At 42.2% G+C, this 288358-nt stretch overlaps 1 protein-coding gene across 6 annotated transcripts; it reads right to left on the bottom strand.

The window, feature by feature from the left end:
- Positions 1 to 51420: 51420 nt before the first annotated feature.
- Positions 51421 to 218591, bottom strand: LRRK2 (leucine rich repeat kinase 2). 6 transcript variants are annotated; one of them, XM_073652174.1, is made up of 53 exons: positions 218442 to 218591; positions 211021 to 211254; positions 210842 to 210927; positions 207822 to 207931; positions 200909 to 200997; positions 199593 to 199727; positions 197131 to 197265; positions 195679 to 195810; positions 195139 to 195258; positions 184631 to 184758; positions 177099 to 177178; positions 176917 to 177023; positions 174563 to 174692; positions 173353 to 173477; positions 173131 to 173264; positions 171422 to 171566; positions 169778 to 169917; positions 169550 to 169678; positions 168565 to 168735; positions 168007 to 168286; positions 162653 to 162823; positions 161617 to 161732; positions 156500 to 156563; positions 156168 to 156385; positions 155374 to 155624; positions 147447 to 147595; positions 145556 to 145649; positions 142965 to 143160; positions 142699 to 142880; positions 138170 to 138399; positions 130293 to 130420; positions 128883 to 129101; positions 127141 to 127342; positions 126013 to 126101; positions 125562 to 125749; positions 125210 to 125364; positions 117969 to 118115; positions 117134 to 117325; positions 115029 to 115175; positions 111129 to 111229; positions 109178 to 109368; positions 104673 to 104833; positions 102758 to 102928; positions 102259 to 102359; positions 94823 to 95017; positions 85552 to 85745; positions 85287 to 85359; positions 75756 to 75940; positions 68412 to 68564; positions 65575 to 65780; positions 65016 to 65075; positions 54435 to 54583; positions 51421 to 51737 (listed from the first exon to the last, which is right to left on the bottom strand). In XM_073652174.1, exons 2-52 carry the CDS (start codon positions 211154 to 211156, stop codon positions 54462 to 54464), a joined length of 7563 nt encoding a protein of 2520 aa, XP_073508275.1. In that variant the 5' UTR covers positions 211157 to 211254; positions 218442 to 218591; the 3' UTR covers positions 51421 to 51737; positions 54435 to 54461. The 6 variants fall into 6 exon arrangements, with proteins under 6 accessions (XP_073508275.1, XP_073508276.1, XP_073508273.1 ...); XM_073652175.1 differs by having other exon boundaries at positions 218375 to 218581; XM_073652172.1 differs by having other exon boundaries at positions 218397 to 218581.
- Between the last annotated feature and the right edge of the window lie 69767 nt (positions 218592 to 288358).

Here is a 288358-nt window from a genome sequence, read left to right as displayed (position 1 = left end):
ATCCTCCGCTGGTTTGGATGGAGGTAAGGGTTCTACTGCCTTTATTGCATTGTTACTGACAGTGAACAGCTTAGCAAGGGTAGCATACCGGGGTAAATGGACCTCTTTCTCCCCACAATTCAGGATGCATATCGGTACTTTCCCCTTGCGGACATCGACTACCCCCCTGGCTGTCAAGATGGTGGGCCTACTATCAGAGTACACAGATTCTACCAGGGCCTGAAAATCTTGACCCCTGAGACCTATTGCTGCCCGACACCATATTAACATTTCACTCCTAGGGGGCATTGAAATGGGGAATGGATCACTCATCCTGACACTGCCAACTTTTCCACCAGACAGCTCTACCTGTTGTCTCTTCATCAGGGCTCTGATCTCCTTCTGCATAACTCGCTGCTGACTGGAACTGGCAGTCTCTGCGAGCTGGTGCAACAAAAGAATAATTTCCCCAAGACAATACTCTATCACATTGGTGCCTATAGTTATCATAGGATGACTTTCTCGACGATCAATATCAACAATAATCATTGCTTGTGATTGCAGTTCTACTCGGCCAACTTTTATGGTCACCTCTTTATACCCTGCCTGAGGCAAGGGATGACCATTGCTGGCATAGATACTAAGATGTCCTCCCACGTACTTGTCTCGCCAGCTTTGTGGGCCTGGTCGTCTTACTCCTGGGGGTTGGCCCTCTGCCCCAGGGGTTGCTCGTTTAAATACAGAATCTTGCGTAGTGCCCTGCCTTTTGACAGTGGCGGCAGATGGGTTGTCTGTGCTGGTCATAGTGATCGCTGTTCCTACCTCTGGTCTGTGGAATTCTTCTCTGTCGTCGCCACAGGACGTCATCTGGACTGGAAGCCAGCTGGATCTTTTCCTTTGGAGACACTTGCATGGCCTGCTTGGTTTTAGTTAGTGTAGCCACACTTTTGGTCAGCTCCTGGACCTGAAGGCGTAGGTCTGCAGATGGGTCATTGTCTAGAGTCTGCGCGTCAGCCTCCACAGGTGCTGGGGGAAAGGACGCCACCTCCTCGTGGTATGTGATAGCTGGACGCCGGAGGAATGCAGTGCTGCCTGGGGTTGGGTCTCGCAGCACCCGGATGGCTCGATCTTTAAATTGCGCAAAGTCCAGATCAGAGTTTTGCAGAGCCATAATGCGCAGCTGTGTCCGGTGAGCGTTAGACAGGAACCCCTCAATAAACTGCTCAGTTAGCAATCTGTCCTTGTTTCGCACACTGTCGGGGTCCACCTGTTTAATGGCCCGCAGCAGGTTTAGAGCATAGTACCGTGCACTGTCCTGCACCCTTTGTTTGCACCCGTAGAACTTCATTTTAATTTCTGCTGCGGTGCGGGTGTCAAACGTATCCTTCAACCGGGCCAGTATTTCCTTGACAGTGCCTTTGTCCCTGCCCGACCAGGATTTCACCTCTCTCTGGGCTGCACCGATTAGCTGGCCTATGAGGATGCTGACTTTTTGCTCCTCAGACAGGGGGTACACTTTAAACAAACTGCGCAGTCTCTCCTCAAAGTCATTCAGGGTGTGCGACTCCCCTGAGTACTGGGGCAACCACGCCGCCCCTGGTATATACGGCATCGATAATGGCATTACAGTGGCGGCGGCCACGGCAGCAGCTGAATCCTCTCCTCGGTTGGGCATCCTCCTCCCCCCTAGCGAAACTCAGCCAGGTCCTGGGCGTCTGCTGACGTACCAGTATGCTGCTCTGCAGGCGGAAGGATCTCTTACCCGGCGGTTCCGGATCGGGGCCTCCTGCGTCCCCTCGGCTGACGGCAAATGACATGATAACACAGTTCAGTACAGTCTATGGCACACAGGACCCGGTTATACCAAAACCAGGGGAGGAGTCCTGAGGAGATAATTTGCATATTCCCACTGCATTTTGGGGTAAGTGAAGAGTCTCCGCGAACTCAAAGAACACTGGATTTTGGCTGTTGGAGCTGAAAAGAGGACATCGGTAAACCGCGCTTTTTTTTTAAGCTTTTTTCACTGTTTTCAGAACATTAACAATAAGAACATGGAAGAGTCCAGGAGCCATTTGGTGAGCTGCATATCCTGCTACATGTTCACAGACTTGCCAGTGGAAAAGCCAAACTTCACATGCCAGAAATGCAAGCTTGTGTCCCTGTTGGAGGAAAAGTTGCGAAATCTAGAAGAGAGGTTAACTACCTTGAAAATCATTAAGGAAGGTGAAGAGTTCTTAGACAGAGCAGAATTATCTCTTCATGATTCAGAAAGAGAAGAAATTCGAACTGCACCTGACGAAACAGAGGAATGGAAGCATGTGACCCACAGAAGCAGGAGGATCGAGAGGCAGTCAGCACCCATACTGCTCAGGAACCAGTACCAGGCTCTCAGGCCGGAGAACCATGAAGACATACAGCAAAATAAGACTTTGCCAGCAATGAATAACCTTGTAAGCCCTCAGAATCCTCCTGGATGGAGAAAGAAGAATGTTGTGAAGAAAAAACGGAAAGTGGTGGTCATGGGGGATTCCCTGTTAAGAGGAACAGAGGCCGCTATCTGCAGACCAGACATAACCTCAAGAGAAATGTGCTGTCTTCCAGGAGCAAAAATTAAAGATGTGTCTGACAGGATATCAAGACTCTTCAGACCTACAGATCACTACTAGAGATGAGCGTTGTTCTACTCGAACTGTTCGCCAATCTCAAATTCGAGCTGTTTTGGGCGGTGTTCGAGCCGTTCGGCGAACACGAACGATTTGAGAAAAATTCGGCTGTTCGAGGTTATGTTCGATAACTGTTCGTGCACCAAAATCATAACTGGATTTTTTCTCAGTAATGATGAAAATTAATGTTAATACGCAGTTTGAGTGTACAGCGGGGTGGGGGGAGGGGCAGGGGATGGATCTCTGCAGGAATAATGAAGATCTCCATTTTTTTTTCTCTTTCCCGCATTTGCAGTGGGGAGGTGCAGTCTGTCAGCCTATCAGCAGCGCACACACGGAGCGAACTGCTGTTTTTCACACAAGCAAGGGCATGTGTCATTGGCAGTGTATGTCACATGTCCTTGCCCTATAAGACCAAGCCATTTTCCCCGTCGCCACCATTTTCTCACTGCTGCAGCTGCGTGTTAGACGGCACCGCTGTTGCTGTGTGCGCTATACCTTGTTAATTTCAAGCCAATTTTCGCACAAATCTACAGATAGCTTGGGAGTAGGGAATAGTTGTGATTGCAGTCCTTTTAAGGACTAGGTTACAGCATTTCCTACGACTTTTATCAGGCAGGTCTGTGCTCTTAAATAGATAGATTGTGGGAGTAAAGACTAATTGTAATTGCAGTCCTTTTCAGGACTAGGTTACATCAGTTCCTATCAGTTTTTGCCAGGCAGGTCTGTGCCAGTGCTGTGCAAGTTTTTTTCACAGCATTTGGCTGAATCTAGCAAAGCTAATCCTTTTTGGCCTATTGCAGAGTGTGTTAGCCAGTGGAGTAGCCTATCTGTGTTGCAAGATATACCACCTGTGTATATAATACCAATTTTTTTACTGCACCTAGTGAAGTAAAATCTTTTGGGCATAGCATCATTCTATTAGTCCATCTATACTGACCTCCATCAGGTTGCAAATTGAATATAATTTTTTTCTGCATCTAGCTCTGAAAAAATATTTGGGCTTCTAGCAGTGTGTGGGACTGGTTCTATTAGTCCATCTATACTGACCTCCATCAGGTTGCAAACTGAATATAATTTTTTTCTGCATCTAGCTCTGAAAAAATATTTGGCCTTCTAGCAGTGTGTGGGACTTTCTCTATTAGTCCATCTATACTGACCTCCATCAGGTTGCAAATTAAAAATAATTTTTATCTGCATCTAGATCTGAAAAAATATTTGGCCTTCTAGCAGTGTGTGGGACTTTCTCTATTAGTCCATCTATACTGACCTCCATCAGGTTGCAAATTAAAAATAATTTTTATCTGCATCTACCTCTGAAAACATATTTGGGCTTCTAGCTGTGTGTGGGACTTGTTCTATTAGTCCATCTATACTGACCTCCATCAGGTTGCAAACTGAATATAATTTTTTTCTGCATCTAGCTCTGAAAAATATTTGGCCTTCTAGCAGTGTGTGGGACTTTCTCTATTAGCCCATCTATACTGACCTCCATCAGGTTGCAAACTGAATATATTTTTTTTCTGCATCTACCTCTGAAAAAATATTGGGCTTCTAGCTGTGTGTGGGACTTGTTGTATTAGTCCATCTATACTGACCTCCATCAGGTTGCAAACTGAATATATTCTTTTCTGCATCTACCTCTGAAAAAATATTGGGCTTCTAGCTGTGTGTGGGACTTGTTCTATTAATCCATCTATACAGACCTCCATCAGGTTGCAAACTGAATATAATTATTTTCTGCATCTAGCTCTGAAAAAATATTTGGCCTTCTAGCAGTGTGTGGGACTTTCTCTATTAGTCCATCTATACTGACCTCCATCAGGTTGCAAATTAAAAATAATTTTTATCTGCATCTAGATCTGAAAAAATATTTGGCCTTCTAGCAGTGTGTGGGACTTTCTCTATTAGTCCATCTATACTGACCTCCATCAGGTTGCAAATTAAAAATAATTTTTATTTGCATCTACCTCTGAAAAAATATTTGGGCTTCTAGCTGTGTGTGGGACTTGTTCTATTAGTCCATCTATACTGACCTCCATCAGGTTGCAAACTGAATATAATTTTTTTCTGCATCTAGCTCTGAAAAAATATTTGGCCTTCTAGCAGTGTGTGGGACTTTCTCTATTAGTCCATCTATACTGACCTCCATCAGGTTGCAAACTGAATATATTTTTTTTCTGCATCTACCTCTGAAAAAATATTGGGCTTCTAGCTGTGTGTGGGACTTGTTCTATTAATCCATCTATACAGACCTCCATCAGGTTGCAAACTGAATATATTTTTTTTCTGCATCTACCTCTGAAAAAATATTGGGCTTCTAGCTGTGTGTGGGACTTGTTCTATTAATCCATCTATATAGACCTCCATCAGGTTGCAAACTGAATATAATTTTTTTCTGCATCTAGCTCTGAAAAAATATTTGGCCTTCTAGCAGTGTGTGGGACTTTCTCTATTAGTCCATCTATACTGACCTCCATCAGGTTGCAAATTAAAAATAATTTTTATCTGCATCTAGCTCTGAAAAAATATTTGGCCTTCTAGCAGTGTGTGGGACTTTCTCTATTAGTCCATCTATACTGACCTCCATCAGGTTGCAAATTAAAAATAATTTTTATCTGCATCTACCTCAGAAAAAATATTTGGGCTTCTAGCTGTGTGTGGGACTTGTTCTATTAGTCCATCTATACTGACCTCCATCAGGTTGCAAACTGAATATAATTTTTTTCTGCATCTAGCTCTGAAAAAATATTTGGCCTTCTAGTAGTGTGTGGGACTTTCTCTATTAGTCCATCTATACTGACCTCCATCAGGTTGCAAATTAAAAATAATTTTTATCTGCATCTACCTCTGAAAAAATATTTGGGCTTCTAGCTGTGTGTGGGACTTGTTCTATTAGTCCATCTATACTGACCTCCATCAGGTTGCAAACTGAATATAATTTTTTTCTGCATCTAGCTCTGAAAAAATATTTGGCCTTCTAGCAGTGTGTGGGACTTTCTCTATTAGTCCATCTATATTGACCTCCATCAGGTTGCAAATTAAAAATAATTTTTATCTGCATCTAGCTCTGAAAAAATATCTGGCCTTCTAGCAGTGTGTGGGACTTTCTCTATTAGTCCATCTATACTGACCTCCATCAGGTTGCAAATTAAAAATAATTTTTATCTGCATCTAGCTCTGAAAAAATATTTGGCCTTCTAGCAGTGTGTGGGACTTTCTCTATTAGTCCATCTATACTGACCTCCATCAGGTTGCAAATTAAAAATAATTTTTATCTGCATCTACCTCTGAAAAAATATTTGGGCTTCTAGCTGTGTGTGGGACTTGTTCTATTAGTCCATCTATACTGACCTCCATCAGGTTGCAAACTGAATATAATTTTTTTCTGCATCTAGCTCTGAAAAAATATTTGGCCTTCTATCAGTGTGTGGGACTTTCTCTATTAGTCCATCTATACTGACCTCCATCAGGTTGCAAATTAAAAATAATTTTTTTTCTGCATCTACCTCTGAAAAAATATTGGGCTTCTAGCTGTGTGTGGGACTTGTTCTATTAATCCATCTATACAGACCTCCATCAGGTTGCAAACTGAATATAATTTTTTTCTGCATCTACCTCTGAAAAAATATTTGGGCTTCTAGCTGTGTGTGGGACTTGTTCTATTAGTCCATCTATACTGACCTCCATCAGGTTGCAAACTGAATATAATTCTTTTCTGCATCTACCTCTGAAAAAATATTTGGGCTTCTAGCTGTGTGTGGGACTTGTTCTATTAGTCCATCTATACTGACCTCCATCAGGTTGCAAACTGAATATAATTTTTTTCTGCATCTAGCTCTGAAAAAATATTTGGCCTTCTAGCAGTGTGTGGGACTTTCTCTATTAGTCCATCTATACTGACCTCCATCAGGTTGCAAATTAAAAATAATTTTTATCTGCATCTACCTCTGAAAAAATATTTGGGCTTCTAGCTGTGTGTGGGACTTGTTCTATTAGTCCATCTATACTGACCTCCATCAGGTTGCAAACTGAATATAATTTTTTTCTGCATCTAGCTCTGAAAAAATATTTGGCCTTCTAGTAGTGTGTGGGACTTTCTCTATTAGTCCATCTATACTGACCTCCATCAGGTTGCAAATTAAAAATAATTTTTATCTGCATCTAGCTCTGAAAAAATATTTGGCCTTCTAGCAGTGTGTGGGACTTTCTCTATTAGTCCATCTATACTGACCTCCATCAGGTTGCAAATTAAAAATAATTTTTATCTGCATCTACCTCTGAAAAAATATTTGGGCTTCTAGCTGTGTGTGAGACTTGTTCTATTAGTCCATCTATACTGACCTCCATCAGGTTGCAAACTGAATATAATTTTTTTCTGCATCTAGCTCTGAAAAAATATTTGGCCTTCTAGCAGTGTGTGGGACTTTCTCTATTAGTCCATCTATACTGACCTCCATCAGGTTGCAAATTAAAAATTTTTTTTTTTCTGCATCTACCTCTGAAAAAATATTGGGCTTCTAGCTGTGTGTGGGACTTGTTCTATTAATCCATCTATACAGACCTCCATCAGGTTGCAAACTGAATATAATTTTTTTCTGCATCTACCTCTGAAAAAATATTTGGGCTTCTAGCTGTGTGTGGGACTTGTTCTATTAGTCCATCTATACTGACCTCCATCAGGTTGCAAACTGAATATAATTCTTTTCTGCATCTACCTCTGAAAAAATATTTGGGCTTCTAGCTGTGTGTGGGACTTGTTCTATTAGTCCATCTATACTGACCTCCATCAGGTTGCAAACTGAATATAATTTTTTTCTGCATCTAGCTCTGAAAAAATATTTGGCCTTCTAGCAGTGTGTGGGACTTTCTCTATTAGTCCATCTATACTGACCTCCATCAGGTTGCAAATTAAAAATAATTTTTAACTGCATCTACCTCTGAAAAAATATTTGGGCTTCTAGCTGTGTGTGGGACTTGTTCTATTAGTCCATCTATACTGACCTCCATCAGGTTGCAAACTGAATATAATTTTTTTCTGCATCTAGCTCTGAAAAAATATTTGGCCTTCTAGTAGTGTGTGGGACTTTCTCTATTAGTCCATCTATACTGACCTCCATCAGGTTGCAAATTAAAAATAATTTTTATCTGCATCTAGCTCTGAAAAAATATTTGGCCTTCTAGCAGTGTGTGGGACTTTCTCTATTAGTCCATCTATACAGACCTCCATCAGGTTGCAAATTAAAAATAATTTTTATCTGCATCTACCTCTGAAAAAATATTTGGGCTTCTAGCTGTGTGTGGGACTTGTTCTATTAGTCCATCTATACTGACCTCCATCAGGTTGCAAACTGAATATAATTTTTTTCTGCATCTAGCTCTGAAAAAATATTTGGCCTTCTAGCAGTGTGTGGGACTTTCTCTATTAGTCCATCTATACTGACCTCCATCAGGTTGCAAATTAAAAATAATTTTTATCTGCATCTACCTCTGAAAAAATATTTGGGCTTCTTGCTGTGTGTGGGACTTGTTCTATTAGTCCATCTATACTGACCTCCATCAGGTTGCAAACTGAATATAATTTTTTTCTGCATCTAGCTCTGAAAAAATATTTGGCCTTCTAGCAGTGTGTGGGACTTTCTCTATTAGTCCATCTATACTGACCTCCATCAGGTTTCAAATTAAAAATAATTTTTATCTGCATCTACCTCTGAAAAAATATTTGGCCTTCTAGCAGTGTGTGGGACTTTCTCTATTAGTCCATCTATACTGACCTCCATCAGGTTGCAAATTAAAAATAATTTTTTTTCTGCATCTAGCTCTGAAAAAATATTGGGCTTCTAGCTGTGTGTGGGACTTTCTCTATTAGTCCATCTATACTGACCTCCATCAGGTTTCAAATTAAAAATAATTTTTTTCTGCATCTAGCTCTGAAAAAATATTTGGCCTTCTAGCAGTGTGTGGGACTTTCTCTATTAGTCCATCTATACTGACCTCCATCAGGTTGCAAATTAAAAATAATTTTTAACTGCATCTACCTCTGAAAAAATATTTGGGCTTCTAGCTGTGTGTGGGACTTGTTCTATTAGTCCATCTATACTGACCTCCATCAGGTTGCAAACTGAATATAATTTTTTTCTGCATCTAGCTCTGAAAAAATATTTGGCCTTCTAGTAGTGTGTGGGACTTTCTCTATTAGTCCATCTATACTGACCTCCATCAGGTTGCAAATTAAAAATAATTTTTATCTGCATCTAGCTCTGAAAAAATATTTGGCCTTCTAGCAGTGTGTGGGACTTTCTCTATTAGTCCATCTATACAGACCTCCATCAGGTTGCAAATTAAAAATAATTTTTATCTGCATCTACCTCTGAAAAAATATTTGGGCTTCTAGCTGTGTGTGGGACTTGTTCTATTAGTCCATCTATACTGACCTCCATCAGGTTGCAAACTGAATATAATTTTTTTCTGCATCTAGCTCTGAAAAAATATTTGGCCTTCTAGCAGTGTGTGGGACTTTCTCTATTAGTCCATCTATACTGACCTCCATCAGGTTGCAAATTAAAAATAATTTTTATCTGCATCTACCTCTGAAAAAATATTTGGGCTTCTTGCTGTGTGTGGGACTTGTTCTATTAGTCCATCTATACTGACCTCCATCAGGTTGCAAACTGAATATAATTTTTTTCTGCATCTAGCTCTGAAAAAATATTTGGCCTTCTAGCAGTGTGTGGGACTTTCTCTATTAGTCCATCTATACTGACCTCCATCAGGTTTCAAATTAAAAATAATTTTTATCTGCATCTACCTCTGAAAAAATATTTGGCCTTCTAGCAGTGTGTGGGACTTTCTCTATTAGTCCATCTATACTGACCTCCATCAGGTTGCAAATTAAAAATAATTTTTTTTCTGCATCTAGCTCTGAAAAAATATTGGGCTTCTAGCTGTGTGTGGGACTTGTTCTATTAATCCATCTATACAGACCTCCATCAGGTTGCAAACTGAATATAATTTTTTTCTGCATCTACCTCTGAAAAAATATTTGGGCTTCTAGCTGTGTGTGGGACTTGTTCTATTAGTCCATCTATACTGACCTCCATCAGGTTGCAAACTGAATATAATTTTTTTCTGCATCTACCTCTGAAAAAATATTTGGGCTTCTAGCTGTGTGTGGGACTTGTTCTATTAGTCCATGTATACTGACCTCCATCAGGTTGCAAATTCAAAATAATTTTTTGTCTGCATCTAGCTCTGAAAAAATATTTGGCCTTCTAGCAGTGTGTGGGACTTTCTCTATTAGTCCATCTATACTGACCTCCATCAGGTTGCAAACTGAATATATTTTTTTTCTGCATCTACCTCTGAAAAAATATTTTGGCTTCTAGCTGTGTGTGGGACTGGTTCTATTAGTCCATCTATACTGACCTCCATCAGGTTGCAAATCGAATATAATTTTTTTCTCCATCTAACCCAGCCAATAGTTTTGGCCTAATACCACAGTTTGGCCACTCAGCTCTGCTCGGTTCCCATCCATTGTTTTTTTGTGCAAACAACTCCAGAGTTGTGAATTAGTTAACCACCAAAATGAGTGGAAAAAGGCCTGCTGCTGGTGGAAAGGGGAATAGGCGTGTTGGGAAGGGGAAAAAAGGTTGTGTCCGTGGGGTAGGTGTTAAAGCAACAGTAACATCTGCAGAAGAAAGACCATCTTCCAGCCAAACTAAAATGTCTACTTCTTTTAGCGGACAATGTGATAAGATCCCTTTCTTACGGCCACGCCAATCGCTACAAATTCCAGATGAGGCACAAAAACAGCAGGTGCTTCAACGGATATCAAGTGCTCCTTTAAGTGGGCTCTCCTCCACATCAACTTCAACATCACAAATACTCCAGTCCTCAAAGGTGTCACCCCAATCGCACTTGCTTCCTCACAGCTCCCAAATCTCCAGCTGCCCGTCTGAGTATGAGGTAGAACAGATGGTTGAGTCTGCAGAGCTGTTTACTCATACTATAGCCTGGGAATCAGAGGTCGACTCCAGCGCTTCTGTGAATCCAGACGAGGAAATGATCTGCACTGATGCCCAGAATCTTTATGAGTCGGATCCAGGACCAGACGCAGAAGGTTCTGACCATAATGTAGACCCTCATTCCCAAACTGTAACTCCTGTTGGTGGAGACAATGAGGAAGACGATGATAAGACTCAAATACCTGATTGGAGCGACAACTTTAGTTTTTTGTCAGGGCAGGAACAGGTTGGCTCTGAGGACGACGGGTGTGATAACGCACAGGGTGATGATGATGAGGCTGGAGATCCCACTTACTGTCAACCCACAGTCAGCCAAGAGATGAGGTCAGCAGAGGAGGTGGAGGAAGATGCTAGTGACGACGAGGTCAGGTTGCGCCTTCCTGGACAGAGACGTAGTACTGGAAGCACGTCAACAACTGCATCCTCAAACACAACTCTGCCTCTCACCACAAGTCGTGGTGGCTCTTCAGGTCGCATGGGTGCTAAGACTTGCATAGCCTGGGCATTTTTTCAGATCGATAAAGATGACCCAACTCGTGTTATCTGTAACATTTGTCAGCAAAAGCTAAGTAGAGGCCAAAAAATACATAGTTTGAGTACTTCATGCATGAACCGGCACATGGACATGAAGCATAAGTTGCAGTGGGAAGCTCAGTGTGCTACAATGCGGCCTAGCCGGCCGGGCCAACCACCGTCTGCCATATCTTGTGCATCCGCGGCCTCTTCATCCTCTGTGACTGGGGGGACAGCAGTCACACCTGTTTTGGGGCGCAGACCTGCCACCTCTTTACCCGCAACAGCCAGCGTGATTGGCAGGTCATCATTTTCTTTGGAGGTGGTAACACCAGCTGGTGTTGAGCGCTGTCCGACATCGATAGCACCACCTTTGGATCAAGGCAACCTAACATGTCCGCCTGCATCTTCCTCACAGACCGGCAGTTTGCCGGGGACACCCTTATCAACCCCGTCTAAGCACAATAGCCAGCCCTCGGTCCCTCAGATGTGGACAAGTAAAAGACCATTTCCTCCTAGCCATGAGAAAGCTAAGAGGTTGAATTTCACCATCTGCAAGCTCTTGGCTACAGAAATGCTGCCTTTCCGCCTGGTGGACACAGAGGATTTTCGAGACCTTATGTCCATCGCAGTGCCCCAGTACCAGATGCCCAGTCGGCACTACTTCTCAAAGAAAGGTGTGCCTGCGCTCCACCAGCATGTCGCACACAACATCACCGCTTCTTTGAGAAACTCTGTGTGTGACAGGGTGCATTTCACCACAGACACTTGGACGAGTAGGCATGGACAGGGGCGTTACATGTCGCTGACTGGGCACTGGGTAACTATGGTGACAGCAGGACAAGGGGCTGCTGTCCAAGTCTTGCCGTCCCCACGAGTTGTGCGTAAATCCTCTTTATGTCAAAGTTCCTCCACTGCTTCTGCCTCCTCAACCTCCTCTCGGTCTTCCACCTGCACCCAAAGCCTGTCTGGTCATGCCACAAGCTTTCTAACTGCGCAGAAGGGATCCTGCACACCTCCTTACTATGCTGGCAGTAGGGCTCAACGTCATCAGGCGGTTTTTACTTTGAAATGTCTGGGAAATGTGAGTCACACAGCTGAGGAGTTGTGGTCAGCTCTGGAGAACCAATTTCATGAATGGTTGTCTCCACTGGACCTGAAACCAGGGAAGGCCGTGTGCGACAATGCTGCAAACCTGGGTGCGGCCCTTCGCCGGGGCAATGTCACACACGTGCCTTGTATGGCTCACGTGTTGAACCTGGTTGTCCAGCAATTTTTAGCCCACTATCCCAGACTAGATGGCCTTCTGCAGAGGGCACGGTCGCTGTGTGCTCACTTCCGCCGTTCGCATCCCGCAGCTCAGCGACTTACATCTCTACAGAAGTCATTGGGCCTGCCACTTCACCGGCTAAAATGCGATGTGCCTACCCGGTGGAATTCAACTCTGCACATGTTGCAGCGACTGTGGCAGCACCGACAAGCCCGTTCTGACGTATAGCCTGGGCCAACGAGATCCAGAGGTGGGGCAAATCACGCTGGAGGAGTGGTCTCAGATCAGGGACCTATGCACCCTTCTGCACAGTTTTGAAATGGCGACGAAGATGTTTAGTGCTGACGATGCCATTATCAGCATGACTATTCCGGTGATTTACATGCTGGAGCACATGTTAAACAGAATTCGGAGTCAGGTGGTGGCACAAGAGGAGGTGGAGGAAATAGAGGAGGAGGAGTTGTATGCGGAAGGGCTAACATCTGCAAGGTCCAGACGGTCGGCAGCACCAAGGCGGCAGGCATGTGAGGGTGGGGGAGATGGTTTTACCAGGGCGCATGGTAGCAGCCAAACTAGTGAGGAAGGTGCAGGAGCCCAGGAAGAAGTGGAGGACGAACTGATGGAAGACTCATCAGATGAGGGAGACCTTGATCACATTTCTGTTGTGCGAGGTTGGGGGGAGAGGACAGAGGAAGGAAGCATGATTGTTACCTCGCCACCAACACAACAGGGACTTGGTGCTCCTGGATGCGCAACACACATGAGTGCCTTCTTGCTGCACTACCTGCAACATGACCCTCGAATTGTGAGAATTAGAAATAATCCTGACTACTGGGTTGCCACACTGTTAGATCCCCGGTACAAAAGTAAATTTGCCGAAATTATTCCTGCCATAGAAAGGGATGCACGCATGCAGGAGTATCAGCAGAGACTGTTGCAGAATCTTACATGTGCTTTTCCACAAAACACCAGTGGTGCACGTAGTGAATCTCACAGTTCCAACTTGCCAACCGTGGGACCGTCAAGTGTTCAGCACTCAAACCGTAACAGAACCACAGTATCTGCTGGTAACATCAATTTTGCGGAATCATTTCACCACTTTTTTAGCCCATCCTTTGCAAGGCCACAGGAGACAAGAAGTCTGACACATAGTCAACGCCTAGAGACGATGGTACAGGAGTATCTCCAAGTAAACATTGAAGCCATGACTGTGTCACTGGACCCTTGCTCTTTTTGGGCTTCCAATCTGGATAAATGGCCGGAGCTAGCCACTTACGCCTTGGAGATCTTGTCATGCCCCGCAGCCAGCGTTCTGTCTGAACGTGTGTTCAGCGCTGCTGGTGGTGTGCTGACAGATAAGCGCACGCGGCTCTCCACTGATAATGTAGACAGACTCACGTTCATAAAGATGAACAAATCATGGATCCGAAACGACTTTTCTACCCCTGTGTCATCCTGGGGAGAGTAAAAGCTTGATGATTGGTTAAAATCACCCTACCAACCGTTTTAAGCTTTCAAATTACTAATCATGTTTATCTGTATCTTGGCTGGAAAATAATTTGGGCTTTGTAGCAGTGTGCAGCACTGATTCTATTAGGCCATCTATAATAAGCTCCACCAGATTTAAAATTACTAATCATGTTTATCTGTATCTTGGCTGGAAAATAATTTGGGCTTTGTAGCAGTGTGCAGCACTGATCCTATTAGGCCATCTATACTAAGCTCCACCAGATTTAAAATTAATAATAATTTTTAGCTGCATCTAGCCCGGAAAATAATTTTGGGGCTCCGAGATGCGCAAGACACATAAGTGCCTTCTTGCTGCACTACTTGCAACATGACCCTCATATTGTCAGAATTCGAAGTAATCATGACTACTGGGTTGCCACACTCTTAGATCCCCCAAACTTTTCGATCAACCTTTTCATTTAAATAAAGACCAAAAAAATGGTAATTTTTGAAATTATAAGCATTAGCAGGTTATTAGAAACTGAAATCAAACAGTTTTCAACTCAAAACTTTATTCTAGGTGATGTTACATTTTCACATAGGACCCCTTGTTCGAAAGGAGCTTCTGAACTCTCTCATCCATTGAATTTGTCAGGTTTTGGATGGTTTCTGCTTCAATTGTTTTGCATGAGGACAGAATACCCTCCCAGAGGTGTTGCTTAGATGTGAACTGCCTCCCGCCATCATAGACACTCCTTTTGATGATGCTCCAGATGTTCTGAATGGGGTAGAGGTCAGGGGAGCATGGGGGTCACACCATAAGTTTGTCCCCTTTTATGCCTATATCAGCCAGAGATGCAGATGTTTTATGTGCAGCATGAGATGGTGCATTATCATGCAAAAAAATGATCTTGCTGTGAAATACACGGTTCTTCTTCTTGAACCATGGCAGGAAGTGCTGTTTGAGAAAATCCACATACATTATGGAGTTCATCTTTAGCGCCTTCAGGGATCCTAAAGGGGTCGACAATCTCTCTCCCCATGATTCCAGCCCAAAACATTACTCCACCTCCTCCTTGTTGGCGCTGTAGCCGTGTTTGCGTGGGGTGTCCATCAACCAGCCATCCTCCACTCCATCCATCTGGACCATCGAGCGCTGCACGGCACTCATCCGTGAACAAAACAGTTTTGAAATCAGTCTTCATGTAATGTTTAGCCCACTGGAGTCGTTTCTGCTTGTGTGAAGTGGATAGAGGAGGTCGACAGGATGGCGTATGCACAGCTGCAAACCTCTGAAGGACCCTGCATCTTGTTGTTCGGGGGACGTTGGAGGCACCAGCAGCTTCAAAAACTTGTCTGCTGCTATGACAAGGCTTTTTTGCCGCTGCTCTTTTAACCTGACGTAATTGCCTGTAGGAAAGAGTCCTCAATTTGCCCTTATCAGCACGCACACGTGTGTACTGTGAATCAGCTACATACTTCTTGATTGCCAAGACACTTCATCCTGATCATCGCACAATGTTGATTGTAGTCATGCCTTGACCTAAACACTCCACAATTTGTTGCTTCTCAGCAGCCGACACATCCTTTTTCTTTCCCATTTTGGCAGAAAATGTAGGCTGCTTAATAATGTGAGACAGCCTTCTTAAGTAGTCTTGCCTTTCATTGGACACACCTGCCAAACTAATTAGCACAGGTGTCTGCAATTGCTTACAGTGATATAAAGAGCCCTGACACACATCACCATCAATGAGTTTAACTGACAAACAAACAAATTCTTCCCTTATCACTCCTAAACACTTTTTGCATAATAATTTGGAACACAGTGTACATGTGCTTATCCACAAAACACCAGTGGTTCACGTAGTGAATCTTACAGTTCTAACTTGCCAACCGTGGTCTGTATGGAGTTGTTCAATAAAGGGCCCAAAATTAAGATACCATAGATGGGAGAGGTCTCTATGAATAGGAATTCCTAAGTATTTGATACCCTGTGAGGGCCAGGCAAAGGGAAAGTTGGACTGGATGGAATCCTATATGGATTTGGGGAGGGAGACATCGAGGGCCTCAGACTTCGCTGCATTGATTTTAAAATTTGACCATGTAACAAAGTGATCTATTTCAGCCATAACAGCATGGATGGATATATGTGATTGAGTGATATATACTAGGACATCATCAGCAAATAGAGAGCACTTGTACTCGGTGCCTCCCACCTCAATCCACCTAATATTGGGGTTATTGCAAATTGATGAGAGCAGGTGCTCCGTCACTAGGATGTATAAGAGAGGGGACAGAGGACATCCCTGCCTTGTCCCATTGGTGATTGTGAAAGGTGATGAAAATGTTCTGATGCACCCCCTGGGCTTTGGGACACCCGGAGCCGGACCCTTTTTGGTGGATGCTGGTGGTTGTAGTCTTCGTGGCGGCGACCCGGTTCCGTGGCTCAGGGTGGTCAAACCAGTGGCGGAACTATTTATGTGGTTTTGATGTTTAAATGTCCGACTACGCCACCCGTGGATTGCGGTCAGAGTGAACCGCCGCTGCAGGGCAGACCGCTGAGGCTGGTGTTGTGGGTGCAGCAGAGCGTAGCATAACTCCCCACGGGAGGAGTATAGCCTCAGGGCAGTGTATGCGGAGGATGGGGGTGATGGTGCAGGGCAGCAGCAGTAACGACACAGAGTCAGTGATGCAGTCCAGGGCCTTTACTCACAGTTATTATCCAGACCACGTCTGCAGGTAACGGCTGCCCACGTCGTACTGTGCTCACCAGGTGAGGGGCTCAGACAACTCCCAGATAACTTTGGAGCGCTTCACAGGACCCCCTTTGTGTGTCCTTTGTCTGGCCTTTCTTACCAACCCTTCTGTCCGGCTGCCTCGGGCCTCCTCTTGGTAAACTTGGCGCCAGTTTCCCTGACCCTATGTGGTGCCTTCCTAGCGGGTGTAGCGAGGGGCTGCGCCACATAAAATGTCAGAGCCTCCGGTTTCTAGCTGAGGGTCGTTTCCTGCCTCCACTAGTTTCGGGGACCGGTCTCCCCCTTTGGCCTGACCCCTCCACGCAGGTAGATTCGGGCGTGCGGTGGCAACTCGCCCGTCCGCACCCCTGGGATCCCTTCATTCCTCGTTCCTGGAGCCTTCTCCGCTCCTCTTCCTTCCTTCTCCCTCTTCCAGGCCTGGGCCTCTGTTACTAGGCCCGCCTCCGGAGCAGAGCTCATGCAGAGCCCCTGCTCCCTGCCACTTCTGCTCAGACTTCTCTGCACTGAACTAAGATGGTGCCCACCTTTTATACTCCCTTCTCAATGCACCCAGGAACTGCTTCCTCCCTGCTCCTGCACTACAGGGTTCCCCTTCCTCAGTGTTCCCTCCCCCCACTCCAGCCAGGGACAGGGACTGTCGTGCCCATCTCAGAGGCATATTGGTCGCCCTGCCCCACGGCAATGTGGTGTAATGCATGCAGGTGTCGGGTCCTGATCCATACTCCATCCTTACCTGAGAGTGAGGTGCAATACCTCTGTAGCAACCGAGCCCTCAGGGTGCTACAGTTCCATTTATCTTCAGCCTAGGTGACGTATTGTGATACAGGGCCGTGATTTTGGCTATAAAAGGGTCCCCTAGACCCCTACCCCAAGCTTTTTAAGAGAATCATATATGGCGTGCCAGGAGACTCTATGGAATGCTTTCTCAGCATCCAACGAGAGTATCTAATTACACATTTTTAACTGCATCTAGCCCAGGAAATACTTTGTGCCTAGTAGCAGTGTCTGCTAGTCAGCGGATTATCCCGGCTGTTAAGCAAGCTACACCACCTGTAGTTTGGACACTTAATTTTTTCAAAGGAAATGCTTCGGGACCACGGGATACTCAGTGAAGAGCATCAGGAGGCACCCCAAGGCATAGGGGCTGGGACTGGCAGTAGGATGCCTTGCGGTGGACAGCCGAGCTCGATCCTTATAAAAGCTTTTTAACTGCAGCAGCTTTAGTGGACGCTACTGGAGCTGGAATTACGCGGCTGCTGGCATGAGACTTGCCCTCCAATAGATCCTTGTAAATGGATTTAAAGTGTATTCATTCAAATTAGAGAGACAATTTAAATTAAAAAGCTTAGAGCTGCCTCCACCACAGGGGGGCTCGCTCGACCCACCAGCGGACAGGCACCAGTATTGGGAGAGGGGGGCTGGCCGTCAGGGTTCACCGCGGCTCTGGCACAAACCCGGCGACACGGAGGTGGCACGGGCAGGAGCGGACTGAACGTGTTGGCTTCTCACTTTTTGGATTTTAGAAGGGCATGACATGCCTATATTTGTGTCTCCCCCTCCTTTTACTCCTCCACCTCTTTTCTTTTCGCATGACTATATGTACTTGTCACTTTTCCATGTGTTATTTGTGTCTTCTGAGCAGTTTGTCAGCTTTTGGACACCTTTGAAGGTGTTTTCTATGTGTTTCTATGTGTTTTTGTTTGCCTGCCATTGGTTTTAACGGTGTTCGAAGGTGTTCGACGAACAGTTCGACGAACAGTTCGGCGAACACACGGGTGTTCGACGAACCGAACCGAACTTGAACACTACGGGTGTGGCTCAACACTAATCACTACCCATTCCTGCTAATACATGTGGGGACAAATGACACCGCAGGAAAGGACCTGGAAACCATCTGCAGTGACTTTGAAGACTTAGGCAAGAACGTGAAAGAATTGGGAGCGCAGGTGGTCTTCTCATCCATCCTCCCACTGGATGGCCATGGAACAATGAGGTGGAATAAGATTCTACAGGTGAACAACTGGCTACGTCGATGGTGCCGTCAACAAGGATTTGGATTTCTGGATCACGGAATGAATTACCTATACGATGGACTACTTGCTAGAGATGGGGTGCACCTTACGAAGACTGGAAAACATGTATTTGGAAGTCGCCTTGCTACACTCATCAGAAGAGCTTTAAACTAGAACAATGTGGGAAGGAAAGCAAAAGGCCAGAAAAAGCCATACAGCTGACAAATACTATTGAGATCTCTGCTACTGGAAGTGGAAAAGAAGAACAAAGACAAAAAAATCTAAATAATAAAAATATGGGAGGAAGAGAAACCAATCACAAACTAAAATGTTTTTATACGAATGCACAAAGCATGGGCAACAAACAAGGAGAATTGGAACTACTAATGCAGGAAAAGGAATATGATGTCATTGGAATCACTGAAACTTGGTGGGACGATACACATGATTGGAATAAAAGGCTAAAAGGATGCAACTTATTTGCAAGAAACAGACTTGATAAACGAGGAGGAGGTGTTGCATTGTATGTTAGAAAAGCGTATATCTGCACAGAGATTGAAGCTTCAGAGACTGGGTGTTCTGTGGAAACTGTTTGGGTAAGAATACAAGGAGAGAACAACGGAAAGGACACCATTGTAGGCATTTACTACAGGCCACCTGGGCAAGCTGAAGATATGGATGAACTCTTTATGTATCAAATGACCAAGTTCTCCAAAAAATATGACGTAGTGGTCATGGGAGATTTCAACTATCCAGACATTTGTTGGGAATCTCTCTCAAGTAAAACTAACAGGTCAAGCAAATTCTTATCCTCTCTTGCTGACAACTTTATCTTCCAAAAGGTAGGGGAGAAAACAAGGGGATCTGCTACTTTGGATCTAATCCTTATAAACAGGGAGGAAATGGTTGAGGAGGTAAAGGTGGCTGGGACCCTAGGAGGCAGCGATCATGCTATTATAGAATTTTGGATAACTAGAGGAGGAAGACATGTGAAGACTCAAACTTCAAGGTTAGATTTTAGAAAGGCAGATTTTAAGAGACTCAGAAAGAGAATAGGAGGGATCCAATGGCTGGATGTCCTTAAGGACAAAAATGTCCAGGAAGGATGGGAAATTTTTAAAAATGAGATTCTCAAAGCACAATCGTTAACAATCCCGAAAAGTAGGAAGAATGGGAAGCATTTAAGGAAACCAGGATGGATGAACACAGAACTTAAAGACATGCTAAAAAGAAAGAAAGAAATGTTTATTAAATGGAAAGAGGGAGGCATATCTAAAAAAGATTATAATGCAGTCTGCAGATCCTGCAGGGCACGTATCAGGTTAGCTAAAGCTGACAATGAATTAAGGCTTGCAAGAGATGTCAAAAGCAATAAAAAAGGATTTTGGGGGTATGTCAAAAGTAAAAGAAAAGTCAAACATGCTATAGGATTTTTACAGGATGAAAATGGAGAAATGGTAAGAGAGGATGTTGAGAAGGCCGAACTTTTTAATTCCTATTTTGCATCTGTTTTCTCTCAGAAAGAAAATGTAACATCAACTGATCTTCACTGTCCTTTTAAAGGAATAGAGGAATCCAAGTTATCTGTAAACAGAAAGATTGTGAGGGAATATTTAGCTAACATAAATGAGTTCAAGTCTCCAGGTCCAGATGAATTACACCCCAGAGTACTGAAGGAGATTGTAGAAGAAATTTTAGAACCACTCTCCATAATCTTTGAAAATTCTTGGAGAACAGGAGAAGTCCCAGAAGACTGGAGAAGAGCAAATGTTGTTCCTATCTTCAAAAAGGGGAAGAAGGTGGACCCAGGGAACTATAGGCCGGTGAGTCTGACTTCTATACCAGGAAAGATCTTTGAACAAATGTATGTAAGTACATGGATAAGAATGAAGTGATTAACCAGAGTCAGCATGGGTTTGTAACTAACAAGTCATGTCAGACTAACTTAATTTCCTTCTATGACAGAATCACTGACTGGGTGGATCAGGGAAATGCTGTAGATATAGTATATCTTGACTTCAGCAAAGCATTTGACAAAGTATCTCACACCATCCTTATTGAAAAAATGACCAAGTATGCAATGGACCAGGCAACTGTTAGGTGGATTCATAACTGGCTTAGTGATCGGACTCAAAGGGTGGTTGTAAATGGCTTCACATCCAGCTGGATGAATGTCTCAAGTGGGGTACCACAGGGCTCCGTCCTGGGACCTGTATTGTTCAACATCTTTATCAATGATTTAGATGAAGGAATTGAGGGTAAACTGATTAAATTTGCTGATGACACAAAGCTAGGAGGGATAGCTAATACTAGAGAAGAGAGAGAGAGGATTCAAAAAGACCTAAATAAACTGGAGCAGTGGGCAGCAACCAACAGAATGGTTTTTAACAGGGAAAAATGCAAAGTACTACATCTGGGCAATAAAAATGAAAAAAGCATATACAGAATGGGAGGAATAGAGCTAAGCAACAGTACATGTGAAAAAGACTTAGGTATACTAATAGATCATAGACTGAACATGAGTCAACAGTGTGATGCAGCAGCAAAAAAGGCAAATACAATTCTGGGATGTATTAACAGAAGCATACAGTCTAGATCACGTGAAGTCATTATCGGTCTTTACTCCTCTTTGGTCAGACCTCATCTGGAATACTGTGTACAGTTTTGGGCACCACATTTTAAAAAAGACATAGACAAACTGGAGCAAGTTCAGAGAAGAGCGACCAGAATGGTGACTGGTCTGCAAACCATGTCCTATGAGGAACGGTTGCAGGATTTGGGAATGTTTAGCTTGCAAAAAAGAAGACTGAGAGGAGATTTAATAGCTGTCTACAAATATGTCAAGGGCTGTCACATTGTAGAAGGACCATCTTTATTCTCATTTGCACAAGGAAAGACTAGAAGCAATGGGATGAAACTAAATGGGAGGAGACACAGATTAGATATTAGAAAAAACTTTTTGACAGGGTGATTAATGAGTGGAACAGGCTGCCACGAGAGGTGGTGAGTTCCCCTTCAATGGACGTCTTCAAACAGAGGCTGGACAGACATGTGTCTGAGATGATCTAGTGAATCCTGCTTTGAGCAGGGGGTTGGACCAGATGACCCAGGAGGTCCCTTCCAACTCTACCATTCTATGATTCTATGATTCATTCTATACCAGGCTTCGGGAATCCTGTTCGTGACACCAAGTTGACGCGCTCCCTGGGCCGTGGGGTACTCGGTGCCGGGCCGGTCGTTGCTAGGGGAGATGTCACAGTGGCGGTGACCCGGTCCGTGACCCAGGGCGGTCAATAAAAGGGGATATTTACAGGGGATTTATAGTTTTTATATACAGTTCGTGACGCCACCTGTGGTATGCGGCTATATGGAGCCGCCGCTGCGGTGCAGAACCTCTGGAGCCGATGTTAATGCAGCTGGTTCAGCTCTCCACAGGCAGAGCTCAGCTCCGGGACAGGAAGTAGTGATTTTATAGATGTTGCTGTGCGGTGTAGTGCAGAGGATGGCGCAGTTAATAATCAGACCACAACTTAATGGCGGTTTCCTTTTATCTTTACTTGCGGTGGTTAGGCAGACCGGGGCACGGGTACTAGCTGGTAGTAGAGGTCCGGGCGGCTTGGAAGCAAGTTGGGAGAGCCACCTAGCCAGGTGGAGTTGTAGGCCTTCCCTTTGCGCCTTCCCTAACTGCTTATAGCTATGCTGCGGCCCTCGTCCCTGAGTAAGACGTCTTTGTGCTCACCCGTATGGCAGGCAGCTCGGACCTTCCTGGAGTGTCACTCCCACATGGCGGTACTGTGCCCTATTGTGCTGCTGAGCCTCCGGGCGTCTGATGGGGCCAGGAGACCTGCAGTCTCCTGCCCTCCGGTTTCTGCTGCTGGGCTTTTGGTGCCCCACAACCTCGGACTCCGGTGTCTGGTTCTTCTTAGCTTTCCTCTGGAGTGAACTGCCGTGCAGCTCCACTCCCTAGGTCCTTCCTTGTCGACGTCCTGACTTCAACTCCTCTCTTCTCTCCTCACACTAACTAACTAACCCCGCCTCCAGATCCCAGTTGTAAGGGGAGGAGCTCCCCTTGCTGGTCTGGAGCCAGGAAAGTGTTGGATGCTAGCAAAACCTGATTAGGGGACCCCTTCTTTCTTCCAGGCATGGCATCACCACCTTGTGAGGGAGGCAATGCCACTGTGGCAGCCGGACTCCTGGGGTGCCACACTACACATGCACTACCTTTCAGCAAACAAGGACAACGACCAAACAGAAGTTGAAGAGAGCTTTCAACAATGCTGGGTTCCATGGACCCATATGGATCAATATTAAGTACATAACAATTCAAATAGAGATGCCCTAATCATAGATCTAGCAGACGTTCATAAAACATATATCTATTAAGGGTACTCAGGATGTATAAAAATTGGTCTGTACTGTATAGACGAATAGCTGCATACAGGTAAGTATTAAATTATGAGGCCAATAAGATCAGCCCCTATATTGGGGTATACATATGTCCAATAAATGATGACAGCCATCATCAAATATACGTATGGCACATGAAAATCGAAATTCCAAAAACAAAAATACCAAAAGAGCAAAACATGTAGGATTGAGATCCAGGTCAAGGTCAAGTCCAGCAAGTCAAGTGAAACAGTCCATGCCTGTACGCCCTCTTCCAGGTTCCGGACAAAAAGAATATATACAGTCAAGAACAGGGAGGTGTAGACACCTATGTGTCAGTGCAAACCTTAGAATAGGCCAACCTCCAGATAATAATTCGCAAAAATAGAGGTGGCCCCTACACAGATTGCTAAGACATATACAGACACATTTGACCCAATTTTCAGGTACACTACGAGCAATTGCTCGGGGCATACCCTAGAGTCCCCCCTTGCTTCACATAGAGAGGTTGGGCAAATAAGGCCAAAACTCATATTTAAAGTGCCTGTGACTCAATTGCACACCAGGTAAGTTTATGGTCTATCAGGATATTTTCATTTAACACAACTCCCAAAGGTAAGTATGGTGATTCTGTTTTATTGTTATTTTGCCCAAGGACAAAAAATAAATAAAAGATTTGTAGATGTCTTCGATCTATGCAGTATTGGGAAAGGAAGAGCTCCTCCTGGTGCACTGAATGTGAACTCACACTCTTACTCATCAATAATGGAAAAGTTTTATATTATTTCTATCAAGCGAATAATACAATAATAATAGAGATCACTCCATATGTACGTATATATGGCAACTCCACCCATCCTACATGAAATGAGCCCATGGTATTGGTCATCAGAAACAGAACCAACTCTGACGTCACATCCTAAGAAGAGAGCCATTCAAGGATGGCAGTCCAGATAATACCCCAGTGACAGATCCTCCACCATGCTTCACTGTTGGTAATGTGTGCTTTTCCTTATAAGCTTCATTGCGCCGTCTGTAAACAAACTGTTACTTTGCATTGTCAAAAAGCTCTATTTTTGTTTCATTTATCCACAGAACATTTTCCCAGGAGGATTGTGGTTAGTCAAGGTACTCTTTGACAAAGATCAGTCGTTCCTTTTTATGTCTTTTCTTCAACAATGGTTTCTTCCCTGGCCTTCGCCCATAAAGCTCTGCTTGGTTTAGTGTATGACGTATGAAACCATGACCCCAGACTGTTCCAGGTTGGCCTTCAGCTCTCTGGATGTTTGACATGGTTTTTTATCCACCATTTGCACCAACCTTCGAAGACATCTCTTGTCAATTTTCCTCTTTCCCCCACGTCCAGGGAGGTTCTTGACAGTTCCATACTTGGCAAACTTCTTAATAACATTGCACACTGTTGAAACTGGGATACCAAGGTCTTTGGAGATGGCCTTATACCCTTTGGAAGCCTTGTGTTTGCTAATAATAGCAGCTCTGATGTCCTCAGACATACCATTGTGACAAAGGAACATGGCCTACCATGTGGCTTTTTAACACACTGAAGTCATCATTCCTCGGCTAATTCATGTCACATGGTCACCAACAATCACAGGTGAATCTCTTTTGTGATTTACCACAGGCGAGTCAAAATGTGTTTCCACACTAAATTCATGTAAAGCGTGCCAATACCAGTGACACAGCAAGCTTTAGATTTTTCTAATTTTCTCTCCCCCCATTGTTTTTGTTTTAAATTATTGCTTATCATTTGCTCTTTTGTATTTAATACGAGGGCTCCATACAAAAAACTGTTTCACTTGGTTCATTTTTTTCAGGAGATATTTCACATTATGTACTTAAACTTCATAGGTGCCAATAATGATGAGCAGGACTATATATTATTTCTTTTGGGACAGATGCCATACTTCTGCCCCTTTGCTAAATGAAGAAGTGGTAGCTTTTCACAAGCCATCACAAAATTATCCCTTTATTTAGGGAACAACAGTTGTGGCTGTTCAGTGGCAGAAGCCACACAGGAGAAAAATAGGTTGGGTCAAAGAAGGAGATGTTTGGCAGGTATATGGCCAGCAACGGCAGACCCCATAAAAGTACAGTATAGACCTATAAAACACAGTGGGCAGCCAAAAGATGTGTGAGTAGCAAGGATGTGTGTGGCGCCCCTGAGGGTTCAGTTACCACAGAGGTACTGCATCTCATCCAGAGGTGTGGGATCTCACTCTCAGGTAAGGAAGGAGTACTGCCCGGGACCCTAACACCTGCATCCAACACTACACTACTCCAGACCAGCAGGAGGGGCAAGATGCATCGCTTCCTGCTGAGCCCTGTCCCTGGTTGGAGTGGGGGGAACCAAAGTAGGGGGAAGCATGTAGTGGGTGTGGGTGGAGGAAGCAGCTCAGGGGAGTACTTGTTAGGGATAGTATATTGAGAGAATCCATCTTGAAAGGACAGATCAGTCTGAGAGGAGAAGTGGTGGGAGCAGGAGCTCTGTAGGAGCTCTGCTCAGGAGGAGGAGGGCATTGCCAGAGAGGCTCAAGACTGGAGAGAGAGGAGCAGGATAAAGGCTCTAGGAATGTGGAAGGGACCCCAGGGGTACAGGTAGTGCTGGAGGCCACCCATACGCCTGAATCTACCAGGAGATAGAGAGGGGTCAGGTCGCACAGAGGGAACCGGTCCCTAAACTAGCAGAGTTCTTTAAGCCTCAACTAGGAAACCGGAGGCTGCAGTATTTCAGGTATTGCAGCGACAAGCCACATCTAATCACCAGAAAGGTGGCCATAGAGGACCCAGGGGACAGAGAAGACGTCACCCGGCAAGGTCTGTGGCCACTGGCCTGAGACACTGGGTGTGAGGTGCAGGGAGACGGCCAGAAGGAACACACAGAAGGGGGTCCCGTTACGTACTCCGGAGAGACCAGGGAGTTTGCTGAACCCATCCCTGAGTAAGCACAGAACGCCGTGGGAAGTTACTCTAGTACTGGTATCTGATGTTATGATCTGCTACAGGGACTAAGGAAAGACAGGAGATCTGTCCCTACAATAGAACTAAACTAGATCCCTACGATGTAACGGGGAACCTGATCCTGCGATCAGACCCGCTAAAGTCCTCGGCTAGTCTGTACGAAGACCTATAGATGTGAGGGAGGGATCCCTACAAGAACTAGGGACTGGGATAAGTTGGACACCTCCTAGCACAAATAGTAGCAGTCAAATCCAAACACACAACAAAAAGCATAGAGGTCAGAAGACCTAGCAAAACTAACAGAGAACGGCAACAGAGCACCAAGCTAGCTCAAGAGTAGTAAATACAATGAAGTCCAGCAAGGCCAGGAGGGCGGAGCCGGATTAAATAGGCAAAAATGGTCATGTGACCAGCAAACTAAAAAAAACCTAACAGGAGAGTTCTAACAGTACCCCCTCTTCTAAGAGGATCCTCCGGATCCCCTAGGCCCAGGCTTACCAGGAAACCTCCTGTGAAACGCTCTGACAAGTCTGGAAGCAGAAACATCATCCGCCCTCACCCATGAGTTATCCTCAGGTCCGAAACCCTTCCAAGCGACGAGATACTGCAAACTCCCTCTATACCATCTAGAATTTAGGATGTGGGAAATTTCATATTCCCCGTCCTCCACCACCGGAGGAACAGAGGCAGAGGCGTCACCATCCGACACATCAGCTTTTTTCAACAGAGAAACATGAAACAACGGGTTAATCTTCCAGGACGTAGGAACCTCCAACCTAACAGCAGATTGGTTAACTATCTGAAGCACCTTAAAGGGCCCTACAAACTTGGGACCCAATTTTTTAGAAGGAATCCTCAATCGCAGATTCTTAGAGGACAACCAAACCATGTCACCAACAGCAAACAAAACCTCTTGCCGTTTCCTATCAAAGTACCTCTTAGATTTTTTGTTAGCCTCCTGAAGATTACCATGCACATCCGTCCAAACTCTCTCCAAATCACCGGAAAAACTCTCCTCCTCAGGCACAGCCGAAACCAATTTGGAGAATGACCCAAAAGACAGATGTCTCCCAGAACAACAAAAAAAAGGCGAACACCCAGCAGAAGAGGATGTATGGTTGTTAAGAGCATATTCAGCAAGTGGCAGAAACTAAGACCACCCCTCTTGATTGTCTGCCACAAAACAACGCAAGAACTGCTCAACATCCTGGTTCTTCCTTTCTGTCTGGCCATTAGACTCAGGATGATATCCGGATGAAAACGACAAATGAACTCCCAACCTGTCACAAAAGGCACGCCAAAAACAAGCCACGAACTGAGGTCCCCTATCAGAAACAATGTCAGTAGGAACACCATGTAGTCTGACAATTTCCTTGACAAAGGCCTTAGCGAGTGTCTTAGCGCAAGGCAGTTTGATGAAGGGAACCAAGTGACACATCTTGCTAAAACGGTCCACGACCACCCAGATGACCGTGAAACCTTCAGAGGGGGGAAGGTCAGTAATAAAGTCCATAGCCAGATGTGTCCAAGGTGCACTAGGAACCTCCAGAGGGCAAAGCAACCCCGCAGCAGGAGCATGCGAAGACTTGGATCTAGCACACACAGTACATTGGCGCACCCACTTAATGACTTCCTTCTGCCATCCAGGCCACCAAAAACTGCGACCCACAAGTCTCTTGGTCTCAGAAATTCCTGGATGACCTGCCAACCGAGACTCATGACACTCAACAAACAAATCTCTCCTAAAGGTCCTAGGCACAAACAACCTCCCATGGGGAGTGTTAGATGGGGCATTCTCCTGAGCTTTAAGAATCTCATCCTCCAAAACGGAGTCCAAAGCAGCAATCACAACACCTTCTTGTAAAATGCTCTCCTCTAACTCCTCAACACCGACCATGGGAGAAAAGCTGCGAGACAAAGCATCCGCTTTAACATTCTTGGTACCCGGGATGTAAGTAACGGAAAAATTAAACCGCGAGAAAAAAAGTGCCCACCTAGCCTGACGGGCATGCAAGCGCTTGGCAGCATCAAGATAGATCAGATTTTTATGATCAGTGAAAACCTGAATGGGAAATTCAGCACCTTCCAAGAGGTGACGCCAGTGTTCAAATGCGAGTTTAATCGCCAGCAATTCCCGATTACCAATATCGTAATTAAGTTCAGTCTCAGAAAAATTTTTTGAAAAAAAGGCACAGGGATGTACTCCATCCTTGTTTTCCTGAGACAACACCGCACCAACCCCCACCGAAGAAGCATCAACCTCAACCAAAAACGGCTTAGTCACATCAGGCTGCATAAGGATGGGAGCAGAGGTGAACCTCTCCTGAGGCCATTGAAGCTTTTGTGTTTCTAAAGAAGTCCACTGAACCGCATTAGCACCTTTCCTGGTGAGTTCGGTCAGCGGTTTGACAATAATAGAAAAAATTTTTATGAATTTTCTGTAATAATTGGCGAAACCCAAAAACCTCTGTATCGATTTCAAACCAATAGGCCTAGGCCATTCCTGCACAGCTTGAACTTTAACCGGGTCCATCTCAAAACCTTCACTGGAGATAATGTAGCCCAAAAAACTAATTCTCTGTACAGCGAACTCACATTTCTCCAGCTTAGCAAAAAGCGAATTGTCCATTAATAACTGTAATACCTCACGTACGCTCCGCCAATGAGACTCCAGATCAGGCGAATAAATCAGAATGTCATCCAAATACACAACCACATTTTTGCCGATTAAAGGTCTAAGGATGTCATTAATAAGATTCTGAAAAAACGCTGGTGCATTGGTAAGACCAAAAGGCATCACCAGATTCTGAAAATGACCCACAGGAGTGTTAAAAGAAGTCTTCCATTCATCACCCTCCTTCATGCGCAACAAATTGTATGCCCCCCGGAGATCAATTTTAGAGAACCACTTGGCCCCCACTAACTGGTTAAATAAATCAGGAATCAATGGCAGTGGGTAAGGATTGCGTACAGTAATTTTATTAATCTCACGAAAGTCCAGACAAGGACGTAAACTGCCATCTTTTTTTTTTACAAAAAAATATCCAACAGCCACAGGAGACTTGGAAGGCCTAATGTGACCGGCGGCCAAGCTTGTCTGTATGTATTCCTCCAAAGCCTTTCTCTCAGGAATAGTAAGATTAAATAAACGACTTTTAGGAAGAGTCGCTCCAGGGACAAATTCAATGGTACAATCATAGTCTCTATGGGGGGGCAAAATTTGTGACTCCTCCTCAGAAAAAACTCTCCAAAAATCCTGAATAGGTACAGGTAATTCCCCTTTTTCCATCACAGCAATACGTCCGTTACAACACTTGTCATAACACTTAGGGCTCCAGGACTTAATTTCATTGGTAGACCAATCCAGTACAGGATTGTGCAATTTTAACCAGGGTAACCCCAATATTACTGGAGAAGGCAAATTATCCAATACCACCAAATCCAAATTCTCTTGATGAATACCATTAATAGTGAGGGGAAATTCACAGACCTTATGAGTAACACTCTTCAAGGGAGAGCCATCAACAGAAACCACAGCAATAGGGGATGACAAAGTTTTAGGTTCTAATCTAAGTTTTTCCAAGAATCCCCCATCAATCACATTCAGAGCAGAACCACAATCCACAAATACCCAAAATTCAATTAATTCATCCTGAGCAGCGGTAGTAGCAGATAGGAATACTCCCTTAGAATTTAAACAGGCAATACGTGCATGACTGACCAATTTTTTTTCTTTCTTCATACGAAGCACACAGTTCTTAATAAAATGACCAGAATTTCCGCAATAGAAGCACAAGCCTTCAGAAAGCCTGCGGTCTTTTTCCTGAGAGCGGGGTGCCATCGCCCCAATCTCCATCGGCTCTCCATTGTCAGCACAGACCCTCTCAGGACTCGGAGCTGACATAGCAGAGGATTTGCTCTCATTAACCCTTGCACGCAGTCTCCTGTCCACCCATATAGCTAATTGCATGGCCTCCTGCAAGTTTCCAGGTGTGGGATAAGCAATCAGTAAATCCTTAACCCTTTCACCTAGCCCTGCAAGAAACAAGCTTTTCAAAGCTGAATCGTTCCACCCCACCTGGGCAGACCACCGACGGAAGTGAGAACAATATTTTTCCACATTACCTGATCCCTGCCTCAAACGTCTCAATTCAGACTCAGCAGATGAGACACGATCAGGATCATCGTACAACAAACCCAAAGCAGAAAAAAAACTATCCACTGATCTAAAGCACGGATCACTAGGGTGGAGAGAGAAGGCCCATCCCTGAGGATCTTTGCGCAAAAGTGACATTATGAACCCTATGCGCTGTGATTCATCACCAGAGGATCCGGGTCTCAAACGAAAATACAATAAACAAGCATTTTTAAAAGAAAAAAAATCTTGTTGTTCGCCAAAAAAATAAATCAGGCAGACGTACCTTTGGTTCCACAAAATGTGCTCCAGAACAGCTACTCACGTGTTGTTGGAGCTTGGCCACCTCCAGAGAGAGTCCCTGCAAGCGTTGAGCCAAATCTTGAACCGAGACCATGATGGAAAACTGGAGGTCTTTCCTTAGAGAAAATTTTTTTTTTTTTTCTTTTAGGGCTGTACTTACTGTTATGATCTGCTACAGGGACTAAGGAAAGACAGGAGATCTGTCCCTACAATAGAACTAAACTAGATCCCTACGATGTAACGGGGAACCTGATCCTGCGATCAGACCCGCTAAAGTCATCGGCTAGTCTGTACGAAGACCTATAGATGTGAGGGAGGGATCCCTACAAGAACTAGGGACTGGGATAAGTTGGACACCTCCTAGCACAAATAGTAGCAGTCAAAGACAAACACACAACAAAAAGCATAGAGGTCAGAAGACCTAGCAAAACTAACAGAGAACGGCAACAGAGCACCAAGCTAGCTTAAGAGTAGTAAATACAATGAAGTCCAGCAAGGCCAGGAGGGCGGAGCCGGATTAAATAGGCAAAAATGGTCATGTGACCAGCAAACTAAAAAAATCCTAACAGGAGAGTTCTAACATCTGGAAGTCTAAGAAACCGTGAGTAAACCCTGAGGACTGCACCTTATTGTCTCTGTGATCATTATCTGCGCCATCCTCTGTACTACACCATAGCAGCAACATCTACACTGCCCTGGAGCTAAGCTCTACCTGTGGAGAGCTAAACCAACTCTGCTGCATTCACACCAGCTCCAGAGGACCTGCTGCGCAGCGGCGGCTCCCTTTAGCTGCATACCACAGGTGGCGTCACGAACTGTATATAAAAACTATAAGTCCCTTATAAATAATATTCCCCTTTTGATTGACCGCCCTGGGTCATGGACCGGGTTACTTGGAATGCAAGCTCACTTGCAGCCAGCCACTTACCCACAGGCTGCAATACTAAACTGCCAGATTTCTGGGCAGCTGCTTGCACTTGAAATGTGGCCTTTTAGGCTCGTGGAGGCTTAAGCTTTTCACAACCTCATGCCTCATGCCTAGTGTCCATACTCGGTCCCCACCGGTGACTATTTCTCCCGGTGTTGTCTCCGCCTTCTACAAGCGCGGGTCCCTGAACATTACTGCTGGTACATTTCTGTGGGAATTTGCTTGCCTCCTACCAGCCTGGAATATTTCCAGTAAACTATGGTACGACGCCATGGTATTAGCACTGCCCCCAGTAACAGTAGCAAAGCCATCCCCAATTTCCTTCTTAGGAATTTTGTTTGGTAGACTGAGTGGCTGCCAAATACATTAGTTTCTCACAAAGGAGCTGACGATAGAGTGGCAGTAGGTGCAAGTTTCTGCAGACTGTTAGATATTAGAGGGTGAAAGGCAGCACATTGGATCAGTGGTTAGCACTGAAGCCTAGCAGCACTGGGATCCTGGGTTCAAATCCCAGCAAGGACAACATCTGCAAGGACTTTGTATGTTCTCCCCATGTTTGTGTGGGTTTCCACCTCAGTAAAAAAGCAGCCATAGAGTGTCCGGGAACCTTCCCACACACTTTTCTTAGCCAGGACTGCTTCTCGGCAGGGTTGGACGGTCCCACCAGAGAATCCTCTGGTGTGCCCTGGCTTCTACATCAGGAGAGTTCATGATAGCGCTAACTTTGCAGCTGCTATGGGGTTTGAGCAGGGGAGAAAGGTGAGCCCTCAGAATCAAATCCGCTGGTGGGCCCAATGTTTTTCAATCTGAAACAGCTTCTCAGTGGGAGTTGTATTTCACCACAGCCATATTCTTTAGCTCGGTGAAAGGACTGGCATAGAGGGAAACCGTATCTACTCCAGCTGTCATTTCTCCGTCACCAGGTTCCGCCCATTGTCACACACAACCATGCCTGGCTATATGTTCAGCGGTGAGAGCCACAGATCAAGCTGGTGTGTTACAGCTTTCAAGAACTCTGCAGCGCTGGGCGGTTTGTCACCCAAGCATTAAGCATGTTATCTTCAGAACAGCCTGTTGCCGCTTGGCCAAGGCAGTGCTGCAGTGCTTTCAGCTTGTGACTGATATGGTCATTTCGGAGATGGAGGAGGAGGTGCAGGAGCTGAACAATGTGATTACATTGAGGTTACATTGGCTTTTTTTTTTTTACATTATTTTTTAAGGCAAATGCTTTCACCGGGAAATGTCATTTTAACATTTCACAACCTTATCTGGCAATGTGGTGTGTGACACATCATCAGACACATCCTGTTTCATTGATGATGGAGGGACTCTGAAAGACACATAGAGCAGGGCCACAGTAACGAGTACGACATGTTCCCATTAGAAAGGAGAGAGTCTGCTATACAGTTATAGGGTATGCAGTGAGTCCAACGGTTGACCAAATTTAGGAAAAACCCCACTAAGAATTTAAAGACACATAGAGCAGGGCCACAATAACAAGAATAACTTGTTCCCATTAGAAAGGAGAGGGTCTGCTATACAGTTATAAGGTATGTAGTGAGTCCAACGGCTGACCAAATTTAGGAAAAACCCCACTAAGAATTTAAAGACACATAGAGGAGGGCCACAGTAACGACAAATTCCCATTAGAAAGGAGAGAGTCTGCTATACAGTTATAGGGTATGCAGTGAGTCCAACAGCTGACCAAATTTAGGAAAAACCCCACTAAGAAATTAAAGACACATAGAGCAGGGCCACAGTAATGACAAATTCCCATTAGAAAAGAGAGGGTCTGCTATTCAGTTATAGGGCTTGCAGTGAGTCCAGCGGCTGACCAAATTTAGGAAAAACCACACTAAGAATTTAAAGACACATAGAGCAGGGCCACAGTAACGACAAATTCCCATTAGAAAGGAGAGAGTCTGCTATACAGTTATAGGGTATGCAGTGAGTCCAAAGGCTGACCAATTTTAGGAAAAACCCCACTAAGAATTTCAAGACACATAGAGCAGGGCCACAGTAACAAGTACGACATGTTCCCATTAGAAAGGAGAGGGTCTGCTATACAGTTATAGGGTATGCAGTGAGTCCAACGGCTGACCAAATTTAGGAAAAACCCCACTAAGAATTTAAAGACACATAGAGCAGGGCCACAATAACAAGAATAACTTGTTCCCATTAGAAAGGAGAGGGTCTGCTATACAGTTATAAGGTATGTAGTGAGTCCAACGGCTGACCAAATTTAGGAAAAACCCCACTAAGAATTTAAAGACACATAGAGGAGGGCCACAGTAACGACAAATTCCCATTAGAAAGGAGAGAGACTGCTATACAGTTATAGGGTATGCAGTGAGTCCAACAGCTGACCAAATTTAGGAAAAACCCCACTAAGAAATTAAAGACACATAGAGCAGGGCCACAGTAATGACAAATTCCCATTAGAAAAGAGAGGGTCTGCTATTCAGTTATAGGGTTTGCAGTGAGTCCAGCGGCTGACCAAATTTAGGAAAAACCACACTAAGAATTTAAAGACACATAGAGCAGGGCCACAGTAACGACAAATTCCCATTAGAAAGGAGAGAGTCTGCTATACAGTTATAGGGTATGCAGTGAGTCCAAAGGCTGACCAATTTTAGGAAAAACCCCACTAAGAATTTCAAGACACATAGAGCAGGGCCACAGTAACAAGTACGACATGTTCCCATTAGAAAGGAGAGGGTCTGCTATACAGTTATAGGGTATGCAGTGAGTCCAACGGCTGACCAAATTTAGGAAAAACCCCACTAAGAATTTAAAGACACATAGAGCAGGGCCACAATAACAAGAATAACTTGTTCCCATTAGAAAGGAGAGGGTCTGCTATACAGTTATAGGGTATGCAGTGAGTCCAACGGCTGACCAAATTTAGGAAAAACCCCACTAAGAATTTAAAGACACATAGAGGAGGGCCACAGTAACGACAAATTCCCATTAGAAAGGAGAGAGTCTGCTATACAGTTATAGGGTATGCAGTGAGTCCAACAGCTGACCAAATTTAGGAAAAACCCCACTAAGAAATTAAAGACACATAGAGCAGGGCCACAGTAATGACAAATTCCCATTAGAAAAGAGAGGGTCTGCTATTCAGTTATAGGGTATGCAGTGAGTCCAGCGGCTGACCAAATTTAGGAAAAACCACACTAAGAATTTAAAGACACATAGAGCAGGGCCACAGTAACGACAAATTCCCATTAGAAAGGAGAGAGTCTGCTATACAGTTATAGGGTATGCAGTGAGTCCAAAGGCTGACCAATTTTAGGAAAAACCCCACTAAGAATTTCAAGACACATAGAGCAGGGCCACAGTAACAAGTACGACATGTTCCCATTAGAAAGGAGAGGGTCTGCTATACAGTTATAGGGTATGCAGTGAGTCCAACGGCTGACCAAATTTAGGAAAAACCCCACTAAGAAATTAAAGACACATAGAGCAGGGCCACAGTAACAAGTACGACATGTTCCCATTAGAAAGGAGAGGGTCTGCTATACAGTTATAGGGTATGCAGTGAGTCCAACGGCTGACCAAATTTAGGAAAAACCCCACTAAGAAATTAAAGACACATAGAGCAGGGCCACAGTAATGACAAATTCCCATTAGAAAGGAGAAAGTCTTCTATACAGTTATAGGGTATGCAGTGAGTCTAACGGCTGACCAAATTTAGGAAAAACCCCACTAAGAAATTAAAGACACAAAGAGCAGGGCCACAGTAACAAGTACGACATGTTCCCATTAGAAAGGAGAGGGTCTGCTATACAGTTTTGGGTATGCAGTGAGTCCAACGGCTGACCAAATTTAGGAAAAACCCCACTAAGAAATTAAAGACACATAGAGCAGGGCCACAGTAATGACAAATTCCCATTAGAAAGGAGAGAGTCTTCTATACAGTTATAGGGTATGCAGTGAGTCTAACGGCTGACCAAATTTAGGAAAAACCCCACTAAGAAATTAAAGACACATAGAGCAGGGTCACAGTATCGACAAATTCCCATTAGAAAGGAGAGAGTCTGCTATACAGTTATAGGGTATGCAGTGAGTCCAACGGCTGACCAAATTTAGGAAAAACCCCACTAACAATTTAAAGAGACAAAGAGCAGGGCCACAGTAACAAAAAATTCCCATTAGAAAGGAGAGAGTCTCCCATAGTGTTGGCCTATGCAGTGATTGCAAGGGCTGCCAAAAATTTGGAGGCACTTCAGTGCCCCTTGGAAGCGACATGAAAGCCAGAGGGCCTCCTCAAAACAATGTTCCCATTATTAGGAAGTGGGTCTCCCATAGTGTTGGCCTATGCAGTGAATGCAAGGGTTCCCAAAAATTTGGAGGCACTCCAATGCCCCTTGGAAGAGATGTGGAGGAGGTCCTCATAAAAAAATATTCCCATTAGAAAGGAGCGGGCCTCCTATACTTGTAATGCCCATGCACTAAGTGTATGGGCTGAACAACATTTATCCCTGGGGTGGTATACATGAACATACTGTATAAAACATTTTTTTACAGGCATCATAAACCCCCTTTTAAAAAAATTATGTGGGTGTTGCATCACGGACCACGGTCACCCTGGTGATATGGTGGTGGAGGATGAGGAGATGGAGGCGGACAAGAGCAAATAGCCCAAATGAGGAAGCGTATACCCATGTCTGGGAATACACCTCCCAAGAAAAGACACTGGATTTGAGTTTATGTTATGCTGCTATCATTCGGTGGTGTTGAGAAGTCTGGCCCAATCCAGCCCTTGTTCATTTTTATAAGAGTCAGCCTGTCAGCATTTTCAGTTGACAAGCGGGTGCGCTTATCATTTATAATTCCACCAGCGGCAGTAAAAACACGCTCTGATAAAATGCTGGCAGCAGGGCAGGCCAGGACCTCCAAGGCATAGAGAGCCAGTTTATTCCACGTATCCAGCTTGGATACCCAATAATTATAAGGCACAGAGGAATAACGGAGGATGTTGCTACGGTCGGAAAGGTACTCCCTCAGCATCTTCCCAAACTTTGCACTCCTTGTGATAGTACCCCGTGCCTCAGGGCCTGTGCGATGGGAGGGGCTGAGAAAACTCTCCCAGAACTTTGACAGTGTTCCCCTGCCTCTGCTGGATTGAAGTTGTGTCTCTCTCGCCTGTACTCCTTGGTTGTCCAACAAAGTGTGCCCTCTGCCGCCAGCGTTTTCAAATGGGAATTTTTTTAATAGTTCCGCTGTGGCACCCTGCTACTACAGGTACCACAGGACCCAAAAGGGTGCATGGATGGATTTATCCACAAGAGGCCCTCACTACAAACAGACACCTCCACCCTTCCACCTCAGACCACCAGAGGGAGCTCTGTTAGGGATATATAAACTGGAGGGTGGAGTCAGTTAGGGAGTCGTCAGCTAGTCAGTCAGTGTGGCCGAGGCAAGGAGAGAGAAGAGAGGAGTTAAGGGGGCAGAGGAGCATCTGAAGCTCACCCCAAGACACAAGCCAGACACCGGATCCACGCCTACAGGGTCCTCTACACCCAGTAGGGACAACTTGCATACCAGATGGCTTCCAGTCCCCTGGTCATCCTAGAGTTACCATCAATTACAGGACTAGAAACCACAAAGGTCCCGGCGTCCAGGGATAGTGGTTGCTAGAGAAAGGTCCTACTACCAAGTAGTCAGGTGAGAGAGCAAAACAATATAGAAGCTAGGCCAAGTTCCAGGCTGGCCAGAAGCTTAGAGAGAGGAAGACACGGACCAGGAGGCCTACAACCCGCTCAATGGGGAGAGTTCTGAAGTGCACCCTTCCTATTAAGTACCCTGGACCCTACCTGCCGTTCCACCAGTAAAGGTACTGAAGTGAATCCCCTGTGTGCGTGTCCGTCATTCCCCCGGACCCGACCGGGCCACCTCTCACCTGCATCCCTTCCATCAACCCTGCCCCGGGGGCCAGCTCCACCTCTGGGGAGCAGAAACATCCCAGCTGCCATCCCATCACCCCCGGAGATCTGCAGCAGCGCCGGTATTCATTACCGGGAACCACAGGTGGAGTCACGAGACAAACTGTTAACAAAAACCCCCTTTTAAAGAGTGACCCCAGAGGACGGGCCCGGGAGCCGACTGCCGTGACATCATACAAAGAAGGTAAAGGCCCAGGTGCCGAGTCTCCCCCTATATCCCCCCTGGGCGAGTCAGCTCAACAAGGGCCTTCTGGTACAGCCCCATTTTTGTAGACCTGTCAGCCTCAGGAATAAGAGATATAAAGTTCTCCATGTAGCGTGGGTCTAGAAGTGTCACCAACAAGTAATGTCTGTCACGCAAAATTTTGAGAACGCGAGGGTCATGGGAAAGGCAGCGTAATATACACTCAGCCATGCGTGCCAGACTACCAACAGGCAAGACTTCCATGTCCTCACCAAGAGGATGAATGACCATGCTCTCCTCCTCCTGCTCTTAGTCCTCCAGCCATCCACGCTGAGCAGACTGTATGACAGCTGTGCAGGTAGTACCGTGTATAGTGCATGAACCTAGCTCCTGTCCTTTCTCCTCCTCCTCCTCTTCCTTATTGTCACCCAATCCACGTTGGGATGAGATGAGGCTGGGCAGTATGTAATCACCCTGTATGGTTCCTTGCTTCATCTCATCGTGCTCCGCCTGCAATGCATCCTCTTTGATTGTGAGCAGAGAGCATTTCAGAAGACAGAGAAGCGGGATGGTGATGCTAATTATGGCGTCATCGCCGCTCACCATCTTGGTGGAGTCCTCAAAGTTTTGGAGGAAGGTACATATGTCTGACATCCATGTCCACTCCTGAGGTCTTATGTGTGGAGTCTGAATTGAATATCGACGGCCTTGCTGATGCTGGTACTCAACAACTGCCCTCTTCTGCTCACAAATCCTTCCCAACATCTGCAGTGTAGAGTTCCAATGAGTGGGGGCATCACACACCAGTCTGTGAGCCGGAAGCTGCAAACGCTGCTGAAACATGGCAAGGGCGGTGGAAGCTGTAGCTGACTTTCTCAAATGGGCACACAGGCGGCATACTTTAACAAGCAGATCCGGCAGCTCCGGGTAGGATTTTAGAAACCGCTGAACCACGAGGTTAAGCACATGGGCCAGGCATGGTACGTGTGTGAGCTCGCCTCGCCTCAGAGCCACCACCAGGTTCCGGCCATTGTGACACACGACCATGCCTGGCTGTAGGTTCAGCGGTGTGAGCCACAGATCTGCCTGCTCTTTCAGAGCTGTCAACAACTCTTCAGCATTGTGCAGTTTGTCACCTAGGCATATTAGCTTCAGCACAGCCTGTTGCCGCTTGGCCGAGGCAGTGCTGCAGTGCTTCCACCTTGTGACTGATGTAGTCATTTCGGAGATAGAGGCTGAAGAGGAGGAGGAGGAGCCTGAGGAGGATGAAGTGCAGGAGCTGTAGACCGTGGGGGCAACCCTGATTGACATAGGGCCCGCAATCCTTGGAGTCGGGAGGACGTGTTCCATCCCAAGGTCCGACTGGGTCCCGGCTTCCACTATGTTAACCCAGTGTGCTGTCATCGAGATGTACCGTCCCTGCCCACAAGCACTTGTCCACGTGTCCGTGGTTAGGTGGACTTTCCCGGTAACTGCATTGTTGAGGGCACGGCTAATGTTTTGGGACACATGCTTGTGTAATGCGGGGATGGCACACCAGGAGAAATAGTGGCGGCTGGGTACCGAGTACCGAGCGACGGCCGCCGCCATCAGGTTGCGGAATGCTTCCGTCTCCATGAGCCTAAAAGGCAACATTTTGAACAATTTAGTAGCGTGGCCTGTGGGGCGTTGGCTGCATATTTGCGCTTGCATTCCAAGGACTGGGGTATGGACAACTGAACGGTGCGCTGGGACAAGGACATGGACGTGCTTCCTGATGCTGCTACTTGAGAGTGCGCAATGACAGGTGCAGGGTCGGAGGCATCTTCGCATGCACCATGGACAGGGGATTGGCTTGCATGCACAACAGCGGAAGAAGTAATGGTGCCACCTGCAGACACTGTTCCTGGACCCTGGGGTTCAGCCCACAAAGTCGGGTGCTTTGCTGCCATGTGCCTGATCATGCTGGTGGTGGTCAGGCTGGTCGTTTTGCCACCCCTGCTGATGCTGGCCTGGCAGGTGGTGCAAATGGCCTTTTTGGGGTTATCGGCAGAGTCTTTAAAAAACAACCAGACTCGGGAAGACCTAACAGTTGTACTGGCAACTTCCTTTGTGTTGGTGTTTCGGGGAACGGTTGCCTGCCTTCTGTCTGCATCCACCCCACTGCTTCTTCCTGCCTGTTGGGGTGCTCTGCCTCCCTCCCCCTGTGTGCTGCTGTCCTCCCTCTACATGTCCTCCTGCCAGGTTGGGTCAGTTACTATATCATCCACCACCTCGTCTTCCACTTCCGCACCCTGGTCCTCCTCCTGAATTTCTGGCAATTGTGTCTCATCATCGTCCACCTCTTGTGACACTTTCCCACCGTCGCCTTAGTGTGACCGTGGCTGCTCAAATATTTGGGCATCGCTACACTCAATCTCCTCTTGCCCCTCTTCAAGTGAACCGGGCGAGAAGCCCGAATCTATAAATGGATTATGTAAATGACCACCATTGTAGGTCATTAGGTTCATATGCTGGGTGTCTATAACGCTGCAAATGGCCCTAGAGTAGCATGTGGAACGCATGCCCAGTGTATGGACTGCACTTCCGCTTGTGTGGACTGCAGTAGCGTCACTTCCGGTGACGCAACATCCGGTAATTTCGAATCCGGCCGCACATGCCGGCCGGAGACCAATGGTGAAATGCAAGCCAGCCTAATAGAACGAAGGTGCATCACAGCCAGTGAGGTCACATCCGGTGATGTCACTGCATACGCCGTCCGGACTGGTTCCTAAGGTTGCGTAGTTGCAATTACCAGGGGACTCACAATGCACGTGTTTAGTCAGTCAAACGCCTGTCAAACAGAGGAAAAAACACTGGGTGACACACATGCATTGAGACAAAACCAAATATAGGTATATATCAAGCTCGATTAAATATTTGCGTGAGTGGACACTGTATAAGTGGTGAAAATATCAAGAATATAAGGATTACCTCTGGCAGGGACTATTGCAGAATTAGGATAAAAGCAACCACTAGAGCTTTGTATTAGGCAATGTGTAATGATAGAGAAAGGTCAGAGTACCAACAGCGATGTGTGTGTAAACACACATGTATAAAAATAATTAAGGGACCATAGATGGAGATCAAGCGAGTTACAGGGGACTATATAAAACAATTATATGTACACTGCTCATTCATGCCCAGAGGAGACACTGTATCCAGATAAAAAATCCACCTTGTCTCCGCCTGCAGAATCAGCCTGTCCCAATTCCCTCCTCTCTGTAGTTTCCGTATGTGATCAATCCCCATGAATTTGATGAGTTTGGTATCGCCATTGTGGCACAAGTTCAGGTGCCTCGCCAGGGGGGTGTCCCTTTGATGTTCCACATCGCCAATGTGCTCGCCTATCCTGCGCCTAAAGTCACGGATGGTTCGAGGCCACAGGTGCACGTGGCTTTGTATATCACCCCTCTAGTACAACAGTTAATAAACTGTCGTATTTCATAGCTTTTACCAGTGACATTGCTTCTGAAACTTGTGCCAGTTTGGATTTATTGGCAAGCGACACAATTATGATATTTGTAACATCCTTTATGATTGTCCAGCTAAGTAGGAGTTCTGGGTGTTCTATAGTGACTATGGACCAGCCCGTCATTAATAGATCTACCCCTCCTATAATTAATTTGTGGGTGGTCAGTAAAAAGGTTTCCGATGTCAGAGTCCATGCGCAAAATGGCCCAGTGCTTATTGAGGATTTCCCTCACTTGTTTGGCCCCATTATCAAAAGTTGTCACAAACCTAATCGATTCAGGTGTGGGGGATTTCTTCTTAGGTACCAAAAGACAAGAGCGATTAATATTTTTTGCCGCATGGTAGGCCTTCTTTAGGATATAGTCAGGATAACCCCTATTCCTGAATCTATCTCTCAAGTCTCTGGCCCGTACCTCAAAAACGGCCGTGTTAGTGCAATTCCTCCTTAGCCTTAGGTATTGCCCCTTGGGTATACCCATTTTTAGATGTCTGGGGTGGCTGCTATCCCATTGTAGAAGTGAATTCGTTGCTGTTGGTTTTCTGTATGTTTGAGTTGCCAATTCACCAGTCTCGTTTTTGGTGATAACCACATCAAGGAAGGGAAGTGTGGACATGTGCTATAGTTCAAGTCCCCTGATGACTCCGGTTGGAAGAAACGTGTCGGGACTATAGGGAAAGCACAGGGCTTTAGAGTGCAGTGGCTAGATGTGGACTGTCCTTGTAAGGGCAGGAGCAAGGGTGTCAGGTGTAGCATAGATGTTTTAGGGAGTTAATAGGGGCAAATATATACGCCTCATCCCTGGAAGCGGACCTGCCTTCCCTTCTTGGAGAACTCCTCTTGGTACCATAGATGTTCTGCAACTCATAGGTGAGGACGTTCCTTTCTCATGGTTTTCTAGCATTGCATATATTTGTATAAATCTGTGGGTATTCTGGCTTTGTGTGTCCACTGACAACATTGAGAGTCTATATTTGATACTGGTTTACTCTTCTTGAATGCTATTTCCTCTTGTCCATCCAATCTTGGCTGGACACTGTAACAGGCATTGTTTTGGTCGGGATAAATCACTCCCCCGACCGACCACGGCCTGTCTTAGGAGATCTAGGTGCCTGACCTGACATGGTCTTTTTCTGTTTGGGTCTATACTGTGGTTATCTTCTTTTTAATAATAATTGTTTAATTAAGTCTATTAAAGGATAAGTATTAATTGTCTAGTTTGCCCTTGCTGTAACGGACTAAATGTTTTACCAAAGACTGTTGCAGGATTGAAATATGTTTGCACTTGAATCTGAGAAAAATATGTAGTGGTAGTTAGGGAGAGCCGGTTGAAGACGGGTGAAAGAAACGACTGTTGGTGTAAAGTGTGATAAATGCTTTTTCCTTGCAGGAAGACGACTGAAAGATAGTTAGAGAAAATGTATTGTTTATGGAAAGTGCTAAAAATGAGGGTCCACAGTGTCCAACTACCACCTCACCTTTAATTAAAGGGGCAGTACTAGAGGAACACTATCTGAGGATAGTTAGGGGAGAACTACTAAAACTCTAAGGGGCTGGATATGGTAGCCAGGTAGAAAGCAGATGTCGAGGACGACATTTAAAAAGGAGGTAAGAGTATGACGGGTAGATACCACACGTAGTGTTATGCTTGAGAAGCATCCAGCAACAAGGGGTGTTAATAAGGTGCAGCTCAGGGGAGTGGCCAGGCCTGCCTCAGAGAGACTGAGTAGAGTCAGTTCTGAGTTGGGGAGCAAGTTGGAAAGATGCAGACCTCTTCACCAGGCTGACTAGGGTCCTGGAACACTGTTCACTGCAACTGCCACCAGGCTGTTTCTGGTACCTACAGAAGAAAGTAGTAGAGCAAGGAGTTGTCTGCTGCAGAGCAGGAGCAGGGATCAAACACCATGTCTGAGGACTGGGCTTATCCTGCCGTTCAACCCCCCCACCCGTACCTCACTGCACTAAGGTAAAAGCCAGGGATGCTGTGGATTGGGGGCTGCTGGTAGGAGCACTGTGCTAATGGATCGACTGTGTGCTGTACCGTACTACTGAAAAGACTTGTGTGCTACTTTACTGCTAAGGAAACTGTATTGTGGTTACTGGAGCCTGTTGCTCAAAGGACATTTAAGTTGCACTGGCCGTGCCTCATTAAACTTTACTGTTAAATCGTTCAGAAGGATTCTTGTCAGATGTCTGTGCAAGCAAATGAAGCCATCGTGTGCCTGAGAAGCTGCAGCACAGGGTCTATGGTCGCTCTGAGTAACAGTTCCCCCCAGGATTCCAAAGAATTCATGAAACCTGTCTCGCCCCTATCTGAACTTAGGCGGCGTGCGTGTAACAGAAATATCTTGCAGTGTAGTGCCAAGAAAGGCAACTCCAGCAGCATTACTGTATAGTACTATAAAACACAGTGGATGGCCAGAAAATGTGTGGCTGGCGTGGCTGTGCAGTGGCAACAGCAAAAGCCACACAGTAGAGAATTATGATGGAGCAGACAAGGAGGTGTTTCGCAGTATAATTAAGCCCTCACTCAGCTTAATTAACAGAAAAATAAAATTATTATGGGTTTCATAAAATGGACACTTTTTTTTTTTTTTTTACAAAATTCTAAATTTTTTTCGTCACTTAAATGGAAATCAAAAATTGATGCAAGTTTGGAAATGCTGTACTCGCACTGACAATTATGTTTCCAGGTCATTTTTGCGTCACAAAGGACGCAGTAAAAACAAGTTCCACCCAAAAATTGGCAGAATTGCATTTTTTCATCATTTCATCCTACTTTGAATCATTTTTCCTATTTTTCAGTATATATGGCAAAATGAACGATGTCATTAGAAACAGCAGCTGGTCTCACAAAAGACAAATCCTCATATGTCGAAGTCTATGGAAAAATAAAAAAGTTATGGCTCTTGAAAAAGGTTAGGAAAAAACTAAACAAAAATGAAAAATTCTCTGATCCTTAAAGGGTTAATTATGTCACACATTACTACAAATCTCCCAAGAAATTGCATCAATGCAAAAATTCATTTTAGATTTTTAAAAAGTGTCTTTTATGTCCCTTTTTTTTTTTACTGTTGTGCCCCATAGAGTTTACAGTTTGCCCTATTTGTGATATCTGCTAGAGTATTTTCACTCAGGAGCAAAGTTGATCAAGGAAGCGCTAGAGATTCTTTCCATGCTGAGATATTCCCATGGAAAAGCATTCATTTCATAGTTGTTACTATTTTCTGACATCTACTACACTCAGTACAGTAAAGTAGATTACAAAATCCTCTTCAAAAGGAATCTGTTCACAAGGTTTTTCCTATTCCATCTGAGATCAGCATGATGTAGGGAAAGACCCAGATTCCAGCATTGTGTCACTTAATGGTCTGCCTGCTGAAATTTTGCTAAAATCACTGGTTTATCTTCTGCAGATCTACCAGTTATCTGAATGCTGAGCTCCGTATAACCCAGTCCACACCAATGATTGGCAACTTTCTGTCTACACTGTGCATAGGCAGAAAGTTGCCAATCAATGGTGGTAGCGAGATATACAGAGCTGAATATTGAGGACTACACTGCAGTAGGTTTACGTTTCCTCTAGTGATAATCTCTTGTTGAGGAAACAGTGATTTTATCAAAACTATAGCAAACAGTCCAGTAAGTGATACATCGCTGGAATCAGGTTCTCTATTCCCACATTATGCTGCTCTCATATTAGTTGGCAAAACCTTGTTGACAGGCTACCTTAGAGTTGTAGATTAGCTAATCAATTTACAAAAGTAAAAAAAGTATTATTAAAAAAGGCTCACTCAGGTATGTTATATATCGTTTACTCCCAAACATTTATTTTTGTTTGGGAAAAAGCATAAAATAAAAATGTAAAATGTGTATAATTTTATGTTGCCACAAAATGCAGTGGTGGCTACCTTCTATAGTGTACCTAAGATACATTAGGGCTTAGACGTGCTTAGGGCTATGTGCACACGATGCAGAAATGCTCAGGATTTTTTCCTGAGCGTTTCTGCATCTCCCTGGCAGAAAAAACCCATGTGGATTGTACATGTGGATTGTACATGCGGATTGTACATGCGTTTTTCCTGCCAGGGACAAGCGGAAGTGAAGCGTTCTTCACTTGCATTTCCGCATGTGAGTTGACAAGCGCTTTCCAAGAGATTTTAGCATCACTTGGAAAGTGCTTGACAACTTGGTCACACTATATAAATCCATGCAACCGGCATGGATTTATATAGTGTGACCCCAAAGAATGTCAAAAAATAAAAAAATAAATCTATACTTACCTTCTAATGGCCCCCGGTGTCTTGCTTCGCTCCGTCCTGGCTTGCCGTCAGCTCGCAGTACACTGAAGGACCTGCCGTCACATGACTAAATGACGTCAGCGCAGGTCCTTCAGTCCACCGCGAGCTGCCTGCAAGCGAAGACAAGGAGATCGGGGGCCATCAGAAGGTAAGTATAATATTTATTTTATTCTTTTTTTTACAGGTTCTATGGTACCCGGGTCCAGAGGAGAGTCTCCTCTTCTCCAAGACCCGGGTATCATCCGCACATTGAAACGCATGTAATCCGCATGTACAGATCCAGTGATGCGGATTACATGCGTTCCAATGCAAGTCAATGGCGGCGAAAACGCAGCGCTTCCGCAAAATAATTGGTAGTGCTGCGTTTTTTTCCGCAATGATAATCCGCAGCGGAAATTTCCGCAGCATGTGCACAGCACATGCGAATTATCATTGGGGACCATGGCAGGCCTTCTACCATGCATTTTTTAAGCGTTTTTGCCGCTGCGGAAACGCTTAAAAAATGCATCGTGGGCACACAGCCATAAGGTAGACTCATTGTCTCAGGGGTCGATAGCCTCTGTCAAAATCATATATGTGGACCAGGTACTTACACCATTTGAGCAAGCCCTACAGTCATGTACTAGGGATACTACAGTCTTTCTACTGAAATTTGAGCACATCACAGTCAATATAGAGGCTATATTGGCAAGCACTGACATGGAAGCTTTATACTCTGATTCCCCACGATAAAGGCATAAAAGCGGTGAAATCTTTATTAGAGAATATATTAGAGAATCTCACTGTCAGGCTCATAATGAGTTCATTTTTAGGGGACTTGAATATTGCCTCACAAGGAATTCTTTTGTGCTTGATCATAAATACTACCACCAGCTCAGGGGCACCGCGATGGGAAGCCCTTGTGCTCCTATACAGGCAAATCTGCTCCTGGGCTGGTGGAAGAAAACTATGGTTTTAGAGATGATATAGACTTGGACGTAGAGAAAATTGACATGTGGGCACATTGTATTGATAAAATATTTGTAATTTCCTTTCCAAATGGCTGATTAGTTTGTTTCGTTTGTCAACAAACTTAATAACAATCCTATAGGCCTGCATTTTACTTTCGATTTTAGCCCCAAACGTCTGTCTTTCCTGGATGTCCTGATTAAAAAAACAGAGGGAGGTTAATCTTGAAACTTGCACCTAGGGAAAACTGATCGCTACTAATTCTCTGTTAAGATGGAACAGTAACCAACCAGTGCCCTTAAAGAGAGGGAAAGAGAGCAGGTACGCAGGAATTGTTCAGATGAGGTGAATTTTAAGAACCAAGCTGATGATTTTAGGGGCAGATTTCAACAAAGAGTATATTGAAAATGTGTCCTTAAAATGGCCTTTAAAGAGAGTAAACTTGAGCATGAAAGAGGAGCTCCTTTGGCCAGACATATTAATAATACACATGGAGGTGAAAAGACATCATTAAAGTTTATGGGTACCGATAAAATTGACAAACCATCAAGGGGAGGTGACTGGGAACGGATGATCCTACAGAGGGAGACCAGATGGATTTTCCACCTCAATACTTTGTCACCTAATGGCCTAAATGAGCAGTTGGATTTTAGCTTCTTTTTATAGGTAATCAACTGACGCCTACTTGCACTCCGATTGTAAATGTGAGAAACCATTTACCATTGAGGCTCCTACACCCATATATATACAGTGATGTGAAAAAGTGTTTGCCCCCTTCCTGATTTCTTCTTCTTTTTCATGTTTGTCACACTTAAATGTTTCAGATCACAAAACAGATTTAAATATTAGATAAAGATAACACAAGGAAGCATAAAATGCAGTTTTTAAATGAAGGTCTTTATTATTATTAAGGGAAAAGGGAATCCAAACCTACAGGGTCCTGTGTGAAAAAGTGATCGCTTCCCCCCTTAAAACATAAATTAACTGTGGTTTATCACATCTTTGGGAAGCTGAGTTCAATTTCCCTACCTGTACACAGGCCTGATAACTGCCACAACGGTTCTCAATAAAGAAATCACTTAAATAGGACCGGCCTGACAAAGTGAAGTAGACCCAAATATCCCCAAAAGCTAGACATCATGCTGCGATCCAAAGAAATTCAGGAACAAATGAGAAACAAAGTAATTGAGATCTATCAGTCTGGAAAAGGTTATAAAGCCATTTCTAAAGATTTAGTACTCCAGCGAACCACATTGAGAGCTATTTTCCACAAATGGCAAAAACATGGAACAGTGGTGAACCTTCCCAGGAGTGGCCGGCTGACCAAAATTACCCTAAGAGCGCAGCAACAACTCATCCAAGAGGTCATAAAAGACCCCACAACAACATCCAAAGAACTGCAGGCCTCACTTGCCTCAGTTAAGGGCAGTGTTAATGACTCCACCATAAGAAAGAGACTGGGTAAAAATGGCATGCATGGCAGAGTTCCAAGATGAAAACCACTGCTGAGCAAAAAGAACATAAAGGCTCGTTCCAGTTTTGCCAGAAAACATCTTGATGATTGCCAAGACTTTTGGGAGAATACTCTGTGGACTGACGAGACCAGTTTAAATTTTTGGAAGGTTACCTCTGGCGTAGAAGTAACACAGCATTTAAAAAAAGGAACATCATACCAACAGTAAAATATGGTGTTGGTAGTGTGATGGTCTGGGGCTGTTTTGCTGCTTCAGGACCTGGAAGACTTGCTGTGGTAAATGAAACCATGAATTCTCCTAACAAAAAATCCTGAAGGAGACTGTCCAGCCATCTGTTTATGACCACAAGCTGAAGTGCACTTGGGTTATGCAGGTTCATGCTCAGAAACCCTCCAGTGTGGCTGAATTACAACAATTTTCAAAGATGAGAGAGACAAAAATCCTCCAGAGCGTTATAAAAGACTCATTGCCAGTAGTTATGAGCAAACGTGCTCGGATAAGGTGCTATCCGAGTATGCTCGAATGATATTCGAGTATGTTCGGTGTGCTCTGCTAATTTTTGTCTCCCTGTGGCTGAATGTTTACCCACATGTGTTGTGGCTGTCTACCACCGCAAAACATGCAGCTGCAGGGACGCAAACATATTAGCAGAGCACGCCAAAGATACTCGGATAAGTCCGAGCACGTTCGCTCATCACTAATTACCAGTTATCGCAAAAAAATATATTTATTATTTTCATATTTTAAAAATTACAAAAAGGAAAATAGGTTGATGAAAAAGTTTGGGCACCCTGCACTTTTGAAAGTATCACAGCTTGTCAATGCTTTTTGTAACCAGCCAAAAGTCTTTCAATTCTTGTTTGAGGGATTTTCATACATTCTTCCTTGGAAAATTCTGTGAGATTCCTGGGTCATCTTGCATGCATTGCTATTTTGAGGTCTTGCCACAGATTTTCAATGATGTTCAGATCAGGGGACAGTGAGGGCCATTGTAAAACCTTCAGCTTGCGCCTTTTGAGGTAGTCTATTGTGGATTTCAATGTGTGTGTAGGATCATTATCCATTTGTAGAAGGCATCCTCTTTTCAACTTCAGCTTTTTTACAGAGGGTGTTATGTTTGCATCAAGAATTTGCTAAAATTTCATTCACACTATTCTTCCCTCTACCCCCATGCTGAATGGTTGGCGAGATGTTCTTTTCCTGAAATTCTGTGATCTTTTTTTCTTCACACATACCTTTGATCATTGTGGCCAAAGAGTTCTATTTTAACCTCATCGGTCCACAGGTCTTGTTTCAAAAATGCATCATGCTTGTTTAGATATTCTTTTGCATACTCCTGATGCTGAATTTTATGGTGAGGAAGCAGGAGAGGTTTTCTTCTGATGACTCTTCCATGAAGGCCATATCTGTGTCAGCTAAATCTTTCGTAAGGTCTTTTGCAGTGAAGCGGGAGTTCTGATTTGTCTATTGAGCAGCTCTCACTGAAATTTTGCTTGGTTTTCCAGACCTTATCTTGACCTCCACTGTTCCTGTTAACTCCCATTTCTTAACTACATTTCGAACTGCGGAAAGAGCAACTTGAAAATACTTTGCTATCTACTGATGGCCTTAACATGCTTTGTGGGCTTCCACCATTTTCAGAGTGCTAGGCAGCTGCTTAGAAGAACCCATGGCTGCTGTATTTTGGAACAAGTTTAGAGGAGGCTTGGTTGTTCTAAAGTTGGCATATTTGCATCATCTGGCCTTTCTTAAGGATGATAATAATAATAATTTTTATTTATATAGCGCCAACATATTCCACAGCACTTTACAATTAAGTGAACAAGCCATAACCCTAACAGGCTAATTAAGGTATGAAACCTTGGCCAAAATTATCCGGCCACACAAATCTCCAAGGGTGCCTAAACTTTTGCATCGGCCCATTTTCCTTTGAGTAATTTTTAAAATGTAAAAAAAATGACAAAAATGTATTTTGTTTTTTGCCTAAAATACAAAGGAAATGTGTAATCTTTAACTTTAGGCTTTTTAGAGATCATTACATCTTCAAGTTGCCTAACTGTTCACAATAACAGTAATTTTGACCAGGGGTGCCCAAACTTTTACATGCCACTGTATAGGGTTATTAAAGGACCACTGCTGACTGGGAACAGGAGCCATTGAGACATGGACTGATATGCAATGGCTCCTTTGGACCTAGAGATCGGTGAGATTGTATCTCACTTCAATGAAAAATACGTATATGAATCTAATTTTGTAGGATGACATGTGTTGATCTACCCTTCTATTATTCAGAATGGATCTTATGTGTTATGGATCACCTAATAAAACTGACCACTGTCAGAATTGTTTATGGTCCAACTACACCACTGCAGACATCTTTGCTTGTTTTAATAAAAACCTATCCAGTATATATCGGTTTTTGTGTTTATGCCTTTTTGGGTATGTGCACACGATGCAGAAATGCTCAGGATTTTTTCCTGAGCGTTTCTGCATCTCTCTGGCAAGAAAAAACGCATGCGGATTGTACATGCGGTTTCCTGCCAGGGACATGCGGAAATGAAGCGGTCTTCACTTTCATTTCCGCATGCGGGTTGACAAGCGCTTCCCAAGCGATTTTAGCATCACTTGGAAAGTGCTTGTCAACTTCACACTATATAAATCCATGCAACCGGCATGGATTTATATAGTGTGTGAATGTCAAAAAATAAAAAATAAATCTATACGTTACCATCTGATGGCCCCCGGTGTCCTGCTTCATCGGTCCCGGCTGCCGGCAGTGAAGACTGTAGGAGCTTCCGACGTCAGCGTCACGTGACCCGTCACATGACTCTGACGTCAGCGAAGGTCCTTCTTCATTCAACCGCGAAGTGCCCGGGAAGCCGGCAGGACGCAGCGCGGGCCGTCAGAAGGTGAGAATATATATATTTTTTATTTTCTTTTTTTTTTAATGGTACCTGGGTCTGGATGAGAGTCCTCTCATCCACACCCGGGTACCATCCGCACATTAGACCGCATGAAAAGCGCATCAACATATACAGTGATGCGGATTCCATGCGGTCTAATGCAAGTCAATGGCGGCAAAAGAGCAGCGTTTCCGCAAAATTAATTGACATGCTGCGGATTTTTGACCGCAGCGTTTACGCTGCGGAAAAATCCGCATCATGGGCACAGCACATGCGGATTTCCATTGGGGAACATTGCTGCCCTTCTACCATGCGTTTTTCATGCGTTTCCGCGGCGTTTACGCAACTGCAAAAACGCCGCGGAAACGCATGAAAAACGCATCGTGTGAACTCAGCCTTTAAGACAGTTGGTTTTATAGAAGGATGTTCTTTGGACAGATTGCAGCTGTAACTATTTTCATGTAATATTAAAAGTTATGTTTTATTACTCACGTTTTGCTAATATACTGTTTATATATAGTTTGTAGGCTGGATTCTCGACATGACTTGGGGCCTGTTTTTCGCCTTTCCCTATATTCTGAGCTTTATACGATGCTCTAAGATTAGGTGGAAAAACTTTGGTGACAGATTCCATTCAAGTTGTACATTAGAAAATCAATTTACAAAAGCAAATAAAATATAAAAAAATAAATCATAAAACAGGGACACAAAAGTTCATTCACTTCTATTATATATAGTTTATTCCCAGACAAAAATAAATGTTTCACAAAATAAAATATATTTTTTATTCTCATTCAGAAAATGTACTAAAACTGCAGACTTAAATATATAAAAAATCTAAAGAATATATCAGAAGTATATACTGATATTTACATACATATTGTACATGCACAAAATAAGACAAATCAAAAATAAATGTGTATCTAAATCAATATGAAGATGGATTCATTAGGAATAGACACTGAAGTATAATATACATGATTTTTTTCTGTGTCCTCATACAATAGCTCTCCAGGAGCAGTAAGGGGTAGGATGCAGTCATGTCAAGGCTTTCATCAAAGGCAAAATGTTGATGGATGATTCTACTGCTAAAAGAGAAAACATTTAGCTATAACTGATGATCATACAACTATAAATGAAGATGTTATTTTGGTCATAAATAACTTTTTTACTAGAAATCGAACAAGTGCGTAATCCTTCAGTAGTGCCAATTCCATTGGATGGTATAAGCTAAACGGGTTGTTTGGTGAAAACAAGTTATTACCCATCTAGGACTCACACCGATTGGCAGAACATAGAATTGTTTCCCCCCCTCCCCGACAGGGAACTTTTATCCCCATTAAATTGGAGCGGCAGTGCGCATGCCCGACCACAGCTCCATTCGCTCTTTATGGTGCTGCCGTAAAAAAATCAAACACTGCTATCGGCAATCCCATAGGGAACACAAGTAGCTGCAGTCGAGCATGTGATCTCCTGTTCTATCCATTCTAACTAGCTAAAAGTTCCCCATTCTGTCAGTGTCCCCCCCACAATCAATAAGTTCTGTAGATGGGTTGTCTGGTGGGAACAAATTATCACCTATGTAACCCATTCCCAACGATTACGATTTTGCATTTTAATTTTTTTCATTCCAGTAGCTATAACTTTTTAATTTTTTTCATCCACGTAGCTGTATGAGGGCTAGTTTTTACCGGACAAGATGTAGTTTAAAATGACACCATTCATTGTATAATTTATTGCACAGGAAAAATGAGGAAAAAAATCCAACTGTGGTGAAATTGCACAAAAATTACAACTGCGCAACATTTTTTTGTTTCTACTGAATTTATGGATTACAGTGACACAAAAAAAAAAAAAAAAAACAATACAAGTTTAAAGTGTTGAAAAAAAATTCTGAAATTCATAAAAAAACAAAACCAAGCAAACTGCAAGACCCCCTAACATTTCACATTAGCATTAATGGAGGCTTCCTTTTTGCTTATGTTTATCATCATAGGGTAGCACACTGGCTCAGTGGTTAGCACTGCAGTCTTGCAGTGCTGGGGTCCTGGGTTCAAATCCCACCAAGGACAACATCTGCAAGGAGTTTGTATGTTCTCCCCGTGTTTGCGTGGATTTCCTTCGGGTTCTCTGGTTTCCTCCCACACTCCAAAGACATACTGATAAGGAATCTAGATGGTGAGCCCCAATGGGGACAGCGCCAATAATGTCTGTAAAGCGCTGTGAAATTAATGGCGCTATATAAGTGAGTAAAATAAATAGCATTTTGAGGTAGTTACTATGTTTTGATCACTTCTTATTGCATTTATTGCGGTGTTGCCGAGACCAAAAATACACACAAATTTAAAGTTTTGATAAATCAGATGGATGCAGCAATACCAAATATGTTTAAAAATAAAGAAATATATATTATTTTACAATGAGGGAAAAGGGGATGACTAGAGCTTTTTATATTCATGTAACTGTTGTAGGTACATAGAGATTAAAATAGTGACTGTTCATTTAAGGGGAAAAGGATTTGAGATGATTCAGTTATCTTACACCCTTTACAGACTTTAACCCCTTCAACTCCCATCTTGTTTTCACCTTCCTTACCAAGCCAAATTTTACAATTCTGACCAGTGTCACTTTATGTAGAAACAACTTTGGAACACTTCAACATATCGAACGTGTTTTTTTATGCTGTTCTGCGTGTGGTAAAATTGATAAGGCAGCTTTATTTTTTGGGTCAGTACGATTACAGTGATACCACATTTATACATTTTTTTTAAGATTTTGGCGCTTTTACACAATAAAAACTATTTTTTAGAAATAAGAATTGCTTTTGCATCGCTATATTCGAAGAGCTATAACTTTTTTATTTCTAAGCTTGATAGAGCCATATGGCAGCTTGTTTTTTGTGGGAGAAGATGATGTTTCAGTGATACCATTTGTATTTTCAGTCTACTTTTTGTGGAATAAACTCTTTTTTGCTTTTTTTATTTTATTTTATATTTTTTACGGTGTTCACTGACGGGGTTGATTAGTGTGACAGTTGTATAGTTCGGGTCGTTAAGCAAGAAGAGATAGCAAATAGGCGTACTTTATTTGTTTTTACATAAATATATGTATTTATTGGTATAATATTTTTTTAATTTTAATTTTGTGATTCTTTAAAAAATATTTTTACAATTTTGTAAAAGTTTTTTTTTTATTATTATACTTTTTTATTTAGTCCCTCTATTTGGAATTTAACTTTCATTACTTTGATCGCTGGTATAATGCATTGCAATGCATTATACCTGTCAGTACTACACCGACAGAAGCCAGGCATGGTCTAACAGGATTGCCGTATCTGGCTGCCCCGGAGGTCGTCATGACGACTTTGCGCTGCCATGGCAGCAATCGGGCCCTCGTGATGACGTCGCGGGTGTGCCGATCGGAAAGGAGAGGAAACCCCTTCCCTCTCCCAGCCTCCTAAATGTTGTGATCGATATTGATTGCAGCATTTTGGGGGTTAAATTGCCCGGGGCGGTGTTGGCACCGCTGCTGGCAGTGACAGCTGGGTCTCAGCTATTTCTTATGCTGAGCTCTCGGCGTCGATTGCGCGGGCACAGCGTCTGGGCCTGCACGATCGCTATGACGCAAGTTTATGTCATAGGCTGTGAACGGGTTAATGTCAGTTCTGCACAACTCTGCTACCAGATTCATAAAATACTGAATCCCAAACCACTGTAAGTAGTCAAAGGTTATATGCATATAAGGAATATGGACTGCTGAGTGACATATACAGCACTATGACTTACCACTGTTTTCTATGACTTGGCAGTGTATCAGTCTAGTGATAATCCTCTTGATTTCTCTGCCAGGTCCTGTCTTATTTCATTATGCTTCTTAAGGTTTTGGACCTCATGAGGAAGGTTCATATCCCACACAGAAAGAAATGACTGTATTTCTGAAATACCAGAAAACATGGTAAAAGTCTAGATGTTAAACAGTAATTAGAGGAATAACAGAAAGCATACACTGCGCACAATTATTGGGCAATTTGTATTTTTCATGATTCATTTTTTTCCGGAACAACTACACTGCTGTCGGTCAATCCATAAGTTTAATTAACCTAAAACCTGAATATTTTAGAAAGCAAAAGTGAGGTTTCATCTTTCTTAGGAAAATATCTATGTGTGCATATTATTGGGTAACTATTAGTGTGCAGAATTATTATGCAACTTAACCCCTTAAGCCCCGAGGGTGGTTTGCACGTTAATGACCAGGCCAATTTTTACAATTCTGACCACTGTCACTTTATGAGGTAATTACTCTGGAACGCTTCAACGTATTCCCCTGATTCTGAGACTGTTTTTTCGTGACATATTGTACTTCATGATTGTGGTAAAATTTCTTCGATATCACTTGCGTTTATTTGTGAAAAAAATGGAAATTTGGCGAAAATTTTGAAAATTTTGCAATTTTCAAAATTTGAATTTTTATGCCCTTAAATCAGAGAGATATGTCACACAAAAGAGTTAATAAATAACATTTCCCACATGTCTACTTTACATCAGCACAATTTTGGAACCAAAATTTTTTTTTTGTTAGGGAGCTATAAGGGTTAAAAGTTGACAAGCGATTTCTCATTTTTCCAACAAAATTTACAAAACCATTTTTTTTAGGGACCACATCACATTTGAAGTCACTTTGAGAGGTCTTTATGACAGAAAATACCCAAAAGTGACACCATTCTAAAAACTGCACCCCTCAAGGTGCTCAAAACCACATTCAAGAACTTTATTAACCCTTCAGGTGCTTCACAGGAATTTTTTGAATGTGTAAGAAAAAAATGAACATTTAACTTTTTTCACAAAAATGTTACTTTAGACCCAATTTTTTTTATTTTCACAGGGGTAACAAGAAAAAATGGACCACAAAATTTGTTGTGCAATTTCCCCTGGGCACGCAGATACCCAATATTTGGGGAAAAAACACTGTTTGGGCGCACGGCAGGGCTCGGAAGGGAAGGAGCGCCATTTGACTTTTTGATTGTAAAATTTGCTTGAATAATTAGCGGACGCCATGTTGCATTTGGAGAGCCCCTGTGTGCCCAAACATTGGAGCTCCCCCACAAGTGACCCCATTTTGGAAACTAGACCCCCCAAGGCACCTATCTAGATGCATAGTGAGCACTTGGAACCCCCAGGTGCTTCACAAATTGATTCGTAAAAATGAAAAGTGAAAAAAACAAACACTTTTTAATTTTTATAAATCAATTTGTGAAGCACCTGGGGGTTCCAAGTGCTCACTATGCATCTAGATAGGTGCCTTGGGGGGTCTAGTTTCCAAAATGGGGTCACTTGTGGGGGAGCTCCAATGTTTGGGCACACAGGGACTCTCCAAATGCAACATGGTATCCGCTAACAAATTGAATGGAAAATCGGCTCAAATTGTTAGCGGACACCATGCTGCGTTTGGAGAGCCCCTGTGTGCCCAAACATTGGAGCTCCCCCACAAGTGACCCCATTTTGGAAACTAGAGCCCCCAAGGCACCTATCTAGATGCATAGTGAGCACTTGGAACCCCCAGGTGCTTCACAAATTGATTCGTAAAAATGAAAAGTGAAAAAAACAAACACTTTTTAATTTTTAGAAATCAATTTGTGAAGCACCTGGGGGTTCCAAGTGCTCACTATGCATCTAGATAAGTGCCTTGGGGGGTCTAGTTTCCAAAATGGGGTCACTTGTGGGGGAGCTCCAATGTTTGGGCACACAGGGACTCTCCAAATGCAACATGATATCCGCTAACAAATTGTTGGCTCACATTGTTAAAATGTGAGCGTCAAAATATAAAAAGTTACATACAGCTCTGATTGTTCAGTTTTGATGGAGATCGTATCTTCCCGTATGTACACAAGCCTCAGCACTACCATTTTGAAGTGTGTGAGGAGCTTTGCAGAGAGGGGCGAGACCGTGACAGAGCGCAGCTGACAGTCATCATAAGTTACAACACACAAGTTGCATAAATTATGACAAACTTACATCAGTGACTTCGAACAATTCTGTTGTAATTTACGTCACTTTTGTGTTGTAAATTCTGAGGACTGTTGGCTGCGCTCTGTCACGCTCCTCCCCTAAAAGCTCCGCCCACTTTTCAAAATGCCGGTGGTGCTGAGACTTGTGTACAGACGGGAAAACTGAAACAATCAGCACTTATATGTGATTTTTTTTTATATTACAAAAAGTGCTAAGAAAAATGCAAGTTTTGTGAATCAGAAAAAAACAGAATTTTGCAGAACTGTTGGTCCTACAGAAATACATAAAAAACTTATGTAAAAAAAATGAATGCATAATTTTTTTATGTTTTCTCCATTAACAATTTGAACAACACTCCCTCAAAAAACATTAAAAAGACACAAAATCATTACATTTATAAAGCAGGTTCAATATATGACTTAATTTTTATTCCAGAAAAAAACCTCCTGGGATCTCATTACTTCCTGCGCCCGACTCCTCACTGCAGTGACTCCATTCTAGCCAGTCCTGTAATGAGGTGACTAGAATGGAGTCTGGTCTGGTCAGTGCTGAGCCGTCTACATTGGAGCGGCTCCTGTGAGGACATCGCTCCAGCACCTCCGGTCACTTCAGCACTGACATGTCTGGAGTGGAAGCTTTGGTGAGATCCTCACTACAGCCGCTCTATTCTCATCACCTCACTGGTGAGACTTCTAGGGTGGAGCTGCTGGAAGGGGCTTCACAGGAGCCTCCCATCTAGACACAACCGTGACAGAAGGTGCCGGGATGCAGAGGTCCGGAATGAAGTGACTATTAGCTGAGGAAACAGTGTTTGAAGCCTCACATTAGTAGAACACCACCAGACTGTTGATCACTGCTCGCCACCACCGTGTTCAGAGCACAGCAGGGTAATCATCACACTGCTGTGCTCTGATCACTGACTCAGCTCTGCTATATCAGTGTAAATCTCTGCAGGAGCCTTATACTGAGATAACAGACCATGTATCTAATGCCCATCACATTACACCACTGCTCCCATAAAAGTGTACAGAGCGAGGTCACATATTACACCACTGCTCCCATAGAAATGGACAGAGCGAGGTCACATATTACACCACTGCTCCTATAGAAGTGGACAGAGCAGAGCGGAGTCGCACATTACACCACTGCTTCCATAGAAATGGACAGAGCAGGGTCACACATTACACCACTGCTCCCATAGAAATGGACAGAGCAGGGTCACACATTACACCACTGCTACCATAGAAATGGACAGAGCAGGGTCACACATTACACCACTGCTCCCATAGAAATGGACAGAGCAGGGTCACACATTACACCACTGCTCCCATAGAAATGGACAGAGCAGTGTCACACATTACACCACTGCTCCCATAGAAATGGACAGAGCAGGGTCACACATTACACCACTGCTCCCATAGAAATGGACAGAGCAGGGTCACACATTACACCACTGCTCCCATAGAAATGGACAGAGCAGGGTCACACATTACACCACTGCTCCCATAGAAATGGACAGAACAGGGTCACACATTACACCACTGCTCCCATAGAAATGGACAGAACAGGGTCACACATTACACCACTGCTCCCATAGAAATGGACAGAGCAGTGTCACACATTACACCACTGCTCCCATAGAAATGGACAGAGAAGGGTCACACATTACACCACTGCTACCATAGAAATGGACAGAGCAGGGTCACACATTACACCACTGCTCCCATAGAAATGGACAGAGCAGGGTCACACATTACACCACTGCTCCCATAGAAATGGACAGAACAGGGTCACACATTACACCACTGCTCCCATAGAAATGGACAGAGCAGGGTCACACATTACACCACTGCTCCCATAGAAATGGACAGAGCGAGGTCACATATTACACCACTGCTCCCATAGAAATGGACAGAGCAGAGTCACACATTACACCACTGCTCCCATAGAAGTGGACGGAGCGGGGTTATATCTTACATACATTAGATACTGCGTATCTAATTCAATCCTGTGTGATTACTCCGCTGAGCTTAATATTTAATCCCATCATGTGATAAACTACACTTAGTCCTGTGTCTAATCTCAGCGTGTGTTACTCTACACAAATCTAATTGCGCACGTGATACACTCCACGTATATAACCCCAGCTTATGATACAGCGAGCTGCCGAAAGGCCTCGGTGACACTGTCTACTTATCAGTATCACTGGCAGTCACAAACAAAAGGGCTCCGCGCTGTGATCCTAAACTTCATCCTTTCTTATCCTGTTGCAAACATCCAGAAGGGGAGGAGAGAGGTGATATCAGACATGTGAGCAGATCCAGTCCACATTTACTGCAGTACTAATGTGAGCTAGTTGTACACTAGGTTTTCATGGCAAATTTCAGCAACTGCTCCCCCTAATGTTTAAAAGAGGAAATATCAAACTTTTTTAAACTATTTTTTAATATTTTACCTCATTAAAAACAAATAATATAGATTTTTTTTAAATTAAAACATTAATACTTTACATTTTTTCAATTGTTGGAAAAATGTTTTTTTTTTCATGGCCCCTTCCCTTTAAACTGGCGTGAAAATGACGAAAGTTGCAACATTCTTTGCAAACTTATGTTGCACGAAAATTGCATGACTTTTCAAAGAGTTTCATAACATTTTATCAGCATAAAAACTTTGATGAATCGGCTTCTCTGTCTATGTGCAGAAACACATCACACCACCACAATGTACTATATGTGTCTGGAAAATGTTTTAGGAAAAGTTCTTGGAAATAGTCTCTTCAGAGAGGAAGAGGACTAGAACTCTAGTGCTACCTATAGGAAGTAGCAATCCTAAAAGTCAACATTGACCCTTTAACGAGCCTTGTCACATGACTTAGGATAATAGCCAAAACCAAAATCTCAATTTGCAGACACTGTTTTGGGGTACTGCCCCTCGTCAGTGCAAAGTGTGAGATCTGGTTTGGCTGGGTGAGAGGCGATTGACTGGTATCCAAGGAGTAACAATTCTCCTTGCGGAGACTGACATGTTAAGCACGTCAAAGTGAGGAGACTTTTAAGCTGCAATGCTCTTCTGGGAAATATGCAAATTGTCTCTTCAGAGAGGAAGAGAACTAGAACTCTAGTGCCACCTATAGGAAGTAGCAAAGAATCATTTCAGAACTTTTTCCACCTCTAAGCTATGCTCACATCGCATTTTACAATCACATCAGTGCCGCCGTCAGGGCTTATGTCTGAAGCCCTGGAAAATGAGATTCAAGTATATACGTTGACGGGGTCATTGACTGTAATGATGCAGATGGGGTCACTGTATGCTCTTATTTGAGGTGGGCTCAAAGATTTGGTTGACTTCTGGCCCATTAATGCAAAATTATTTAAAGGAGCCTACGCGTATAAAGTGTTGAGCGGGATTTTGACAAAGTTAATTTTCTTTGTTAAAAAAAAAAACCCATTAATAAACTTTAAAATACTGTAAGGAAGTGATGGTTCCTCAAATGCATAGATCCATTTACATTGTAAAGTCTGCTTTTTACCCCATGTATAGGAATAGGTCTGATCTACAACAACTGCCAGACACGAACCATGGACAAGAGTGGCGTGGTTTATAAAGAAAAAAAGGAAAAAAAAAACTGACCCCTCTGTCAGATTCAGAACCACCTTTAGGAGGTGTTGTTGATTATAATGTCTATAACAAAGTATTATCATGAACCAAAAGGCTTTTTAAAGGTAAAACCAATAAAACGCATCTTAAATGTATTTTTGATTCTAAACAATAAAAGGGAGTACCGTATTTTTTGGACTATAGGACACACCTAGGTTTTAGAGAAGGAAAATAGAAAAAAAAATTTAAGCAAAAAATGTGTTCACAATGCATTTTTAACCCGTTTACAACCCAAGGTGGTTTGCACGTTAATGACCAAGCCAATTTTTACAATTCTGACCACTGTCACTTTATGAGGTAATTACTCTGGAACGCTTCAACGGATCCCCCTGATTCTGAGACTGTTTTTCGTGACATATTGTACTTCATGATAATGGTAAAATTTCTTCGATATCACTTGCGTTTATTTGTGAAAAAAACGGAAATTTGGCCAAAATTTTGAAAATTTTGCAATTTTCAAAATTTGAATTTTTATGCCCTTAAATCAGAGATATGTCACACAAAATAGTTAATAAATAACATTTCCCACATGTCTACTTTACATCAGAACAATTTTGGAACCCAAATTTTTTTTATTGGGGAGCTATAAGGGTTAAAAGTTGACCAGCGATTTCTCATTTTTCCAACAAAATTTACAAAACCATTTTTTTAGGGACCACATCACATTTGAAGTCACTTTGAGGGGTCTTTATGACAGAAAATACCCAAAAGTGACACCATTCTAAAAACTGCACCCCTCAAGGTGCTCAATACCACATTCAAGAACTTTATTAACTCTTCAGGTGCTTCACAGGAATTTTTGGAATGTGGAAGAAAAAAAATTAACATTTAACTTTTTTCACAAAAATGTTACTTTAGACCCAATTTTTTTTATTTTTGCAGGGGTTAAAGGAAAAAATGGACCCCAAAATTTGTTGTGCAATTTCTCCTGAGTAAGCAGATACCCCATGTGTGGGGGAAAACCACTGTTTGGGTGCACGGCAGGGTTTGGAAGGGAAGGAGTGCCATTTGACTTTTTGATTATAAAATTTGCTTGAATAATTAGCGGATGTGCCCCTGATGTGCCTAAACAGTGGAAACCCCCCACAAGTGACACCATTTTGGAAACTAGACCCCGCAGGGAACTTATCTAGAAATGTGGTGAGCACCTTGAACCCCCCAAGTCCTTTACAGAAGTTTATAACATGGAGCCGTGAAAATAAAAAAAATAAAAAAACTTTTTCCACAAAAATGATGTTTTAGCCCCAATTTTTTATTTTCACAAGGGTAAGAGGAGAAAATGGACCCCAAAAACTTTTGTGCAATTTCTCCTGAGTACGCCAATACCCCATATGTGGGGAAAATACAGTGTTTGGGCGCACGGCAGAGTTCAGAAGGGAAGGAGCACTGTGTGACTTTTGGAACGCAAAATCGTCTGGAATCGAGAGCGGATGCCATGTCGTGTTTGGAGAGCCCCTGATGTGCCTAAATAGTTGAAACCCCCCACAAGTGACCCCATTTTGGAAACTACACCCCTCAAGGATTTAATCAAGGGGTATAGTGAACATTTTTAACCCAGAGGTACGACACCGAATTTGATGACATTAGGTCATCATATTGAATAAGTTGTCATTAGTCTTGAGCGCAAGTGCTCACTACTTGAGTTTGCATCGGGTACTCAGGTATGCACCATGTATCACGGGTGCTCAAGTGAAATGCTCGAGTCCCCGCCCGCATGTTTCACGGTTATTAGACACCCCCAAAAAACCATGCGGGGATCGCTCGTGCATGGCAGGCAATCCCCGCAAGGTTTTTTTGGCCGCGAAGCATATGGGGCGGAGACTCGAGCACCCGCGATGCTCAATGCATACCCGAGCACCCGATGCAAACTCAAGTAGCGAGCACTTGCGTTCAGCACTAGTTGCCATATCGTCATTTTTTTTTTTTTTTTTTTTTTTACTTTTGAAAAAAAAACAACAACTCTAACCCCAACCCTAACATTAGCACAACCCTAACCCCAGCCCTAGCGTTTATTTTTTACGCCATTCCTAGTGCGGTATAAGTGATTAGACGACCTTATTCTTTGGGTCAGTGAAACTACAGAGATACCAGAATCATATCGGGTTTTTATGATTGACAGCTGTCACACACTAAAAGACACATATTTTGTAAAATCTAGTTTTTGCATCACCATATTTTGAGAGCTATAATTTTTCCATATTTTGGCCAAAAGAGTCATGTGACGGCTTGTTTTTTGCGGGATGAGTTGACGTTTTTATAGGTGCCATTTTCAGGCACGTGACATTTATTGATCACTTTCTATTACAGCTTTTGGGAGGCAGAATAAACAAAAAACAACAATTCAGGATTTTTTTTTTTTTTATTCTACTCCGCGTGTGGTAAAATTGATAAGGTAGCTTTATTCTTCGGGTCAGTACGTCTACAGCGGTACCACATTTATATAGTTTTTCTATGTTTTGGCGCTTTTACACAATAAAAGCTATTTTATAGAAAAAATTTTTTTTTTGCATCGCTTTATTCTGAGAGCTATAACTGTTTGATTTTTCGGATGATACAGCTGTATGGCGGCTTGTTTTTTGCAGGACAAGATGACGTTTTCAGCGGTACCATTTTTATTTATATTCGTCTTTTTGATAGCGTGTTATTCCATTTTTTGTTTGGCGGTATGATGATAAAGCATTGTTTTTTGCTTCGTTTTTTATTTTTATTTTTTACCGTGTTCACTGAAGGGGTTAACTAGTGGGACAGTTTTATAGGTCAGGTTATTACGGACTCGGCGATACCAAATATGTGTACTTTTATTGTTTGTTTGTTTTTTTCATAATAATATTTATTGATGGGTACATTATATTTTTATTTTTGGTGGATTATTTTTATTATTATTATTATTTATTTGTTTAAATATTTTTACAATATTTTTTTAATTTTTTTTTTCACTTTCTGAGAGTTTTTTTACTTTTTTACTTTGTCCCACTCTGGAACTTTCACTTTTTTTTATTCTGATCGCCTGCATAGCATAGGGATGGAGCACCATCCCTGTGCCATGCAGGCAGTCAGCGCTGCACAGTGAGAAGATTGTTTGGTCATGCACTGCGCATGACCAAACAATCTTCCTGCTGTCTGGTGACCCGGATGTTGTCATGATGACATCGGGTAGTCACGGCAACACCCGGGAAGCCGCGGCAGACAGCGCTGGAGGCCGGAAGAGGAGGCGAGTATTGCGATCACCTCCCCTTAGCCACAGCAATGCTGCGATCGCAGCATTGCGGGGGGTTAATGTGCCGGGAGCGGAGCGGGACGGCTCCCTGCACATAGTACCGGGTGTCAGCTGTGACAATCAGCTGATCCCCGGCGGCGATCGCACCCGCACATCCTGTGTGCGCGCACAGACGCGTATTAGTACGTCATGGGCTTTAAAGGGGTTAAGGGGGAGGGGGTCTTCTACTGACACTGGTATAGGGGTAATGTCCCCCAATTCTGACAATATCCCCCATCCTGGTATATGTCCCCCCCCCTTCCTTTTATTTGTGGCCCCCATCCCCATCCTGGAATGCCTGGCATCCCTCCATCCTGGTATGCATGACACCCCTCATCCCTATCCAGGTATGCATGACACCCCTCATCCTTATCCTGGTATGCATGACACCCCTCATCCTTATCCTGGTATGCATGGTACCCCTCATCCCTATCCTGGTATGCATGGCACCCCTCATCCCTATCCTGGTATGCATGGCACCCCTCATCCCTATCCTGGTATGCATGGCACCCCTCATCCCTATCCTGGTATGCATGGCACCCCTCATCCCTATCCTGGTATGCATGGCACCCCTCATCCCCAATCCTGGTATGCATGGCACCCCTCATCCTTATCCTGGTATGCATGGTACCCCTCATCCCTATCCTGGTATGTATGGCACCCCTCATCCCTATCCTGGTATGCATGGCACCCCTCATCCCTATCCTGGTATGCATGGCACCCCTCATCCCCATCATGCTGCACATAAAAAAAAATAAACACTCCTACTCGCCTTTCTTCTCTCCTCCAGCACTGCGTCCTGTGTGCCTGCACTGATCTCTCCATGTGAGTCGCGCATGACGTCACTACTATGCACGGCTCACAAGGCGAGATCAGCTGCCGGAAGTCACTGCTCCCCACGCTGGGACTGTGTGCGCAGGGAGCAGTGACTTCATGCTCCTTCATAGCCGGCACACAGTGTATCAGCAGCGCGGCTCCTGCTGCTGCCGGGCGATCGCGTGTGCCCGCTATTAAATGGCATGAATATTCACCCCTCCCCACACCCATGGGCGTGGAGAGAGGTTGAATATTCATGCCCTTTAACAGCGGGCACAGGCGATTCCAGCAGCAGCAGGAGCCGCGCTGCGGCTACACTGTGTGCCGCTATTAAGGAGCATGAATATTCAGTGCTCCCCCTGAGCAGTGAATATTCATTTTCTTTAGCAGCGGGGACAGTGTAGGTTGCAGCAGGCGGCTGCTGCCTCCTGTGCCCCGCTCCTCCCACACAGCATATATTATATATATATATACATACACACACACATACATATATACACACATACACATACACACCCCCTCCCTCCCAACATTAGGACTCTAAGACGCACCCCCCATTTTCATCCAAAATTTTGGACGAAAAAAGTGCGTCTTATAGTCTGAAAAATACGGTAAATGTTTCAGACACTTACCATTATGTCGTGAGCCACGGCATCCTAATACAAGAACAACATTCTTTACATTTCCCTTGTCTAGGAATAAAAACAAATAAAAAATGTAAAAGATAGACATATGATAGCACGTTCCATTCCATACTAACAATATCTATGAAAAGCTAAAAGATTAAAAATCAGATCTGTAGTATTTCCAGTAAATTTGCAATGTTCACACAGCAGCTTGAAAAATTCTATGTTCCAACAATTATTAGTTTTGGGGAAGAGGTCAGATGCTGTAAACCAGTGTTCCCCAACTCCGGTCCTCAAGAGCCACCAACAGATTATGTTTTCAGGATATTTTTAGTACGGCCCAGGTGATAATTGCATTACATGGACAGGCAGTAATTCCATCACCTGGGCCGTACTAAGGTAATCCTGAAAACATAATCTGTTGGTGGCTCTTGAGGACCGAAGTTGGGGAACACTGGTTTACAGCATCTGACCTCTTCCCCAAAACTGATAATTGCTGGAAACAATGGTGTAAACTATAAAAAAGGCAACTAAACTGAAGCATTCTTCTCTCATATACATCTACCTAGTTGAGACGGAACCATGCAGCGAATAGAGTCACAGAAACTAGAGATGATTCTTATTGGTCGTCGAGTCGATATGTCAATAAGCAGGATATGTCCTCCACCTGTTCCAACCCAAAGAGCGGTATTTTTCTGTAAAAACATTGCTTTGACTCGAGCGGTATAAGCATCTTCTTTATTTAATTTTCTCTGCTTTGCAATTTCTTCTCTAAAACGTAGACAAAAAAATGTTGTCAAAAGTGCATTCTTGTATACAAGGAGGACCTCTCCCATCTCCTGTTTCCATAAGAAATATACATGAAATTCCCACAAAACAACAATTCTAGAAAATATTTCCTTACAACTCTATATTGTGCAGCTATTCACGTAAAGTAATTATTCCCCTCTACTCCTCTTTGGTCAGACGTCATCTGGAATACTGTGTCCAGTTCTGGGCACCACATCTTAAAAAAAGACATTAAGAAACTGGAGAAAGTTCAGAGAAGAGCAACCAGAATGGTGACCGGTCTACAAACAATGTCCTATGAGGAACGGATAGAGGATTTGGGAATGTTTAGATTGCAAAAGAGAAGACTAAGAGGAGACTTAGGCTATGTGCCCACGATGCAGAAATGAAGCAGAAAATTTCTGCAGCATTTCTGCATCTCCCTGGCAGAAAAAACGCATGCAGATTGTGCATGCGTTTTTCCTGCAGAATACATGCGGATCCACATGCAGATTGACAAGCGCTTTCCAGGCGATAGCAACCGGCATGGATTTATACAGTGTGAACCGTAAAAATTAAAACAAATAAAGCTATACTCACCCCCGAGGCCCTGGTGTGTGCAGCAACGCTCGTTCCCGGCTGCCGGCATATCGCGAGACAGAGCGGTGAAGGGCCTGCGGTCACAAGACTGTGACGTCACCGCAGGTCCTCAAGCGATGCCGGCATTCAGAGAAAAGCCGCCGGACAGGTGAGCATAAACTTTATTTGTTATTTTATTCTTTTTTTACAGGTACAATGGTACCCAGGTCTGGATGAGAGTCTCCTCTCCTCCAGAACTGGGTACCATCCGCACATAGAGACGCATAGAAGCCGCTTGTACAAATGTACAGTCGCGGTTTCTATGCGTCTCAATGCAAGTCAATGGCGGGAGTTCCGCTGCGCTTCCGCAAAATTAAATGACATGCTGCGGATTTTTGTACGCAGCATAAACGCTGCATAAACGCTGCGGAAAAATCCGCAGCATGTGCATAGAACATGCGGAATCCCGCAGCATAAACGCTTGAAAAACGCTACGTGGGCACCCAGCCTTAATAGCTGGCTACAACTATTTCGAGGGCTGTCACACTGCAGATTGATCAGCTTTATTCTCATTTGCACAAAGAAAGACTAGAAGCAACGGGATGAAACTGAATGGGAGAAGATACAGATTAGATATTAGAAAAAACTTTTTGACAGTGAGGGTGATCAATGAATGAAACAGGCGGCCACGAGAGGGGGCGAGTTCTCCTTCAATGGACGTCTTCAAACAAAGCTGGACAGACATATGTCAGATGGTTTAGTGAATCTTGAATTGAGAAGGGGGTTGGACCAGATGACCCTGGAGGTCCCTTCCAACTCTACCATTCTATGACTCTATGATTCATTCCTACTAGATATTTATGAATTGACAACACAATCTGATAGTCAGCACTGATTGGAACAGTATATAATATATGGACATATAATATATATGGACACACCATCAACCGGTAACATCCAGTTGTCAGTTTATTCCCACATTTTCAGGAGGAATAAGTGAGGAATATTACAACACTAATTTATAAGAATAAATGCTCCAAAACAATAAAAACAAAAATGTATCAAGGCAGACATGTCAGAAATGATGATAGGTCCACTTTAATACAAATTAGTTTCCACATACTTTATGGTTACAATAATATAACTAACCTACACTATCAGCTGTTTAAATATTGTATTTACCATCATATAAGTGAGAAAAATAATGATACAGACAATTCTCATTGTTTATAAACGTCAGTTATTGTACCATAACAGAATGCACTGTAGCTAAGTGAATAGATGTACCAGGCTAGTGGCCCTTAGAACAGAATCCCTTGTGTTGCAATTGACAGTATCTGACAATACCAGTAAACATGCAATCAAACTGATAAGACTCTTCACATTTATCTTTTCCTTTTGTCTGTTCTTTTTAGAATGAAAAGAACCGGTAAATAGAATTGGCATCCTGAGCATTCCTTTGTCATATAGAAGCAGAGGGACCCCAGTGCTTGTATGGGATCCATCTGCTTTACGTTTTTGTGAATTTTTAAAATGGAAGAGAAAGTTCTGCCTGTGGGCCTTTTTAAAATACAAAAGCGGATAGACCTAGTATCAGTCCCCACTGCTTCTGTTTGGACAGCCCAGGATGCTAAGAGCTTGTTCACGTGCTGCAATTTTACCACTTTTTATTTCCACACGTTTTTGCCAAGGAAAAGAAACACAGCGTTTTACAGTACCAACAAAGTGAATGAGATTTCTGAAATCCAATGTACACGCTGCTTAGTTTTTCCTTGCAGATTTGAACCATTAAAGCATTTTTTTCAAATCTGCAGCCTGTCTATTCTTTCAGCATTTTTTCAGCCATCAAATGAATGTGCGTGTAAAAAAAAAAAATTAGTGAAAAATGCATGTATTTTACGCAGTGTTTTTTCTACAAAACAGAAAACTGCTGCAAATACTCAGCACGTGCACAAAACCTAATTCCACAATCACTTTCTTGTGTCGTTTCTAAAGGGGAAGCATAAAAGGAGATGTGAACAGATCCTTGCATAGAGAAAGTAAGCAGGTATTTACTTTAGTAACTGGGCACAGTCAAGCACTTCACATAGTTTTTCTGTCTTTTTATCCCAAATCTCCACATAAGGGCTGTATTTTTTTGCCACATAGATGTATTTGTCAACCGCAATAGAAGTGATATTTGAATCACTCACTGATCCATGTGAAAACCTAGAAATAAAACACAACACACTTCAAGCCGTGAACTCTTAGCAAAACATGATGGTTAGGACAAAAAATGTAAATAAAAACAAAGCGTTAACTTAAATACAAATATACGCCCGTGACTGAACAGAAAATGAAGCACACCCCTGTGACTAACTGAGCAGGTACGATCTAACTGAATAATGTGTTTTTCTACATCATTACAGTGCCGTTTTTAATGAATATAACGTGTTAGTGATGCACATTGCATCTCTAACAACGCACTGGGGACAGTTTAGATCAGGGGTCTCAAACACGCGGCCCGCGGGCCGCATGCGGCCCCTGAGGCTGCTTTATGCGGCCCGCAGGCACAGACCCCTTGACGATCCCGACCTGGTCCAGGAGGAGCCGCAGACAGCAGCGCTGCATTGCCGCACAGAGACTGTCTCCCAGCACTGCATTTCCAATGCCAGCCGCCGGCCAATCAGAGGCCAGCAGCTGATATCTGCGTGTCGGCGCAGCGAGTATGACGTCATTGCCATATGCAGATGTCAGCTGCTGGCCTCTGATTGGCCGGCGGCTGACATTGAAAATGCTGTGCTGGGAGACAGTCTCTGTGCGGCAATGCAGCGCTGCTGTCGGCGGCTCCTCCTGGACCAGGTCGGGATCGTCAAGGGGTCGAACTCTGTGGTGCCTGCGGGCCACATCTGCAGGAAGGACGCCGAGGGAACGGAGGACAGGTGAGAATCATCTTTTTTTTTTTCTATTTTATGTGTGTGAAGAACAGCACAGGGGGCACAGAGCCACAACATGGGGACCGGGATGGGGCACAGAGCCACAAGAGGGGACCTGGATGGGGCACATAGCCACAGGATGGGGACCTGGATGGGGCACATAGCCACAGGATGGGGACCTGGATGGGGCACATAGCCTCAAGATGTGGACCTGGATGGGGCACATAGCCACAGGATGGGGACCTGGATGGGGCACAGAGCCACAAGAGGGGACCTGGATGGGGCACAGAGCCACAAGAGGGGACCTGGATGGGGCACAGAGCCACAAGATGGGGACCAGAGCCACAAGATGGGGACCTGGATGGGGAACATTGCCACAGGATGGGGACCTGGATGGGGCACATAGCCCCAAGATGGCGACCTGGATGAGGCACATTAGTACAAGATGGGCGCCAGGATGGGGAACGTTGCCACAGGATGGGGACCTGGATGGGGCACATAGCCACAGGATGGGGACCTGGATGGGGCACATTAGTACAAGATGGGGACCATTACTACAAGATGTTTTCCATTATTACTATATGATGCTAATTGTAAGACAATATTACTGTATGTGGCCAATTGGGGGAAATAAAATTGTAAAAAAAATAAAAAATAAAATAAAGCATGAAAAAATATTGGGCACTAAAAATGCTGTTTTATATGTAAACTAAAGTAAACACAAAAAAGTGCACGTTTATTATCGCCACATCCATAACGACCCAAGCCATAAAAAAATAAACACGGCAAAAATGTTCAAAAGGTGTATACAAAAAAAAATGGTATCACTAAAAATGTCACATTGAACAAAGAATGCGGCCCCCCAAATTCAAATTTTTTCCATGTGCTACCCATATACCCAGCCGAGTTTGAGACCCCTGGTTTAGATGCTTGGAATGATGTAACAGGTTCCCTTTAAGTTACAGCTCCAGCATTTTTTTTATTTTACCGCTTGAGTGGTGCTTCTAATCTAAGTTCCCTGTCCCTACTATTATACTCACCTGCCGACATATTCATGTCTTTTCGGTGCCGCTATGGTCGGCCTCCAGCAGGTTGTGAGCTGCCGGATCGCTTTAGTGTTTGCTGTGTGATCCAAAAATCACAACTCAATGCAAGTCTGGAGCAGCATCAGAAAGAGCTGAAGACAGCGGCTGGTAAGTACCGTATAAGCCTATGGTTAGGGAACTTAGATTAGTGGCACCACTCCAATGCTGAAATAATAAAAAAAAACCTGGAGTGGTGCTTTACATATGTAATGTGTACAACCCTTCTCCACAACTACTTAATTTGGAGGCTTAAAGGGTTTTTTCACCATCATCTAAAATTGGAAAAATTGGAAAGCACTTGTAAAAACAAAAACTTTGTAATTTACTTGTGAAAATCCTTTATTTTTAATTTTTTTACTGCTTGATACCTAGGTTACAAAAAAACAAGAGAAAAAAAAGACCAAAAAGCTCAATAAAAATTATCAACTTTTATTTCAATAAATTAAAAACAGGTAATGAGGTTCAAAATTTAGTCACTTGTAAAAAAAAGTGGTGACAGGGGCTGAACAATATTCTCTCTCTATACAATATTTACAGTCTTATATGTGGGTTATTAACTATAATTGAGGTGATTTACCATACATTATTTCATATACAGGTGCTTCTCACAAAATTAGAATATCATCAAAAAGTAAATTTATTTCAATTCTTCAATACAAAAAATGAAACTCATTATATAGAGTCATTACAAACAGAGTGATCTATTTCAAGTGTTTATTTCTGTTAATGTTGATGATTATGGCTTACAGCCAATGAAAACACAAAAGTCATTATCTCAGTAAATTAGAATACTTTATAACAACAGCTTGAAAAATGTTTTTGAAATCCGAAATGTTGACCTACTGAAATGTATGTTCACTAAATGCACTCAATACTTGGTCGGGCTCCTTTTGCATCAATTACTGCATCAATGCGGCATGGCATGGAGGCGATCAGCCTGTGGCACTGCTGAGGTGTTATGGAAGCCCAGGTTGCTTTGATTGCAGCCTTCAGCTCATCTGCATTGTTGGATCTGGAGTCTCATCTTCCTCATGACAATACCCCATAGATTCTCTATGGGGTTAAGGTCAGGCGAGTTAGCTGGCCAATCAAGCACAGTGATACTGTTGTTTTTAAACCAGGTATTGGTACTATTGGCAGTGTGGACAGGAGCCAAGTCCTGCTGGAGAATGAAATTTCCATCTCCAAAAAAGCTTTTCGGCAGAGGGAAGCATGAAGTGCTCTAAAATTTCCTGGTAGACATCTGCGCTGACTTTGGTCTTGATAAAACACAGTGGACCTACACCAGCAGATGACATGGCTCCCCAAACCATCACCGATTGTGGAAACTTCACACTAGACCTCAAGCAGCTTGGATTGTGGCCTCTCCACTCTTCCTCCAGACTCTGGGACCTTGATTTCAAAATGAAATGAAAAATTTACTTGCATCTGAAAAAAACATCTAGGACGACCGAGCAACAGTCCAGGTCTTTTTCTCCTTGGCCCAGGTAAGACGCTTCTGGCGTTGTCTATTGGTCATGAGTGGCTTGACACAAGGAATGCAACACTTGTAGCCCATGTCTTGGATACGTCTCTGTGTGGTGGCTCTTGAAGCAATAACTCCAGAAGCAGCCCACTCCTTGTGAATCTCCCCCAAATTTGTGAATGGCCTTTTCTTAACAATCTTTCAATGCTGCGGTTATCCCGGTTGCTTGTGCACCTTTTTCTACCACACTTTTTCCTTCCACTCAACTTTCCATTAATATGCTTGGATACAGCACTCTTTGAACAGCCAGCTACTTTAGAAATGACCTTTTGTGGCTTACCCTCCTTGTGGAGTGTGTCAATGACTGCCTTCTGGACATCTATCAAGTCAGCAGTCTTCCCCATGATTGTGGAGCCTACTGAAACAGACTAATGGACCTTTTTAAACGCATAGGAAGCCTTTGCAGGTGTTAATTATTCTAATTTACTGAGATAAAGTCTTTTGTGTTTTCATTGGCTGTAAGCAATAATCATCAACATTAACAGAAATAAACACTTGAAATAGATCACTCTGTTTGTAATGACTATATAATATATGAGTTTAACTTTTTGTATTGAAGAACTTAAATAAATTAACTTTTTGATGATATTCTAATTTTGTGAGAAGCACCTGTAGACATATTTTACATATGGTAAGTTCTTTCAGCTATATAGGGACAGAGTGATTTGTACCAATCCTTATTGGTACAATAAGCTTATTTAATAACATCCTTTCACTGTATATAAGTATACTGCCCCATATTTCATATAGATATTCTAAGAACAGCACTCAAATAGTTCATATAAAATTTTGTAATTTTTCTTGCACTTTTTTGGACTTCTTTTTCTCCTGTTTTTGTAATTATTAGTGTTGAGCGAGTATGTTCTATTAACCCTTTCGCCGAGTATGCTCGGGCCGAGCTCCGAGTATTTATAGCTGCTCGGTGATGAGGTTAAATCGCTCCTGTGTGCATGATTTGCAACTGATTGACAGCTTTATTACATGGGAGGAATGTGTAAGAAATAGACATTCCTCACATGTAATAAAGCTGTCAAACAGTCGCAAATCATGCACACGGGAGCGATTCAACCATATCACCGAGCAGCTGTAAATACTCGGTGCTCGGCCCGAGCATACTCGGACAGAACATACTCGCTCAACCCTAGTAATTATATAATGGAGTGGCCTAGCGACCTAGTTTTCAGCATGCAAATCTGGTACTATTTAGAAATTAATGCCTAGGTTACAGGCCACTGCACACAGTCTATCATCAGCAGCCGGTTTCCTAGGCAAAGAGTGCAGCCCTTAAAGTTCTTTGTACAAGTACAACTCATCCTTAAGAAACAAATCTCTGTACAGCAACAGCGATAAAAATACATACAAACCCGGAATACATCAATGAAATGACAAAAAAAAAAAAAGTTTGGTCATTGAAGCCAAGAAGTCAGGTCCTAAGAAGTTAAGGCCCAAGTAGTGTCTCCTGTGTTACTGTCCTCTACAAGGGAATTTAATTTTTTTAATCAGTATTTGTATGGAAGCAGCTATTTAATGCTGTTAAGGCTCATGGAGAAAGCTGGCTTTTCCCACCAACATAGAATAGTAGTGTTTAGAAGAAGGACACATGAGCAGCACCCCATCTAGTACACAGCAATGCTTTTCATATTGATTACTCGCAACCGCACAATCCTGACAGTTAATAGCAGTTTTATCTACAAATAATTGGAAGGCCATTAACACTGATTGTTCATAGTCACATCGTTTTACAGATTAAAAAGTTGCATTTTTAGAAAATTGTGCAGCCATTAGTAGCCAATTTGAAAACTTGGTCTTCGATGTTGCTGCGCCATGTTGTCCTTCCACTTAGGCTTGGGGTACACGGCCACATGTGCCATCATAACTTCCTATGGTGTTGCAGGGTGACCTGCGACACAGTGCTGCAAATGTTTCCAAATGAGTTGGATTTTCTGTCACTAGTCACAAGTCGCACGTGACACATTTGCCACAGATTTCAATACAAGTCACATTTGTCTCATTTAGAACTTGTCTCGCTTGCAACTTTATTGTTTCATTTACATAGAAGTCAGAGCTCTAAAATCATCGTGTGACAGCAGGTCTCAGACAAGTTGCACAAATGTTTTTGTCATGCAAATTTTCATACTAGGTCTTATCCATAAATAAGTATGGCTTTTAAAGTACAGTGGAAAATCCTTTCTACAGCATTTTGAGGTCTAATGGGGAGCCCATAGAGTCATATGCTAAAGCTGCATTTACACTGCACAATTATTGCAAAAGAGTGTTCTTAGAAATGTTCGTTTTGTGATAATCTTGCAGTTTAAACAGGCAGCCAATCACCAGGTGAATGAGCAAAATTTGAGTTCATCAGGTGAAATGATCTCTTGGTTTGTTCAAAAGATCATCGTTCTTGGCAGTGCACTGTACTATGTAAACAGGACCTGCGCTGCCAAGATCAATGGCAGCCTAGGCGCACCGAAATCATTCAGTGCCCGTATGAAGCAGGGATGGCCTGTGTAAACAGGGTGTTAACGACTGCCGATCAAACAAGCAGCAGATTGGTGTCGTTTAGTGTCACATGTTGGCAGGTGTAAATGGACCCTTACAGTCTGTGAGCTCTCTAAGTTTACAGTTCTGCTCTAATCAAAAACCATATGAACTTTGACTTTAGCTTTATTTGTCTATAGAGAAGAAACTATTGTAACTGAAAAGCAAAAATAGTTCAGCAAAGAAAAGTATTTGCAGTTAAACTGTAAAATGTAAAGCTGATTGGAGGGCATCTGGGCAAGTTTTAATGTAGAATATACTTTTTTTTGTCTCCAAATCAACTTTTTTTTTGGTTCTCAAGTTAACATGCATAGAAAATATAATTAGGAGACAAAGGGAATCAAACACATAGTTCTAAAGGAGAATTATAACAAAAACGGGTAAGAACAAGGGGATGGAATAAAAAGAGAAGAAAAGCATCAGCATGGTAGAGGAAACGGTGCTTAAACCAATCAAGGTTGTTTACCGATGCAAGAAAAAGCAGAGCAACACAATGTGGGGCTGCTAAATATAATATACTTTTATCATTGCTATATACTTTTAGAGTTTCCATTATCTGAAGCTCCTGATTTGCAGATTTTATAGTTCACTGATAGTACTAAGGCTAAGGCCTAGACCCGCTTATATGGATTCTAGTATGAGGAGAATCATTGGGGATCCAGGAGCTGCAGCTTTAATATGTTAAACTACAGCTTTAAATTTGGAAGTCTACAGAAGGAAGAGATAACAAATAATAAAAGGGTTCTCCACTGGGACAGAGTCACATCTGGTGGCATCTGATAACACAGCAGCCACTGCAGACCACCAGAGCAAGAAGCGCTTGAGCCGCATGGCTTACAGACTTTAATTATTTTTAATATTCTTTTTTTTCATTATGAACACTCTTTCCATTCAATAAATAATGACTTCATGTTTTTCCTGGTCAGAAATTGACAGGCTTATTAAATTAGCTGGAAACTAACTTGTCTTTTACAGTGACCTTGTGCTGGTACGTTCTGCAGAAAAAGCTAGGACTGATCCTCAGTAAACAAGGTGTGATTTTATTTATTACGTATCTAACACTAAATAAATGTGTATTATCACGACAGCCAAAGTGAGCCAAGAAATTAATTTAAAAAAAATGATTTATTGTATAGGGCACTGCCAACAAGAAACCTGTTCCTCCTCAACAAGCTTCTAAAATGAGAAATGAAAATGTGAATGAGTGGCCAGTAGGGTAGAAATCAGAAAATGTGGGTTTCTCCATTATAAAGAAGTATAGTGCCTCAATTAATGGAAAGGAATACAAGTTAATTTGCAGCACGACAAAAATTGAAGTTGAGTTTTATATACTCACGGCATGGCGTTTTTTGTTTCAATGGTCTTTTGAACTGAAAAATCATTAGAAAGGAATAAGATTTTTGTTCCACAAATTCCCCATACAGCAGTCTTCTCAGAGGAATATGTGGATTCACACAAGCACATGACTGGTGTGCTGATATCTCCCACATTAAGCATCTTCATAGGAGTAACATTACTGCTCTAGAATTCAAAAAAAATAAAAATGAATAATTAGAAACCTGGCAAACAGCTCTTCATCAACACAATGCTTATAACATACATTATTTAAACACAGGACCAAAAGAGGAGCAGGTCAGATTATGGAACTAAATTAGTAATCTGATAAAATAGTAGAACTGATAAAAGTTTAAACTTGTAACATTTATCAATCCTGCTAAGTCTCCACTTTTTATTTATGTATATAAATGATAAATTCCTCTTTAAGGGAAGCAGGAGGTGGCTGCACTGGGTGAGGAATAGAGCTGGAGTGACCAAGCTTCCGGTCTACCATAGCTATTGGTATATCAATACAAACACTGATTTCTCAGTAACAGAGGAACGGAATGGCCATGTGAAGGTATGAAGATGTGAAGATGAGACCCAGGGTATTATCGTCTGTATGGATGGTTGTAAAAAACCATTGTATGAGACCAAAGCATGAAGCAAGTACAATTGTTTGGAGACTGCTGACTGGTGGGTGTCAATGGGGATTTTGAAATCACTCATGACGAAGGTGGGAATATCAGCAGAGATGGAATAGAAGCCAGATGGAGAAGTGGTCAATGAAGGCGGTGGCAGAGCCCAGGGTGAGTATATGGCGATCACTTGGAGGGAGGGTGGATACAGACAGAGTTCAATTTAAAAAAAGGAATGGTAAGGGAGGGTAGAGGTGGGATTGGGTTTAAGTTGCATTTTCAGAAAACATATCTGTCAGCAGCACACAGCAAACACTGCTCTGCATTGCCAAGTAATTACAAGCTCTGTTGCAGAGTAGGGCAGAACAGTTGAGCTCTGCTATAACCAGCTAACAATGTAAGAACCACACAGGCAGATATACTTATGTAGACGACACAAGAAAAAATCAGCCAGACAGGGTCCTGCACAGGAGTAGAGAGTGCACAGAATAAAGTGTTTTTTACATCTAGATTAGCTTGATGATAACTCAGGTGGGGCAAGTCAGGAGCACACAGAAAAAGCAGAACTTGTTCTGCAGCACTGAGGAAATGCAAGTGCTGCTGTCAAATATAGTTTTAGCAGATAAAATAAGACTGACATTTTTTCTATATGAAGCTGGATGCATGGAGGTGCAGAAGGAGATAAAAAAGACACAAACATACAATAAAGAAATGTTATTTTGTGCATAGTCTGTATATTAACAATAAATATGCATTTACCGTGCTTTTTAAATAAAGACCAATGCGATTCTGAGAATAACCCTTTAAGTGTAATATAAATAATATCATAAGCTCAGAAAGCTTACTAGTCTTTTTCCCACTACATTATCTATTTTCATGTGGTCTTTTAAAATAACTTGCATATGTTCAATAAAGTTTTTGGATGTTTTTGTATCCACACGACAATGCCAAACCGCATGTTGCTTATATTACTGTGAGCAGCCTGCATGGCTTAAACGTGCCACCATTGCCTGCAGTGTCTCTGGACTTGTCTCCCATCGAGCACATCTGGGAAGTCATTGGTCAGCAATTGCAAAGGCAGCTGTCACCAGTGGATCTTGATGATTTCTGCGGCCAAGTGAATTCAGCACACAGAACTTTCCATTAATAAACTCACTGATAGCATGCCAAGGCGTGTATTTCTTCACGTGACACTCACACTCGACACAGATTAAGTCAAGATGTTTTGAAAATTTTGTTTCCATTTTTTTCATCATTTGCATATTAGTAACAGGTCTACCAATCCTATGATTTCCACAATTCCATGATTTTTCCTTCTTGGTATTGCAATTATAAAGTGTAGGAGTATATTTAAAGAAGATCTGTCACTAAAATTAACCATACAAATTGCTTACTGTATTTTTCGGACCATAAGACGCACCTTTTTCCCCCAAAACTTGGAAGGAAAATGGGGGGTGCGTCTTATGGTCCGAACGTTACTTTACCGGTGGTGGTGGAGCGGGGATTGCAGGGTCCTCCGGCAGCGGCAGAGGTGAGATGCGGCTGGAGCAGGGGCCTGTACCTGTGCTGGTGTCGGGTGGTGAAGCAGAGGAGCCGGGGCCTCTGCCGGGCTGTGAGTGGTGTCCGGCGGTGCGGCAGAGCAGCGTGTGCGGCTTCCGGTGGCCGCGGCCAACTTCCCGAGCCCGTGATCCACGGGAAAATGTCCGCCAGAGCCGGCGCAGGCGCCGACCCGCAGCTCCGGCGGCCATTTTCCTGTAGATAACAGCCTCAGGAAGATGGCCGCGGCCACCGGAAGCCGCACACGCTGCTCTGCCGCACCGCCGGACACCGCTCACAGCCCGGCAGAGGCCCCGGCTCCTCTGCCTCACTGCCGGACGCCACTCACAGGTCCAGGCCCCAGGCAAGTCCACATGCCCCAGCCAGACACCGGCATCTCACCTTTTCTGCTGACGCCGGGTTCCTGAGGAAGGAGAACGGAGGGACCTGCGATCCTGCTCCACCATCACTGCAACTCACAGCTGCTGGAGCACCGGCTTCATGTATCCAGGGTCCACAGCATTCCTCCACTTCCGCCAGGCCGGTTTCCTGAAGGACCCAGCCTCCTGCTCCACCACCCCCCATGTAAGATACCTAATCAGACTATAAGACAGACCCCATCTTATGGTCCGGTGCGTCTTATAGTCCGAAAAATACAGTATATTAAATAGATCTTAGACCTGATGAGGCTGGTGTATGTATTTTGAAAGGCTGTGTTAGGGCTCACTCACATGAGCGTGTAAATTGGACTAGTGCAATCCGATAAAAAAATAGAATTAGACTTACCGGTAATTCGGTTTCTAATAACCCTCCACGACAGCACCAAAGGAGGATGTCACCCCACCCTAATAGGGACAGGAAACACAAAGAGGTCAAATAGCCCCTCCCTCATCCTCCCTCCAGTGTTTTATAAAGGACCACACAAGTATAGATGCTTCAAATTATATTTATTCTTATTCAAATTAGATGATTTTCTGGCTAACCAAGCCTGGGAGGGAATTACCAGTGCTGTCGTGGAGGGTTATTAGAAACCGAATTACCGGTAAGTCTAATTCTATTTTCTCCAATAACCCCCAACGACAGCACCAAAGGAGGAGTACCAAAGACTCACTCATGTTTAGGGAGGGACAATGGCCTGAAGCACTTTCCGCCAAAAGGCCAAGTCTTTAATGGACATTAAATTAAGTTTGTAATGCTTGGTGAAGGTATGGACCGAGGACCATGTAGCTGCTCTACATATCTGCTCGAGGGAAGCGCTAGCCTTTTCTGCCCAGGAGACGGACATGGCTCTAGTAGAGTGTGCTTTCAGTTTTTCTGGTGGTGAGAGATTTTGGATCTGATATGATTCCACAATTGTTTTCTTGATCTAAGTAGCGATGGTAACCTTTGAGACTTTCTTCCCTCTGTTCTGACCAGATGGCTGAATAAAGAGGTTCTGATCCTTTCTCCAGGCCTCTGTCTTTTGGAGGTAGTGAAGAATAACCCGCCTCACGTCCAAAGTATGGAATTCTTCTTCCCTTTAATTTTTTGGGTCCTGACAGAAGGAAGGCAGAATTATCTCCTGTGACCTATGAAAGTCTGAGACCTTTGGCAAGAAAGATGGGTCCAGTTGTAGAATAATCCTATCATCCAGGATTGTCAGATATGGGTCATTCACTGAGAAGGCCAGGATTTCTCCCACTCTCCTGGCAGTGGTAATCGCTACTAGAAAAGTTGTTTTCCAGGCTAATTTATCCAGCTCTATTGAGGCCAAAGGTTCAAACGGTGGTAGTGTCAGACCTTTAAGGACGATATTAAGATCCCAAGAGGGAACGTGGTTGATTATTCTGGGACGCAGACGAGTAGCTGCTGTCATGAACCTTTTTACCCATCGGTGTTCGGCTAGGCTCTGGTCGAAATAGGCACTCAGCGCCGCGATCTGAACCTTGAGGGTGCTGGGTCTAAGGCCCTTCTCCAGCCCCTCTTGTAGAAAATCCAAGATCTGGGTCATGTCAGGATGCCGAAGATCTGGTATATTTGGTTTATACCATGTTAGGAAGGTCTTCCATATCTTGCTGTATATGGAGTTTGTGATTTGTTTCCTACTTTTTTGTAGGGTATGAATTATTCGGTCTGAGAGTCCCTTGGCCTTCAGGATTGTGAACTCAGAAGCCAGGCCGCTAGATGGAGGTTCTCTGGATCTGGATGGAGTAGGTTTTTGATTGCTGGCAGAATGAGGGGTCCTTCTATGATTAGACTGTTTAGTGCACAGAACCAGCATCTTTTGGGCCAAAGTGGGGCTATCAAGATTATCTTTACCTCCTCGGTCCTTACTTTCTGTAAGGTCTTGGGTAGCAATGGAAATGGGGGAAAAGTGTAAGCCAGATGGAAACGCCACGGGTGAGCAAATGCATCTATCCCCAGGCATACATCGTTTGGATCTAGGGAGAAGTATTTTTCGGCCTTGGTGTTCTGGCGTCTTGCAAAGAGGTCCACCTCCGGACGACCCCATTGTCTGGTCAGCATGTGGAAAATGTCTAAGTCCAGCTCCCATTCCCCCGGATGGATATTCCTTCTGCTCAGAAAATCGACCTGGATGTTGTCTGAGCCTTTTATGTGCAGACCTGATAAGGAACGAAGATGTCCTTCTGCCCAGAAGAATATTCTAGCTGAGATACTTTTTAGATTCTCGTACCTTGTACTCCCTTGATGGGACAGGTGAGCTACGGTAGTCATGTTGTCTGAATAGACTTTTACGTGTTTGCCCGTAATGATTGGAGCCGATATTTTGAGTGCCTCCTCCACTGCATTTAACTTGCGGAAGTTGGAGGATCTCCTGCTGGTCTCTTCTGTCCAGACCCCTTGGAAGGGGGTTTGAGCGATGACGGCTCCCCATCCCGTCTTCCCCGTTATCAGAGGGAACTGAGGCCATGGAACCCCTGTTCTTAGGTTTCTTGGGCTGAGCCACCATGACAGGGATGTCTTCACATAATGAGGGATCATGATCTTCCTGTTTAGGGAGTCTGGGGATCCGTCCCACTGTGCAAGAATATGGGTTTGCAATACCCTGGTGTGAGCCTGAGCCCAGGCTACGGATTGAATGCAGGCTGTCATGGAGCTGAGGGCTGACATGGCAAATCTTAGGGACACCATGTTCAGGGTCTTCAGATTCAAAATCTTGGATCTCAAAAGTATCTGTTTGTCCTTTGGTAGGAAGAAGGTTTGTCTGGCGGAGTCTAGTAGAACACCCAGGAACGTTTTTTCTGTGGCAGGGACCAGGTCTGACTTTTGATGATTTATCAACCACCCCTAGGGTGGTCAGGATTTGGATTGCTCTTTGCAGATCTTTCTGGAGTGATTCCACCGAGGGACCTACTAGTAAGAAGTCATCGAGGTAGGGAATGATGCATATTTTCTCTTTTCTGATAGAAGCCACTACCTCTGACATTATCTTGGTAAATATTCTTGGTGCTGAGGATATCCCGAACGGCAATACGTTGAATTGAAAATGTAACGTTTGATCCTCTTGAACCACCGCAAACCTTAGAAATTTTCGGTATGTTGGATGTATAGGGACGTGATAGTATGCATCCTGTAAGTCGATGGTTGCCATCACATATCCTTGTCCTATCAAGGGAACTGCTGATCTGATGGACTCCATTTTGAATCTTCGGTAGATGATGTATTGGTTTAAGGGTTTCAGATTTATTATTATTCTGTAAGTGCCGTTTGGTCTACAGGTGTGAATAGTGGCCTGTGTGTCTTTCTGTTTTTGGGACCGGTGAAATAGCCCCCAAGGATAGTAGGTCTTTTAGGCCGGACATCAGTGCAGTTTTTAAGCTTGAGCAGGTTAGACGAGTTATCCTCACTTTTCTTGGAGAATATGAGGAGAATTCGATCTTCACCCCTTCTTGAATTACCTTCAAGACCCATTGACTGGAGCAGATCTTTTGCCATTAGGGATGGTATTTCATGATTCGTCCCCCCACTGCTCTGGCGTCACCGCTTCTGTTGTTGCTGTCCTTTTTGGAAAAAAATATTCCTATCTTTCCCTCCTTTGGGGTAGCTCCACCGACCAGACTTCCCTTTCCCCTTGTACTGGGGATTCTGCTCCCGAGGGGGGCAAAAGGGGGTCTTCTTGTAGTGTCTGGGTTCTGGCAAGGACTTCTTATCAGCCGCCTTCTCCAGGAGGTCGTCAAGGGCCTGGCCAAACATATATTCTCCCCTGAAGGGAATGGAACAGAGTTTTATTTTGGAGGCCACATCACCGTTCGATGATTTCAGCCATAGTGCTCGCCTTGTGGAGTTTGATAGGACTGCTGCCCTGGCGGTTACTGTCACAGATTCCGCTGAGGCATTTGCCAGAAAGTCAGTGGCCTTCTGCAGCAAGGGTAGGGAAGCTTGTATCTCTTCTCTGGATGTGCCCATAGCCAGATGCTCTTCAAGTTGGATGAGCCATCTCGACATGGATCGTGCAACACACGTGGAGACTACATTAGTGTTCAGAAGGGCTGCTGATGTCTCCCAGGATTTCCTGAGAAGGCTGTCCATCTTGCGGTCCAGAGGATTCTTCAGTTGCAACGAATCCTCGAATGGCAATATTGTTTTTTAGCGACTCTTGCCACTTGAATATCGACCTTAGGTATCTCGGTCCAACATTTTGAGGTTTCTTCATCTACCGGAAACCTGTCTTTCAATTCTGCTGGTGTATTCAGTCGTCTTTCAGGATCTTTCCATTCGTCCAGGATTAAATCCTGAATGTTTTTATGTATCGGGAACACTATATTTTTCTTTGAATGGAGACCACCAAACATCTCTTCCTGGACTGATCTAGTGGGCTTCTTTTCTTCCACCTCCATTGTTCTTCTGTGAGGAGGTCTTCCATAAATTCCGTTGAGAAATAATATTTCTTATTTTCCAGACCCTCCTCTGCTGGACTGAGTTCACCTTCCTCTATGATGTCTTCTGGAAGGGATATTTCGTCCTGGGAGTCCGAGTCTCTTCTTTCTTCCAGGGAAATCTTCCTCTTCTTAGCCTTTGGAGGCGAGTCAGAAGTGGATCGGGAAAAGGAGGCCAATGAAGATTAAACTTCCTGACGGACTATCCCCTTGATTTCATCTATGAGGGATGGCTGCTCTTCCCTAATAATCTTCTCCGTACATTTCTGGCATAAATATTTTTTGTTTGAAGAAGATAGTTTTTTTGCGCATATATCACACTTCTGGCTAGACTTATTCCCTGGTGCAGGATCCTTGTCCCCCTAAAAAAGAGGGAGAAGGGTAAATAACATACCAATTCTAACCTGCACCTAGGAAAGGACCCCCAGTGCCAGACTTACTGGGGCTGGAATAGCGCTGGGCTCCGCAGACATGGAGAAGATAGATTTCTGACCATCCAGTGTGTAAATATACAAAACGGATTAGGTCCTACCTTAGATGTCTTCTGTCCAGGGCTCTTAAATAGGCGACTGGACACAGCACTTTCTCTCATTCCTGGGGAGGGGGGTGGGACGGCTCCTCTCCCTTGGTCCAATTGGTGAAGCAGGAACACCTGCGATCACCTGCAGGGTCTTTTTTTTTTTGCTTTTTATTATTTCCATTTTCAGAGGCCCCCACTGTCCTAAACGGACCGGAAGTAACCTAAGGGACCCTGTTTCGGCGTCCCCCGTCACTTTCCGGCCATTTTTAGGTAACGGCGTTCCAGGGTGGAACGCAGACCGGAAGTGACGTTATCAGCGGTCCGCATCACTTCCGGGCTCTGGCGCGCGTCTCTCCCGCTATGGAGAACGCCGGAGGCCATCTGAGAGGGGGGGAGGAGCTGGGCTGGAGAGCTCGAGGAGGCCTTCAGTCCGACACCCACCGGACCTTACCCGCAGGCGCGGACTCGGTGGGGATGGGGGTCCCGAGTCCAGAGGAGACGGGAGCAGCATAAGGGGAGGAGGAGAACACCGCTCGGTCCCAGCTGCTCGGCTTAAAAGGTATGCTGGGTCTCTGCCGCCGGCACAGAGCACCCTGGATGACCTCTTCATCCCAATAGGGGGGCTATTTAACCTCTTTGTGTTTCCTGTCCCTATTAGGGTGGGGTGACATCCTCCTTTGGTGCTGTCGTGGGGGGTTATTGGAGAAAAAGGTATTGCACTCAGACCAATGTTATTCAATGGGGCAGTGCAGAACTGCGGATTTTTTTCTCAGCTGTATTTGACGTGAGGAAAATAAATTCCAGCATGCTGTGATTTCACTCCGAAATCGGATTGGTGCGAGAAAAAAAAAAATCACATGCCATACAGACCATCAGTACGAAATCTGATTTTTATGGATACATTACAATTCTGCAGCATAGAAAACTGGAAATGGTCCTGTAAAAGATTAATAGCTGCTGAGTAAAAAAAAAAAACGGTTTGCATATGGACAGCACATGGATGACAAGTAAGAAAAAATCATCCCACTCTCCTGGATGAGAATAGGAACGATTTTTTTATTCACTTGTGACCCCAGCCTTATCCTGATCCTGATAAAGATGAGCATTTTGTGAGTGCAGCTAGGGTTACAGTCATAAAATGCAGAATGTAATTTCAAGAGGAAAACTGTCAAGGATTATTTAGCCAGTCTAATCAGATCTAAGGGGTAACGTTTCTCCTTGTGAAGAATGACATGTAATGCTCTCCTGAGAATTTGAAGATTGAGATTCTGGTTCTGGCTTTTATCCTAATTCATTTAGCAAGGCTCGTTAAAGGGTCGATAGTGACTTTTAGGATTGCTACTTCCAATAGGTGGCACTAGAGTTCAAGTCCCCTTTCTCTATGAAGAGGCAATTAGTCTAATCAGAGATCTGTTTATTAATGTACTTGGTTTATCTTGTGAAATCTGATGACAAATCTGCTTTATCTCTGGGCTTCCTGCCAGCCCATATATATTTGTTGGCCATTCTTTTCATTTTTTTTTAAAGAAATCTGTGAGTTGATTCATGCTGCCTAAACCATGGGCAGCATGAATCCACAACATGACTGCACCATTGCAGCCAATTAAGTATTATAAAATTAAAAGTCTAGCCTGGTGAAATCAAAGGTTTAGAGTAAGAAGTTAAAAACCCTGAATGGTTGTTAACAACAGTATATAAATTCTTAGAAAAGAACTATGAGCTAGAACAGGTAAAAAAAATCTCTGGGAGGGTCATCTGAATTCACAACAAGAATAGCGATAGCTGTTCTGCCTACACATTAGCAGGCAGTGCAGACAGTTCCAATAATAATTTACACTGAGTAACGGAAAGAAAGTGTAGAAATGTGTGCATTACTGGTCAACAATTATGTTACAATTTGATGTTCACGTGAAGAAGTAGTTTTTTGCTGAAAGACATGCCTCTAAGAAAACAGATTATCTTAAATCCCAATTACTAACCTTTATTGAAGCAGCTTCAAAAACTGCAATATGGCCATTAGCTGTTCCAACCAGGAGAAAATATTTCTTCTGACTAAAATTAAATAAATAAAAAGGTTACAAATACAATACATTTATATCAATTTAATTTATAATCTAGATTAATAAAGCAGTCAAATTGCTCAATTTGCAACTCAAAATTCCTACAGAGTAGTATTCTACAGCACTTTATAATTCGGAGGGTACAAATAAAAGCAATAATAATGATGAATGCTTAAAATCATACCTTTGTCGTATTGGACAAGAAAACAAGAAACATGTAATAGAGTCAGACAGTTTCTGAAGACGATGTTTTCTCTTTAGATCTTCTGCATGTGCAGCCAGAATGTCACCAGACTGTGTCCCCGCCAAGATCCAATGTTCTCTATCATCAGGGACAGTCACAAATGCAAGACAAAGGATTGTACTATCACAAAAATCCTGAAATGAAGGTGGAAAACTTGTAAACACATTAAACATAAATGTTACAAAACCAGAAATCTACAAATAAGCTTATAATCCTTGCCACATGGTTGACCTAGTCTGCCCTTATACAACGCGTCCCTTAAGAAACAAATATGTTATGCAAGACAAGTGTAAATTCGCTTACTTTTGACTCTTCTACCACATCAGCTTGTTTGTTGCAAGCACCTACAATTTCAGTAAAATAATATTGTATTACAACACGTCCGATCTTCTGCACAACTAATTTTGGACTAGTCTCCCTTGTTAAGTTTCAAATGAAAAACACTCTACACAAATCCCATTATCTATCTATCTACACACACACACATATATATATATACATACATACATATACAGTACACATATATTTACAGTACAGACCAAAAGTTTGGACACACCTTCCCATTTAAAGATTTTTCTGTATTTTCATGACTATGAAAACTGTACATTCACACTGAAAGCATCAAAACTATGAATTAACACATGTGGAATTATATACTGAACAAAAAAGTGTGAAACAACTGAAAATATGTCTTATATTCTAGGTTCTTCAAGGTAGCCACCTTTTGCTTTGATGACTGCTTTGCACACTCTTGGCATTCTCTTGATGAGCTTCAAGAGGTAGTCACCGGAAATGGTTTTCACTTCACAGGCGTGCCCTGTCAGGTTTAATAAGAGGGATTTCTTGCCTTATAAATGGGGTTGGGACCATCAGTTGTGTTGTGCAGAAGTCTGGTGGATACACAGCTGATAGTCCTACTGAATAGACTGTTATAATTTGTATTATGGCAAGAAAAAAAGCAGCTAAGTAAAGAAAAACAAGTGGCCATCATTACTTTAAGAAATGAAGGTCAGTCAGTGCGAAAAATTCGGAAAACTTTGAATGTGTTCCCAAGTGCAGTTGCAAAAACCATCAAGCGCGACAAAGAAACTGGCTCACATGAGGACCGCCCCAGGAAAGGAAGACCAAGAGTCACCTCTGCTTCTGAGGATAAGTTTATCAGAGTCACCAGCCTCAGAAATCGCAGGTTAACAGCAGCTCATATTAGAGACCAGGTCAATGCCACACAGAGTTCTAGCAGCAGACACATATCTACAACAACTGTTAAGAGTAGACTTTGTGTAGCAGGCCTTCATGGTAAAATAGCTGCTAGGAAACCACTGCTAAGGACAGGCAACAAGCAGAAGAGACTTGTTTGGGCTAAAGAACACAAGGAATGGACATTAGACCAGTGGAAATCTGTGCTTTGGTCTGATGAGTCCAAATTTGAGATCTTTGGTTCCAACCACCGTGTCTTTGTGCGACGCAGAAAAGGTGAACGGATGGACTCTACATGCCTGGTTCCCACCGTGAAGCATGGAGGAGGAGGTGTGATGGTGTGGGGGTGCTTTGCTGGTGACACTGTTGGGGATTTATTCAAAATTGAAGGCATACTGAACCAGCATGGCTACCACAGCATCTTGCAGCGGCATGCTATTCCATCCGGTTTGCGTTTAGTTGGACCATCATTTATTTTTCAATAGGACAATGAGCCCGAACACACCTCCAGGCTGTGTAAGGGCTATTTGAGCAAGAGGGAGAGTGATGGGGTGCTACGCCAGATGACCTGGCCTCCACAGTCACCAGACCTGAACCCAATCGAGATGGTTTGGGGTGAGCTGGACCGCAGAGTGAAGGCAAAAGGGCCAACAAGTGCTAAGCATCTCTGGGAACTCCCTCAAGATTGTTGGAAGACCATTTCCGGTGACTACCTCTTGAAGCCCATCAAGAGAATGCCAAGAGAGTGTGCAAAGTAGCCATCAAAGCAAAAGGTGGCTACTTTGAAGAACCTAGAATATAAGACATATTTTCAGTTGTTTCACACTTTTTTGTTAAGTATATAATTCCACATGTGTTAATTCATAGTTTTGATGCCTTCAGTGTGAATGTACAATTTCCATAGTCATGAACATACAGAAAAATCTTTAAATGAGAAAGTGTGTCCAAACTTTTGGTCTGTACTGTACATACATACATATATACATGAACACACAAACACACAGTGCTGCTCACCATTATTGGCACCCCTTCATTTTTTTCATAGACAGTATTTTCAGAAATAAATGGAAATGTACCAAAGTTATATCCTCAGGATTTTTTAATTAATAGTCTGAAGTAAAACAACATTAAAACATTGTTTTTCAACTTCCAAGTTCAACTTCCAAGTTCAAAAATAAAACAGAATAAACATCATGTGCACCAATAAAGGCACCCCTAATTAATACTTGGTTGCACACCCTTTGGCATTGCTGACAGCCTCCAAATGTTTCTTGTAGCCATCTATAAGCTTCTTGCACTTCTCAGTTGGAATTTTCTCCCACTCTTCCTTTGCAGTTTGTTCAAGCTCTTGAATGTTGCAGGGTTCTTTTTCCCAATGGAAGATTTCAGCTCACCCCAAAGATCTTCAATGGGATTGAGGTCAGGACTCGTTGCTGGCCATTTTAAAATGGTCCACTTTTTATTTTTCAACCATTCCTGTGTACTTTTGGATGTGTGCTGTGTGTCATTGTCTTGCTGGAGGACCCATGATCTTCGACTCAAACCAAAGTTTTCTTACACTGGGTAGGACATTTCGCTCTAAAATCTCTTGATAATGCTCTTGATTTCATGATTACTGTGATTACTGTTGGTAAGGTGTTCTTTTCCTTATGAGCTTCATTGCGCCATCTGTAAACAAACTGTTGCTTTGCATTGCCAAAAAGCTCTATTTTTGTTTCATCTATCCACAGAACATTTTCCCAGAAGGATTGTGGTCTGTCAAGATACTCTTTGGCAAAGATCAGTCGCTCCTTTCTGTCTTTTCTTCAGCAATAGTTTCTTACTTGGCCTTCACCCATAAAGCTCTGCTTGGTTTAATGTGCGCCGTATGGTACTTGTTGAAACCATGACCCCAGACTGTTCCAGGCTGGCATTCAGGGCTTTGGATGTTTGACATGGTGTTTTTTTCCACCATTCGCACAAACCTTTGAAGACATCTCTTGTCAATTTTCCGCTTTCCCCCAAGTCCAGGGAGGTTCTTGACAGTTACATGCTTGGCAAACTTCTTAATAGCATTGCACTGTTGAAACTGAACTGGGATACCAAGGTCTTTGGAGATGGCCTTATACCCTTTGGAAGTCTGGTGTTTGCTAATAACAGCAGTTATGATGTCCTCAGACAGCTCCTTTGTCTTCAGCATTGTGAAAAAGGGAGAGGGCCTATCATGTGGCTTTTTAAAACACTGAAGTCATCATTTATGGGCTAATTCATGTCACATGGGCACAGACAATTAATCCCAGGTGACGCTCTTTTGTGATTTACCACAGGCGAGTCAAAATGTGTTTCCATACTAAATTAATGTAAAGGGTGCCAATACCAGTGTCACAGCAAGCTTTAGGTTTTTCTATTTTTTTTCTAGGTGTATTTTATACAGGTAACGAGTTTAAACAGGTGCAATTAATACAGGTAATGAGTGCAGAATAGGAGGACTTCTTAAAGAAAAACTTACAGATCTGTGAGAGACAGAATTCTTGCTGGTTGGTAGGTGATCAAATACCTATTTCATGCAATAAAATGCAATTTAATTATGTAAAAATCATACAACGTGATTTTCTGGATTTTTTTTTAAGATTCTGTTTCTCACAGGTGAAGTGTACCTACAAAAAAATGACAGATCTCTCCATTCTTTTTAAGTGGGAAAACTTGCAAAATAGTCAGTGTAACAAATACTTAATTTGCCCACTGTATGTTATCACCTATCCATTGTGGAGCTGGATTTTTCCTCCTTTCTTATCATAGAATCATAGAATGGTAGAGTTGGAGGGGACCTCCTGGGTCATCTGGTCCAACCCCCTGCTCAAAGCAGGATTCACTAAATCATCTCAGACAGATGTCTGTCCAGCCTCTGTTTGAAGACGTCCATTGAAGGGGAACTCACCACCTCTCGTGGCAGCCTGTTCCACTCATTAATCACCCTGTCAAAAAGTTTTTTCTAATATCTAATCTGTCTCTCCTCCCATTTAGTTTCATACCATTGCTTCTAGTCTTTCCTTGTGCAAATGAGAATAAAGATGATCCTTCTACAATGTGACAGCCCTTGACATATTTGTAGACAGCTATTAAGTCTCCTCTCAGTCTTCTTTTTTGCAAGCTAAACATTCCCAAATCCTGCAACCGTTCCTCATAGGACAGGGTTTGCAGACCAGTCACCATTCTGGTCGCTCTTCTCTGAACTTGCTCCAGTTTGTCTATGTCTTTTTTAAAATGTGGTGCCCAAAACTTGGTTTACAAGAGCTATATTGAACTCCTACCGATCACCGTTTCACTTGCCACTGAAGAAGCAGAGAGAACAGGCAACACAAGTACCCTGTTCTAGCAATCGGTGAGTGGTAAACAATTATGTATTGTCAGGTCGATGCTTTTTTTGCAGGATATCATCATGGCGAAGTTCAAGTTTTTTAGCCAAGAAAGGAGAAACAATCAGGCACTACATACATTCCATTAGACATACGCAGGGTACACAGCTTCAGTGGCTACGTGTTTTGGTAGAACACCTTTGTCAAAGCCTAGTAATCAGTGGTGATCCAAGCGTTTAAACCCACAGGTCTAACAGTTATCACATATTCCATTTTAAAAAGGGTATTTCAACCTTAATTCGCTCCCAATACGTTTTATTCGTGAAACATTCTGCTATTTTTTTAGCCTCTCTTTGGACCCATTCTACTTTATCTATGTAGGGAACTCAGCCATACCACTAAGCTGAAGGTTTACCGCGTGGTGGTCCTTACCACACTTTATGCCAGCGAGACCTGGACGGTCTACAGCCGGCATGCTAAACAGCTCAATCACTTTCACCTGAGCTGTCTCTGCAGACTTCTCCACATCAGGTGCTAGACAGCAGATTGCCTAAACAACTGCTGTACGGAGAACGGTGTCAGGGAAAGCGAGCCGCCGGGAGGCAGAAGAAACGACTGCCTTAAAACGTCTCTCAAAAACCTTGGAGTTAACAACAAATGGGAGAAGCTTGCCCTGGACCGCTCAGCCTGGAGAGACAGGATCACGTGCAGCAGAAGATAGGAGAACCTCTCAGGAAAAAAGAAAGCGAGCTGTGCGCAAGGCACAAGCGGCATCTACTGTCCCGATCACATCTAGTTACTTATGTCACGTATGGGGACGACCATTCAGGGCCAGGATTGGCCTCATCTGTCACCTCCGGACCCAAAGCCACTGATACTCCTCTAAACCCTGAAGTAATGGTCATCTTCGACTATGAAGGACAAACAGCATGTGTTATGTAGGAGAGGTCTCCAGAACTGTACATAGTATTCCACATATGATATCTCTATAAAGTGGGATCATAAGTTATCTTTTTCTACTGGTTAACATGATTTGCTAAATGCCTTGACCCACTTTTGATTCATTTTCTAAATCAGTTTCCCTAACACAGAACTGCCAATACAATACTCAAACAGAGATTCTTCACAAGTCTTTAATTTTACCCCTGGAAATACTGAATTGCAGATGCCATCATTATGATCATTTCTGGAAACGCTAAATCATTTTCCATGATACAGGCGCATACAGAAATATCAACCTTAATGAATACTTTTCTTTCATAATCAAACAGGCAAATTTTACCTACCAAGCCTTATCCGATGCAACTTGCAAAAATATTAAGAACATGATCCAGAAGAGAAACGTGAGGCACATTTCCTGTAATGCTGCATTCATATTGCGTTTTTGCCACACGTCCGTGCCTCAGCCAGTGCTTCCACCTGAAGCCGTGAAAAATGGAAATCAAGCAGAAACCTTAATGGGGCCAATTCACTTTAATGAGGCAGACTGAGTCACTTTGTGCTCGGTAGTCAACCCCACTTTTGTGCTTCAAAAAGGTGGACAACGCCAAAACAGAGGCCAGATAGAGCACAAAGTGACTTTATTATCTCATTAAAGTCAATGGCCGCGTTGGGGGTTCAGTCCGAATCCCGATTTTCATGGCTTCAGATGGAGCCACTCACATGTGCCAAATACACAATATGAGCATAGCCTAAAAAGTCTCTCGTCAGAACATTATTAACAACAACACTCTGATATCAGTCCTTTAGTCACCTGTGAATGCACTGAACTATCCAGGGATAAAGTTCAATTTTCCATAACTTATCTATAATATCTTTATGTGGAGCTGTATCAACTTCTTTACTGAAATGAGATATCGATGGCACCACATTCATACATCACTTTTGTGACATTGTCAAAGAAACCATTAAGATAAGTTGGGCATGATTTGTCCTCAGTAAGCCATTTTATTTTGTATCCAACAAGTTTCTTTAGCTGGTCAATTAACCCACTTTTCATGGAGAGTTTTTCATATTTTTTCTTCTAAAAATGTTAAAGGGAACTTGTCATACCCCACCACTATTATCCTACAGACATATTGTTAATCTGCAGGTTAATAGCATTGTAATGCTATCTGACCGCCTTACTGAAAGAGCTGCTATCAGGAGAAAGTGAGCTTTATTTCTCCCAAGAGCCGGCAGCTTTCAGTAGAGGCTTGCCCGGAGCAGTTACACTCCTTGCTTAATACACAATTAGCAGCGCCTATAACTGTAGAGTGAGCTGTCATTCAAAGTGTCAGGGTGTGCTTACAGCTGCCACGCAACGTTGTGAGCAGTGACGGTAGCCACTCCGGGCACACCTCGATCACTGAAAACTAGGAGCTCCTGGGAGGAATAAAATTCATTTTCTCTCGATAGCTGCGCTTTCAGTGAGGTGGCTGGACAGCATTAGAACGTTATGAACCTGCGATTAACCCCATATCTGCAAGTTAATAGAATTTGGGGATATGACAAGTTCCCTTTTAAGTTACGGTAACTGGCCTTTCAATCCTTGAACCACGGTTCTGAATTTGGTTATAGTATCAATTTATCCCTAAGGCCACAGCCCCTCTATCAGTATTCGGTCAGTATTCGGTCAGTATTTTTTCTCAGGAGTTGGAGCCAAAACCAGGTGAGGAACAATCAGAGAAAAGGTATAATAGAAACAAGTCACAAATTCTGCATTTATCACCCACTCCTGGTTTTGTCTCCCACTCCTGAGCAAAAATACTGACCGAATACTGACCAAATACTGATAGTGGGGCCGTGGCCTTACTATGATAGTCACAAGCAGTCGCAAGCTCATATTTGAAAAATAAACTACAATTTAACTGAGAATACAAGTCACCAGCTTCTCTCCACCTGGCTCTTCTGGATTCATAGGTCACATATATACACACACACAAGTGGGGACCTTTCTTTAAAGCAGAGTCAGCAGGGTAAAAGACAGAGGGGATCCACCCTGGTTACTAGTCTTCTCAATCATCTGGTTACCGCTCCCCAATTAATGTAGGTTTCCTCTGAAACACCTCAGAGTTTCAGAAATAAACATAGTAATCTACAATAAAAGATCCAATCTTGATTCTTCTGGTTCGGGCAGCATGAATCCATTGACAAGTTATGAACACACTGCAACATTCTAAACTTGCTGGGGACAGAAATTATCCGTATGAATTGAATTTCTTCCCCTTTCAACTATTTGACATATCTGTGCAGAAACACAGAAGACGAACCACTTTGACGTATTTTATTCCTAACAATATCATCTCATATTCTAAAAAAAATATAACAAAGGGTCCGTCCTAATCACAGTATTACCAACGCAAGCAAGAACACTAGGTTCTAGAGCAAACTAATTTTACCAACAACCCAGCTTAATTAAACTACTGAGTCATGAAGCGATCCATCAAAGTAAAATCATTAAATTTTTTATTATTAATTAATTAAAAGATAAACAAATTAAAAAAGCAAAATGCCGTAACAGGGGACGTGGAACACAATAAATATTCGGATAAATATATGAAGGTACAAAACACTATAGGTGAAAGGATCTTTATACAATATACTATCCAAATAATCGCACAAATTTCTAGCAAAACTATGCTCTTGTCAGCAGATGCAAAAGGCAAGATATTATATACAATGCATGTGAAGGGAGATAATTATTGCCACCACTTTCTATAAATATAAGCCCTCAATAGGGGTATCAATAGGGGGCATATATACATAAACAATCCTCTGTTCACTATAACATTGTACAAGAATGTCATAATATTCACCACAGCTCTGATAGCTGTATCTAACTGGATGTAATAAGTGTCATCAATAAGCCCAAGTGGTACCTGAAAGTGAAGATTTTCTATGTGACAAAGTAGGGAGCTTCAATCCAGATCCTCTCACCCCGACGCGCGTTTTGCCGCCTGCTTGTTCCGGGGGCATATCAATTTTTTTAATGTGTTTATCTTTTAATTAATAATAAAAAATGTCATGATTTTACTTTGATGGATCGCTTCATGACTCAGTAGTTTAACTAAGCTGGGCTGTTGGGAAAATTTATATGAATTAAAGTGCCTCTAAATATTTTTGGGACATTTTGTGTTAATACCTAGAGCAAAAGAATAGGAACAAAGTTCTGTTAGGAAAAGAGTCCCTCTAACTCAAAATACTTTTACATACAGTGAAGGCAATAATTATTTGATCTCTAACTGTTTTTGTAAGTTTACCCACTGACAAAGACATGAGCAGTTAATTTTAAGGGTAGGTTATTTTTAACATTGAGAGATAGAATATCCAAAAAATAAATTTATCTAATTTATACAATGTGATATTCTTGAATTTTTTGGGGGGATATTCTATCTCTCAATGTTAAAATTAACCTACCCTTAAAATTATAGACTGTTCATGTCTTTGTCAGTGGACAAGCTTACAAAAACAGCAAGGGATCAAATAATTATTTCCTTCACTTTAAGCCTCCCAGAGAACACCCCTTATTTCTCCATGTATAGTTATAATGGTGTGTAAGGGCAGAACATGTTTTGCAGGAGCTTTATATTATCTTATATCTGAGAACTGATATATGTATAAAACCAAAACTGTAAATGAGGAAACCCTGGCACAAAATGCATACAAATGGTGTTGAAGAAGCTGACAAAATACGTTACCTCACAAGTATGTCCGCCTTTTACTAAGTTCAAACAGGATAGCTGCCCCTTGTCAGTACTGCCACTTGCAACCAAAACAGTGGGCACCTTAAGACGTGGATTAGCAGCCACCATGCACTCAGCTGTTAAAGGGCTTGGAATTACAAGATTCCTCCTTAAACACAGGAGTTCTGCAGAGTTGAGGATCTCATATACCTGTAAGAAATCAGATAAAATGCACCTTTAAAGCAGATCAAACATTAACATTTAATAACGTTATTTTTTTCCTTCACAAAGAGAATTGGTAGCATGTTTAATTGGTCTCTAATGCAAAGGACATTTTCTAAATGTAATGATGGGAACAGTCTCACATTTATAGTCTTTGTAAATATCAGTTTTATACATTTCTGCCCATTCATTTTCTAATAGATAGATGCTATAGATAATAGATGCATGCTAGGGTGGTAGTAGCCACTAACCTAGAAAATAAAAGGGAGAAAAAGTCTTATTTTTTTACATCGGAAGTAAAACTAGTTACATAATCAAGTCAATTGTTCTGATCAACTTTTAATTGTCATTATGTGTGGGCACTTTAAGAAACGGTCATACATGAATAGCATATCAAATAGTTCTTAAGAGTAGACTTGGCCTGACGTACACTTCTATATCAATCATGGTCTGCAATTCTAACCCCTGGCAATTTTATGAACTGGGAATTTTAAGTATTGCAGTAAAGTGCAGTTCTCAAACCCTTTCTGAACTCCTCATCAGCACTAAAAACGTCATCTTTCATTTAAAGCGCAACTGTCATTTTAATTTTTAACTATTATTAATGTAGAGCAAGTGATTTTAATAACCTTTACCTTATAAATAAAAACCGAAAGAAAACCTTTCAAAAACTTTCTAGATGTCTCCCTATGCGGTTTCTGAAGCAAATTCATATTCAGTTCCAAAGATATTGAATACAGCTTTCTAAGGGTGGGGGCGGAGCCTACACAGTGCATGTCAGCTGGTTCCTGTGCGCACAGTGACATCGGCACTTCTCACTCAGTGTGTAGCACAGACACAGGACAATCAGTTGATAGGGCAGAAAGAGCTCAGTAACATCTGAACTTCCCCTCAGTGTTTACCACACAGTTCTTCTGCCCTGTCAGCTGGTTTTTGTGTGCTATGTGATGTTGGCAGTTTTCCTCAGTCTGTATCACAGACACACACGACAATCAGTTGACAGGGCAGAAGGAGCTCAGTAACATCGGCAGTTCCCCTCAGTGTTTGCCAGACAGCTCGTCTGCCCTGTCAGATGGTTCCTATTGGCTCAGTGACATCAGCACTTCTCAATATAAAGCACAGACACACAGGACAATCAGCTGACAGGGCAGAAAGATTTCCTTTGCGCTCAGTGACATCGGCACTTCGGTGTTATTCGGTCAGCTGCTGGCTCCTGAGCTGCCTGTGAGTGATGAAAATTCCAGCAAATGTGACTCAGGACGATCAATAACACTGAGAAGTGCCGATGTCAATGAGTGCACAGGACCAGCTGACAGGGTAGAGGAGCTGTGTAGTAAACACTGAGGAAGAAGAGCAGTGTGCCGATAACCAAGATCAGACAGAGCTGGTGCACTGTGTGACTGAGGTAAACTGCTGCTGCACTGACATACAGTGTATGGGATTCAGCCAGGAGCGTGCACTGTGTAGGCTCCATCTCCACCCTTAGAGGTCGTATTCTGTGTGTGTGTGGCGGAATACGGATTTGCTTCAGAAACAGCATAGGAGACATCTTCTAGAAGGTTTTTGAAAGGTTTTCTGTTGGATTTAATTTATAAAGTAAATTTGAAAGAGTATTAAAATTGCTTGATCTACACTATTATATAATGAAAATTAAAAAGACAGTTATGCTTTAAAATAAGCTCTGGAGGCAGATGCTCAGGTAGATTTGTGTCCTTCTTATGTTGGCATTTTTTAACCTTTTACTTTAACGCAAATTAAAAGAAGATTTGATGCCAATTAAAACCAGCCAAAAATCACCAAAAGCGATAATGAATTTGGCCCTATATATGCACTCTATATGGCCACATGTACAGGTGCATCTCACTAAATTAGAATATCATTAAAAAGTTCATTTATTTCAGTTCTTCAATAGAAAAATTGAAACTGATTATATAGAGTCATTACAAACATAGTGACCTATTTCAAGTGTTGAAAGAGGTTTTCAGCCTGTGTCACTGCTGAGGTGTTATGGAAGCCCAGGTTGCTTTGATAGCAGCCTTCAGCTCGTCTGCATTGTTGGGTCTGGTGTCTCATCTTCCTCTTGACAATAAGGTCAGGCGAGTTTGCTGGCCAATCAAGCACAGTGATACTGTTGTTTTTAAACCAGGTGTTGGTAGTTTTGGCAGTGTGGACAGGTGCTAAGTCCTGCTGGAGAATGAAATTTCCATCTCCAAAAAACTTATCGGCATAGGGAAGCATGAAGTGCTCTAAAATTTCCTGGTACACGACTGTGCTGACTTTGGACTTGATAAAACAGAGTGGACCTACACCAGCAGATGACATGGCTCCCCAAACCATCACTGATTGTGGAAACTTCACACTAGACCTCAAGCAGCTTGGATTGTGTGCCTCTCCACTTTTCCTCCAGACTCTGGGACCTTGATTTCCAAATGAAAATTGGAACTCTGGGACCTTGTGGAGTGTGTCAATGACTACCTTCTGGACATTTGTCAAGTCAGCAGTCTTCCCCATGATTGTGGAGCCTACTGAAACAGACTAAGGGACCTTTTTAAATGCTTTAGTTGCAGGTGTTTTTTGTTAATTATTTTAATTTGCTGAGATGATGACTTTTGTGTTTTCATTGGCTGTAAGCCATAATCATCAACATTAACAGAAATAAACACTTGAAATAGATCACTATGTTTGTAATGACTCTATATAATATATGAGTTTCACTTTTTGTACTGAAGAACTGAAATAAATTAACTTTTTTATGATATTCTAATTTTGTGAGATGCACCTGTATGTAGACCTGATCATGACTACTGTGTGTGTTTGTTGGACAGCCCAAATTTAAAGAGGTTGTCTACTACAATAAATAATGCCCCTGTGACAATACAGCCTATAATCTTAATAAGCCAGAAGATTAGGTTTGTTAATCCAGGAGAAAAACACTGTTGTCTTTGCGTTGACTTGTGGGTGTATGTATATTTCAAGAAGGACAGACCAGTATTTATATAACGCTGATTGTTGTCTCCTCTTGGAATTGTTTGGAAACAATGATGTTTGCTACTATGCCAAATGCACATTATACTAAGTCAGCTGAATGTTGATTTAAAGAGCCCCTGCTATACCAGCTATGTAAATTGATTAGCTCAAACAATGAGACCTGGTGATTCCTGCACCTTTACCTCTGACCTGTGATTGATGACCTTACAGAGATGTAAATATAAACAGGGATGTCTGTAGTGCTGCAAGGAGAATCAAGCAGAATCAATGAGAATCAAGTAGAATCAAGGAGAACCAGAAAGACTTTACAAGGAGAATGAGAGACATACTTCAGGACAGTAGATGGATAGCATGGCGGCTCCATCCAAAGAGACACAGATTTGGATTCTACATGATTCTGGTCTAAGGGTATTGGCCCTGACTGGAAAGATACGGATCTGCTCCATTAACTATCAGAGAGACCATGGATACATTTGGGGAGACGCGGTTGGGACGATTAAGTCACCTGGCACCATTGGATATGCTGTTTAGGGTTTTCAGGAGGGACCCACCGGTCGCCTGGAACTCATGGAGACATTCGGAGAAGCCAGATTAGGACCAGCCGGTCATATGGCCCCATGGAAACTCTTGGAGAGGCCAGGGTGGAACTCTTGAGTCTCCTGTCCTTGTACCTCGATGGACTGCTAGCTTCCCAAGCTTGGCGCTGCCTTCTTTCTGTGGGGCCTGACAGAAGCGGGGGGCCATTGGTTGAGGTAGTTGGTCCGGGAAGTTCCAAATTCGCAGCTGTTCTATCCCAGGCGGACCAACGGAAGGATGAGACTGTGTAATGTTGTACCATCTTGGGTATTTGCAGGACTCTTCTACATGTTTATTGTCTGCTTTGTGGTTCAATAAAGTATTGCCACGCTGTTTTACCCGCACCCTGTGTTGTCTGAGTAATATTACGCCCATGGAAGACCGGGGTCTTCACAGCCCCCATCGAGTTAAACAGTGGAAAGAAGTGTTTTTGTAAATATCTTCCATTGTCATTCTTGCATGTGAGCGGCGCTATCGCTGACCACTCACTGGGCATCACGAGACCTCGGCTGCAGCCTGGTCTGACATCTGCTGATGTCACCTCAAGTTCCAGGAACCCTGAGGCGCGACCTAGTTGCACACACCCCCCTGATTGACTGGGCTGTTTGCGGGGTGTCACCGCACGTCACAGCCCAGTATCCAGTGCGTTCTTCCGACCAATGAATGCAGAAAAGAGGGAAAGTGCGCGCTGGATGCTGGCCTGTGACATGCGGTGATACGCCACCCACAGCCCAGTCAATTAGGGGGGTGCGTGTCACTGGGTCACACCTCTGGGTTCCCGGAACTTGACATGACATCAGCTGATGTCAGACTAGGCTTCAGCCATGGTCAAGTGATGCCCAGTGAGCGGTCAGCGATAGCGCCACTCATAGGCAAAAACGACAATGGAAGGTAATGTACATGTGATGCCTTTTACATTGTTACTTTTTGGTATTCAGTTGAGTGAACGTTAGTGCTTTGTGTGAGCCACCCGAGATTCTCAATCCTAGACTTCAATTTGCACAGGAGGTCAGTTATGCTGAAACAAAAGATGTTTTTATTTTCCAGCTTTTGAAAAAAAGTCAGAGACATACAATTTTCCATAATGACCTTGTGTGCTATTGTTTTAACTTCACCGTTCAGTGGAAATAGGGGTGTAGCTCAAACCCTGAAAAATAGTCCCATACTATAATTCTTCCTCCACCAACTTTTACAGTAGGCACTATGCATTCTGGTAGTGTATGGTGCATCTGCTAAACCCAGATTGGTACTTAACTCTGCCTGAAAGTGCTCTCTATACACCAGTGTTTCCCAAACTCCAGTCCTCACGGTCCCCAACACATCATGTTTTAAGGCTTTCCTTAGTATTGCACAGGTGAGAACCTGTGGCAGTTTCTGATGCCTTAATAATAATTCTATTACTTGTGCAATACTAAATCCTGAAAACATGACATGTTAAAGGGGTTGTCCAATACTCAGACAACCCCTTCTCTTTCAATCATTATGCTTCCCCCCAGCAAAATAATAACACCCCTCCGAAGTCTGCACCGTTCTAGTGGTGTACGCAATGGCTCTCCTGAGGCTTGATTGACATTGTTATGTCATGTGATCCCTGCAGCCAATCTGTGCTGTCTTCACTGACCCCTCCATCAGACGTAATTGACATCCAGATGAAGTCATGAGCTGCGGCTACACTGTAACTTCCTCTGGATGTCAATTGCATCCAAAGGAGGTGTCAGTGAAGCAGCAGTTGATTGTTATATCATGCGATCACTGGCTGCCAATGTGACGCGAGCCCCGAGAAAAGCCAATGCCTACACAGCTAGAACAGCGCTGACGCCAGAGGTAAGTGTAAGTGTTATTATTTTACTGGGGGGGAAACATAGCAATTGAGAAGGGGTTGTCTGAGTAGTGGACAATCCCTTAAAGTATGATCCATATGCTATCGATGTAGTGCAATTTTTGTATAAAAGTCACATGAAAATTACTGATCCAAAATAAAAAATATTTAAAAAAATTACGATCCAACGGCACTGTCACGCCTATGAATTATTTTTAAAAAACAATGTTTTTATTAAAACAATGCGTTTCTAGAGTGAAATGCTCTCTTATGCTCTCTTCATCAGGGAGTACCTATGTTTTTTTCTTTGCATGAAAATTACTTTCATATTATCCAGGCAATTTCTTGTCAGGTAATGTAAAGGTTTTGGTGACTGTTTAGGATAAGTAATATGTGCTTTAATTGACTACACACTTTTTCTATAATCTATTAAATAGATTATAAAAATTAATGCAACTCTGACTACCATTCGCATATTTACTACACATATTAACAATAACATCATAAAACCTTAAGTGACACTTTACATTAATCCTATTTAAACCTAGGTGAGAAGTATGATATAGCACTCATGGCAAATCTTAAAACTGGAAGTAACTGAATGATTAAAATACCAAAAGAAAAGTAAATATTTAAAGATGTAATGAACACTGTTAAATTATGTTGAGACACAATGTGTATATCCTCCACGTCAGTGCAAATACCAGCTACATTAATACAAACATAGTTTTGAAAACCATGTGGGAGGATGTTAAATTAAAATTCAACAACAACCTTGACACTAAGGTAAGCGTTATACATAATGCAACTTTCACTTCATCAGGATCGTGCACCTTCGCATTAAATGGTTATATATTTGAATTATTATCAAAATAATACAATTTCATATACTTTTCATTTTGGGAATTTTTCGAAAGTCATAAAGTTTAAATTGCGTTACAACCTGCTCAAATGTGCCCAATATCAATAGACTAAAGACACAACATGAAAATGCTCAATGGACAGGATGTCAACGATTATACTCTCCCAGGGTGTTCATGTGTACCGAATAGCACCTTTTTACTACTTGGCTAATTATCCCATAATAAAACCACGCACATTTTACAGTGAACTACTGTGGTTTTCTAGTGTCATTTTTGGCCTAGAAGCATAACAACAAGGTAAGAGAACTGTTTTCACTTGTAGACGCCAAGTAGACAAAACCTAGATTTCAAAACTGCAACGAATACCTGTAAAACAAACAAAGCTTTGCAACCATGTAAATGAGTACAAGACGGTGCTTCATTAAAGGGTTTGGCCACTTTATCTTCATTTTATCAAATGGATTGGGACATGATATTGTGATGCTAACTAATATAGAATTATTACAAGTTCTCCTCCTTCACTTGTTAGCCTTGCCTTCATCACACACTGCACTGTTCTCCGGTCCACATAAATGACACTGATGGAGGAGAATGTGACCCGACCTGTCCATCTAACTCACCCAGTTGAAAAACAGATTTCCCAAGTAAGTTGTTGTACAACTGGAGGATTCTGATGGACACAGTAGTGAGTGATAAAGTTAGCTATGAAAATGTCCCTGTAATACGAGACATATGGTGCTTTGTTAACCCTTGCAAGGGATGCCAATAGGTTGCCATAACAGTCAGGGCTTACTAAAGGCCCACAACGGTGCCCTCTTTGCACGCGAATGATGCTCAGCCTATGGGCTTGCTCAAAATAGTTTCTAACAACCCAAAAATATTTAACAAATATAGGTTCTTTAAAAAAATAAAAATAAAATATATATATGAATTCTATGCACATTTCCTGTTCACAAAAAAGTATGCTTCCCAGAATTGCATACCGTTGCAGATGTAGGACGTTCTTGAGGATTTTCTTTTAAGCATTTTTTAATCAATACTTCAACTTCTGGCCATGCAGCACAATTATATTCTTTGACTGGATCTAAAAGATTAAGACATGCAACATGTGATAGCATTAATCGATTATAATTCTATAAATATGTTAAATATGTTACAGTGTACTATAAAGTCAGGTCTGATAAGCTGTTATACAAAGAGCAATAAACTTTGTGCTATTTGAAATATTAGCTGATTAGAAAGAATAGGGCGACCTTCCCACTTGCACAAGTATTGTGCAGAAGGAAGATTAAGGCACACTAGTCTAAACTAACAGAAACACTGACCTTACTGTCCATAGAGATCAGTCATTTTTACTTTTCCGAGCAAATAGCTTATTGGTCAGAGGCAGCTTCTCTTACAGAGTTTTAACAGGGGGGAAAGGGCATTTGACATAATAGCTCTGAAGATCTGGTATTATTGACAGCTACACAGAAAACCTACCAGGCAATTTCCCATTGATAGCCAATTCATCAAATTCATTTGGAAACTTCAACCCTTCAACCATCCTAGCTCCAGCTGTCAGAATATCATAGAGCAACAATCCAAAAGAATAGACATCAGCCTGTTGGTTGTAAATAACATTTCCTCTTGCAACCTCAGGTGCTCTAAATCCTAAAACAATAAAAACAATAGGATGTGGTCAGGATGTGATAAAACAAACCTTTAACTGGACATCTAAAGCTCTCATTAGACTAATGTCGGCCACACACGCTGAGATTGATGGGTTCAGTAACATGAGTGCATTGGCAGACACAGTTAGAAGAGGCCCGTTTGCAAGAACAGTAAATGAACCCCTCTTTGTGTCTATGACAGAAGCGGTTTGCTAACTTGAAGATGAAAGTGGACTCCCTTACCTCTTGGGCCCCTGTGCGGCTGTACACATTGCACCAATGATATGTCTGCTCCTGTATGAGTGTATATGGGGGTGCCGGCGAACTGATTGTCAAAGGAGATGCTGATCAGACAAGTCTGATTTTGGACAGAAGATCGCTTTATTCTCCTGGAGGTAAACCACTGGCAGAGATGTCCTTCAGCATTTTCATAGAGCACACAGGAGTACTCAGCCGAACGAGCGCTTCTGTGTATGGGAGTGATGGCCGAGATGGCAGTTGGCCAAACGATTGGCTGAAGCACTGTTCAGCTGACAACAATCTAATGTTTTTGGGGGCCTTAACAAGGATGTTCTATTTATCCATTATCATGAAACAGAATGAAAAAAGGTGCCATAGGATAACTTTAAGGCCATGGCCCCACTATCCGTATTTGGTCAGTATTTTTTCTCAGGAGTGGAGCCAAAACCAGGAGTGGGTGATAAATGCAGAATTGGTGACTTGTCTCTATTATACCTTTTCTCTGATTGTTCCTCAACTGGTTTTGGCTCCCACTCCTGAGAAAAAATACTGACCGAATACTGACCAAATACTGATAGTGGGGCCGCGGCCTAATGTGTTAGCAAGAATGTAACAAAGCCAATCGAGTACCTATCACAGAGACAGACCTCATAACAGCTATGGAGTTTATGATAAGAATGGTGTCTTGGAGTTTAAGGGGGTTTTCTGGGACTTTAAAACTCATGGCCTATCTTTAGGATAAGCCATCAATATTGGTCAAATGAGGGTCTGACCCCATTGATCATCTGGTTGAAGACCGCTAAGCTCTCCCTTCAATGTTGACGAGGCACAGATCTTTAATTTCATCCAGCTAGAGGCATATTCTAAGCAGCTATCTGACAATCACCAATGGCAAAAGTGTTCTCAGCAATGCTACTATGAAGCTGCTATTACCACTACGGTGGATGGATTTTTAAAGACAAATCTCTATGGAATAAGAAGAAACCTAATATTTCAACTGTTCATGAAAATTAAAGGACCTTTATGGTGATTTTTCTGTTATTTTCCTTACCAGTTGCCATTTTCGGACGTTTAAAATGCTAAGCATGCATCATGTAACGCATTAGTGACATGTCACAAGTTGTGTGAAACGACAGGTCACAAATATGGTCAAGTAATGCTAAGCAGACTAGAGCAGTATTGAAAATAAATGTCAGAAGATGGCAACCGGTAAGTATTTCTATACATTCTCCATACACACAATCATGTTTTTAAACAGGAAGTGGGCAATAAAAATAAATCACTGGTGCAGTCCTTTAAGTATGTGGCTTGTAATTTTGTCATGGAATTGGTTTTGCCAAGATTTGCCCAATATATATCAATAACCAAGTTTGTCTCACTGCATGCGGGAGCAATTTGGGGCTGTGTTTCATGTATTACATGTACAATATTTATTCACACAGAAACCACTGAGAATATTACTTTATGTTTTAGCAAAGCCTATATAAAAGTGGGATCTTTATTACCTGGGGTGCCTTCTGAAGTCTTGATCCCCATTCTGCAACAGTATTGAGCAATGCCATAGTCTGCAATCTTGGCAATAACTTCACAACTTGGATGTAACGTAAACAGCAGAACATTGTGGGGTTTTAAATCTCGATAAATGATCATTGATGAATGAAGATACCTATGACATAACAGAGAACACAACTTTTGGAGAAAACAACAGAGTGCAAATGCATCCAATAACCCAGAGGTTCCCAACCTTGACAGCTACAGTACAGACCAAAAGTTTGGACACACCTTCTCATTTAAAGATTTTTCTGTATTTTCATGACTTTGAAAATTGTACATTCACACTGAAGGCATCAAAACTATGAATTAACACATGGAATTATATACTTAACAAAAAAGTGTGAATCAACTGAAAATATGTCTTATATTCTAGGTTCTTCAAAGTAGCCACCTTTTGCTTTGATGACTGCTTTGCACAATATTGGATTTCTCTTGATGAGCTTCAAGAGGTAGTCACCGGAAATGTTTTTCACGTCACAGGTGTGCCCTGTCAGGTTTAATAAGTGGGATTTCTTGCCTTATAAATGGGGTTGGGACCATCAGTTGTATTGTGCAGAAGTCAGGTGGATACACAGCTGATAGTCCTACTGAATAGACTGTTAGAATTTGTATTATGGCAAGAAAATAGCAGCTAAGTAAAGAAAAACAAGTGGCCATCATTACTTTAAGAAATGAAGGTCAGTCAGTGTGAAAAATTGGGAAAACTTTGAAAGTGTCCCAGGTTCAGTTGCAAAAACCATCAAGCGCTACAAAGAAACTTGCTGACATGAGGACCGCCCCAGGAAAGGAAGACCGAGAGTCACCTCTGCTTCTGAGGTTAAGTTTATCCGAGTCACCAGCCTCAGAAATCGCAGGTTAACAGCAGCTCAGATTAGAGACCAGGTCAATGCCACACAGAGTTCTAGCAGCAGACACATCTCTTCAACAACTGTTAAGAGGAGACTTTGTGCAGCAGGCCTTCATGGTAAAATAGCTGCTAGGAAACCACTGCTAAGGACAGGCAACAAGCAGAAGAGACTTGTTTGGGCTAAAGAACACAAGGAATGGACATTAGACCAGTGGAAATCTGTGCTTTGGTCTGAGGAGTCCAAATTTGAGATCTTTAGTTCCAACCACCGTGTCTTTGTGCAATGCAGAAAAGGTGAACGGATGGACTCTACATGCCTGGTTCCCACCGTGAAGCATGGAGGAGGAGGTGTGATGGTGTGGGGGTGCTTTGCTGGTGACACTGTTGGGGATTTATTCAAAATTGAAGGCATACTGAACCAGCATGGCTACCACAGCATCTTGCAGCGGAATGCTATTCCATCCGGTTTGCGTTTAGTTGGACCATCATTTATTTTTCAATAGGACAATGACCCCAAACACACCTCCAGGCTGTGTAAGGGCTATTTGACCAAGAAGGAGAGTGATGCGGTGCTACGCCAGATGACCTGGCCTCCACAGTCACCAGACCTGAACCCAATCGAGATGGTTTGGGGTGAGCTGGACCGCAGAGTGAAGGCAAAAGGGCCAACAAGTGCTAAGCATCTCTGGGAACTCCTTCAAGTTTGTTGGAAGACCATTTCCGATGACTACCTCTTGAAGCTCATCAAGAGAATGCCAAGAGTGTGCAAAGCAGGCATCAAAGCAAAGGGTGGCTACTTTGAAGAACCTAGAATATAAGACATATTTTCAGTTGTTCCACACTTTTTTGTTAAGTATATAATTCCACATGTGTTAATTCATAGTTTTGATGCCTTCCGTGTGAATGTACAATTTTCAAAGTCATGAAAATACAGAAAAATCTTTAAATGAGAAGGTGTGTCCAAACTTTTGGTCTGTACTGTACATTCAGCTATGAAAGAGGGTCGTGAGCCACACTCAGCTCCTCATCCCCTCACAGTAGTGACACCCAGGGGGACCAGTATAATGACAGCCAAAGTTTTTCCACTGAAATCACACCAAGACAGTATGCCAAGCTTCAGGGTTTGTTATCCTACCCCCATTCAGATCTGCTCTTCTGTGCAGTGCTACACACAAGTCACCATCTAGAGATCTACTCCTAATAGCGGTTTGCGACACCTGGGGCTAATGCACCAAGCTGGCGGACAGCCGCGAGGTACACATCACAGGCTCGCGAGCAACATTTGGCTCTTGAGCAACAGGTTAGGGACCCCTGATATAAGCGACCAAACTGGAGCAATAAATCACTGGATATGTTAATTGTTTAAAAAAGTAATTACATACACAGAATTTCAGAGAATGGTATGCAAAAATCTTCAGTTACAACATACAGCTCTGGCAAAAATTAAGACACTACTGTGTCTGATTTTTCTCTTCATAGGTATATTTTTGAGTAAAATGTACATTGTTGTTTTATTCTACAAACTACTGACATGTCTCCGAAATTCAAAGCTAAAAATGTTGTATTTATTTGCAGCAAATGATAAAGCATCAAAATACTAAAAAAGAAACAGTGCTTTCAGACCTCAAATTCCTCATGTTTTAACTCAGGAACAGTTCAGAAATCATTATTTGGTGGACTAACCATGATTTTTAATCACAGCTTTCATGCGTCTTGGCATGCTTTCTACCATTCTTTCCCTTCTTTCCAATAGGAAACTGTTTAGTGGTCTCTTAATTTTTGCCAGAGCTGTATATTAAAAAAAATATATATATTGCTAAATTTACATTTTTAGTAAACTAAAAAAGAATTTAATATAACTCATAACCCTCACGTCAGAACTAGAACTGGGGGTGGTTACAATCATGATAAGTTAGAAAATAGAGACTGTTAATATAATTGTTTGCCATCTGATTAGAGTGAATGTATATATACTTGGTCAGAGAATGAGGGAAAGGTATTAATATGATGACATGATGTAAACATTTGCAAGAAGAAACTAAAACAGTTGAATCTACTGCATTTTAAATTGTAATAAGCAATACAGCAAGTCGCTAAAAAGTATGATTTACATACTCAAAGTTACGACCTACAAACAAAGTGAAATCATCATTATTTAAAAAATAACAAACATTAAAAAGGGTTGTCCATTACTCAGACAACCCCTTCTGAATCTCTAGGTTTCCCCCCAGTAATATAATAACACTTCTACTCACCTCTGATGCCGACGCCATGTAGGCACTGGCTCTCCTGGGGTTTGCGTGACGTTATGTCACGCGATCCCTGAGGCCTATCAGCGCTGGCTTCACTCTCCACTCCTTTGGATAAATCAAGATATCTGAAGGAAGTGAGAGCTGCTGCTGCCCTCTCACATTCTCTTGACGTCAGTTATATCTGTAGGAGAGGAGAGTGAAGCCAGTGCTGATATGACAGTATGTCACGTGAGCCCCTGGAGTGCCAATGCAAACAACGCTAGAATGGCGCCGGCAACGGAGGGGAGTGTAAGTGTTATTATTTTACTGGGGAGTAACATAGGGATTCAGAACAGATTGTACGAGTAGTGGGCAATCCCTTTAAAAGGGGTTATTCTCAAATTGTCTCTTGGGCAGCTCAGTGCTATGCAGTCTCATTATTTCTTAAGGGGCGGGCACTCATCCTTGAATAATACTTCCGCTCAGGAGCTCCCACCTGCTACTACACATTACTGCTACTACACATTAACAGTCTGTCAGTGTTTGTTCTACAAGTGACAGTTGTGATTAGGAGAACTGCTCTGGAAACTGCACATGCTGGGATCTGGAGATTGTGATGCTACAGGACTGATAAGAGCACCTTGGTTAGGAGCTGAGAGGGAAGTGGGAGGGAGGTGAGCAGCTAACTGATGTATGGTCCAACACATGCAAAAATAAAAGGCAGAAATGCAGGCACTGCTAACACACCCTCCAGGAATGCATTCAGGCAAACACAACTAGCGGATTGCCAGATATAGTGGTGCTCAGCTTTAGATAAAGCAGTACAAAACTGTGAGCAAAAACAGCATGAAAAAATAAAAATGAGAGTGGCACTCACCAATGGTACGTGAAAATGTATCACTTTATTGTGGTCGTCACATGAGGAGAAGAGACATAAAAAGAAGAATCCAAAAGAAGTGTAGCTTACGCAAAACAGCTGTCGCTTACTTACCACTTTATGTATAATTTCCTCATGTTGGACCTCAATATAGTGCTGTATTTCACGTACCAGTGGTGAGCGCCGCTCTCATTCAGTTTTTCATGCTGTTTTTGCTCCCAACTGTTGTATAGAAATCAGTGGGCTAGATTGAGCTGACTGGAAAGTTAGGAGTTAACTCTTCTCCTAAAATGTAACTTCTGTGTACACTAGGCCAGCCTCTTGTTGTTGATTTTCTTGAGGACAAGCTGTACACTATGCAGGATTTGGGCTTTCACAGCAGAAGAATGAAAGTAAATAGCAAATCAAAGTCAAATGCAAACTTGCTTATTTCCAGGCTGTCTAAAGAAATTTAACAACATAAGAACACCCCTTGAAATTGACCATTGTTTTTCCTTTTACCTGAGCCCATCAGCAACATGAAGAGCTATTCTGTGCTGAAGAGTTCGAGTCAGGCTACTGCTGTCCTGCTGAAGCAGATGATCAAGAGAACCTTTTGGAGCAAGTTCCATTACTAGCATTCTAGGTCGAACCCCAGCTGCAAGTAAACACACTAGGCTTGGATGATGGAGATGACTAAGTACTGTCAGTTCCTGGAATAACAATGATATTAAATGAGGGTATGATTTTAGTAAGCCTACCAGTTGTTAATATCAGTTACCATTTCCCATCCAGTTGTAGTGCCAAATACTTTATGAAGGGCCTGCAAGCACTAACCACCATTCAAGTGAGTATCTACATAAAAGACCCAGTACCTGCATATTTTCTCAATTTTGTTAGAATATTTTATAAACTGAACATTTTCATGTTGCATGTTAGTGAGCAAGCAGACATCTAGTATGCAGCATGCGTTCTACAACGGGTTGGATTTTTATCATTACAGATTTGCTGGCATGTTGCCCGACAGCAGAGTCAGTAGAAGAATATCCTGTAATTCCACATGAACGCGGGGTCCTGTATTCTTATGTAAGATCTTTAGAGTAACATACCGACCCATACTATCCAACTCACATTTACAGGGCATGTACTATACATTCATCAGGTACTATGTATTTTTTCTATAGAAAATTGTACTGATCCTTGAGCAGGGGGGAGAGAACTAAGACTGTAGTGTGCACATGCTGCAATGGTTACATATTACATATTATTAAAGGGAACATGTCACTTGAGTAATGCTGCCCAAACTGCAGGCAGAATGAACTAGAGCCTGGTTGCATGATTGAAGCCAGGTATATATTTCAGAGAATCGGTCAGTAGAATCAACCCTCCTAAGCCACCTATATGGGCATGCTGGTTACCTTGATATCGGCGATCTGATGTCTTATTCCAGAGAATTTCACAATTTGTTATATGTAAATGAGCTGTTAAGATTTATGGGGAAGATGTTGCTTGGAAGATAACTCGGCCTCCAGAGCTTATTTTAAACGAATGGGGGAGTTATCAGTGTGAGACAAGTAACTAACACAGAACAGGAAAAATGAAATTTGTCTTCTTGCAAACAAATTTTTGCAGCTCTCTGAGCTTTGCTGTATTGTATTAATATTGCAGTCCCATCTGCCTGTGATATGGAGGCTGAAGATGAGAGGAACCTGCAGATGTCAGGTATAATCACAGACAGCTCTGCAGTGAGATCAGGAGAGGAGACAGCGGCCATCACACTGGTAACCCATTACACATCACACTGGTAACCATTACACATCACACCGGTAACCCATTACACATCACACCGGTAACTCCCCTTGATGTAAAATAAGCTCTAGAGGTAGAGTTATCTTCCAGGCAGCGTCCTCCCCATAGACTGGAAGAGATCATTTACATAAGTGATAAAAGATGATTTCTCAATAACAAGGCATCTGATATGAGACATACCGGTAGGACTTTTTTCAGCTGTCTATAACCTACATCCCCATATTAATAGTTTAGATAGGTCAAATGTGGTGACAGATTCCCTTTAAAAAACACAGCCAGAGAAGAGTCTAGTCCAGCTCTTCAAAGGGTCTGCTAGAGGTGATTGATGTGTCTCTCGCTATCGGAGAGACTTGTCAATCACTTGCTGTGGAGCTAGGATCCTTAAAGTATATTTTCTCTTGCATTTCAGAGGAAAATAAACCTAACTGTAATTGTCCAGTAATGCTCTGAGTCATGCTGTCCACATGAATCATGATGGGCAGCATTAATCAGATGACAGGTTCCCTATCATAAAGCAATGCCACAATGTTACTATATTTTACAAAATAAAGAAAACACTTGCAATCTATATTATCTTGATGCCAGTGATAAAGGATGAATAGACAAGGGGGTTTATAATGATAGATTTATTTTATTTCGGTTTTGTTTTATTTCGGTTTCTTACCTGTCTTAAAAGCCTTGGGGAAGTGTATTTGTTGAAAATTTTCACTGCTACATCTTTACCTCTATACACGGCCCTATAGACTGATCCAAAGCCACCGTCACCTGAAAGACACATTCATATCCTGTAATATGAATACTTGAATCTGTGGCCTCCCAGTCCACGTCTGACTATAGAGTCTAAACTAGCAGTTGATGAGCATTATCATGAAGATTCTGGTGTTGATAGTTGGCAGAATCATTTGGATCAACTACAGTATTAGAAGGGAAGTTACATTGGAGGGAATACAAAATATTGTTAGCGGATTTGTTAATACATGGAAATTACGAATAATCTCAAATGCTAGGAGATGGACTTGGCCTATAAGATCATGACTGGTTTAGATATTCACAACTTATGAATTACAGTCTAATCAGTAACTTCTAAAGGTACATTTAATGTGGTGAATTATGAATGGATTCATTTCTTAACCTCTTCAAGACCAGGTCAATTATCGTTTTTGCACTTTTATTTTTTATACCTGCTTTCCAAGAGGTCTAACTTTTTTCAATTTTCTGTTGCCATAGCTGTGTAAGTGCTTGCTTTTTGTAGAACAATTAGTGATAATGATGAGCTTTAGTAAGCATGATCACCTACAAGTGTTTGCAAAAGTAGAAAAGAAGGTATTGGTGATAATTCAAAAGCTCAATATTATTCTATTCTGATATTCATTTAGCTACGAACACAAATCCTTAGATTTCTGCAATCTCAATATTTTTCGTATACACGTAAAAGTTGCTCAAGATGGAAAGGAGGTAAGATTGAAAGTATCCATAATGCCTTACACATGATGCCAATCTAATGCATGTAGTATGGCGAGGTTCAAATATAATTCGATTTTGGGACAGGATTTTGGTCATACTTAATCATAATGTCAATAGCGCTTTTGAGCTGGATCCTATGATATGTATGGGGAATACTGAAGAGACAAACTTACCACTGAGATATCAAAAGACATACGTTACTTGAAAGCTAATTTTGCAATACTGGATGGTAGATACAGTTGAAACCAGAAGTTTACATACACTATAAAAAAAGACCCATGAAATCAGAATAAACCTTTCCCGTTTTTAGGTCAACTAGGATTACCATAACTTTTTAATATTTGCCAAATGCCAGAATAATGAGGGAGAGAGAATGTTTTAAGACATTTTTATTATTTACTGCAAAGTCAAAAGTTTACATACATTTCATTAGTATTTCGTACCATTGCCCTTAAACTGAACGACTTGGGTCAAACGTTTGGGATATCCTTCCACAAGCTTCTCACAATAGTTGGTCGGAATTTGGGCCCATTCCTCCTGACAAAACTGGTGTAACTGATCCAGGTTTGTAGGTCGCCTTGCTCGGACCTGCCTTTTCAGCTTTGCCGGTAAATTTTCAATATTTCTGAGATCAGGGCTTTGTGATGGCCACTCCAAAACATTGATTTTGTTATCCTTAATCCACTTTGTTACCATTTTGGCAGTATGCTTTGGGTCATTGTCCATTTGGAAGACCCATTTCTGCCCAAGCTTTAACTTCCTGGCTGATGTCTTGAGATGTTGCTTCAGTATTGCCACATAATCTTCTTTTCTCATGATGCCATCTAAATTGTGAAGTGCACCAGTCCCTCCTGCAGTAAAACAATCCCACAACATGATGCTGCCACCCCCGTGTTTCACAGTTGAGATGGTGTTCTTAGGCTTCCAAGATTGTCCCTTTTTACTCCAAACGTAACGATTGTCATTATGCCCAAAAAGTTACATTTTAGTTTCATCAGACAACAGGACATGTCTCCAAAAATTAAGGTCTTTGTTTCTTTGTGCATGTGAAAACATTAATCTTGCTTTTTTATGTTTCTTTTGGAGTAATGGCTTCTTCCTGGAGAGTGGCCTTTCAGCCCATGTTGATACAGTACTTGTTTCACTGTGGTTATTGACATAATCTTACCAGCTTCTGCCATCATCTTCAAAAGGTCTTTTGCTTTTGTCCTTGGGTTGATATGCACATGTCAGACCAAAGCACATTCATCTCTGGGACACAGAACCCGTCTCCTTCCTGGGCGGTATGAAGGCTGGACATTCCCATCTTGTTTGTACTTGCGTATAATTGTTTGTACAGATGAACAAGGTACCTTCATGTATCTTGAAATTGTACCCAAGGATAAGCCAGACTTGTGCAAGTCCACAATTCTCTTCCTGATATCTAGGCTGATTTTTTTTAGACTTTCCCATGATGCTACACAAAGAAACAGTGTGTTTCAGGTGTGAATTAAAATACATCCACAGGTGTGTCTCTAATTAACTCAAATGTTGCCCAAAAACATTCCAAACACATGAGATCATCATATGGGAAGTCCAGAATTGTTTAAAGGCATAGTATGTTTAAAGGCGTAGTAATCTTACTGTATGTAAACTTTTGACTTTGCAGTAAATAAAAATGCCTAAAAACATTCTCTCTCTCTCGTTATTCTGGCATTTGGCAAATATTAAAAATTATAGTAATCCTAATTGACCTAAAAAGGGAAAGGTTTATTCTGATTTCATGTCAGATATTGAGAAAAACATGCATATGTGTCTTTTTATATAGTGTATGTAAACTTCTGGTTTCAACTGTAAATGTCCCACTACAGGGAATTTGTCAATAATAGTACAATATGCAAATTGCCTCTTCAGAGAAAAGAGAACTTGAACTCTATGGCGCCAACTATTGGAAGCAGCAATCCTACAAGTCACAATCAACCCATTAACGATTCTTGCAATATGACTTAGGATAATAGCCAAATCAGAATCTCAATTTGGAGACACAGTGTTTTGGGCTATTGGCACCCGTAAGTGCAAAGTATGAGAGCTGATTTGGCTAGGTGAGAGGCTCTGGACTGAGGTCTAAGGGGTAACGTTTCTCCTTGTCGAGAGTGACATACCGGCTCTTGCATGCCAGAAATAATTAAAATGAAAAAGATAGAAACAAACAATTAAAATAAACCATAACTAAAACTCATGTAGGTACAGCCGCATCAATCCAAAAAAGTCCCCATCAAAGCTGCTGGTTGAATAGGATCAGCACAACAATCCCATTTACTGAACCAAAATATAAGAAATAACGCTGAGCTGCTACGTGGGACAGAATTTGTCCAGTGTACACACTCGCCACAGTAGATCATTCATGGGGAAGCAATATATATACAAAAAAATGAGAACATCTCCCTCTGTGATACATCTACGGACATAGCACTGGACAGAAAGAGTGGGAAGTTCCAGTTTTATCTTTTTTTGTATCTAGTTTGTCCTCATACACCATCTAAGTAGGTTTTTACACTGGATGTATTTACCACTATTGTTGTTGTGGTTGGACACACCAAGAGACACACTACAGAGAACCCTCAACCCCCTCATTTAATCAGTGATACCCTATAACAAAAAAATAAAGAAAAAAAGCATTATAGCAAACTTTCATTTGCATTCAAAGCTTGGAAAAGAGGAAGACATGGAATTTTCCCCATCTAGGGCTAGGTGATGGCAGGTTATAGCTAAAAAGCGTAATGGTTTGGCCATTTAATTTACATAATCAGGGGAGCCATGTGTACACTTAGGATGTTCCTGCCAGACTTGGAAGGTTTCACACTCTAAGTTGCATCTGTGCCCAAGTAATTAAACATATTGGGTTATTGTTTTCCCTGTTCTTTCTTAAAACAGAATTTCAATTATACCAGCTTGTGCTCCGGAGCAGTTCTTCCTACTACATACATAACATTTTTCAGCAATCATATCTTGTACATAAAATGTAAAACATACATAAAAACGAACACAGTTGATGTTATGATTCCTCAAATTAGGACAGAAAGTTGAAGATAATGATAATATTCAGCAGTAAAATACATACCCAGTAAGTACTCAGGAGTCTGATCAAATTCTAGCTCCTCGTTATTTAGCATAATATTTCTCGGCAAATCAGCTAGAACAATATCAGGAGCAATTTGGGAGATAGGAATTGTAAATCTTGGATCTTCTGGATTCACCAATAAGTCACCTGTAGATAAGAGACATTTACTACACTTTTAAAAACACATGTAAAGAAACTTTACTTTAGTAATTATACATGAGCTCCAAAAATCCATAACACTATAGAAAGCAAAGCATTGGAACAATCACTAAAGATTAGTAGGGCAAATTTATCAATACTGTGTGTAAATTACCAAATACTAATTCACTAAAATAAAAAAATAGAAATTTAGAGGGAATATGATACATAAGCAGAAATGAAATAATCTGGTCTTTCAGGAGATCTAGCTGCAATGCACTGGTATCATTCCTACCTATGAATGGATGACATGCAAGACAGATGTGGCCTGAAAGCATCTTCCAAATATTTTCTCTATATGAATAATGTTGTTTTCCTTATAAATCCAAAAGTCGAAGTCCCAAAAAGGTTCTGCCTGAAATGCCCTGGCAGCGTTCAACAGTCACTTCTCGGTTAGCACAACATTTCACTGGCTGTGATGGGTTTCGGAGCTAGCATCTCCTTTATCAGGGATAATTCATTTTGGACTAGAGATAAATAAATATTGTCTAATTCTGTATGCTTTATTATAAGACTGTCTAGACTAAAAATTACACTACCGATTAGTTGGCTTACTTTGTGACAGAAATTTGAGTCCAAAGTTTGGTGCAATTTTTTCGACATGATATTGGCTTTTTACAGCACGACTACGCCTCCTTGTCAGACAAAAGGTCTACAACACATAATAAATATAGTGCAAGACTGATTTTTGTTTTTTGGGGGGATGGGGCACAAACTATACAAGAATTATGACAATTAGCTTGATAAATATGCCCCAATAGGTTCCAGACAAATGGGAACATGTTCAATAGATAAATAAGCTATGAACCCTCTCCATGCAAATTTACGATCTATAAGGAAAATAGAGCAGATACACAAACAACTCTAGACAGGTCAAGAAAAGGAATTTTCTTCATAGTTGATAAGATGACGGCTGTGGAATGCCATTGCAATGGGTGTAAAATTAATATAAAGTTTACATTTGAGGGCCAGGTCTAAAGATTCCCCCATGCATACTTTATTGGGAGAGCGATAGTGGCATGCGGTTAAGAAATATGAATGTTTCAGGCAGGAAAGCAAATTGTAAGAGAAAAATCCCAAGGCTAGTCTTGTCTAGGTTAAAGGATTTCTGCACTACTAAGACAACCCCTCATAAATACTATATTTCCCAGTGTAAAATAAAAATAATAGATACTCACCTTTTGCATCAGTGCTGATCCAGCCATATTAGTGCCAAGTCTCCCAGAGCTCTTGTGCCACATGAACAATGCAGCCAGTTAGCAGTCACTAATGGTAATGGACTGCTTCACTCACACTCCCTTTGGACGAATCTCAGACTCACGTGGCATAACAATGTTACATGAGCTCTGGGAGACAAGGCGCCGATGCAATAGGTGATTATCTGTCATTTTTATTTTACATGGGGGAATATATTATTTAGAAGGTGTTGTCCAAGCAGAGGACAACCCCAGTAAAGGTCAGATAGAAAACAATCACAAGGAAGAAAGATGGCCAATTGAGAATCAGGACCACAAAGTCCGGAAAAGAAACAATTTAGGTGACCTGTATATGGAGGATATTGGAACATAAAAGAAGTGATGAGGTGTCTACTACTATCAGTGAGAATGGAGCCTTGTAGCACACTGATGGAAGAACTGAGAACATGTTGGCCTATTCTCAATTTTAGTCTAAGTGTCCCATGGTTTCCAGATAGGAGAGCAGGAGGAAATAATGTGTCACACTGGAGATGCTCTCTAGGGGTAAGTTATAGAGGAATTAGCACTATGAAGTTACAAAACATGTTGGCATGAATTATTTCTTTTAAATATCAAAAATTGTCTAGCAGGTGAAATATTAGGCCATCAAATACTTATTGCTTTGAAAAAAAAAGGACAAACAGCTATATTAGATTTATGTGTAAAGCTTACCTTCTTCAGCTTTTACCCACAGATCAGATAGTAGAATTTTTTTGTGCTCTTGACCGTCATCAAAACTGTACAGCACCCACTTTTTTAACAATGTTTCTCCTTCACCAGAAATATCAGTTTCCAACAAACCGGGAAACCATTCCTCCATTAGTGAGTCAATATGATCCACAACCTGCCCCAGCAGAATGCATCCTAAATGAAACCTTATAATTAGTAACGGCACTACCAACTAAATTATTAATAATGTAAGGTTTCCTTTATCTTAAATATATAATGTAAATGTATGTGTCCTTTAAGTTTTTACCTTCTTCTATTGAAAAAGTGTTTGAAAGCGATGAAAAAAGTGATATGGCTACCAATTATAACACTAGACATGATGCCCTAATGGTATCTAATGTTCGATGGATCCAAATGTTTATTGGCCAAACTTACTGAATGGGGGTCTATATTGTTCCAGTATTTTTTGACAGCAAGAATAATAGCGGACAAAAATACAGTAATATTGGCTCCAATATATATATGAACAGACTTTCACTAATTCAACATCTGACTGTGAACATTTATTTTTAATGCCCAAAATTCACTCCCCACGGGTGGCTTCCGCTCAAAGGTTACAACACATTACTCTAATTACTGGCTTATACCTCAGGTAATGCCTAATCCAGTAATTAGAGTAAAGCGCTGTAAACTTTGTTGTAAAAATTAGTGATACCCTTTGCATTGTATACATTGCTACAACATTACATTTCTTGGTTAATCATGAAGTCTGCCTGTTCATGCATAAGTGTGGCATCTTGTAAGTAACAAATAACAACAAAAAATATATATAATTTACCTTTCCTACAGGATGGAACGGTAATTTTCAAAAAACTATTTGGGCTGCCGTGTAGGCTTGTTGATTCCACCAAACAGTAAGCTTCAGGAGACCAATTTAGGTAGATACCTTGTCTCCAGTACATCCTGTTAGGACGCTGGACTCTTTCTGATTTTATATGTGAAGAAAATAAAAACAAAAACTTTTAGGCCAATGAGAATTTCACATTTACTTCTCTGTTTCTTTTAGAAATGTTCATATTCACATAATGACTAGGTCTGTTTAGTTTTAAAGACAACCTGTAACTGGAATTTTTCAAATTGAGTACCTCCTCCAATCGTAGCTGTTCCACTAATTTTGGAAACCTTTTTCTTTTTGTTTTGTGCCATTCCAACGTTACGCCCCATGGTAATAATGGTGCAAATTTTCCCATCAACCAACTGAGCATATACCACAGAACTTCTATAAGGGTGTGGCTGTGTTTTATTGGTTGGCGTCAGGGGAGAAAAGAGCAAATGCCAACAGAGAAGTTCTGTGGTATATGCTGCACTAATGCACAGCATAAAGGCTGTCAGTCATTTTAGCAGGGGCATGGTTACAGCCGCCGCTCACTATGTGCTGATTGGTGATTAACGCCGCGCCTTTATGACTGAAAGCCAAAGGCTGCCAGTAGGAATAAAGTTAATTTCCTTCTAGTAGGTGGGCTTTCAGTGCATTGGCCACACTGCTTTAGAACACTATTAACCCCACATCTGCAGGTTGAACACTATTAACCCCACATCTGCAGGTTAATACGGTAGCATTTTAGAAAAATACAGGTTCCCTTTATCATTGTGACGGTCTCACTTTAATCTACTTAGAATATACCATTCATTTCTTTTAACTGATTTGATTACTATTCTTTTACATACTCTATTGAGCTATTTGGAGTTTTTAACCCCTTAAAGTGAATGGAGAGGGCTCAGGAACTGCGTCCATTGCATTCCAAGCAGATGATAACTATGTTATTAAGTCACCATCTGCCTTTAACCGCCACACCCGCAGCTGTTAACCTGTTAAATGTTGCTGTCATTCTCTAACAGCTATATTAACAGTAGGCGTCCAGGGGTGTGCACGGTTCTAACTGCTCATCAACCTCCAAAGGTTTGCCATAACAACCGGGGGTCTGCTGAAGGCTGCCGACTCATGTTCATAGGAGACCGTGATTTGTGTTGTATACTACAATACTGTGGTATAGCTGTATATAATACTAGCGATCAGATGATCACAGGTTTAAGTCCCCTAAGGGGACTAACAAATAAAACAAACTAATATAAAAGGTTTCAAAAGATAAATAAAAAAACACACAAATTCAAATCATCCCTTTTTTCCCATTTAAAAATAAAGATCATAAAAACAACAAAAAAAATATACATATAAAGTATCGCTGAATCCATAAAAGTCCAATGTATCAAAATATAAAATGAATCAATCTTGGTAAATGCTGCAAAGAGGGAAAAAAAAACTTGAACGACAGAATTGCGGGGGGTTTTTTGGCAGATACGGCGCTGCAAAAAATCTAAAATTTTAATTTTTTTCTCATCACTTAAATAAAAAAAACTATTCAAGTTTGGTATCGCCTTAATATCATGCCGACTTGGAGAATCATATTTTCAGGCCATTTATATTGCACAACAAAATAAAACAAAACCTAAAAAATATTTTGCATTTTTTCTTTTGCAGTTTCACTTCACTTGGAATTTTTCCCCACTTTCCCAACTTTCCAGCACATTATATGGTAATAATAGCGTTATTCAAAAGTACAAATTATCTCACAAAAAACAAAGTCCTCAGATAGCAATGTGGGTGGATAAATATATAAAAAAAAGTTTTCGCTGTGCAAAAAAACCCACAGTGTCTTAGAGATCAGGTAAAGTGGATGGCATAGAGATCTCATGCCCACTGGGCTTATTTTTTTTATGCTGCATAACTTGACATGCGGTGCGATTTTGAAATCCACAGCATGTTAATTTCTTTTGTGTGTACGCTGAATTTTATGTACAGATTTTCCCCATAGAATTGAGTTACATGCGGGAAATCTGAAGGTAAAAATTGCATATTTAGAGCTTTCTGCAGCGGAAATGCACAAAAAAATGTATGTAATCCACACATGACTGTATCAACAAGGTTTTATCAAAGTCAAATAGCAAGAAGTATTAAAAACAAAGCAGGTTAATTTAAAACATGATATACCAAAAAGATGCAAAAACCACAGCACCAAAAATATAATAACCTACCGTAATTTAGCTAATCAATGCAGAAATGCTGCAAAAAATCTGCAACATCAAAAACTCAAATACTAATCGCGAGACCGTACTCTAATATTTTCTGAAAATCCATTTAGTCATTAATGGCCTTTCTAGCAGTAGGTGTAAGGTTATGGGGTTTAATTTTTTTCATTTATGCTTGTTATCTATATTAACATATTTAGCAATCTTATTGACCAATATAGGTTTAAATGGAGAATCCCAAAATCACAAATTGGTCTTATAATAAAATTCACATATATTTAAAATTTGTGCCAATATAAATCATTTTATATGCTGCCCTGCTTTGCACATATCACCTGCCAAAGGTGCCCCTCCAGGCTCTATTTGCCCTCCAGTTGCCACTGGAACAGTCCCTGCTGTGGTCTCAGTAATTCTGGTCGATCATACACAGTGCAGTATTTCTAAGCTGACTTCCATCACTGACAGTGTGTATTCTACCTTTTATAACACATTCTATGCTTCTATACACTGTCTGCTCTTATACAGTACCCAGCCGGACCTTTTTTTTCTGTCAAATACATCAGTACAGCAGCCAATGTGTTTTTACATCACTTGTTTCTCCCAGAGCTCAACTCTCCTGAAATTCTCCAGAATGGAGATAGTAATTACTAAGCATTGCAGAGTTGTGTTGTGTTGCCTACTGCTGACAGATCAGTTATGTAAAATTGCAAATGCTGCTCTGTTGATGCATATGGCAGAGGATTATCTTCTTCCATATGCATTAACAGAGCTTCATCTGCTGCATCACATCACTAATATGTCAGTAGCAGGCAACATACACAGTTCAATGCTGCACTGCCTAATAATTACAAGATCTGTTGTGGAACTTTACCGCTTTAACTCCTTCATCCCCGAGCCTGTTTTCACCTTCCTTACCAGGTCAAATTTTACAATTCTGAAAAGTGTCACTTTACGTGATAATAACTTTGGAAAGCTTCAATGTATCCCCGTGATTATGAGACCATTTTTTCATGACACATTTTAGTTCATATATTAGTAGTAAATTTAGGCCGATAATTTTTGCGTTTGTGAAAATATTAGAATTTTGAGGAAAATGTCTCAAGTTTCAAACTTTTAATTTTTATGCCCTTTGACCAGATATTTAATAACTATTTTGTGTGATATAACTAACATTTACCACATGACTAATATCATTAGTGAAACATAATTTATTTTATTTAATTTTTTTAAGAAGTTAGAAGGGTTAAAAGTTGATCAGCAATTTCTCAATTTTCCAACAAAATTTACAAAACCTATTTTTTTTAGGGATCACATCACATTTGAAGTGACTTTGAGGGGCCTATATGACAGAAAATACCCAAAAGTGACACCATTTTAAAAACTGCACCCCTCAAAGTGCTCAAAACCACATTCACTGAGTTTATTAACCATTCAGGTATGTCACAGGCATTAAAGCAATGTGGAAGGAAAAAAATAAAATTTTACTATTTCCCATAAAAATGTAGATTTAGCCCCAATTTTTTTTATTTTCACAAGGGTAACAGGAGAAAATACACAATATAATTTGTTGTGCAATTTCTCATGAGTGCTCCGATAGCCCATATGTGGTGGAAAACTACTGTTTCAGTGCACAGCAGTGCTCGGAAGAGGAAAAGCACCATTGGACTTTTGGAATGCAAAATTGTCTGCAATCGATAGCGGACACCATGTCGCATTTGCAGAGCCCCTGATGTGCCCATTATAAAACCCCCACAAATGGCTGCATTTTGGAAACTACACTCTTCAAGGTACTTATCTAGAGGTGTAGTGAGAACCTTGAACCCCAAGAATTTTATAAATGTTGAGCCGTGAAAATGAAAAAATAAAATTTTTCCCGTAAAAATGTTTGTTTTGCCGCAAATTTTTCATTTTCATAAGGGTAACAGGATATACAATTTGTTGTGCAATTTCTCCTGAACACGCACATACCCGATATATAGTGGAAAACTATCGCTTGGACACACGGCAGGGCTCGGAAGGAAAGGAGCACCAACTGAATTCTGGAACTCAATTTTGGCTGGAATAGATTGCGGATGCCATGTCACATTTGAAGAGCCCCTGACAGGCCAAAACAGCAGAAACCCCTACAAATGACCCCATTTTGGAAACAACACCTCTCGAGTAATTCATCAAGGGGTGTAGTGAGAATTTTTAACCTTTAGGCGATTCACAGAATAGTTTAACATTAGGCTAAGTAAATTGAAAGTTCCAATTTTTTCCACTAAATTGTTGCTTTGGTCCCAAGTTTATAATTTTCAAACGGATTAATGAACTGTACAATTTGTTACGCAATCTCTCCATAGTACGGCAATAACCCATATGTGGTTAAAAACTACTTTTGAGGCACAGTGGAAAGTTCAGAAGGGAAAGAGCGCTATATTATAGTGCGGATTTTGTTGTTATGGTTTGAGGGTGCCATTCCCGACTGGAAGAGGCACTGAGGTAGCAGAACTGCCCCCATAAGTGACTCCATTTTACAAACTACACCTCTCAATGAATTCATCTAAGGGTGCAGTGATCATATTGACACCACAGGTGTGTCACAGAATTTTATACCATTGGGCAGTGAAGAAAAAATAATTACATTTTTACCACAAAAATTTTCTTTTAGTTCCAGATTTTACATTTTCATATGGGGAAATGGGTACAAATGGCACCAAAATGTGTCACACAATTTCTGCTGAGTGTGACAATACCCCATATGTGACTGTACAGTACTCCTTAGCCACATGGTGAGGCTCGGAAGGGATGGAGCGCCATTTGACTCTTCGAGAAAACATTTTCGTAGAATAGTTTGCGGACTCCATATACAGAGCCTTTAAAGTGCCTGAAGAGCAGAATTCTCTCTCTAGTGACCCCATTTTGGAACTTACACCCCTCTAGGAATTTATCTAAAGGTATGGTGATTATTTTGATTCCATGAGTGTTCCATAAACAAGCAGCAGTGTATGTTGCTGAGTGAAAATTGCAAATTTGCCAGTCTAGTGCCCAGTACATTGTAGTGCCAGGTACATTATAGTGCCCAGTACATTATGCCCAGTTTGAGCTTCTAGAGCCATGCACCCATAAATTAAGCCGGCTCTCATGCTACAAAAATGTCAAATGTGGATAATTGCGGTTTAGGCACACTGTGGGGCTCAGAAGGGAGGGGGGAATTAGGATTTGGGAGTACAGAATTTGCTTGATTTCTTTTGGAGGGGTGAGGAGCCATATTGATTTTCCAGAGCTACCAGTAATGTGGAAGCCCCTACATTTCCATTGACAGATGACAGACCTGAGTGGGGACTTGCTTTTTTGTGGACTGAGTTGAAGCTTTTATTGGGAACATTTTACATAACATTTTGGATCACGTTTATCCTGCGCTCCACGCTGAGCACTTACATCAGGGTTTCCATCTAAATCTCTGATGACACGAGTCAGATAAAACCCCCGAAGGATCAAATCACTATAATGAGACAGCAAAGTTACTCTGGACTCCATCTGGTCTCTGTTCAGCAGTGTCCTTCTTTTCAGACATACACAAAACTGTGGTCGACCACTTCTGTGCATGCGTAAAAAGATGGACATCGCCGGATCATAGGCCAGAAAGAGTCCACAGTTTCTACATATGCCACATAGGGAATCTTCCACTGGGGGTTTCACCTGAATCACGTATTTCATAGATTTATATGTAAAACCCCGGAGTAAGCGCCCAGCGTAAAGCGCAGGATGAATGTGCGCCGAGCCTTACTGCGATCTTTGGGAGGCAGAATGAACAAAGCAACAGCAGGTCAAGAGTTTGTTCTATTTATTTCTTGCACCGTTTCTAGTGCGGTATAAGTGATTAGACAACTTTATTCTACATTTTATTCCACTTTTTTTTTAGCAGTATGACGAGAAAAAAAATGTCGTCACTTTTTTTTTTTTAACGGACTTCACTGACAGTGTAAATAACACGACAGTTTTATAGGTCGATCGTTCCTGATGGGTGAGACCACATATGTGCATTTATTTTTCTTTTACATAAATATACTTATTTATTGGTTTAATATTTTTTTTTTTATGATTTTTTTTTCATATTTTTACAATTTTTTTTTTTTTTTTTTACTTTTTACTTTGTCCCTCTGTGGGTGGGATTTTAACTTTAATCACTTTCATAGCTGGTATAATGCACTGCAATGCATTATACCTTTCAGTGCTACATTGACAGGAGCCTGTTAGACCATGCACTGAGCATGGTCTAACTGGCTTGTCGTAGCTGGCTGACCAGGTCATCATGACGATTTCAAGTTGCCATGGCATAGATCGGGCCCTCGCAATGACGTTGCAGGGGTGCTGATCTGAAGGGAGATGGATCTCCCTCCCTCTCCCTGCCTTCTAAATGCTGCGATCTATATAGATTGCGCCATTTAGCGGGTTACATGGCCAAGGGCAGTGCGAGCACCACTCCTGTCAGTGACAGCTGAGGCTCGGTTTTCAAATAAGCCAAGCTCCCAGTAGCGATTGTGCAGGCACTGCTTTTGTGCCCGCATGATCGCCATGATGTAAGTTTATGTCATTTTGCGGGAACCCCTTCCAGACCATGACATAAACTTACATCAAATGTCATGAAGGGGTTACGTTTACCATACATTAATCTACAAAATAAAGGCCCTCTCACATGGGCAACTAGTCAGTGAATTAGAGTTCATATGCTTGAATATGATTATTGGCCCATGTAAATGTGCCACTCAACAAGCAAAATGCTTATTCGTCAGATGGTCAAACCACATCATCTCGTGTAAACAGGGAATGTGCTGCTGACAAGATAATGCTATATGAAAACAGAACAATCATTAACAATCATTCTTCCTCATACAGATTTTTGTCGGCCCGTCTGAATGGGCAGAAAGGAGTACATTCATGGGTTTTAAAGTCTCTTTTAAATGTGCTTTAGAAACATGAATAAACAAGGACACAAAATGGATTGCACACCTCGGCCAGAAAGCATGTATGAAGACACTTCCAAAAGCCTGTTGATGAGCCTGGACCAAAATCCCATGGGAAAATATGACATTTCATACAGTCTTACGATAACCTCTGAATTTTCACAGTGGGGTAGTTCTATCACTGGTCGGTGGTCAGATAAACTACAAAACAAGAAAGAATTTCATGTAATTAAAACCCATTCAAACAAAAAGACTGGCAATGTTTTACAGTAATCATTTATTATCATAAAACCATACTACATACACACTATATTTGCAGTTATATAGACACAGTCAAATAACCTGAAGGTCACGTCAAGAGCATTCTTCCAATGAATGAAGTGTACCAACACCGATACCTGCTTGGGATAAGAAGTTGCTTTTCTCCCAGGGGTAAAGCAATCTGAAACTTTTCCAGAAGCTTAAAATATTGTAAAATATAATTTTTAGGAAATTTCTTTTTCTTGAAAAGAAAATTTTCCACATCTAGACAGTGGATAATCCCTTTTGGATATCTGTGGCATCCTTCAACTTTTACTGTCAAAATCTGAAAAGAACGAAAAAAAATATAAAAATCAACAGTAAAATATACATTTTAATTTATGTTTTAGAATAGGCCATAAAACTACAAAAATGCACACAAATAAAAAGTGTACAGGTTCCCTCAAAGATGTGCCCCAATGAACACATTTTTTAAAAATTAGAAATGTGAGCAAAATTATAATTTTATTTTACTATATAATGTGTACACATTTTTTTTTAATACTGTATGCTATCTGGTAAAAATAAATGCAGTGATAGACCAATAACCTGTGCCATTATTTTACAGAGCCATTCAGGGTCCACAAAATAAAGATCTCGCAGCTGTAGAGCAGGGTCTTCAAAGTGCAGTAATACTCCTGCCAAAATATAAATGAAGAACAAGCTGTAAAGAAAAGAGGATATAATTTAATTGCTCATTTTCAACATTAATAGACTCTGAAACAGATTATTATTTTACTTTTTATTTTTTAAACTATGTGCATCTATCAATTAAATGCAAACCCTCACTTGCTGTAATTCAGAGGTATGGTATGGATAGCTTTCCCCATAAATTGAAATGTGTTCGGGCATTCTAATGTATAATAAAGCAAATCATTTTGCATCTTGTCTTGGCAATTTAACCCCTTTACCATTAGAGCATTTTGCCCCTAAACCATCAGTCAAATATTAGTGATTCTGCACATGTGACAATTTAAAGCCCTAACATTTTTGTACGTTAAGCTAACAAAATAATTTGTGCATCATTTTTTGTAAGACCGTTTTTTTTGTTGTTTTTTTTTACGGAAATATATTTTTCTTTTTTCTATATAAAATGTTAGGATTGTATGATCTCTGGTGACTGGAGCCATAGCAAGCTTTTGGGTTGGTACGGATTGTGTGGCTCACAGACACCGGTATGGCATTAAAGGGCTTTTCATTTTCTGGATGTTGGACCCCCAAACACTGTAAAATACCTAAAACAACAAATAAGACTGTTACACACTTTCCCGAGATCCAACACCAGCTCCCTACCTCTTGCTTGGATCTCTGTGCTTTGGCTGCAGCAGTGACTTCACGTCGACGGCGTGCATCACTGTAGCCAATCACTGAACTCGGTAGATGTGCCATCCATCTTGGCTCAGCCGCGGAGCTGACTGGCTACAGAGGTGATGAGCACTATCGATGTGACGACACCACTGGAGACAAAACAAGATCTGAGTAGCAGCAGAGAGTTGGCACTGGACCTGGGGAGAACGAGTACCTACTCGCTTTAATATTATAGGTATTTTAGAGCATTTTGGGTACACTAAAGTGAAAAACTCCTTTAATGGTACAGGCACAAGACATCGCAAAGTATTTTTCACTATGTAAACAAGCACTATCAAACACTTGCAATATACAGAACAATAAAATTACCAGATTCATTTAGAAAATGAACGGCATGCTGAAGTTCATGCTCATCCAAATCCAGGTGGTTTTCTTGTACAATATCTTGCAGTCTCTTGTGGTTAATTACAGGAAATTCAACAGGAGCATTTTGCTTTTCAATAAGAATTCTCTGCTCAAGTTCCAGATAACTATCAGGAATCAGCTGCCCAAGAACTGCTTGGTCCCGGATCTAAACAAATTCAAGAAAAATACTAAAAGTATAAAAAAAATGTGCTCTAAGGTATAATAAAATACCAAAATAGTCTCTAAGTATTTTGGAAATGACACGTTTTGTCATTTCTTTAAAATTTCTCCCTTTTCTCAGGCTTAAAATTAAGACAGGTGAACATATTATGGTCCATTGTGTCGAATGACAAATTAGAGAAAAGGGGTCTGGCATTAAAAGGGAAAATGTAAGGTCCTCCAGATTGTCCCCAACCACTAGTATAGCGGTATTCATGCAGATTTCTTTCATCTGCCAAGATGTTTGCATCTTTGAAGCATAAAATGTTATCTTTCACATGCTAATGAGGCAGGACTAGTCCAGTGGGTGTCTCTTACCCCAGACTAGTCCTGCCTTGGATCTCCCAATGAAGCATCACCAGGAGTGATTGACAGACTGCGTATATTCATTATAGTAGGATGGTAAGGCCGGATTCACACATTAGTGTCTTGCAGCTTGGGTATACAAAGCAATTCATTAACCGGCCGCTGGTCTCCTGATCCAAACTCGACAGACACATAGGCATATACGGCTATCAAGATCAGGTCAGAAGGCCCGATGCCAATCTGTGCACCACAGTCTGTACTTGGACTGCGAAATACGGACATGTGAATCAAGTCTTATGAAGGCTGTCAATCACTCTCAGGTAGACATGATTTTAAGATCTGAGTGGGACTAGTCCATGGAAAGACACCCCAGCAGACTAGTCTTGGCTCATTAGCATTTGACAACTGCAGGATAAAAAGTACATTCTTCAAAGATTGCAGTTTTAGTAATCCACATCAAACATTATAAGATCAAAGAAATCCTCATAAATACTACCATAGTAGCAGTTGGGGACAGTCTGGGGAACTGACAAGATTCCTTTTAATTTAACATGTTGCATTTGGTAGCTGTTCATTGACGTGTCAATACAAGGATAGGACGCCATAATTAGGCTGCCAAAAAAAAATAAAAAAATCAAATAAGCAGGGCGGTAGAAGAGACTTTAAGTTGCCAAATCTACAATTTGGTATATTCTTAAAAAGAAGGAATATACTGCTGAGCTCAGCAATAATAAAAGTCCTGGAAAAGCCATACAAAAAAAAAACCTAAAAAGTGGATAATCAGAAAATGGTTTCCTTAATCTCCTTGTACCAAGCCTAGAGCACTGGAGAGACAGTAAGTACATTATTGTCTGAGTGTTGAATCAAGAGACACCTTCATGAATATAAATCCAAGGGGTTTATGCCAAGATGCAAACCACTGGTAACACTCAAGCATATACAAAAATATACTTTACTTGAAAAGCTGCTCATTTCTGTTACAAGACTAAAAATGTTTTTTTGTCTTGAGGTTTTTTATTTTCGAGAAATCATATGGCATTGTGATCAGTTGCAGCGGTGTACATCATACACTTGTTGCCAGCATTCGCTCTTCATTAGCATACATGGTTAAACAGTGCTGTAAACAGGTATACAGGATGACATTACAGTATATTTAGCGCAGGGGTCTGGGGTAAGCTCACCTTGAAATTCAAACACTCTTTTATGACTGACTTCCTAAGTTTTGCTAAAGCATCCGACTCCTCTGTAGCATTCACAAAATGATAATCCTGGACACATGGAAGCTCTCGCTGATTAAACAGCTCCATTTTTATTTTATTTATGCAGGCTTTACTCTGTTTTTCATCAGACACATCTAGGTGTGTTCCAACAAGAATAACAGGTGAGGAAGAGGCACGGGCCTAGAGAAAATGGAAACAAATTATATTAAGCCATTAAAGAACTGCCAATTGTTTTCCATTTTTGCATCTCTGCTTTTCAGAGGTCATAACTATATTTTTTTCACTGACATAGCAGCATAAGGCTGTGTGTTGTGCAAGACAAGTTGTATAATTTTTAACACTGATTTGGTGTATAAATAAATTACGGTCTAATTTAGGTAATGTTTTAGCACTGTAAAAATCGAAAAAAGATTTTTGGGTAAGTGTTTATACTTTTCACTGTTCATTTTTTACACCAAATAATAAAGGTTTTTGTTTTTTCTTACAAATATGTAATGACGTGTTTTATTTGAAAAAATTACAAAAAAGTACCCACTGCAAAAATAGTTTTGTATGTTTTATATACTTTATTTTACATAATTTGGTCATTAATACATCATCAAAGCTCTCTGGGGAACATTTTTTTTCCTTTAGTGATCTTTTTTTTGCACATTGATATGAATCCCAGTTACAGTGACACACTGCAATGACATAAGTCACTGGCAGAGCACTGGCATTGGGGCTGCTAGGACTACGCAGCTCTGCTGGCCAACACCAGGTGATCATCATGTTCTACAGAAGGATGGCACTGCTGATGCTTTTATACACTACATAGCACTCAATGAGAGTTATGTAACTGCGAAATAGAAGACAGAAGCAGTAATAAACAACTTCTGTCTGCTCCCCAGGGTCCTTTTATGTGTTTGACACACAGTGACTCAATCTGTTCCAGTTAGATTGCTAGAGCTTTAACCCCTTACTGTAAATTTACAATAGCACAGTATTAAAGCCCGGGACCAAGCACCATAAATTTAAAGCACTTATTTGTTAGCAGATTATAAGTGTCCTGTTTTATTAGCCTTAGCCAATGTTAGCTTACAATACACTGAAATGAATCAATGAATCCACTTAAAATTAGAGCATTCTTACACTTTGGCGTCTATTTTTTTAAATAGCATCAATGCATTCATAAAAAAGTCAACTTAGCAAATAGTTTGGATTAATACATATGATCTTATCTGCCTGTGTATATGTATTATGGAATTCTTATTCTTGTCTAGGAATTGTTCATTTTCTGTTGCTCCCACCACTAAAAGGCGGCTGTATTAGTGGAGTATGAGTTTATATTTTCGTTCTTTTATTAACATTATTTAATACCATACAAAAGATTACCTTTATGTTAAAAAGCCAAGGTTTTATTGCATCAACTTCTGAAGCCCCTTTGCTAAGGTCATAAACAACGAGATACAAAGCACGTGGAGTCATAAAATGTGGGTGAGTGCTATAAAACTCCTCCTGGCCTGAAACCAAATAAGTCACAATCATTAATCAACTATATTCAAGTAGCAAAAATCTAAAAATGATGGTCAAATTAAAAGTCAAAATCCAATCGTATACTCTTCACAAAAATGTATGGTGTAAACCTTAAACAAATATAGCAAACTTTTTCTCTTTGTTGGGATTAATCATTTTTTTATTTTTCCGGCAATATAGCACGATGATGGCTTATTTGTTGCACTACAAACTGTAGTTTTGAATGATTTGAATGATGCAAGTCGTTTTAAAATTCAAAAAAAATTCAAAGTGCGGTGAAATTGTGAAAGAAATCAATTCCGCCATGTTTTTTTTGGGTTGTCTTCATAGCATACATTCTATATTTAAAATTATTCTGAATCATTTTCTGAGACTAATAACAACTTTATTATTCAATAGATTGTGGTGAGTGAAGGCTTGTTTTTGATCTGCATTTATTGCATTGTTTAGGGAGGAGTGGTGCCTGAAAAACTACAATTCTGGCATTCTGATCTTATTTCTTATAACGACGTTTACTGATCGGCTTAATTTTATATTTTATCAAAGTGGTGATAGCAAACATATTACAAATATTTTTATTTTTTAGTCATGGAAAAGAGGAGGTGATTTGAACTTCTGTAGTGTTAATATACATTATATATATATATATATATACATTATATATATACATATATAATATATATATATATATATATATATATATATATATATATATATATATACATTATATATATAATATACAATATATATATATATATATATATATATATATATATATATATATATATATATATATATATATATATATATATATATATATATATATATATATATATATATATAATAAAATATATTTATATATATATATATATATAAAATACAGACCAAAAGTTTGGACACCTTCTCATTTAAAGATTTTTCTGTATTTTCATGACTATGAAAATTGTACATTCACACTGAAGGCATCAAAACTATGAATTAACACATGTGGAATTATATACTTAACAAAAAAGTGTGAAACAACTGAAAATATGTCTTATATTCTAGGTTCTTCAAAGTAGCCACCTTTTGCTTTGATGACTGCTTTGCACACATTTGGCATTCCCTTGATGACCTTCAAGAGGTAGTCACCGGAAATGGTTTTCACTTCACAGGTGTGCCCTGTCAGGTTTAATAAGTGGGATTTCTTCCCTTATAAATGGGGTTGGGATCATCAGTTGTGTTGTGCAGAAGTCTGGTGGATACACAGCTGATAGTCCTACTGAATAGACTGTTAGAATTTGTATTATGGCAAGAAAAAAGCAGCTAAGTAAAGAAAAACAAGTGGCCATCATTACTTTAAGAAATGAAGGTCAGTCAGTCAGAAAAATTGGGAAAACTTTGAAAGTGTCCCCAAGTGCAGTTGCAAAAACCATCAAGCGCTGCAAAGAAACTGGCTCACATGAGGACCGCCCCAGGAAAGGAAGACCAAGAGTCACCTCTGCTTCTGAGGATAAGTTTATCCGAGTCACCAGCCTCAGAAATCACAGGTTAACAGCAGCTCAGATTAGAGACCAGGTCAATGCCACACAGAGTTCTAGCAGCAGACACATCTCTACAACAACTGTTAAGAGGAGACTTTGTGCAGCAGGCCTTCATGGTAAAATAGCTGCTAGGAAACCACTGCTAAGGACAGGCAACAAGCAGAAGAGACTTGTTTGGGCTAAAGAACACAAGGAATGGACATTAGACCAGTGGAAATCTGTGCTTTGGTGTGAGGAGTCCAAATTTGAGATCTTTGGTTCCAACCACCGTGTCTTTGTGCGATGCAGAAAAGGTGAACGGATGGACTACATGCCTGGGTCCCACCGTGTGATGGTGTGGGGGTGGTTTGCTGGTGACACTGTTGGGAATTTATTCAAAATTGAAGGCATGCTGAACCAGCATGGCTACCACAGCATCTTGCAGCGGCATGCTATTCCATCTGGTTTGCGTTTAGTTGGACCATCATTTATTTTTCAACAGGACAATGACCCCAAACACACCTCCAGGCTGTGTAAGGGCTATTTGACCAAGCAGGAGAGTGATGGTTGCTACACCAGATGACCTGGCCTCCACAGTCACCAAACCTGAACCCAATCGAGATGGTTTGGGGTGAGCTGAACCGCAGAGTGAAGGCAAAAGGGCCAACAAGTGCTAAGCATCTCTGGGAACTCCTTCAAGATTGTTAGAAGACCATTTCCGGTGACTACCTCTTGAAGCTCATCATCAAGAGAATGCCAAGAGTGTGCAAAGCAGTTATCAAAGCAAAAGGTGGCTACTTTGAAGAACCTAGAATATTAGACATATTTTCAGTTGTTTCACACTTTTTTGTTAACCGCTTCGCGACGGCCCACTGTAGATAAACGTCGGCGCTTGCCGGGCTCTGTGCAGCGCCGACGTTTAAAAACGGTGGGTGGTCTCGCAGCGCTCAGGACCCCCAGGGTCCTGCAAGCGCTGCGATTTCGGTGCAGAGCGTTAGCTCTGACAGGGAACATCATCGGGACCTGATTGGATCAGGTCCCAGTGATGTTAACCCTTTGCTGTCTTCTATATGCCGCGATCTATAGTGATCGAGGCATATAGAAGACAGCAGGAGGAGAGGGGGTCGTCCACTTACCTCTCCGACGGCCCCCTTATACCTTCCAGGACCTGGCGTTGCTATGGCAGCTGGAGGTCACATGACCGCCTCCAGATCTGCCGTATATGGTGTCCTGCCTGGCTCAGCCTGCAGCTGAAGCCTGGCAGGACACACTGACTGTGAAACAGTCAGCGAAGATCTCATGTAATGTAATACATGTCTATTACATTACATGAGATCAGTGATCAGAAAAATAAAAATTAATGTCCCATACAGGGACTAAGTAAAAAAAAAAGTAAAAAAAATGTTTTTAAAACTGTTAAAAAAAAAACAAAAAACACAAAATAAATAAAAATAAATAAATAAAATATTAAACCAATAAATCCGTATATTTATGCAAAACCAAAAAAAGTACACATATTTGGTATCGCCGCGTCCGAAACAACCCGATCTATAAAACTGTCAAACTAATTAACTCCTTCTCTGCACACCGTAATAAAAATAAATAAAAAACGGAGCAAAAAAATATGCTTTTTCATCATATCGCCAAACAAAAAGTGGAAGAAAATGTGATCAAAAAGCAAAATGGAAATAAAAATGGTACCGCTGAAAACGTCATCTTGTTCCGCAAAAAAAAAAGCCGCCATACAGCTCCATCAGCCGAAAAATAAAAAAGTTATAGCGCTCAGAATAAAGCAATGCAAAAAAAATATTTTTTCTATAAAATTGTTTTATTGTGTAAAAGCGCCAAAACATAAAAAAAATATACAGTAAGTTTAGTATCGCTGTAAACGTACTGACCCGAAGAATAACGCTGCCTGATCACTTTTACCACACGCAGAACGGCATAAAAGAAAACCTCAAAAAACAATTCCTGAATTGTTGGTTTTTGTTAATTTTACCTCCCAAAAAACGGAATAGAAAGCGATCAAAAAATGTCACGTACCCAAAAATGGTACCAATAAAAATTTCAACTCGTCCCGCAAAAAACAAGCCATCATATGACTCTGTCGGCCGAAATATGGGAAAAGTATAGCTCTCAAAATATGGCGATGCAAAAACTAGATTTTGCAAAAAAAAGCGTCTTTTAGTGTGTGACAGCTGTCAGTCATAAAAACCCGATATAAATCTGGTATCTCTGTAATTGCACCGACCCGAAGAATAAAGTAATCTCATCACTTATACCGCACGGGGAACGGCGTAAAAAATAAATAAAACCAATTCTTCACCGGCTACTGATTTGTTTATTATGTCTCCCAAAGATCACAGTAAGGCTCTGCTCACATTTATCCTGCGCTCTGCGCTGAGCACTTACACCAGAGTTTCCGTGTAAATCTCTGAAATATGTGATTCAGACGGAACCCATGACGGAAGATTCCCTGTAATGAGGCAGATATAGGCCACTGTGGATGCCGTCTGGCCTGTGATCCCACGGTGTCATTTGTTTTAGGCGTGCATAAAAGTGCGGTTGGCCACAGTTTTGTGCACTTCAGAAAAAAAGGACACCGCTAAACAGAGGCCAGACGGAGTCCAGAGTAACTCTGCTGCCTCATTACAGTGAATGGATCCCGCAGGGGTTTCATCTGAATTACATCACTTGGAAATTTAGATGGAAACCCCGATGTAAGTGCTCAGCCTAGAGCGCCGGATAAATGTTACATAAAATGTTCCCAATAAAAGCTTCAACTCAGTCCTCAAAAAAAGCTAGTCCCCACTCAGGTCAGTCATCTGTTAAAAATATAAGGGACTTCCAAGTTACTGGTAGCAGAAAGGCTCTTGAAAACCGAAATGGCCCTTGCCCCCCAAAAGAAATTCAGAAATGTTGTGCTCCCAAATCCAAATGCCTATTCTACAATAATTTGTTCTCCAATTGTCAAATAGCGCTCCGTCCCCCCCAGATCTCGCCGTATGGCTGAGCGGTACGATACAGCCACATATGGGGTATTGCCACTTTTAGAAGAAATTGTGAGACACATTTCGGCACCATTTTTACCCATTGCCCTGTGTGAAAATGTAAAATCTGAGGGTAAAACATTTTTTTGTGGTAAAAATATAATTATGCTTTTTTCACTGCCCAATGGTATAAATTTAAAAATTAAAAAATACTCACTACTTCCCTAGATGAATTCCTTGAGAGGTGTAGTTTACAAAATGGGGTCACTTGTGGGGGTTTCTGCTGTTTCGGCATGTCAGCGACACTTCAAATGTGACATGGTGTCTGCAACCTATCCCAGCCAACATAGCGCTCCTTTCTCTTCCGAACCCTGCCGTACACCAAAGCAGTGGTTTTCCCCCACATATGGGGTATCGGCATACTCAGGAGAAATTGCACAACAAATTTCATGGTGCAATTTATAATATTACCCTTATGATAATGCAAAATTAAGGGATGAAAAACGTTTTGTGGGAAAAATGTGAAAATTTTATTTTTACAGCTCAATATTATAAACTTCTGTGAAGCACCTTGGGGTTCAAGGTGCTCACCACACATCTAAATAAGTTCCCTAAGGGGTCTAGTTTCCAAAATGGTGTCACTTGTGGGGGGTTTCCATTGTTTAGGCACATCAGGGGCTCCCCAAATGCAACATAGCGTCCGCTAATTATTCAAACAAATTTTACATTCAAAAAGTAAAATGACGCTCCTTCCCTTTCAAACCCTGACGTGCGCCCAAACAGTGGTTTGCCTCCACATATAGGGTATCGGAGTGTTCAGGAGAAAGTGCACAACAAATTTCATGGTGCAATTTATCCTATTACCCTTATGATAATGCAAAATTAAGGGATGAAAAACGTTTTTGTGGGAAAAATGTGAAAATTTTCTTTTTACAGCTCAATATTATAAACTTCTGTGAAGCACCTTGGGGTTCAAGGTGCTCACCACACATCTAAATAAGTTCCTTAAGGGGTCTAGTTTCCAAAATGGTGTCACTTGTGGGGGGTTTCCACTGTTTAGGCACATCAGGGGCTCTCCAAACGCAACATGGCGTCTGCCAATTATTCAAACAAATTTTACATTCAAAAAGTCTAATGGCGCTCCTTCCCTTCCGAACCCTGCAGTGCGCCCAAACAGTGGTTTTCCCTCACATATGGGGTATCAGCGCGCTCAAGAGAAATTGCACAAAAAATTTTGGGGTCCATTTTTTCCTGTTACCCCTGTGAAAATAAAAAAAATTGGGTCTAAAGTAACATTTTTGTGAAAAAAAGTTAAATGTTAATTTTTTTCTTCCACATTCCAAAAATTCTTGTGAAGCACCTGAAGGGTTAATAAAGTTCTTGAATGTGGTTTTGAGCAGTTTTTAGAATGGTGTCACTTTTGGGTATTTTCTGTCATAAAGACCCCTCAAAGTGACTTCAAATATGATGTGGTCCCTAAAAAAATGTTTTTGTAAATTTTGTTGGAAAAATGAGAAATCACTGGTCAACTTTTAACCCTTATAGCTCCCTAACAAAAAAAAATTTTGGTTCCAAAATTGTGCTGATGTAAAGTAGACATGTGGGAAATGTTGTTTATTAACTATTTTGTGTGACATATCTCTCTGATTTAAGGGCATGAAAATTCAAAGTTTGAAAATTGCAAAATTTTCGCCAAATTTCCGATTTTTTCACAAATAAACGCAAGTGATATCGAAGAAATTTTACCACTATCATGAAGTACAATATGTCACGAAAAAACAGTCACAGAATCAGGGGGATCCGTTGAAGCGTTCCAGAGTAATTACTTCATAAAGTGACAGTGGTCAGAATTGAAAAAATTGGCCCGGTCATGAAGGCAAAAACAGGCTCTGGTGCGAAGTAGTTAAGTATATAATTCCACATGTGTTAATTCATAGTTTAGATGCATTCAGTGTGAATGTACAATTTTCAAAGTCATGAAAGTACAGAAAAAAATTTAAATGAGAAAGTGTGTCCAAACTTTTGGTCTGTACTGTGTAAATTATATATATATATTATATATATATATATATATATATATATATATATATATATATATATATATATATACACACATACATACATACACACACATATACACACCTATACACTTATATATTTTTATTATTATTATTTTAATATTTTTATTTTTTTTCTCTTGCTTTTAAATTTTTTTTAATTTATAATTTATTTTATTTTTCAGTTTTCTTAGGAGACATTAACCTTCAATTGTTCAATGGCTTGTACTATATACTGCATAACAGTATTGCAGTAAATAGTGTAAATCCCAGTCTTTTCTGAACCTCAGCATAATCAGAGCTTCAGAGCACCAAAATGGCAGCAGCTGTCATAGTAAACCATTGGCACCCCACGGCTCTGGATGGCTTCAAAGGGTGCCGATACAAGCAAACACAAGTGTGTGCCCATTTAAATGTTGCGGTCAGAGATTGACAGCAGCGTTTAAATGATTAACATAGCCGTGGCCATAGCTTAGCTACAGCTGTTAAAGACATATGTCAGCTATTTAATATAGCTGGTATATGCGGAGAGTGGATCCTGAGACTTCTCTACATGCGATCACCCCCTCTTTCACATACTTTTATATGTGATCTTGTGCTAATGGGTTAAAAGGGATTGTCCTTTTTTTTTTTTCACTTAACCCTTTAAAGCACAGTCGATTTTTTTTTTTTTTTGCCTTTTCTCCCGTTATTCCAAGATTCATAACCTTTTAATTTTTCGTCGTTTTTTTTTAAATGACACCATCCATTTTATCATTCGATGCACTTGAAAGAGGGGAAAAAATTCCAAGTGCGGCAAAATAGCGAGAGGAAAAAAAAGGGCAATTCTGGAATTTTCTTTTTTTTGTTTTGGTTTAACTATGCCTTCTGACATACTGTCAGCCTACTCCAACTCAGCTTGTAGTCGGTCACCACCCATGCTATCAGCAGAGGCATTGGGTAGTTTCCTAGCAATCTAGCATAGGCGCAGCTTACAGGACCTATAGATCACTGGGTGCGGCATATGCCATGAACGTCTGATAGATGCAAGACCCATGGGAGTGAACAGCTGTGTGCATGGTCTTTGCTCTTTTCCAGGACTCCTATAGGAGGTTAATCGAGAAAGATTCTCCATTATTAGCAGTTGCGGCACTAACTGGAAAATGTAACACAGGCTATCCAAGAATAAATGTATACAGGTTTATTACCGGCAAAGTCCCAGACATTCAGTGTGATTTCCTTCTTCACTTTCCCCCTTATTAGAATGGGCCAGTCTTTCACATCAATGCCGATGGTGGCCTTCTCTGCACCGTGCCCTGGGTGCTTCTCTTTCATTAGCTGATGTACAAGCGTTGTCTTGCCACTCCCTGTGTTTCCCATGATCAATAGCTTCATACGATTATAAGGAACAGCCTTTTTTAATCGCTGCTGAAGAAATCTAAACAAGGTATATTGTGCTATTAGGTCTATGAAATCTGTGTTTTATAGCTCAGTTAATATACCAAAAGAACATAAGTAAAGACATATGTACCAATCCATAGAATATTTTGTACAGAAAAAAAAACATTAAAATAAACATGCCATCAATATCGCATCTATAATTTTCTGATGACATATTTGGATTACGAGAATATTTTGGCAATAATTAAAATGAATGTCTCAGGGTAACTATTTATTGTAGGAAGCACCCTGGACTTGTGATGGTTGCGGAGGAGAAGCAGGGTGTCAGCACCTCGCATCATAGCCTTTGAAGGTTCTAGGCAACCTGCCTCATCTAGTAAGAATGTGACCACTAAGCAGAAAACCTGTATAGAGATATATATAAAATCGGCCACTATCGGCCTGCAGCAGCGGGGCTCACGTGGCATAAAAATGCACAGAACTTAATATAAAAAGGGGTTGTCTAGGTAGTGGACATCCCTTTAACTGCTATAAACTGGTTGGTCAATGAATCAGCCTGAGCAGAATTATCAAACAGATAGTATGCCTGATTTTATTATATATATACATATATTTCATTGACTAAAAATGGAAAATGGGAAAATGCACTCCCAATAAAAAATACTGTACATTATGATATTGATCAGCACAGAATTTTGGGTCTGTTTAAATATATAACATGATACATAATGCAAGTGAGAGTGACATTAACACTGCTCTAAACCTCCGGGAACGCATCAATAACACTTTAAATGGAATTGGTCACACACAAAAAAAAAATATCTAAAAATCACACATATTATATTATATGTGTTTTTATCACTGCATTTTTTTGTCTTTCTTTGGTGTGTCTTGCTTTAAATAAAGCAGCTTTGCTTTTGATACTTCCTGGTATTTGGCTTTGACAAAACTTTATTGATATACTTACGTGCGGATTACATGCACATTTGATCCGAAACGCACAGCGAATTTTACCTGCGGATTTTCCGCATCTAATGCAAGTTTACGAGGAAAATCCACAGAGAAAACTCAACATACCCGCCAGAGAAATGGACATGTTGAGAAATTTGAAACAAGTACCGAAGGTCAGTTTACACTGAATAAAGAAAGAAAAAAAAAAAACAGTGTGCATGAGATTTCTATACCTCCGATCCATTTTCCCGGAACTGCAAAATGCTGCATTTTTTATTCAGCAAAAATATGCAGCATCAAAAATGCACCAAAAGCTCATCATGGGAACGTAGCCTAATGGTGTTGCGGTGCATGCACACTGACTATGAAGGAGCCACATTGTGGGGACATACAGCCAAAAGTGTAGCGATCGGCTTCAAAGACGAGGCGGGGGCAGAGAGGATCTGTTATATGCTCTTCATGGCAGTCTTCACTGCATCCAGGGCCGCCATCAGGGCATTACTGCCATTACTGTTTTATGGGGTCTATTGAGCAAAAGCAAAGAGAAGGGGCCCGGACTCGGTGAGACACGATGTGCAGCCTGTGCTGAGGCAGCACAGCCAAGCCACAATATAAATGGCCTGGCAGACTGCGTGGCATGCTGGAGCCGGGGGTAAGTAAATTAATTTGCTTTATTAAGCCCCGTCTCCACATTGACAGCCGCAGCAGAAGGGGCCGGTCATAATTCTATGCAGAGGAATCATCAGTGCAAGAGACATATACAACATTAAACAGGTCAGGCTCAACTAGAGCCATAGTACAGAGTAGTTGAAGTAGTTGAACCTAAACTCATGAATCGGAGCCATCAGGCAACAAAGGTCCTGTGCTTGTGGCACAAACATTAGAGGAGTCCATACGGTAGCATCGAAGCCATCATCACATGAACTGTATATCCTGCCAGAAAAAATTGGAAGTAAAGTCTGTCCTTCCTGGAGGGCTCCAATTCAAGTATTCCATCAGAATTACTTTAAAAAAAATCAAGGAAAACAGATGTAGTTATCTTTGCCTGATTCTAGCGCTTCATCTTCCATCTCTTAGTCAGCCAAGTCATCAGCCTCAGTAGGAGTGGTAAAGAAATGGGACCGGTCTTCGTCAACCATTCGTAACAGAGTCGGGTATGCCATAGAATATACTATCTGGAGATCTTGCACGCGACATATGATATTGATGAATGTGGCTCTTTGCTTCTGTAATTCGGCGGAAAAGTCTAGGACGATGGAAACTATGGCATTGTCAAACTGGATCTCTCCTTTACATTTAGCCATGCGCAGTGCTGTGTTTCGGTCCCAGCAATTTAGGAGTCTGGCCACGAGGGGGGTTTAGTGGGCACACTATGATCACATTCTGCTATTTCAGGAAGTCTGATAATTAGGAGATTGTTTAGGCAGAGTATATTTTCCAAGCTATCTGCGTTTTGGAGCCAAAGCTCAGACCTCCCAGCCGATCTAGAGCCAATACTCAATCTTCCACCTCAGAAACCCTCGATCTCAGCTTCTGCATATCATGTCTGAGTAGGCCCACATCAATTTTGACTTTTCCCAGTTTCCCAGTAAGGGAGGCAGTACAACATGCAATGGCGGATAGGAGTTTATCGGATATCTGTTTCAGAGTTGGCTTGACCTCCTCCATCTGTTCCTCTGAGGGTGCCTGGTCTTGTTTCTCAAAGTCCGAAGGTGGGTCTGGAGGGCCATGTTGCGTCCCCTTCTCGGGGAGCAAATTCTTTCAGTCTCTCAGGAGCAGAATTTATTGTTGCGTTTAGAAGTAAAAGCAATGGTGCATAAAAATCCAGTCCCCAACAAGATCGCAAATCATGGGAATTTAGGAAGGACGACACACTCAGAAGTTACCAAGACATTGGGTCGTCAGTGACAACGTAGCGACACCTCTTGTAACGGGGATCAGTTTATTCGAAAACTATAAGTACTCCAAATGGGTGAGCTCAAGTTTTACAGTATTGGGTCACACAGTGAAAGGATGGATGTTCAGAGTAAGGAGGGGGGATGATACGCAGTATATGCCCACCTCAACACTGTGCAGTCACTTGCAAGCAGATTACTTGTTCAGAATCAGTAGCCAGCGCTAGAGCATATAAGGATAAATTACAGGGTTAATTAAACTCCCAGGCAGATGCTTGTGCTTTACAGTGAACTGTGAGTGCAGGACTGCAAATATCTAGGCACCCAGAGACTGAGCAGAGAGAAGGAAGGGGCTGTCACTAATTCTCCCTCAGCTAAAGAGTTGTCTGCCCTTTTCTTATCTTCGGGGGCTCCCGGTATGAATGCAGACTTCAGCAGCGCAGTGCTTCAGGGGGCTGGGAGTCCACAGTGTCTGTATGGCTGAGCACTCAGGGACAATATGGTGCTTTCAGAATTAGGCCTTGATGTCATGTGTCCCCTCCATCCAAGCAGGTCTTAAAAGAAGAGGCTTTCTCAGGCTCAGTAAACAGTCCAGAAAGATTGGTTAACAGTCCCTTCGCAGTGGGATGCATTTTTAACAGGATTATAAGGATATAGCTTAAATTCCAGCAGGAGCTCCTGTAACGTGCTTCTTTCTCCCTCAGCTGGCAGGCACCATTTCCCCCCATACAGCTGTTTAATTAGTTTAATTCGCATTTCGGGGGTGATAGACTTTCTTTAAAGGGAATCTGTCAGCAGTTTTTTGCTAGCTCATCTGATAGCAGCATGATGTAGGAAAAGAGGCCCTGAATCCAACAATGTATCACTTAGTTTACTGGGTGCAGTTATTCTGACACAATCAGAGTTTTCAGATATAGCAATGCAGCAGAGCTGAGAAAGCTAACCCCGCCCACACCAGGCTCTGTATGTACATAGTCTATAGACAGTGAACGGCTTACCACAGAAGGGGCGGAGACTACCAGTCGCATGCACATCAGACCTGGCAATGATAATCTCCTAGTGATAAAATCTTCAATGTAAGTAAAAAAACAGCACACAGTTTGGTAAGTGACACATCAATGAATTCTGTGTATTAACATCTACCTCATGCTGTCCTCAGATAGCATAGCAAAAACCCGCTGAAAGATTCCTTTTAAGTGTAGCTGGTGCACAGCATATTGACATTATCTACCCTTATATCTATGAGGACAAAACAAAGCATTTGCATAACCATACCCATGACTTTTCTCCCTGACTTAATACTGCATATGCCCCTAGGATAACCACAATGACAAACACTTTAGTAGTTCTGAGAGTCAAATTGCTCAACGGTAAAGTAGAGTAACTAAGCATAGCTAACGAATATTGCTTTAATATAATAATACACATAGCATATAGGTATGGTTAAATTAATAGTGCAATAAAAAAAGGAGATAAAGAAAACACAGTACCGGATAAGGTCTCTGGCTTTGTACCCTATATGTTTCAGATCAAAATCAAGATGCAGTCCGTCCAGAGGAAGGTCCCACACTTTAGTAAGCTTTCCCATTTCATCTGGAAATGACCTTAAATCTGGATTGTGGCTTATATCAAAACAAGTGACATTCACAAGAAAGCCAATTTCAGGTGGTATCTAAAACACAGCCAATTATTAATATGACGGCAAGTCCTGAATAGTGAGGAGCAGTTATACTATGATCGCAAAGTACAGTGTTACCTCCTTGATCATATTATTGGAAAGATGTAGTTTCTCAAGACGTGACCATCTGTTTGTATCTTTACGGAGGTCCTCAAGATTTAACACGCTAATCTGATTGTGGTTCAGCATGATTTCTCTCAGATTTACTGAAGTCCATTCCAGTGGAGCGGGCAGGTTATTGATCTGATTGTTGCTCAAATCCACTGTCCTTAAACTTAGAGTCAAAAACAGGAATATAAGTCAGCCACTTACTGAGGAGTATTTCATTTTCATGCTTGACTTTTTCTTAAAAGGGAATCTATCAGCAGGTCAGTATCTAATCTGAGAGCAGCATAATAATGGGCAAGAGAGCTTGATTCCAGGGATGTGTCATTTATAGTATTGAAACTACAACACACCGCCTAGTAAGTGATTTATTAGCAGATTATCGTTACCGGACTAGGTCTCAGGTGCACAGCAGTCAGGTTAATCTATGTAACCAAGCCTCCACCACTGACTGGCAGCCTCTTGTGTTAACTGTTAATTGTCCACAAGATGCTAATCACGGGTGTGGGTGGGGTAATACAGAGCTCAACATCATTACTGCTACATCTACAAAAGAGAAAATAAGGATTCTATCAAAACTACACCAAGCACACCAAGCAGTCCAGTAAATGATACATAGTTGAAATTAAGCTCTCTGTCCCTACATTTTTCTTCTCTCACATTACATAGTAAAATATTCTCTTTAAGTAAAAATACATTCTACAGCAGTTACTGTTTAAAAACAATGGTCTCTGCTCCATTCATTGGATATGGGATTGACATGAAAGCCGAGACCTATACTATTAACCCTAACTCCCTACATTTTAAGCTCTGAGTGCCTACGTTGTAATCTGTAAGATGAGTTATCTTAAATTGTACCATTTTGGACTACATATAAATCATTGATGCATTTTAATAAGGTTTTTGGTGGGAGGGGGGAAAAGAGAAAATGTTTTTCACTTGTTGTTTACCATGCTATTTAATATTTATACTTCTAGGAGTCGTTACAATTAGCTCAATAGAAAATATATCAGTCACAATGTACTCCTTTATACAATAAAAGTAGTTTTTTGGGACATATTTTACATCCTCCACCGTGCATCAGTACTGTATCATTTTAACTTTACGAAAATGTATGATTATTAATGGAAAAATATATGTTATATTAAAGTTAAACAGTAACTTAAACCTTTATCATTTTTTTAAAATATTAGAGTGCCCTTTTAATTGCAAGCAGATTAGTGGGGATCTAAGTCCTGAGACCCCCCACCACTCACTCAAACCTCCCCAGAGGTGCACACAGGTCCTGCCTGATCGTGAACACAGGCTACTACGCTTTCTACTGAATCTGTACCCCGCTCTCTGTACACGCTCAGGCGCGCCTGTCAACTGGCCTGCGCACTTTTCTGGAAGGTTTAAAACAATCAGTGCGGGGGGGGGGGTCTCAGGATATGGACTGCTTGCAATTAAAAGGGCACTCAAATATAAAAAAGTGATAAAATGTAGCTTTTTACTTCAAACTTTTTGAATAAGCTATTACTATTTTTACCTTTCAGTCCAACTCACTCATGGCTTTAAAAATACAGTGCAATACTCCAGTATTGCAGTGTAATTTTACCAGATTGAGTTATACTGACAAAGCAGCCTACATGGTCTTTTATGATCACCCCCCAGGACTGAAGTTACAACCAACACACTCTGGTGATGGCTCTGGCACAACTAAGGTGACAAAACAATTGCCATGATGCAATAGTACAGCAATTTACAGAAAACACCCACCACACCCATCATAATAAGGGAAGCATTTAATCTTAGAAAGAAGAGAGGTTACAATGCAAAGCTTTAAGAGGTTACAGTAAAATTCCACATGTAAAACCACTTTTATGTAATCTACTAAAAAAAAAAGTTGAAATGGTCAATGTTATTTCAACAAACTTTGCATAAATAAATATTACAAGTGAATATAAAAAACTTTGTAATATAGCCCATCAGAAATCTGCTTCTTTCTACACTTATGATCCACTTCTCCTTGCCTCTGCCTCTTTGACTCACCATTCAATCTGAAATAAAACCGCTAAAATCCATGTTGGGCAAAGTAAAACAGCCTGCCAGCATAGTGAGGTGACTGTGTACTCTATGGACACAGATGGTGGAGGAGGAGTGAGGAGCACTCAGCATGGTGAATGACTGGCTGACAGTAAGACTGGATTGTAGCTTTGAGTAAATTTATTTCACATCAATGTTGGATTCACAGCCACACAGCTCAGTACTGATGCATCATGTTTTATATGCTGCTGTTGCTGAAATGAAAGGTATACTTTAAACTTCTGCTGGGTCTTTTGCCCTAAAGATTCTGCACATTCTGTTAACTATGTCTGCATAGTTATTATTGACTTTCTGTGTCAGTAAATAACCTGTATACACTGTAGTAAGCATAGCAATATATAATTTTTAGTGGACTTTTTAGGAAAAAGTGCCATTCTGCTTGGGTAATAATAAAGGCAATGCCTTCATTTTTCTTTTTTTTTTTTACTAATCCATTTATTTCAGAACATAATTGTAAAAAAAGAAAGGGGTGTACTTACTATGAAAGTTGAAGAATTTCTTTAGGGAAATTTGTAAATTTGTTATGGGACAGCCTTAAGGTTGTTAATTTTGAAGGAATATCAGGCACCAATGCTGAAAAGAAAAACAAAATGCTTTTACATTATCTACATGACTATTTGGTAAATTGCCAATGGCTTTTCATCTTGGTATACATTATCAATAGATACACCACCAGTTATAAAATACTTCTACTAGTCATTATGCAATTGATAAGAATCAGATCACGTGCCCAGCTGTCAGAGACAGCCTCAATACCCCGAAGGGAAAACTGATGTGATTTATTAGCATTTTTATATTTTAGCTAGTGCTATGTTGTTAAAAGAGGCACGGGCAATGCCTCAATTTATGGTAGTACAGCTTGGTCTTGCAGTACACATCACCTGAGTACTACACAAAATGGAATAAAAAAAGCTTTATCTGTAAAGAAAAAAAAAACATCTTAAAGAGAATCAGTCAGCATGTTTTGCTATGTAATCTGAAGACAGCAAGGAGATAGGGGCTGAAACATAAATTTCTATGATGAGTCACTTTTTTTCTGTATGCCGTTATTTACTTGCAATGAAGGTTTTAACACCAGGACATTATCACTGTGGGACTACAGCAGTTCGTCCGACTCCGCCCCCTTCTCTGATAAGCATCTCACTATCAATACACAATGTACATAGAGAGCCTGGTGTGGGCCAGGTTAGCTTCCTGAGCTTTGCTACATGCTGCATCTAAAAACTCTGATAGTGTACTGGGTGCAGCAGTTGTGACACAAAGTGATACATCATTGGGATCAGGGTCTCTTTTCCTACATTATGCTGCACTCAGATGAGGTAGCAAAAACCTGGTGACAGATTCCCTTTAAGAATCCAAAACGCCAAAATAAAAGCAAAGTGTCTTGTCATATAAAGCCAGAACATGCCGTTAAAATGGTTTCCAAGAATCTGTGTATGATCATTAGTTTCCACCAACTCCATGACAATATGGATTAGCGGAACATGGACCCAACGTAGCAACGTTGATAATGTCAATGTGTGGCTGGGTTTAGTACTGTTTTTCTGTCCATTAAGGTGAACGAGGCCAGGAGGGTTGAACTGCAGTACCAGACATCCACAGGAGGAGGAGCATTGCTGCATTAAGAATTTCAGAAAAGGGACCACTCCCTATCTTTCTGATCCGTGAGGGGCACAATAAACACCCAGTTTTCCAGGACGCCTATGCTACTAAGCCCACGTTCACATGTTCAGTATTTGGTGAGTTTCTTTCATCCGTATTTGTAAGCCAAAATCAGGAGTGGAACAGAGGAAAAGTATAATAGAAATACGTCACCACTTCTGTATTTATCACCCACTCCTGCGTTTGGCTTACAAATACTGATGTAAAATACTGATCTTATACCGAACATGTGAATGTGGCTTTAGAAACATAGTAAAAAGCACTTCCAATAAGCTTAACACAAGTTAATCAAAGCATACTTATATTACGTCAGGGTCTTATTTGGTAGGTAATTGTTCTAAGTGTCCATTGCTACTCTGGGCAGTGAAAATATGATTTTGAGAAGAACACGATATGATTTTGATCAGTAACTTTTCCATGTGAGACATATCAAACAAGAATTAAAATTATTGTACGAAGAGAAGTAAAATAGCACAAGAGTAATGATATATGGAGAGCAGCATAATGAGGCACTTTTTACATGCCATATTAAGGCACATGGGATTAATAATGGTGGTTGCTACAAAACAAATGGTCAGCAGCTTAGGCTCTGGCCCAACAGCTGTTCATGAGTGATCCTAGCAGTAATCCCTAATCCTAGCATTCTATGCTTTTGCTCAGAATTTTGAGAAAAGTACACAACGTATGCATTAAAACTTGTTCACTCACCTAATTGGTTCATCGCGGCACAAAACACCTCTAGCTTAACACAGTTATTCAGGATATTGGGCCCAAGTGAAGAAATGATGTTCTTGTTCAGATTCAATGTCCTCAGTTCAGGCAGGCATAGTGGTATATGAATTTCTGATATACAGTTACTGTGCAAAAAGAAATGTTCTTTAAAGGTTTGTAAAATCAGCAATACATACAGAAAACAGCTTATCTGTACAAATAAAGAATTTAAAATATCATAATTATTAACCCTTTTACAACCCAAGGTGGTTTGCACGTTAATGACCAGGCCAATTTTTACAATCCTGATCACTGTCACTTTATGAGGTAATTACTCTGGAACGCTTCAACGGATCCCCCTGATTCTGCGATTGTTTTTTCATGACATATTGTACTTCATGATAGTGGTAAAATTTCTTCGATATCACTTGTGTTTATTTGTGAAAAAAATAGAAATATGGCGAAAATTTAGCATTTTTAAAATTTTTAATTTTTATGCCCTTAAATCAGAGAGATATGTCACACAAAAGAGTTAATAAATAACATTTCCCACATGTTTACTTTACATCAGCACAATTTTGGAACCAAAATTTTTTTTTGTTAGGGAGCTATAAGGGTTAAAAGTTGACCAGCGATTTCTCATTTTTCCAACAAAATTTACAAAATCATTTTTTTTAGGGACCACATCACATTTGAAGTCACTTTGAGGGGTCTTTATGACAGAAAATACCCAAAAGTGACACCATTCTAAAAAGTGCACCCCTCAAGGTGCTCAAAACTACATTCAAGAAGTTTATTAACCCTTCAGGTGCTTCACAGGAATTTTTGGAATGTGGAAGAAAAAAAATTAACAATTAACTTTTTTCACAAAAATGTTACTTTAGACCCAATTTTTTTTTTATTTTTGCAGGGGTAACAGGAAAAAATGGACCCCAAAATTTGTTGTGCAATTTCCCTTGAGCACGCAGATACCCCATATGTGGGGAAAAAACACTGTTTGGGCGCACGGCAGGACTCCGAAGGGAAGGAGCGTCATTTGACTTTTTGATTGTAAAATTTGCTTGAATAATTAGCGGACGCCATGTTGCGTTTGGAGAGCCCCTGATGTGACTAAACAGTGGAAACCCCCCACAAGTGACACCATTTTGGAAACTAGACCCCTCAGGGAACTTATCTAGATGTGTGTTGAGCACCTTTAACCTCCAGGTGCTTCACAGAAGTTTAGAACATTGAACCATAAAAATAAAATGTTCACATTTTTCCCACAAAAATGTTTTTCAGCCCCCAATTTTGCATTTTCATAAGGGTAACAGGAGAAATTGCACCATGCAGTTTGTTGTGCAATTTCTCCTGAGTAAGAAGATACCTCATATGTGGGGGAAAACCACTGTTTGGGCGCACGGCAGGGTTCGGAAGGGAAGGAGCGCCATTTGACTTTTTGAATGTAAAATTTGCTTGAATAATTAGCGGATGTGCCCCTGATGTGCCTAAACAGTGGAAAAACCCCACAAGTGACACCATTTTGGAAACTAGACCCCTCAGGGAACTTATCTAGATGTGTGGTGAGCACCCTGAACCACCAAGTCCTTTACAGAAGTTTATAACATGGACCCGTGAAAATAAAAAAAAAAAATTCAAACTTTTTCCACAAAAATGTTTTATACCCAATTTTTTTATTTTCACAAGGGTAAGAGGAGAAAATGGAACCCAAAAACGTTTGTGCAATGTCTCCTGAGTACGCCAATACCCCATATGTGAGGAAAATACAGTGTTTGGGCGCACGGCAGGGTTCAGGAGTGAAGGAGCACTGTGAGACTTTTTGAACGCAAAATTGGCTGGAAAAGAGAGCGGACGCCATGTCACGTTTGGAGAGCCCCTGATGTGCCTAAATATTGGAAACCCCCCAGAAGTGACCCCATTTTGGAAACTACACCCCCCAAAGATTTTATCAAGGGGTATAGTGAACATTTTGAAGCCAGAGGTACGACACAGAATTTGATAACATTAGGTCATCATATTGAATAAGTTGTCATTAGTCTTGAGCGCAAGTGCTCGCTACTTGAGTTTGCATCGGGTACTCTGGTATGCACCATGTATCGCGGGTGCTCGAGTGACATGCTCGAGTCCCCACCCACATGTTTCACGGTTATTAGACACCCCAAAAAAAAACATGCGGGGATTGCTCGTGCATGGCAGGAAATCCCCGCGAGGATTTTTTGGCCGCGAAGCATATGGGGCGGAGACTCGAGCACCTGCGATATTCAGTGCATACCCAAGTACCCGATGCAAACTCAAGTAGCGAGCACTTACACTCAACACTAGTTGCCATATCGTCATTTTTTATTTTTATTTTTTTACTTTTGAAAAAAATCCCAACCCTAACCCTAGCACAACCCTAACCCGAGAGTTTATTTTTTACGCTGTTCCTGATGCGGTATAAGTAATTAGATGTCTTTATTCTTAGGGTCGGTGCGATTACAGCGATACCAGAATCATATCGGGTTTTTATGATTGACAGCTGTCACACACTAAAAGACACATATTTTGTAAAATCTAGTTTTTGCATCGCCATATTTTGAGAGTTATAATTTTTCCATATTTTGGCCGTCAGAGTCATGTGATGGCTTGTTTTTTGTGGGATGAGTTGATGTTTTCAGGCACGTGACATTTTTTGATCGCTTTCTATTCCGATTTTTGGGAGGCAGAATAAACAAAAACCAACAATTCAGGAATTGTTTTTTTTTTTATTTTTTTATTCTACTCCGCGTGTGGTTAAATTGATAAGGTAGCTTTATTCTTCGGGTCAGTACGTTTACAGCGGTACCACATTTATATCATTTTTCTGTGTTTTGGCGCTTTTACACAATAAAATCTATTTTATAGAAAAAAATATTTTTTTGCATCGCTTTATTCTGAGAGCTGGAACTTCTTTATTTTTTTCCAGCTGATGGAGCTCTATGGCGGCTTGTTTTTAGCGGGACAACATGACGTTTTCAGCTGTACCATTTTTATTTATATTCGTCTTTTTGATCGCGTGTTATTCCATTTTTTGTTTGGCGGTATGGTGATAAAGCATTGTTTTTTGCTTCGTTTTCACTGAAGGGGTTAACTAGTGGGACAGTTTTATAGGTCAGGTTGTTCCGGACGTGGCGATACCAAATATGTGTACTTTTATTGTTTTGTTTTTTTCATAATATTTATTGATGGGTACATTATATTTTTATTTTTGATGGATTATTTTATTTATTTTTTATATTTTTACAATTTTTTTATTTTTTTTTCACTTTGAGACTTTTTTTTTACTTTTATACTTTGTCCCAATATGAGACTTTCACTTTTTTTATTCTGATCGCCTGCATAGCACAGGAATGGAGCACCATACCTGTGCTCTGCAGGCTGTCAGCGCTGCACAGGGAGAAGATCGTTTGGTCATGCACTGCGCATGACCAAACTATCTTCCTGCAGTCTGGTGACCCGGATGTTGTCATGACGACATTGCGTCGTCATGGCAACATCCGGGAAGCCGCGGCAGACAGCACTGGAGGCCGGAAGAGGAGGTGAGTATTGCGATCGCCTCCCCTTGACACTGCAATGCTGCGATCGATTTCGATCGCAGCATTGCGGGGTTAATGTGCCAGGAGCGGTGCAGGACCGCTCCCTGCACATAGTACCGGGTGTCAGCTGTGACAATCAGCTGACACCCGGCGGCGATAGCGCCCGCACAGCTTGTGTGCGGGCGTGATCGCCATGACGTATTAATACGGGTCAGGCTCTTAAAGCCCAGGGCACAGACGCGTATTAATACGTCATGGGCTTTAAAGGGGTTAAAAAATAAAATATTTGGTTCATAATAAGCTAGGTGGTTTTGGTAATCCCTTAGAAACAAGGCGATTTTTTGTTTTTCCTCCCCTTTAAGCGCTATAACTTTATTTTTCAGTCAACATGGCCATTTAAGGGCTTCATTTATATGAGATGAGTTGTAGTTTTGAACGACACTATACATTTTACCATAAACTGTCCTGAAAAAAATGGAGGAAAGATATCCAAGTGCGGTAAAACTGGAAAAAAAGAAAAACAATTGCGCCATTTTTTTTTATTTTGCTTTTACAGCGTTCATTGTGCAATACAAATGACTTGGCAACATGATTTTCCAGTTCAATCCGAATAGGGTGATACCAAACTACTATAGGTTTTTTCGATTTTAGTGGTTAAAAAGTTATCAGAACTTTGTAAAGAAAAAAAATTGGTTCATGCTGCAATTTTCCTAGACCCGTACAGTTTTAATTATTCAGTCGATGGACCAGTAGGAGGACTTGTATTTTTGAACATCGAGCTGTAGTTTTCATTGATACCATGTACTCACTCTAAGTTTTGATTGCTTTTGCTTGCATTTATTGGTGTAAATGTGGTGCACCATTCACCTTATGGGATAAATACCTTTATACACTGCTCAAAAAAATAAAAGGAACACTTAAACAACAGAATATAACTCCAAGTAAATCAAACTTCTGTGAAATCAAACTGTCCACTTAGGAAGCAACACTGATTGACAATCAATTTCACATGCTGTTGTGCAAATAGAATAGACCATAGATGGAAATTATTGGCAATTATCAAGACACCCTCAATAAAGGAGTGGTTCTGCAGGTGGGGACCACAGACCACATCTCAGTACTAATGCTTTCTGGCTGATGTTTTGGTCACTTTTGAATGTTGGTTGTGCTTTCACACTCATGGTAGCATGAGACAGACTCTACAACCCACAGAAGTTGCTCAGGTAGAGCAGCTCATCCAGGATGGCACATCAATGAGAGCTGTGGCAAGATGGTTTGCTGCGTCTGTCAGTGTAGTGTCCAGAGGCTGGAGGAGCTACCAGGAGACAGACCAGTAACACCAGGAGACGTGGAGAGGGCCATAGGAGGGCAACAACCCAGCAGCAGGACCGCTACCTTCGCCTTTGTGCAAGGAGGAACAGGAGGAGCACTGCCAGAGCCCTGCAAAATGACCTCCAGCAGGCCACAAATGTGCATGTGTCTGCACAAACGGTTAGAAACCGACTCCATGAGGGTGGTATGAGGGCCCGACGTCCACAGATGGGGGTTGTGCTCACAGCCCAACACCGTGCAAGACGCTTGCCATTTGCCACAGAACACCAGGATTGGCAAAGCCGCCACTGGCGCCCTGTGCTCTTCACAGATGACAGCAGGGTCACACTGAGCACATGTGACAGACGTGACAGAGTCTGGAGAAGCCGTGGAGAGTGATCTGCTGCCTGCAACATCCTTCAGCATGACCGGTTTGGCAGTGGGTCAGTGATGGTGTGGGGTGGCATTTCTTTGGAGGGCCGCACAACCCTCCATGTGCTCGCCAGAGGTAGCCTGACGGCCATTAGGTACCGAGAGCAGATCCTCAGACCCCTTGTGAGACCATATGCTGGTGCGGTTGGCCCTGGGTTCCTCCTAATGCAGGACAATGCCAGACCTCATGTGGCTGGAGTATGTCAGCAGTTCCTGCAAGATGAAGGCATTGAAACTATGGACTGGCCCACCCATTCCCCAGACCTGAATCGGATTGAGCACATCTGGGATATCATGTCTCGCTCCATCCACCAATGTCACGTTGCACCACAGACTGTCCAGGAGTTCGCGGATGCTTTAGTCCAGGTGTGGGAGGAGATCCCACAGGAGACCATCCACAACCTCATCAGGAGCATGCCCGGGCGTTGTAGGGAGGTCATACAAGCATGTGGAGGCCACACACAATACTGAGCCTCATTTTGACTTTTTTAAGGACATTACATCAAAGTTGGATCAGCCTGTAGTGTGTTTTTCCTCTTTAATTTTGGGGGTGACTCCAAATCCAGACCTCCATTGGTTAATAAATTTGATTTCCATTGATTATTTTTGTGTGATTTTGTTGTCAGCACATTCAACTTTGTACAGAACAAAGTATTCAATGAGAATATTTCATTCATTCCGATCTAGGATGTGTTATTTGAGTGTTCCCTTTATTTTTTTGAGCAGTGTATTTTATTAGTTCACTACACGCAATTATGCAAACAGTGATAAAAATAAAAAATGAACATATTTGTAACATATTACCATGTACATTTTATGTTGTTTTTATGAAATGCTCTTAGCAGTGTGTAGCTGCTAAAAGGGGAAAACATCACAAGCAGGGGACTTAAAGCAAACCTGTCACCAAGAAAATACATTGCGATCTGCGGGCACCATGTTATAGAGAAGGAGGAGGTGAGCAGAGTGATATGTGATTTTGTGAGAAAAGATTCAGTATAACTTGTGATTTATTCATTTATACCTCTGCTCTTTCTGGGATTTCAGGTCCAGTGGGAGGTGCTATCAGTGATTGACAGTTATTTCAGTATGCACACTTATATAAAGATAGCTGTCAGTTATTATTAGCCCCGCCCACTGAACAAAAAATCCGAGAAAGAGCAGAGGATTAAAATACAGATTATACCTAGTCTTTTCTCACAAGACTATACATAAATCTGCTGAGCTCCTCCTGCTTTATAACATAATGCCTGCATAGCAAAGGGAATCCATCAGCAGGTTGCCTGCAAAGATAATCTGTCAGCAGGTTTTTGCTATGTAAAAATTAGACAGCATGAGATAGAGGCTGAGACACAGAATTCAGGGATGTCTTACTTGTCACAGTGTGTGCTATTTACTAACTGTGAAGGATTTATCTCTAAGAGATTAACATTGCCACACTAGTCTGGCAACTAAGCAGCTCACTGTCTATGGACTTTGGTGTGGGCGGGGTTAGCTTTCTCTGCTTCATTCTAAATCTAAAAGCTCTGATTGTATCAGAATGGCTGCACCCAGTAATCTAAGTTATACATCACTGGATTCAGCTTCTCTTTCCCTACATCATGCTGCTATCAGATGAGTTAGCAAAAACCTGCTAACAGATTCCCTTTAAGACTCTACAGGGTAAGGGGACAGCATTTTTTGATGTCTCTGATCAATTACATTGCTACCATTAGATAGGAGCAAGAGAAATCTGAAGAGGCTCCACAGCAACCCACAATAATAAAACGAATACACACAAGACATATACAAGAGCCTCAAGAAATACGAGGGCTGGTTTTATGCAGGACAATATATATTATCATATAATGAAATGAAAAATAGGAAAAAAAATCCAAAAGGGTCTAAATGAGGTAAAAAAAACCCAAAAAAACGCAATTCTAATATTTTTTGGGTATACTCTTTAGCGCCAATACGCCAGTAAAAATTATCCAGGTCAGTATAATTATGAAGATACCAAATGTTCTTTTTAGATTTTATTGTTTTTAAAAAAATTCAGGACTTTGTCAAAAAAATTTGGGTTCCTGAATTCTTTTTTTCTTAAGACTCACACGAGAACTTGCTATTCTGTAGGGAGCTGTGGTTTTTAATGGTACAGTTTTTGGGATGCATATGACTTTTGAACGCTTTTTATTCCAGTGGGATTACTTGAATCTTGTGCGGCCCTCCATGAAAGAATTTATGATTTGGAGAGGTGGCTGTCTATGCACACATCTCTCTATTATAGTTTATATGAGTTATCGAAGGCTAGTTTATCATCACAACACGATACTCTTTAATTGAGACACCCATATCCATTCGGAGAATCCCCATTCTACAAATATGTTGAGTACTGAAAGTTGACCTTTCACATATTACAGATTTTGAGATCTCTCAGATTTAATGCCCTTAAGTTTTATTACAGCCATTCGGACTGGTTCAACATTGAAGTGTGAACTTGTCATCAGTGACGTTTTCTAAATTTTTTGTTTCACTGTTCATGGGTTAAACCTCAAAAACAGTTGAGCACCCATGGTTAAGAATGATAACACATTGCACAGAACAAAAACAAAGCACAGAATTTCTCCACACTACATAGGAAGACATCTTACCCTTCAAGGATTAATTCTTCTAGTTTTTGTGCGATATTTCCAATACAATCAGGAACTTCTTTCAGCTGGTTGTATGACAGATTAAGATGCTTCAATGTTAGGCATATTGTGTTTGCATGCAAATCTAACAAGGGTCCAATTTCATTTCTTGATATATCAAGGAATGAGATACTACTCATTTCCAGAATAGCAGCAGGGAACGTTTTGAAGTTGTTATTGCGCAAATCAAGGTAAGTCAAAGATTTGAAAACCTGGAAAAAATGATAAAAACATAAAGGCAAAATAGAGAGAAAGAACTTAAAGGAAATCTGTCAGCAAGATTTCACCCTCCTGGAAACTATTTATATCTGCATGTAGCTCTTTCAAAGACGACTTCAGCAATACCTTTACATGGCCAGTTCATTCCTTCGTTATGGAGAAATAAAGATTTGAATTGATATGCAAATGAGCCTGAAGAAGTATTTGTAGATCTGAAGCCTCTGTCACTCCAGCTCTATTTCTTGTAAAGTGCCGCCTCCTCCAGCTTGACGGACAGCCTCTATACTGTGTGACTTAAGATCTACATATAGCAGTTCAGCCTCATTTGCATATCAATTCAAAAAATAAATAATTAAAAAACAAACTGCATAATAAAACTGGATTTTACAATTTACTATTTCTTCTAGAGCTGGTTACACAAATGTTCAAACTCCTCCCCCAAAAATTACAGATACTGAATATTTGACATGGAATTAGGATTCCTGCAGCAATATGCTTCAGCTAATTTTTTAGAATTCAAACAAATCCCAACTTACATCACAGAGCGATTTAGGAATAGCTGTTAAAGTATTCTGTTGGAGCTCCAATTTCTCAAGACGTTCCAAATGAATGGTCAGTTGGGATTTTTTATTAATTAAATCTATGCTTTCCAGATCATTTGCCGACAGGTCTAAGGATCGAATATGTTCTTTTTCAGTTAATGAAGAACTGCTATCGGTTCGCTTCATGTGCAGTGAGAAAAGTGCTTTACCCACTTAAAAAAAAAAATATATATATATATATATTTTAAAGACATAAAAATGAAGTCATTTTAACACAATGATTGCAATAGAGCCGAGATTTTCATACTGAAGTCTCACAAACTTACAAGGATAATCGATTTGAGGAAAATCTTTTCTTCGCCGTAAATTAGGTTCGTCCCCAAATCCGCCCTATTGAAAAACAAACAAAAAATCTAACAATTTAATAAAAAAAAAATTATATATATATATAAATTTATATTTATTAACTTTTCCTTAAAGGAAACCTGTCACCATGAAAATGCAGTATAATCTGCAGGCATAATGTTATAAAGCAGGGGGAGGTCAGCAGATTGATGTATAGTGTTGTGAGTAAAGACTATGTATAACCTGTATTTTCCTCTGCTCTTTCTCAGATTTTGAGTCCAGCGGGCGGGGTTATCAATAACTGACAGCTATCGTTATAGAAGTGTGCATACTGAAATAACTGTCAATCACTGATAGCACCTCCCACTGGACCTGAAATCCCAGAAAGAGCAGAGGTATAAATGAATAAATCACAGGTTATACTGAATCTTTTCTCACAAAATCACATATCATTCTGCTCACCTCCTCCTTCTCTATAACATGGTGCCAGCAGATCACAATGCATTTTCTTGGTGACAGGCTCGCTTTAAGACCGAGTTCACAGCTAGCATATGTTTTCTTCTTCAGCTTGTTCTTTTGCACTGTACACCACATAAATCAAATCTAGATTATTGCACATGAAACAAAGTGACGGATGCATATGATAGGTAAGATAGCTATATCAATTCATGGGATCACCAGGTCCTATAAAAATATATCAGCAGAGTACGTTATTAGAGAATTGATGATAGAAGTTGAACACAGGCAATAACAACCTAGGGTAGGGAAATCAAAGTAAAAGGATGTAGGATACAAACCGCAGCCAGTCCCGCATGCCCGAAGCAGGTTTCGCCTAGCTTTTACGAGGGAACCATGGCATAAGAGTACTTTATAGGTGTTATCCTTGCTGTAATGTTTACTTATAAACAACACATGCTGTGAATAATTTTTTATTATTTCATGCACTAGTCACTTTTGAATTATTTATTTCTAAACAATTTCTTCATATTTGATATAGTATAGTTCTAATTAGATTGACTCTATAACAATACCTATGGCAAATAATGAACCTTTGAATATTGGGATAATATAAAATTTCTGGAAATTGGGTGCAATTCCATAGTCATCTCCAACCTGATTGAGGACAATTTGTTTTGTGTGATATATGTGTACAATTTTAACTTGAACATTAAAAATAATGTAAATTTTCTATATATGGTACATGAACACACCAAGACGGAAACTTGACTGACTACATTACAGTCAATGGAGTCCATCAGGAACAGCTGATGTCTGTAATCATTTATGTTGTTTTGCTCCTATTACAAAACAGAACAATGGAACAGAAGAACGCCGACACGAACAGGCCATGAATCCTCTTCCAAAGTATAAAACGAAGCATTTCCCTTGGTGAATATGCCGCCATCACTTTTGTTATTATGGGGGTGGGGCACTGCCAGGCTTTGCTGCAGTCACTGTAATTATCGGTGGGTTGCAGTGGTTTTCAGTCATTTTTATGCAATGTTTCATGGGTCTGCCACTGTCATTTTTACTATTAAGAGTGGGGGTGGAGAGAGTCCACCGCTGTTACAAAACATGGTGAATGTGTACAAGGCTATGTGGTGAATGTGTGCATTCATGCATATATTGAATGTGTGTATGAGTGCATCCATGCATGTGGGGAGTGTATGGGAGAGCATCCATGTATATTATAAGGATTTATAGGTGTACATTACTGTATGTAGTGAGTATGCTGCATAGGACATCCACAGCTGCAATCAAAATTATTCAACCCCCTTTGCAAACTAGCTAAAAAACCTTTTGCAATGAAACAAGAATAATTTAAATACTTCAGCACAACTAATATATCAAGTAGTTTCTCAAAATTCAACACAAAATGCCACTTTAACGGCAAAATCTCAAGATTATTCACTCCCTCAAGCGTCTTTAGTGTGTTCTTTGGCTGTGACGACTTTTGCAAACATGTGGCATAGACAGACACCAGCTTCTGGCAGAGCCAGGGCAGGTTTCAGACAAGTTGTGGCCCTGGGCAAAATTAAAAGTGGGCCTCAAATGTTAACATATTACACCATTACACAAACATTTCAGGTACATTTTACAGCACAAAACAATACTAAAAGTGATTAAGTGATAGTGGGTCGCGCGCATGCGTTGCTGCGGCACCCGATAATGTGACGTCCCTGATTGCAGGTATACTCAGCTGTTTGGACCCTATTTAAATTATCCACCTCTCCTCCACCTCACTCCCTGACAAAGTGGAAGCGAAACGCGCATTGGAGTAGGTGGAGGGGTTGTAGCGTGCCCCATTAGGTTAGTATGAGTATCAACTCTCATTTTGCTGGTTTATTATAACGATCAGATGACCACTTTTTGGCAGTTTCATATACTTTTTACTTCTACCTCTTTGGTCCTAATAATTCATTATATGTTATTTACTATTAGCCATTGCATCATTATTACTATTTTCGAGATACATATACTTGGTGAACATCCATCCACCCCCTCCCCCCCACTTTTCATTTTTAGCCATTCCCAACACTTTTTTTCCTTTCCTAATTTTTTTATGGTTTCTTGCGTTCTGTGTTTTTAAACTTAAAAATAAAGCAACATAGGCCAAAAAATACAACGTGATATAAACTAATTTCTAATTATACACTGTTCAAAAAAAATAAAGGAAACACTCAAATAACACATCCTAGATCAGAATGAATGAAATATTCTCATTGAATACTTTGTTCTGTACAAAGTTGAATGTGCTGACAACAAAATCTCACAAAATTCATCAATGGAAATCAAAGTTATTAACCAATGGAGGCCTGGATTTGGAGCCACCCCAAAATTAAAGTGGAAAAACACACTACAGGCTGATCCAACTTTGATGTAATGTCCTTAAAAAAGTCAAAATGAGGCTCAGTATTGTGTGTGGCTTCCACGTGCCTGTATGACCTCCCTACAACGCCTGGGCATGCTCCTGATGAGGTTGCGGATGGTCTCCTGTGGGATCTCCTCCCAGACCTGGACTAAAGCATCCGCCAACTCCTGGACAGTCTGTGGTGCAACGTGACGTTGGTGGATGGAGCGAGACATGATGTCCCAGATGTGCTCAATCGGATTCAGGTCTGGGGAATGGGAGGGCCCGTCCATAGCTTCAATGCCTTCATCTTGCAGGAACTGCTGACACACTCCAGCCACATGAGTTCTGGCATTGTCCTGCATTAGGAGGAACCGAGGGCCAACCGCACCAGCATATGGTCTCACAAGGGGTCTGAGGATCTCATTTTGGTACCTAATAGCAGTCAGGTTACCTCTGGCAAGCACATGGAGGGCTGTGCGGCCCTCCAAAGAAATGCCACCCCACACCATTACTGACCCACGGCCAAACCAGTCATGCTGAATGATGTTGCAGGCAGCAGATTGCTCTCAATGGCGTCTCCAGACTCGGTCACGTCTGTCACATGTGCTCAGTGTGAACCTGATTTAATCTGTGAAGAGCACAGGGCACCAGTGGCGACTTTGCCAATCCTGGTGTTCTGTGGCAAATGCCAAGCGTCCTGCACGGTGTTGGGCTGTGAGCACAACCCCCATCTGTAGACGTCGGGCCCTCATACCACCATCATGGAGTTAGTTTCTAACCGTTTGTGCAGACACATGCACATTTGTGGCCTGCTGGAGGCTCTGGCAGTGCTCCTCCTGTTCCTCCTTGCACAAAGGCAGAGGTAGCAGTCCTGCTGCTTTGTTTTTGCCCTCCTTCAGCCCCCTCTACGTCTTCTGGTGTACTGGCCTGTCTCCTGTTAGCGCCTCCAGCTTCTGGACACTACGCTGACAGACACAGCAAACCTTCTTGCCACAGCTCGCATTGATGTGCCATCCTGGATGAGCAGCACCACCTAAGCAACTTCTGTGGGTTGTAGAGTCCACCTCATGCTACCACGAGTGTGAAAGCATGACCAACATTCAAAAGTGACCAAAACATCAGCCAGAAAGCATTGGTACGGAGATTAGTCTGTGGTCCCCACTTGCAGAACCACTCCTTTATTGAGGGTGTCTTGATAATTGCCAATAATTTCCATCTATTGTCTATTCCATTTACACAACAGCATGTGAAATTGATTGTCAATCAGTGTTGCTTCCTAAGTGGACAGTTTGATTTCACAGAAGTTTGATTTACTTGGAGTTATATTCTGCTTAAGTGTTGCCTTTATTTTTTTGAGCAGTGTAGTTTATAGGTTTCTAAAAATGACCAAGATCTTCTCATAATTTATTTTTTCTAAAGACTTTTTGGAAAACAAACATTGTTAGCGCCATTTACCTTTTTCCAAGCCAATACACAAGAGCAGAAATCCTAGAGAATGACTGAGGATAAAGGAGTCGGCCACTTTATCATTAGTTTAACACCTGTGTTTGGGATATGACTTTGCAGCACATAACGACATACAAGTATTTTATTTACTTATTTATTTTACTCACTTATATAGCGCCATTATTTTCCACAGCGCTTTACAGACATTATGTGCACTGTCCCCATTGGGGCTCACAATCTAAATTCCCTATCAGAATGTCTTTGGAGTGGTGAAGGAAATCGGAGGAAACCCACGCAAACACGGGGAAACATACAAACTCCTTGTAGATGTCTTTGGTGGGATTATACATTCTCCTGGTTTGCACAGCTATCCCCACAGACTGCACAGCACAATTTATCCTCAAAATGGCTGTGGGTGTAGGAGCATTTGACCTGACCTGGCCTCAAGTCTCCTCCAATCAAAAAACATGTCCTCCAACTAAAATATAGCTTTCACATGTGAGACTGATGGACAGGTATGGTTACCTACTCCTCCATCAGCAGCCATTGTATTGACAGAAGTGCAGTCTGGGAGGAAGGCTATACTAATATGTGCAGGGAGAGAACCTGTAATACTTATACATTAGTAAGTGCCACATCACTTTCCCAAAACATTTCTAAAAATAAAGAGAAAATGGATAACCCCTTGAAGTGTGACCATATCTTATCGGGAGGTCAGGGAGAAATAGGGATCCAAAGACAAACAATCAGTCTGAAAGTCAACTTTAACATTCCTTATCACCAAGTAATACATCATACCAAGGAGTTAGTCTGCCTCTGATCCGATGTCACTTGATTCAGCTTTGCGTTTTCCTTATGAATATCGAGGCTGACAAATGAGTGCGTTTTTTTCATAGGATGTGTTCCTTCACTGCCTTTAAACATAAAATAACAAGTAATGATGTAAATGATGAGTAACAGGTAATGGTTATCTTAGGCTCCTTTCACACTGCGTTTTTGCCTACGTTCGTTGGTCGTCCCATCAGGGGTTGATACACGTCAGAGGACAAGTTGACTCTGTCGGTAGCATTATAGTCAATGGCCTCGTTGGTGCTTATGCCCGAATCCTGTTTTGCGGGGGTGATACGGAAGAAAACCTCAATGAAACCAACGAACGTGGGCAAAAACAGAGCGTGAAAGGAGTCTTAGACCAACATTGTAGAGCTACACATACTTTCTGACAAACTCTTTATGATCGGAAAAATAGTTCAAGACAGTCTAGCACTACACATATAATATACCAACCTATACAGTAGAGAGTGATACCCTGACATTAAGCTAAAGATGTCCCTGCGCCTTAGAAAGAAGTCAGCCCACCCCATACACAGGCTATGTTAGGCTATGTTCATATAGTCATTGGTGTCCTTCCAGTGCCATTTGTATCCTACATGTAACCGATTCATCCTCTGCACGAGGTCCCCATTTCCCTGCTTCCTTCGGCCCTTTTTTTCAGTAGGGAATTGTCAGCCAATTATAAATACTGTAGTGCCCAATGTAAAAATTCAATTCCTTTTTTGGAAAGACAGTACTTTCCTTAAAGGCCCTCTCAGGTCCCTTGACATTTTCAGTATATGCTTGTACCCATAAATTAAAATAATAAATAAATAATAAATATTATTGGAAAACTCTCTATGGTCAAGAGGAAACGCAATACCTATTTGTCAATTTATTCATACATTTCCAGGAGAAATAAGAGGAACGACAGCACATAGCTCAAGCAAAAGATGCTCTATATCTGTTTCATTTAAATTATTCAAGACACAAAATCAAATTACATTTGTGGAAAGTACATTACCTTCACTATCTAGGTCATCACTGTTAGCAAAGACATCATCAAAACCATCATGTGAGAAGGAATCGTCTTTATCAAGTAGTTCATGCACAGAACTTAAATCTCCTGAAGATCTGCAGCCATAGTGCTTGCTTTGATATCGAAAAACCATTCTTGCCAAAATGGGCCCAGAGTCTGAAAGAAAAGTGAGCGTTACATATAACCAATACAGAACACACTAACAAAGTAATAGAATAGAGGAATACTCTCAGCCCTTGATAAAGTGGTTTGCCTTGCCACGAAATGCGCGTCGGGAGAAGTTCTACTTCCCACCACCCCCGCTCCATCCCTGGCACATAATCTGGTAGGTTATAGGATCTCTTTGTTGGGGCCGTTTCATAGAATCATAGAATGGTAGAGTTGGAGGGGACCTCCTGGGTCATCTGGTCCAACCCCCTGCTCAAAGCAGGATTCACTAAATCATCTCAGACAGATGTCTGTCCAGCCTCTGTTTGAAGACGTCCATTGAAGGGGAACTCACCACCTCTCGTGGCAGCCTGTTCCACTCATTAATCACCCTAACTGTCAAAAAGTTTTTTCTAATATCTAATCTGTGTCTCCTCCCATTTAGTTTCATCCCATTGCTTCTAGTCTTTCCTTGTGCAAATGAGAATAAAGATGATCCTTCTACAATGTGACAGCCCTTGACATATTTGTAGACAGCTATTAAGTCTCCTCTCAGTCTTCTTTTTTGCAAGCTAAACATTCCCAAATCCTGCAACCGTTCCTTTGGGGACATTTTGTCAATATCTGCCACCTTTTAACTTTTTTCCTCTATTCCAAACCTTTACCCTGACCCCATTGCTCCCTGTTAGTGCCCATCTACACACACGTAAAGTATGAGTCACTGTACCTCTCACAGTATACCTATGAGAACGACATATGTGTTTTGGGTCTCTTTGGCTATAGGGCGCAGTGCAATATTTACTTGGATCTAGTGGTTTACCTTTTGTTCGGTGCACATAGACTTTTTTGTCTCCCATCAGCATTCCCAGCAATATACCCAATAACTTCCATCACACCTCTTCAGGGTCATAGGTCCGGATTTATATTCATATTTATATGTGTTTACTATTTGCCTCCTTTTCTGTTGTCTTTATATATACATCTTTTAATTACAAATTATGAATAAAATATATTTTTATACTTTCATCTATATCGCTGTCATGTTCTCTGATATTGCAGTTGTTGCTTTGACAGCTACTGGGCGGGTTTCACTACTCATGGTGGAGTAGTGGTCCTACCCTTTGGGCTCAAAACTGCCATGGCTTTGCAAAGTTGCTTGTCATAGTAAGGGTTAGAGTAAATGCATTAAAATGGAATTTCAAAGATTACTTTGAAAATAGAGGATGTCCAGGTAAATGCCAAAAGGTTTGGGGTCTTTGGGTGGAGAGTCTCCTAACCCTCGACCCCCATGTATCACAGTAATTAAATTTGGTTTCTGTTGTGCTCTTTTCTACTACATGTGTTCTTTTTGTCCTTTTCTGCTTGTAGTGATGGAGACCTAGTACCAGTGTTCCTTTTGCACTTTGTTTGGGTCTCTGAATCAGTCTAGATGTCTTATTTAGCCCATACCAGACTGTAACAATATGACTTCTTTAATTTCTTGTATAGGTGACCACTCGTTTGATTACATATCAGTTTTGTACTGTTGTATTGCTGATTTTTTCAGCATCTTAAATAAAACTAATTTAAAAAAATGAGTTTCAAATATGTTTCTTGCTTTAGATTCTGCATCAGTTGATTGTCTTCTGGCCGAGGGTTATAGGTGATGTTTTGTGCCAGTGGAGAAAATGTGAACAGTGTGCTATGGTAATGATAGCAACCTCAATAATACAGCCTAGCACTAGTGAGAACAGTAAAATATAACTTTTAATACAAAATCAATAAATATTACCAATACCATGTACTGTATGTGTCACGCAGGTTGCTAGCCTGTGTGAACTAAAACCAATAAACTTTCTGCCAGCATGTTATATACTGGGGGTTAACTCTTTTAAAGGGCGTGGTTTTATGGGAATGACAGAGATGGGTACCCTCAGGGTGTGGCTGAACAGGGTTAAATGCTCAGTCAGCTTTGTTTCTCTGGAGTGTGTGGTCTAGAGAGTGAAGTCTCCAGGCTGTGTTTAGTTGAAACCAGAGAGCAACACCGGAGGACTGGTGTTGCAGAAGACTTCACTGTGCTATCCGCAGCAGGCAGAGCCTCGCTTGCTATTGGACTCTGTCATACCTTATCTTTTTGTTTTCCCCATTAACCCCGTGAGGGTCTGTTTATTTTTATGGGACACTGCTGGAGTTTATGCCACAGAATAAACCAGCAGGAAGTTAACCCAAACTGTGTGTCCTGTGTCTGCCTCTGGACAGCCGAGCAAGTCGCTTTACCACAATATATACACTGTTCAAAAAAATAAAGGGAACATTCAAATAACACATGCTAGATCGGAATGAATGAAATATTCTCATTGAATACTTTGTTCTGTACAAAGTTGAATGTGCTGACAACAAAATCACACAAAAATCATCTATGGAAATCAAATTTATTAACAAATGGAGGCCTGGATTTGCAGTCACCCCCAAAATTAAAGTGGAAAAACACACTACAGGCTGATCCAACTTTGATGTAATGTCCTTAAGACAAGTCAAAATGAGGCTCAGTATTGTATGTGGCCTCCACGTGCCTGTATGACCTCCCTACAATGCCTGGGCATGCTCCTGATGAGGTTGCGGATGGTCTCCTGTGGGATCTCCTCCCAGACCAGGACTAAAGCATCCGCCAACTCCTGGACAGTCTGTGGTGCAACGTGACGTGACGTTGGTGGATGGAGCGAGACATGATGTCCCAGATGTGCTCAATCTGATTCAGGTCTGGGGAACGGGTGGGCCAGTCCATAGCTTCAATGCATTCATCTTGCAGGAACTGCTGACACACTCCAGCCACATGAGGTCTGGCGTTGTACTGCATTAGGAGGAACCCAGGGCAAACCGCACCAGCATATGGTCTCACAAGGGGTCTGAGGATCTCATCTCGGTACCTAATGGCAGTCAGGCTACCTCTGGCGAGAACATGGAGGGCTGTGCGACCCTCCAAAGAAACGCAACCCCACAACATTACTGACCCATTGCCAAACCGGTCATACTGAAGGATGTTGCAGGCAGCAGATCGCTCTCCATGTCGTCCCCAGACTCTGTCACGTCTGTCACATGTGCTCAGTGTGAACCTGCTTTCATCTGTGAAGAGCACAGGGCGCCAGTGGAGACTTTGCCAATCCTGGTGTTCTGTGGCAAATGCACGGTGTTGGGCTGTGAGCACAACCCCCATCTGTGGACGTCGGGCCCTCATACCACCCTCATGGAGTCGGTTTCTAACCGTTTGTGTAGACACATGCACATTTGTGGCCGGCTGGAGTTCATTTTGCAGGGCTCTGGCAGCGCTCCTCCTGTTCCTCCTTGCACAAAGGTGGAGGTAGCGGTCCTGCTGCTGGGTTGTTGCCCTCCTATGGCCCCCTCCACGTCTCCTGGTGTACTGGCCTGTCTCCTAGTAGCGCCTCCAGCCTCTAGAGACTACGCTGAAAGACACAGCAAACCTTGCCACAGCTCGCATTGATGTGCCATCCTGGATGAGCTGCACTACCTGAGCAACTTATGTGGGCTGTCGAGTCCGTCTCATGCTACCACGAGTGTGAAAGCACAACCAACATTCAAAAGTGACCAAAACATCAGCCAGAAAGCATTGGTACTGAGATGTGGTCTGTGGTCCCCAACTGCAGAAGCACTCCTTTATTGAGGGTGTCTTGATAATCGCCAATAATTTCCATCTATGGTCTATTCCATTTGCACAACAGCATGTGAATTTGATTGTGAATCAGTGTTGCTTCCTAAGTGGACAGTTTGATTTCACAGAAGTTTGATTTACTTGGAGTTATATTCTGTTGTTTAAGTGTTCCCTTTATTTTTTTGAGCAGTGTATATATATACATACACACACAAAAACACACACAAAAACTAGTGAAGCTGACATGAAAAAATGTATTAGTGTTGATGTTCTATAGATTGTGACAGCGGTCACATGTACATACTGTAATATGCAATTAAGTTAAATTATACATGAAAAGTTGGAGTGATCTCACCCAGATGCCGGTGTCTAAGGAAAGAGGAAGATAATCATCACATAAAACACCCATCTTATGCATACCAGTTCCTCCAGTCAGGTCGAGCCAGCAGGAAGCCCTAATACAGGTTTCCCCAACTCCAGTCCTCAAGGCCCACCAACAGGCCATGTTTTCAGGATTTCCTTAGTATTGCCCAGGTGATAATTCCATCACCTGTTTAATACTAAGGAAATCCTGAAAACATGACCTGTTGTTGGGCCTTGAGGACTGTAGTTGGGGAACCCTGCCCTAATAGACCCTGAGCATACTATTATGGCCCTATTTCCCCATAGCTCCTGCCCTGACAAGGGCAGTCCACATCTGACCCTGTATGTGAATAGCCTTAGAATTACAACGTGCGCCTCCCTACACGTTTCTCCCTATCAGGTTCTTCAGGGGAGATGAATGCACGGTATGGTCATAGGTATAAATCTTGTTCCCAGTATGCTGATGTTGGATCTGGTTAATGACTGGCATAACTAACAATAAATAATGTACGGTCTTAAATATCATTTGTGTGGACCGAGCGACAATCAGTGGGTCCCCTCATGTTCCCCAATTATGTAGCAGCTGTGAGTAACATCCTAGTAGTAGAATTGTATTGAGCCCTGGGAAGATAGGAGCTGAAACGCACGCCATCCATTCCATGCTTCCCCAGTGGAACGCACAAACTTCCCATTTTCAAACTTCCTGTACTAGCCATTCTCAAAGAGAGGATCGGTGGGTGGAACGCAGGTGCTTGTTGTGTGCGTCACTTTCTGCATCCCCTCGATCTTCCTAAACAAGCATCAGGCTGACCACACAGTGCCATGTCATTGTGTGCTTAGGGGCATCGGTGCCATTCAGACACGCCTCTGCTATGCGTCATACCACTATCGATCATGTGACCATCAGATGACACTGGTCACATGATTAATCCTGACTATATGTAAGTTATACATGGCGCATATAAGGGCATGTTCAAAGGTATCCACTTTGACGTATAGTAGGATCAGTCAGGTCCTTTCTGGCGCACCGATCCCGCCGCCCTATTACTGTAAAATGTATATTCATTAATGCCAGAACAGATCACCACTTCACTCCAGACACACATGAGGTTAAATTCTCAACATCACCACCCTCAATAATATATTAAAAAAACACAGTAACTACATGAAAATAAAAACATACCTTGGTTCGCTTCAAGATCTACTGAAGGATTTTTAAGTGCATTTTGTTTTTCTGAGAACAGAGGATTAAGCCATGAAGGCTGTATCTTCCCCATATGAAAACCTCCCAGGCAAATGCTGTTATTAGCTGCATCTAAGCCAAGTTTTTTTAGCAGCAAACTGATGACCTCATTATTGCCATTCTTAATGCTCGCTTCAAGAGCCTTCCGTGAATCCTGTTCATGAACTCCATGATTTAACAAAAGCTCCACCAGCTTAGCATTGGTTCCCTTCTCACAAACCTAAAAATAGAAAAGTAAACTGAAGTGTGAAGCCTTCAAAAGTGAAATGGGCTGCCCGTAACCTCAAACCATTGGCTATATTCATATATGTCATTTATGCATGTTAAGTGTATGAAGCAGGCTGTACTATGATTTTAACAGATTAAACCCTTAGATATCCTGGTCAACAACGACTACAGCATCTAAGCGGTTTGATAAAGGAGGATAAGAAAAGAGAGAAAAAAAAAAAGAAAAGATACAAAATCAACCCCTATTATAGAGACTAAATTGCAGTGTACCTGAAAAATTAACGATGTGTGCTTAGTTATCTTATTGATATCTGCTCCAAGCAATAGTAAAGCTTCCACAATGACCAAATGATTTTCTACACAAGCTTTCACCAGCAATCTGTTCTTTAAATCATCTTCCAAAGTCATTTCAGCAAAACAGCGATAACATAAAACTTGAAACTAAACCATAGATAGACAACCATCGCATGAAGAATGCAGAAAAAAGAAAAAAAAAAACAACTTAGTATATAGCAGCAAATCACAAACAGAATTTTTAAATGTCAACGATAAATAGGATAAGGCTTAAAGGGGTATTCCCATCTCCAAGATCTATCCCAATATGTAGTAGGTGTAATAATAATCATATTAGCAAATACCTACAATTAAAAATGTAGTATATTTCTTCAGATTCGCTACGTCTCTTTCCTCATGTGCAGGCATTGCAGGACCTTAGGTATCTATGGTTATGACCTCTAACAACTAGCTAAATGACAGTCACTGTATCATTGGTCGTAACCATGGATACCTAAGGTCCTGCAATGCCTGCACATGAGGAAAGAGACATAGTGAATAGGGTTGAGCGAGTATGTTCTGTCCGGTGTGCTCGGGCCGAGCTCCGAGTAGTTACAGCTGCTCGGTGATATGGTTGAATCGCTCCCGTCTGCATGATTTGCAACTGTTTGACAGCTTTATTACATGTGAGGAATGTGTAAGAAATAGACATGTACTGCTGCCAGTGACCGCAAAAGAAGAGACAGTATTCACTTGATTCCCCTTCCCTACAAACCTGCCAAAAAAGGGAGCAAGGAGACCACTGGGGGTCAATGGCAAAAATAAGTGAGGGGTTCAGTAAATATGTTTTTTTTTTTTTTTTTTTTTAAGTTTAGCACGATCGTGGGATAGTTTCTAAATTAATAAAATCTAGTGGACATCCCATTAAGATTATTTCCTTTGACAGAAAATTTTAACAAAATAAACAGAAATCTTGGATTACCTTCTGATGCCGTTTGTTGGCCAAGCACATAGACATTTGATAAAAAAGCACAGTGTCAAAATCCTGTAGCTCTAAAAGCTTTGCAAAACTGTACGAAAGCTTTATCAGTGTTAGAGCCGTCCGAAATCCCTGCAAGTGCAAAAAATAAAAATAAATTAAAATTGCAGCTGATGATTTATTAGTATTGTTCATTACTCAGTAAATAAAATAGGTTAGACCATCACGGACCTCTTCTTGTATCCTGGCAGCATCCTTATAACGTTGTAATGTAGAAACCAAATGACTTGATAATAAGTGCATTGTTGCAATGCATAAGTTTTTTCTTGTTATTAGAAAAGACAAGAGAGAGATACCAAAGTATTGGATATCTGAAAAAATGAGAAAAAATATGTTAAGACACAATTTCTGATGCGTCACTCAAGAATAAATGGAGTTCATAAAACAAATTGAAAGGTAAGGAGCAGATAAATGACAGAATATAATATTTATATATATATATATATATATACACAGTATATTTAAAGTACACTTGTGTTCTCCCTTCCTTTTTCTCTTGGCTTGACATATCCAGAGATAAAAAGCACAACACAACCCAGCCTAAAAAAAAACAAAAAAAAAAAAAACAGGATTTCTTTAGAATTTCTCAGTAGATGTTATTGCTCTATGTGGCCATCCAGTGGTCACAATATGAATTTCAATCTCATTAGAACCCTGCAATAATGTATTTAATATTGTCAGAAGAATCCTTAAAGGGGACCTGTCAGCATGTTTTTGCTACTGAGAGCAGCATTATGTAGGCAAAGAGAAGCTGAATCCAACGATGTATCACTTAGTTTACTGGGTGCAGCAGTTCTGATACAATCAGAGTTCTTATACATAGGATGAAGCAGAGTTGAGCATGCTAACCCCACACACACCACAGCTCTCTATGTACATTGTATATCGACAGTGAGCTGCTTAACACAGGAAAGGCGGAGTCGGACTAGCATGCAAGAGCTGCTGTAGTCTAGGCAATGATAATCACCACGTGATAAAACCTTCAGTGTAAGTAAACAACAGCACACAGCCTGACATGTGACACATCGTTAAAATCTGTGTTTTAACCCCTACCTCATGCTGTCCTCAGATTACATAGCAAGAACCTGCCGATAGATTCCCTTTAATTAATTTTTCAGAAAGCAAATCAACTAATTGTGCAAATTAGCTTTCTCGCAAAACAAAAATAAACTATTGCACAAGTACCATCAAAGTACTCTCATGGAGCACTGCTTACAAGACTCCATACTCATCTGGTCTCTTTAAAGCACCACTAAAGAATTTTTTAAGCGCTAGAGTGGTGCATCTAATCTAAGGTCCATGACCATAGTCTTATACTTACCTGTCGGCATCTTTGTTTATTTCTCAGTGCCGCTCTGGTCCCACAGCGCTATCTTGAGACCGCAACTTCTGACTCATTGGAAATCAGAGATGACAGTCACAAGCTCTGAATGTAAGTCTATTAGGGCCAGGACGAGGCTCTCAGTCCTGCATTGAAAAGTGACCTCCGGCTCATTCCAGCAAACACTGGAGCTGCCGACCGGAGATTGAGGGAGCAGCGGCAATAGAAGGTGATGGCGGCTGGTAAGTATGAGAGTAGGGTCAGGGACCTTAAATTTGAAGCACCACTCCAGTGCTGAAATAAATAAAAATGCTGGAGTGGTGCTTTAAAGAGAACCAGTACTTCACCCACATTAAATTACATAATTAAATTGGCATTTAACCAAATAGTGAAACAAAATATGTGATCCAAACTGAGCCAGGAGGCAATTGATATATCTGTCAAGTAGCAGTTATGACCTAATTTCCACAGTAACATTTTATCACATGCTTCACCTTCATTTCCAGGATACATCTGGATACTGTGTAAAATTGTATCGAAAGCTCCCTGCTCTGAAAGCAAGTCCAAAGACCCCGAACATTCGGACAGACAACTCACTACTTTCAGCCCACATTCCTGTATTCCCGGATTAGAAATAAACTACAAAAACAAAAAGAGGGGTATAAAGTTACACTGGGAAAAGACTACTGGCCAATGAGAAACTGACATAGAAAATCAGAAGAAACTGGTAATAAAGTGAAGCAACAAAAATGTGGGAAAAAAAAATTACTTGCTATTATTTGTGACAGTGCGCATTGCATGCGGTCACCATTCAATTGATCTAGAAACCATTTAATTTACAATATAGCCTGAGAAACAAGACCTGCACTTGGATTCCTTATTATAAGCAACTCATCTGCATTTCTTTCCAATGGTGTTATTTCATGTTAACCCCTTCACCACTGGGCCAATTTTCCTTTTTTTGTTTCTTCCTCCCCTTCTTCCAAGAGCCATAACTTTTTTATTTTTCAGTCGTATGACGGCTTGTTTTTTTGCCAGACGAGTGGTACTTTTGAATGACACCATTCATTCTACCATATAGTGTACTGGAAAACTAAAAAAAGAAAAAATTCCAAATGCATTGAATTTGCAAAAAAAAAGTGCAATTTCACAATCGTTTTTTTTTGTTTTTTTATTTGCCATGTTCACTATGTGGTTAAACTCACCTAGCAATATGATTCTCCAGGTTAGCACAGGTACGCAGATACCAAACATAAATAAATAAAAAAAAAAAACTATTCAAGTGGTGGAAAAAAAAATTGGAAATTTGTAAAAAATAAAAAATAAAATGCTTTTATCGCCATTTTCTGAGACTTGTAAAGTTTTTCCTTTTTCGGGATATGGGGCTGTGTGAGGGCTTAGTCTTTGCACCCTGAGCTGACGTTTTTATTGATACCATTTGGGATACATACAATGTTTTGATCGCCTCTTATTGCATTTTATTGCAATGTTGCGGCAGCTAAAAAAAAACGTAATACTGGCATTTTGATTTTTGTTTTTTTTGTTACGCCATTTAACGTTTGGATTAACTTATTTTATATTTTGAGAAATCAGACTTTTACGAATGCAGCGATACCAAATATGTGTATTTATTTAATGGTTTTATTTTTAATGGTGCAAAAGTAAAGTGATTTGAGCTTATGTTTTTTTTTTATATATTTTCATATTTTTTAAAAACTTTTTTTTCACTTTTTACTGTATTTAATAGTCCCCTTAGGGGACTTGAAGCTGAGAACGTCCAATCGCTTCTGCTATACAAAGCTAAATCACGATCTCCTATGAACGCCAGTGAAACGCTGGCTTTCACAGGAGGATCATAATGACAGGCGTGCGTGCCTTTAGCAGACGCTCCAACAGAAGCGTGGAGTGTGCCCCTGTCAGTGCATGTTAAATGGGTATATAAAGGGTTAACAGCCGCATGCAGAGGTCTGCTCCTAGAAGCAAATGATGGCTGACTAAATCAGCAGTCATGTGCGGGGAAAGATGCGGGCTCGGAGTGCTAGCCCGCATCAAAGGCAGGGACACCACATATGATGACAGTTTATGTCATATGTCGTGAAAAGGTTAATGCAGCTGACAAATTGCACTACATACACGTTAATTATATCTAAATGATGTATTTATTTAGGGTTTAGTAAAAGGAATAAAGTTTAACCGCACATACCTTGTTTAGGGCCTGCAAAATGAACTTGTGCGTGCCTTCAAGCAGGCACTGGTTCCTAATCACTTTACGTGGCAGATTTAGGAATGAACTCTCTTCTGTTTTTATAGAATTATTTGTTGCATCATATGTAGTGTCTGTAAAAAAAGAAAAAAAATTATACTTTTAAGAACCCTGCAGGCTAACATGTATACATAGACAAGGCAATGCTATATAAGCACTTACCATCACATATAATCTGCACCATTACCCGCAATGCTTTCAGCTGGACCCCAGGTACCTTTTTGTGCTTTTTCATGGCATTCAACAGACTTGCCATTGTCACAGTCAACACATCCAAATTAAAGGTGCTTGAAAAAAAAGAAAGTCAAATACTTACAGGATAACCCTTGATTTATGATAAAAAAATATAACAATAGTACATTTTAAAATAATATATTTTGTAATATATGACAAAGTCACTTCTTTCTCCTCTTGGTCTGATCTTTCATTCACATAATTCACAGGTAAAAATCTGTCTTCAGTGAAAGCAAACTTTCCCATTACAGAGATAGGAGAGGACAATTGATGAGCTTAAAGGGGTTTTCCCATGAACCCATGAACAAAAGTTCATATTAATCAGTAGATATTGGAATAATAATACGTTCCATAATTGGATGTGTTTATATAAAATGTTCCTGTACTGAGATAATCTTATAAATGTGCTCCTGCTGTGTACTGTGTAATGGCTGTGTCTGACCGTGCAGGAACAAGGTCTGATCATACCACATGCCCGCTACCACAAGGATTGTGCTTTGTGTTATCACTTTGTTTAGTTTTCCTGTTTTGCCCAAAGGGCAGTGTTTATTTTGATGAACTCTATATTGGTTTATGCCGCATTCTAATAAACCATAAAGAAATTTAAAAAGACAGCGTTCCTGTGTTTACCTCCGTGTGCAGCTGAGTGAGCCAATCTATCACAACACCTTACAGAAATTATTTATGATGCGACTTTCAAGGGAATATGTCAGCAGGTTTTTGCTATGTAATTTAACAGCAACTTGAGATAGGGACACAGACCCTGATTCCAGAAATGTATCACTTAGTTTACTGGGTGCAGCAGTCTTGGCTCCTATGTTATTGTGCTGACAGATTAAATAGCAAAAACTCGGTGACAGATTACCTTTAAGAAATACAGCGTCTCTGAACAGTATTTCCAGTTAATACATGTTAAGGTCATGAATGTCATGAACCTCCAGCAGTCTGCAAGCAAAATCTGGAAAACTCATAGCACGGCTCTTTTCTAGTGATAATGCAAACAGTTTGTAATTACTTCATTCTTCATAATCTTATGGACCCAACTTGTCTTTCCACAGCATGTATGCCAAATGTGAAATTAGTGTTTTAACAAAAACTTCCTAGGATGTTCATTCAATAGTATAAAATGTATACATACCTTCCATTAAAAAGCTGGAAAAGGACTCGACAGGCACTTTCTGCTGCTTCGGGAGAATCTAGATGTTCCTTCATGATTTCAAGCACATTGATATGAACGCCTTTCTCCAATAAAATCTTTCTAATAATTGCTGGAAATGAGGTAAAGTTGAGAAATTTGGAGCATATTTACAATGAAGTTTTACTTTTTAATAACATGTCATAGTTTAAATAAACAAATAGGACCTTTCACCAGTTTTAGCAAGTTAAACAGGCCACATCATGGAATAGTGGCTGCAGAGCGGAATAAAACGTAGTTTATATTCTTTCATTTCTCATCTCTGTTGTGGAGATATTAGGTAGTAAAGATAAGATTTCAATTTTCACTAACACCAAGAGGGCATTAGCAGAGATTTGCTTGTAGGGGGGGGGGGGGTGTACTTTTTACTTAGCATGATGTTTACTAATCATAAGCAGAATGTGTCATGCAGGGGGGAAAAAGAACATGCCCCCAAAGAAGGTCAAAACAAGCTTTCTCTGAGTGAGGTGTAATGACACAGCCCTCCTCTGCTCACTGATCTCACTGCTGACAACTACTGTGATTACAAGTATAGAAGGGGAGCAGAGCGGAGCTCATTAAAAAACACTTCTGCAGCTCTCCTCTCACAGTGCTGCGAGAGGTGAGCTGCAGAGGAGTTTGTAATAACATACAGCACACCTCTACTCCTCCTTCCCCCTTTCTAATCACAGTAAATGCTGGCAGAGAGATCAGTGAGAAGAGCAGGGCAGGGCAGTGTGTTATTACTTAGCTCAAACTCAAAAAGCCATTTCTGACCTTCTCTGGAGACATGTTCTCTTTTTTTCCCACTGCATCAACATCATGCAAGGAAGATGTAACCACCACCAGAGAAGAATCTCTGCTAATGCCCCCTTGGTCTTAGGTGAAAATTAGAATCGAAACATTACAAAATAATATCTGCGCATCGGAGAAGAAAAATTAAAAAAAAATAATAATAATCTATGGAGGTGGCCTGTTTAACATACTGAAACAGGTAAAAAGCCTTCTTTAAAACAAACACTAGTCATTTGAGTGGTCTGTGACTTGCTATCGCACAATTATTTTTGAGAAGCAATATGACTGTAAAAGACAAAAAGTCAAATCAAATATAGGTCACATGTGAGTCGATTGGCATTCATCCCATGTGCTGTGCAGTATCAGCATGTACCATATCTACCACACACATCCAGGCATAACGATTACCCCTTCAGAAGAAGCCTACGCGAAACGCGGTCAGGGGAATTCAGAACGCGACTGACCAGTGCTGAACAGGGGTAATCAGCATGCCTGGATGTGTGTGGTAGATATGGCACATGCTGATACTGCACAGCACATGGGATGAACTCCATTGAGAATGTATCTGTTTGCACTTTATAGGTTAATGAGATTCATACACCAGTATTGATTTTCTATGCACCTTATCCCTGTGCTGTAGTATACATTCTACCAAACATTTATTTTTGGAGGTATTTTGCATGTCCATATCCAATATCTCACTTTTTATGTAACCTTATATTAATATTTCAATTTAAGGTCCTAGTGGAGTAAGTTAATAAAAAGGATTCCTTTTGAGCATTAGTCTAGCTTTTATAACAAGCGTCACTAGGTGGCAGTATATTATTGGATTAGGATTTTTTTGGTAGGAATATAACATTGCAATCTTTCTCAGTGATTTTTAAAGAGTGTTGTATTAAACTCATTTGCTGTATCATGTGACAATTCTGTTTCATTTGCTTTTTCATGGCAACATAGCCTAAATTGCACGTTACTCCTTTTATATGCACTTTATTTTCAAATTTACTCTACTATACTATTCTCACTCAAGGTAAATATATTGTGTTTAAACTACCTTGGGATTCTACCCATCTTCTATGTATATTTTGGCAGACATTTTCAGACTCTTATGAGCGGACATGACATTATAGAATTATATGCATAAAAATCATGTTGTATTAATTCCTGTTGTTCTTTACTAACCATGTACGGCCATGCCACGTGATGCATCGCCTCATAGGCCTTTTATGTTTTTATTTGTTGTTTATGTATCAATAAAATTGGTGGGATTTTGTAAAACAGAGGTCTTTGTTTTTGATAGGATTGTTTGGTAATCATGAAGATACTGTATAACAATTGGTTGGCCCATTTACCAGTTATCAGAAAAGCAACGATACACAAGCCAGTGTTTAAAAGTTTTTATCAAAAGCTATGCTTATAGAGCCTGGCATTTTTATCTGAATATTAACTAACTGCATCATTTAGCCAAATTATAGCTGGACTCATTGTTTTACACAATGAAAATTAACTGAAAGCACACTTACCATTGTGTCCAGACAGAGTGGCCAAAGCAGTTGTGGTTGCTTGGAAAACCTCCTTGGAAGAAGAATGCATCAGCATGGACAGCATGACTTCTCTGTGTAAAGGGTACCTGATGGAGGTACGTATGGTTACATCTCAAGGGCCTTACCACATTTCCATATAAGAAATAGCGATTATTACTTACTGATTTTGTTCATCTCCAATTCTATCATGAAGCTCAGGATGGTACATAAGAAGATTATTCAAGGACCAGCAAGCAGCTTCCTGGTAATGAGAATAGTAAAAATGTAAAAAAAAAAAATAATAATATTCTTAAAAGTTTACAAATGATTTTCACTTTGTACTATTTTCCATCAGTACAATATTTATTAATCTATCATGAATACAATTCAGAGAATGCTTATGCAGCTTCTAATTTATTTATCATGCTATGGTTAGGATTAGCCAATCTCTCCATTTAAAGGGAACTCGTCATGCTAAAAAATAGAATTAGACTTACCGGTAATTCGGTTTCTAATAACCCACCAAGACATCACCACAGGAGGATGTCACCCCACCCTAATAGAGACAGGAAACACAAAGAGGTCAAATAGCCCCTCCCTCATCCTCCCTCCAGTGTTTTATAAAGGACCACACAAGTATGGATGCTTCAAATTATATTTATTAATATTTAAATTAAAGAAGTTCTAGGCCCGTAGACCAGGGAGGGAATAACCCGTGCTGTCGTGGTGGGTTATTAGAAACCGAATTACCGGTAAGTCTAATTCTATTTTTTAGCATGACGAGTTCCCTAAATGGAGAGATTGGCTAATCCTAACCATAGCATGATAAATAAATTAGAAGCTGCATAAGCATTCTAATTCTAAGGTAGAACTATTTCTTGGGACCTGTGGAATTCTGATACTACCTTTGGTAGAAAAGAAGGGTCCAGCTGATGAACAATTCTGTCGTCCAGGATTTTTAAGTATGGTTCGTTTATTGAGATGGCTTGGATCTCTCCCACTCTTCTGGCCATAGTGATTGATATCAGAAAGGCTGTTTTCCAAGACAATAGGTCCATACTTATAGAAAACAATAAGAACTGTGGGCGCATGATAGTGATAAACTCACTGATTACATTCTCATGCAGTGGGTACAGGTTTGTGGGCTATAGGGTGCTGTGTTTCCTGACATCATGCACCCCTTTTGTCTATGCTATGATCACACTATTTATTACGTGGTGTTAAATTATTTGATGTAATAAAATTGTTCATTGTTTTCTACCATTTAAGCTCCTTCATTCCTCCTTTTTGACCATGTTCCTGGAGTTTGTATACTTATGCTGATTCTGGCACTGTCCAGTTTGTCAGTAATGTTCCTCTCTTTTTGAGTATGTATAAGGCTGATTTGTGTATACTTGAGTGTACTAGGTCTGAGACCCTTTTCTAGATCTTCCTGCAGAAAGTCTAAGATCCGACCCACATCAGGATGATGGAGGTCAGGGGCATTCGGCTGGCACCATGTCAAAACAGTTTTCCAGATTTTGCAGTATATGGAATTGATCACCTGTTTCCTACTTTTTTGTAGGGTTTGGATGACCTGGTCCGAGAGGCCTTATGCTCTCAGGATCGTAAACTCAGAAGCCAGGCCGCTAGACGTAGACTCCCAGGATCCAGATGGGAGTATTGGACCATGATAGAGAAGGTTTCTGATTGCTGGTAGGACCAGGGGACCTTCTACGCCTAGGTTGCTTAGCGCGCCGAACAAGTTCCTCTTCGGCCACAATGGCTTGATCAGGATAACTTTTACTCTCTCGGTTCTTATCTTCTGCAATGTCTTGGGGAGAACAGGAATGGGAGGAAAGGCATAGGCCAGTTCAAATCTCCAGGGATGGGCGAGCGCATCTACTCCTAGGCCGGCATCGTCTGGATTCAGGTAAAAGTATTGATCCACTTTGCAGTTCTGGTGATTTGCAAAGAAATCTACTTCAGGACAACCCCACCGTCTGGATGTTGAATGAGCCTTTTATATGCAGAGCTGATAAAGAGAGAAGGTGTTCTTCTGCCCAGGATAATGTTCTCGCTGAGATGCCTTTTAAGTTTTCATACCTTGTGCTTCCTTGATGGCAAAGGTGGACAACTGTAGTCAATATTGTCTGAGTAGACTTTTACGTGCATACCTCTGATCATTGATGATGATGCTTTGAGCGCTTCCTCCACTGCTTTTAGTTCTCTGGAGTTGGAGGATTGCTGGCTGATTTCCTTCATCCAGTGCCCCTGAAAGGAAACCTGGGAGACTATAGTTCCCCAACTTCTTTTGGTGGCGTCCACGGTTACCGTCACTAGAGGGTCCTGGATCCAAGGAACTCCCATCCTTAGGCTCTCTGGTCTGAGCCACCAAGCTAAGAACGTCTTTACACAAGCTGGTATCACAATCTTCTCAATTAGGGATTCTGGGGATCCGTCCCAGTGTGCGAGGATATATGTCTGCAGAACTCTGGTGTGTGCCTGGGCCCAAGCTACTGATTGAATGCAGGCTGTCATGGAGCCGAGGACAGACATTGCGAATCTTAGAGATACCTTTCCCCGTGACCGTAGAACAGCTATCCTGGATCTTAACAGAACCTGTTTTTTTTCTGGTAAGAAAGAGGTTTGATTGTAGGAGTCTAGTAGAACGCCTAGGAATTTCTTCCCTGTAGAGGGGATAAGGTCTGATTTTTGGTGATTTATCAACCATCCCAGAGAAGTTAGGATCTGGATCGTTTTCTGTAGGTCTTCGAACAGAGATTATGTTGAGGGACTCACAAGCAGAAAGTCGTCGAGGTATGGGATAATGCATATATTTTCTCCCCTGATGGAGGCTACGACCTCCACCATAATCTTTGAGAAGATTTCCGGTGCTGATGTTATTCCGAATGGTAAGACATTGAACTGATATTGTAGTATCTGTTTTCCCTGGACTACTGCGAATCTTAAGAAGTTTCGGTATCTTGAATGGATAGGGACGTGATAGTACGCGTCTTGTATATCGATGGTACCCATTATGAATCCTCGTCCTATTAAGGGGACTGTTGAACTGATCGGGTTCATTTTGAATTTTCTGTGGATAATGTATTAGTTCAGAGGCTTTAGATTTATCATGATTCTGTAGACGCCACTTGTTTTTTTTTTACAAGGAACAGACGGGAATAATGACCCCTGTTGTTTTCTGATTCTGGAACTGGGGAAATCACTCCCGACGATCGCAGGCCCATCAGACCGGACATCAGAGCGGCTCTTAGTTTTGGAGAGGATAGGTGTGTCATTCTTATTCGTCGTGGAGGATAGGAGGCAAATTCGATCTTTACTCCGTCCTGGTCTGATTTTAAGATGGGTTGGAGCAAATTTCCTGCCACCGAGGAAGGAACTTTGAAATACGGCCTCCTACTATTTTGGCGTTATGGCTTGTGTTGTCGCTGCCCTTGGGAGAAAAAAATATTCCTTCCTTTCCCTCCTTTGGGATAGCTCCACTGACCAGACTTCCCTTTCTCCCTGTACTGAGGGTTTTGTTCCTGAGGAGGACGAAAGGGTCTCTTCCAATAATTTTTGGGTTCTGGTAGACATTTTTTCTTGCCGCTGCTTTTTCCAGAAGATCGTGAAGTGCAGACCTGAAAATATATTCCCCCTGAAAGGGAATAGAGCAGAGTTTTATTTTTGATGTTACATCTCCACTCCAGGATTTTAGCCAAAGTGCACGTCTTGTGGAATTGGACAGGACTGATGACCTGGCTGCGACCCTCACGGATTCTGCTGATTCATCTGCCAGGAAGTCCGTGGCCTTCTGAAGGATAGGTAGAGACGCTAGTATAGCCTTCTCTAGTGGTACCCATACTAACATGTTCCTCAAGCCGGTTAAGCCATCTGGACATAGAACGTGCCACGCACGGTAAACTACATTTGTTTTTATCAGGGTTGCCGACGTCTCCCAAGATTTTTTAAGGAGACTGTCTATTCTATGGTCCAGAGGGTCTTTCTGCAGTGAAGAGTCTTCAAATGGTAGCGTTGTTTTCTTAGCGACCCTGGCTACCTGGATGTCAACCTTCGGTACTTCAGTCCAACACTTGGAGGTCTCTTCATCCACTGGGAATCTGTCTTTAAGTTCCGCTGGAATATTCAGTCATTTCTCCGGGGATTCCCACTCCTCTAGGATCAGGTCCTGGATATTCTTAAGTATGGGAAAGACCATTTTCTTTTTGGACCGAAGACCACCAACCATTTCCTCCTGGACAGTTCTGGAGGTTTTCTCTTCTTCCACCTCCATAGTAAGGAGTTGCTGTAAGGAGTTCCTGCATATATTCTGAGGGAAAGTAATATTTCTTACTTTCTTGGCCCTCCTTCTGCAGGGCTTACTTCACCTTCCTCTAGGGTGTTTTCTAGTAAGGACATTTCGTCCTGAGAATCCGAATCTCTGACCTCTTCTTGGGAAATCTTCCTTTTCTTAGCCCACAGAGATGTACTGGAGGTGGGAAGGGAGAATGAGGTCATGGAGGATTGAACTTCCTGGTGAACTATTCCCTTAATTTCTTCTATTAGGGATGGTTGCTCAGCTCTAAGAATTTTCTCTGTATATTTCTGGCACAGCGGTCTCTTATTTGATGACGACAGTTTTTTCTCACATATAGCGCATTTGCAGTTAATTTTACTCCTTGGTGCAGGATCCTTGTCCCCCTAAAAAAGAGGGAGAAGGAATATGATAGCATATAATTCACCTGCATTCAGGAAAGGACCCCAATGCCAGAGAGACTTACTGGGACTGGAACAGCGCCGGGCTCTGCAGATGAGGAGCGGGAAGAATTTAACCCATCCATGTGTATATCACCAAAGGTTTGGTCCTACCTTAGGATGTCTTCTGTCCAGGGCCTTATATAGGCGACCGGACCGGCGCCCTCCTTTTCTTATAGGAAGCTCCTCCCCCTGTGTTCAGGTGTAAGGCAGGTAATCCTGCGATACTGACGGTCCTATGCCGCCAATTCCTCATTCCCAGCCTTTCTGTGCGCTCCAGCGTGGGACACACGCCGGATAACGTCATTGCCGGTGGCCAGGGAGCTTCCAGCCTTCATTTAGCTATGTGTTCCAGCGTGGAACGCAGGACCGGAAGTGACGTCACGGGAATGAATACCGGCGTCTGACATAACTTCCGGCGCCGAGAGAGAGCACTCCACATGCTGCAGAGACACGGAACTCTCCCAGTAATCAGCATCCCGGAAGCTACATGGGGGGTGGGGGGTGGGGGGGGGTTGGATAGCTGAAGGAGGCCTCCAACCTAGTATCCACCAGACATTACCCGCGGGTGCGGGCTGGATGGGTAGTCCAGAGTCCCGGAGGAGACGGGAGCAGCCACAAGGAGGAGAACATAGAATCGTTCCCAGCTGCCCAGCTTTCAAGTGAGATTTTGTGCCTGCCGCCAGCACAGAGCACCACAGGATGACCTCTTCATCCCAAAAGGGACAGGAAAAAACACTGGAGGGAGGATGATGGAGGGGCTATTTGACCTCTTTGTGTTTCCTGTCTATTTTAGGGTGGGGTGACATCCTCCTGTGGGGGGTCGTGGGGGGTTACTAGAGAAAAACACTATTAACCTGCAGATATGGAGATAATATGCAGATTTAATAGAGTTATAAAGCTGTGCAGCCACAGCACTAAAAGCCCCAATACCAGAAGGAAATTAACTTTATTCCTTCCAGCAGCCTATGGTTGCAGTCATAGAGGTGTGGCTTCAGTCACCACTCAGGACATAGTGAGCAGCCACAGCTCACTATGTACCAAGTATTGACTTGAAGTCTTGCCTCTGACTGAAATAAAGTTAATTTCCAGACTTTCAGTATGGGAGATAGACATCTTTAGAATGCTATTAACCTGCAAATTAACCACACATTTGTAGGTTAATACAGCTTTTTTTACATGACAGATTCCCTTTAATGGTCGCATTTAATGGTTAAAGGTGCAAGAGGTCTTGGAGTTTTACAAACCTTATTTAGATATAAAAATCAATTGCAGAAATTAACAAGATCATCTTAAAAGAATTGATGTGAAATACATTAAACACCAAGTTAACATTAACAGACCAATTAGCTATTAATGGCTTAAACTGCACTTTGAAGAGATCCCATTGATAAAGCAGTTTTTTTCTAAAAAGTTGTCAGAACAGATCTCATATAGAAGAACAAAAACGATTACCCTCCTAAATGTAACAGTAGAGAAAGTTTTTTTGCATCTGGAGTAAAACTATTCTGCATCGAAAATGAAAGAAAAACAATACATTTAGTATTAAAATTAACAATTTAAAGGGATTTTTTTTTTTCACTTGCTAAAAAAAGTAAGGCTCGTAGAAGTCCGGCAACGGAGATCCACAATAATGTCATCGACTGAGTTGTACTCAAGCATTAAATGAACACTAAATCTAATCGATAAAAGTGAAATAGAGATAAACCAGTCCACACTGCTTATCAGTCTGCAGATTTTTGAAACAAATTGTCTTCTACAAATCTTTAAGAGAACACAATTTTCTACTGATCTGTACCAATTGAAAGACAAACCATAATCTACATGTCCTCCTGTAGATGGTTGTCCTAGAGCACATTCAGACGACTGTTAATTTTTGCTGACTTAAAAATGAATCGGTTAAAAATGGATAGTTTTTCAGCGCCATCCATTTTTAACAAAGCCTAACACATTGAATGGCTAATTATGAACTGCAAAAATGTACCAAAATAGGACAAGCATCGAGCTGAACAGAATGGACATAGATCCGTCAAAAATAAATACATAAATAAATTATATCTGAATGGTTCAATTACTTTTTTTTTAAAGTTCCACTGCAAAGCAGAACAAGGACCAGAAATCTTGTTTTGTGAATAAGCCCTTACAGCCAGGCACAAGACAGGGAGGAAGAGAAAGAGGATGGCTGAGCTCCTTGGACACACAGAAATGTATTTATACATTTCTTACTTTGAGCTGCTGTGTAGGACAATCAGGACCAAAGGAAAAATGAATATTAATTGATGAATTGTTGGAATATTTGTATTTTGTAAATGTTTAGTGTATCGTTGAAGGGTTGTCTCATGACAAACATTTATAATAAATTCTGCCATCAATTAGAAATGGTGAGAATTGACTCAACACCGGTTACAGCGGCCAGGTTAGTATTTTGTGCCATTAGATGGGGGGGGGGGGTCTGAGAACTGCCTCTTACCTCGCGGCATCTGTGGCTACTCTTTGCACCAAGCCAGCTAATTAAGAGGAGTCATAGATCCCATCAGGTAAGAGGTGGTTCACAGAGCTCCTGTCTGATGGCCACAGGTTACGGACCTCTAGACCAGGTAATGCAAATCGATTCCTACCATCTCTAACATCAATGTCTAATTAGTGACTGTCTGACGGCTGTGAGCCCAAGTAATTCCTAGAAGTGGCAAAAGTGGTACTAAGCAAGATGGTGGAGCATTCGTTCTCTACAGAAAGCTTAGCAGGGCTTCAGATTTGGCAGCATACTTTCCACTTTTTTTTAACTCATTAACGGGAGTACCAAGACTGGCATACATGATGTCTTATCCAAGTGATATTTATCAACGTCTGAGTGATTTGATAGCTGTGTACATGTGGATTCCCTTTACAAAACTGTATATTTGAAGTTATGCCACATCTGATGGGACAATCTCGCTAATAAATACAATTGCCAGATGTTAAGCATCTATTTGCCAACCTGGACTTCTGTGTTCTTCTTATGAAGTTTTAAAGCTTTAAATGAAGCTTCAAACCAATACAGTTGCCCTCGAATGTTGTCGGCATCTTCTCCATCATCCAAGTCCTTGTTCAAAAATATAGTTTCCGCTTTATATAGAAAATAAAAAAACAATAGAGATTAAAATATGAAAAAAATGTAAAAAAACAACCATATCACAACCAAATAGTGCAAAGTGAGATTACATGTAGCAGGGAAATAGTAACTTTGGGAATACTTTAAAGTAAATCCATTATCTGTAGTAGGCAAGCACTAATAACACTACTACCAACCAAACTGCATGGCAAAGCAGGACATGCCACAGGGCTAAATGACCAAAAGGTATATTTGGCCAATCCTGCTAAACATACAATTTAGTTGGACTTCAAAGCATCTTTCTGAGGGTAAGTTCACACATTGTGTATTTGTTCTTCAGAATTAAACACTACAATAGAGTACAGAACAATGAATAGGGTTATCTGTTTAGTAAATGCCGTGGATTTTTCACCACCAAATTTCAATCATAGCAAAATAAAGTTTAAAATTTACAGCTACATCCACAACATAACAACCCACAGGGTTATAGAGCAGATATTTAACAAGGGTTCAAAAGCCTCATTTTTAAATTCAGGACTAGATTATAAGTTGCAACAATTGTAGACAAGTTGTGCAATTATTATTTTTTCTTCCTGTAGCAATAAAAAAAAAATAGGAGCATTATTTCCTAAAACTTCTAGAAAATGCCATTTCTGGGCTCCGACTCATTCATCCTTATGGACTTCTCCATAAGAACAGTTGCACGGCTAAGGTCATAGGGGTAGATCCATCAAAACATCTGATTTGTGATACACTGAAAATATTCTTATAAAGCCCCTGGACCTCGTTTTCCATAATGTGCATCTGTGTTAGAAGCAGTAGGTGACCTATAAACCTTTAGCGACCAAATAATATAACTTTACAAGATATTGTCGCAGGGTATGTATAAGGCACTATCAGGAATGGAGGCTGAATCATACCCAGAAGGAACTTCAAACACTGCGATTTAAATTTTATAATGATGCTGTCAATGATTAAAAGTAGCATTTAAATGACACAATTGACCACGTAATGTGATGGCGGAGTACCAATGGGTTCCTACCAGTAACATAGCTACCGGGGGGCAGAGGCCCCGGGCCCCACGCTCTGAGGGGGCCTACCCGGAGTTACGCTCCCTCTCTCATCATTCCCCCTCTGTGTTTGACGTCATCAAGAAGGAGGAAGAGAAACCAATCACAAACTAAAATGTTTTTATACAAATGCACCAAGCATGGGCAACAAACAAGGAGAATTGGAACTACTAATGCAGGAAAAGGAATATGATGTCATTGGAATCACTGAAACTTGGTGGGACGATAGACATGATTGGAATAAAAGGCTAAAAGGATACAACTTATTTGTAAGAAACAGACTTGATAAACGAGGAGGAGGTGTCGCATTGTATGTTAGAAAAGCGAATATCTGCACAGAGATTGAAGCTTCAGAGACTGGGAGTTCTGTGGAAACTGTTTGGGTAAGAATACAAGGAGAGAACAACGTAAAGGACACCATTGTAGGCATTTACTACAGGCCACCTGGGCAAGCTGAAGATATGAACTCTTTATGTATCAAATGACCAAGTTCTCCAAAAAATATGATGTAGTGGTCATGGGAGATTTCAACTATCCAGACATTTGTTGGGAATCTCTCTCAAGTAAAACTAACAGGTCAAGCAAATTCTTATCCTCTCTTGCTGACAACTTTATCTTCCAAAAGGTAGGGGAGAAAACAAGGGGATCTGCTACTTTGGATCTAATCCTTATAAACAGGGAGGAAATGGTTGAGGAGGTAAAAGTGGCTGGAACCCCAGGAAGCAGTGATCATGCTATTATAGAATTTTGGATAACTAGAGGAGGAATACATGTGAAGACTCAAAGTTCAAGGTTAGATTTCAGAAAGGCAGATTTTAAGCGACTCAGAAAGAGAATAGGAGGGATCCAATGGCTGGATGTCCTTAAGGACAAAAATGTCCAGGAAGGATGGGAAATTTTTAAAAATGAGATTCTCAAAGCACAATCGTTAACAATCCCGAAAAGTAGGAAGAATAGGAAGCATTTAAGGAAACCAGGATGGATGAACACAGAACTTAAACACATGCTAAAAAGAAAGAAAGAAATGTTTATCAAATGGAAAGAGGGAGGCATATCTAAAGAAGATTATAATGCAGTCTGCAGATCCTGCAGGGCACGTATCAGGTTAGCTAAAGCTGACAATGAATTAAGGCTTTCAAGAGATGTCAAAAGCAATAAAAAAGGATTTTGGGGGTATGTCAAAAGTAAAGGAAAAGTCAAAGATGCTATAGGATTTTTACAGGATGAAAATGGTGAAATGGTAAGAAAGGATGTTGAGAAGGCCGAACTTTTTAATTCCTATTTTGCATCTGTTTTCTCTCAGAAAGAAAATGTAACATCAACTGATCTTCATTGTCCTATTAAAGGAATAGAAGAATCCAAGTTATCTGTAAACAGAGAGATTGTGAGGGAATATTTAGCTAACATAAATGAGTTCAAGTCTCCAGGTCCAGATGAATTACACCCCAGAGTACTGAAGGAGATCGTAGAAAAAATTTCAGAACCACTCTCCATAATCTTTGAAAATTCTTGGAGAACAGAAGTCCAAGAAGACTGGAGAAGAGCAAATGTTGTTCCTATCTTCAACAAGGGGAAGAAGGTGGACCCAGGCAACTATAGGCCGGTGAGTCTGACTTCTATACCAGGGAAGATCTTTGAACAAATTATTAACCAACATGTATGTAAGTACCTGGATAAGAATGAAGTGATTAACCAGAGTCAGCATGGGTTTGTAACTAACAAGTCATGCCAGACTAACTTAATTTCCTTCTATGACAGAATCACTGACAAGTATGGAATGGACAAGGCAACTGTTAGGTGGATTCATAACTGGCTTAGTGAGCGGACTCAAAGAGTGGTCGTAAATGGCTTCACATCCAGTTGGATGAATGTCTCAAGTGGGGTACCACAGGGCTCTGTCCTGGGACCTGTATTGTTCAACATCTTTATCAATGATTTAGATGAAGGAATTGAGGGTAAACTGATTAAATTTGCTGATGACACAAAGCTAGGAGGGATAGCTAATACAAGAGAAGAGAGAGAGAGGATTCAAAAAGACCTAAATAAACTGGAGCAGTGGGCAGTAACTAACAGAATGGTTTTTAACAGGGAAAAATGCAAAGTACTACATCTGGGCAATAAAAATGAAAAAAGCATATACAAAATGGAAGGAATAGAGCTAAGCAACAGTACATGAGAAAAAGACTTGGGTATACGAATAGATCATAGACTGAACATGAGTCAACAGTGTGATGCAGCAGCAAAAAAGGCAAATACAATTCTGGGATGTATTAACAGAAGCATACAGTCTAGATCACGTGAAGTCATTATCGGACTTTACTCCTCTTTGGTCAGACCTCATCTGGAATACTGCGTCCAGTTTTGGGCACCACATTTTAAAAAAGACATCGACAAACTGGAGCAAGTTCAGAGAAGAGCGACCAGAATGGTGACCGGTCTGCAAACCATGTCCTATGAGGAACGGTTACAGGATTTGGGAATGTTTAGCTTGCAAAAAAGAAGACTGAGAGGAGACTTAATAGCGGTCTACAAATATCTCAAGGGCTGTCACACTGTGGGGGGGGGGGGGTCAGCTTTATTCTCATTTGCACAAGGAAAGACTAGAAGCAATGGGATGAAACTAAATGGGAGGAGACACAGATTAGATATTAGAAAAAACTTTTTGACAGTTAGGGTGATCAATGAGTGGAACAGGCTGCCACGAGAGGTGGTGAGTTCCCCTTCAATGGACGTCTTCAAACAGAGGCTGGACAGATATCTGTCTGACATGATTTAGTGAATCCTGCTTTGAGCAGGGGGTTGGACCAGATGACCCAGGAGGTCCCCTCCAACTCTACCAGTCTATGATTCTATGATCACTTGGCGCCTGGCCTGCTGTTCTGTGAAGTGCGGGCACTCGGAGCAGCAGGGGAATGAGGAGGAGAGGTGAGTATTGTGTTTACTTATTTTTTTCCTATGGGGTGCATTATACTACAGACTGCCTATGGGGTGCATTATACTATAGTACACTGTGTGTGGGGGAATTATACTGTGTATAAGAGAGCATCATACTGTGTAGAGAGGAGCTGCACATGAGGGGAGACTCAGGACATTATTAAATGTTAAGTGGGCATTTATCGTTATAGGGGAACTCAGGTTATTGTGACTGTCAAAGGGGAATAGAGAAGGCATTGTTACTTTCTAGGGGGCAAAATGTGGGCACTGTTTTCTAGGGCACTTGAACACGACATTACTATATTCTAGAGGTTTGTTTTACCATCTAGAGGGCACACAGAAGGTTCAGTAATAGGGACACATACAGCAACAGAGGCACGGTATTGGGGTATCAGCAGGATGATGACTTTGTGAAGGTTAGGAATAGATGGGGACAGTGCCTGAAATGTAAGGAGCCAAATGTGTCTGTGTTGTGATCTCTACAGATGAGTCCTGGATGGAGAAGTTGTCGTGTCGGTCTGGGCCAGATGGAAAACACGGGAAAAGTGAACAATTTAATCAGAAAGAACGTCAGTTGTAAGTCACTATATATAACTGTGCTGTGATCTCTTATATGTTCTGCAGGACTGGCATCTATCAATATAGGTCACCATATGACGGGAATATCAGTGCTGGTCTTTGAATAGTGCTGAGGTTTTCCTATATCCACTATCTGGGTGCGCCACCATACTTGTAATCAGGGTTACATGGTTAGGGGCCCACTCAGAAGTTTCACCCCCCTCAACCAAAACCCTAGCTACGCCTCTGGTTAGCCAGGGTCCTGCTGAAAGCCCCTATAGTCCCTGTTGATCCCCCTATGAAGCTCATTCTGATACTGGTCATTTTTGGAGACTCTCAATTTAACTATATACTGCACTACTTGCAGAATTAGTATAAGTGATCAAATGACTTGGTTCAAGTCAGATAAAATAGCTAAAAAAAAATTTTTAAAAAAAAGTTACCATATTTAAAAAATAAATAAGTTAAAATACAAATTTAAGTCCCCCCCTTATACCCAGTAAAGAAATAAGAAACAAAATAAATAAGAACATATTTGATATCGTCATGCCTGTAGAAGTTCGATCTATTAAAATATTTAATTATTTAACCCGTGCATTAAACCATAATGAGAAGAAAAAGCCAGAATTTCCAATTAAAACCATTATATAAAACCATAATAGCTTAACTGTTTGACAGCACAGACTTCTTTTTGGGGGGTGTAGTACAGAAACACTAAATTACTTACTGGTAATGTGATTTTCCTGAGCCCATGACAGCACCACAATGAGAGAGGGGTTCCGCCCTTTCAGGACAGGAAACCCACAGAATAAAAGGGCGGTACCTCTCAACCACCTCAGCTGTTTACAGAGCATGAAAGGACACTACTTAATAGTTAAATATCACATGATTTTTCCTTCTACACACCGCGTGAATCAAACACCACGAAGGAAATGAAGTGAAGTGATCAACTTCTACCAGTGATGGGAGGGAATATAAGGGTGCTGTCAGGGGCTCAGGAAAATCATATTACCGGTAAGTAATTTAGTGTTTTCCTATCACCCATGACAGCACCACAACGAGAGATTTACAGAGAAAAAACTTTAAAGTTAAAGTTAGGGTGGGACCACAGCCTGTAGAACAGTTTTCCTAAAGGAAAGGACAGCAGAAGATCCCAGATCAAGCCTATAGTGACTATAGAAGGTGCAAGGTGAAGACTAAATCGCAACCTTACATAATGCTTGATGGGGACATCCGCTTTCTTATTGTTCTGCCATGGATTCCCCGGATTAGCACAGAAAGTAGGGTGCACAATTTCCTGACTTCTATGGAAATTGGAAGCCATCTTTGGAAGATAGGGTAGCTCCGAAACCGGCCCATCTTCTAGGATCTGGATAAACAAAAGATTAACTGACAAAGCTTGAATGTCACTAACTTACCATGCTGAAGTCAGGGCCATCGGGATAATAGTCTTTAATGTGAAGACCCTGAATCCATGAGTTCAAGCGAAGGCTTGTTAGAGCCATAAGCACTGGATTCAGATCCCAGGGTGCCATCTTTGGACTGAAAATGGGCCTAGATCCAAAACTCACTTTCACATTCCTTGATTATTCAATGCAGGTTAGACACTGTTCCAGTAGTCTACGGCTAAAAAGGTCCACTTGCAATTCTCTTCCTCTTTATAGGAGGTACTGTTAAAGATAAAAGGTGAGACTTCGCCATCTGAACTGATTAGACATAAGTGTCATTAGGGATCTTGGCAGAGTTCCTCCATCATGGTTTACGTAAGATAAAGCTACTCTGTTGTATGACAAGCCCTTCACATGGTGACCATGTATAGATGAATGGAGCTCTCTTATATACTGCCTAAAGCTTCTTTAGGTTAGAGGAACCGGATCTTTAGGGGCAGCCCACGGGTGTGTACCCGTGACCATGCTACTACTGGAATGTAGGAGATTAAAGTTATTAACAGCAATATTGCCTTGTTTAGAGTTGTGGCCAGACTGCTTATTAACTTTGACATATAGCAGGACTCCTTATTCTACCTTGGGAGACCACAACTCTTACTCACTGCCCATTGAGTTCTGCAGCGCTCAATGGATCTGCCCATAATAACGAAATAGTTGAGGTAAACTATTGTCAATGCCTCTTCCTTCGATATGAGAGTTGTCCTAATTACTATAATTCTCCATAAAGCCTAAAGGCTCACTAACATCTAAATGGAAGGACATAAACTGAAAGCCTAAATCCTCATTTTATGCCAAGAACTATTCTCAGGAAATTTGATGTTTCATGTGAATTGGAACCTGATTGTATACCTTCTTAAACACCTATACTACTATATAGCAATCTGGAACTGAAGATTTACTAGGAGGTCTTAGAGTCCATTTCCAATTATCTAACTGTCAGGAATCTGTACAGCCCTTTCGGGTTGTCGCAAACCCAGGTAGGACTGGGTTAAATAATAGCTTTACAGGTCTTGACTAGGGCACCTGGAGAGCTAAGCACCAGAGCAGGCTAGGCATTCACCTTAGTCAGACTGTTGGAAAGCAGAGTAGACGGTATGGGTCTCGGAGCTAATCAGAGACACAGGCCAGACTCCACCTTAGCGGAGTCTGCAAGTATCAGTGGTTGCCCTGGATAAATATTGTTTTGTTTGATCAAGCTGGGTTAGCTGAGCCGTATATGAGTAGTCAGGGTGTGTCCTATTTAGTCAGCGCGTGGACAAGACCAGAAATATTAATGTTTATGACTTCTGTGCAACCTGTAAAAAGCAATAAAACTGCGCTTGATTGAACCAAACCCACAATGGCTGTATGAGCACTATGTGATGCCTCCTACCTTTAAGAGTGAAACCCTACAACGTTTATTATTAACCTGCAAAACTAAGGAAGCGCTCTTACTGGTACCTGCCTCCAACCGGCCTTCCACCGAGCCAGCTGAGCACCAGCCAGGAATACTGCCACCCTCTGTCAAAATAGAGGCTAGAATATTTTTCCCCTTGAATTCGGTAAGCTTGCCATGCACAGTTTACAGTTGCTGAACTTGGTTTTGTCAGACATAAACTTAGTTGTGTAACCAGTACCTTTACAAAGAGGGACAATGAGGCACTGGGGCACCCTGAAGCACCGAGAGACACTATGAGGCCCCATAAGGTACTAACAGGCACTGTGAAGCGCTATGAGGTACTACCAGGCGCTATACTGCACTATGAATGCACCATGAAGGCACCATAAGGCACTATGATATGCTATGAGTTACTATGATATGTTATGCTATGAGGTGCTATGAAGAGCCATAAGGCGATATGAAGTGCTATGAGGCACTATGCCATGAGGCACTATGAAGCACTATGAGACGCTATACGGCACTATGATGTGAAATGAAGTGCTATAAGGCACTGTGATGTGATGTGCCATGAAGTGCTATAAGGCACTGTGATGTGATGTGCCATGAGGCGCTATGAGGCACTATTATGTGCCATGAGGCGCTATGCTATGTGGCACTGTGATGTGCCATGAGGCGCTATGCTATGATGTGCCATGAGGCGCTATGCTATGATGTGCCATGAGGCGCTATGCTATGATGTGCCATGAGGCACTATGCTATGATGTGCCATGAGGCACTATGCTATGATGTGCCATGAGGCACTATGCTATGATGTGCCATGAGGCACTATGCTATGATGTGCCATGAGGCACTATGCTATGATGTGCCATGAGGCACTATGCTATGATGTGCCATGAGGCACTATGCTATGATGTGCCATGAGGCACTATGATGTGCTATGAGGCACTAGGCTATGATATGCCATGAGGCACTATGTTATGATGTGCCATGAGGCACTATGCTATGAAGCGCTATGCTATGAGGTACTAAGATGTGCTATGAGGCACTATGATGTGCTATGAAGCGCTATGCTATGGCGCACTATGATGTGCCATGAGGCACAATGATGTGCCATGAAGCGCTATGCTATGAGGCACTAAGATGTGCCATGAGGCACTATGCTATGAAGCGCTATGCTATGAGGTACTAAGATGTGCTATGAGGCACTATGATGTGCTATGAAGCGCTATGCTATGGCGCACTATGATGTGCCATGAGGCACTATGATGTGCCATGAAGCGCTATGCTATGAGGCACTAAGATGTGCCATGAGGCACTACGATGTGCTATAAAGCACTATGCTATGAGGCACTGTGATGTGCTATAAAGCGCTATGCTATGAAGCACTATGATGTGCTCTTTGTGAAGCGCAACGAGGCTTTATGAGGCACTGCGCTCAGAATTTTATTTAAAAGAGTAATCCGTCTGAATGAAGGATAAACCTTTCCTTTGGGTGGTAAATCTCAATTGTCAGACTTGCCCCACCCAAAGGAGCCACCTGATGAGACGCAGCTGAACAGCAGACCTTCACGGAGACCATGTGCTGTATTAACACCATGTGCCGTCCTATGGATAGAGTAAACAGACTGGACGACAACAGTAAAAACCTCAGTGTTCGTTTAACATTTACTGAGCAGATTGAGGCTCATTTTTGTGGTAAATTCTGAAGCCTAATCATGAGGCTCTGTGCGGCCCAGACATGTGGCTAACTTTAGCCTAGAGGTCTAAGGTCCAGCTTCCGTCCTAAAGCCAAATTTAAAGAACAAGGCCCTTGGCCCAGGTGGGGTCTTACAGAGCGAACACACACACATTTCTGAGTTTAATGCTAACTTCCTTCAGCCTTTCCTAGTATCCATAACAAGGAAAGGGCCCCATAAACAATGTAAACATTCACGAAGATCACTCACCACCAGCTGTACAGATTCGGAGGCTGGACCAAGTCACAGGCCTGTTCCTCTCCATCCGGCCGTGCCAGAGCAATATTGGGGCGGCCAACCCCAGGCAGGTGCGCCTCCAATAGTGCGCCGATTAAAAGCTGGAGCTGCTGACCCCAGGTAGGGGCACAGCTCAACAGGTGCTCCCATTGATGTGCAAAGCTGGAGCTGCTGACCCCAGACAGGGGCGCAGATCCACAGCTGCTCTCTCACTGACGTGCAGAGCTGGAGCTGCTGACCCCAGACAGGGGCGCAGTTCCACAGCAGCTTCTCCACTGATGCACGGAGCTGGAGCTGCCGACCCCAGACAGGGGCGCAGTTCCACAGCTGCTCTCTCACTGACGTGCAGAGCTGGAGCTGCCGACCCCAGACAGGGGCGCCACTCCACAGCAGCTTCTCCACTGATGCACTGAGCTGGAGCAGCCGACCCCAGGCAGGGGCACCGCTCAGTCGTATCCTGATCTTCAACAGGTAAGTCTAAGGTTCTCCCATCAAGGACCCTCCGGTACGCTCGTCATTAGGGCCGCAGCTGGTACAAAACAGTAGCCGGAAACATGTTAGAAGACATGGTTCTCCGCTACTTCTTTTTTCACCAGCGTGCGTCTTAGGGTGCAATTTCCTGGATAGCGTCCTGCGCCACCGGGATGCGCAGCTGCCAGACCACCATAAAGTAATGGTGCGGCTGCTGCTCGCATCCATCCAACGGAACAGGCCCCCTTGGACCCACCATGGCGCTTCCAGGTCCCTGGCGCCGGCCGCAGCAGAGACTGTGCCCTGTTGGAAACCGACAGGCCCAGGTCTGGGAATAATCTTCCCTTCTTTCTTCTGCCGCCATTTTAACAAGGTTCCCCCACAAGGACAGGTAACCAACTGAGGAGGTGGTGGAGATGTGCCGCCCTTTTATTCTGTAGGTTTCCTGTCCTCGAAGGGCGGATCCCCTCTCTCGTTGTGGTGCTGTCATGGGTGATAGGAAAATGTACTATTTTTTTTCTTTGGGGTAGAGAAAGGATGGGAGGAAGTGAAGACTTACTAAGAAGAGCCAGACATGTTAGAGCAGCTGCTTGCAGTCTTGAATTTGCAGAATAGCTTATCAGAGCTTTTATAATGACTTCATGGGCTTCATTTAATACCAGGATGTTAAAAAAGCTTCCTTTAAAAAGATAAGAAGTAACAATGTTATTATTTTAGTTACAATATATGTGAACACAAAATAAGAAATTTTTTTTTTCCACCATTAATATTGTTTAAGAATACATTATTTAGTAGGGCTTGAAAAGGTTAAAAATAAACTAAGCTTTACATTGTTCCAGCACCGGCTCCCCATCACTGCTCCCGTTCTGATGACAGGCTGCAGTGGTGATGCCACAGCTACAGCGCACTTGACCATTGCAGCCAATCACAGGGCTCAGCAATCATATTTTGATGACCTCAGTATAAAGGATTGAATTTAAATACACACAAAAACACGTAAAATATACATATTACCCATTTGGTATTTCTCCCCAAATAAACGCTTGATTGCTTTTTTAAAGACATATAGAAAATTGATTTGACACACTCATCTACTCACCAAATGTAAGTTTTTGGAATAAACAGCAACAGACTTCTTGTATTTTTTCACAGTTTGGAAAGGTTTTCATTGCTTCCATTATTATGTTGTAACATCTGACATTGCCAGACATAAGAACTTCCACATTGCAAGCTGGAACAGAAAGAAGACATTTTTTTGATTTTTCACTATAACATATTTTACATAAATTCAGTGCAAAGTGCAAGCTATGTGCATGACCACATGCAAATGGGTGCTGAAAAGGGTCAGACCAGCGATCAGAACAAGAACGTTAATGTTACAATAAAAATGCATTAGAATATGTATTCTGATATGCAAGTATGAAATTTCACTCATTCAATGTATTGAAATCTTTTACTTGCGGTAGTGTTTCTGCCCCAGGTAGAGCTGTGTGTAAAAACATCAATGAGGCAAATTATTCATTGCTTTTCCATTTTTTTTTCGGTCTTCATTTTGTTTGCTTTGCGTTTGCTTTTTGACTGATCTATAGTTATCTTTTCATTGTCACTTTTTTATATATTCATCTGTTTTTTATTTTTAGGTCGGCATTGTTGGTGGGATTTAATCGGATTCATCATTTGGAACTTTTTCGAAATATCACAATATTTGTACTGTTTCCCACTGGAAAGATTTTATATACAGCAGAATTTTTTTGCACAATTTGTGAAATCTTTCCAAATGTAAAAGGTTTAAAAAAAATGTTAAAAAGACAATAATAAAATTCTATGAACTTTAGAAAGACTGCATTTGTGACCTGCCAAGTCACACAGTGATTACTGTGTTAAGCGGAGGTCACTTTTTAAAAACTTCTCAATGAAAGTCTATGGGGATTTAGAGCGAGGCTCTGTAGCAACATTAGGAGTCCCATACTCATATTGATAAAAGTGACTTTGGGAACACAGAGCAATCCACCAGCTTTCAAAAGCACAAAAGCAGTTATATGGTGACAGAGCGACTGGAGCTAAGCTGAAAACAGATGAAGACGCCAACCGGTACTAGATGCCATACACTTATACACATCAGGATCTTAAAAAAAAAAAAAAGGTTGGCATGGTACTTTAAGAAATCCTCAAAGGATGAATCGGGGTTTAAGAGGGGCATTAAGGGTTTATTTAATCTTTTATCAATTAATGACGCTTTGCAATGTAATCAATCACAAAATAATTTTTGTAGAAAATAATATCAAAGAAATATATGTGACTCTGTATGATACAGTGTTCCCTATGAAAGTCAATAGGGAAGAACAATAGGAAATCATAGTGGAAAAATAATTGGCAACAGGGCATGATGTAATTTTAAAGAATGAAGCATCTCCTAAAAAAGTACGTTGTGTGTATGGATGAAGAACTGTAGAGGTCAAAATGTACCTGAAACACTTTGTGTGAACATATCATGCACACACAATAAGAAAAGCAAGGTGTTTTTTGAAATGCTAATATTATAGTAACTTACGTGGGCCTGCCAATGGGATCAAAACCCGTAAAGCTTGGTAAATAACAGACTCTGTATCTTTATACTGTGTAAGAATCTGCAGGATGATCAGATGATCTTTGCTCTCTACAAACTCTGTTAATTGCTCTTCTGGAACTGGACAAAAGGGAAAAAAATAAAAGTAATATGAATTCAATATATATTTGATCAAACAAATAAAGAGCGCTGAGAAAAGATGCTCCAGAATTGTTATTTCAGGGAGAATACCAACTGGACTAAAATAGACATGTCAAGGGAACCGACTGGTCCTGTTTCATTGCTTAGCTATGTCAAAGAGGAAGTTGATGACTAGAGACTTTCACAATAAGTCAGAAATAAAATTTCCCTCATATGGGTATTCCTAATATAATGCTAAAAATAAGGCAACATGACAGTCATAACGTAAGCTGGGTTTTAAATAAAATATTAAAAACATGCTCCGAGGTTATAAAAATTATGATATCTTATTTATTACATTGGCCAGAATCAGCTGAACCCTAGAGACTCTCGTCAAAAACGGGTTTTATAGGTTGACCTAATCTGAGCCCTCACTGATTATTCATGCCTAGAAGTGTATTTCATTTCCTCAGACCTTTAGGGGAATTTACTATGATTGGTGATTTTTAGGCCTGTCTGCTTCACACCACAATTTGGGAATTTTTAAGAGCCTAATGCTTTTATAATTGTAAACAAAAAAATGATCCAAATGGTAAAACTGACGCATACAGAAGCACTTAAAGGAAAACGGTCAGGAGGATTTATCACTATAAAGTAAAAGGTATGGCCATAATGGCGCTATTACGCTGATTAAGTTGATACCTTTGTTGAAGGAATCCAATCACTGGTTCTTTTTTAATCATGGTTTTAAGTTGTCTTCTGATGACGTCTTCTGTGCATCGGGGCAGGCATGGGGGGTTGGGTTTTCTTCTGCTTTGGCCCCTCCACCTGCTTCCTGTGTTTTTACAGGTCACTGATTATTCAGAGACCTGCCCCCGTTTTGACAAATCGCGCCGCCGTCATCTGTGGGTTGGCGTTGCATCCACACTGTAAGATTCCATGTCTGGTCTTCAAGTCTTCAATAAAATGGTGCCAGAGACGGCACATGCGCAGATCGAGATCCAAGCCAAGATCTCGATCTGTGCATATGCCAATTTCAGCGCCATTTTATTGAAGACCAGATGTGGAATCTCACACTGCGCACGCGCTGCCCACCCAATGATGGCGGCGGATTAACATTTAAAACGGAGGCAGGTCACTGAATAATCAGCGACCTGTAAAAACACATGAGGCAGGCATGAATGAATCCAATTTAATCAGTGTAATAGCGCCATTATGGCCATACCTTTAAGTTTATAGTGATAAATCCTGCTGACAGGTTTTCTTTAAAGTGTATCCATTTTTTTATCATACACATTGAATCCAGATTTCTTTCTTATGGATCTGTCAAGGCTGGCGTAGATAATGTCAGTTGTGCTGAATCAGAGTCAATATGTACACCCAGCCGCCTCCAGAGCTTATATCATCTGATTGGAGGGTGTGCCGGGTACAGGACCCCCACCAATCTGATGCTGATGATCTACTTATCTACCTTAAAGGGGTTTTCCCACGAACGAAAAGTTCATTTTAATCAACAGATCTTGGAATAATAATAAGTTCCACAATTGGATGTGTTTACATAAAATGTTCCTGTGCTGAGATAATCTTATAAATGTGCCCCTGCTGTGTACTGTGTAATGGCTGTGTCTGACCGTGCAGGAACATGGTCTGATCATACCACAGCTCCTGGGCAGGGGAGGAAGCATTACAGTATACAGACATTACAGCACATGATCACAGCTGATTCTTTTTGTGAGGTAAAACATTTTACTGCCTGTTTTAAGCAATGTTTTACCTCACAGAAAGAATCATCTGTGATCCCATTCTGTAATGTCTGTATACTTTTTTGCTTCCTCCCCTGCCCAGGAGATGTGGTATGATCAGACCATGTTCCTGCACGGTCAGACACAGCCATTACACAGCACACAGCAGGGGCACATTTATAAGATTATCTCAGCACAGGAACACTTTATTTTAACACATCCAATTGTGAAATTTCTTATTATTCCAAGATTTATTGATTAAAATGAACTTTTGTTTGTGGGAAAACCCCTTTAAAGATAAGAGATCAATATCTTGTGGCCACACAACTTCTTCAAGGTGGAGAGGACCACTTTTAAGAGAGTAATATAAGCCATAACTCCAAAGCACTAGTACCTTACAATTCAGGATTTCTAAGTTCTACTCATTTTCTCTTAGTTGATTGTTTTGCATATAAGCTTTGTGCACACTGATGCATTATAAAACTATACATATCATAGAAGACACACTTAGCCACTAAGACGTCTATAACATCTCTAGAAGTAAATTAGTACTACTTTAATATTTGCATATTTCAGCATATATACCTTTCATTAGAAGCAAATATAATGCTTGGCAGCCATATATCTGAATATCTTCTTTGTCTGAAAACAGCTTCATGGCTTCAAAAATCAACAGAAAAACATCGGCTTCATGATCCAAAACAAGAAAATGTATTACATCTAGGAGAAAAAATATATATATATAAATATTTCAAAAGTAGAAAGTATGGCTGCTGAATGAATTTCAATAAGACCCCCAGAGATCATATTCATTATTGAATGTGCTGTTCCTAAATGAAGAAGCCAGAGGTAAATATCGGCCCTGGCCATGTGAGGGACATCCGGTGCACAGCTCGTTACAGTATGTGTATCAGATATGTACCTGTGTGTCCATCACATGTTCATGGACACATTTATCAATGGAAAGCAAACAATTAAATCTGTGAGAAATTAATAAAGAAACTATTCTGGAAAATAGTCTGACTTTGGATCTTCCCCCCATCATATTACTTGTTTATATCCCTTTTCATTAGGCATTTTGTTAAAGAAGCCCTCCCATGAAGATTTTTTTAATAAATCTATGTATATATTTGGTGTAGTGTCAGTGTATTAATATACTCACCTCCTGCAGTCTTGTCCGGTGTCCAGCGCAGTTCTGCTCCTCTTCTCAGTGACATCACCGCTCTCCAGACTTTTCGGGTCACACTACGCTCTACGTGACCGGGAAATGGCTATTACAATGTAAGTCTATGGAGCGTCAGGACATTGTACATTGTAAAAGAGACTTCCGGCTCACATGCAGATCATAAAGTGAGCCGGATTGTCTGAATAGTGGTGACATCACTGAGAAGAAGGAGCAAAGCGAATCTGGATCCTGGAGAAGGCATCGGGAGGTGAATATATCAACAAACTGAAACTGCACTACATGCACATACACAGATTTAGTAAAAAAAAAATCTTTATAGAAGGGCTTCTTTAAATTTAGGCTCTGTAATTCCTTCCACTAACAATACTGAAGACTCTCTGATTTATTAATAGTGTACCTGCTGAATATCCCATTTTCCTCATGCGTAAATGATAATAACAGTACAAGACATAAAAGAAAAAAAACAATGTAAAGTAGGATGAAAAAAACATTAGCAAAACACAAGCTCTACTGTTGAATGACTGGATAAACAGGACATATGAAATTAGCGGTTCCATTTCTAGATTATTAAGAGTCTAGAAACCGTGCCATTATGTGGTTAGATCAGCCAGTAAGAGGCAAACAAACAGGCTCTTGCTTACAAAGACAGATTGTTCAGAAATGTCAAGGATTATAATTAAAAACAAACATAGATTAAAAATGTTATCGAATGTACCCGATTCAAGAATGCTGGTCAAAGCTTGTAATCCTATCGTCAAGACATTGAGATTTGTGAGATAAGCAGACAAGATCTTCAGAATCTGTCTGAAAAGGCAATAAGAAAAAAATGTTATGACAATAAAATGTATAATCAGAAACAAATGTATAAAAAGGTTATTAACCCCTTCCCGACCCGTGTCACACCGTTTGTGACATGGAAAACAGTTCGTTCCCGACCCATGTCACAGCGTCTGTGACATGGAGGGAAAGAGCCCCTGCAGCGCCTGCGAGCGGGGTCGCTCAGGTGTCACAGTTGCTACTGCAACTGGACATCCTGAAGTCGACCCCCCGGGGGGTGGATTAACCCCCCCGTGCCTGGGACCCCTCCGATTGGCTGTTTCATTTTCACTTTTAGTGAAACTGCCAATCGGTATGAATTAAATATTTCACCAATGAAAATTGGTGTAATATTTAAATCTGGGCATTGCCTGATGCTTACAGCATCAGCCATTGGCTGGGGGGAGTGTCACCTCTGTTCCCCCCCTCCCCCCAGATCTGATTGGGGGGCTAGCGTCACATGGATACTAGCCCCAATCAGATATGGAGGGATGGCTGAAACCTCCCAGCACCTTCCCAACCCTAGATCGTCTGCTGTGGACCCCCTGCTGCGGACCCCCTGGTGTGGACCCTGTGGATCGCGTCTGCCGCTGCCACCGCTGATCAGCGGTAAGTATTGCCGTCACTCCCCCCGACCCCCCCCTCCCCGCGATCCCCCCCGCCCCCCTCACCACCCCCCCTCCACTTTCATACCTGCACCCCGACCTCCGCTCCCTCTGCTCCCTCTCCCACGTCTTCATCCACCGGCTGCTGCTCTCCTTCTGACAGCCGGTGGACTGTGATCACAGCAGCAGCAGGCTCAGTGTAAATGCCCTGCTCCTGTGATCAAACCCACCATCCCCCAGTCCCAGTGATATCACCCCCCACCTCCCAATAATCACCCCCTCCCCCAGTGTTCACCCCCCCCTGTTCCCAGTGTTCACCCCCCCCTGTTCCCAGTGTTCACCCCCCCCTGTTCTCAGTGTTCACCCCCCCTGTTCCCAGTGTTCACCCCCCCCTGTTCCCAGTGTTCACCCCCCCCTGTTCCCAGTGTTCACCCCCCCCTGTTCCCAGTGTTCACCCCCCCCTGTTCCCAGTGTTCACCCCCCCCTGTTCCCAGTGTTCACCCCCCCCTGTTCCCAGTGTTCACCCCCCCCTGTTCCCAGTGTTCACCCCCCCCTGTTCCCAGTGTTCACACCCCCCCCCCCCAAAAAACCAGTAATCAGCCCCCTGCTCCTGCTCCCCTTTCTGCCCCAGTAATCACCCCCCGATGCTGCCGGCCTCCTACCCCCTCTTGCTGCTGCCGGCTCCTGCCCCAGTGATCACCCCCCTTGCTGCTGCTTCTGGCTCCTCCATCTCCTCAGCCCCCTCCTACGTCTGACCGCCGAAGGTTACACCAAGCACACACACGTACACTCACACTATAATAAAGTTTTGATTTTTTTTTTTTTTTTTTTTTACACACACGCACAAAGCACACAAAATGTCCCGCCCGTCCCGCTCATCCCAGTCTAGGGCGTACTCAGCTGAGGAGGCTATGTCAGGTTGGTGTGTGTGTGTTGTAGTGTATGAGATTGTGTGTGTGTGTGTGTGTGTGCACTACAATATACCACACCGCACACCAACCTGACATGCACTACACAATGGTGTCCGCTAACAAATTGGAACCCTTTGCGTTTGGAGAGTCCCTGTGTGCCCAAACATTGGAGCTCACCAACAAGTGACCCCATTTTGGAAACTAGACCCCCCAAGGCACCTATATAGATGCATAGTGAGCACTTGGAACCCCCAGGTGCTTCACAAATTGATTGATAAAAATGAAAAAGTGAAAAAAAAAAAACACTTTTTTATTTTTACGGATTAATTTGCTAAGGACCTGGGGGTCCCAAGTGCTCACTATGCATCTAGATAGGTGCCTTGGGGGGGTCTAGTTTCCAAAATGGGGTCACTTGTGGGGGAGCTCCAATGTTTGGGCACACAGCGGCTCTCCAAACGCAACATGGTGTCTTCTAACAATTTGAGCCGACAATTTGTTAGCGGACACCATGTTGCATTTGGAGAGCCGCTGTGTGCCCAAACATTGGAGCTCCCCCACAAGTGACCCCATTTTGGAAACTAGACCCCCCAAGGCACCTATCTAGATGCATAGTGAGCACTTGGAACCCCCAGGTGCTTCACAAATTGATTCATAAAAATGAAAAAGTGGAAAAAAAAACACTTTTTTATTTTTACGGATTAATTTGTGAAGGACCTGGGGGTTTCAAGTGCTCACTATGCATCTAGATAGGTGCCTTGATAGGTGCCTTGGGGGGTATAGTTTCCAAAATGGGGTCACTTGTAGGTGAGCTCCAATGTTTGGGCACACAGCGGCTCTCCAAACGGGACATGGTGTCCGCAAACAAATTGAATGGAAAATCGGCTCAAATTGTTAGCGGACACCATGTTGCATTTGGAGAGCCGCTGTGTGCCCAAACATTGGAGCTCCCCCACAAGTGACCCCATTTTGGAAACTAGACCCCCCAAGGCACCTATCTAGATGCATAGTGAGCACTTGGAACCCCCAGGTGCTTCACAAAATGATCTGTGAAAACAAAAAAGTACTTTTTTTTTTTTCACAAAAATTTTCTTTTAGCCTAAATTTTTTAATTTTCACATGGGTAACAGGATAAAATGCATCCTAAAATGTGTTGGTCAATTTCTCCTGAGTACACTGATACCTCATATGTGGTCATAAACCACTGTTTGGGCGCATGGCAGGGCTCAGAAGAGAAGGAGCGCAATTTGACTTTTGGAACTAATTTTCCATTCAAAAAGTAAAATGGCGCTCCTTCCCTTCTGAGCCCTGCCGTGTGCCCAAACAGTGGTTTATGACCACATATGAGGTATCAGTGTACTCAGGAGAAATTGACCAACAAATTTTAGGATGCATTTTATCCTGTTACCCATGTGAAAATTAAAAAATTTAGGCTAAAAGAAAATTTTTGTTAGAAAAATAAAAATGTTCATTTTTTTCTTCCATGTGGCTTTAGTTCCTGTGATGCACCTGAAGGGTTAATAATCTTCTTGAATGTAGTTTTGAGTAGCTTGAGGGGTGCAGTTTTTGGAATGGTGTCACTTTTGGGTGTTTTCTGTCATAAAGACCCCTCAAAGGGACTTCAAATGTGATGTGGTAACTAAAAAAATGGTTTTGTAAATTTTGCTGGAAAAAAGATAAATTGCTGATGAACTTTGAACCCTTCAAACTTCCTACCAACATTTTTTTTTTTCCAAAATTGTGCTGATGTAAAGTAGACATGTGGGAAATGTTATTTATTAACTATTTTGTGTCACATCACTCTCTGGTTTAGTAGAAAAAAAAATCAAAATTTGAAAATTGCAAAATTTTCAAATTTTTTCCCATATTTTTGATTTTTTCACAAATAAACGCAAATATTATCGACCTAAATTTAATACTAACATGAAGCCCAATATGTCACGAAAAAACAATCTCAGAATCGCAAGGATCCGTTGAAGTGTTCCAGAGTTTTTACTTCGTAAAGGGACAGAATTGACAAAAATGCCAAGGTCTTTAGGGTCAAAATAGGCTGGGTCCTGAAGGGGTTAAAGGGAGTCTGTCAGCCTCAAAAGTGAAATTAAACTCTTTATACCTTCTCATCGGGGTATAAAGATAAATATAACATACCACTGTGATTTTTAAGTAAAAGTGTTTTATAGAAAAACAGTTTTATTATATATATATATATATATATATATATATATATATATATATATATATATATATAGTACAGACCAAAAGTTTGGACACACCTTCTCATTTAATGATTTTTCTGTATTTTCATGACTATGAAAATTGTACATTCACACTGAAGGCATCAAAACTATGAATTAACACATGTGGAATTATATACTTAACAAAAAAGTGTGAAACAACTGAAAATATGTCTTATATTCTAGGTTCTTCAAAGTAGCCACCTTTTGCTTTGATGACGGCTTTGCACACTCTTGGCATTCTCTTGATGAGCTTCAAGAGGTAGTCACCGGAAATGGTTTTCACTTCACAGGTGTGCCCTGTCAGGTTTAATAAGTGGGATTTCTTGCCTTATAAATGGGGCTGGGACCATCAGTTGTGTTGTGCAGAAGTCTGGTGGATACACAGCTGATAGTCCTACTGAATAGACTGTTAGAATTTGTATTATGGCAAGAAAAAAGCAGCTAAGTAAAGAAAAACGAGTGGTCATCATTACTTTAAGAAATTAAGGTCAGTCAGTCCGAAAAATTGGGAAAACTTTGAAAGTGTCCCCAAGTGCAGTTGCAAAAACCATCAAGCGCTACAAAGAAACTGGCTCACATGAGGACCGCCCCAGTAAAGTAAGACCAAGAGTCACCTCTGCTTCTGAGGATAAGTTTATCCGAGTCACCAGCCTCAGAAATCACAGGTTAACAGCAGCTCAGATTAGAGACCAGGTCAATGCCACACAGAGTTCTAGCAGCAGACACATCTCTTCAACAACTGTTAAGAAGAGACTTTGTGCAGCAGGCCTTCATGGTAAAATAGCTGCTAGGAAACCACTGCTAAGGACAGGCAACAAGCAGAAGAGACAAGTTTGGGCTAAAGAACACAAGGAATGGACATTAGACCAGTGGAAATCTGTGCTTTGGTCTGAGGAGTCCAAACTTGAGATATTTGGTTCCAACCACCGTGTCTTTGAGCGACGCAGAAAAGGTGAACGGATGGACTCTATATACCTGGTTCCCACCGTGAAACATGGAGGAGGAGGCGTGATGGTGTGGGGGTGCTTTGCTGGTGACACTGTTGGGGATTTATTCAAAATTGAAGGCATACTGAACCAGCATGGCTACCACAGCATCTTGCAGCGGCATGCTATTCCATCCGATTTGCTTTTAGTTGGACCATCATTTATTTTTCAACAGGACAATGACCCCAAACACACCTCCAGGCTGTGTAAGGGCTATTTGACCAAGAAGGAGAGTGATGGGGTGCTACGCCAGATGACCTGGTCTCCACAGTCACCAGACCTGAACCCAATCGAGATGGTTTGGGGTGAGCTGAACCGCAGAGAGAAGACAAAAGGGCCAACAAGTGCTAAGCATCTCTGGGAACTCCTTCAAGATTGTTGAAGGCCATTTCTGGTGACTACTTCTTGAAGCTCATCAAGAGAATGCCAAGAGTGTGCAAAGCAGTCATCAAAGCAAAAGGTGGCTACTTTGAAGAACCTAGAATATAAGACATATTTTCAGTTGTTTCACACTTTTTTGTTCAGTATATAATTCCACATGTGTTAATTCATAGTTTTGATGCCTTCAGTGTGAATGTACAATTTTAAAAGTCATGAAAATACAGAAAAATCTTTAAATGAGAAGGCGTGTCCAAACTTTTGGTCTGTACTGTATATATTATAAAAAAAATGAGGGGGCTTTGCTGCACCCTTGGTGTGGCCAAGGGCTCGGTGCACCACTCCGCCCCCTCAATTACACTACTCCTCCCCTGTCCTCATGGTGTTTGGCTGTGATCGCTGTGGAGCACTAGCAGATCTAACAAGAAAGCCCTGTACATACCAACACTGGAGTGGCCAAGTGCCTGCGTCAGTGTGTATAGGGGCCGAGGTTGCATCGTTCTTCTGAATATAGCAGCCATTCTCTGAACACAGGATTACAAAGCAGTGGTGTCCGATGCTGACAGAAGAGGGATGAGAACACGCACAATGTCAGCGTATGCAGGCTCCCATCTCCGCCTCTTGTTTATAGTGGTCGCCAGCTGCTGTCTGTAGCAAACAGCGGCTATACACAGGGGAGGTATAATACCTCGGCTACTGCACACAGTGGCGCACCAGCATTAGTGTGTGCTGGGGAGCTCGATCAGGCAGTGCTCTGCAGAGACTGATGCCAATCACCTTGAGGACAGGGGCGGAGTAATTAAAGGGATAGAAAGGTGCAATGAGCCCTTGGCCACATCAATTGTTCACCGAAGCCACCTCATTTACATACGTAATAAAATGTTTTTCTATAAAAACACATTTACTAAATTCTACTGTGTCAGGATGATTTTTATAGATGCCAAGTCGCCAATATGTAGGTGTCAATTGTTCAATTTCAGTTTTGGGGATGACAGACTCCTTTTAAGCAGTGATAATCATGATATTTAGTTATTTTTATCTTGCCAACTTGCCATACTGCATGAAGGTTGTATGTTCCCTATGTTTGCGTTGGCTTCCTTTGGAATTTTATGAGATCATTTATGAAAAATACTCAAAGAAATGATAGACAAGTACTTTTTTTTCTGCCTGTGGTTTTTCAATACAATTTTTTCCTCTTTGTAAATAATGTCACACCAAAAGAGAGTTGTACTGTATAAAGAAAAATGCCAGCATGCTTCAATACCACATCAAAACCACTTCCCATTCATTTATATTGGTTGTGTGGAATCAGAAAACCACTCAAGAAGGCAGTCCTCTTTCACAAACTTTTTCCCATAGGCTCAGTTATGTGTAAAAATACAAACTGAGCTTTACTTGCCATTCTTGGGTCTAGTTCTGTGTCTCCACCTCTGCTCTGGTCTCTGTTGAGGAGCTACATTAGTGAGGTTACATCTACCACCCCCAGTTAAATGATCAATTAGTAATTCTAAACAGATTATGATCATGACACCTTTTAAATAAAAAGACATCTTTCCCTACAACTCCATTATTATGGAGTTCTGCTTCAGTTCTCTAAAGCCAAATTATTTTTTTTTTTTTTTTTTTTTTAAAGAGTGGGTAAATGACCATTAAATGATAAAAGCTACTATTCTATAAATTAAGAACAAATATACTTACTGATGGACGCCAAGGACTTCCCACTCATGCCCAATATCTACTGGAGTGTGTAAGCTATGTAGTATATTTGGGCACACCGTTATCAATCGGCATAGCAGAGACCAGCCCGCCTGAAACACAGAAATAACAAGGTGATCAGGAGAGCAGACTGCCAGTTATTACTTGTCTCACACTGGTAACTCCCCCTTTTATTTAAAATAATCTCTGGAGGCAGATTCTTTAGGAGAAGGTGGGACCCCACACTACAAAACCTTTCATCGCCTAGCTAACGCATTGGAAATAAATGTGTTTATATGGGGAAACTTGGCGCTTGCTTTCCATAAAACTACCATCCTGGTGAAAATTACAGAAAGCAAATACAATACGGCTAATGACTTGGTGTATAGCAAATGCATGTTACATGAATATTTGCAGCTGTAAAGCAAATATTAGCCTTTACGCTTGCCACGCATGAAAGGTTACTATTGCTCAATGGTAATACGTTTACTTTTGTAGGCAGATTGCTCAATTGACCAATTGATCCAAATACTTCCAAGTCAAAACGAGTTTAAAACAAACATTTCAGTATACCTAGCTGGCAGTGAGATAAGAATCATTATGTCTGAAGGAGGTACTCGCTACTAATGGATTAAGGAACAGAATGTCCACATTTGATTTATCTTAATCATTACACGGTTTGGGTTCTAGCTGCATATAAAAGGTACTGTTAGTACAGCCTTATTATTATTATATTAAAGAACACACAACGCATTGTCATTTGTTCCAACCAATCTATAGGCTAGGACTGCATAATGACTTTGGTTGCGTCGTACTAGATCGCACATGCCACTTTTGCGCAACTTTAATGTGACTTTTTTCTCCCCAATAGTATTGTATTTAGTAAAAATATTGGTATACCATGCTACAGAAAAGTGAAACATGGCTCCCATGTCGATGTATAGGATGTGTCTGTTACATGATTTGATGCATCACGCCATAGTTACAGTCAGCCAACGGTATTTCGGAATATACCGTTATGTAACCAAATTTGCAAAGTAGCCCCAGACATGGGCATCACACATACTGTGGAGGAGTACCAAATAAAAATGCACCACCAACACAGCAGTTGTAAATATACGCATTTTGTCAGTGGCCATGCTTGCAGGAGAAAACCCTAGGCATTTATTAGGTGGATTCTGCCAATAAATAAATAAATAAATAAATAAATAAATAAATAATCTAGTGTTTTGACGCCCCTTTACTGTGCCAAGATGGGAAACATTGAAGTAATGAGTAGTTCATCATGCAAAATTTTGTGCTATTGGAAGATATGAGTTTTTTTCAGAGCAACTTGACTCTCTTTACCAATTAAAATAAAATAACAAAAAATCATATCTAAGCTAGTTCAGTTTTAGTTAGGGGGCATAGCTCTTTTGGCTGGCAGCCAGATTAAATAAGCACCCCACTAATCTTTTTATTAATGAAATGTCTGTAAATATGCATGTAATGTAGTGTGAGGGTATTAATATACTCACATACCGCTGATTTCTCTGGTGTCCAGTGCTCTTTTTCTCCTCTTCTGAATGACGTCACCACAATTGCGATTAGTTGTCTCTTTGCTCTATGGATGAGCCAGAAGTCTCTTTTACAATGTAAGACTATAAAGCCTCATTCTGCCGCTCCATAGACTTACATGGTAAAAGTTACTTCCGGGTCACGCAGAGCGCAGTGTGACCTGGAGAGTCTGCAGAGCGGTGACGTCACTGAGAAGAGGAGCAGAACGACGCTAGAAACTGGATAAGGCGATGGTAGGGGAGTATATTATTACACTCACTCTACATTACATGCACATACATACACATTTAATAAATTAATAACTTAGTGGGAGTGCTTCTTTAAGTGGATAGCTGGCAATTCCTCTTCTCTCCTTTGATCATATATATTCTCTTTTTATAATGCAACCAAAACTATTAGAAACATAAAGGAGCTTTTCTATTTGTTACAGGACACTGGCCATTTCCCACCTCTTTTTAGGTGAATAAGCATACCATGCTGCAAGTGTATGGGAAAATATTACACGGCATTCAGTATGTATTTTCTATAAACTTTAATGGACAAATTGCACTGAAAGTGTATGCATTTTCTTTTTTTTGGAGGGTGGGGTGGGAGAGAAGACTTCCTGCTTATTCTTAACAGTGGTGTCATACTTTTGTGTATGTTTGATAAAGGTCAGGTTTGCCGAAATGTTACGTATACATTATATTGGACCATATAAATAAAGAACTTTTCTACAATATTCACTTGAGAGTGTCGGGTTCTTTTCTGCGTTTATTTAGTGTTAATTTTTATGGGGTTTACCAAGGTGGCGTGGCTCACAGTGTAATAATGAAGAGCAGCTTAAAGACATGTCCTCAGAAAAATCTGTGAGCCACACCCCCTTGGTAAAAATCATAAAATGCCATAGGCAGCACGGTAACATCTGCAAGGAGTTTGTATGTTCTCCCCATGTTTGCGGGGGTTTCCTCCGGGTTCTCTGGTTTCCTCCAACGCTCCAAAGACATACTGATAGGGAATCTAGATTGTCAGCCCCAATGGGGACAGCAATGATAACATATGTAAAGCGCTGCGGAATATGTTGGCGCTACACAAAACTAATGATTATTTATTATTATAAAATTAGCACTAAATAAAAAGGTCTATGTCTCTGGAACTCTGCCGTGGATTAAAATAATTAATTAATTTAAAAAAAAATGGATCACTCAGGATATCACACAATAGAAAAAAATAAAGTGCAAAAACTTGCCACTTTTGCCTGGTATCAAGCCCTGGTTAAACTTTCCCCTGTCAGGTTATCAGATTATTTTGTAAAGAAAAATAAGGTTTGCTTCCTGTTTGAAGAAGCGTGCAGCAGGCTTTACCAGGTACAAACTACCGAGGAAAGCACGCTACAGGAACAGAGATATGTAAAACATGCAGTCATGAGGTTGACCCAGAAGAAAATAATGAAAAAAAAAAAACATTCTTGTATTAGGTAACATTACCTCCTGTATGACAGCAACTTTTATGTAGGACTCCAGCACCAGTAATAGGGGCAGATGGACGTTCACATGACTGAATATTTCTGTAGCTGATATTTAATAAAAAATACATAAACGTATTAGCTCTCATAAACGGGTAAAGAACAGACAGCAGCAATTTAAATGTCCAGGACAAAACGTACCGTCATCACAAAAGGTGTGAGCGTGCAAGTCTTCCAATATCTGAACCAGATTGTCTATCTGCTTCCCTTCCTCCACATTTCTAAGGCGGACAACCAGCTTCTTGACATTCTCTACTAGTTCTACAGTGCTGTTCATGGTTTCTCTCTGTCAGGGGGGTGGATCACTGCTTACTCCTTCATTTCTTCAAAGTGTGCGCAACTTGCAATGCAGAATGAACAGAGCAGACCCGTAACCTGCAGAAATTAATAAAAGTGACGTGAAGAGCCCAAAATAAGAAGACACCCGTCTTAGTCACACCCATCACGTTCATATGATCACATCACAAGTCCCTGCCTCTCAGGTACGTTTACTCAAAGCGATGCCAAAAAAGGAAGCAAGAAGGAGAAATAACTCACAATCTGCAAAAATAAGAATGAAAAATATCATACAAAACAGCAAATTAATTAACTGTTACGTCACCGAGATCATTAAAAAAGGTTGAGTACCTAAGCAGTGTAGTAATATAGCTAAAGCAGCAGTGAGATATGGTGTAAGTCAATACACTTCAGAGGGTTTTTTTTTCAATTCAGCTCTGGAGTGGTGCCACAAATCAAAGTTCCCTGTCCCTAGTATTATACTTACCAGCCGATGTCTTCCCAGTGCCGCTCAGGTCGTCTTCTGCAGGTTGTGACCTGCCGAATTGCTCCAGTGTTTGCTGGGCGATCCAGAAGTCACAACTCAATATAAGTTGTCTATGAGAGCCAGACTTACACTGAGAGTTTCTGACCATTACCTCAAACTTTCGGTCAGTCAGAAGTTGGGGTCACAAGATGGCGGATCGAGACCCGAGCGTTGACAGGAAGAGCTTAAGACAGTAGCAAGGTGAGTATAATACTAGGGGCCATGAACTTGCATTAGTGGTACCACTCCTCCAGCGCTGAAAAATAAAAACGCTGGAGTAAGGCTATGTGCCCACGATGCAGAAATGCTCCAGATTTTTCCTGAGCGCTTCTGCATCTCCATGGCAGAAAAAACGCATGCGGATTTTACATGGGTTTTTCCGGCCAGGCTCAAGCGGAAGTGAAGCGTTTTGATCATGCTATTTCGCAAGCGGGTTGTCAAGCGCTTTTCAAGCGATTTTAGCATCACTTGGAAAGTGCTTGACAACTTGGTCACACTATATAAATCCATGCAACCGGCATGGATTTTATATAGTGTGACCAAGTTAGTTAAAAAAAAGAATAAAAATGATAAAAAAAAACCATTATACTCACTTTCCGATGGCCCCGGTCTCCTTATCCGATGCGTCCGGTCTCCCGGTGTCAAGCGGTTGTGTAAAAGGACCTTCCATGATGTCATTTAATCATGTGACAGGTCACACGACCACCGACGTCAGTGGTTGCGTGACCCGTCACATGACTAAATGACGCCATGGCAGGACCTTTTAGACCATCGCGAGCTGCCGGGGAGCCAGGACGCATCGCTATGGAGACCGGGGGCCATCAGAAGGTGAGTGAGTATAATGTATATTTTTTATTTTAATTATTTTCTTTTTTACAGATACTATGGTACCCGGGTCCGGAGGAGAGTCTCCTCTTCTCCAGACCCGGGTACCATCCGCACATCGAATCGCTTAATATCCGCATGTGCACATCTAGTTATGTGGATATTAAGCGATTCAGTGCAAGTCAATGGCGGCGAAAATGCCGCAATTACACAAAATAATTGGTAGTGCTGCGTTTTTTTCCGCAATGATAATCTGCAGCGGAAATTTCCGCAACATGTGCACAGCACATGCGGATTATCATTGGGGAACATAGCAGACCTTCTACCAAGCGTTTCTGCGGTGGAATTGCCGCTGCGGAAACGCTTAAAAAACGCATAGTGGGCACACAGCCTAAAGGTGAAAGTGAAAAATAGTGAAAGCCAATGTTAAATCCAGCCTTAAAATTGATGGCTTATTCATATGAATCACTACTCTACTACTAATACTACTATGAATGACAACTAGAAGTGTTTGATAGAGGTATTCACAATAATCAAAAATATTCACAAAAAAAAATCAAATCCTAAAATCATAATATTTATCAGATATGCCTTAAAATGGATCTTTTAATAATTGTCCAACCACACAAGAAGGAGCAGCATAAGTATTGAAGCATCAAGGAGGACCTCCTCCAACCAGCAGTCTGAACATAAGTGCTGCAGCCGCTTCAAACAGTTGATAGGGGAAATTGCTGATAGTCCATCAGTATTAGATACGTGAGGGTCTAACCATCTTAGGCACAAGGCCTCAGTTTTAAAAGACTGGATAACCCCTTCATAGTTATCAGCCAAATGTGACAAAAATGGATCTCTGACCATTATAATGAAATATTAGGATATGAATCAACACAGAATTCTGGACATATTTAGATAAAAATAAAACATGATGTTCAAGGGGGCACATTTAGGGTATGTGCACAAGTTAAGTATTTGGTGCACAAAGTTCTGCACCATATCAGCATCTCTTAGCAGGAAAAACGCTGCGTAAAATAGGCATGTTTTTGCTGCAAAAAAACGCTAAAAGAATTGACATGCAACAGACTTAAATCTGCACCAAATCTGCAAGTCACAAATAAGCAGCGTGTGCATGAGACGTCAGGATTCTCATTCACTTGCTGACATCAGGAAACCTTTCAGGTTTTGTGACAAATCTGGGCAGAAAAAAAAAAAAGACAAATCTGCAATGTGTGCACAAGCCCTTACACAGATTTCTCAAAAATAGCCTAATATATTACTACATTGTGATAGAACTCAAGACATTAAGAGAGATTTCGTAATTTAGGCTAATTTCCTCTACTAATAAACTTAAAGGGGTTCCCCCCCCCCTTCAACTTTCTACAGCTCAAAGGCTTCCAGATAATGAAAATAACAAGAACAGCAATACTCCACCTCACTGCTCCAGCGCCCGCTCTCTGGTGACTGCAGCCACTCACTTGTCTCAGAGCCCCGTGCCATCTACATCTGCAGCGCAGTGAGTCCAATGAGTGGCTGCAGCGGTGACATGTGCTATAGTCATTATATCTCTGCAGCAGCGGCGGGGAGCGAGCGCTGGAGCAGGGAAGGGGGTGTATTGCAGTTCTTCTTATTTACTACATCTGCAAAGCGATGCGCTGAAAAAAGCTGAAGTGGGAAAACCTTTAGGGAATAAGAGCGGAAGGTAAAGTATTGCTTACAGGGTCATAGAAAAGTATTCTGCATTTCCTCATTGCGTTAAGCTTCCCCCGTGATTTGTCACTTTCCACTGTTGTAACTAGTATCTCAACCACAACCACCAATTTCACACAGACATTTACAGATCTTATAAATTTCACTTTTCCGCAAAAATATATTGAAATGCTACATGCACAAACCTTTCACAGTTTTATAGATAACTGTACTTATAGGACTTCTCTAGCAGTTGTAAAGGCGTTTTTCACTACTAAAATACTAATGACCTATTCATAGGATGGTTAAAGGGCTTGTCCAGGCTTAAGTATTGATAACCTATCCACAGGATTTGACACATCCACTTATCAACTGTTACTTGCTCTGGCGAAATCAGATGTAAACTCTCTGAACGGAGCGGTTGAACGCAACTCCATTCAAAGTGTAGCAGCCGCTGCCAGGTACTGCAGTACAGCTCCTATTCTTTTGATTAGATGTTGTACTGCAGCAGTTGGCCGCAGCAGCTGGCCGCAGCCGCTGCACTCTGAATGGAGCTGCGCTCAGCAGTTACATTCAAAGTATTTACATCCGGCCACCACCAAAGCGAACGGTGGAGGTGCTGGGTGGTGGACCTACATGAATAAGCTAATGATGATTGATATTGAAGATAGGATATCCCATGCCCAGACAACCCCTTTAATCAATATCACATCGGTGGGGGGCCAACACTTGCCACCAATCAGCTGTTACCAACTCCACCACTCCGTCACTGTTTAGTGGCTGGGTGTTTCCGGTCAGCTCCTATTAAAACTAATAGGAGCTGACCTGCAGTCAGACTCCCACCAACCTGATATTGATAATCTATTTTGAGATAGGTCATCAATAGCTTAAAAGTGTAAAACCCCTTAAATCAGATGCCAGACCCCGACTAATACTGACCATCTATCAAATGAATAGGCCATTAAAAGGAAATCTGTCTACAGGCTTTAGCTATGTAATCTGAGAGCAGAATTATATAGGAAAAGAGAGCCTCATTCCAGAGGTGTCACTTACTGTACTGCTTTATGTAGTATTGATAGAATCCCTGTTTTATCTGTTATAGATGTAGTAGTAGTCATATTGCTAAGCTGTGTACAACCCCACCCACATCCCTGATTTGCAGCTTACTGCGTACACTGTGCATTGTCAGCAAGCTGCCAATCTCTTGCTGATAAACACTGATTGTATTGAAACTACAATACACAGCCTATTAAGTGACACATCTCTGGAATCAGGCGTTCTTACTTTATTGTATGCTGCTCTCAGATTAAATAGCAAAAACCTGCTGACATATTCCCTGTAATAATACAGATCTGGGTAACTCCTTTAATAAAGTAGGAGCTTCTCCGGTCACATAGCTTGTCTGTTTGTTTTGGTACGATTGCTGTCAGTGAATAAAAACTGACTTCACACAGACAGCACTGGAATTAATGTTATTTAATTGGGCTGATCTGATGAATTATTAGACGGACTGTGGGAAAAATTGATTTTTTTTTCCATATTTTGAATGAGACTCATCTATTCAAGTCTATGGGTGGGAAAAAAAATCTGATTCCATACAGATCATCCGTACAGCATCTGATTTTTATGGACACAATGCAATTTTTTATACAGAAAACTGTAAATGGACATACAAATTGCATACAGATGATGATTCAGATGAAAAATCATTTGTTTTCTTCTGGATGAAAATCAGATGATTTTTTTTACACTCGTGTGAACTTTTCCTTAGTGTGGATAGGAAGAAGCAATTAACTAATTGGGAAAAAGTGTAAGAAAAGAGCAGAAAAATAGAACATCAGTATTCAACACAGCTCACCAGCAAAATCTGGTTAAAGAAGGCCAAGAATGAGCTCACTGGTGGATGAGACCACTAGCCATTCAGCAGTATGGTATGTATAGTAATACATAGAGGCTGGAGAAGGCATAATAGTCTAACATCTTTACTATAACCCTTCTTCTACTGAAATTATTTTAGGTGTACATGGCTATATAGAAGAAAGATCGCTTAGTATAGTTAATAAGAAAAAAAATACATGGGATCGTCAAATCCAACCTATACTGCTATAGAGGTCATCCAGAGGAAGGGGAGAAAAAAGAAAGGGGCAGACCGAATGCAGGGGCGGTCAGGAAACATCTGGTGACCCACAGTCTTACTCGATATACTGGATCTATTGGGGGCATTTTAACAATGGGGTTATAACATGGTATTTAAAATAAAAAAAAAAAATGCATTTCTGCTTTAGGCCTGATAACATGCTAAATGAGCCGGCATTAGAGCTGGTGAGGCTTACACAGTGCTGAGCGTCATATCACCTGCTTCTCATCATATGAGAACATCCTGGTGCCCACAGCCACCAGTGTAATATCCACACGGATTGCTGTACAGTCTATTACACATTGCTATTGTAGGGTAGTGCCATCTCTGCACACGATGGCTAGACCAGTAGGAATGCTTATAGCAGTATGAGACTGGATGAGATATTATAGTATTAGTTATAGAAGAATAGAGAATGCATGGCTATTACAGTACACGACTATGCCATGGATATTATTATACAAGGCTTTCCCAGGCTATGCCATGGCTATTACATTATAAGACAATGCCAGGCTATGGCATAACTATTACAGTATAACACAATGCCAGGCTATGCCATGGCCATTATAGTACAAGGATATCAGGCTATGCCATGGCTATTACAGTACAAGGATACCAGGCTATGCCATGGCTATTACAGTACAAGGATACCAGGCTATGCCATGGCTATTACAGTACAAGGATACCAGGCTATGCCATGGCTATTATAGTACAAGGATACCAGGCTATGCCATGGCTATTACAGTACAAGGATACCAGGCTATGCCATGGCTATTATAGTACAAGGATATCAGGCTATGCCATGGCTATTACAGTACAAGGATATCAGGCTATGCCATGGCTATTACAGTACAAGGATACCAGGCTATGCCATGGCTATTATAGTACAAGGATATCAGGCTATGCCATGGCTATTATAGTACAAGGATATCAGGCTATGCCATGGCTATTATAGTACAAGGATATCAGGCTATGCCATGGCTATTACAGTACAAGGCTATGCCATGGGTATTATAATACAAGACTATCAGGCTATGCCAAGGCTATTGCAGTACAAGGCTATGCCATGGCTATTACAGTACAAGGATATGCCATGGGTATTATAATACAAGACTATCAGGCTATATCATGGCTATTACAGTACAAGACTATGCCATGGCTATTATAGTATAAGGATACCAGGCTATGCCATGGCTATTACAGTACAAGGATACCAGGCTATGCCATGGCTATTATAGTACAAGGATATCAGGCTATGCCATGGCTATTATAGTACAAGGATACCAGGCTATGCCATGGCTATTATAGTACAAGGATATCAGGCTATGCCATGGCTATTACAGTACAAGGCTATGCCATGGGTATTATAATACAAGACTATCAGGCTATGCCAAGGCTATTGCAGTACAAGGCTATGCCATGGCTATTACAGTACAAGGATACCAGGCTATGCCATGGCTATTATAGTACAAGGATATCAGGCTATGCCATGGCTATTATAGTACAAGGATACCAGGCTATGCCATGGCTATTACAGTACAAGGCTATGCCATGGGTATTATAATACAAGACTATCAGGCTATACCATGGCTATTACAGTACAAGACTATGCCATGGCTATTATAATACAAGACTATCAGGCTATACCATGGCTATTACAGTACAAGACTATGCCATGGCTATTATAGTACAAGGATAATAGGCTATGCCATGGCTATTATAGTACAAGGATACCAGGCTATGCCATGGCTATTATAGTACAAGGATACCAGGCTATGCCATGGCTATTATAGTACAAGGATACCAGGCTATGCCATGGCTATTATAGTACAAGGATACCAGGCTATGCCATGGCTATTATAGTACAAGGATATCAGGCTATGCCAAGGCTATTACAGTACAAGACTATGCCAGGCTATACCATGGCTATTACAGTACAAGACTATGCCAGGCTATAATAGTACAAGGATATACCAGGCTATGATAATGCTATGGCTATGCTATGAGGCTATACCAATCTATCACTGCCAAGCCCTCCCGTAGTGTACCTCTAGTGCACACTGACATTACCCCAGTGTAGTGGTGGTGATCCCGCCTCAGACACCCGTATGTCACCTGCCCATCTGCAGACCTCGCCGGTGACCCGCTGCCGATACTTCCCGGTGTCTCCGCCACTGGAAACACAACCTCCTGTAGCGCCGCACACATGGAAGCGGAGGGAATCCCCGGGAGCTGATTGGTCACATGTGCGGTCACTCACAGCCACTCACGTCACTCTGTACTGTGATTGGTGCAGAAGTTCCACCCCTTGTGGAGGGAAGGCCGTGGTAGTGCGCTACCCCAGGGGACAGAGGGGGCGCCGGCGTCTTCCTCTGACGAGCGCAACATCCTGCTCCACATACTGGCATGAGAGAGCCGGGACTGGGGGGCGTGTGTGAGTGCAAGCTCCTGACACTAGGGGGCAACATGGAAAAGCTTCTTCCAGTGTCTTCTGTGAGAGACTGTTGATCACGACATAGATGACATACGATAGGCTCGTGCATTGCTGGAGGTTCAGGCTTCTGTATAATGTGCGCTCAGCTGAAGTCCCACATTGCGACTTTCTTGCGTTTTAATTCAGAAAAATGCAATATGATGAGTTTTATAGATTTCATAGCTTTTATAGAAATAATTTAGCAAAACACAATTATAACCGGTTTTCTCGTACAAGTTCTATCCGTGGCTTTGATGAATAGCTCTCGTACCCAGAATATTCTATGGCACTGTGTGCACGTGTCCAATTTTTTTCCTCGGGCTGAATGGGCTGCGGAAAAGATTAGAGACGTGTCCGATTTTGATGCGAGGGTCCACGGTTGACACTCGGTCCACACTCTGATCCAACTCTGAATAAAGCCTGAGCAGAATAAGCGGGCCGTCTTTCTCATACATGGAAAATACTGACGTCTGAATGAGCCCCCTGTGTGTTTTTCATAGAAGCACGTCTGGTTATACATTCTAGGTTATAATTTTCTCTAAGACCAACTGGGCATTACCAGAGATTATTTTCTGGGGGCGTGTACTTCTTCCCCATGATGTGTGCACAATGGCGTCTGACACACCTGACTGATTATAATGGAGTCAGAACGTCAGACACAATTCTAGGTGTTTTTAGTAAAATTATATTTATTGTGGGACCCTGTAACTTGTTAGCACAAAGGTTTTTCCTGACATCCTTTTTCTGCTATGCCTTATAAGTTGAGACGTAGTGACTGACAGTCTGCTTTCCTGATCTACATGTCTCACACTGCTAATGCCCTTTTTCATTTATAATAAGCTCTGGAGGAAGATTCTCATGTAGATCAGTGTCAGGCCGATAGTTCTTAACAGCTCATTTAAATATAAGAAAAATGAGGATTTCTCTGGAATAAAACATCAGATCGCAGATATTAAGGCATCATTTTATTCAGTTTCCTATGACCTGCGTGCAGGGGCCTAACTACCACGGTCGCAGAGCAGTAACGTCAAATGGATGTGCGTCCTCGGGCGAACCGACCCGTCCAGGGAGAGGGGGAAAGGTGAGTATAATAGTTTATTTTTTTCTATACATTAAAGAACAGCAGCAGAATGGGGAACATATACCAGGATAAGGGGCATATTACCAAGATGGTGCCCAGGATAAGGGACATACCTGTATACCAGGATAAGAGATATATTACCAGGATGGGGGATATATATATACCAGGATGGGGCCCAGTATAAGGGACATGTATACCAGGATGGGGCCCAGGCAGGACAAGGGATATACTGTATTTAACAGGATGGAGGACATACATAAATATACCAGGATGGGGGGGTCACATCTTGCATCAGGGCCCATCGGACTGTAGTTACGCCACTGCCTGCGTGCCCGTATAGATGGCTTAGATTAATCCTACTGACAGATTCCCTTTAAATGCACAAGACCACTGCAGCCAATCACTTGGCTGAGCGGCTTGTGCTGTCTATATCGGTAATTATTTTACGTCATGACATTACGTCATGACATTATTTCCAGTATCTATGGTTTCCTATAGAGTCTCCTTTTCTAAGAATAATAAACCCTTAGCTGATTAACTGTCTCTTCACTTCATTAGTCCTTTTCCTGATAAATCAATAGAGACTGAGCTGTAATTGTGTCTTAATTGATGTCATCAGTAGTTTTAATTGCTTTTTGTAGACACTTTGCACACCATTATTGCTGCACACACAACGAAGATAGCTGTTTACCACATACTTTTATGTGTTTCATGCTGGCAACAAAAAGGACCAATTCTACCCTGAGCAAAACAAAGTGGCCAAATACAATCTGTTTTATGAGGAGAGACAGTGTTCCTCTTCTCAAGCTGATTGCTTCATTACACATTGTATTGTGGTCACCACACTAATTGCTTCAGTGCACAATGTCTTCCGCCTGTCTCGTCAAGACTTCTATACACATGAGTAACTTCAACAGTGAGAGTCTTAAAAATGACAAAAATCATTTTTGAACATTTTACGCTTTACTTTAAAAAAAACAAACACCCATATACTTCATCACTGTACATAGTGGTTGATCTACAGTATGCTTTTCAGCTTGTAGAGCACTAGGGATGTGTTACATATGATCCCTAGTTAAGAGCGTTGGATGTTAAAAGAAAAACTAATCCCACTGACCTCTCTGGCCGCCGTCCAGTCCAATTCTTTACGCCGTCATGCCTCTTCACTATAGACTAAGACTCCTGGCTTCATCCAGGCTGGAGCTCTAACCTCTGAGGCTTTGTCGTGGCCAGAAGTCCTGGTCTATAGTGAAGATTCTGGAGAAATGGCATGCTTGAAGACCAAAAGAAGAACATGAGAAAGCGAGCAGCGACACGGCCGGAGAGGTGAGTATTGGTTAATAAAATAAATAAAACTAATACTCACCTGTCCGGTCGCCCCTCTGCTTGCCATCCGTTTTTCTCCTTTCCACCACTGCGCGCTGCATCTCCAAGACTTCCGGCTGCCTCCAAGCCCCAGAGGTCAGAGCGTGTCAACATTGACATTGCGACCTTATGACACACAGTAACCTCCAAGGCCTGGATGCAGCTGGAAGACCTAGTTTATAGTAAAAAGACCGGACATGCAGCGCAATGGTTCCAACTTACATACATATCCGGATCACAACCAAAGCTACAGAATGTGCCAAGTTCGTAACCTGGGAATGGCTTGTAAATATATTTTCTTTTATAATAATAGTTTTGTTGTAGCCATAAGAACTTGGACAATAAATCTTCAACTATGCAATCAGTATTATAAAAACTGTGTGAATTAAATTTACCTCTAAAGCAGCTAGTACATGACCTGTATAACGTTCCTGAAGAAAAAAAATCATCAAATATTTCAACTAATACATCAAACATACAGAATGAACTTTCAAATTTCTTAAGGCAAAAGCAAAATCTTATATTTGTCCCTAAGTCCAAAATTAGCTTAACCTCATCACGATATTGTTCTATAATGTGTCTTAGCGAACCTTGTTATTTCTACTTTTCTTACATAATGATCAGCCATAACATGAAAACCAACGGCCATATAGTGTGTAAGTTTCCTGTTACCATTAGAACAGCTCTGGAGCCATTGACTCCACAAGACATCTAGAGACCTCCACTAATTGCTCAAAAGACTGTTCAGAAATGCTCAACTCCTGTATCAGTGAGCACACAGAAGTATATTGTCATGCAGGGTGTGGGAAAGACATAGTGCAACACAAAGGGAAGAGGGTAAGGGAGCCCAGACACTAGGGAAAGGGGGGAGGGAAGACCTCCTAGTCTGGTCTAGTGTCATCCTGTCTCAACTACCATTCCTACATTGGCTCTTCACCAATCACCGCATGCGTGCCTCGCCCTGACTTTCCCTGGCGTATGGCTAAGGCTAGGGAAGAGAGGAGATGAGTACTAGTCGATCTCCACTAAACTCTATAGACAACACGGGTATACAAACGGGGGGATTGCTTAGCTTTAGATGACTCCAGCCAAATGTACATACAGCCTCAAGATCCAGAGAGGACGAAGTACTGCTCTTGCTAAAGCCTCACAAGTAGTAATGATTATCGCCGCACCTCCCTCTCAGACACACCAAGTATTTAAACACTCAGGCCAGGGTGCTTATTAGCCAGAGGGAGGTACCCGCTGGGTCCTAGAGACAGCCAGCATCTAAGAAGATGTCTGTAATGCCAAACGTAGAGATCTCCTGCAACTAACTGCAGGGCGACTGTCTGTCACCTCTGACACATCCGTGACATATATGGGCTCAATAGAAATTCAATGAGACCGTACACTGCTTTGTGCGCGAACGCATGTAGACAGGAGAGTGTTTCTGCCTGCTGAGCTTCTGCCTGCTGAAGTACTGCCTGCTGAGCAGTGCAATTTTGATGGGCGGAGGCCAGGCTGGATGGCTTGAGCGCACAGTGAGCTCCTAATCTCAGCTCTACCTCTACAGCCTGTAAGAGGGCCACTGGACATGTCCTTGAGGGGAGATATGTGTCGCTGAGGTTGGCAGCTTCAGTGATGTGAAACCGGGAAAGCATGCTCCAGCACACATAGTGCTAAGAGGGTTAATAGGGCGTATCAGGGCCGTTTTTTTCGAGCAGTCATAAGAGATGGGGGGGATTGGCTGCTCATATATCCCCAGCCCAGGGCGTGTGTATAAAATGGAGACCAAGTGTCTCATTCAGTGTCTGTAGCTGAAGGTGTGGAGACCTCCAGAGTGTTTGAGGGTAAAAAGACACTGACCATGACCGTGAGTGGGTGATCCCGCCATATTGGATGGACTGCTTACTTTCTGTTTTGTTACACTGTGCCGGACAAGGCTTTCTTTTGTTTACTTATGGAAGTGCGGTTTATGCAGCATAATAAACCTACCTTGGACATTTTTAAAGAGACAGTGTCCCATGCCTACCTCTAATGCGGCTAAGTGAGTACCGAACCCTACAATTGGTGGAGAATGCGGGCACGAATCCCAAGGGGCAGTGTGACTGCTATAAGAAACAGTTTATGTCCTGGGTGAAGGCCACCAGCCAGCAAGCGATGTCTGGCAATATGGTGGAGCTGATTAAGCAACTGGTGCAGGCTAACCTCCAGCAGCACCAGCAGCAGCAGCAGGAGTGGCAACAGCAGCAGCAAGAGCAGTAGCAGCAGTGGCAACAGCAGCAGCAGATGCAGCAACTACAGCACAAGCAGCAGATGGAGCTCCTGGCCGAGGTGATCCGTGGCAGGGCAACCACCCCACCCCCTACTCCAGGTGATGTCTCACACGTCAGGAAGACGGTAAGGAGAGCATTGCAAAAGATGACCCCGGGTGATGATGTCGAGGCGTTCCTGACGGTCTTTGAGAGGGTGGCGGAACGGGAGAAATTGCCTCTGGAACAGTGGACGGAGGTGCTAGCGCCATATTTAACACGGGAGTCACAGAAGGCCTATTATGACCTAGCCTTGCAGGACGCAAAGGAGAACGCCAAGTTGAAAAATGAGATTTTGGTGTGCTTGGGAGTGACTCTGACTGTCAAGGTGCAACGGGTGCACCACTGGGCCTATTGCAATGACAAACCTCCCCGGTCCCAGATGTTCGACCTCCTACACCTGGTCCAAAAGTGGTTGCAACCTGAATCTTGCTCCCCTGCACAAATGGTTGAGAATGTTGTCAGGGACAGGTTCATACACTCCCTTCCGAAGTTGGTTCAATCCTGGGTTGCCCAGGGAGATCCCCACAATGCCGATGACTTGGTGGGATTGGTGGAAAGGTACCAAGCGGCTGAGAGTTCCTTGGGGAAACAAGGGATTGTAGCATCTCCATACTGGGGTTCCCAAAGGGGGGCGAACACCCAAAAGAGGGGAGCTAGAGCCACACCTGGGGGGCATCCTAGAGCTCAGGAGGGGTCTGAGTTGCTGCCCAAGGTCCCGCCCCATAACGAAGTATGTTGGAGGTGTCATACCCCAGGTCACATAGCCTCCCGTTGCCCCATGACCAACGAGCCAATGGACTGCAGTGCAAGACGGCGCTGCTCGTACTTTGCATATCCTGCCTGCAGTGCTGTTACTCAATCAGGCGAGGGACTGCAGGCATGCTCTGTATAGGTAAATGGAGTGCAAGTGACTGCTTTATTAGACTCGGGGAGTTTGATACAGACTCCCACCTGGAAGCGTTTTCCCTTATTGTGCGGGGCTCCTTGGCACAACAGGACCAGGTGAGTGGTCACAACATCTCCCCCTTCTCCCCCCCCCCAAACCTCAAGCTCTTCACCATTGGCGCTCCAACTGTTATTGTTTGCCATCTCAAAGCACAAGAGGCACAGTCGAGAGTGTACAATAGATCAGAGAGGGTGAGACATTTCAACCCTGGGGATCGGGTACTAGTGCTGGTACCTACGGTGGAGAGCAAGTTCCTGGCCAAGTGGCAGGGCCCCTATGAAGTGTTTGAAAAGGTTGGTGACGTCAACTATAGGGTCCACCAACCAGGGAGAAGGAAGCCCTACCAGGTGTACCACGTCAATCTCATTAAGCCGCGGCGAGACAGGGAGCCTGTGGAAGCTCCGTGTTTGATAACAAAGACTGAAACCAATGTGGAGGAAGTCAAGGTGGCAGAGTCGCTGTCACGTGCCCAGAAGCAACAATGCCTGGAGTTGCTACAGCAGAACAAGGACCTATTCTCGGATCTACCGGGCTGTACTCAGGTCATAGAGCATGAGGTACTTAAGGAGCCACATGTCCGAGTGAATATGAAGCCATATCGGATTCCTGAAGCCCGCCGAGAGGTGATCTCGAAGGAGGTGAAGCGCATGCTGAATCTGGGGGTCATCGAAGAGTCTAAGAGTGGCTGGTCCAGTCCCATAGTCTTAGTGCCGAAACCAAATGGAGAGTGGCGCTTGTGCAATGACTTTAAAAAACTGAATGAGGTTTCTAAGTTTGATTCGTACCCAATGCCCAGGGTAGACAAACTAATTGAGAGGTTAGGGCCGGCCAGGTACATCACCACCCTTGACCTCACAAAAGGGTATTGGCAGATCCCTATGTTCCAAGAGGCCAAGGAGAAGACGGCCTTTTCAACACCAGATGGGTGTTTCCAATACACCAGAATGCCGTTTGGCTTGCAAGGAGCACCAGCTACCTTCCAGAGAGCCATGGACCGGATCCTAGCTCCCCACAGGAAGTATGCAGCTGCCTACCTGGATGATATTATGATCTACAGCCAGGATTGGGGTAGCCATCTGAGTAAAGTCCAGGCGATATTCGATGCTCTTCGGAAGGCATTGCTTTCCATCAACCCGAAGAAATGTGCCATGGGCATGGAGGAAGCCAAGTATTTGGGCTATGTCATAGGTAGAGGCGTGATCAAGCCCCAAATAAATAAAACTGACGCGATCCGGGGTTGGCCACAACCTCTCTCAAAAAAGCAGGTCAGAGCGTTCCTGGGCATCATGGGCTACTACCGCCGCTTCATCCCCAACTTCGCCATGGTAGCTGCCCCTTTGACAGACCTCCTAAAAGGGACAAAGTCAGTTATGGCTAAGTGGACTCCAGAAGTGGAGATGGCTTTCCAGGAATTAAAGCAGGCTCTGTGTAAACAGCAAGTGCTGGTGGCTCCGGATTTCTCAAAAGAGTTTGTCGTCCAGACGGACGCATCAGATGTCGGACTGGGTGCTGTCCTATCACAAGAGGTGAATGGGGAGGAGCACCCCATAATGTATTTAAGCCGGAAGCTGACATCTTGTGAGAATAATTACTCCATAGTGGAGAAGGAATGTTTGGCCATCAAGTGGGCCCTGGACACCCTTAGGTACTAACTCTTAGGCATGAAGTTCAGACTGGTATCAGACCATGCCCCACTAAGATGGATGAGCCAGAAAAAGGGGAACAATGCTGGAGTGACCAGGTGGTTCCTAGCCCTTCAGGATTTTAGCTTCCGTGTAGTGTACAGGCCTGGGAAACTGCATGCAAATGCTGATACATTGTCGAGGGTCCACAGTTTATTAGCGGAAGGTGCCAAACCCCCCGGCTTTGGATGGGGGGGTATGTAAGAGGGCCACCGGACATGTCCTTGAGGGGAGATATGTGTCGCTGAGGTTGGCAGCTTCAGTGATGTGAAACCGGGAAAGCATGTTCCAGCACACATAGTGCTGAGAGGGTTAATAGGGCGTATCAGGGCCGTTTTTTTCGAGCAGTCATAAGAGATGGGGGGATTGGCTGCTCACATATCCCCACCCCAGGGGCGTGTGTTTAAAATGGAGACCAAGTGTCTCATTCAGTGTCTGTGGCTGGAGGTGTGGAGATCTCCAGAGTCTTTGAGGGTAAAAAGACACTGACCATAACCGTGAGCGGGTGAACCTGCCTTATTGGATGGACTGTTTACTTTCTGTTTTGTTACATTGTGCAGGACAAGGCTTTCTTTTGTTTACTCCTGGAAGTGCGGTTTATGCAGCATAATAAACCTGCCTTGGACATTTTTAAAGAGACAGTGTCCCGTGCCTACCTCTAACGCGGCTAATTGAGTACCGAACCCTACAAGCCCCATATTGATTCCAATGCTGCAGAGGCTAGTTTACTTCATATAGCATCATCAGGAGTGCAGCATTCAGGTCCAAAGCGCAGTGATGCTACTGGCTTGAAGTGTCAGTCAGGCAGGGTTGCCTGCCCCCAGGAAACTAGCATATCAGGATAACTGGGGAGCAGGGAGCTCTTGAAAAGAGAAAGTAAGAAATACTCTTTTATCATGACACTGTCATAAGATGCAATCTTTGACATAACTCGGTTTTCAAATTTCTTATCTGCTAGATGTTCAATGGTCAAGTGAAATGTGTAGCACATAAAAATAGTTCCTTCTCTGTTCCATCACTTACTAACGAGTCCCAAACTGGCTCTACCTAGTCCACTTCAATCCTTGGCCGACACAGGGTGACAATTCACCTTCTTCCTGGTATCAGCCCTGGGCTGGGACTGTTCACTATTTAAACCCCTGAGAATCAGTTCCCACTGCTTGGTGTAGCCTAACTAGCTATGATAGATAGTTACATAGGTTGAATAAAGACATAGGTCCATCAAGTTTAACCTTCCTCCCCCAAGCTCTTGCATGAATCACAGCTCCTGCATCTAATTGCATAGTCCTGATTTTTATTTTGGCTTATTTACTGACGTTTCTCATGCCTGAAAATTTTGTACCTACCTATACCTCCTGGTTCTGACCCATCTACCTGTCTATTCATTTTGCCAGATTGCACCACCGAATAGCAGCCAACTATGTGGACCCTGTGTAAGTCCAGATCCCTGCACAGTGGTTAAAGGGTGAGGCCAGGGCAAGCCTGTGGATCTGGTAAATGGAGTAGCTGGGGCCGAGACTGTTCATGGTAGCCGTTTTTACAGCTGCCAGATGACCACTAACAGTTCCCTGCGTGACTGGTATAAACACATCACCTGTGAGTTGAGAGCTTCATGAAGTGGTATTCCATAGTCCAGCAGATGCAACACTAACATGACCATGCACAATAACAAGCAAATGGCTGAAGTGTGGTAAATCAGACTGCCAATTGACCCATGAGCAGTGAAAAAATATTCTATGAAGTGATGAATCAATGTGATGATAGATCAGTCTGGCTTTAGCTGATGCATGGAGAAAGCTACATTGTACACAGCTCATACTGTTAGGGCTCGCTCCCACTTGCGAATAAATCGGACGAGTGCAATCTTCTTGTTCTAGCATGACTGTGTAGCTGTTAACAAACCAAATTGTGGCCCATAGGTTTGGATGAGTTGAAAAGATCTGCACAGATCAGTGGTCTTTTGATCACTTTTAGGATGAACCGAAAGATGTATTAGACGTGTCTAACCTTACAACGCTTACATTGCTCTTTTGGATGAAAAGGCACACATATCCACAAGAGTGTGATATATAAATTTTACAGAAAACGGGGCCTATATCACTGTCCATTGTTTTAAACAGGTTGTTCAATAAGTTCATATTAGTGTGGTGGTAAGATGTCCACCCAACATACTGTACATATGGCCATACAGTGTGCATTAGTGATTAACAGTCACATGCATTTATTTTAGTGTAATTTTTTATCCTTTTGGGATAAAAATTAGAATATTAAAAATATTTTGTATAATTTTTATATAAAAGTAATAGTCATTTATTGCTTATGCCCCTTTCAAATTTCACACTTATTTCTGGGCAAAAAGAGTTTCATTTTCACTTTTATTTATAAATATTACATATATCTAACCACAAGGCTGGATGTGAAACCAGGAATTTATAATTTTGTGTAACAAATAATGTTCTTAGAAATTGGGAACACTGTCTTTCAGTTGTCAACTGAAACCCCCTTTTAGTTGTCAACTGAAAAACAGTGTCCAGATGTCCATTATATTATGTAATCTTCATGTAGTGAAAACTACGTTCCTCTTGGGGTCCATTTTTTCCTGTTACCCCTGCGAAAATAAAAAAAATTGGGTCTAAAGTAACATTTTTGTGAAAAAAGTTAAATGTTCATTTTCTTCTTCCATATTCCAAAAATTCATGTGAAGCACCTGAAGGGTTAATAAACTTCTTGAATGTGGTTTTGAGCACCTTGAGGGGTGCAATTTTTAGAATGGTGTCACTTTTGGGTATTTTCTGTCATAAAGACCTCTCAAAGTGACTTCAAATGTGATGTGGTCCCTAAAAAAATGGTTTTGTAAATTTTATTGGAAAAATTAGAAATCGCTGGTCAACTTTTAACCCTTATAGCTCCCTAATAAAAAAAAAATTGGTTCCAAAATTGTGCTGATGTGAAGTAGACATGTGGGAAATGTTATTTATTAACTATTTTGTGTGACATATCTCTCTGATTTAAGGGCATGAAAATTCAAATTTTGAAAATTGCAAAATTTTCAAAATTTTCGCCTAATTTCATTTTTTTTCGCAAATAAATGCAAATGATATCGACAAAATTTTACCACTATCATGAAGTACAATATGTCACGAAAAAACAATCTCAGAATCAGTGGGATCCGTTGAAGCATTCCAGAGTAATTACCTCATAAAGTGACAGTGGTCAGAATTGTAAAAATTGGCCTGGTCATTAACGTGCAAACCACCTTGGGTTGTAAAGGGGTTAAGGGGGACATGAAATGAAGTGTAAAGAGAACCTGACAGCTGATACATGCTGTCTGATCCATAGGCAGCACGTTTCAGGCACTGGCTGTATGATCTCAGCCATGTATGTTTGACTCTGGAACATTGCAGCATTTCAGAGAAAAACATGCTTTACAGGCCGCAGGGGACCACACCACATGGAAGACTAGTTGGAAAGGCGGATATTCCTGTTGGCTTTTCTTTGCCTCTTACCTTTGAGCAGGGCTGCCACCAGGAATTTCAGGGCCCCATACTGGCAAAATTTTTGGGCCCCCTTGAGACTCTGCCCAGGCTCCACCCCAGCTCCGCCTCCACCCCAGCTCCACCTCCATCCCTCGAACCTTCCACAGTCCCACCGCCCACTCTTGGAAAAACTCTACTTTCTGCGCCACGTCCTCACCAATCACACATTAACAGTTACCATCGAACACCATATTACATACATAGCCAGCAGCTTTTGTTTTAGCCAAAAGATTTTTAAGCTGCCTCCAGGACAAGGTAGACTCTTCTGGCCGGGCCCTACTCTAACCTATTAAAAATCTAATATATATAAATGTCTTATCCCGTCTTTCTGTCTGTCCAGAAAAAAGCTGGCGGCCGTTAGCGGCTCATCTACCGCACGGAGGTCAGCGGCGATGCAGCCGGGAGATGATGCTTCTGCTGCGAGCAGCCGCTCATCTCCCAGCTGCTCGCAGGCCACCGTCGGGAGATCAGCGGCGACGCAGCCGAGAGATGAGCGGTGCCAGCCAAATTTAAACACGCTCTCCAGTACTCAGTAACACGGTTCGCTGATTGGTCGTGGCCGCTGGCCACGACCAATCGCCGATGTTGCTGCGAAATTTAAAACCCGCTTCTGTGATTGGTTGCACCCAGCCGGCCGTGATCAATCAGCGACTGCCGCAGCACGTCCGCGAATTGGCGCCGGATTTTAAACACGCAGGCCACCATCGGGAGATCAGCGCCGACGCAGCCGAGAGATGAGCGGTGCCAGCCGCTCATCTCCTGGCTGCTCGCAGCACAAGTACCCCGACCAGCGGCCTCGCTCATCGGTCCTCCCTTCACACTTGCCATTGGGAGATCAGCGGCACTAGCCGCTGATCTCCCGACGGTAGCCGAATGGAAGTCAGCGGCGATGCAGCCGGGAGATGACCGGCGCTAGCCGTTCATCTCCCGGCAGCTCACACCGGAAGTACCCGCACATCAACGCCACTCCCCGTTCTCAGTAACACGGGTCACTGATTGGCTGCAGCCGCCAGCCGCGACCAATCAGCGATATGGGCGGCAAATTTAAACGCCGCTCTGCTGATTGGTCGCGGCCTTCGCCTGCGACCAATCAGCTATTTGGGCGCCAAATTTAAACAGGATCTCCGTACAATTGGCCCCGGATTTCAAAGAAGTACGCCACCTTCTGAAGATAGCAGGGCTGACTCCGCCCATGTGGTCATGTGACTCACCAACTGCCCATAACGTACTGAACATGTTTTGTCAGTCACAGTGTGTGATGGACTTCTGTCACATTTACTGAACACGTTCTGCCAGTGACAGCGCGCTGAAGAGATACTTCTTGACGCTTCCTGTCTTACAATGGGTCATAAGCGAAAATACGCTACGGAGGATGACAGAAAAGCAGCAGATGCAGCAAGAAAACGACAACGTCGAGAGCAACAGACACCACAACACATTGCCGCCAGACAAGCCCAGGATGCGGAATCTCAGAGACAACGTCGGGAATGGGAGACACCGCAACACACTGCCGCCAGACAAGTCCGGAATGCAGAATCTCACCAAAAACGGCGGGAACAGGAGACACCACAACACACTACCGCCAGACAAGCCCAGGATGCGGAATCTCACAGAAAACATCGGGAACAGGAGACACCACAACACACTGCCGCCAGACAAGCACAAGATGCGGAAGCTCACAGAAAACGTCGGGAACGGGAGACACCGCAACACACTGCCGCTAGACAGGAACGCGATGTGGAATCCCATAGACAATGTTGGCTGAATGAATCTCCAGAATCCAGGACAAACAGAGAACAACACGATCGCCAAATTTATCAAAAACGAATGCTCTACCAACTAAGGCAAGCCCAGCAGAATATTCAACAACTTGCACGTTACGTAACAGACAATGAAACTATAATTATTCAACACTACTGTGGAAATATTAATGTAGTTTGTTCTAAATGCGACTCTCTGAATTTCATTGAAGAAAAACCATCTGACAATCAGTTTACTCAATGCTGCCAAAAAGGAAAAGTTATGCTACCGAGACGTCACTACTCAGATCTGTTTGAGCAGTTGATGAAAGGAACGCATGAACACAGTAGAAATTTTATGGAAAATATCAGAACTATCAACAGTTCTCATGCGTTTGCTTCATTTGGTGCCAACATTGCACCGCCCCCAGGATTCGGACCGTATTGTCTTAAAATTCATGGCCAGATCTACCACCGCACTAGAACACTTCACCCAGAAATAGGACAACCACCAAAAATTTGCACAATTATACATCTTTGATCCAAATGAGGCTACAGAACAAAGGATGAACCTGAAAGAAAATGAAAAGTGTAATGCAGAACTGATGAACCTAATTGCCGTACATTTAAAAACAATCAGCCCATTTGCTGCCGCATATCGCATGCTAAAAGACGTCGAAGCTGAGGAGGAACAGAGAGCTATACAAAATGGGACGGAAATGCCTTCTATTATCATGGCCATTAAACAAGAACGTCAACAAGATCCCCGATGTTACAACAAACCACGTGTAAGTGAGGTCGAAGTTGTTTTTCAAAACGATGATCAAGGGTGGCATGAAAACCTACACCAGCAAGGAACTTCAAGAAGAATTACACAACTCCAGTACTAAAGTTTTCTTCTGTCTGTCCGAAATTACTTCAATCCTATTTTAAACGGTGGGAAACTGACACAACAGTACTTAGTCGACGCATACGTTAAATTTGAAGCTAATCGGCTCAATTTCATACAAATGAACCAAAAACAACTTAAAGTTGAAGACTACTGCGTTCTTCAAGAACATTTGCAAAAACAATCCATTCAAAAAGGAATTCCAATTGGAAAAACAGTAATACTCCCGTCGTCGTTTGAAGGTAGCCCCCGCAACATGCAACAGCGTTATCAAGATGCAATGGCAATAGTAACAAAGTATGGAAGACCTGACATTTTTTTAACAATGACCTGTAATCCTAAATGGCCGGAAATTACCGAAAATCTACAACCCTGTCAGCAAGTTGAACACAGGCCGGACTTAGTTGCACGCGTATTTCGACTAAAACTCAGCAGCCTTTTTAAAGAAATCAAAAATGGGCTTTTTGGAACTGTCGTAGCAATGGTACACGTCATAGAGTTTCAGAAGAGAGGTCTTCCACATGCACATATACTAATTATCTTAGACGCGGATTCCAAGTTTCGCACGGAGGACGAAATTGACAACATAGTGTGGGCTGAAATTCCTAACCAAGCAAAGTATCCCGAATTGTATAATATTGTAATCTGTAATATGGTTCATGGCCCATGCGGTGTAGCAAATCCAAAAAGTCCATGCATGCAAAACAGAAAGTGTACAAAAGGGTTTCCAAAGCAGTTGAAGCAGCACACTGTTAAAGATTTGGATGGCTACCCATCCTACCGGCGACAACTCATTGATAACCTTGTACGCAACAAAAAAAATTATAAATAACTCATGGATAGTTCCATACAACCCGTACTTATTAAAACGCTACAACTGTCACATCAACGTTGAAATATGCGCTTCAATAAAAAGTGTAAAATATCTTTTCAAGTACATCTACAAGGGGCATGACAAAGCTAACGTCGAAATACAACAGAAAACAGTCAATCACGATGAATCATCACGTTTTGTAGACTCAAGATATGTGAGTGCTCCAGAAGCTGCTTGGAGGATATTTGCGTTTCCAATGCATTCACAGTCCCATGCCATTATACGTTTAGCTATTCATTTACCAAATCAACAGCAGCTTTATTTCTTTGAAAATGCTCAAGTCGAAGATGTCTCAAAAACTTTAAGCACGACGTCAACATTAATGGAATGGTTTTTGCTGAACCAACGTGACGGATACGTAAGGCAGTATTTGTATCGAGAGATTCCAGAGCATTACGTTTGGAATAAAACTTGGAATCCAAGACAACAAGGACTTAGCAGAATAATTGGACGCATGTATACTGTTAGTGTCAAGGATCAAGAAAGATATTGCCTTCGGCTGTTACTACTGCATGTCAAAGGAGCTAGAAGTTACGACGATTTGAAAACAGTTAACGGAGTATTGCGCGATACATTTAAAGCTGCAGCTTTGGCTTTAGGACTTCTATTGGATGATACTGTGTTGACACTTACTTTAGAAGACGCAGTTACCCTACATATGCCTAAGGAAGTTCGCGATTTGTTTGCCTACATTTGTGTTTTTGGACCGCCTACAAATCCTGCTCAACTTTGGACAAATTTCAAAGAACATATAATTGAGGATTACTGCTTACGTTTTCACAACAGAAGTGGAAATTGTCTACATTGCGAATCTTACGCCATGCAAGATGTCCAAAATGTCCTAGTACTGCATGGAAAAACATTTTCTGACTTTAATTTGCCACAGCCTGCAAGTCAAGTTCCACAAATTCAAGGGTATGACGAAGCTTATGAATTATTGTTGGCAACAGAGAAGAAAAACTCCTTAAATGAACAACAACGGATTGCATATGACATTATTGTGAGCCGCTGTAGAAAACCAAGCAGATCCAACGCCAAAATGTTTCTTTATTGACGGTCCTGGAGGCAGCAGTAAAACATACCTCTATGAAGTTTTAATGCATCACGTTAGAGGGTTGGGAAAAGTCGTATTGCCATCGGCTACAACAGATATTGCAGCAAACCTTTTACGAGGAGGTCGCACTATGCATTCACTCTTTGGGATACCAGTTCCAGTCAATTAAATCTCCGTTTCCAGAATCAAACAAGACACATTTGCAGGAAGAGAGTTAAACAGTACAAACCTTTTGATACTTGATGAGTGCAGCATGGCACCCAAATATGCTTTGAGCTTAATTGACAGATTTCTGCGTGAAGTTATGACTACAAATGTTGCTCAAAAAAATGAAATTCCTTTTGGAGGTAAAGTTTTTGTCATTGGCGGAGATTTTAGGCAATGCCTTCCAGTTATACCAAATGGAACAAGAACAAATATTATCGAGTCCACCTTAAAAATGTCTGACCTTTGGAAAGAGTTTAATAAACTCCAACTAATTAAAACATGCGATCTTTTGACCCAGAGTACAGCAACTGGCTTCTTAAACTTGGTAATGGTGAACTTAGCAATGAATATAACCTTGGAGAAGACATTATTGAAATCCCAGAAGACATGTTGTGCACTGACTGCATCATAACTGATGTTTTTGGACAACGTGTTGACATTGATGTGAACGACCAAAGCAGTGTTGAGTGGGCCTCTTCCTATGCAATTCTCTGTCCCAAGAACGATGACGTGGCTCTGCTAAATTCCTGTGTGATGGATAGAATGCCTGGAGAGTATAAATTGTACAAAAGTGATCATTCGGTGGATGTAGACAATGAAGATGAACGAGAGCATTATCCAGTTGAATTTTTAAATAGTGTTACGCCATCAGGAATGCCATCCCACAGACTACAACTTAAAGTTGGAGCAATCATCATGTTGCTGCGGAATCTAAATACAAGAAATGGTCTATGTAATGGAACTCGCCTTATTGTTACTGGACTCCATTCCCACATAATTCAATTAAAAGTGATCACTGGATCAGCGAAAGGAGACGAAGTGTTCATTCCACGCATTGATTTATGTCCTTCGGACACCGGTCTTCCATTTAGGTTTCGGCGTCAACAGTTTCCAATAAAACCAGCATTTGCCATGACAATAAACAAGTCACAAGGTCAAACTCTACACTGTGTTGGCATATATTTACCGGAGCCCGTTTTTGGTCATGGACAACTCTATGTTGCATTTTCAAGAGTTAAAATAAGATCCAACGTCAAGGTGCAAGTTTTAGATACCCATTTACAAGGAAAGTTGCTTAGAGATAGTCCAAAAGTATTCACCAAAAATGTAGTGTACAAAAATATTTTGGGTTGATATTGGTAAGAAATATATTATAGGGTCGTACTTCTTTTGTCCGATGATTTATTTAAAAATATAGTTAGATATTCATGGAATAGTTTATATATTTGGATCATCTGTTTAATAATTTTGTTCAGTTGTATTAAGTTCTATAAGCAATAATATGTAATAATAAAGTATTATTTTACCCACAAAATCCTCTGTATTCATTGTATTATTCTTAAATCTTCATAGCGGCATGTGCAGCATCTGCTACTAAAGTGAATGCAGATTTGTGCCTCTCCACGCACTTCGTCCCGGCGTAGAAAGGAGCGAATCTACAGACAGCAGCAACTCAAAGCAGTATCTGACAGCGCGTGCTGTGCCTCCGATCCTGCCAGGAGCTGCTGAAAACAGGACAGACAACGCTAGACCAGAGAAAAGGAAACAAGGTGAGTATTAGGGTTTAGTTTTTTAACTGTGCTGTGGCGATGTGGAATGAGTAGGTCATACAAAACCAGGATAAGGAGGCCATACAAGCCAGGATGAGGAAGCCGTCCAATCCAAGATAAGGGAGCCTTACAAACCAGGATTAGCGGAATGACGGAGCCATACAAACCACAATTAGGGGATGAGGCAGCCATACATACCAGGATATGGAAATTTAACAGTAGGTGCTGCATTTCCCACCCTAGGCTTATACTCAAGACAATAAATTGTCCCTTTTTTTAATGAAAAATTAGGGGTCTCGGCTTATACTCAGGTCACCGCGCACAAGCAGCATGTGACCCCCGGCTGCAGCTGGCTCTTGCTTCCGCTTATGTCATGAATATTTGCAGCTGCAGCCAAGGGGTCTCCTGTTTCGCATTCCACGGTGAGTGATGGGTTGTGGGCGGGGTTATCCCCTATCCCGTCACACCCGGCATTCACAGCACGAGCATTTATTGACATAGCGCACGGTGGATGGTGGGTGTGACACAATGGGGGATAAGCCCGCCCACAGCCCGTCATTCACTGTGGTACGCGGAACAGCAGACCCCTGGCTGCAGCCACAAATTGTCGTGATGTAAGCGGAAACAACAGCCGGCTGCAGCCGGGGGAATTAAGTGCTGGCTGTGCATGGTCAGCGATGTTGTCACAAGCAGTATTGACAACATGACGTAATTACAAAATTCATTAGGGGCCCCGGGGGCATACATTGGGCGGTTAATTTAAAGTAGTGCACAACCCATTTAAACACTGCTTCACTGCTTAATTGCGCCCGGTCGGCCGCATACATATTCTAGAATACCCGATGCGTTAGAATCGGGCCACCATCTAGTTTCTTATAATACCCAATACTCTTTTTAGGTATATGTTTATTTATCTTTATTTAAGGGAATATGTCACATACATTTTTTAAAATGACCAATAATATCACATACAAGGGACAAATACCGTCACACCATGGTCGGACCACATATTACCACCACATACAGACCGAATTATACCACATACAAGGGACAAATACCACCACAGCATGACCAGACCACATATTACCACCACATAGTGACCGAATAATACCACATACAAGGGACAAATACCATCACACCATGGCCATACCACATATGACCACCACATAGTGACTGAACAATAGCACATACAAGGGACAAATACCTCCACACCATGACCAGATCACATATTACCACCACATAATGACCGAATAATACCACATACAAGGGACAAATACTGTCACACGATGACCGGACCACATATTACCATCACACTGTGACCGAATACTACAATACTCATCATTAATAAAAAAACACAATACTAATATTACCATGAGTGCCATTATACACAGGAGCGCTGTACATAGTATACAGTGTATAGTGTCAGTGTACAGATAACACATTGACTCAGTATCCTCAAAAATAAAATAGATCACAGCAGTAATAATATCCTTTAATTAGCCACTACAGTAATAATGTCCCACATCCTGCCCCCATGTCTCCATCCTGCCCCCATTTGTCTCCATTCTGCCCCATGTATCCATTCTGCCCCTATTGTCTCCATAATTAGCCCCTACAATAATAATGTCCCACATCCTGGCCCAATGTCTCCATCCTGCCCCCAGTTCCTGCATCTTTTCCCCATTGTCTCCATCCTGCCCCCGTTGTCTCTATAATTAGCCCCTACAGTAATAATGTCCCACATCCTGCCCCCAATGTCTCCATCCTGCCCACAATGTCTCTATCCTGCTGTCATTGTCTCCATCCTACCCCCATTGTCTCCATCCTGCCGTCATTGTCTCCATTTGTCTCCATCCTGCCCCCATTGTCTCCATCCTGCCACCATTTGTCTCCTCCATTCTGCCCCCATTGTCTTCAAAATTAACCCCTACAGTAATAATGTCCCACATCCTGCCCGCAATGTATCCATTCTGCCCCCAATGTCTCCATTCTGCCCCCCAATGTCACCAACCTGCCCCCATTGTCTCCATCCTGGACCCATTGTCTCCATCCTGCCCCCTTTTGTATTCATTCTGCCCCCATTTGTCTCCATCCTGCCCCAATGTCTCCATCCTGCCCCCAATGTCTCAATTTGTCTCCATTCTGCTCCTAATGTCTCCATTCTGCCCCAAGTCTTCATTTGTCTTCATCCTGCCCCCATGTCTTCATTTGTCTCCATTCTGCCCCAATGTCTCCATTCTGCCCCATGTCTTCATTTGTCTTCGTCCTGCCCCCATGTCTCCATTTGTCTTCATTCTGCCTCCAATGTCTCCATTCTGCCCCCATGTCTCCATCTTGCCCCATGTCTTAATTTGTCTCCATTCTGCCCCATTATCTCCATCCTGCCCCCAATGTCTCCATCCTGCTCCCAATGTCTCCATCCTGCCCTCAATGTCTCCATTCTGCCCCCAATATCTCCATTCAGTCCCATGTTTCCATTCTGCCCCCATGTTTCCATTCTGCCCCAATGTCTCTCCATTCTGCCCCCATGTCTCCATCTTGCCCAAGTTAAAAAAAAATCTCTCCTTACCTTGCAGCGCTCCAGTGGCGCCCCGCTCTCCCATCACCCGAAGCACGTTGCCGGTGCATGACATTGACGTCATACACCAGCGACGTGCGTGCTGACATCAGCTGCAGGCCTGTGATTGGCTGGCGGCTGTTAACTATTGCCATGCAGGCAGCTTCCCGCACAGCAATAGATTTCAAGTGAACGTGCGTCCAAGGACACGCGTACACAGTAACTGAAACAGCAGAATCCTGCTGCTGGGGCCCGGTGAGCAGAAGAACGTGGGCCAGACCGGACCCCCTCTGCTCACTGAGCCCCATATGCCAGTAAGGGCAGTAATGCCCTGATGGCAGCCCTGCCTTTGAGTGACAGGACTCTCCCTGCGTGCATGTATAGGGAGAGACCTGTGAGTCAAAGGCAGTGGGTGGTGAAAAGCTGCCAGGGACCCGCGTGTTCGACTAGTCTCCCATGGGGCTCGGTCCCCGGCGCCTCACAAAATACACTTTTCTTTGAAACATTGCATCCGGCATCAAACTTGCATGTTTGAAACCAATTCTCCATCTTCTCCATTCATCCGATGTCATCCGAGTGCGGATTTCAAGGTAACCATAGACTTGTACGGGTGCGCGAGATCCAATTTGCGGAGCCTCTTGCATCATGCTGTAATTTTTTTCTCATGCTAAATCGGTATGAGAAAAAAAATGCTGATCAGCACTTCCCCATAGTATAACATTGGGCCGAGTGCAATTTGATAAAACATTGGATAGCACTCGTCTGAGTTATACACTTGTATGAGTGAATGAGCCCTCAAATAGACATCACATCTGGACACTGTCAGGTTCCCTTAAAGGGGTTGTCTGGTCCAAACCGATAAGTCTGCAGTCATCTGTGCGCTGCGGGGATTCGCCGGTGTCTGAGCCGGATGGATGTGTGTGAATTATACGTACTCCCGGCCAGTGGCCAGTTGCATGGAGTGAGGCCGAGCCCTCTAATCAGCCATGCCCACTCATCAGTCGCGTCTCTAGACAGGGCACGGCCTCGCTCCACACATTCGCTCATAAACTCAAAAGTGATAATATTGAAAAGAAAAAATGTGCCCCTCAGTATTCAAAACTGCTGTCAGGAAATTTGTTAACGTTTTAGGTGCTAGAATGAAAAATGTATTTTTTTTCATTAAATATTGCTTTAACCCCTTAACGACCACCGGTACGCATTAAAAGGGCATCCATTAAGGGGCCTTATTCCCTCATTGTCATTTTAAATCGGGAATAAGGCTGTAGCGCCCCCCAGAGTCCGAAAATCTCCGGGGTCTCAGCTACCCGGGGTGAATAGCAGCGATCACGAAAAAAAAAACTGTGTCGGATGTTAAAAACATTGCTCTCTCTTTTGACATGATATACATGTCAGAGGAGAAAGAAATGATGTCCCCCGAGCCCTCCCGGTACCTTCACTATACCCCGGTCCCTTATGTTCCCTCCACCGACCCTCCGCGTCATCTTCCCAGAAAAAAATGGCGGGCACATGCGCAGTGCGCCCACCGAGATCTGCCAGCTTGCGCCCAGCAACAGCAGAGATATTTTTCCTGTTGGTTCATTTTGATCACTGTGATAGACCCTATAGCAAATAATTAGTATGTCACCCCCCATGTCATCCCCTTAGTCATATTTTTATTTTTATTTTATAATTTTGTTTTTTTTCATTTTTTTGCAGTTAGGCTTAGGGTTAGGGTTGGGCTTAGGGTTAAGGTTGGGGTTAGGGTTGGTCTTAGGGTTATGGTTGGGCTAATGGTTAGGCTAAGGGTTAGGGTTGGGCTAAGGATTAGGGTTTGGGTTGGGCTTAGGTTTTGGGTTGAGGTTAGGGTTGGGCTTAGGGTTAAAGTTGCGCTAAGGGTTAGGGTTGAGGTTAGGCTTAGGGTTTTTTCAAAAGTAAAAAAAAATACAACAATATGGCGACTAGTGTAGCTACTCGAGTTTGCATTTGGTGCTTGAGTGACATGCTCGAGTCTCCGCCCCAAATGTTTCATGGCTTCCCGTCCGCTCTCAATTCCAGACAATTTTTAGAATGTTGTCACTTTTGGGTATTTTATGTCATATAGACCCCTCAAAGTCACTTCAAATGTGATGTGGTCCCTAAAAAAATAGTTTTGTAAATTTTGTTGGAAAAATGGGAAATCGCTGATTAGCTTTTAGCCCTTATAACTTCCTAACAAAAAAATTTTGTTTCAAAAATTGTACTGTACTTTGTGCAGCAGGCCTTCATGGTAAAATAGCTGCTAGGAAACCACTGCTAAGGACAGGCAACAAGCAGAAGAGACTTGTTTGGGCTAAAGAACACAAGGAATGGACATTAGACCAGTAGAAATCTGTGCTTTGGTCTGATGAGTCCAAATTTGAGATCTTTGGTTCCAACACCATGTCTTTGTGCGATGCAGAAAAGGTGAACGGATGGACTCTATATGCCTGGTTCCCACCGTGAAGCATGGAGGAGGAGGTGTGATGGTGTGGGGGTGCTTTGATGGTGACACTGTTGGGGATTTATTGAAAATTGAAGGCATACTGAACCAGCATGGCTACCACAGCATCTTGCAGCAGCATGCTATTCCATCCGGTTTGCGTTTAATTGGACCATCATTTATTTTTCAACAGGACAATGACCCCAAACACACCTCCAGGCTGTGTAAGGGCTATTTGACCAAGAAGGAGAGTGAAGGGGTGCTACGCCAGATGACCTGGCCTCCATAGTCACCAGACCTGAACCCAATCGAGATGGTTTGGGGTGAGCAGGACCGCAGAGTGAAGGCAAAAGGGCCAACAAGTGCTAAGCATCTCTGGGAACTCCTTCAAGATTGTTGGAAGACCTTTTCCGGTGACTACCTCTTGAAGCTCATCAAGAGAATGTCAAGAGTGTGCAAAGCAGTCATCAAAGCAAAAGGTGGCTACTTTGAAGAACCTAGAATATAAGACATATTTTCAGTTGTTTCACACTTTTTTGTTAAGTATATAATTCCACATGTGTTAATTCATAGTTTTGATGCCTTCAGTGTGAATGTACAATTTTCAAAGTCATGAAAATACAGAAAAATCTTTAAATGAGAAGGTGTGTCCAAACTTTTGGTCTGTACTGTATCTCTCTGATTTAAGGGCATAAGAATTCAAAGTTTGAAAATTGCTAAATTTTCAAAATTTTCACCAAATTTCAGTTTTTTTCACAAATAAGCGCAAGTCATACTGAAGAAATTTTACCACTGTCATGAAGTACAAGATGTCATGAAAAACAGTCTCAGAATCAGTGGGATCCGTTGAAGCGTTATTATCTCATAAAGTGACACTGGTTAGAATTATAAAATTTGGTTTGATCATTATGGTCAAAATTAGCTCGGTCGCTAAGGGGTTAAGCCCCAAACTTTTTATTTTCACAATGAGTAATATGATAAAATGGACCACACTGTTTGTTACGCAATTTTTCCAATATTTTCCAACCCCATATGTGGTTAAAAAATATTGTTTGGGCATGCAGCAGAACTCAGAAGTGAAGGAGAACTTTGTAATATTTGCAGTGCAAATTTGGCTAGAATAGATGCGGACACCATGTCACATTTGCATATTTCCTAAGGTGCCAAAACAGCAAAAAAGTCCCACAACAATGATTTGTAAAAATAAGAAATAATACAGATTTTTAATAAGATGTTGTTTTAGCTCAAATTTTTAATTTTTACAAGAAGGGAAGGAGCATCATTTGACATTTGGCACACTGATTTTGCTGGAATAAATTGAAGTCAACATTTGCAGAGACCATGAGGTGTTGACATAGCCGAACACCCCCCAAGTGACTCCATTTAGGAAACTGTAGCCCACAGTTAATTCATCTAGGTGTGTAGTGAGCCTTTTGACTACACAGGTGTCTCAAAGAATTTTATAACATTGGCCTAGAAATGAAATTTTTTTTTTATTTTTTTCAGTAAAATGTTGATTTAGCCCCAAATTTTTCAAATGGACCCCATAATTTGTTATACAATCTCTTTCGAATGTGGCAATACCCCATGTGTGGTCTGAAACAACTGTTTGAGCACACAGAATATATAGTTGATACTTAAATAGTTAAGTGGGTTCTTTCCACTACAGCAAAGCTATGAATATGGATGTTAACGGCTGCTTGGGCACGCTGTGGACTCAGATGAGAGTCACGCCATTTAAATGTGGGAGCACTGATTTTGTTGTCTTGGTTTCTGGTAGCTGTGTCAATTTTTTTGCAGAGATTTGTACTACCAGAGCCTTTGTGCTTATTCTGATTTTTGAGAGGCAGAATAAACAAACAGCAGTTCAACATTTTTTTAAGCCATTCAACATCCAATATAAGCGCTAAAACAACTTTATCCTTCGGATCAATCAGTGACAGGAATGCATTATATATCAATATTTAAGACAACAGATACAACACAACATTGATGCATATATGTACAGTATACTTTATTTACATTTCTGTTATGTTTCAGATTCATTGCAGATTTCTTGATTCGTCCTTCAACAAAAAGCACGTTTTTATATTTTGTGATCGCTATTTCAGTTTCCTTTTCTTTTTTTGTTTACAACAGGCAATGTCTAGTCATCACCAGTAACTGTGATAGGAGTTTCTGCCCTGTCTCCCATGGAGAACTTCAGTGGAACAGTTCATGAAATTTCATCATACAGGCAGTTCTGGTGACTGAGATGGTGACCTTCAGAGAACATAAAGCTATGTAATTCACAAGTAGTCACCATGGGCTCACATGTACATTGTACATTTTAGGACATGATCAGATATCAAAATCAAACATCAGAATGATGTCAGTTTGAGGCTAAATACTCTGATAAGATTTTGATAAGTGATTCTGACGAGTGATTTTGATGAGTGATTCTGACAAGTGATTCTGACAAGTGATTCTGACAAGTGATTTTGACGAGTGATTTTGATGAGTGATTCTGACAAGTGATTTTCACGAGTGATTTTGATGAGTGATTCTGACAAGTGATTCTGACAAATGATTCTGACGAGTGATTTTGACGAGTGATTTTGACTAGTGATTCTGACAAGTGATTTTGACGAGTGATTTTGATGATTCTGACAAGTGATTTTGACAAATGATTCTGACAAGTGATTTTGACAAGTGATTTTGATGGGTGATTCTGACAAATGATTCTGACAAGTGATTTTGACAAGTGATTCCGACAAGTGACTTTGACAAGTGACTTTTACAACTGTAATAATAAAAAAAAAAAAAAAGTAACTGTTCACTGATGGGACTTGAACCCAAAATTCTGTGTGCCAAAGCCAGTGCGCTAAACACTGAGCTATAAACTCAGCTGTAAAAACCTACGAGTTCTATTTTGTTATATGATTTTCAGTGCAAACTTGTCTAAAACTCATTGGGACTTATGCACAGACTACAAGCAAGCCAAATTCAAATGATGTTTGATTTTGATGTGTGAGTCTGATGTGTGACTTTCTTCAAACATCAGAATCAGAATCACAATGACTTTTAGTCACCCTGAGTATTTTCATGGTTGCTCTCATAAGACAAGAAAAGCTAACAGTTAGTATCACTTGACTGGATAGCTTAATGGTAAGGCATCAGTCTCTGAAACTACAGTGTTAGAGTTCAAAGTTTTAGAGGCTGATGCCTTACCATTAAGCTATCTAATCAAGTGATACTAACTGATAGCTTTTCTTGTATTATGAGATCAACCATGAAAATACTCAGGGTGACTAAAAGTCATTGTGATTCTGATTCTGATTCTGATGTTTGAAGAAAGTCACACATCAGCAGGGGTGGATTAAGAGTAGCAAGGGCCCTGGGCAGTTTAGAAGGCGCCCCCCCCCCCCCACACACACACACACCTGATGTATCACATGTCACATGATCCCCTGTGATAGATCATGTGATAGTTCACATGAAATTAATTTGGCACTATATTAATTATAATAATTTTTTTAGGCTGTGTGCCCACTATGCATTTTTTAAGTGTTTCCGCAGCGGCAATTCCACTGCAGAAATGCTTAAAAACGCTTGGTAGAAGGTCTGCCATGTTCCCCAATGATAATCCGCATGTGCTGTGCACATGCTGTGGAAATTTCCGCTGCGGATTATCATTGTGGAAAAATGCGCAGCACTACCAATTATTTTGCGGAAGCGCGGCATTTTCGCCGCCATTGACTTGCATTGGAACGCATAATATCCGCATCACCACATGTGCACATGCGTATATCATGCGGTTCAATGAGCGGATGGTGCCCAGGTCTGGAGAAGAGGAGACTCTCCTCCAGACCGGGGTACCATAGTACCTGTAAAAAAAAGAATAAACTAAAAAATAAATATTATACTTACCTTCTAAGCCCCCGGTGTCTTTATCCGATGAGTCTTGGCTTGCCGGCAGCTTGCGGTAGACTAAAGGACCTGTGGTGACGTCATTAAGTCATGTGACGGGTCACGTGACAGCTGACGTCGGCAGGCCATCAGAAGGTAAGTATATATTTATTTTTTATTTTTTACCATTCTTTTACGGTCACACTATATAAATCTATGCCAGTTGCATGGATTTATATAGTGTGACCAAGTTGTCAAGCACTTTCCAAGTCATGCTAAAATCGCTTGGAAAGCGCTTGACAACTCGCATGCGGAAATGCATGTGAAGAACGCTTCACATCCGCTTGTCCCTGGCAGGAAAAACGCATGTAAAATCCACATGCGTTTTTTTCTGCCAGGGAGATGCAGAAATGCTCAAAAGAAATCTGGAGCATTTCTGCATCGTGGGCACATAGCCTTACATTAATTGTATGACTTAATATTGAGCACACGTAGCCATCTATACACAGCAGGAGGCCGCAAGTAGCCATCTATACACAGCAGGAGGCTGCAAGTAGCCATCTATACACAGCAGAGGCCGCACGTAGCCATCTATACACAGCAGGAGGCCGCACGTAGCCATCTAGACACAGCGGGAGGCCGCAAGTAGCCATCTATACACAGCGGGAGGCCACACGTAGCCATCTATACACAGCGAGAGGCCGCACGGCGCCATCTATACACAGCGGGAGGCCGCACGGCGCCCCCCCCAGAGACAGCGGGAGGCCGCACGCAGTCACACACGCAAACATATACAGACATATACTTACACGCATAAACACATTTGAAACACAAAAATACATATAAACAGACATCACACAATGATATCTGCCTGCACACATACACACTCACTCAATCACACACACACACACACACACTCACACACACTTACACACACACACTCACACACACACTCACACACACACACTCACACACACACTCACCATCCCCCGGCTCGGCTCCAGTCATCCAGCTTCTCTTCGATGCAGCAGTGCAGGCCGGGCGCGCACTGCGTGATGTCACACTAGCAGACATGGCCGCGCACAGTCGCGCACACACGCAAACATATACAGACATATACATACAAGCATAAACACATTTGAAACACAAAAATACATATTAACAGACATCACACAATGATATCGGCCTGCACACACACACACTCAATCACACACACACACTCACACTCACACACACTCACACACACACACTCACCATCCCCCGGCTCGGCTCCAGTCGCCCAGCTTCTCTCCGGTGCAGCAGTGCAGGCCGGGCGCGCACTGCGTGACGTCACACTAGCAGACACGGCCGCACACAGGGCCGTGTCTCCTAGCTGTGACGCGGCCGAGCCAGCAAACAGGGAAGTTAACAGGTGCAGTGCTGGCCCGGCCGAAGAAGAAGCAGCGGCCTTGCGCCGCTGCTGGGGGACCGGTCCGGGGGCCCCCCCGCCACTGTCTGCCAGTATGTGCCGCGGCGCCGCACATATTATAATGAGGGCAATCTGGCCATGGACCCCCCGGGGCCCCGGGCGGAAGCTCAGATTGCCCTCATTATAATCCGCCTATGCACATCAGACTCACACATCAAAATCAAACATCATTTGAATTTGGCTTGCTTGCAGTCTGTGCATAAGTCCCAATGAGTTTTAGGCAAGTTTGCACTGAAAATCAAATAACCAAATAGAACTCCTAGGTTTTTACAGCTGAGTTTATAGCTCTGTGGTTAGTGCACTGGCTTTGGAAAACAGAATTTTGGGTTCAAGTCCCATCAGCGAACAGTTACTTTTTATTTTTTATTATTATTACAGTTGTAAAAGTCAATTGTCAAAGTCACTTGTCAGAGTCACTTGTCAGAATCACTCGTCAAAATCACTTATCAAAATCACTCGTCAGAATCACTTGTCAGAATCGCTCGTCAAAATCACTCGTCAAAATCACTTATCAAAATCACTCATCAAAATGACTCGTCAGAATCGCTCGTCAGAATCACTCGTCAGAATCACTCGTCAAAATCATTTGTCAAAATCACTCGTCAGAATCATTCGTCAGAATCACTCGTCAGAATCACTTGTCAGAATCGCTCATCAAAATCATTTGTCAAAATCACTTGTCAGAATCACTTATCAAAATAAGTTCTCAGACAGGGTATTTAGCCTCAAACTGACATCATTCTGATGTTTGATTTTGATATCTGATCATGTCCTAAAATGAACACTGTACACATGATCCATATGAAGAGATGAATACCAGGAACTTTCAGATAGAAAGGACCAACTAAACAAGATGTTAATAGCTGAATTATATATATTGGGGGACTAGTGACAAGATGAACAAAATTAAAAATCACTTGAATGCTACTTTAAAGCAAAGTGATGATGAAATTGAAAAAATCAATCTTGGGGCCCACCAGCACCATGCAGTTACCATATATAGGAATAACATAAGTCCACAAACTCTTTAAAAATGAATCAACTTTATTAACCAATAAATAACCAATATAATGAATAAATAACAAACTAAAGAAATACTCCTAGCAAAAGAGGAAAACTGTTATCTTATTCACATCAGTGTGTGATAAAGTGCCATAACAGAACAATAACAATAAATACTTTCAAGGTACAGTACAGACCAAAAGTTTGGACACACCTTCTCATTTAAAGATTTTTCTGTATTTTCTTGACTATGAAAATTGTACATTCACACTGAAGGCATCAAAACTATGAGTTAACACATGTGGAATTATATACTTAACAAAAAAGTGTGAAACAACTGAAAATATGTCTTATATTCTAGGTTCTTCAAAGTAGCCACCTTTTGCTTTGATGACTGCTTTGCACACTCTTGGCATTCTCTTGATGAGCTTCAAGAGGTAGTCACCGGAAATGGCGTTCCAACAATTTTGAAGGCGTTCCCAGAGATGCTTAGCACTTGTTGGCCCTTTTGCCTTCACTCTGCGGTCCAGCTCATCGCAAACCATCTCGATTGGGTTCAGGTCTGGTGACTGTGGAGGCCAGGTCACCTGGCGTAGCACCCCATCACTCTCCTTCTTGGTCAAATAGCCCTTACAGAGCCTGGAGGTGTGTTTGAGGTCATTGTCCTGTTGAAAAATAAATGATAGTCCAACTAAACGCAAACCGGATGGAATAGCATGCCGCTGCAAGATTCTGTGGTAGCCATGCTGGTTCAATATGCCTTCAATTTTCAATAAATCCCCAACAGTGTCACCAGCAAAGCACCCCCACACCATCACACCTCCTCCTCCATGCTTCACGGTGGGAACCAGGCATGTAGAGTCCATCCGTTCACCTTTTCTGCGTCGCACAAAGACACGGTGGTTGGAACCAAAGATCTCAAATTTGGACTCATCAGACCAAAGCACAGATTTCCACTGGTCTAATGTCCATTCCTTGTGTTCTTTAGCCCAAGCAAGTCTCTTCTGCTTGTTGCCTGTCCTTAGCAGTGGTTTCCTAGCAGCTATTTTACCATGAAGGCCTGCTGCACAAACTCTCCTCTTAACAGTTGTTGAAGAGATGTGTCTGCTGCTAGAACTCTGTGTGGCATTGACCTGGTCTCTAATCTGAGCTGTTAACCTGCGATTTCTGAGGCTGGTGACTCGGATAAACTTATCCTCAGAAGCAGAGGTGACTCTTGGTCTTCCTTTCCTGGGGCGGTCCTCATGTGAGCCAGTTTCTTTGTAGCGCTTGATGGTTTTTGCAACTGCACTTGGGGACACTTTCAAAGTTTTCCCAATTTTTCGCACTGACTGACCTTCATTTCTTAAAGTAATGATGGCCACTCGTTTTTCTTTTCTTAGCTGCTTTTTTTCTTGCCATAATACAAATTCTAACAGTCTATTCAGTAGGACTATCAGCTGTGTATCCACCAGACTTCTGCACAACACAACTGATGGTCCCAACCCCATTTATAAGGCAAGAAATCCCACTTATTAAACCTGACAGGGCACACCTGTGAAGTGAAAACCATTTCCGGTGACTACCTCTTGAAGTTCATCAAGAGAATGCCAAGAGTGTGCAAAGCAGTCATCAAAGCAAAAGGTGGCTACTTTGAAGAACCTAGATTATAAGACATATTTTCAGTTGTTTCACACTTTTTTGTTAAGCATATAATTCCACGTGTTAATTCATAGGTTTGATGACTTCAGTGTGAATGTACAATTTTCATAGTCAGGAAAATACAGAAAAATCTTTAAATGAGAAGGTGTGTCCAAACTTTTGGTCTGTACTGTACATTCTCTTAAAGTATAAGTGCCACAAATTGAACCTGCATCTATCTAGCATCCCAGCAGCCAGCATCATTGTAGCAGCACCAAACTTGGCCCACTGGGAAAACTTAAAGAATTCTGTAAGCATTTTGGAAGTTTGTATTGCACGTTTTCCTCTCCTCTATAATACAGTACCATTCAATTGTTAGTGAAAGGCCCAAAAACAACAAATAAACACACACTAACAGTCATTCAGCAGCAAAATTACAAAAAGTTTTTTTTTCAGAACAGAAGATGACATTGAATACGTATTAATAATGTCATCATAGTCTAAAGGCCCCCGTCACACTTAGCGACGCTGCAACGATCCCGACAACGATACGACCTGTCAGGGATCGTTGCTGCGTTGCTATGTGGTCGCTGGTGAGCTGTCAAACAGGCAGGCTCACCAACGATCAGGGGAGCAGCGACATCGTGGAAAGAATCTTTCCACGATGTCCTGCTCCTGGTTACCAGCCTGCTGAAGCAGAAGCAGGCTGGTAACTATGGTAAACATCGGGTTACTAGGGGCACACGCGCACCTAGTAACCCGCTGTTTATCATGGTTACCACTCTGCTACGGTGAGCGGGAGGTTACCGCTCACTTTAGCAGGCTCGTAGCAATGATAAACAGCGGGTTACTAGGTTCGCGTGTGCCCCTAGTAACCCGATGTTTATCATGGTTACCAGCCTGATTGCTGCTCCCGCTGGTCACACACAGCGATGTGTGCTGACCAGCGGGAGGGCAACGACCAAAAAAAGGTCCAGGACATTCTGCAGCGATCAGCGACCTCGCAGCAGGGGCCTGATCGCTGAAAAGTGTCACACATAGCGACATCGCTGGTGAGGTCACTGTTGCGTCACCAAAACCGTGACACAGCAGCGATCTCGCTTTGTGAGACGGGGGCTTAAGTTCCTTGAAATGTCACACTCAGTGTTCAACAGAAGGAGTGACTCTAAAAGCTCCTGTCCAATCGAAGACCTCAGATGATTTTTTAAAAGTTTTAGCTTTGAGAACACTCTTTCACATGAAACCTGGGTGCAAGCAAGTGTAAGAAGTGTCTTGTAAACTGCAAAAATGTTTGTGTAAGCAGCAGAATGTAAATTGTAGTCATATAAAAGTCTGTAGCAGCAGGAAAGACAGTTTTTTTGCGGGACGAGTTGTACTTTGAGATGCAATCATTTATTTTACCATATAGTGTAGAGGGAAATGGCAACAAAAATTCCAAGTGCAATAAAATTGCAAAACAAGTGCAATTACGCGTTTGTTTATTGGGTTTTTAAGTCACCATGTTCACTATATGGTAAAACCGACATAACAGTGTGATGCCTCTGGTCAGTACAAGTTTGTAGATACCAAACATGTATACCTTTACTGGTATCTAAGTGGTGAAAACAAATTCACAAGTTTGAAAAAAAAAATCACACTTTTCGCGCCATGTTCGGCGCACCGTAATGTTCTTATTTTTTTGGATCTGGGGCTGTGTGACGTCTTATTTTTTGCGTCTTGAACTGACGTGCATCTCTGCTGCTGTGTAGTAGTCAAAACACAGGGAGAGGTTAAACATCCAAGTATTTAATATGTATTGCAAATAAAGAATGTGCCCATTCTTAATATCCGAAAAAACAAATGACTGACAACAATCCACTATACCTAGACTAATAATACCATATAGAAGAGAGAAATACCGCCACACCATGACCAGAACACATACCACCACATAGTAATCAAATACTAACAAATACAAGGTATATATACTGCCACACCATGACTATAGATGAGCGTTGTTCTACTCGAACTGTTCGCCAATCTCAAATTCGAGCTGTTTTGGGCGGTGTTCGAGCCGTTCGGCGAACACGAACGATTTGAGAAAAATTCGGCTGTTCGAGGTTATGTTCGATAACTGTTCGTGCACCAAAATCATAACTGGATTTTTTCTCAGTAATGATGAAAATTAATGTTAATACGCAGTTTGAGTGTACAGCGGGGTGGGGGGAGGGGCAGGGGATGGATCTCTACAGGAATAATGAAGATCTCCATTTTTTTTTCTCTTTCCCGCATTTACAGTGGGGAGGTGCAATCTGTCAGCCTATCAGCAGCGCACACACGGAGCGAAGTGCTTTTTTTCACACAAGCAAGGGCATGTGTCATTGGCAGTGTATGTCACATGTCCTTGCCCTATAAGACCAAGCCATTTTCCCCGTCGCCACCATTTTCTCACTGCTGCAGCTGCGTGTTAGACGGCACCGCTGTTGCTGTGTGCGCTATACCTTGTTAATTTCAAGCCAATTTTCGCACAAATCTACAGATAGCTTGGGAGTAGGGAATAGTTGTGATTGCAGTCCTTTTAAGGACTAGGTTACAGCATTTCCTACGACTTTTATCAGGCAGGTCTGTGCTCTTAAATAGATAGGTTGTGGGAGTAAAGACTAAATGTAATTGGAGTCCTTTTCAGGACTAGGTTACATCAGTTCCTATCAGTTTTTGCCAGGCAGGTCTGTGCCAGTGCTGTGCAAGTTTTTTTCACAGCATTTGGCTGAATCTAGCAAAGCTAATCCTTTTTGGCCTATTGCAGAGTGTGTTAGTCAGTGGAGTTGCCTATCTGTGTTGCAAGATATACCACCTGTGTATAGAATACCAATTTTTTTATTGCACCTAGTGAAGTAAAATCTTTTGGGCATAGCATCATTCTATTAGTCCATCTATACTGACCTCCATCAGGTTGCAAATTGAATATAATTTTTTTTTGCATCTAGCTCTGAAAAAATATTTGGCCTTCTAGCAGTGTGTGGGACTTTCTCTATTAGTCCATCTATACTGACCTCCATCAGGTTGCAAACTGAATATAATTTTTTTCTGCATCTAGCTCTGAAAAAATATTTGGCCTTCTAGCAGTGTGTGGGACTTTCTCTATTAGTCCATCTATACTGACCTCCATCAGGTTGCAAACTGAATATAATTTTTTTCTGCATCTAGCTCTGAAAAAATATTTGGCCTTCTAGCAGTGTGTGGGACTTTCTCTATTAGTCCATCTATACTGACCTCCATCAGGTTGCAAATTAAAAATAATTTTTATCTGCATCTAGCTCTGAAAAAATATTTGGGCTTCTAGCTGTGTGTGGGACTTGTTCTATTACTCCATCTATACTGACCTCCATCAGGTTGCAAATTGAATATAATTTTTTTCTGCATCTAGCTCTGAAAAAATATTGGGCTTCTAGCTGTGTGTGGGACTTGTTGTATTAGTCCATCTATACTGACCTCCATCAGGTTGCAAACTGAATATATTTTTTTCTGCATCTACCTCTGAAAAAATATTGGGCTTCTAGCTGTGTGTGGGACTTGTTCTATTACTCCATCTATACTGACCTCCATCAGGTTGCAAATTGAATATAATTTTTTTCTGCATCTACCTCTGAAAAAATATTTGGGCTTCTAGCTGTGTGTGGGACTTGTTCTATTACTCCATCTATACTGACCTCCATCAGGTTGCAAATTAAAAATATTTTTTATCTGCATCTACCTCTGAAAAAATATTTGGGCTTCTAGCTGTGTGTGGGACTTGTTCTATTACTCCATCTATACTGACCTCCATCAGGTTGCAAATTGAATATAATTTTTTTCTGCATCTAGCTCTGAAAAAATATTTGGCCTTCTAGCAGTGTGTGGGACTTTCTCTATTAGTCCATCTATACTGACCTCCATCAGGTTGCAAACTGAATTAAATTTTTTTCTGCATCTAGCTCTGAAAAAATATTTGGCCTTCTAGCAGTGTGTGGGACTTTCTCTATTAGTCCATCTATACTGACCTCCATCAGGTTGCAAATTAAAAATAATTTTTATCTGCATCTAGCTCTGAAAAAATATTTGGGCTTCTAGCTGTGTGTGGGACTTGTTCTATTACTCCATCTATACTGACCTCCATCAGGTTGCAAATTGAATATAATTTTTTTCTGCATCTAGCTCTGAAAAAATATTGGGCTTCTAGCTGTGTGTGGGACTTGTTGTATTAGTCCATCTATACTGACCTCCATCAGGTTGCAAACTGAATATATTGTTTTCTGCATCTACCTCTGAAAAAATATTGGGCTTCTAGCTGTGTGTGGGACTTGTTCTATTAATCCATCTATACAGACCTCCATCAGGTTGCAAACTGAATATAATTTTTTTCTGCATCTAGCTCTGAAAAAATATTTGGCCTTCTAGCAGTGTGTGGGACTTTCTCTATTAGTCCATCTATACTGACCTCCATCAGGTTGCAAACTGAATATAATTTTTTTCTGCATCTACCTCTGAAAAAATATTTGGGCTTCTAGCTGTGTGTGGGACTTGTTCTATTAGTCCATCTATACTGACCTCCATCAGGTTGCAAATTGAATATAATTTTTTTCTGCATCTAACCCAGCCAATAGTTTTGGCCTAATACCACAGTTTGGCCACTCAGCTCTGCTCGGTTCCCATCCATTGTTTTTTTGTGCAAACAACTCCAGAGTTGTGAATTAGTTAACCACCAAAATGAGTGGAAAAAGGCCTGCTGCTGGTGGAAAGGGGAATAGGCGTGTTGGGAAGGGGAAAAAAGGTTGTGTCCGTGGGGTAGGTGTTAAAGCAACAGTAACATCTGCAGAAGAAAGACCATCTTCCAGCCAAACTAAAATGTCTACTTCTTTTAGCGAACAATGTGATAAGATCCCTTTCTTACGGCCACGCCAATCGCTACAAATTCCAGATGAGGCACAAAAACAGCAGGTGCTTCAACGGATATCAAGTGCTCCTTTAAGTGGGCTCTCCTCCACATCAACTTCAACATCACAAATACTCCAGTCCTCAAAGGTGTCACCCCAATCGCACTTGCTTCCTCACAGCTCCCAAATCTCCAGCTGCCCGTCTGAGTATGAGGTAGAACAGATGGTTGAGTTTGCAGAACTGTTTACTCATACTATAGCCTGGGAATCAGAGGTCGACTCCAGCGCTTCTGTGAATCCAGACGAGGAAATGATCTGCACTGATGCCCAGAATCTTTATGAGTCGGATCCAGGACCAGACGCAGAAGGTTCTGACCATAATGTAGACCCTCATTCCCAAACTGTAACTCCTGTTGGTGGAGACAATGAGGAAGACGATGATGAGACTCAAATACCTGATTGGAGCGACAACTTTAGTTTTTTGTCAGGGCAGGAACAGGTTGGCTCTGAGGACGACGGGTGTGATAACGCACAGGGTGATGATGATGAGGTTGGAGATCCCACTTACTGTCAACCCACAGTCAGCCAAGAGATGAGGTCAGCAGAGGAGGTCAGAGGGGACAGAGAACATCCCTGCCTTGTCCCATTGGTGATTGTGAAAGGTGATGAAAATGTTCTGACGCGCCCCCTGGGCCTTGGGACACCCGGAGCCGGACCCTTTTTGGTGGATGCTGGTGGTTGTAGTCTCCGTGGCGGCGACCCGGTTCCGTGGCTCAGGGCGGTCAAACCAGTGGCGGAACTATTTATGTGGTTTTGATGTTTAAATGTCCGACTACGCCACCCGTGGATTGCGGTCAGAGTGAACCGCCGCTCCAGGGCAGACCGCTGAGGCTGGTGTTGTGGGTGCAGCAGAGCGTAGCATAACTCCCCACGGGAGGAGTATAGCCTCAGGGCAGTGTATGCGGAGGATGGGGGTGATGGTGCAGGGCAGCAGCAGTAACGACACGGAGTCAGTGATGCAGTCCAGGGCCTTTACTCACAGTTCTTATTATCCAGACCACGTCTGCAGGTAACGGCTGCCCACGTCGTACTGTGCTCACCAGGTGAGGGGCTCAGACAACTCCCAGATAACTTTGGAGCGCTTCACAGGACCCCCTTTGTGTGTCCTTTGTCTGGCCTTTCTTACCAACCCTTCTGTCCGGCTGCCTCGGGCCTCCTCTTGGTAAACTTGGAGCCAGTTTCCCTGACCCTAGGTGGTGCCTTCCTAGCGGGTGTAGCGAGGGGCTGCGCCACATAAAATGTCACAGCCTCCGGTTTCTAGCTGAGGGTCGTTTCCTGCCTCCACTAGTTTCGGGGACCGGTCTCCCCCTTTGGCCTGACCCCTCCACGCAGGTGGATTCGGGCGTGCGGTGGCGACTCGCCCGTCCGCACCCCTGGGATCCCTTCATTCCTCGTTCCTGGAGCCTTCTCCGCTCCTCTTCCTTCCTTCTCCCTCTTCCAGGCCTGGGCCTCTGTTACTAGGCCCGCCTCCAGAGCAGAGCTCATGCAGAGCCCCTGCTCCCTGCCACTTCTGCTCAGACTTCTCTGCACTGAACTAAGATGGTGCCCACCTTTTATACTCCCTTCTCAATGCACCCAGGAACTGCTTCCTCCCTGCTCCTGCACTACAGGGTTCCCCTTCCTCAGTGTTCCCTCCCCCCACTCCAGCCAGGGACAGGGACTGTCGTGCCCATCTCAGGGGCATATTGGTCGCCCTGCCCCACGGCAATGTGGTGTAATGCATGCAGGTGTCGGGTCCTGATCCACACTCCATCCTTACCTGAGAGTGAGATATCACACCTCTGGGTGAGGTGCAATACCTCTGTAGCAACCGAGCCCTCAGGGTAATACAGTTCCATTTATCTTCAGCCTAGGTGACGTATTGCGATACAGGGCCGTGATTTTGGCTATAAAAGGGTCCCCTAGACCCCTACCCCAAGCTTTTTAAGAGAATCATATATGGCGTGCCAGGAGACTCTATGGAATGCTTTCTCAGCATCCAACGAGAGTATCTAATTACAAATTTTTAACTGCATCTAGCCCAGGAAATACTTTGTGCCTAGTAGCAGTGTCTGCTAGTCAGCGGATTATCCCGGCTGTTAAGCAAGCTACACCACCTGTAGTTTTGACACTTAATTTTTTCAAAGGAAATGCTTCGGGACCACGGGATACTCAGTGAAGAGCATCAGGAGGCTCCCCAAGGCATAGGGGATGGGACTGGCAGTAGGATGCCTTGCGGTAGACAGCCGAGCTCGATCCTTATAAAAGCTTTTTAACTGCAGCAGCTTTAGTGGACGCTACTGGAGCTGGAATTACGCGGCTGCTGGCATGAGACTTGCCCTCCAATAGATCCTTGTAAATGGATTTAAAGTGTATTCATTCAAATTAGAGAGACAATTTAAATTAAAAAGCTTAGAGCTGCCTCCACCACAGGGGGGCTCGCTCGACCCACCAGCGGACAGGCACCAGTATTGGGAGAGGGGGGCTGGCCGTCAGGGTTCACCGCGGCTCTGGCACAAACCCGGCGACACGGAGGTGGCACGGGCAGGAGCGGACTGAACGTGTCGGCTTCTCACTTTTTGGATTTTAGAAGGGCATGACATGCCTATATCTGTGTCTCCCCCTCCTTTTACTCCTCCACCTCTTTTCTTTTCGCATGACTATATGTACTTGTCACTTTTCCATGTGTTAGTTGTGTCTTCAGAGCAGTTTGTCAGCTTTTGGACACCTTTGAAGGTGTTTTCTATGTGTTTCTATGTGTTTTTGTTTGCCTGCCATTGGTTTTAACGGTGTTCGAAGGTGTTCGACGAACAGTTCGACGAACAGTTCGGCGAACACACGGGTGTTCGACGAACCTAACCGAACTCGAACACTACGGGGGTGGCTCAACACTAACCATGACCATGGCACATAATGGCACCAGATAGTGACTGATAATGAAAATGTAAAAAAGCTCTGTATATAGAGTCAGTGTACAGATAATGTAGAGAATATCAGTGACATTATACACAGGAGCTCTGTGTATAGTGTCAGTGTGTGTGTATAGGTAATACAGTGATCACCAGTGACATTATGCACAGGAGCTCTGTATATAGTGTCAGTGTACAGATAATGTAGAGATTATCAGTGACATTATGCACAGGAGCTCTGTGTATAGTGTCAGTGTACAGGTAATACAGTGATCACCAGTGACACTATGCACAGGAGCTCTGTATATAGTGTCAGTGTGTGTGTATAGGTAATACAGTGATCACCAGTGACATTATACACAGGAGCTCTGTATATAGTGTCAGTGTGTGTGTATAGGTAATACAGTGATCACCAGTGACATTACACACAGGAGCTCTGTATATAGTGTCAGTGTACAGGTAATACAGTGATCACCAGTGACATTATACACAGGAGCTCTGTATATAGTGTCAGTGTGTGTGTATAGGTAATACAGTGATCAACAGTGACATTACACACAGGAGCTCTGTATATAGTGTCAGTGTGTGTGTATAGGTAATACAGTGATCACCAGTGACATTATACACAGAAGCTCTGTATATAGTGTCAGTGTGTGTGTATAGGTAATACAGTGATCACCAGTGACATTATGCACAGGAGCTCTGTATATAGTGTCAGTGTGTGTGTATAGGTAATACAGTGATCACCAGTGATATTACACACAGGAGCTCTGTATATAGAGTCAGTGTACAGATAATGTAGAGATTATCAGTGACATTACACACAGGAGCTCTGTATATAGCGTCAGTGTGTGTGTATAGGTAATTCAGTGATCACCAGTGACATTATACACAGGAGCTCTGTATATAATGTCAGTGTGTGTGTATAGGTAATACAGTGATCACCAGTGACATTATACACAGGAGCTCTGTATATAGTGTCAGTGTGTGTGTATAGGTAATACAGTGATCACCAGTGACATTATGCACAGGAGCTCTGTGTATAGTGTCAGTGTGTGTGTATAGGTAATACACATACTCACCAGTGATGTCTCTAGGTGAAGTTCTTTTTCTGCCGCACACCGATATATCACATCTTCTATGCAGGACTTATCTCTGCAGAAAATAACATAGTTAGCTATAACTGATCACTTCCAGAGCACAATCCACACTTTTCCCAAGATTTCTACACTGCATGAAATGACAAAAAAAGAAACCTAGTGCCGCGCTACACAGTAACAGTGCTCCAGTGTCATTCTGTGCCTGCTCATCTCTGTCAGCAGACAGATTTGTCTGATGGCAAAGATGTAGCAGAGCTGAAGACAGAAGACCTGTGGATTACGTTGGAGTGAGGATTTTTCTTTATTAAAGATGGAGTCCCTAAATGTGTCTTACTTTTAATAAAAAAAAAAGTTTCTGTCTTTTTTTTCTGTTTACTAGAAATTCATGGTGGCTATGTCTAATTTGGCGTGACACCATGAATTTTGGGCTTAGTACAAGCTGATAATACAGAGCTGGCCCTAATATTACCCAGGGTGCCACTCACCACCAGGGCCGCTGGAAGAGCCGGGTAAAGCACCTGGAAATGGTGCTATGATGAATACGCCATTTTCCGGGGTGGCTGCGGGCTGCGATTTTCAGCGTGGGGGGCCAAGAACGCTTGGGCCTTACCATAATGCGAATCCCAGCCCCCAACTGCCTTGTTTTATATGGCTGGTGATCAACATATGGCGGAAGCTGGGCAATGGGCATGATTATCAAATAATATATACCTGACAGTAGCCCATCGATTCTGCTGGCTCCAATAATATATACCTGACAGGAGCCCATAGATTCTGCTGCCTCCAATAATATATACCTGACAGGAGCCCATACATTCTCCTGCCTCCAATAATATATACCTGACAGGAGGCCATACATTCTGCTGCCTCTAATAATATATACCTGACAGGAGAACATAGATTCTCCTACCTCCAATAATATATACCTGACAGGAGCCCATAGATCCTGCTGCCTCCAATAATATATACCTGACAGGAGCCCATAGATCCTGCTGCCTCCAATAATATATACCTGACAGGAGCCCATAGATTCTGCTGCCTCCAATAATATATACCGGGTAGGAGCCCATACATTCTGCTGCCTCAAATAATATATACCTCACAGGAGCCCATAGATTCTGCTGCTTCCAATAATATATACCTGGTAGGAGCCCACACATTCTCCTGCCTCCAATAATATATACCTAACAGGAGCCCATAGATTCTGCTGCCTCCAATAATATATACCTGGTAGGAGCCCATACATTCTGATGCCTTAAATAATATATACCTCACAGGAGCCCATAGATTCTGCTGCTTCCAATAATATATACCTGGTAGGAGCCCATACATTCTCCTGCCTCCAATAATATATACCTGATATGAGCCCATACATTCTGCTGCCTCCAATAATATATACCTGACAGGAGCCCATACATTCTCCTGCCTCCAATAATATATACCTGACAGGAGCCCATACATTCTGCTGCCTCCAATAATATATACCCGACTGGAGCCCATAGATTCTGCTGCCTCCAATAATATATACCTGACAGGAGCCCATACATTCTCCTGCCTCCAATAATATATACCTGACAGGAGCCCATACATTCTCCTGCCTCCAATAATATATACATGACAGGAGCCCATACATTCTCCTGCCTCCAATAATATATACCTGACAGGAGCCCATACATTCTGCTGCCTCCAATAATATATACCCGACTGGAGCCCATAGATTCTGCTGCCTCCAATTATATATACCTGACAGAAGCCCATACATTCTCCTGCCTCCAATAATATATACCTGGTAGGAGGCCATACATTCTGCTGCCTCCAATAATATATACCTGACAGGAGCCCATACATTCTCCTGCCTCCAATAATATATACCTGACAGGAGCCCATACATTCTCCTGCCTCCAATAATATGTACCTGACAGGAGCCCATACATTCTCCTGCCTCCAATAATATATACCTGACAGGAGCCCATAGATTCTGCTGGCTCCAATAATATATACCTGACAGGAGCCCATAGATTCTGCTGCCTCCAATAATATACACCTGACAGGAGCCCATAGATTCTCCTGCCTCCAATAATATATACCTGACAGGAGCCCAAACATTCTCCTGCCTCCAATAATATATACCTGACAGGAGCCCATAGATTCTCCTGCCTCCAATAATATATACCTGATAGGAGCCCATACATTCTCCTGCCTCGAATAATATATACCTGACAGGAGCCCATACATTCTGCTGGCTCTAATAATATATACCTGGCAGGAGCCCATAGATTCTCCTGCCTCCAATAATATATACCTGACAGGAGCCCATACATTCTCCTGCCTCCAGTAATATATACCTGACAGGAGCCCATAGATTCTGCTGCCTCCAATAATATATATCTGACAGGAGCCCGTACATTTTGCTGCCTCCAATAATATATACCTGACAGGAGCCCATAAATTCTAGTGCCTCCAATAATATATACCTGACAGGAGCCCATAGTTTCTCCTACCTCCAATAATATATACCTGACAGAAGCCCATACATTCTCCTGCCTCCACTAATATATAACTGGTAGGAGCCCATAGATTCTGCTGCCTCCAATAATATATACCTGACAGGAGCCCATACATTCTGCTGCCTCCAATAATATATACCCGACTGGAGCCCATAGATTCTGCTGCCTCCAATTATATATACCTGACAGAAGCCCATACATTCTCCTGCCTCCAATAATATATACCTGGTAGGAGACCATACATTCTCCTGCCTCCAATAATATATACCTGACAGGAGCCCATAGATTCTGCTGGCTCCAATAATATATACCTGACAGGAGCCCATAGATTCTGCTGCCTCCAATAATATACACCTGACAGGAGCCCATAGATTCTCCTGCCTCCAATAATATATACCTGACAGGAGCCCAAACATTCTCCTGCCTCCAATAATATATACCTGACAGGAGCCCATAGATTCTCCTGCCTCCAATAATATACACCTGACAGGAGCCCATAGATTCTCCTGCCTCCAATTATATATACCTGACAGAAGCCCATACATTCTCCTGCCTCCAATAATATATACCTGGTAGGAGGCCATACATTCTCCTGCCTCCAATAATATATACCTGACAGGAGCCCATAGATTCTGCTGCCTCCAATAATATACACCTGACAGGAGCCCATAGATTCTCCTGCCTCCAATAATATATACCTGACAGGAGCCCATACATTCTCCTGCCTCCAATAATATATACCTGACAGGAGCCCATACATTCTCCTGCCTCCAATAATATATACCTGACAGGAGCCCATACATTCTCCTGCCTCCAATAATATATACCTGACAGGAGCCCATAGATTCTCCTGCCTCCAATAATATATACCTGACAGGGGCCCATACATTCTCCTGCCTCGAATAATATATACCTGACAGGAGCCCATAGATTCTGCTGGCTCTAATAATATATACCTGACAGGAGCCCATAGATTCTCCTGCCTCCAATAATATATACCTGACAGGAGCCCATACATTCTCCTGCCTCCAGTAATATATACCTGACAGGAGCCCATAGATCCTGCTGCCTCCAATAATATATATCTGACAGGAGCCCGTACATTTTGCTGCCTCCAATAATATATACCTGACAGGAGCCCATAAATTCTGCTGCCGCCAATAATATATACCTGACAGGAGCCCATAGATTCTCCTACTTCCAATAATATATACCTGACAGAAGCCCATACATTCTCCTGCCTCCACTAATATATAACTGGTAGGAGCCCATAGATTCTGCTGCCTCCAATAATATATACCTGACAGAAGCCCATAGATTCTGCTGCCTTCAATAATATATACCTGACAGGAGCCCATAGATTCTGCTGCCTCCAATAATATATACCTGACAGGAGCCCATACATTCTGCTGGCTCCAATAATATATACCTGACAGGAGCCCATACATTCTGCTGCCTCCAATAATATATACTAGACAGGAGCCCATAGATTCTCCTTCCTCCAATAATATATACCTGACAGGAGCCCATACATTCTGCTGCCTCCAATAATATATACCTGACAGGAGCCCATACATTCTCCTGCCTCCAATAATATATACCTGACAGGAGCCCATACATTCTCCTGCCTCCAATAATATATACCTGACAGGAGCCCATACATTCTCCAGCCTCCAATAATATATACCTGACAGGAGCCCATAGATTCTGCTGCCTCCAATAATATATAACTGACAGGAGCCCATACATTCTGCTGCCTCCAATAATATATACCTGACAGGAGCCCATAGATTCTCCTACCTCCAATAATATATACCTGACAGGAGCCCATAGATTCTCCTGCCTCCAATAATATATACCTGGCAGGAGCCCATACATTCTGCTGCCTCCAATAATATATACATGACAGGAGCCCATAGATTCTGCTGGCTTCAATAATATATACCTGACAGGAGCCCATAGATTCTGCTACCTCCAATAATATATACCTGACAGGAGCCCATACATTCTGCTGGCTCCAATAATATATACCTGACAGGAACCCATAGATTCTGCTGCCTCCAATAATATATAACTAACAGGAGCCCATAGATTCTGCTGGCTCCAATAATATATAACTGACAGGAGCCCATAGATTCTGCTGCCTCCAATAATATATACCTGACAGGAGCCCATACATTCTGCTGCCTCCAATAATATATACCTGACAGGAGCCCATACATTCTGCTGCCTCCTATAATATATACCTGACAGGAGCCCATACATTCTCCTGCCTCCAATAATATATACCTGACAGGAGCCCATACATTCTCCAGCCTCCAATAATATATACCTGACAGGAGCCCATAGATTCTGCTGCCTCCAATAATATATAACTGACAGGAGCCCATACATTCTGCTGCCTCCAATAATATATACCTGACAGGAGCCCATAGATTCTCCTACCTCCAATAATATATACCTGACAGGAGCCCATAGATTCTCCTGCCTCCAATAATATATACCTGGCAGGAGCCCATACATTCTGCTGCCTCCAATAATATATACATGACAGGAGCCCATAGATTCTGCTGGCTTCAATAATATATACCTGACAGGAGCCCATAGATTCTGCTACCTCCAATAATATATACCTGACAGGAGCCCATACATTCTGCTGGCTCCAATAATATATACCTGACAGGAACCCATAGATTCTGCTGCCTCCAATAATATATAACTAACAGGAGCCCATAGATTCTGCTGGCTCCAATAATATATAACTGACAGGAGCCCATAGATTCTGCTGCCTCCAATAATATATACCTGACAGGAGCCCATACATTCTGCTGCCTCCAATAATATATACCTGACAGGAGCCCATACATTCTGCTGCCTCCTATAATATATACCTGACAGGAGCCCATAGATTCTGCTGCCTCCAATAATAAATACCTGACAGGAGCCCATAGATTTTGCTGGCTCCAATAATATATACCTAGTAGGAGCCCATACATTCTCCTGCCTCCAATAATATATACCTGACAGGAGCCCATAGATACTGCTGGCTCCACTAATATATACCTGACAGGAGCCCATACATTCTCCTGCCTCCAATAATATGTACCTGACAGGAGCCCATACATTCTCCTGCCTCCAATAATATATACCTGACAGGAGCCCATACATTCTGCTGGCTCCAATAATATATACCTGACAGGAGCCCATACATTCTGCTGCCTCCAATAATATATACCTGACAGGAGCCCATACATTCTCCTGCCTCCAATAATATATACCTGACAGGAGCCCATAGATTCTGCTGCCTCCAATAATATACACCTGACAGGAGCCCATAGATTCTCCTGCCTCCAATAATATATACCTGACAGGAGCCCAAACATTCTCCTGCCTCCAATAATATATACCTGACAGGAGCCCATACATTCTCCTGCCTCCAATAATATATACCTGACAGGAGCCCATACATTCTCCTGCCTCCAATAATATATACCTCACAGGAGCCCATAAATTCTCCTGCCACCAATAATATATACCTGACAGGAGCCCATAGATTCTCCTGCCTCCAATAATATATACCTGACAGGAGCCCATACATTCTACTGCCTCGAATAATATATACCTGACAGGAGCCCATAGATTCTGCTGGCTCTAATAATATATACCTAACAGGAGCCCATAGATTCTCCTGCCTCCAATAATATATACCTGACAGGAGCCCATACATTCTCCTGCCTCCAGTAATATATACCTGACAGGAGCCCATAGATTCTGCTGCCTCCAATAATATATATCTGACAGGAGCCCGTACATTTTGCTGCCTTCAATAATATATACCTGACAGGAGTCCATAAATTCTGCTGCCTCCAATAATATATACCTGACAGGAGCCCATACATTCTGCTGGCTCCAATAATATATACCTGACAGGAACCCATAGATTCTGCTGCCTCCAATAATATATAACTAACAGGAGCCCATAGATTCTGCTGGCTCCAATAATATATAACTGACAGGAGCCCATAGATTCTGCTGCCTCCAATAATATATACCTGACAGGAGCCCATACATTCTGCTGCCTCCAATAATATATACCTGACAGGAGCCCATACATTCTGCTGCCTCCTATAATATATACCTGACAGGAGCCCATAGATTCTGCTGCCTCCAATAATAAATACCTGACAGGAGCCCATAGATTTTGCTGGCTCCAATAATATATACCTAGTAGGAGCCCATACATTCTCCTGCCTCCAATAATATATACCTGACAGGAGCCCATAGATACTGCTGGCTCCACTAATATATACCTGACAGGAGCCCATACATTCTCCTGCCTCCAATAATATGTACCTGACAGGAGCCCATACATTCTCCTGCCTCCAATAATATATACCTGACAGGAGCCCATACATTCTGCTGGCTCCAATAATATATACCTGACAGGAGCCCATACATTCTGCTGCCTCCAATAATATATACCTGACAGGAGCCCATACATTCTCCTGCCTCCAATAATATATACCTGACAGGAGCCCATAGATTCTGCTGCCTCCAATAATATACACCTGACAGGAGCCCATAGATTCTCCTGCCTCCAATAATATATACCTGACAGGAGCCCAAACATTCTCCTGCCTCCAATAATATATACCTGACAGGAGCCCATACATTCTCCTGCCTCCAATAATATATACCTGACAGGAGCCCATACATTCTCCTGCCTCCAATAATATATACCTCACAGGAGCCCATAAATTCTCCTGCCACCAATAATATATACCTGACAGGAGCCCATAGATTCTCCTGCCTCCAATAATATATACCTGACAGGAGCCCATACATTCTACTGCCTCGAATAATATATACCTGACAGGAGCCCATAGATTCTGCTGGCTCTAATAATATATACCTAACAGGAGCCCATAGATTCTCCTGCCTCCAATAATATATACCTGACAGGAGCCCATACATTCTCCTGCCTCCAGTAATATATACCTGACAGGAGCCCATAGATTCTGCTGCCTCCAATAATATATATCTGACAGGAGCCCGTACATTTTGCTGCCTTCAATAATATATACCTGACAGGAGTCCATAAATTCTGCTGCCTCCAATAATATATACCTGACAGGAGCCCATAGATTCTCCTACCTCCAATAATATATACCTGACAGAAGCCCATACATTCTCCTGCCTCCACTAATATATAACTGGTAGGAGCCCATAGATTCTGCTGCCTCCAATAATATATACCTGACAGGAGCCCATAGATTCTGCTGCCTTCAATAATATATACCTGACAGGAGCCCATAGATTCTGCTGCCTCCAATAATATATACCTGACAGGAGCCCATAGATTCTGCTACCTCCAATAATATATACCTGACAGGAGCCCATACATTCTGCTGGCTCCAATAATATATACCTGGCAGGAGCCCATACATTCTGCTGCCTCCAATAATATATACCTGACAGGAGCCCATAGATTCTGCTAGCTTCAATAATATATACCTGACAGCAGGGGCGGAACTACCGCCCGTGCAGCCGGTTCATTGAACGGGGGCCCCGAGGGAGAGGGGGCCCCTCCAGCCTCCAGCAGGGCCGCCATCAGGGCATGTCTGCCCTGACTCCAGTGTGGGGCCCAGCCGGTAGGGGACCCTTTGGAGCCCCGTTGGGGGACCCCTCTTGTTAGTCTCTCTCCTCATGGGGCCCCCGGCCCCATGCTAAGCGCCGGGTCCGGGACATCTCAGCGCTGCGCTGCGCTCCTGCGGCAGCTCCTTCATGATTCCCCTGATTTCCGGTCATGTGACGGCGCCGTCACATGGCCGGAAGTCAGGAGAACCTGCTGTCAGCGATTTGGACGAGCGCCAGGATTCTGCAGGGATCGCATGGGGGTAAGTATAACAAGTTTTGTTTTTTTCAAAATACAATTTACTAGGAGTGGGGGGAATGGGAGGTGTGTGTGTGTGTGTGTGATAAGAGATGCACATGGGGGGGGGGGAAGATGATAAAAGATGCACATGGGGTGGGGGGGATGAGAGAGGTGCACATGTGGGGGGAGGGGGATGAGAGAGGTGCATGTGGGGGGAGGGGGATGAGAGAGGTGCACGTGGGGGGAGGGGGATGAGAGAGGTGCACGTGGGGGGAGGGGGATGAGAGAGGTGCACGTGGGGGGGAGATGATAAAAGATGCACATGGGGTGGGGGGGATGAGAGAGGTGCACATGTGGGGGGGGGGATAAGAGATGCACATGGGGGAGATAAGAGATGCACATGGGGGGGGATAAGAGATGCACATGGGGGGGGATAAGAGATGCACATGGGGGGAGATAAGAGATGCACATGGGGGAGGGGGATAAGAGATGCACATGGGGGGATGAGAGAGGTGCACATGTGGGGGAGGGGGATGAGAGATGTGCACATGTGGGGGGATGAGAGATGCACATGGGGGGATGAGAGATGCACATGGGGGGGATGAGAGATGCACATGGGGGGATGAGAGATGCACATGGGGGGATGAGAGATGCACATGGGGGGGATGAGAGAGGGGCACATGGGGGGGAGGGGGATGAGAGAGGGGCACATGTGGGGGAGGGGGATGAGAGAGGGGCACATGGGGGGGTGGTGAGAGCTGCACATGGGGGGGATGAGAGAGGGGCACATGTGGGGGAGGGGGATGAGAGAGGGGCACATGTGGGGGAGGGGGATGAGAGAGGGGCACATGTGGGGGAGGGGGATGAGAGATGTGCACATGGGGGGTGGTGAGAGCTGCTCATGGGGGGATGAGAGCTGCACATGGGGGAATTGGGAGAAAATGAGCTGCACATGGGGGAATTGGGAGTAGGGGGATAATGAGCTGCACATAATGAATGTGGGGTGGGGGAGAGTAAATGATAAATGACGATGGGGTGGGGAGAGCACGGACATGATATAATGAATTGGGGCAGGGGGTGCATGTAAATAATGAATGCAGGGAGCAGGAAGTATAGAGTAGAGGTTCTAATTAAATTATATATTAAGTGCCTATTTACAGTTAATGGGGGCACCGTGGTGGATTACAATTTATATTTGGAATGGTAGGTTGCATAATAACTAACCATATATTGATGGTGGATGCACGTCTGTATTCAGCTGCGTAATGTAGAAGTTGGGGAATGTGCTCTAGATAACTGTGTTATTTTATGCAGAGACGAGTCCTGGCTGGAAGACGTGATGGCGGTCTGTGCTGGATGAAGGAGAAAAGCGTAGCTGAAGGACTTCACCTAGAGACGTCACCAGTGAGTCAGTGCATTACATGTACACTTACACTATATACTATGTACCGGGCTCCTGTGTATAATGTCACTGGTGATCACTGTATTACCTGTACACTATATACAGAGCTCCTGTGTATAATGTCACTGGTGATCACTGTATTACCTGTACATTGACACTATATACAGAGCTCCTGTGTATAATGTCACTGGTGATCACTGTATTACCTGTACACTGACACTATATACAGAGCTCCTGTGTATAATGTCACTGGTGATCACTGTATTACCTGTACACTGACAATATATACAGAGCTCCTGTGTATAATGTCACTGGTGATCCCTGTATTACCTGTACACTATATACAGAGCTCCTGTGTATAATGTCACTGGTGATCCCTGTATTACCTGTACACTATATACAGAGCTCCTGTGTATAATGTCACTGGTGATCACTGTATTACCTGTACACTGACAATATATACGGAGCTCCTGTGTTTAATGTCACTGGTGATCCCTGTATTACCTGTACACTATATACAGAGCTCCTGTGTATAATGTCACTGGTGATCCCTGTATTACCTGTACACTATATACAGAGCTCCTGTGTATAATGTCACTGGTGATCACTGTATTACCTGTACACTGACACTATATACAGAGCTCCTGTGTATAATGTCACTGGTGATCACTAGATTACCTGGACACTTACATTATACATACCATGTATAGAGCTCCCGTGTATAATGACACTTATGGTAATATTAGTAATGTGGTGGTAATATTAGTAATGTGGTGGTAATATGTGGTCTGGTCATGGTGTGGCAGTTTTTCTCCCTTCTGTGTGGTATTATTCGGTCACTATGTTGTGGTAATATGTGGTCTGGTGATGGTGTGGCGGTATTCCCTGTATGTGGTATTATTGGTCATTTTAAAAAAAAATGTATATGACACATTCCCTTAAAGAAAACTAAATAAAAATATATCTAAAAAGAGTATTGGATATTTTAAGAAAATTTTAATAGGTTAGAGTAGGGCCCAGCCAGAAGAGTCTACCTTATCGTGGTGGCGGCTTTAAAAATCTTTTGGCCAAAACAAAAGCTGTTGGCTATGTATGTGGCACCGTCACATGGCCGAACGTCAGGAGAGCCTGGTGGCAGCGACGTGGACGAGCGCCAGGATTCTGCAGGGATCGCATGGGGGTAAGTATAACAAGTTTTATTTTTCTTAAATACAATTAATTAACTAGGAGTGGGGGGGATGAGAGATGCACATGGGGGGGGTGAGAGATGCACATGGGGGGGTGAGAGATGCACATGGGGGGGATGAGAGATGCACATGGGGGGGATGAGAGATGCACATGGGGGGGATGAGAGATGCACATGGGGGGGATGAGAGATGCACATGGGGGGATGAGAGATGCACATGGGGGGGTGAGAGATGCACATGGGGGGGTGAGAGATGCACATGGGGGGGATGAGAGATGCACATGGGGGGGATGAGAGATGCACATGGGGGGGTGAGAGATGCACATGGGGGGGTGAGAGATGCACATGGGGGGGTGAGAGATGCACGGGGGGGGGGATGAGAGATGCACGGGGGGGGGGATGAGAGATGCATCCGGGGGGTGAGCTGCACATGGGGGGGTGAGAACTGCACATCGGGGGGTTATGTTTACATAACTTTGTTGCCTTATGAAGCGCAGGGGGGGGCCCCCAAAAATTTCTTGCACAGGGGCCCACTACAGTCTGTGTCCGCCCCTGCCTGACAGGAGCCCATAGATTCTGCTACCTCCAATAATATATACCTGACAGGAGCCCATACATTCTGCTGGCTCCAATAATATATAACTGACAGGAGCCCATAGATTCTGCTGGCTCCAATAATATATAACTGACAGGAGCCCATAGATTCTGCTGCCTCCAATAATATATACCTGACAGGAGCCCATACATTCTGCTGCCTCCAATAATAAATACCTGACAGGAGCCCATAGATTTTGCTGGCTCCAATAATATATACCTAGTAGGAGCCGATACATTCTCCTGCCTCCAATAATATATACCTGACAGGAGCCCATACATTCTCCTGCCTCCAATAATATATACCTGACAGGAGCCGATACATTCTCCTGCCTCCAATAATATATACCTGACAGGAGCCCATACATTCTCCTGCCTCCAATAATATATACCTGACAGGAGCCCATACATTCTCCTGCCTCCAATAATATATACCTGACAGGAGCCCATACATTCTGCTGGCTCCAATAATATATACCTGACAGGAGCCCATACATTCTGCTGCCTCCAATAATATATACCTGACAGGAGCCCATACATTCTCCTGCCTCCAATAATATATACCTGACAGGAGCCCATAGATTCTGCTGCCTCCAATAATATATACCTGACAGAAGCCCATACATTCTGCTGCCTCCAATAATATATACCTGACAGGAGTCCATACATTCTGCTGCCTCAAATAATATATACCTGACAGGAGCACATAGATTCTGCTGCCTCCAATAATATATACATGACAGGAGCCCATACATTCTGCTGGCTCCAATAATACATACCTGACAGGAGCCCATACATTCTGCTGCCTCCAATAATATATACCTGACAGGAGCCCATACATTCTCCTGCCTCTAATAATATATACCTGACAGGAGCGCATAGATTCTGTTGCCTCCAATTATATATACCTGACAGGAGTCCATACATTCTGCTGCCTCCAATTATATATACCTGACAGAAGCCCATACATTCTCCTGCCTCCAATAATATATAACTGGTAGGAGCCCATACATTCTGCTGCCTCCAATAATATATACCTGACAGGAGCCCATACATTCTCCTGCCTCCAATAATATATACCTGACAGGAGCCCATACATTCTGCTGCCTCCAATAATATATACCTGACAGGAGCCCATACATTCTCCTGCCTCCAATAATATATACCTGACAGGAGGCCATAAATTCTGCTGCCTCCAATAATATATACCTGATAGGAGCCCATACATTCTCCTGCCTCCAATAATATATACCTGATAGGAGCCCATACATTCTGCTGCCTCCAGTAATATATACCTGATAGGAGCCCATACATTCTGCTGCCTCCAATAATATATACCTGACAGGAGCCCATAGATTCTGCTGCCTCCAATTATATATACCTGACAGAAGCCCATACATTCTCCTGCCTCCAATAATATATAACTGGTAGGAGCCCATAAATTCTGCTGCCTCCAATAATATATACCTGACAGGAGCCAATAAATTCTCCTGCCTCCAATAATATATACCTGACAGGAGCCCATACATTCTCCTGCCTCCAATAATATATACCTGACAGGAGCTCATAGATTCTGCTGCATCCAATAATATATAACTGACAGAAGCCCATAAATTCTCCTGCCTCCAATAATATATACCTGACAGGAGCCCATACATTCTCCTGCCTCCAATAATATATACCTGGTAGGAGCCCATAGATTCTGCTGCATCCAATAATATATACCTGACAGGAGCCCATACATTCTGCTGCCTCCAATAATATATACCTGACAGGAGACCATACATTCTCCAGCCTCCAATAATATATACCTGACAGGAGCCCATAGATTCTGCTGCATCCAATAATATATACCTGACAGGAGCACATAGATTCTGCTGGCTCCAATAATATATACCTGACAGGAGCCCATACATTCTCCTGCCTCCAATAATATATGCCTGACAGGAGCCCATACATTCTCCAGCCTCCAATAATATATACCTGACAGGAGCCCATAGATTCTGCTGCATCCAATAATATATACCTGACAGGAGCACATAGATTCTGCTGGCTCCAATAATATATACCTGACAGGAGCCCATACATTCTCCAGCCTCCAATAATATATACCTGACAGGAGCCCATAGATTCTGCTGCATCCAATAATATATACCTGACAGGAGCACATAGATTCTGCTGCCCCCAATAATATATACCAGACAGGAGCCCATAGATTCTCCTACCTCCAATAATATATAACTGACAGGAGCCCATACATTCTGCTGCCTCCAATAATATATACCTGACAGGATCCCATACATTCCCCTGCTTCCAATAATATATACCTGACAGGAGCCCATACATTCTGCTGCCTCCAATAATATATACCTGACAGGAGCCCAAACATTCTCCTGCCTCTACCTGACAGGAGCCCATAGATTCTGCTGCCTCCAATAATATAAACCTGGTAGGAGCCCATAGATTCTGCTGCATCCAATAATATATACCTGACAGGAGCCCATAAATTCTGCTGGCTCCAATAATATATACCTGACAGGAGCCCATAGATTCTCCTGCCTCCAATAATATATACCTGACAGGAGCCCATACATTCTGCTGCCTCCAATAATATATACCTGACAGGAGCCCATACATTCTCCTGCCTCCAATAATATATACCTGACAGGAGCCTATAGATTCTGCTGCCTCCAATAATATATACCTGGTAGGAGCCCATAGATTCTGCTGCATCCAATAATATATACCTGACAGGAGCCCATACATTCTCCTGGCTCCAATAATATATACCTGACAGGAGCCCATAGATTCTCCTGCCGCCAATAATATATACCTGACAGGAGCCCATAAATTCTGCTGCCTCCAATAATATATACCTGACAGGAGCCCATACATTCTCCTGCCTCCAATAATATATACCTGACCGGAGCCCATACATTCTGCTGGCTCCAATAATATATACCTGGCAGGAGCCCATAGATTCTGCTGCCTCCAATAATATATACCTGACAGGAGCCCATACATTCTCCTGCCTCCAATAATATATACCTGACAGGAGCCCATACATTCTGCTGCCTCCAATAATATATACCAGATAGAAGGCCATACATTCTCCTACCTCCAATAATATATACCTGGTAGGAGCCCATAGATTCTGCTGCCTCCAATAATTTATACCTGACAGGAGCCCATAGATTCTGCTGGCTCCAATAATATATACCTGACAGGAGCTCATAGATTCTGCTGCCTCCAATAATATATAACAGACAGAAGCCCATACATTCTCCTGCCTCCAATAATATATAACTGGTAGGAGCCCATACATTCTGCTGCCTCCAATAATATATACCTGACAGGAGCCCATAAATTCTCCTGCCTCCAATAATATATACCTGACAGGAGCCCATACATTCTCCTGCCTCCAATAATATATACCTGACAGGAGCCCATACATTCTGCTGCCTCCAATAATATATACCTGACAGGAGCCCATACATTCTCCTACCTCCAATAATATATACCTGACAGGAGCCCATACATTCTCCTGCCTAAAATAATATATACCTGAAAGGAGCCCATACATTCTCCTGCCTCCAATAATATATACCTGACAGGAGGCCATACATTCTGCTGCCTCCAATAATATATACCTGATAGGAGCCCATACATTCTCCTGCCTCCAATAATATATACCTGACAGGAGCCCATAGATTCTGCTCCCTCCAATAATATATACCTGACAGGAGCCCATAGATTCTGCTGCCTCCAATAATATATACCTGACAGAAGCCCATACATTCTCCTGCCTCCAATAATATATACCTGACAGGAGCCCATACACTCTCCTGCCTCCAATAATATATACCTGACAGGAGCCCATACATTCTCCTGCCTCCAATAATATATACCGGACAGGAGCCCATAGATTCTGCTCCCTCCAATAATATATACCTGACAGGAGCCCATAGATTCTGCTGCCTCCAATAATATATACCTGACAGAAGCCCATACATTCTCCTGCCTCCAATAACATATATCTGACAGGAGGCCATACATTCTCCTGCCTCCAATAATACATACCTGACAGGAGCCCATACATTCTCCTGCCTCCAATAATATATACCTGGTAGGAGCCCATAGATTCTGCTGCCTCCAATAATATATACCTGGTAGGAGCCCATAGATTCTGCTGCCTCCAATAATATATACCTGACAGGAGCCCATAGATTCTGCTGCCTCCAAAAATATATACCTGACAGGAGACCATACATTCTCCTGCCTCCAATAATATATACCTGACATGAGCCCATACATTCTGCTGCCTCCAATAATATATACCTGACAGGAGCCCATACATTCTCCTGCCTCCAATAATATATACCTGACAGGAGCCCATAGATTCTGCTGCCTCCAATAATATATACCCGACTGGAGCCCATAGATTCTGCTGCCTCCAATTATATATACCTGACAGAAGCCCATACATTCTCCTGCCTCCAATAATATATACCTGACAGGAGCCCATAGATTCTGCTGCCTCCAATAATATATACCTGACAGGAGCCCATACATTCTCCTGCCTCCAATAATATATACCTGACAGGAGCCCATAGATTCTCCTGCCTCCAATAATATATACCTGACAGGAGCCCATACATTCTCCTGCCTCGAATAATATATACCTGAGAGGAGCCCATAGATTCTGCTGGCTCTAATAATATGTACCTGACAGGAGCCCATAGATTCTCCTGCCTCCAATAATATATACCTGACAGGAGCCCATACATTCTCCTGCCTCCAGTAATATATACCTGACAGGAGCCCATAGATTCTGCTGCCTCCAATAATATATATCTGACAGGAGCCCGTACATTTTGCTGCCTCCAATAATATATACCTGACAGGAGCCCATAAATTCTGCTGCCTCCAATAATATATACCTGACAGGAGCCCATAGATTCTCCTACCTCCAATAATATATACCTGACAGGAGCCCATAGATTCTGCTGCCTTCAATAATATATACCTGACAGGAGCCCATAGATTCTCCTACCTTCAATAATATATACCTGACAGAAGCCCATACATTCTCCTGCCTCCACTAATATAAAACTGGTAGGAGCCCATAGATTCTGCTGCCTCCAATAATATATACCTGACAGGAGCCCATAGATTCTGCTGCCTTCAATATTATATACCTGACAGGAGCCCATAGATTCTGCTGCCTCCAATAATATATAGCTGACAGGAGCCCATACATTCTGCTTGCTCCAATAATATATACCTGTAAGGTGCCCATAAATTCTGCTGCCTCCAATAATATATACCTGACAGGAGCCCATACATTCTGCAGGCTCCAATAATATATACCTGTAAGGAGCCCATACATTCTGCTGCCTCCAATAATACATACCTGACAGGAGCCCATACATTCTGCTGCCTCCAATAATATATACCTGACAGGAGCCCATACATTCTGCTGGCTCCAATTATATATACCTGACAGGAGCCCATACATTCTGCTGCCTCCTATAATATATACCTGACAGGAGCCCATAGATTCTACTGCCTCCAATAATATATACCTGACAGGAGCCCATAGATTCTGCAGGCTCCACTAATATATACCTGACAGGAGCCCATATATTCTGCTGCCTCCAATAATATATACCTGACAGGAGCCCATACATTCTGCTGGCTCCAATTATATATACCTGACAGGAGCCCATACATTCTGCTGCCTCCTATAATATATACCTGACAGGAGACCATAGATTCTACTGCCTCCAATAATATATACCTGACAGGAGCCCATACATTCTGCTGCCTCCTATAATATATACCTGACAGGAGCCCATAGATTCTGCAGGCTCCACTAATATATACCTGACAGGAGCCCATATATTCTGCTGCCTCCAATAATATATACCTGACAGGAGCCCATACATTCTGCTGGCTCCAATAATATATACCTGACAGGAGCCCATACATTCTGCTGCCTCCTATAATATATACCTGACAGGAGCCCATAGATTCTACTGCCTAAAATAATATATACCTGACAGGAGCCCATACATTCTGCTGCCTCCTATAATATATACCTGACAGGAGCCCATCGATTCTGCTGCCTCCAATAATATATACCTGACAGGAGCCCATAGATTTTGCTGGCTCCAATAATATATACCTGACAGGAGCCCATAGATTTTGCTGGCTCCAATAATATATACCTGACAGGAGCCCATACATTCTGCTGCCTCCTATAATATATACCTGACAGGAGCCCATAGATTCTACTGCCTCCAATAATATATACCTGACAGGAGCCCATACATTCTGCTGCCTCCTATAATATATACCTGACAGGAGCCCATACATTCTGCTGCCTCCAATAATATATACCTGACAGGAGCCCATAGATTCTGCTGCCTCCAATAATATATAACTGACAGGAGCCCATAGATTCTGCAGGCTCCACTAATATATACCTGACAGGAGCCCATATATTCTCCTGCCTCCAATAATATATACCTGACAGGAGCCCATACATTCTGCTGGCTCCAATAATATATACCTGACAGGAGCCCATACATTCTGCTGCCTCCTATAATATATACCTGACAGGAGCCCATAGATTCTACTGCCTCCAATAATATATACCTGACAGGAGCCCATACATTCTGCTGCCTCCTATAATATATACCTGACAGGAGCCCATAGATTCTGCTGCCTCCAATAATATATACCTGACAGGAGCCCATAGATTTTGCTGGCTCCAATAATATATACCTGACAGGAGCCCATAGATTTTGCTGCCTCCAATAATATATACCTGACAGGAGCCCATACATTCTCCTGCCTCCAATAATATATACCTGGTAGGAGCCCATAGATTCTGCTGCCTCCAATAATATATACCTGGTAGGAGCCCATAGATTCTGCTGCCTCCAATAATATATACCTGACAGGAGCCCATAGATTCTGCTGCCTCCAATAATATATACCTGACAGGAGCCCATACATTCTCCTGCCTCCAATAATATATACCTGACAGGAGCCCATACATTCTGCTGGCTCCAATAATATATACCTGACAGGAGCCCATACATTCTGCTGCCTCCAATAATATATACCTGAGAGGAGCCCATACATTCTCCTGCCTCCAATAATATATACCTCACAGGAACCCATAGATTCTCCTGCCTCCAATAATATATACCTCACAGGAGCCCATACATTCTGCTGGCTCCAATAATATATACCTGACAGGAGCTCATAGATTCTGCTGCCTCCAATAATATATACCTGACAGGAGCCCTTAGATTCTGCTGGCTCCAATAATATATACCTGACAGGAGCCCATACATTCTCCTGCCTCCAATAATATATACCTCCCAGGAGCCCATAGATTCTCCTGCCTCCAATAATATATACCTCACAGGAGCCCATACATTCTGCTGGCTCCAATAATATATACCTGACAGGAGCTCATACATTCTCCTGCCTCCAATAATATATAACTGACAGGAGCCCTTAGATTCTGCTGGCTCCAATAATATATACCTGACAGGAGCCCATAGATTCTGCTGCCTCGAATAATATATAACTGACAGGAGCCCATAGATTATGCTGCCTCCAATAATATATACCTGACAGGAGCCCATAGATTTTGCTGGCTCCAATAATATATACCTGGTAGGAGCCCATACATTCTCCTACCTCCAATAATATATACCTGACAGGAGCGCATACATTCTCCTGCCTCCAATAATATATACCTGACAGGAGCCCATACATTCTCCTACCTCCAATAATATATACCTGACAGGAGCCCATACATTCTCCTGCCTCCAATAATATATACCTGACAGGAGCCCATAGATTCTGCTGCCTCCAATAATATATAGCTGACAGAAGCCCATACATTCTCCTGCCTCCAATAATATATACCTGACAGGAGGCCATACATTCTGCTGCCTCCAATAATATATACCTGACAGGAGCCCATACATTCTCCTGCCTTCAATAATATATACCTGCAGGAGCCCATACATTCTCCTGCCTCCAGTAATATATACCTGACAGGAGGCCATACATTCTGCTGCCTCCAATAATATATACCTGATAGGAGCCCATACATTCTCCTGCCTTCAATAATATATACCTGCAGGAGCCCATACATTCTCCTGCCTCCAGTAATATATACCTGACAGGATGCCATACATTCTGCTGCCTCCAATAATATATACCTGATAGGAGCCCATACATTCTCCTGCCTTCAATAATATATACCTGACAGGAGCCCATACATTCTGCTGCCTCCTATAATATATACCTGACAGGAGCCCATAGATTCTGCTGCCTCCAATAATATATACCTGACAGGAGCCCATAGATTTTGCTGGCTCCAATAATATATACCTGACAGGAGCCCATAGATTTTGCTGCCTCCAATAATATATACCTGACAGGAGCCCATACATTCTCCTGCCTCCAATAATATATACCTGGTAGGAGCCCATAGATTCTGCTGCCTCCAATAATATATACCTGGTAGGAGCCCATAGATTCTGCTGCCTCCAATAATATATACCTGACAGGAGCCCATAGATTCTGCTGCCTCCAATAATATATACCTGACAGGAGCCCATACATTCTCCTGCCTCCAATAATATATACCTGACAGGAGCCCATACATTCTGCTGGCTCCAATAATATATACCTGACAGGAGCCCATACATTCTGCTGCCTCCAATAATATATACCTGACAGGAGCCCATACATTCTCCTGCCTCCAATAATATATACCTCACAGGAGCCCATAGATTCTCCTGCCTCCAATAATATATACCTCACAGGAGCCCATACATTCTGCTGGCTCCAATAATATATACCTGACAGGAGCTCATAGATTCTGCTGCCTCCAATAATATATACCTGACAGGAGCCCTTAGATTCTGCTGGCTCCAATAATATATACCTGACAGGAGCCCATACATTCTCCTGCCTCCAATAATATATACCTCCCAGGAGCCCATAGATTCTCCTGCCTCCAATAATATATACCTCACAGGAGCCCATACATTCTGCTGGCTCCAATAATATATACCTGACAGGAGCTCATACATTCTCCTGCCTCCAATAATATATAACTGACAGGAGCCCTTAGATTCTGCTGGCTCCAATAATATATACCTGACAGGAGCCCATAGATTCTGCTGCCTCGAATAATATATAACTGACAGGAGCCCATAGATTATGCTGCCTCCAATAATATATACCTGACAGGAGCCCATAGATTTTGCTGGCTCCAATAATATATACCTGGTAGGAGCCCATACATTCTCCTACCTCCAATAATATATACCTGACAGGAGCGCATACATTCTCCTGCCTCCAATAATATATACCTGACAGGAGCCCATACATTCTCCTACCTCCAATAATATATACCTGACAGGAGCCCATACATTCTCCTGCCTCCAATAATATATACCTGACAGGAGCCCATAGATTCTGCTGCCTCCAATAATATATAGCTGACAGAAGTCCATACATTCTCCTGCCTCCAATAATATATACCTGACAGGAGGCCATACATTCTGCTGCCTCCAATAATATATACCTGACAGGAGCCCATACATTCTCCTGCCTTCAATAATATATACCTGCAGGAGCCCATACATTCTCCTGCCTCCAGTAATATATACCTGACAGGAGGCCATACATTCTGCTGCCTCCAATAATATATACCTGATAGGAGCCCATACATTCTCCTGCCTTCAATAATATATACCTGCAGGAGCCCATACATTCTCCTGCCTCCAGTAATATATACCTGACAGGATGCCATACATTCTGCTGCCTCCAATAATATATACCTGATAGGAGCCCATACATTCTCCTGCCTTCAATAATATATACCTGACAGGAGCCCATACATTCTGCTGCCTCCAATAATATATACCTGATAGGAGACCATACATTCTCCTGCCTCCAATAATACATACCTGACAGGAGCCCATACATTCTGCTGCCTCCAATAATATATACCTGGTAGGAGCCCATAGGTTCTGCTGCCTCCAATAATATATACCTGACAGGAGCCCATAGATTCTGCTGCCTCCAATAATATATACCCGACTGGAGCCCATAGATTCTGCTGCCTCCAATTATATATACCCGACAGAAGCCCATACATTCTCCTGCCTCCAATAACATATACCTGGTAGGGGCCCATAGATTCTGCTGCCTCCAATAATATATACCTGACAGGAGCCCATAGATTCTGCTGCTCCAATAATATATACCTGACAGGAGCCCATACATTCTGCTGCCTCCAATAATATATACCTGACAGGAGCCCATACATTCTGCTGCCTCCAATAATATATACCTGGTAGGAGCCCATACATTCTCCTACCTCCAATAATATATACCTGACAGGAGCCCATGGATTCTGCTGCCTCCAATAATATATACCTGACAGGAGCCCATAGATTCTGCTGCCTCCAATAATATATAACTGACAGGAGCCCATAGATTCTGCAGGCTCCACTAATATATACCTGACAGGAGCCCATATATTCTCCTGCCTCCAATAATATATACCTGACAGGAGCCCATACATTCTCCTGCCTCCAATAATATATACCTGACAGGAGCCCATAGATTCTGCAGGCTCCACTAATATATACCTGACAGGAGCCCATATATTCTGCTGCCTCCAATAATATATACCTGACAGGAGCCCATATATTCTCCTGCCTCCAATAATATATACCTGACAGGAGCCCATACATTCTGCTGGCTCCAATAATATATACCTGACAGGAGCCCATACATTCTGCTGCCTCCTATAATATATACCTGACAGGAGCCCATAGATTCTACTGCCTCCAATAATATATACCTGACAGGAGCCCATACATTCTGCTGCCTCCTATAATATATACCTGACAGGAGCCCATAGATTCTGCTGCCTCCAATAATATATACCTGACAGGAGCCCATAGATTTTGCTGGCTCCAATAATATATACCTGACAGGAGCCCATAGATTTTGCTGCCTCCAATAATATATACCTGACAGGAGCCCATACATTCTCCTGCCTCCAATAATATATACCTGGTAGGAGCCCATAGATTCTGCTGCCTCCAATAATATATACCTGGTAGGAGCCCATAGATTCTGCTGCCTCCAATAATATATACCTGACAGGAGCCCATAGATTCTGCTGCCTCCAATAATATATACCTGACAGGAGCCCATACATTCTCCTGCCTCCAATAATATATACCTGACAGGAGCCCATACATTCTGCTGGCTCCAATAATATATACCTGACAGGAGCCCATACATTCTGCTGCCTCCAATAATATATACCTGACAGGAGCCCATACATTCTCCTGCCTCCAATAATATATACCTCACAGGAGCCCATAGATTCTCCTGCCTCCAATAATATATACCTCACAGGAGCCCATACATTCTGCTGGCTCCAATAATATATACCTGACAGGAGCTCATAGATTCTGCTGCCTCCAATAATATATACCTGACAGGAGCCCATACATTCTCCTGCCTCCAATAATATATAACTGACAGTAGCCCTTAGATTCTGCTGCCTCCAATAATATATACCTGACAGGAGCCCATAGATTCTGCTGCCTCGAATAATATATAACTGACAGGAGCCCATAGATTATGCTGCCTCCAATAATATATACCTGACAGGAGCCCATAGATTTTGCTGGCTCCAATAATATATACCTGGTAGGAGCCCATACATTCTCCTACCTCCAATAATATATACCTGACAGGAGCGCATACATTCTCCTGCCTCCAATAATATATACCTGACAGGAGCCCATACATTCTCCTACCTCCAATAATATATACCTGACAGGAGCCCATACATTCTCCTGCCTCCAATAATATATACCTGACAGGAGCCCATAGATTCTGCTGCCTCCAATAATATATAGCTGACAGAAGCCCATACATTCTCCTGCCTCCAATAATATATACCTGACAGGAGGCCATACATTCTGCTGCCTCCAATAATATATACCTGACAGGAGCCCATACATTCTCCTGCCTTCAATAATATATACCTGCAGGAGCCCATACATTCTCCTGCCTCCAGTAATATATACCTGACAGGAGGCCATACATTCTGCTGCCTCCAATAATATATACCTGATAGGAGCCCATACATTCTCCTGCCTTCAATAATATATACCTGCAGGAGCCCATACATTCTCCTGCCTCCAGTAATATATACCTGACAGGAGGCCATACATTCTGCTGCCTCCAATAATATATACCTGATAGGAGCCCATACATTCTCCTGCCTTCAATAATATATACCTGACAGGAGCCCATACATTCTGCTGCCTCCAATAATATATACCTGATAGGAGACCATACATTCTCCTGCCTCCAATAATACATACCTGACAGGAGCCCATACATTCTGCTGCCTCCAATAATATATACCTGGTAGGAGCCCATAGATTCTGCTGCCTCCAATAATATATACCTGACAGGAGCCCATAGATTCTGCTGCCTCCAATAATATATACCCGACTGGAGCCCATAGATTCTGCTGCCTCCAATTATATATACCCGACAGAAGCCCATACATTCTCCTGCCTCCAATAACATATACCTGGTAGGGGCCCATAGATTCTGCTGCCTCCAATAATATATACCTGACAGGTTCCCATAGATTCTGCTGCCTCCAATAATATATACCTGACAGGAGCCCATACATTCTGCTGCCTCCAATAATATATACCTGACAGGAGCCCATACATTCTGCTGGCTCCAATAATATATACCTGACAGGAGCCCATACATTCTGCTGCCTCCAATAATATATACCTGACAGGAGCCCATACATTCTCCTGCCTCCAATAATATATACCTCACAGGAACCCATAGATTCTCCTGCCTCCAATAATATATACCTCACAGGAGCCCATACATTCTGCTGGCTCCAATAATATATACCTGACAGGAGCTCATAGATTCTGCTGCCTCCAATAATATATACCTGACAGGAGCCCTTAGATTCTGCTGGCTCCAATAATATATACCTGACAGGAGCCCATACATTCTCCTGCCTCCAATAATATATACCTCCCAGGAGCCCATAGATTCTCCTGCCTCCAATAATATATACCTCACAGGAGCCCATACATTCTGCTGGCTCCAATAATATATACCTGACAGGAGCTCATACATTCTCCTGCCTCCAATAATATATAACTGACAGGAGCCCTTAGATTCTGCTGGCTCCAATAATATATACCTGACAGGAGCCCATAGATTCTGCTGCCTCGAATAATATATAACTGACAGGAGCCCATAGATTATGCTGCCTCCAATAATATATACCTGACAGGAGCCCATAGATTTTGCTGGCTCCAATAATATATACCTGGTAGGAGCCCATACATTCTCCTACCTCCAATAATATATACCTGACAGGAGCGCATACATTCTCCTGCCTCCAATAATATATACCTGACAGGAGCCCATACATTCTCCTACCTCCAATAATATATACCTGACAGGAGCCCATACATTCTCCTGCCTCCAATAATATATACCTGACAGGAGCCCATAGATTCTGCTGCCTCCAATAATATATAGCTGACAGAAGCCCATACATTCTCCTGCCTCCAATAATATATACCTGACAGGAGGCCATACATTCTGCTGCCTCCAATAATATATACCTGACAGGAGCCCATACATTCTCCTGCCTTCAATAATATATACCTGCAGGAGCCCATACATTCTCCTGCCTCCAGTAATATATACCTGACAGGAGGCCATACATTCTGCTGCCTCCAATAATATATACCTGATAGGAGCCCATACATTCTCCTGCCTTCAATAATATATACCTGCAGGAGCCCATACATTCTCCTGCCTCCAGTAATATATACCTGACAGGATGCCATACATTCTGCTGCCTCCAATAATATATACCTGATAGGAGCCCATACATTCTCCTGCCTTCAATAATATATACCTGACAGGAGCCCATACATTCTGCTGCCTCCTATAATATATACCTGACAAGAGCCCATAGATTCTGCTGCCTCCAATAATATATACCTGACAGGAGCCCATAGATTTTGCTGGCTCCAATAATATATACCTGACAGGAGCCCATAGATTTTGCTGCCTCCAATAATATATACCTGACAGGAGCCCATACATTCTCCTGCCTCCAATAATATATACCTGGTAGGAGCCCATAGATTCTGCTGCCTCCAATAATATATACCTGGTAGGAGCCCATAGATTCTGCTGCCTCCAATAATATATACCTGACAGGAGCCCATAGATTCTGCTGCCTCCAATAATATATACCTAACAGGAGCCCATACATTCTCCTGCCTCCAATAATATATACCTGACAGGAGCCCATACATTCTGCTGGCTCCAATAATATATACCTGACAGGAGCCCATACATTCTGCTGCCTCCAATAATATATACCTGACAGGAGCCCATACATTCTCCTGCCTCCAATAATATATACCTCACAGGAGCCCATAGATTCTCCTGCCTCCAATAATATATACCTCACAGGAGCCCATACATTCTGCTGGCTCCAATAATATATACCTGACAGGAGCTCATAGATTCTGCTGCCTCCAATAATATATACCTGACAGGAGCCCTTAGATTCTGCTGGCTCCAATAATATATACCTGACAGGAGCCCATACATTCTCCTGCCTCCAATAATATATACCTCCCAGGAGCCCATAGATTCTCCTGCCTCCAATAATATATACCTCACAGGAGCCCATACATTCTGCTGGCTCCAATAATATATACCTGACAGGAGCTCATACATTCTCCTGCCTCCAATAATATATAACTGACAGGAGCCCTTAGATTCTGCTGGCTCCAATAATATATACCTGACAGGAGCCCATAGATTCTGCTGCCTCGAATAATATATAACTGACAGGAGCCCATAGATTATGCTGCCTCCAATAATATATACCTGACAGGAGCCCATAGATTTTGCTGGCTCCAATAATATATACCTGGTAGGAGCCCATACATTCTCCTACCTCCAATAATATATACCTGACAGGAGCGCATACATTCTCCTGCCTCCAATAATATATACCTGACAGGAGCCCATACATTCTCCTACCTCCAATAATATATACCTGACAGGAGCCCATACATTCTCCTGCCTCCAATAATATATACCTGACAGGAGCCCATAGATTCTGCTGCCTCCAATAATATATAGCTGACAGAAGTCCATACATTCTCCTGCCTCCAATAATATATACCTGACAGGAGGCCATACATTCTGCTGCCTCCAATAATATATACCTGACAGGAGCCCATACATTCTCCTGCCTTCAATAATATATACCTGCAGGAGCCCATACATTCTCCTGCCTCCAGTAATATATACCTGACAGGAGGCCATACATTCTGCTGCCTCCAATAATATATACCTGATAGGAGCCCATACATTCTCCTGCCTTCAATAATATATACCTGCAGGAGCCCATACATTCTCCTGCCTCCAGTAATATATACCTGACAGGATGCCATACATTCTGCTGCCTCCAATAATATATACCTGATAGGAGCCCATACATTCTCCTGCCTTCAATAATATATACCTGACAGGAGCCCATACATTCTGCTGCCTCCAATAATATATACCTGATAGGAGACCATACATTCTCCTGCCTCCAATAATACATACCTGACAGGAGCCCATACATTCTGCTGCCTCCAATAATATATACCTGGTAGGAGCCCATAGATTCTGCTGCCTCCAATAATATATACCTGACAGGAGCCCATAGATTCTGCTGCCTCCAATAATATATACCCGACTGGAGCCCATAGATTCTGCTGCCTCCAATTATATATACCCGACAGAAGCCCATACATTCTCCTGCCTCCAATAACATATACCTGGTAGGGGCCCATAGATTCTGCTGCCTCCAATAATATATACCTGACAGGAGCCCATAGATTCTGCTGCCTCCAATAATATATACCTGACAGGAGCCCATACATTCTGCTGCCTCCAATAATATATACCTGACAGGAGCCCATACATTCTGCTGCCTCCAATAATATATACCTGGTAGGAGCCCATACATTCTCCTACCTCCAATAATATATACCTGACAGGAGCCCATGGATTCTGCTGCCTCCAATAATATATACCTGACAGGAGCCCATAGATTCTGCTGCCTCCAATAATATATAACTGACAGGAGCCCATAGATTCTGCAGGCTCCACTAATATATACCTGACAGGAGCCCATATATTCTCCTGCCTCCAATAATATATACCTGACAGGAGCCCATACATTCTCCTGCCTCCAATAATATATACCTGACAGGAGCCCATAGATTCTGCAGGCTCCACTAATATATACCTGACAGGAGCCCATATATTCTGCTGCCTCCAATAATATATACCTGACAGGAGCCCATATATTCTCCTGCCTCCAATAATATATACCTGACAGGAGCCCATACATTCTGCTGGCTCCAATAATATATACCTGACAGGAGCCCATACATTCTGCTGCCTCCTATAATATATACCTGACAGGAGCCCATAGATTCTACTGCCTCCAATAATATATACCTGACAGGAGCCCATACATTCTGCTGCCTCCTATAATATATACCTGACAGGAGCCCATAGATTCTGCTGCCTCCAATAATATATACCTGACAGGAGCCCATAGATTTTGCTGGCTCCAATAATATATACCTGACAGGAGCCCATAGATTTTGCTGCCTCCAATAATATATACCTGACAGGAGCCCATACATTCTCCTGCCTCCAATAATATATACCTGGTAGGAGCCCATAGATTCTGCTGCCTCCAATAATATATACCTGGTAGGAGCCCATAGATTCTGCTGCCTCCAATAATATATACCTGACAGGAGCCCATAGATTCTGCTGCCTCCAATAATATATACCTGACAGGAGCCCATACATTCTTCTGCCTCCAATAATATATACCTGACAGGAGCCCATACATTCTGCTGGCTCCAATAATATATACCTGACAGGAGCCCATACATTCTGCTGCCTCCAATAATATATACCTGACAGGAGCCCATACATTCTCCTGCCTCCAATAATATATACCTCACAGGAGCCCATAGATTCTCCTGCCTCCAATAATATATACCTCACAGGAGCCCATACATTCTGCTGGCTCCAATAATATATACCTGACAGGAGCTCATAGATTCTGCTGCCTCCAATAATATATACCTGACAGGAGCCCATACATTCTCCTGCCTCCAATAATATATAACTGACAGTAGCCCTTAGATTCTGCTGCCTCCAATAATATATACCTGACAGGAGCCCATAGATTCTGCTGCCTCGAATAATATATAACTGACAGGAGCCCATAGATTATGCTGCCTCCAATAATATATACCTGACAGGAGCCCATAGATTTTGCTGGCTCCAATAATATATACCTGGTAGGAGCCCATACATTCTCCTACCTCCAATAATATATACCTGACAGGAGCGCATACATTCTCCTGCCTCCAATAATATATACCTGACAGGAGCCCATACATTCTCCTACCTCCAATAATATATACCTGACAGGAGCCCATACATTCTCCTGCCTCCAATAATATATACCTGACAGGAGCCCATAGATTCTGCTGCCTCCAATAATATATAGCTGACAGAAGCCCATACATTCTCCTGCCTCCAATAATATATACCTGACAGGAGGCCATACATTCTGCTGCCTCCAATAATATATACCTGACAGGAGCCCATACATTCTCCTGCCTTCAATAATATATACCTGCAGGAGCCCATACATTCTCCTGCCTCCAGTAATATATACCTGACAGGAGGCCATACATTCTGCTGCCTCCAATAATATATACCTGATAGGAGCCCATACATTCTCCTGCCTTCAATAATATATACCTGCAGGAGCCCATACATTCTCCTGCCTCCAGTAATATATACCTGACAGGAGGCCATACATTCTGCTGCCTCCAATAATATATACCTGATAGGAGCCCATACATTCTCCTGCCTTCAATAATATATACCTGACAGGAGCCCATACATTCTGCTGCCTCCAATAATATATACCTGATAGGAGACCATACATTCTCCTGCCTCCAATAATACATACCTGACAGGAGCCCATACATTCTGCTGCCTCCAATAATATATACCTGGTAGGAGCCCATAGATTCTGCTGCCTCCAATAATATATACCTGACAGGAGCCCATAGATTCTGCTGCCTCCAATAATATATACCCGACTGGAGCCCATAGATTCTGCTGCCTCCAATTATATATACCCGACAGAAGCCCATACATTCTCCTGCCTCCAATAACATATACCTGGTAGGGGCCCATAGATTCTGCTGCCTCCAATAATATATACCTGACAGGTTCCCATAGATTCTGCTGCCTCCAATAATATATACCTGACAGGAGCCCATACATTCTGCTGCCTCCAATAATATATACCTGACAGGAGCCCATACATTCTGCTGCCTCCAATAATATATACCTGGTAGGAGCCCATACATTCTCCTACCTCCAATAATATATACCTGACAGGAGCCCATGGATTCTGCTGCCTCCAATAATATATACCTGACAGGAGTCCATACAGTCTGCTGCCTCCAATAATATATACCTGATAGGAGCCCATACATTCTCCTGCCTCCAATAATATATACCTGACAGGAACCCATACATTCTCCTGCCTTCAATAATATATACCTGACAGGAGCCCATAGATTCTGCTGCCTCCAATAATATATACC

The sequence above is a fragment of the Phyllobates terribilis genome, unplaced genomic scaffold, assembly GCF_046119375.1.
Source record: "Phyllobates terribilis strain yellow unplaced genomic scaffold, ASM4611937v1 Scaffold_11__3_contigs__length_659146591, whole genome shotgun sequence".
NCBI classification, from domain to species: Eukaryota; Metazoa; Chordata; class Amphibia; order Anura; family Dendrobatidae; genus Phyllobates; species Phyllobates terribilis.
The sequence above is the reverse complement of the archived record's forward strand: the minus strand, read 5'-3'. Positions and strand labels throughout refer to the sequence as shown.

Bases quoted from the DNA above. Each gene is read 5' to 3' on its own strand.
- LRRK2 (XM_073652174.1), bottom strand. From the start codon at position 211,156: ATGAACAGCACTGTAGAACTAGTAGAGAATGTCAAGAAGCTGGTTGTC. The intron at 195,259-195,678 runs GTGAGTAGATGA...ATCTTTTTAAAG, and splicing joins ATTCCAAAAACTTACATTTG to GAAGCTTTTTTAACATCCTG. The intron at 85,360-85,551 runs GTATGATTTTAA...ATTTAATTTTAG, and splicing joins TCTTGTCCAATACGACAAAG to TCAGAAGAAATATTTTCTCC.